Genomic DNA, 288358 nt, shown 5'->3' with positions numbered 1-288358 from the left:
CCAAGTGATCCACAACTTCACCTAGAAGACGTCAGCTGGAAATACACTGGTGAGAAACTCCTTCCCGACCATGAAGAAACTTTGTTTGATGTAATTTTATAATTAAATTTTTTTTTAAAAATGAATATATTAAATTATTAAATTAATGTATTTAGTTTCTATAATTTTATTTGTCTATAATTCTATGAATGTGTATAATTAATTTCTGCCTTATATGTTGTTAAGCTACATGTGGATCAGTTATTAACCGGGCTGCTAGCAGCAGATTTTCGTTCTAAAAGAACTAACTGAAGTTCTTGTCCCTCGCAGCTCTTAATCTGATTGGCCCTCGGGCGATGGATGTGCTGTCTGAACTCTCCTATGTCTCAATGACTCCGGAGCACTTCCCCTCTCTGTTCTGTAAGGTGAGTTTTGTAAGGCCGACTTTGTCTCTGCCCCAGGTTTACTCGCCGCCTGTGACTTTAATGTTCTGCTGATAAATTTGCTTGTTGTGATTCCAGGATTAAAAACACTGTGGCTAAAATTAATCATAATAGTGCTTCCAGACGGAGATGTTATCTCTGAAGGTTATTTTGGAGCTGCGTGTTTCTGAAAGCATTTTGTGTTCACTACAGGAAATGAGCGTGGGCTATGCCAATGGAATCAGGGTAATGAGCATGACTCACACCGGAGAGCCAGGCTTTATGCTGTATATCCCTATAGAGGTAATTGACAAGTACTGTGTACACGCTGCATTGACACATCCTCCTAATAGTGGCTTTAATACTTTGTCTCTGAATCTGATTTCCCAGTATGCACTGCATGTGTATAACGAGGTGATGTCCGTGGGTCAGAAGTACGGCATTCGTAACGCAGGCTACTATGCCCTGCGTAGTCTGCGGATCGAGAAGTTCTTCGCCTTCTGGGGGCAGGATCTGGATTCTTTCACTACACCGCTTGAATGCGGCCGCGAGTTCCGTGTTAAATTCGACAAGGTCGGTAATGATCAAGTTCTTTTTATTTATTTATCTGACGTTGACGCAAAGCAGCTTTTATGAAATCTGGAAATACGACCAAAAAAAAGAACTGTTAAAAACATGTAACCTTACGTGAGCAAACCAAATACCACAGTGGCAGGAAACCTCGAGAGGAACCAAGACTCACAAGCGGGACCAAAAAGTCACTTTTAGTACCACATAAGTTCATTGTTATGCACGGGTGTACTGATATAATCTTTAATATTCTTAGCAGTAGTAATAATAATGATTACAGTTAGAGTCCAGATAAATTAAAATCCCTAATAGGGGTGAATAACATGGTAAAAGTACTTTTAAATATACAGTTTTTGTCCATGTTTAAATGGTTTAAACTGTACTTTTCACATACCGTGGTCATCTCTCATCTATGCAACTTCATAATTTATAAAGATAAATATAATATAAATTTTGAAAACAGTATTAAAGTGTGACTTTCACTATAATTGGCCTCTGTTTGGTCTCTCTCTCAGCACACAGATTTCCTGGGTCGAGAGGCTCTTCTGCAGCAGCGTCAGGAGGGGGTCATCCGTCGCTTCATCATGCTGGTCTTGGAAGACCATGATACAGAGCTGGACCTGTGGCCTTGGTGGGGCGAGCCCATTTACCGCAATGGAGAACTAGTGGGAGTGACCACTAGCAGCGCCTACAGCTACACGCTGGAGCGCCACGTGTGCCTGGGCTTCGTCAGCCCCCCCAGCCTAGATGGCAATCCCACTGTGGTCACCCCGGACTTCATCAACCGCGGTGACTATGAGGTGGACATTGCTGGCCAGAGGTACCCAGCCAAAGCCAAACTGTACCCTTTTAGCTCGCTTTTCGCCCAGCAGAGACGGCGCAAGGATGACATGGAGCTGAGCAACTTTCAGGGCAAGTAAAGAGGCGCAGGGCCCGTGGGGGACAGGGACAGGCCCGATGTGAGGATCCGAATGAATGAACGGAATTAGTAGAATGGCTCTAAATACGTACACCTCTTTCTTACTACACTCCCAGTGCCAACCTGTCTGTCCTGTTAGTTCTGCTGTTTCTTGCTTTGCCTACTAAGTGCAATAACGGTTACACACCAAATGATCTGCCAGGAGCCTCATTGCTCATACTAGTGAGCTATAGCTGGCTTTTTTTTTTTTAACCTGTGGGGACTCACATCACCGTTGTTTCTGTTATCTGTTCTTTAGGAGTTAAAATTTATTTGTACTTGTTTTAAGTACGTTTATCTTCGGTAAGTGTTTTATTCCACTTGCAGCTTAGTTTGCTTGTTTCGAGCATTATTTCTTGAGTGATCTGTTATTTCTTTAACAAAGCAAAATAGTCTGTCAATAGAATAAAGACACTTCTAGCAGATAAAATCACTTAAAACAAGGGAAAAAAGTTAGAAATAAGTTAATTCATGTTATTATATTACTACAGTAATCTCAAAATGAGAAATATTAGGTATTCAAACTACATTTCATTGGATTTCACTTGTCAGGATATCACTTTTTGCAGTGTGGTCTGCCTGCTGTGTTCCGTTTTGCTAAAAACGCACAAATAGAACTGATGGAGCTTCTCTGTGTATCTTGCAGAGATCGAGACTTCATAAGTGATGAATGTAAGATTGTAGCTCCTGATGTTTTTTTTCTGAACTGGTACCATAGACTGAATGTTTGTAAACAGATGAGAGGTTTGGGTTGAGTATCACGGCCATTGCCAGTCTTGGCAGTCTTTCTGACTGAAGAGGTCCCAGCTAATCAGACCGCTGTAGTTTAGTTGGTTAGTGTGTGGACTGATGGATGGGACAGGCTTTTGTGATGTAGGTGAGGAACAGGGTAAGATGCTCAGTCGTTGTCGTAGTGAACAGTGTGTTAGGGACTAGTGACGTCCCGATCCAGGTTTATTTACCTTCCGATCAGATCCGAGTCTTTTAATTCTGACTATCAGCCGATACAGATCTGATCTTTGTGTTTCTGTAATTAAAACAGCCCTGCTAAGACTTGCTAAGATCCACTTACAACAGTAAACAGCAGTAAAACCACTGTTTTAGCACCAGTTTCTAAAATCAGACTAATCCGATTTCTAATCTGATCTTCATTGTTTGGAGCAGCTTTTTAAACGGCTGTTTTAAACTCGATAGTGTTTAATATCTCACAGTCCAGTCTGATTGGCCTACCTGACCATTCAGCTCCAGTTCCCATACAACTGGTTTAGAACCAAAGGAAGTCGGAAGTGGGTCGGAAGCTTAAAAGCTGATACCCGATCTGTTAAAAATGCCTGGATCAGCTCCCCGATCTTGAGTCCCCTGAGTGGATTGGGACATCCCTGGTGTACGCGCTTTGGTCTTAGATCTCGCTGTAGACCGAAAAGCGAGCCATTTGGGGTATATATCAAATAAAGGGACGTATTTTTTATAGGCAGAGTGTATAAAATCTCCTCTTTGGGATGTCTGATTTATACAGTACTTTAAAGGTTCCTCCTAATAGATCTCCTCTTAGTACTAATCGCCTGTAATGTTGTCTTTGTGGGTTTAGAGCTGTATAAAAGCACATTTTAAGAGAAACGGTGGCTGTCAGCATTAAAAGCACTTTTTAATTGATGTTTATGAACTCGGCCTCAGACTCGCCAACTTGAAATGGCTCCTAAACATCAGAAATTTGGACATTTAGTCAATCCTGGTGATGGTGATTCTGTCCCAAACCTGTTTCGATAATCAGCACTGTGTGTGTGTGTGTGTGTGTGTGTGTGTGTGTGTGTGTGTGTGTGTGTGTGTGTGTGTGTGTGTGTGTGTGTGTGTGTGTGTGTGTGTGTCTGTGTGTGGCAGGTGAGGGTGGTGTATATAGTATATATTTATATGTCTGCAGATCAGCGTTTCATGTCTGAATACTTTTTTTTTGGTGCAGGGAGATGCACTTCAGTATATTGTGAATAATGCACCTTAGTTCTCTCTTCATCTGGACTGAAATACTCGAATGAAGTTGTTTGTGGGGTTTTGTGGGATATGGCGCATTTATTGTTCAGTTGCACAACCTAATGAAGGTCGTTTTGCTGAAGATACACTAAATGGACAAAAGTATTGGGACACCTGCTCATTCTTTAAATTCTTCTGAAATCAAGGGTATTAAAAAGAGCTGATCCTGCTTTTGTTGGAGTAACTGTCTCTACTGTCCAGGGAGGAAGACTTTCTACTAGATTTTGGAGGAGAAGCATTGCTGTGAGGATTTGTTTGCAAGAGCGTTACTGAGGTCAGGATGTTGGATGATGATGATGATGATGATGATCACCACCCCACCTCATCATCCCCAACTTCCTTACTCATCCCAAACAAAAGTACTGGATGGAGCTCCACCACCATCATCAGTCCAGAGAACACAGCTCTTCCACTGCTCCACAGCTCCTCAATGCTGGGGGGCTTTATCCCCCTCTAGCCCACGCCTGCCATTATTAGGCAGCATGGAGCCAATAGGTTCATGATGTTGATCTGCTCCAGAGAGTCCTATTCCACAGGCAGTACTTCTTCTCTACAGGGACTAGACAAGCTGTTTCAGTGTGTGCATTTGCATATGGGTGCAATGCATTCATTAGAAGGGGTGTCCACAAACATTTGGACATATAGTGTATGCTAATAAAACTCTAATTTGGCCGAACAGGGAAAGTTTAGATGGTTTAATCAGTGCCTGCAGTTCAAGGTAATTGAAGACTTGCTTCTGTTGTACATTTAGTACAACACTTAGTACCGACTTTCTTAAAGAGCTGGTAAGAAACTGCATCAGCTTTGCTTTAGATGTGTGTTTTTACTTCATCCCATCATCTTAACGTCTCAGTACTGTTCTGTAAGCTGTGCAATTCAAGAATTTGCATTTGGACTCATTTCAAAATATTTCAGTAGTACTTAGGCTTGAGTTTTAGATGGTTCTGAGAGCGGGACACATTAGACAGTGACTAATCGCTAAATCTGGGCTCAGTTTCAGAACATGGTTTTGTGGCACTTCAATCAGTATCTGGATCATCATCTGTCAAAGATCTGATACAGAGACTATCTTATGTGCACCTTAAATGCGTTCTGCAGACGTGCCTTTTATTTTGAGAATGTCCAGAGTGATTTTTAGGTCAACAACCAAAAAATACATCATAATAATACATAATATTAAAAAAGCGCATGCCCATAAAATCTGCCAAGATTCTACTTAATTGCCCCTCCAGAGATCAGATCTGGCTCTAATAGTAGATAACATTATTGATATAATACATCAATCAGCCATAACATTAAAACCACTGACAGGTGGAGTTAATTAACCTTGATTATCTGTATGTATGGATCTATGTATTAGGCAGCGAGTGAACAGTCCGTTCTTGAAAGAAGCTGAGCCTAAGAATCTGAGACACTTTGACAAGAACCAAACTGTGATGTTCTGGACGATGACTGGGTCAGAACATCTCCAAAAAACTAGGCAGGGTGGTATGCAGTGGACCTACCAAAAGTGCTTCAGTAAAGGACAACCGGTGAACAGGTTGACCAGGTCACTGATGCTTATGGAGGATCCCACCTCACAACATACCGGACTGACCTTAGTCTTGGTGCACCTTCAGGACCCCTTCAGAGGTCCACAGCTTGAGGGTCAGCGCTGTTTTGGTGGCACATGAGGGGCTACAGGTGGCTGATTGGTGTATAGTATTGGTAAGGGATTATGAAACCTGTTTTGGTGCTAACTGTTTTCCATCAACCATTCAATCAACCAAAGAGCCGTTGATAGAGTCACATGATTTGTTGGGTTTGTTGTGATTAGATTTGAAGGGGTTTATCAATCAGACCTTATTGACTCACAGTTCTTCCTTGTTTACTAGTCTGGCCACTAGAGACGTCCACTGTCCGTTCGGTCAGTGCCAGACTGAGTTCACTGAACAGAATGGGAGTGAAAGGTTCAGGATTCAGGATCAGACTATAAACATATCCAACCAGCTGTGTTGAGAATTTGACCAGCCGGGGACAGCCTGCACCGTGCTGGTGTGTGTTATATGGACGTAATTGGTCTCTACGAGGGTTAGTAGAGTTTGTACCGGCTGATCTGTTTCTATACACCCACCTGTAGAAGAGCTCCAGTGCTCTTGGATGGTCAGACCGTTGTTTACTTCTGTAGTCCTGTAGTTTCTGGCTGCTCCTTTTCATCTGGACTTTTATTATGACCTCCCCCTCCCTCCCACAGCTGTACTTTGTGTATTTATAATCTATTGTACAGATGTTTTATCTGTTTCTCTGTATTATTAATAAAACAATATTGATATTTCATGACTTTGTTGCCAGGTTTCACTGTATTTCTGCATCTACTGCAGCAGATTTACCACTAGGGGGCAGTGTTACTCCACGCGGCCGGCTTCAGCTTCTCAGACCTGTTCAGACACTGGGCTGAATTTCCAGGTATCAAGTTCAATTCAGTCAATATATTGAGGGAGGCCCCTTATTTACAGTGTAGCCGAGCAATAATCATGAAAGGAGAGATAAAACAAGTATGAAAAGGTTAAATGTTAATAAAAATAAAGGGTAATAAAATGTGATAAGCACTTATTCAACAAATCAAACAACAAATAATAATTTAAAACATTACATAATAATAATTTGATAATAATTATAAGTGATTTTTAAAATGTAAAATAAATAATAAACTAAACAAATAAATAATGATGCATAATAATAATAGTAATAATAATAACGGCAATAATAATAATAATAATGGCACTGTGGTGGAAATAAGCTTAGTCTTGGACTAAACTGCAGTTTCAATATAGCTGTTTAGAATTGGGCCTATTCTGGGCCCTTAATGTTGTTCAGAAACCAAATGCTGGAATTTTGAGTGAATATGAATTCTCAGATTGTGGTAGATTGTTGGAACAGTGTTTATTTTTATTATTAATTTATTTTAATATTATTTTATATAACATAATCCCAATGTTTCTTTCCGTGTCTTTTAGTCGAGTCTGTTCCTGACGCCAGAATAAGCCAGTTTACCATGTTACCCAGCATGGTGGTTTCAGTACTGGGGCTCTGTGGGTTTAAGCTGCGGGTCTGGAAGGTTGCTCTGTTCCAGGAAAGCATGAGAACTTGTTAAGTTAGGAAGGGGTGATGACCTCGAATGTGATGTTTACCTGCTTGGACTAGAAACAGTGAATGTGTGGTGGATCTTACATGAAGATGTCAGCTGACCAGGTGATTGATTATGTAGCACAGGGAGGGATATTTGCTCCTGGTGCTGCAGGCTGGGACAGTGTGCTGATTTCCTGGCGTAAACACTCCTACTTTAACTGCTCTGGTAACTGTCAGGTCTGGTCGCTGTGTTGGAACAGAGAAATCACCAAACTGTGTCGGACAGTTGCCCTGATCCAGCAGATTGTGACTGATGACCTTTAATAAAGGTCAATTTTACTAAACTTAATAACTTTCAGTGGAAGTCGATGTAAAAAGATTTTATTCCAAGTCATTTTGGAGCGTTTCTATTGGTCGTGAAAATATGACACAATAAAAGGAACAACTTCCAGATTCACATTATAGAGAAACATGAAAAAACATCAAAATGGAAATTTGAGATTGCTTCTTATGTTTAAACGTTTTTTTCCCTCGCAGTTATTTTTTCAGGAATGTAAAACTGATTTCTTAATCAATTTGATTAACAGCTACTCCTTGAAGCGACGTGAAGAACTGCCAGAGTTACATAATGTCAAAAAGTGAAAAATGGAGATACAAGGTTTTTGAGTGTCTGCTGACATCTAGGTCAAAGGTCATCAGTTCTGTTCTTGAAGGCCAGCACAGTGTGGTCCAGCACTCCCCACACACCAATTAAAGGCAATGATTCAACTGATGAGGTGAATCCAGGCTTCATGGGCAGGAAAATCACCAGCGCGGACTGATGGCCCTGGGTTCTGCTGTCCTGGTGGACTAACTTTCAGAATTTCAGCTTTGTAGGATTTTATTAACACTCAGACACCGCGACACTGTAACACAACAGAATAACTACACCAAAAGTATTGGGACAGCCCTCTTTGAATCATTGAATCCAGGTGTTTTGTTCAGTCTCATTCAGCCACAGGTGTATAAAACCAAGCCTCTAGCCGTGCATGATAGAACAGGAGGTTCTGAAGAGCTCACTGAACTCCAGCGTGGTTCTGTATGTAATAGGAGACACCGCTGCACCAACAACTACAAGAAGTCAGCTGGTGAAATTTAGACCTTCCCTCCTAGATCTTCCTCCATCAGCTGTGAGTGGTGTTATTATTAAACAGTGGAAGAGTTTAGGAGGAACAGCTCACAGAGAGCAGCTCAGCCACCGAGTGTCTGTCAGACCACGTAAAGTTACAGAGCGGGGTCAGGGCCGAGTGCTGAGCTCAGAGCAGAGTGCAGAAAAGCCTCCAACTGACTCAGTAACTGCAGCAGAGCTCCAGACCTGCTGCTGCTGGTAGAGCTTAGAGCAAAGGAGGACCGACTCCATATTAATATTAATGCCTATGGGTTTAGAAAGGGCTGTCATAAAAGCTCCTGTAGGTGGTGGTGTTCCTGTAACCTATTTCTGACGGGTCAGTCCCAGAGTGGGACCCATAAGATTGCCGGGAACTTGAAGAGGCTCTGCACTTTCCTTTGAGCTGGTGTACATTCTTTGCTGATGAGAAGATCCTGATGTGTCATCAAAAAAGGCCAAGTCAAGCTTTTCATCAGGCTTTGAATCACTGGATACTGTCCCCACTATCCCGGTTCCTTTAATCCCTCTGCCATACTCGTTTGGCCTCGCCACCGCTGGAACGCTACAGAGATTAGGTATCAGAGTCCTCACATCCAGAGTGGGATAGGCTTTTCCTTTTTTCTCCTTTTTTCTCTCTGGGTGTGCGTTTCCAGCCGGACAGGTCCGGGCCCTCCAGACTGGCAGCGTAGGCTTGTCTCCCTTTAAATCTGATCCAGCTCTGTGAGAGCGCCTGATTGGATCAGATCACCGCAGGCTTTGAGGTCAGCGTGTGTGGCAGAGGGAAGCTGCGCTGTGCCAGGTTTCTCTTCATGCTGTGGGAAGGCGAGTATTGGATTACTATCAGATCCAGGTTAGTGGGACGGGTCAGGTGCTCTTGACGAGTTCTTTCTTTCCTTCCTTTCCTTCTCGTCTCTGGCTGGCCAGTTTAGGAAGATGGGATTAGGGTATGAGTGAGGGTCCAGAAAAAAAAAACCCAAAACTGTCTGGTAGAGCTACACAGTTCAGTATATGCATATGCAGGGCCTGCAAATTACTGCGTTGCTTACCTGCTGTATTTGGACCCAGCATTTATGCACTAGTTCTAATAAAGGGTGCTACTCAGCAAGCAGGCACCTTCACAAGCCTCATCTAGTGTATAGAGCAGTTGACCCTACTGTGTTCTGCTATCCTATTCAACCTAATGATATTAAAAATACACTTCAGCGTCTGTCAAATCTTTGATTCAGGCTGATTTATTCATTTCAATCCCATTTTACAAGAGTTTACAGAAAGGTTACTCTGTTAAGAAATATTAATTGCATATTTTATGATATCAATTTAACAATTTTAGCAGCTCTAATCCCAACAGTTTCTCAATAAGGGATACTACACCAAATAGACTATAGATCTATTTGGATGGCATTGGTTTTACATGAGTAGGTGGAGCAAGTTAACTTGGACGTCTGTAAATTTATGACATATTTGCACGAAAATAAGAAATCTTGGTCTAAATGAGATGAGAGTGGCTACTCCATTTACACACTGCTGTCACTCCCCCCCCCCCAAAAAAAAAAAAATATAACCAATCTTATAACCCACTGATAGTAATGATGATACACATTCATAACATCATATGTAGGATATAGGCTATAGGCTACGCTAACAATGACTTGCCTAAAGCTGGCAGAAGTGTTGTGCCTCTGGGGAGTCCTTTAGCTCGTCTTCTGGATTTGACTGGATTTGAGGTTTGCCACAGAACCCGAGGTGCCTCCATACTTTTCCCCAGGGTATGATGGAAGATTTACCTACATGTCGATTTACACATTTTATATATATAAATATATAGCCTGAGGTTAATTTTCAGGGCTTGTTTACAAAGGTTAAAAGGCGTGGGAGTAGCAGTCCGTAAAAAAGACATGGTGCATTTGGACCAGACTAAAATCTACTACATTAACCCCCCCCCCCCCCCCCCATGTAAAACTAATCCCCTCCTATGTCCTATATGTCCTATACAATAGTATTCATTCTTGGTGTTGGTGAAAGTCTAAAACGTAGATGACCCCAATGACTGTAGAACACATGGACAGCGCAACGTCTCACAAAAGTGAGGCAAACAATGGTTTTCTGCTCTATCGTAAGAAGGCGGGGCTACACTTAGGAATGAAGTGATTGACAGACAGACAGCCTTGGCTTGAAGAGGCCAGTCGTCTACAGCAGGACCTGCATGGCATCCTCTCTGTTCAGAACATGGAGGAGCTGAGCTGTAGAGGATCTTACATGAGCTGTACTTTTACTGTTGTGGCGTCCACTTACCAGACAGACTGGAAAAGCAGGGGAAAATCTGCTGGAAGCTCAGTGAAGACGGTCTGAGACACTGAGGCTCAGTCTGGGAGAGGGGGGTGGGTCTAGCTCCACAGACTCTGGTTGTAAATTTGACATGGCGGACAGTTTTGGCTTCATTTCTGTAGAACAGAAGAGATTGGAGGCACAGTGTCCATGTTTTCTACAGTTATTGGATGACCCCCAAACCTTTTGTGGAAATGTTCTTTGGACTGACAAGTTGAGAGCAGCACTTTCAGAAGACATGTGTCCTGTTTCGTCTGGCGACGGCTAGTAAGAACGTCTTGGTGTGGTGGGATGGGAATGCTTTGATTCAGGGCCTGGGTGGCTTGCTACAGTTATGGGACCATGACATCTGCCCCCACTAGAGTCCTGCAGGGCCGTCTCTGATGATCTCCAGTTACAGGAAGTGCTTGGTTGACTATGCTAAGTTTTGCAAAGGCAAGTGTTGCAAACCTCCACAAATGTGCCACTTTGTGTTCCCTGATGTTCTCCATGTCTTTTATTACATCTTAGCTGAAGATCTGAAAGCAGTGCTTCAGTGACTAGTATGAGAAAATACAGGAAGGAGTAAACTGCATTTTTTTGATTGACATTTCAGGAGGAGTGAACATCAGATAGACCTACATTCACGTTGCACTTTAGACCCCTTGCTTCTTCTCCTCTCTCTCCCATTCTCTGTCTACTACATATCAGGATAGGGTGGCAGAGATGCGGTCAGATTGTGAGATGGTTGGAGTGAATGAGGGGGGAAGAAGCCTTTCAGTGTAGAGAGATGGCTCTGACAGCTGAAAAATAGGAGGCCCTCTGTAGAAACAAAAAAATGATGAGAGAGGGATGGTGTGCATCTCTCTCTATTCAACCTATTTGCAGTCAGTCACAACCATTCAGCCACCAGTTGTTCTCACACTCTGCCCTTCCTTTGCTGTGCTTTTCAGCAATCTATCTGCAGTCGTCATCCAGTGTAGTGCAAATGCACACACACACACACACACACTCACCCAGCGGGCACGGGACGTCAGTGTGATGTAAGAAAGACATTGAATTTTTAGTTGAAAATGAAGACTGGGTTGACATCAGTCTCCAGAGTTAGATAGATGTTAAATATTGGTTGGAATTTAAAGTCACATATCCATTAAAACCAACACTGGATTGACCTCATGCTCCTGTGTTAGACAGACGTTAAAGTTTGGTTGACAATCAAAGTCACATGTTCATCAAAAACCAACATTTGGTTGACCTCAAGCTCAAACATTAGATAAATGTTAAATTCACAAATCCATGAAAAACCTCATGAAAAATCTCTGGTAGACAACAACATATTAGTGTCTAACTTTTGACTTTTTACGTTGTGTAGATGTTTGGATATTGGTCTCCACTATTATTACATTTTACATCATGTCAGCTTGTGAGGTTTAGAAGATGTTGGATTTTGGTTAACAATTGGGTTGACATAAAATCCAGTTATGACTTGACATCAACCTCCAATGTAATTTTGAATTTTGGATAAAAATCTAAGTCACATTTCCATCAAAATCAACATCGGATTGTGATCAAAATTGTGGTTACGTAACACCATGACTTAAAACCAACAACGTATCAACATCTAACAACGTTTGGATTTCACATTATGTAGATGTTAGCGTTAGCATTGTTGTAAAGTTTAGCAGACGTTTAAATGCTCATCTTTTTTATGTCAATATGTGATGTTGACATGATGTTCGAAAGACGTTGGATTTTGGTTGCAGCTTAAAAGCACCCAAATATCAACATCAGCTGTTGTTACCATTCCACATCAAACGGATGTTGGCATTAGATGTTGTCCTGACAGTTGACCCACATGACCCACATTCTAGCAGATAGCAGTGTGTATCGGCACTGAAGGCCAGCTGGTTAAGATACAACATCCCATTCAGATATCTCCACAGTTTACTCAGCACATCTTCCTGTGTTTAGATATTGTCCACTTGCACGGCGTGGCTGCATCGTCTCCTGTCCCGGCTGAGCTGAGCTGCTGCGTGTCAGAGAGTAGATGGCTTGGCAAATGGCTGTTTTAAGGGATGTTATGTGACATGGAGGTGAAACATTTTTGCCCTCACCCACAGACATCGCCCAGCTATTCTGGGTCAAAACCACCTCAGTCATCCCTTCTTCATGTAAATACACACACTTTCACATACACAGCATTTACTGCGAGAGGGGCAGCGGAGGGGCACTGGTGGGACACCACACACGGCTCAGATTTATCACATCTCGCCGGCTATCTAAATATACCAGAGAGAGCTGCTGTTTTCACTATGCCCCCTGCATAAATACACACTAATCGGTGGGCTGCAGGAACACAGTGGCTCTTTGAGCGAAGCCTCCTCTCGCTGCCCCATTGCTAAAAAGTGCAGCTTTGTGTCCCAATGCGCGAGGTTCTTCCTCACGTCCTCTTCAACTTTAGCTCCTGTTTCTAAGCTCAGGATGTTGCCTGGGGTTCGGAATCTTATTTGAATAACTAGAAAGTTGGAGAACTGGGGTCACCGCTGACACTGAGGGTTTCAAAACAGGGCCTGGCTTGAAGGTACAATTCTATGAATACATATAAACCTTTCACATTTCTAGCATTTAGCTGAAGCTAATTTAGGAGTCTTGACCAATGACTCTTATTGGTGTAGTACAGCATAGCCACCCTGACCGGGAATCGAACCCCAGTCTTCAACATGGTGTGGTAGCTCACTGGCAGGTAGTGGTGTTATCTGTTGCGCCACACCAACCAACACAAACCTTAACCGGACCACATTATTGCCCACATTATTGTGTGGGCGATAGGAACAGAATTTGAAGACGTCTGGTTGATAAAAGCTCATCTAGAGAAGACTACACCAATAGATCAGTGGGCTACACCCATTTCCATGTCAAGTCTGAGAGTAGCTAGTGCCAAATTCTGTAGGAATGGATCTACAGTGGACTCCAGTAGACTAGCTTAGGGTTCTAGGAAGAAACTCTGTAAAGTGGAGGTTCTGTTGGCACTTTTTGACCCAGTTTTCTTCCCAGTTTAATTCTATTCAATTAGCAACCATAGTCAGACCCTTTCCAGGATACATGAACCCACCCACCTTATCTTTTGTGTGGAGCGACTGGAGCAAAACAGGCCGTTATTTAATGTCAGCTAACAGACACTTGTACTGGCACTGCACTGAGCAATGGGGGAGGAGCCTTCCTATATAGATACGGATGGCTGTGGCATCACTAGCGATCGCTCTGCATCTTTATTTTTAAGAGTATAATAAAATTATAACCCCAGGTCAACCATTATAAAAGGTCACAGACATGTAATGTAGATCAAATCTTTATTGGGTTCATTTCTTTTGCATCAATGCTTTAAGAAACAGGAGGAATTAATGCCTTTAAAAAATCTAAACACTGAAAAGGTTATGAAAAGTATAGCAATGACTGCTCCTGCCCACAGACTGAGCAGATGATCAGCTTGTTTTTGAAGGCCGTATGGCAGTATGCCGAAGCTGTCACTATACAAATGAAACAGCCCTGTCCATTAAACCTTTATGGAAGCCTTCAGCGTTGCGCCCTGGTCGAACGTTTTGGACCGGACCAGTGCTGTCACTCAGAACACGATCAGGGGCCTTTGACTTAATCCTGCATCACGTCAAACTAGAAATACTGTAAACACTGCTTATAAAAACAGCCCATCTGTTCCAGCGCAGAGATGAGCCCTACTGCTGCGAGAGCTCATGTCCCAGCTGAGCTCTCCATAGCTAGGGGTATTGGTTCAATTCCCACTGGAATTCCTTTCTCCAGAAAACACCAACAGATGGATGCCACACAGAATCAGGAACGTCCTGTTTTCCTTTGGGTGCACGACAAATTTGCATTCACACGTACACTACAGGCCGAAAGCAGGGAACAAAGGAAATTTATAACATTTTTAGAATATTTTAGATGTAAGTCAGTGCGCCAACAACCAGCACAACATGTGTCCCGGCATCTCGATTAACCAGACCAACAGACTTTTCAACATGTTACACTGCTCTGCAATTACATCAGTGAAGCCTTATGAATAATATATTATATGAAAAATGACCCATAAGGCCGTTAATGACCTTATTACGATTTTCATGCTTGGCAAATTCACTAATTTAACCCAGCTGATTCAGAGTCGGCAGAGTCAAGCAATCTGAGCATCAGTTCTACACTCAGTATTACTGCAGACAGTCAGTTTTCAGTCCGGCCTTCTAGTTCTAAGCAACCTACATAAACAAAAATCCACATTTAAATGATTGAAGAAATATTGAACCCCCCCTCCCCCCCCCCAAAACAAATTATTTTAAATATATATATATATTTTTTGTTTTCAAGTGATAAAAGACAAAAATATCACAGCTGTTATGCAAAAACCATTATACCACCAAAATGACTTTAAAGAAGAATAAAACACTTTCAATGGAAGTCAATGTACATTTTCTTTTTATGTTAAAGCATTTCTATTGGTCCATAAAATTCTGACATGATCTAAAGAACAACTGCCAGATTCACATTATGTCAAAAAAAGTGAAAAATGTCAAAAATGGAGATACAAAGTTTTGCAGCGGTGCTATTATTGTCCATTAGCAATTTAAAATGTAATCAAATGTAATTTTTTTTAAATGTGGCAGGCTCAACAAAATAAACAGGCTATACAAAATAAACCAAATGATTTAACCTTCTACCAAAAAATAATTCATAAGTTATTATGAACAGTGTTTAAATTTGTAATTTCTTAAATTGGGGCTGGTGGTGGCTCCTGGCTCCAGGCTCCAGTCTCCAGGCTCCAGACCAGGCTTGCCCGAGTTTGCTAAGCTGCCACTGTTGGGCCCTTAAGCAAGGCTCTTAATCTCCTTTGCTCCCTGGGCACTGCAGGGGAGGCTGGCCACTGCTCTGGGTGCTCTAGTGTGCTCACTAGTGTATATGTGTGTGTGTGTGTGTGTGTGTGTGTTTGCTGCATGGATGGGTTAAAGGCAGCATCCAACACTGATTGTGTTAGTCTTTTTTGAATAGTCTCAGATATCTGAAGGCCACTGTGTTGTTGAAGGTGGCGGGTTCACACAGGGGTAACTCTGGTGAACGTTTGCCTGGAATAAATCCATGATTTGAGATCATTTTGAGAAGTAATTCTCATGAAATCATGAAATACAACATGACTCTAATAGGTGAGATATAAATAACACACATTTTAGGCACGTCATACACATCAGCGAGACATCCGAGCAAATCTGACACCCGACAGATCTGTAACCAACCTTCTCCTGCAGGTTTCACCTCCAGCCCATATCTAACACACCTCATTCAGCTAATCAAGCACCTCTGAGGGCAGTAATGTGATGGATCAGGTTGATCAGAGCTGAAGTCTGCAGGAAGGTAGACCTCCAAGAGCAGGAATGGAGAGGCTTTGAGGAGTGATGGGGATGAAGGGGTTAACCACTGATTCAGTAAACAACTCCTTTCTAAAGATTTGTGGGAGCTCTGACGGCTCATACCTGTAGGCCTCAGGTAATGTACGTGTCCTATACTATTAAATATGAAACACTATATGGACAAAAGTATTGGGACACCTGCTCATTTATTGCATTTATTGCTTAAAAGAGAGTTTCTCCTGCTTCTGTTGGAGTAACTGTCTCTACTGTCCAGAGAAGAAGACTTTCTACTAGATTTTGGAGGAGGAGCATTGCTGTGAGGATTTGATTGCATTCAGTGTTACTGAGGTCAGGACCCAGCTTTTAAACTCACCTCGAAAGAACTGGATAAGGCACTACCATCACACAGTTCTTCCACTGCTCCACAGCTCCTCAATGCTGGGGGGCTTTATACCCCTCTATAGCCCATGCCTGGCATTAGGCATGGGCTGTTACCTGTTACATGTTACCTATAGGTTTATGTTTATCTGCTCCTATAGAGAGTCCTAATCTATTGGCAGTACTTCTCTACAGGGACTAGACAAGCTGTGTGTCAGTGTGTGCATTTGCACATCTGTGTCTGCAAAGGAGGCAACCTAAAAGAGCTGAATGCATTCATTAGAAGGGGTGTCCACAAACATTTGGACGTATAGTGTATATAGTCTAAACCAATGAAAAATATTAAGTAAATATGAATGATTATTAATGTGAGGTTTATACAACATATTTAATAGTACTGGACATACTGTACAGTCGTGGCCAAAAGTACTGGCACCCCAGTACCACAGTTCTGCCAGATGTTCAAATGGTTGAACATTGTGATTTCTATACTGCCAGTTAGTTTCCATAATTCCAAATAAAAAGAAAAAGCATCACATGATGACGGGCTTCTGTGTGGAATGACAGTAGATATGGAATATGAATAATATAATAATAATATAATAATAATATGAATATGAATAAACACATGAATACCAAAATGCAACACTTCTGGGAGAAGTGGTGCCTTTTCTGAATGACGTGCAGGGGTGCCAATACTTTTGGCCATGACTACACCCCATATTCTTAATCTTATAAGTCACAGTTCCCTTTAAACCTCCCCAAAACTGCTGGATCTAGAAGTCATACTGCGAGACGAAGAGCATGATTTTGGTGATGTAGCGGCCGATCACCACCCTCCGCTCCAACTCGCTCATCTCCACCTCCACCTCCAGCGTGGCCGGGCCCTGTATGGGACTGACGAGCAGCAGCTGACCCGTCTGCCGGTCAGAGCGCTGCACGGTGAAGTGGCGGCGGCCGCGGCTCCCCAGCAGAGCGAAGCGGAGCGTGTCTCCCAGCACCCTCATCGCAGACACGCGGAACATGACCCGTGGGGCGGACAGGTTGGACACCACAGACATGTAGTGGTAAGACACAGAGTTGGGAGCCTGTGAGCAGGCTTTGTTGTCCACGGGACAGGGGTTCCTCTCGCAGCGCCTGGATCAACAAGAGTAAACAAAGTACAGTTACACAGAGACTCAGGGGTACATGTCCACCCCAACTTCATTCATGCTATAGTATCCCTGGAGCAGAGAGGGTCAAAAGGCTTGCTTAAGGGAGTCCTTACCCCTGTCCCCAAACCTCTGACACCAGAACTTACATACTAATGTCCAAATATTTGTGGACACCCCTTCTAATGAATGCATTTAGCTACTTTACGTTGCATCCATTGCTGACACAGATGTGCAAATGCACAATCACAACTTGTCTAGTCCCTGTAGAGAAGAAGAACTGCCAATAGAATAGGACCCTCTGGAGCAGATCAACATCATGAACCTATTGGCACCATGCTGCCTAATAATGCCAGGCGTGGGCTAGGGGAGTATAAAGCCCCCCAGCATTGAGGAGCTGTGGAGCAGTGGAGGAACTGTGTTCTCTGGAATGATGGTGGTGGAGCTCCATCCAGTACTTTTGGGTTGACTTGGGGAGTTGAGGATGATGAGTTTGGGCAGTGATCTTATGGCTGAATGCAATCAGATCCTCACAGCAATGCTCCTCCTCCACAATCTAGTAGAAAGTCTTCTTCTCTGGACTGTAGAGACAGTTGCTCCAACTCTTTTTAATAGCCTTGACTTCAGAAGAAACTATGAATGAGCAAGTGTCCCAATACTTTTGTCCATAGAATGTATGTACAGGCCAGTCTGACTCACTTTACTGTACATTAATTCAGTACGTACTGTATGTTGCACACACACACATTTCAAAGCAGACTTTTTAATTACATCCCGGTCAACCCAGGGAACGCCCACACTGAAGTGTGTGACAGCGTGTACTTACGTGGGGGAGGTTTTGACGTAGGTTGCGTTTCGGATGCGTGGGCACTCCACTTTAACACACTGAAAACCTCCATAGGTGTTAACACACAGCTGGTCACGGCTGCAGTTGTTCTGCCTCGTGGCACACTCGTCAATATCTGCAGTTGAGACAGGGTGTGTGTGGGTATGCATAAAGAGGCACGTCTTCACCCTCAGCATTGCACAGAGTCTAAGCCTGGAACAAGCATTCCAGTCAGAGGGGTATTCAATTAATGAGTGACCGTGACTCACCTCTGCAGCTTCGGCCGTCTCGGGTCACGTTGTAGCCTTCAGGGCAGGTACAGCGGTACCCACCAGGGGTGTTTACACAAGCATGTACACATAAACGACCTGCCTGCCCGTTATGGAACAGCTCACATTCATCAATGTCTGAAAAAGACCAAAACTCATATTTCACTTCTGCATCTCAGTTAGATCAACAATCCTCTAAATCATCAGTAAACGAGCTGCAGCTAAAACTGATTAAACACTGTGTCAGATGTTTAGTCTGTGGCTCCGCCCCCTCTGTCTATTTACTGTTTATTCCCATCTGCAGGTTAGAGCACCCCCCATCACAAGACTTCCCCAGACTGAGCGGCTTCTAACAATGGAGCGCCGAGCCCTTGCTGGGTTTGGAACGTATGACCTCCTCACAATTGATGATAAGCAGCAGTTAGACCATAGGGCCGGTCTAGAGCTGTGAAATTACTCTACATAAAAACCCAGTTCTGAGTAAATTTACTGTCCCTTCTTTCTCAGACCCAGGAATGTACATGACTTCACAGCTCTAGAGTGGAGTGACTGTCTAACTGCCTGCTCGATAAGAGACTCAGAAAAGCTTCAAAATATGAAGTACTCACCCATGCAGATACTGGTGTCCCGGCCTGAAATGGTGTATCCTGCCTCACAGGTGCAGTGGGTGGTGCCCTGTACTTGGCTGCACTTGGAAGGTCGGACAAACAGAGATGGGGTTGCTAAAGGAAATGAGGTGGCAGCTGCAGCTCCAGCGGTGACAGCAGAAGTGTTGGTTACAGTGACAAAAACTGCAGGAAGAAAACATCAGCCATCAGCTTCAGCTTCATCAGGACCATCAGCTGCAACTGGAAGTAACTAATATTTAATTCTGGACATCAACGACCAACTGCCACTGGGATGAAGCAATATTGAGATTCTGGACACTGAATATCAGCTGCCACTGCTATGAACCAATACTGGGATTCTGGACACTGACCATCAGCTGCCACTGCGATGAACCAATACTGGGATTCTGGACACTGACCATCAGCTGCCACTGGGATGAACCAATACTGGGATTCTGGACACTGACCATCAGCTGCCACTGGGATGAACCAATACTGGGATCCTTAAAACTGACCATCAGCTGCCACTGGGATGAACCAATACTGGGATCCTTAAAACTGACCATCAGCTGCCACTGGGATGAACCAATACTGGGATTCTGGACACTGACCATCAGCTGCCACTGGGATGAACCAATACTAGGATTCTGGACACTGACCATCAGCTGCCACTGGGATGAACCAATACTGGGATTCTGGACACTGACCATCAGCTGCCACTGGGATGAACCAATACTGGGATTCTGGACACTGACCATCAGCTGCCACTGGGATGAACCAATACTGGGATCCCTAAAACTGACCATCAACTGCCACTGCGATGAACCAATACTGGGATTCTGGACACTGACCATCAGCCGCCACTGGGATGATCCAATACTGGGATCCTCAAAACTGACCATCAGCTGCCACTGGGATGAACCAATCCTGGAATTCTGGAAACTAACACTCAGCTGCCACCATCAGCTACCAGTGGGATAAACAAATACTGGGATTTACTAGATACTAGATAGACAGACATATAGATAGACAGACAGACAGACAGACAGACAGATAGACAGACAGATAGATAGATAGATACATTATTGATCCCACAAGAAATTCAGCAATGTATTCATTAAAAAGCGATGTCCACAAACATTTGGACATATAGTGTATGTTGTTGGTTGTAAGTCATGGTGTTACACAACCAAAAACGTCGGGTTTTGATGTCAACACCTGTCCAACGTCAGAGTCCACCATCTATCCATACAACGTCCAGTGCCTGCTGGGTACTTACATGTGGGTGTGGGAGCCTGGCAAGTGGACCCAGCCCATCCTTTGGCACATTCACATGTGAATCCATTAACCTCATCGGTGCATGTACCCCCATTGGCACACGGTGAGGAGGCGCACTCGTTTACTTCTGAATAGAGAGAGGAATTCAGCCATTAGTCCACGCCTAAGAGCCTCCAGATGCACACAGGCGTACAGAGCACCAGTAAAGCCAAAAGAAGCAGAAAAGCAGCCCTGAACTGGAAAATGAACATGTTCGTGTAACTGTATACCACTGATGCAAAGATTAAGCAAAGAATGCACAGCTCGGCGCTTTCAGAGGGAGCTTTCTCTGGTGCTGATGGAGCGTTTGTCAGGCACAATCAAAACGCTGGCCTGCTGTCGAGAATTAAATGATCTGTAAAACAATGCATGAGGCCGAACTGAAACATTCTGTGGAGATGGGCACTGAAACTCAATCATGCTGAGATGAAACTGAAAACGTCTTTTCCTGGAAAAAATGAGGGTAATAGCATGAGTGCTGTGTAAAACAGCAGCTCGGAGACGGGCAAAAAGACAAACAATGATCATGTCGACAGGAACGTGAGGGTGATGGGCAGAGCAGATAAAAGATGAAAGATGGAAGAGGTGAAAATGAAGGAGGCGGTGGAGTCAGAAGCCCAGGAGCCCAGTCTGAACTGATATTGGTGTGCAGCATTTTTCATTTTTTAATATGCTGCTGTACAGTATAATGATGCCATACTATATTACTTTATACTATATTACTTTATTACTCAATATTACATTAGTACCACTATAATATATATATATATATCCCCAGAAAAGTGAGTAAGAAAAGTAAAAGTAAGTAAGTAAGAAACCACTTAATATTTTTTTCTTAAATCTGCATCTCTTCGTGTACGGCATCCGTTTTTTATTCCAGGTATTTCATCAAACAGAGCTGAGTTATCTGAATCTGCAGACTATGAACAGCATAAAGTCCCAACAGCAATGTGAAAGACTAGTGGAGAGCCGGCCGAGACAGGAGAGCTGTGATTGGCCGTCGAGGTTATTTCAGCATAGTGATTTCTGACTGCTCTCAGAGTTCAGATATTAGTCCTGTGTTTAAATCTGAATAATAACTTCTTTACTTTATAATTATTATCATCATTTATCTGCATTATTTGAGCAGCTGTTTTTGAGCAGTTGTCATTTCTGCAAATAAATAAATAAATAAATAAATAAATAAATAAATGCTCTAAATAGTAAATATTTTTATTTGGAATTTAGGGAAAATTATGTCTATGCTTTATGAAATACAACACAAATGTTCATTTCCCTAAAACTCACTGCCTATAAACAGTAAAACCAGAGAAACTGATCATGTAGGGTGGTCTCTTATTTTTTCCCCAGAGCTGTATATATATATATATATATATATATTGGTCTGTTATGCGATAATATGTAATATCTGCATTACTTTAATATAATAGTATATATATTATAATGGAATAATATATAATAATACTGAATAAGCACTTTGTTACCACCCTGTTATGCAGATTATTTGGTGCTGTTTAGTCTGTAATGAGGAGATTCTACAGCCCCTAATTTCACCATTACACAACATGCAGCTGGACAGATGTTAGTTTAACCCCTTTTAAACTTCATGCTCAAATTATACTGATTTAGTTAATTCATTTGACATAAAAATCGTAATAATAAAATAAAATAATAACAAATAAAAACAACAAGTAAGTAGAAATGTAATTATTACTATTCCATTCCTCAAGTCAGGTGACGTAAATGACGATTTTTGGCCAAACTGTTCCTTTTTTATATCCCGACTGTATGTGTGGACCATTATCACTCACCCCTGCAGACTGGCTGCTGACCGCTCCAGGTGAGTGACTCCTTGCATTGGCGAGTCTCAGAGCCCACAAGCTCATAACCCAAGTCACACAGGAAGTGCACCTCGTGTCCCGGCAGCAGAACCTTTCCTAACTTCCTGCCATTGAGCGGTGTGTCCAGTTTCGGACAGGTCACTGTGGAGAAACAGAGTTAGTGTTGGAGTGTCAGAGTATCCTCAATCCCAATCTGACGCTTCCGATGACACTCAGACGAGCTTCTTCTGGGAAATGATTCTCAACATGCTCTGAAACCGAGGCTCTGCTGATGTACATATACTTTCAGGGTTACTTTTTTCTTTGGTACAACTGAAACAAACAAATAAACAACTCTACCCATACGATAATATGATCGGAAAAACAAAATACAGATTTCATGGGCAATATGAAAGTATTCTATCGGATTGTGAAACGTATAGTTATCGTGATATGTAACATGCTTTTCTGAGCATATCGTGGATATTGTCAGGGCTTAAAGCCCATTTTATTACGAAGACTAATTAGTGCTGTTTAATTGGATGAGATGCAGCACATTTTGAGTAAAAGGTACTGTAATAAGTATGGGAGAGTATTTGGATAAAGGTTTTTTTAAGAATCTATTGGTGCATTTTGTCTGCATGTCAAAATTTCATGATAAATATCATGTCGATAAATATTGTGATATAATATTTTTTAACATAGTGCCCACCCCTAGATAGACATATATTACACTATATATATATATATATATATATTCTCTTATATTTCACTATATTATATTATATTTGTCAGGTATTGAATATGTATGCCACATATTTGTCTTATTTTACTTATTTAAGTTATTTATTTATTTTAATTATTTAACTTATTTGGAACTATTATATTATTCGAAATGAACAAATAATATAATATATAATAAAGGTCACATATATTTCAATATCTGACAAATATGCTGGATACAAGAGAATGCCATATAATCTAATGTAGTATAATTTATATTTATTTATACATTTACTACATATTCATGCGATACATTTATTATGCTTGTCCAATAAATTGTACATATATATATATATATATTACCTTTATGATCACATATTTATTTACGTGTAAATGATATCTTGATTCTACACACCTCTAATTATATAACTTTATTCAGTACCTTCAGATAAAAAGCAAAGCCCAGTCATTTCAGTATTATGAGTGTTTATATAGCATAAGCCCCGCCCCCCATCCGCCTACTTTACTCTGATGGGATGTTTTGATCGTAACAGTGGGGTGACATCATCAATACTGCACTGGGATCCTTACACCCTTAATGAAGACGTCTTTAAGTATTGCGATATTACATTTTTTTTATGTACTGCCCACCCCTCATATGGCTCCCACTCATACTGACCACTGAAGGCCCTACCATTGTTAGCTTTGGTGGGCAGGCGTGCTGCACTGTTCTGCAGCATACTGAGCTTCTTCCTCAAGGTGCGGAGACTCTGCAGGTACGAGGCTTCATGGGCTGCGAGCAGTTTGTGAGCCTGACGGAGGGAATTCTGCAGCTCCGGTGTCCCAGGACATTCCTAAAAAACACATGAAGTTGGCCTCAATCTACTGCTCTCCCGATTTTCCATACATTTCCAGCACATGGAGATTTGTGATAAAAACCAGCTGCGACTTCATCATTTCATCATACATGTTTTCATACTGGTTTAGACATGATCATGCTGACTTGTAGAGAAAAAAAACCCACCCCAAAAACCTGCACAGCACATACCGGCCATAATCCCCGGACCGTTTCTGTAAACACAGCAGCGTGACTAGCTCCACTCAGCCTTGTCTTTGGGATTGCCGAGCACATAAATGAGGCAAGCTTGTGGTTTGATTCTGTGGAAGTGGTCCAGTTGTGAAGGATTCAGTGTTTGGTGACGTGCATGACGTCATCTATAAGAGGTGCCGCTCTGGACGTGGAGGTAGGGGCTCGGAGCTGTGAAAGGCCGGATTGTACTCGCAGGGTGAATGAACAGAGTGTACAGGGGTTTAACATGCTCTGAGAGGACGAGGAACTCGCAGAGCTTACAGAAACGCTGGCAGTCTGGATCCTGGAAGGCCGTCTTTGTTTCACAGCATTTTTGAACACAGTAATGCCTCTCAGGGTTACTTTTGGTCAGCGTAACTGTAAGGACCAGTCAGAAAGCAGATGTTGAGTACATAGTGTCCTTAACTGGACCAGCAGGCCAGCAGTAATACCTCTGTGTGAATATTTGGTGCTGTTCATGACATATTTAAAATAAGATGGGTCTGGTAGTTTACATTCACAGCTACAGGTCTACAGTACACAGATTTATCATTAAGGATGTCCTGACCAGGTTATTTTGCCCTCTGCTGATTATCAGACAGAACCCAATACCAATCTGATCTGATCTCTTTGTGTTTTTATAAATAATCCAGCCCCACAGTTTAGATCAGACGAGCTGCTGATTAATGGGTTCAGTAAAATCCTTTATTTTTAGTATCAACTTCTATAATCAGACATTCTGGACTGACTGATTTAATTTAGTTGAGACTTTTCTTAAAATGATGTTTTATAGTGTTTAATATAGTCTGACTCTCCTCCCTGACCAATCAGCTATCAGCTCCTTTACAACACTGCAGTCTAATCACTTCCTCTGTGTGTAAGTGTGTGTATGTAGTGGTACACACTCTGGACTGGTATCTGTGGTTGTTGGTCTACTGGTGTGTAGTAACTGGTTTATAGTGGGTGAATGTGTGTGTGTGTGATTGGAGTTTCTATAGCATGTGTGTGTGTGTGTTAGCATTAGCGTTAGCCTCTACTTGGTTCTGAACGGGTTCTTCAGTGCTGGTTTATAAACAGAGAAAGGCGGGCGAGTGAGCGGTTCTCCGGTTCTCCCGCTGGTAAAACAGAGCGTTTCAGTGATGGTTTTATAAAGGGTCAGATATTATGGTCTGTTTTCAGGTTCCACTGTAAAATAGCTCCACACTGCAGAACCTCAACTCCTTTATTTACCTTCTGAGAACGTCCACACTGCTGCTGCTGCAGCCGGCTGGGGATAATGTCCGTTAATGGTGCCTTAAGGACACCAGATGGCGCTCTGAACACTGAGGGATTGGGATTAAAATAGCCAATACCAGATCCATTCAAATATGCCTGGATCAGCCCCGACATGTCTATTTATAATATTCACAGATGAACCAAAACATTATGTACACATATGTAGTAATGTGTAGGTCTCCTTCATGCCACGAAAAAAGCTCAGACGCATTGAGGCACTGACTCTTTAGAACCTAGGAAGGTATCCTGTGGTAACTGCTATCAAGAAATTATCCGCAATCCCATAAGTTGTGAGGTAGAGCCACCACTGATCAGACTTGTTCCAGCACATCCCACAGACGCTTCAACCGACCAGGACCTTTGTCCACTGGTCCAGGGTCCACTTACAGCACTTACATGCCCATTGTAGGTACTTTAAACGGTGGACGGGGGTTAGCATGGGCAGTTCTCAGTAGAAAGTTGAGTTTAAGAATCTGAGACAAGAACCAAACTGTGATGTTCTCCAAAACATCAGGCAGGTCTTGTAGGGTGTTCCTGGCATGCAGTGGTCAGTACCTACCAAAAGTGCTCAAAGGAAGGGCAAATGGTGATCCAGCAACAGGGTCATGGACACCCTCCTACCTGATGCTCAAGAGGTCCCACCTTACTCAATACTTGACTTTAGCTTTGGTGCCAGATGCCACAGGATGCCTTCAGGGGTTTAATGCCATGGATGGATTGATGTACAATAAATGTATCGTTAACTACTGGTTGGAAATATCAGTCATATCTGATCATGTGTCTGAAGCCATCTCTATCGTACTGTTGCTCAACTGAGAGACTAAACTGCCAATCTGCCACAGAGCTGTTTTATTTGAACCAGGAAAAATTCTGGTTATGTCCTCAAAGTTGTCCTCAGGCTGTCTGAGATATTTCCACATCACTTAATGTTACGTAAGAATATTACATGTATTTATGGGTCTTTTTTCATAATCTGGAATAGCACTGAGCAGAGCAACTTCAATAATAGATGCTTCTTGGAACTCTTGAAATTTGTGGCCTTCATCAGAACGTTGGATGTGGCTCATTTCGCTGATGCTCTGTGAGGTCAGGCTTGACCCTTCATGAAATATTCAAATCAATCAAGGCCGGATTTCCTGAAAGCATCTTTCAAGAAGCTCAAAGATGATTCCTAAATGGTAGAGTGAGGATCTCATTGAACCCTCTCTCTCTCTCTCTGATTTAAATGCTGAGATGCTTTTGGGAAACTGCACCCAGAACTTCCTCGGCTCCTTGCCTCTCATTGGCTGCCAGCGAGGGGAAGGGCCCTGTGGTTTTTCTAGGTTCTGTTTTCTCTTTTTCTTTCATGTCTTCAAAAAAAACCCAAAAACCAATTAGCGTTTTCATCTCGGACTTATGTAAGTTAGATCAATATTTGCCCATCCTGTGAAAACACCTGGTTAGTTGATTATGAAGCAGGCAACTGAGGGCAGCAGTGTGAGAGGTTGCCATGCTCTTTGACCAAGTTCTTCAGCAAGAACATTACATCCTGTTTACCCTCATTTAGCTCTGATGACTTTACATCACAGCCGAATAAATCAGCCGGACGGGCTACTGGACGTTCAGTCCAGCTCTCAGCAGCTGTAGGTGAGGTTTGCACAGCAGTATAACTGTGGCTGAGCGCGGATCACTATTGGCCTAACCCATGGTGTACAGTCAGGTCCATAAGTATTTGGACAGAGATACCTCTGTCTCTGTACACCACCAATTAAAAATGTTAAATATTACTTGAACTGTTCAGGAAATACACCCATTTTTACAGGTTCAAAAGTAATTGGACACTTGCCTGATAGGCAGTTTAAAAGCCAGATGTGGCCTGATCTGACCTAAATAGGTGTTTATGTAAGTGAAGGAGGCCATCCATAATCTCAACAGAACCCAGCAACACCACAAAACCTAGAAGACCTGAAGAAGATGTAAAAGAAACTCTTTACAATGTGTAGTCCAGTCGAGAAAACTCTCAAGGAGGTAGGAGTATCACTGTCACAGACCACACTCAAGAGATGCCTTCATGAAAGTAAATACAGAGGCTTTACTTCAAGACGTAACCCAGTGTTCACACGAGGGAACTGATGAGACTAATAGAAAACATCTAAAAAAGCCTGATCAGATCTGGAACAAAGACGCTTTTGCCAGATGAAACCAAGATTGACTTAAATTTGGGGAAGAAAAACAAAAGGATTCATCTGTCAAACATGGTGGAGGGACTGTTACAACAGTAAAATACGTGGTTGGCGGCTCCACACCATTCACCTCTAATACCATCAAATATTTTGGGATGAAACTCAGCTCTCAAAAACGTCGACCCTCCTGAAACACACGTATGAAGACTGTTTGGAGTGTTCTACCTGAAAATACCCTTTAAAAAAATAAGCTTTAGTGCATTTCTCACTGGACAGTGACACGGTTGGTTTCAGAGTGATGTCCAGTGATCAGTAATGGTATTTTTTTGCTGCCCTGATGGTTTGGTAGCACAGTGTAACTGATCCTACTGGTTTAGATGGTGATCTATGACTGATTCTACCTACATATGCTCCCCTAAAGGTACCTGAAGGTGTCCTGCTGGACACTAGTGGTCTGTAATGGTGACCAGTCTAAGACAATACCCATTAGGAGGCAAAACATTCAAGAGATGCCTTCATGAAAGTAAATACAGAGGCTTTACTTCAAGACATAAACCAGTTTTCACACTAGGGAACTGATGAGACTAATAGAAAACATCTAAAAAGCCTGATCAGATCTGGAACAAAGACGCTTTTGCCAGATGAAACCAAGATTGACTTAAATTTGGGAAAGAAAAACAAAAGGATTCCTGATCTGAAGCTCCCTTCCACATCATCTGTCAAACATGGTGGAGGGACTGTTACAACACAGGGCATGTCGACTGGATCCTGGTGTTTACTGATGATGTTCTGCTGACAGCAGCAGCAGGATGAGTTCTGAAGTGTTTAGAGCTCTACTTTCTGCTCAGATTCAGTCGAATGCTGCCCCAAAACCTGCAGCAAAGCTAACCCAAGATCTTCTTAGAGCAAAAAAAACATATGCTCTTATATGGCTGAGTCACCTCAACCCAATACATCGGTTTTCCACTATCTGAAGACAAAACTGAAGCGGAAAGACCCACGAAGAAGCAGCAGCTGAAGGCCTTGTAAATGATCTCAAGAGGGGAAACTCAGCATTTAGTGATGTCTGAGGGTTCTAGACATCAGGACATGAAGGATAAAACATCCAAGTATTAAAGTACTCATATTTAGAAGTATGTTAGTTGTCAATTTTCTTTAAAACCTGTGGAAAACGTTCCATAGCTCCTAAACTTCCAAGAAGCAAAAGTCAGAACTTCCATAAAGTGAAGTCAGTGGATGTCTTAATGTAAATGATGTATTCAGCATGTGCAGACTTTCTGTACAAATGGCAATAATTAGCTGACCACAGCGGCCTCTCTCTCTCTCTCTCTCTCTCTCTCTCTCACACAAGAATAACTATTAATTTAGGTACTTGGCTTTGACTTTAAACCATGGACTTTTAACCATAATGAAGGGTTTGTTTAAAAGATGCATTTCAAGCCATTTGAGTCCATTTTTGCTCTCCAGTGAAATACGTGGTTGGCGGCTCCACACCATTCATCTCTAATACCATCAAATATTTTGGGATGAAACTCAGCTCTCAGAAACGTCGACCCTCCTGAAACACACGTATGAAGACTGTTTGGAGTGTTCTACCTGAAAATACCCTTTAAAAAAATAAGCTTTAGTGCATTTCTCACTGGACAGTGACACGGTTGGTTTCAGAGTGATGTCCAGTGATCAGTAATGGTATTTTTTTGCTGCCCTGATGGTTTGGTAGCACACTGTAACTGATCCTACTGGTTTAGATGGTGATCTATGACTGATTCTACCTACATATGCTCCCCTAAAGGTACCTGAAGGTGTCCTGCTGGACACTAGTGGTCTGTAATGGTGACCAGTCTAAGACAATACCCATTAGGAGGCAAAACCACCAGGTTTTAATGGACATTTCTGAGCAGGGTGTGGAGATGTGGAGCTGCAGAGCAGGACCGCGTTATGAAAGCCACACAGGAAGAAACACTGAGGCCATGTCTGTCCAAACTATCGAGATAAGGACTGGATGTGTAGAGTCGATGTGGTGGTCCACTCACCTGCCCCCATATGGCGAGAATCTGAGAGAAAAACACCAGCAGCAGCAGCACGATCTGACCAGGGTAAGTTCCACTCATTTTCCTCAGAGCTGTCCTCCAAACTCGCCCTCTGCTAAATCACAGGATCTTCTGGAGCTCTTTCAGGCTGCTTTAACACTCGCTGGAAAGCGCGGAGAGTCCAGGAACTGTGGCGCAGCGAGGAGAGCTCGGGGCAGCCTTAGAAGCCATCAAGTGAGACTAGCGCCTTGTGGAGAGGAGCCTACATTTTTATAACCCTGGGCTAATGTTTTTCTTCTTTTCCTTTTTTTTGGCTCCACACTCCAGATCCTCTCCTCATAAACGTCGCTCAGTTCTGGTGGCCTGTTTGTTAGCTTGGAGGAATAGGAGTATGAATCCACTGGTCAGCAACACCTCCGCGTGGAGGAGCACAGCTGATCTTCACTGGTTGAAGTTAGGTTGTTATCTCGTGGCCTCGGTATGTTATCTTGGGGGCTCTGAACTCAGAACATTATCTTGTGGCTTCAATTTATTATCTCATGACTTCAATTTATTATCTCATGGTTTCAATTTATTATCTCATGGTTTCAATTTATTATCTCGTGGTTTCAATGTATTATCTCATGACTTCAATTTATCACATGACTTCAATTTATTATCTCATGACTTCAATTTATTATCTCATGTCTTCAATATATTATCTCATGGTTTCAATACATTATCACATGACTTCAATTTATTATCTCATGTCTTCAATATATTATCTCATGGTTTCAATTTATTATCTCATGATTTTAATAGATTATCTTGTTGTTACAATATAGTATCTTATCTCAGTATGTTATCTCGGGGCCTGTTTGTTATTTGGTGGACTCAGAACATTATCTTGTGGCTTTAATATATCATCTCATGTCTTCAATGTATTATCTCATGACTTCAATTCATTATCTCATGACTTCAATTTATTATCTCATGGCTTCAATGTATTATCTCATGGTTTCAATACATTATCACATGACTTCAATTTATTATCTCATGTCATAAATTCATTATCTCATGACTTCAATTTATTATCTCATGTCTTCAATATATTATCTCATGGTTTCAATACATTATCACATGACTTCAATTTATTATCTCATGTCTTCAATATATTATCTCATGGTTTCAATACATTATCACATGACTTCAATTTATTATCTCATGACTTCAATTCATTATCTCATGACTTCAATTTATTATCTCATGGCTTCAATGTATTATCTCATGACTTCAATTTATTATCTCATGGTTTCAATACATTATCTCATGACTTCAATTTATTATCTCATGGTTTCAATACATTATCACATGACTTCAATTTATTATCTCATGGTTTCAATACATTATCACATGACTTCAATTTATTATCTCATGACTTCAATTCATTATCTCATGACTTCAATTTATTATCTCATGATTTTAATAGATTATCTTGTTGTTACAATACAGTATCTTATCTCAGTATGTTATCTCGGGGCCTGTTTGTTATTTGGTGGACTCAGAACATTATCTTGTGGCTTTAATATATCATCTTATGTCTTCAATGTATTATCTCATGGTTTCAATTTATTATCTTATGACTTCAATATATTATCTCTTGGTTTCAATTTATTATCTCATGACTTCGATGTATATTATCTCATGGCTTCAATTTATTATCTCATGACTTCAACATATTATCTCACGATTTTAATAGATTATCTTGTTGTTACAATATAGTATCTTATCTCAGTATGCTATCTTGGGGCCTGTTTGTTATTTGGTGGACTCAGAACATTATCTTGTGGCTTCAATAGATTATATCATGGCTTCAATTTATTATCTCATGAATTCAGCATGTTATCTCATGGTTTCAATAGATTATCTTGTTGCTCCAATATATCACCTCATGACTACAATATATGATCTCGTGGCCTCAGTATGTTATCTTGGGGCCTCTGTTATTATACTGTAGCCTCAATATATTATTTCATGATTTCAATATATTATCTCATGTCTACAATATATTTTTGTGGCCTCAATATATTATCTTGTAGCTTCAATATATTATCTCATTGCCACAATATAATATCTTGTGGCTTTAATATATTATCTGATGGTTTCAATAGATGATCTTGTTGCTCCAATATATTATCTCATGGCTACAATATATTATTTCATGGCCTCAATGTATTAGCTTGTGACTTCAATATATTAGCTTAACACTGGATCAACAGGTGTCTACAGAAGTTTGGATATATAGTACCAGTTTTCCAGACGTGGATGGAGCCTAATCCCGGAATGAAGATTCTCCACTGAAAGGAAAACAAAGTGTACAACTCACTCTAATCCCTGTCTGGGAATAGGGGCTATAGGGGACATGTATCAATAAGCCTAGCTCATCTGACACCTGCCATGATAGGGGATATGGAGGTGGATCTGCTGCAGTGGTGCAAGAAGATATTCTCACATCACTAAATGTAGCATTGGAATTTGTGTTTTTCCAAGATGAATTGAGTTTGGAATAAACAGCCATTCTCCATCCAGCTGACCTTCCCCTTTGTGCTGTATATCTCTAGAATAGAACTGAGTAGGCAAAAAAAGATGTCATCTGTCCAAAACAATGTGATAATGGAGGGTCTGGTTTGGCTTATTTGGTATGTTTTCCACATTCTCTGAGCCACTCCACTGGACTTCAGCCTTCAGAGAACAAGAATGTGAGTGATTGAGAGTGGCTGAGTGGCTCAGTCAAGCTGCATTGTAGAAACAGTCTGCCCTCTGCAGGGAGGCCTTCACCAGCCATGGGGCTCAGACCAGACAGCAGCTGAAAAACGTAGGGACCACTGAACAGGGCAATACCATTGCAATATATGGACAAAAGTAACTGGACACCTGCTCTTTTATTGTTTCTTCTGAAATCAAGGGTATTGAAAGAGTTGATCCTGCTTTTGTTGGAGTAACTGTCTCTACTGTCTAGAGAAGTAGATGTTCTACTAGATTTTAAAGGGACATTGCTGTGAGGATTTGATTGCATTCAGTTATAAGAGTATTAGTAAAGTTAGGATGTTAAATGATGATCACCACCCCACGTTGACCTCAACTCACCAACTTATCCCAAAAGTACTGGATGGAGCTCCACCACCACCATCATTCCAGAGAACACAGCTCTTCCACTGTTCCACAGCTCCTCAATGCTGGGGGGCTTTATACCCATCTAGTCCATGCCTGGCAATAGGTTCATGATGTTGATCTGCTCCAGAGAGTCCTATTCTATTGGCAGTACTTCTTCTCTACAGGGACTAGACGAGCTGTGTGTATGCATATACACATCACTGTCAGCAAAAGGTGCAACTTAAAGCAGCTGAGTGTATTCATTAGAAGGGGTGTCCACAAACATTTGGACATATAGTTAATCATATTAGGATTTCTTTAGCACAGATTTATTGAGCTGAAATTGTGCTGTGGATGACCCATTACCACTGGAGTGGAGTTGCATTTAACATCACTGACAACGGCATTACCGCAGCAGTTGGTTCCAACCTTAATGAGAACCAGAGCTGGATTGTTAGTGGGAGCTTCTAAGGGATCTCCTCATCTTTGTATTTAGATTACACTGCAGGAGCCAGGCCTGTGCTTGAAACCATGAAACCCAGCAGCGCAGTGGTCCTTTTATACAAAATCAGGCCTCATCCAGATGATTTATCGTTGACGGTCATGTTAGATTAGGCTTAAAAACATGATTGAAACTCCTAATGAAGATGAAGGATGGCCGACTTTTGAGGGAGCTGCTTTGCATGACATGATTTCAGAAGCGGCGGCCTGGCTTTCCCTGCACTGTGGAATATTCTATCCAGATGCTCAGACAAGCGAAGCATCTCGCTCTCGTTGACAGCGTTTCAGAGTGGGTTTGATGGGCCTATCCCAGAAACTCCTTTTGTCATTCGTCTAGAAGCATCGCCGTCACTCAGCCCAGGGCCTCGAGGCTCGGGCCTTGATAATAGCACATGACTGGAAGTCTTTCTGATATAAGAGCGAGCACGTAATCCCACATTTCAGTAATTAAACTGTTATTAGGCTCCTGCAGGAATGAAGGACACTGCAGGCAGAACATGATGAACCATGAAGGCACTGAAGGAACATGCAGGCCAGACAGGAGCGGCCGTCACTGTAGATATTCATTCCTGGGCACTAATGTATCCACTGTAGCTCACAATTAATCAGGACATTTTCCTGTGCCATTCTCAAAGTCACATACAGCCGTATGCAAAAGTGTTAGCACCCCGGTCAAACTACATGTGTTGTTGATTTTCTAAGTGTAAACAAGTCTCATCCTCTACAGGGACGCTGATCGCTGATCAGTGCTGCTTATGTGCTGAATTCATCATTTATAGTAAATGTGGTGTGTGCAAAAGTAATGGTACCTTGAATATGGCATGTTTTATTGTATGCTGACAGCGTTTACCTAGCTAGGATTTATTTAGTACATGCTGTCGTGATGTGTAGTTGTTTAATAGGTTAATTAATAGGTCATTTTTACTCAGCTGTATGTACAGTCATATGAAAAGGTCTGTAACCCCCTGTTTAAACTATATTACCCTATATTAATTTTTGAAGTGAAAATAACTTTTAACTCCTTATTTCAGCACATACATTAAGCTATTTTACAGCTTAATAGCTTTTATTTGGTAAATTCACATTGAAACTATATTTAAAAACTATTAAATATTACATTGAAAACCATTAAAACATTAAATATTTTAAATGTCCCATGACACAATTTTATTTTTCCCCAGTATATTAAATTAAGCAAATAAACAGTGAGTGTGCATCAAATGTGCAGAAGTGAAAATTGCAATTTGTACAAGGGTGCCCAAACTTTTGCACACAACTGGGTGAATTACATACAGCTCATACATTATATTATATATAACTATATAATATAACTTTTTTGCTAACAATATGCACATTGTACACAAAGTTGTAATGAAATGTAATTTACTAAATTTAACATTCTGAAAGAAATATTGTTTTTAATGTAAAAATAAATAATTATTAATATTAATTGTGCTGTAGACTGCATAGAGGTGTGTCTCTGTAGAGAATGAGATTTTTTTATATTTAGATAATCCACAGGTTGTACTTTTAGCAGGGGTGCACAAACTTTTGCATAAAGTGTCCATAGTTTTATAAATAATTTTATAGAAATAATAAAAATAAAGCTTCCTATTCTAACTGTTGCTAGACTGGAAGATTCTGGATCGACTGAGAAGCTGGAGTGTAGTTTTACCTCTGAACTGGTTTTACATGTTCATTTTACAATCCCATTAAAAACGCAGCTTTGGGCCAAATAAGGTCAGCACTGGTTCCACTGGTCTGAGCTAAACCAGAGAGTAACTTCACAAACCTTCACCAGAACAGGAGGCCACGCATATCTGAGGTGTGTTTATAGGTTACCTCGTGTTACCCACTGTGCCATCAGAATGAAGAAGCACTCTGTGAAAGTGCTGCTATTGAAGCTGAAAGAGAGAGAGAGAGAGAGAGAGAGAGAGGAGGGGTGTGTGTTGTTGGTGGTGGTGGTGTGTGTGTGTGTGTGTGTGTGTGGGGGGGGGGGGGGTCTGTGAAGAGAGGGAGGGAGTCTGGGTGGGACACAGCCACAGTCACACTTCATGTCCAAGTGCTGCTTCTCTGCCACGGTGGTGCAGCTCCACGACCATGAGGTCTTCCCCAGGCCCCCCGCGCTTAGCTCCGTTACTAACAGTCCTTCTCTCAGCTCTGAGCACATGTAGCAGCCGGACCGGCCCACCTGCGAGGGGTAAGCCAAGCTTTATCAGCAGATTTCTGCAGATTTGACCCCTTTCTGTGAAGCAGTGTGTGTTTAAAGTTTGTAGTGCAGGGGGTTTGGGGGATGAGGTAGAATGACTGAATGTTTACTTTAACCCTTGTGTAGCCCTAACACTCTGTATACCCCCCTTACTGACCTGAGGGCAGTCTATCTACCCTGGTGTTGTACAGCTTTCATGGAAGTATGACCATACCATGAGGCGGATGTTTCGCTTTCTGTAATGTTGGGGTCACCTTAGGAGAAGTCATTCAATTTCAAGCTGATAAAAATGGATGAGGATGGTGGTGGGTCATTTTTTTTGACCCTTAAGACGACACACGGGTTGAACAAATGTGGCTGAATATCGTTGATGGATTTGGGAAAATGATGGAGGAAATTCAATGTAATATCTAGGCTATGTAGGCAAATCCAAAGCAGCCTAATTAAGCCATTACCTTTTATTGAAAAGCCACAAATTGAATATTTCAAGTGGAATATAGTCCATATTTCCACAAGAGGTCAGGCTTACAGACATCCTGACTTTTCTCCAGTACGTTTAGTTAAAGAAAAGTCCAGTACTAGACAATTCCCCCCCATCTAACTGTGTAAAAGCACTCGTAACCTGATCTATTTTGGTTAAATGCAGCAGATCTGCTCGGCCTAATTCGATTTGGGGCAATTTCTGGCTTAGACGTAATCTTAGTCACACAAAAAGTTGTTCATTTGTCCAAATTTAGACAAAAAAAAGCTCTTATGCTTATAGTTAATGTGAAGAAACGTCTGGATCCAATGTTTGGACAGAGCAGCTGTTCTTTACATTGCGTGAATATTTCTGGATGAATGGAACAATAGAAATGCTTCAAATTTCAATTCCAAAATAAAATCTCTCAAATTAAAAGTTCACTTTTGCAAAGTTTTCTTCACCAGATACATGTTTTGTTTGGGCTGTTTTTAATATAATAATTACTTTTCTTAATTTTCTCAATTACTTTTATTAATTTTCTGAGTACTGAGGCCTATTTATACTTTTGTTTATGAGGGAATTAATCCATTTATACTCAGTTTTGAATGATAGATAGGAGGATAGATCATTTTATTAATACCAGGGAGGGGAAGTCACCTATTACAGCAACTCAAAGACAGTAAAAACAGTGAAATAGTAACTACACAGGAGCAGATCAAAGTAAAAACCTTACCTATATACAGAGATATAAATAAAATATAATATAATATAATAATTATTAATTATTAACACAGCAACCATTTTTACCATAGACCACACAGATCCCAAAAAGAGAAGAGTAGCAGCGTCTGTTTACTTCTGTCTCGTTACTTCATTAAAGCAAGGCGGCTTTTACTCGACTCGGGCTTCTCTGCTCCCCTCTGTAACGTGAGGCTATTCCAGTGTAATTAATGCAGTGGTGTGGTTCATAAATATGAGCCCTTTGTGCGCCGTTTCATCACACTGTTTGACCCTGACCTTGCGCACCGTGCGCCTGTATTTGGTTGCTATGGAGATCTGTCCTGGCGGTGGAGTCATTATAGGCCTCTCTTTTATTCCAGGGCTCGGGGTGAAGGAGCATTTTCAGATTGTTACACAGCACAATAGACTGCGCAGTCGGGTCGACCCCATGGCTGCAAACATGCAGAAAATGGTGAGTTTGCCTTTGTTTGCTGATGTTTCGTTAATGTAGGTGCGCTGGTACATCAGCGCCGGTTGCCAGCCTCTTACCAGCCACTGAGTCTTAATCCCCCCCACTTACCATCAGGAAAGAATTCAAGGAGGTCCTGCTGAATGAGGAGGGAATTGTTCTTTGAACCTAAAGCTCTACGCGTTCCTGTAGGCCCGTGAGGACTCTCTGAAGCTTCATGATTTCAGGGAGGAACATGTTGCTGAATTTGTTAAAGTTTGTGGACGTTGCTGTTTTGTCAGTTTATCTTCAGTCATGTTTTAGTGATCAGAAAAGGAAGAAACCCATTTAAAACTGCTAATAATGATCTTTTAGTTATTTCCAATTCCCACTAAGTAGCTAAAACCCGTCCTATCACATGATGCTACCAGTGCTGGGAGGGTAGAGACTAGCATATCATCGCTGTCCTCCAAAAGCTTGGATCTCCAAATTGGCAGCTTTACAGGAGAAGAAAAAAAAAGCCTTCATACCTTTCAATGGAGGTCAATGCGAAAATATTAGATTTTAAGTCATTTTGAAGAATTTCGATTGGTCCATTTATTATGAAATTATGATACAATGTAAATGACAACTGACCAAGACATATGAGACTTTTGCATGACAGTGATAATAAGCTTCTAGGCTCTTTTCATTCGTCATTGCTAAAGCTCTTCATTCAGGCAGTGGTGTAATGGATTACAGCTTTAGTGACCACAAAAAACATGTTGAGCACAGCTCCATGTCCAAATGTTTGTGGACATCCCCTAATGAATGCATTCACCTGCTTTAAGTTGCACACATGTGCAAATGCACACACACAGCTTGTCTAGTCCCTGCAGAGAAGAAGTACTGCCGATAGAATAGGACTCTCTGGAGCAGATCAACATCATGACCCTATTGGTACCATGCTGCCTAATGCCAGGCGTGGGCTATAGAGGGGTATAAAGCCCCCCAGCATTGAGGAGCTGTGGAGCAGTGGAAGAACTGTGTGTTCTCTGGAATGATGGTGGTTGAGCTCCATCCAGTACTTTTGGGATGAGTTGAATGCAAAGTCGAGGATGATGAGGTGGGGCAGTGGTGGCTCAGCGGTTAGAGCGCCGGGATATCGATAACAGGGTTGTGGGTTCGATTCCCGGGCTCGGCAAGCTGCCACTGTTGGGCCCTTGAGCAAGGCCCTTTACCCTCTCTGCTCCCCGGGCGCTGGAGTTGGCTGCCCACCGCTCTGGGTGTGTGTGTGTACTCACTGCCCCTAACACGTGTGTGTGTGTGAGTGTGTGTTCACTACCAGATGGGTTAAATGCGGAGGACACATTTCGCTGTACAGTCCACACTGTACAGTGACGAATACATGCACCTTTATCCTTTATCCTTTTATCATCCTGACCTCAGTAACATGCTTGACACTGAATGCAATCAAATCATCACAGCAATGCTCATCCCTCCAAAATCTAGTAGAGACAGTTACTCCAACAAAAGCAGGACAAACCCATTTTAATACCCTTGATTTTAAAAGAAACAGTGAATAAACAGGTGTCCCAATACTTTTGTCCGTATAGTGTGCTTCTAAGAAAGATGCTGTTTGCTGAGAACCGCAGACCGCTGACCTTGAGTGCTTCTCCTCAGTCCCTCCTGATAAAAGCACATAGTTTTGAAAATCAGGCATTTGAAATGTGACTCCCACGGGCAGTCGGAGGCCTTTCTGGAGGCTATTCTTATTGGGAAATGCAGCTCATCTGAACAGAAGTCCTGCGGATGATATCCTATATTGAAACAGCGATATGCCAAACAGTGGTATTTCGCGCAGTCGGGTATCTGTGAGCACAGGCACAGTGGCATCATGAGCACAGCTACTGCTGAACGAGGGCACACAGGGGCGCTAATCCTGATGTCCGCGCACTCCGTTTGGAGTGGATCTGCCCTTATGGGCCTCCTCGGGTTTAGAGGGCTTGGCAGACAGAATACAAACGATCAGCCCACATAATTGAGTCATTGTAGACAGCTCATGTCAGAGGTTGAGCTACAGTATACCAGACACATCTGCTACTACTTTCAGTAGCGAAGGCCGGGGCTGTGTGTACTACTGTGAAGCTCTATGGAGGGCCTAGGGGGCTTCATAGTGCTTCATTACTGTTAGTGGTGCAGGAATGATAATAGCTGTACTGTACTGCAATATTGGTTACGGCTGATTGAAGTGCACTAATTGCATACGCTCGCCTCAGAAACGCACACAGTGAGCAGTAGATTACTGTCAAATTCCTCCGAAAAGGTGCAGTACTTCACATATTGCATGTAGGGATGCCATGAGACGTCTAATTATTTATTATAAATCTATCTAAATTTATTATAAATGTATCTAAATTGCAGAAAATGACCGTAAAAGGGATTTCCGGGTCCATTTCAGGTCAGCGTTTGCTCATATTTTTACAGACTGGACACGTCTCTGTAAGTCCTGCACTCTCGCCCCAGTGTTGGTCTATGAGTCCTTCTCAGGAATTGGTGCGTTTTGCGTAGACAAAAAAAAAGGCAGCAAAAGCAAATTAAACACTCTCACCACAGTTCCAACGTGTGATGGGGTTGAGTGTGACGGGGTTGAGTGTGACGGGGTTGAGTGTGACGGGGTGGTGTGGCTTGGAGTAGTGCAACGGATAACATTGCTGCCTGCTTGTGGGATGGGTGGGAAGCTTACATTTCTAATAAAGACTATTCCAGTATTAATAACATTTACTGAACCAGTATCATTAGGACACCTAATCAGACGATCTGATCAGAATTATAATGATAGTATATTACCATATAATACCATATATATATATATATATATATATATTATTGAATATTTTTCGAAATTATCTGTAAATAATCTGTAAATAATATTCATTTTGCTTTATTATTTATGTTGTGTATATGGTGGTAATTTATCTACGTTTGTGCATCTGAGTGTCTTGCTGTCCCTTTTCTGCTGACACTGAGAATTTCCCCACTGTGGGACTAATAAAGGATTATCTTATCTATTCTTATCATATATAATATTACCATATTTCCATATTTTTGTATTTCCTGTATTATCCCCATGTGTACATGAACATGGCCATTGGAAATTGACATTTTTAATCAGTCTGATTATTAATGAGATTAATAGTGTGGCATAAGAAAAAAAAGCCTTTGTACCTTTCAATGGAAATGTGTCAATGTGAAAATATTATATTTTAAGTAATTTTGAACAATTTCGATTATTATGAAATTATGATACAATGTAAATGACAACTGCCCAAGACATATGAGACTTTTGCATGACAGTGATAATAAGCTTCTAGGCTCTTTTTATTCATCATTGCTAAAGCTCTTCATTCAGGCAGTGGTGTAATGAATTATAGCCTTAGTGACCACAATAAACATGTTGAGCACAGCTCCATGTCCAAATGTTTGTGGACATCCCCTAATGAATGCATTCACCTGCTTTAAGTTGCACACATGTGCAAATGCACACACACAGCTTGTCTAGTCCCTGCAGAGAAGAAGTACTGCCAATAGAATAGGACCCTCTGGAGCAGATCAACATCAGGAACCTATCGGCATCATGGGTACCATGCTGCCTAATGCTAGGCGTGGGCTATAGAGGGATATTAAGCCCCCCAGCTTTGAGGAGCTGTGGAGCAGTGGAAGGACTGTGTTCTCTGGTATGATGGTGGTGGTGGAGCTCCATCCAGTACTTTTGGTATGAGTTGAATGCGGAGTTGGGGATGATGAGGTATGGTGGTGATCATCATCCAACATCCTGACCTCAGTAACATGCTTATCACAGCAATGCTCCTCCTCCAAAATCTAGTAGAAAGTCGTCTTCTCTGGACAGTAGAGACAGTTACTCCAACAAAAGCAGGATCAGCTCTTTTAATACCCTTAATTTTAAAAGAAACAGTGAATAAGCAGGTGTCCCAATACTTTTGTCATTAAAAGTATAATTAAAACCAGTCGTCCTTGGGATTATTTGGTATAGATTTGGTATATAACACCCTGGTGTAGATTTCCTTTTACTCAGATTTTATGCAGATGTGTTTTTTAATGCTATAATAGTTTTATCAAAAATATGGCCTGATTATAGTATCGCAATGTACGAAATCATCATGAATATCATGATAGGTCTCGTATCGGCAGGTTCTTGACCTAATCTCTTCTAGTTGTGTGATATTCTCAGGCCCTCTTTCTCCTTCTGATATGCCGTCTGTAGCTGCATGTAATGATGACATCACAGGCAGAGCGTCTCGCTCATGGTCTCGTGTTGCAGTCTTTTCTGCAGGCAGTGTCGGCATTCACGTCTCTTCTGCGTTTCAGGTGATTTCTGGGGAAGTGTGACGGTGGAGTTTCTGGGGAGTAGAAGAGGGATATTAAAGTGCTTCAGTGATAAATCTGAAAAGGCTTTGGGCTGAAGCGGCTTTGTGATTATCGTTTGGGAATATTTGCGCAGGAATCTATAAGAGCAGTCTGATTGTCTGTGGCTGTAAAGAGATTAGAGCCTCACACTGGAGCTCTAAGCCCTCCTTTCAGAGGGAGATAAGATTCCCTAATTTCATAAAGTTTCTCAAATGATGGCCCTTTTTCTCCCACTGACCCCTCTTATGGTTCTTGAAGTGAATGGAGACTGAGAGCATTTGGAATGATGGAGTGTGTAACTGAAAAAGAAGAGTTGGGGGGGGGGGGGGTGTATGTGTGTGTGTGTGTGTGTGTGTGTGTGTTGTGGGAAGGATTGCTCTTTCAAACCTCAGCTGCACAGTAATGAAAGCGAGGTCATTTCCTCAGATCAGTGTGGAGTGTGAAATGGAAAATAGAGGGAAGGGGCTGTGCTGTGTGTGTGTGTGTGTGTGTCTGTGTGTGTGTGTCTGTGTGCACACGCCTGGCGTCTGACGCTCTGGTTTATATTTATTAGAATTAGTCAGTAGGGATGTAGGAAAATATCAATATTATAAAGTATTGTGGAATTAATTTTCAGTGAATAGTCTGGTGGCAGACAGTGGTTCATTTTTTGCAGTGATTAAACCCTGACCACTAGATGGCAGTGTTGTACTCTGTCTTCAGATCCCACTGATTGGATGCGAGGTCTACTTTTATGCAGATGATGGCGTGTTTCTATACTAACATTTGATTAAAAATCGCAGTATTTCGTCTCACTTACAGTATTGCAATATATGGCAATTAATATAGAATATTTTAACTTCTGGATCATCAAATCAAATCAAAGCTTACTTGTCACATACATGGTACAACTAGAAGTGAAGTATTTAAAATATAAAGATGGCAAAGAATCTAAAATGCTAAAAATATATAAATAAATATATTAGAATTAAAAATATATAGCATTACATACACTAAATGTATAAACTATGGTAATATGATAAAATGATGAGTGGTTAATATGATACGTTTCATATAGTTGGAAGAAGGTCTGAAGGGCTGGACAATTTATTGCCCTTGGGAATTTTCTAATGACAGGTCTTGACCTGCTTAACCAATCCTACCAAGTCAATTAAGGAATAATGAGTTGATTGAGTTCTGAGGCTTAAAGCCTTTGATATGCCAAAATTGCTACTTTATTTATTTTGTGTTGCTACTAATAATAATTATAATTATAATAATAATAATAATAACAGAGGAAGTAAGAAACATTGATTACCTTCATCTGGACTGTCTCCTGTCAAAGAGTAAGGAAGTGGACAGTCTTAAAGGTAATGAGACACTTTGACAAAAAACAAACTGTGATGTTCTAGACAATGACTGAAGGGTCAGAACATCTCCAGAACATCAGATATTGGGTCTTGTGGGGTGTTCCTGGTATGCAGTGGTCAGTACCTACCAAAAGTGAACCAGTGACAGAACTCAGTGATGCTCATGGAGGGCCCACCTACCCGCTACTGATGTGCTGATAGGCCAGAAACCACTTGTGGAGTCCATGCCTCGAAGGGTCAGATCTGTCGAGGCAGTGACCGACTCAGTTGCAGGTCTTAATGTTGTGGCTGATCAGTGTATATAATACTGTTCATAGAACTGCTATTCAAAAGACTGTAAAAGCAGGATTTGGAGGATTTGGAGGGTGGATGTGGTACTTCATTATTTTAATTTTTTTAGAAAGCCAGCCATCTGCCTGTCCGTCCACACTCCCAGCAGAGGAAATCACTGGGATGTGTTTGGCTGGTTTCAGTCCTTTAGAGTGGGACGAGGACTGTTGTTTTTTAGCACACAGCCATTTGCAGTCTTCCACTGTGAGCGGAGCTAAATGCACGCTGTCAGTCCTGTAAGGAGCTCTGCCTCCAGAGAGGAGGCCGTGGGGTGACAGAGAGCTGGCAGCATCTCTGAGGCTTTACAGAGAGCGAGTGTGGAAAGATAGGGCAGGATGGGGAGGAGGGCTGCAGCTAAAGGAGACCTGCTGATGGCCTGTCTGAGTTTCATCTCTGTCTATAGCACGGAGGGGAATGACTATAGGATGGCTCGGGTGACTTGACCGTTGATTTGTGCCAGCGAGCTTCTGGCCCGGTCCTCCCTCCCCTCCTCAGCCTGCATCTCAGGCTGCCTGAAACGGGACCCGTTCTTGGGGGGCCGGGGGGCCCGCTGTGAAACCACATCTGCGGAAACTGCACCCATCCACCCGCCCCCCACCCCCCTTCCAAGACTTGATTTCACGCTAGGTTTTGGAGTGGTGACAGCCGTTTCCATGGGAACACGCTGCTTCTGCCCAGGCAGGCGTGTCATGCCGGTGGCCGCATAGACACTCGGCTGCCATTCAGGGGTCAGGGGGCGAGACCAGGTCAGGCAGATTAGCTGGAGACTGACAATTACAGTGACTTTACCTCTAAAGCACGGCGGGGGGGTAAAGAAACAGGGGTAGAGGGTGTAGGACATAGGAAGTCAGTCATACCCAGAGTCTGGCTATTCACAATAATGTCACAGCCTTCTGACTCAGGCAAAATGGGGATGCTTGTGTGAGGCCTTTTCACTGGCAATTTGTCATCTCGTCTGAGGGCTGGATACAGGCCAGGAGTGAGTCACTTCACCCCCCTGAATCACTCTGGTGTGAGACTATTGTACCTGCCTCTCAAATGAGCATCCAAGGTCAAGAAGGCTGTATCGAGAAGCGTTAGACTAAAGCAGATCCATAGTTTATTAATTAAATAGTGTCTTGGGTTCATACACTATGTGTCCAAATATTTGTGGACACCCATTCTCCTCATAGTAACACATGGTTTGATGGTAAATCAGGGCTTAATGATGGTAAATCAGGTGAGCTGCTGCTGCTGCTGCTGCTGCTGCTGCTGCTGATGGAGTTGAACACATCCTCCACGCTGTGCTGGCTGGACTGGGGGGCGTCCAGGAGAACCCTGGAGGAACCAAGCTCTGTTCTTCAGACTAGCTCACCGACAAGATCTCACTACTTTCTTTCTTCAGAATGAGAAGCTCTTGTTTCTCCTTTTTACTGGATTTATGTTCACCTGCTTTATCTGTTCTGATGAGATCTGGAGCTTCTACAGTAGAACTCTCTCACTGCTGCTGAGAGTAATGGGATTAGGGGCCTAAAACCTCTGGACTATAAGAACTGTAACATGTATTTTAGTGTAGTTGTAGATGAGGAGCCTCCTCTGAGCTTTCTGGTTGCTCATCAGCTGTTCTTTCCAAGCTGTTTGATTGGCTACCTCAAATCTCCATGTGTGATATAATTCCCCATAGGCTTGTCCTGACCTCAGCCTTACCCAGTGTCACCACAGACTTCTCCAGTTTCACCACCTCCCTTCCTCTGATCCCCGCAGCTCAGGAAGTGGAATCCCTCATCCCTCGCTCCTCTGTGCCCTCATTTACAGTTCACTGCTGCTGTTCATGGAACGCAGATCCTTATCTGAGATCCTACATTTGAGAAGCTCTGAGTGTTTCATTTGTCTGAGGGAAACTTACTAAAGCTCTGAGCAATGCTCTGAGCAATGCCCCCCCCCCCCCACACACATACACACATACACACCACACACACACTCACAATGCATTTGCCATATATTCTGGAGGATTTTATTTCAGGCAATTTTTGACCATTAATATATATATAAATTGACAAAAGTATTGGGACACCTGCTTGTTCATTGTTTTGTCCAAAGTCAAGGGTATTAAAAATGTTTTTTTGGAGTATCTGTCTCAGGTAAGAAGGCTTTCTACTAGATTTTGGAGGAGCATTGCTGTGAGGATTTGATTGTTTCAGCAACATGAGTGTTAGTGAGGTAAGTCAGGCAGCATGGTGCCAATAGGTTCATGTTATTCTGCTCCAGAGAGTCCTAGAGAGTACTCTACAATGACTAGACAAGCTGTGTGTGTGCATTTGCACGTCTGTGTCAGCAATGGGTGCAGCTTAAAGTAGCTGAATGCATTCATTAGAAGGGGTGTCCACAAACATTTGGTCAAACAGTGTACATTTCCTTGTCTGTATGTAACCAAGACATGGTTTTTAGCTTTGTAGCTCCTGTATTTTGTAATAAGGTACAATAGCTTGTCTTGACCAAAAGGGTCAAGTGCAGCCATTACTTTGGTAGGTCCTGCCTGATGATGTCGTACCTTATTATCCACACTCTCCAAGATAAATTAGGCAACAGCTATAGCCCTGTAGTCCTCTTTCACACTCTAGTTGTCTAAATTAGGATCGTGACATTGTCGTCGGACTGATCTACCCATGCCGCTGCTTTATGGAGCTCAGTGACCTCATTTTTCCTGGCTTGGTGTTGATGCTTCATCAGGGGCTGGTTGGGCTGTAAGGGCAGTGCCTTCTGGCAGGAGTGAAGGGCCTTTTAATAACTATCTGTGTTTAGATATCACCTTTATGTCCGAGTTCAAATGCAGTAGGAGAGAAAACAGAGGCGTCCTGACGTGATACATTGTTTGATACAGCAGAAATGGACTATGAGCAGGGCCTGAACATGTGCCTTGTGTTCATATGTTAATGTTAAAGCAACATATTTAACAGTTTTACCTTCAAATATCAGCTTCAGAAAACGGTCATTTCCACTCAAGGGGGCACCCAAAGCATGATGTGTATTTACAGAAGTGGTGTAGAAGTGAATTGCATTCCACACCTGTAGGGGGAACCGAGGAGCATAATACCATTTCTCACATAATACTGCTTTAATATTATATTATTACATTAAAGAGCTCTATTTATATCCAGATCAGTTCAAAAAGAGAGGCATTCAGATTATGTATTACCTGCTATGAAAAACAAAAAAAACAACAAAAACAAACAAACAAAAATATATATTAATTTATAATAAATGTAGAAACACTTTATGCCGATAGGATGCACCCTGATGCCTCCTGATAAGATAGGTATCCAGATGCCTCCTTGATTATTTATTATCTGCTACGGAAAAAAACAAAAAACAAAAATAAACAAACAAACAAATAAAAAAATATATATTAATTTATAATTAATGTAGAAACACTTTATGCCGATAGGATGCACCCTGATGCCTCCTGATAAGATAGGTATACAGATGCCTCCTTGACAGTGGTTTCAATGAAAGGCCATAAATAAGAGCCCCTCAGAAAAGAGCAAGGGATGTATCGGGATATAGATGAAGATAAAGATAAAGATTTTGGTCAAATCTTTCAAATTATTATTTTTTTATGTGCATTAACCTATTAACCCCTGTATACAATGATTCAGTTATTATTCCCAGAGGAAAAACTATTATATTGCCATTTAGTTTATAAGATTTTGTGGCGTGCCACAGGGTTCTATTTTAGGGCCTATGAAAGTTTGAAAGTCCAGGCTAATACTAATGCACAGTGGGCCTGCAGTCTCTTGGGGTTTCTTAACCCCAGTCCTGACCTAACCCGTCCTGCACATTTGAGCACTCTATAACTCATAACTCATCTGATTACACTCATCAGGTCATTAGAGAGCCTTTCCTCAGCTAAAAACTGGGGGCATTCGAGCAGAGCAATTCACTAAATAATGCAGAGCCATGGCGCTCGAGTGCCAGGACTGGGAAACACTCCTCCAGGACTTTGACCTGAGCTGGATTTTTTTAATTTACTGAGAACTCTTCGTTCCTCTGCAGAAGCACAGTGAGGCGCTAGCAGGGCTGGCCCAGGAAAGAGCCCAGTCCTGCTCAGAGCACAGTTCCAGAGTAGAAGACCACACGGAGCACATTGGGTGGAACATCGGTCAGGCTCCTCACGGTGTGGTCTCCTTTCCTGAGGTCATCAACTCTTGGTTCCAAGAGGGCCAGGACTACATCTACCAAAGTGGTCAGTGCAGGAACAATGGCACCTGCGAGCATTACACACAGGTGAATTATGCGTGTCTGTTTATGACAGCGTAAGACGGGGGTGTCCAGTTCTGGTTCTGGAGAGTTGGAGTTTGAGGTGGTCCACTGTGGCTTCTGAGGTGTGTTTAGGATCATAATCCTGCTGCAGAAGCTGAAACCATTTGGGGAGGTGTTCTTTTCATGAAATTCTGCACCCAGCTCATACAGGGCATTAATATTGTTTATGTGATAAATTGACCAGTTTGAAAGGACACATTTCTGACTTTAGGGAGTCAGAATGGCCAGTAGCCACTGTGCTGAACCATGCACCAGGTGCATTCAAGCAGGTGGATCACTGAACGATGCTGGACTAAGACCCTCCAGAACGCACCCAAACTGGAAACCCCTGATGTTAGAAACAGCAATGTGGTTATTTGTGTGTGTTTATTTTATAAGTGAGTAAATGTGAATGTGGCTGTGTGTGTTTGTGTGTGTGTGTATGTGTGTGTATTTCAGCTGGTGTGGGCCACATCCAGTCAGGTGGGCTGTGCTGTGCATGTGTGTAGAAGCGGCGCTGTGCATTGGGACCTGTTCGTCTGTGCATATTCCCCGGGGTAAGAGAGCCTGCTGTTTCTCATGAGGTCTATTTCTGTGTGCCCATGAGCTCCTGTGTGACCAAGTGTTTGTTTTTTCATGATTATAGACGTCATCTACATGCTCAGATGTTTGGGAAAATAGAATTTTATGACTGTATATAATAGAAGCATTGAACTAATATTCAGGAAATACATGGACAACAATGTAAAATGGTCAAATTCTTACATTAAAGGTGTGAATAAGGCTAATCTGGAACTACTGGCTATTAAGCTCTATAAAAGTAGTCCATTAAAAAGCCTGTGGTCCGCTGGTGGGCCAAAAGTGTTATTACAAACTTCTATTAGCAGAGAATAGCCTCACCAGTTTGTACAGAAGTCCCTGTAGTTACTGAGTAATACACCTTACTGTGTGAGAAGCCACTTGGAGTGTTAAGGAGGTAAGAGGCTACTAGACTGATAGGCTTTCTTAAAATGTTAATTTTTAATAATATTTAATAATAAAATTAATTAAAATTAATGCTTTGTAATAAAAGCTCATTGAAAGGGGTTTTAACCCACTGGGTTATTAAACAGTAACTACTGCATATTATTTAGTAACTACATTATATATTATATATATATATAATATAATGTATCTTAGGCTTCTTCTGTATTCACAGTCTCTAGAAGTATCTAGAACCTCCACAATTTCAGAATTGTTCCCACCCACTGCAAATTAAAACATGATTGGTGGATTCTCTGTCATTTTCTTACTATGCTGTTTGTTAACTTAACCTAAAAGGCTTTCAGTCCAGCTGATTCAGCTCAAGGCCAATGCAAGGGCTAGCTTACCTTAATCTGCTGTACATACAGTGTTTACCATGGGGGACAGAATTTGCTTAATTTGGTGAACCAGGACATCAATAAAATCGCAAGAGTATTAAGAGTACTACAGTCAGATAAAAGTGGACAAAAAAAAGAATAAGAGGCCCCAGGATCATTAGTCCTTTCTCTGAAAGGCCGGAAGGCCCTGAGGGCTCTCCACTACAAACATGCAAATATTTATGTGCTATTTTTAAGTAAAAAAAAAAGAAAACATGCTTATTAAACATGGTCATTAGAAAAACTGATCTCAGCAGACCAACACAGCTCCCAGGGCAGGCCCAAGCCTTTATGGGGCCCTAAGCAAGATTCCCCCCCCCCCATACAACCACCACCTCAGGACCAGATGCTTTGTCATTTAATAGGGAGAGAGATGTTGCGCAATAGGCTGAAGCGCCCAGGCCTTTATTGACCACTCAAGTGGCGCGTATCTTTATTTGTTCAACAGGGGCAGCAGCAGCAGGAATTGGTTGACCTAGTATTGGTGTGCAACTATTAAACAAATAAATACAAATAAATAAATATAAATAAATAATAGTAAATATATATATATATATATATATATATATATATATATATATATATATATATATATATATATATATATATATATATATCTGTGTAATACCATTTCGTCTTATTATTCAATGTTATTTTTTAAATATCTATTTTCAGCATGATATCTTGGTGCTCTTGGGGGCCCCCTGATGGCATCAAGGCCCTAAGCGGCCGCGTCATTCGAGTATGCCATGGCTCTGACTCTGACTGCTCCCTACAGAAAAGCTAGGGGTCTTTAAATGTTAGGTGGGATGCTATATGTCCATTGCAGCTTCTTCCTTCTGTCCTCACTCCTCAGATCATCCCCTCATCAGTTACGTTTGGGCAGTAGAGTCTCGCGCTGAACACTGGTTGGTCCGGTTGGTTGGTCTTGCCCATGTAAAACCTGCTCCTCACTCTGTGTGCAGGGGAAACTGGGAGGTCAACGGCAGGCAGGTGTTGCCCTATAAAGCAGGGGTGTACTGCTCTCTCTGCACGTCCTCCATGTCCGGCTGCCTCCGGCTTTGGGACCATGTTGGCGGTTTGTGCGGTAAGACCACCTGGGACCTCCAGCAACCCTCTGAATGCTGAAATCTTTGGTCTTCCTTAAATAAATAAAATAAAAAAGTCACTCACTGTGAAACTAAAGCAGATAAGAGATGTTCCTCACAACTGAAGAACTAAAAAGGAAGCCGTGCTGATTTACATTTTTATGACATGTCGTGTGCCGCTGCAGTGCTGCTGGTGTTAGCAAAAAAAAAGTGCTACATCCAGAGAATTGTAGCTGGAATTCAGCTCTGTGTGCCTTTCATTAGAGAAGCTGTGTTAAAGTGGTATGATAAACGTTGTATTCGTACGCAGAGGGCACCCAGAGAAAAACACTAGGCTTTTTGTCATGTTATATTCATTTGGAGATAACCGCATCACGGCTGGAATGGTTGGCTGCCTGAAGCAGTGTTTATACCATGGTATTTTTAGGTAATGAAGTTCAGCCCATGCTTCACTTTAAAACAAGATATAGATGCTTCTCTTTGCTTATTTTAGTGGTAAATTAAACCACTGGTCAAAAGTTTTAGAACACCTCCAATTTGTTCGGCTATTTATTGACATTTAAGGCCTTTAAGCCCAGAGAATAACCTCAGACGAGGCCTTTTTAGGGACCATAAGCACACAGCTATAAATGAAGCTTTAGAAATCAATGCAATTTACAGTATACCATCTGCCCATGGTATTTCCCCAACACTGCACCTCTCATAATGACTAAAAAAGACCTTTAACACAGAAGCACAGTCAAAGCACTCCAGATAAGGCCCGAGAAGACTCCATCAGAAGACTCTTGGAAACTGGGGGAAGCTGAAGAGGTCTGGTACAGGAAGAGGTCTAAACCCACAGCAGCATCAGAAGACCAGTTTCTGAGAGTCAGCAGCAGCAGCAGCAGCTTCTTGTGTGATGGACGGCTCGCGTGACCACACCTTGTAGCTCAGCAGCTTAACACTGGAGCAAGTCTCAGCTTCAGCTGTGAGGAGGAGAAGACCTGGAGCTGCAGGGTTGACTGCAGGTGGAGTGGCAGTAAGACAGGCAGTGCTGAGACGGTAGAATAAGAAAAAAAAAAGAAAATAAAAGATTGGGGTGTTCTCAAACTTTCGACCGGTAGTGTACATCAAGGTATTTATTATATCTGTCTCCTCTTGGCTTTGAGGGTGTGTTGCACCTTCTGACATGTGTGTGTATGTGTTCCTTGTTTCAGAGACCCCCAGAAACCCATGCCGTATGAGCTGTGGGCAGAACGGGCAGCTGAATGTCTCTTCATGCCAGTGCCTCTGTGCCCCTGGGTTCACTGGACGCTTCTGCCAGGGTGACTGTTCTAGCTCTTCCTCGACAGGGTTGATCTGGAGCTCTGTGGAGATCTCACTGCACTCTGCTGACCACTTTAAAAATTAGCAGTTCCTTGAGGAACCTCTAGATTACTCCAAGAACCAAGGGGCTCCTTCAAAAACTCAAAGGTTCTTCTGTGCTCCTAGGGGTGTCTGGTAGAACTTTTGGGATTTAGTTCTTTGTCTGGTTCTTTAAAGAAAACATTTGATTTAAGGGTCCTAGAGGAGCTTTAGGCTACTGTTGTTGGACTTTGAGGAACTTCTTTAAGTGATCTCACTGAAATAAACATTAGAACTCTAAAAAAAGTTCTTAAAGATCCTTAATGATCTTTAACAGTAGGGCTGACCCTTCAGTACCGCCTAAGATAATCAATTACCCAACCCGTACAAACCCCCCCCATCACATGCAAACACCCCTGACACTAGTGAGGGCGAGACGAACTGCCGTCAATGTGACGTCACCATGCAACCAGCCACCGCGCCTGGAGGGAAGTGCCGCATCCCCGTCTCTGACGCACCAGATGCTAGCAGATGGCCAGTGCCGCACTAGAGTGATGTGGGGGGATACCTGGAGGAGCCCATGGCATGGAGTCATACTTGTTATGAAGCTTTGAAATTTGCATCACCTGAACTTTCCTACCCATGAGTTTCAGTTTCCCTCACAAGCTAATTAAAGTCTTGGCTGAAGTGAAGTGATTCAACCGCATCCCTTCCACCACCGTCTCCTTATCTCCCCTCTTTGCCAGAATAAGTTTCTACTGAAGCCTACTGTGATGTCCTGATGGTCCGCTGATGTGTTTCAGTGCGCTGCAGTGTCCAGTGTGTCCATGGGCGGTACAAGGAGGAGGAGTGTTCCTGTCTGTGTGATGTAGGTTACGGGGGAGCGGAGTGTGCAGGTACGTGGGTGACCATTAAGTTGCACCCATTGCCGACAGGCATGGGCCAGAGGGGTATAAAGCCCCCCAGCATTGAGCTGTGGAGCAGTGGAAGAGCTGTGTTCTCTGGAATCATGATACTTTCATACTTACATCCTGACCTCACTAACGCTCTTGTGGCTGAATGCAATCAAATCCTCACAGCAATGCTCCTCCAAAATCTAGTAGAAAGTCTACTTCTCTGGACAGTAGAGACAGTTACTCCAACAAAAGCAGGATTGACTCTTTTAATATTGATTTCAGAAGAAACATTGAATGAGCAGATGTCCCAATACTTTTGTCCACATAGTGTAATTCCTGGGCTTTTTCTCTTGTGTAGAGAAGCTGAGCTTTCCCTACCACAGCTGTGACATGCAGATAGATGGCAATTGCTTCATGGTTTCCTCCGGAGCCGAGACTTACTACACAGCCAAGCTGCGCTGCCAGGTGAGAAAGATCACGAATGCTATCATCCACACACCTGTGTCAATGTCAGGCCTCTAAAACAGGCATCAGACCTCAGGCCTCCTCCATAAGCATGTAAGGCCTAGTTGTCTGTTTGGGTTGACAGGAAAGAGGCGGCATTCTGGCCCAGGTGACCAATCAGAAGGTCCAGGATATCATGGCTTTTTACCTGAGCCAACTGGAGAACACCAACGAGGTGACTGACTCTGACTTCGAGACCCGCAATTTCTGGATCGGTGAGGACAGCTTATTTTCAGACCATTTTCTGATCGTCCATAGAACTGTGCACTGATGTTATGCACATTTTCCTGATGTTATGGAGTCTGTAAGGTCCACATTGTACATGCATGCTTCTTTCTGTCTCCATTAAAACAGGTTTGACGTATAAACCACTGAAGGACTCGTTCCGCTGGGACACAGGAGAAACCTCATCTTTTACAAGCTTTGCTTTTGGACAGCCGGACAATCAGGGGTGAGACACTGTATAAGAGATGGACAGTTGACTAAACGGTCAGTCAGAGCTGAGGGATGTAGTGTGAGAAGGGAGGGAAAAATACTAACTGTACTCATTAAGTAATCGTACTGTGCTACCATACACAGGATTATTACAAGACTGGCAATATTGAACCCCAGTACATCTCCAGACCATCAGAGCACTCATAATGAATCACTGCAACTTTTTAATTTGACTCTTTTATTTACTGAATTTTACATATTGCAAAAACACTGTATGCACATTTTATGAAATAGTATAAATATTAGTATAAATGTTTTGTATAAATATGAGCCCTCACACCAGCCTCAGACTGTAGATGAATCACTGCAACTTTTATGTTGATACAGATTTCAATTATTATATGAAAACAAAATAGAAATAAATAAATAAATATGCCCCACATCTACAGGTGACACCCATTTGTTGCAAGTTATTTTATAATAATAATAATAATAATAATAATAATAATAATAATGTAGTATATAATATATAATATAATATGACATATTATAGTAACTATTTATTTATTTTAATATTTTTATTTGATGTTTTTGGCTCCAAACAGTTTGGACATCCCTTATTAAATGACACACTTTGTTGGTTTTCTGAGTGTAAATATGTGAACCTCTAAAATTTTCTGCACAATTTACACACAATTTATCTTTATCTTTTTTAATTTTAATCTTTTATTTACTGAATTTGACATATTGCAAGAACACTTTTGCACATGCTACAATTTATTTACTATTTCATTTTTTTTTAAATAGTAAATAAACACTTATAATGTATTAGAATGTGTAGATTCAAGATCTTTAATTTACCCACATAATCTTATTAATATCAATATAAAATAGAGAAAGATGTGTGTCTCTGTAGAGGATGTGATTTAATCATGCTTATAAAATCCACTATGTTTGGCCAGGGGTGTCCAAACTTTAGCTTAACACGGTATTTACCCGAGTATGAGTAGTTTTCCCCTAGTATTCCCACCCCTAGTGCTGATAACAGGGTTGTAATGTATCTTTTTGACCATCGGGTGTCCCTCTTTTCTCTCTCTGGCTTTAGCTTTGGGAACTGTGTGGAACTGCAAGCGTCCAGTGCCTTCAACTGGAATGACCAGCGCTGCAAAACTCGCAACAGATACATCTGCCAGTTTGGTGAGTAACAGCATCCTCACCTGTGAGCTTCAGGTGTGCTGAGGGAGAGGGAGGGCCGGTTTAAACTGCACTTTGAATAACGGTCCGAACGCTCCAGCTCTGCTGGTCATGTGCTGAATATTAGCAGCAGATCAGTACAACGCTGTCATTTCACCATGGCAACCCTCAGATGATGATGTTGAAGAGAGCGGATGCTGAGGACCGGAGGGGTATCGCAGCTCCAGCTCAGAGGCAGGAGCTCCAGACAGTCGTTCAGAGGTGCTAAAGTGAGGGGTATAAAGCCAAAGACAGCACATAAACCCAGGCAGCGTTTTAGCTGCTCCTCTGCTCCCCGCTTTATGAGTCCTCGGGTTTATGAGTGAAAACATCACCCGAACCGCCGCAGCATCTTAATGATGCTCAGCAGGGCCGCGTGGCGTTCGCCACAAAGCACTTTGTGGGATCGATATCTGCCTCTCTCTGGTGCTGCTCACCACTGGCTGCCAGATCCTTAAGTGCGCTGCGATCTGAACCAAAGTGGCTTTTATCTTGTTTGGTTTTGATCTGTTTTGCTTGGCTTTGTTTTCCTGCAGCCGTTATTGATTAATGAGGCTGACTTAATGCAGTCATTGTTGCCACGGCGACACTTTAACAACATGTTGTTTGAAAGCTCTTAATCTTAAAAGACCTGATCGACGGAAAACGATCGTCTGGGGGGCGATTGAGCGCTTGAGGGCACACACACCTGCGGAACACATACACACACACACACACACACACTCACACATACACACAGAATCAAACATTCTACGAGGGAATTCAATGGAGCAGCAAATTGTGGGAAGAAAAAAGTCTGACTGGGATTAATTGCTTTTGGTCGGTCTGTATCCACCCCCTGCCAGGCTGACGGAGGAGCCGCTTTCACACACGCTGTTAATTGGCATTAAAGTGATAAGTGGTAAACAAGAAGCCTGGAGGAGGGCACTCGCGGTCATACAGAGCGGCTGAGTCTAGACGGCAGTGATTCAGAGATTCATATCTAGCTTATAGGCCTTCCTTGCTCGTTTCAGACCACTTTGAGCACACTGCTAAACACAGGTGCTTTTATAGGGTGGTAGTGAGGCCACTGGTAGACCAGGGTCTGGATTCACCACAGTGTTTAGAACAGAAGTTCTCCTTAGATGGGATTTATTAATTCTACTAAATTCTACTATTTTAATTTATTCTACTAAAAACGTCTTTGATATGTTAAATACGAGGCCTCACACCGGCCTCAGACTTTAGATGATTTCAATCACATAATTAATGTCTAACGTAACAGGATTAAAAGTGCAGCTTGTTCTTAAAGAACTGGTCATTTCTACACAAGGACAATAAAGAAAATGAAAATGAAAAATAAAGGATTGTCCTGTTTCATCCAGCATCTCCTTGGTATCTCTAACTAAAAAAATATGAAATAATTTTTGATAAATTAAAAAACAAACAAATTATCAACAACAAAAAAAAAATCACAAAAGTGTCAAAAGAATTTCTTCTTCGATGCTTAAAAGTTGGTTTGCTAGTTCTGACCGTGCGGTCAGCATATGGTGATTTGGAAGGATAACTCTGTGGCCCACTTTGGGTTGAAGTTCTGGTGGCTTCTGCTTGTGGTGGGAAGCCAGGCCCCAGTCTCTGATGAGTGAGAGATAACAGAGGTAGAAGAAGAGGTGATGGGGAGGTAGAGGATTGAGAAGGCTTGTGGACATGTGAATGAGGTAAAGATGGTATTTATAGGAGGTATGATTGGGAGGAAGGGCTTCAGGCACGTTGCTCCTTCCAGTTATTTTTATATTTCATGACCACACATCTTTAAACAATCTTATTTATTTATTTATTTATTCTGAGACACACTGGTCTCAGAATATCAGCCTCGAAAATGATCAGCCTAAATAACTGAATTACAGAATTATAAGTATAATTATATTAATATTATTATTATTATTATTATTATTATTATTATCATTATTATTAATTAGCCATTACTTTTGCACAATCCACTTATTCTTACTCACTCTTATTATAACCTCACCCCACCCTCATCTCTCACACTCACATTCTTAAATAGCTATTTTCTACTTATATTATATAAAATAGTATATACATTTATATTGTGTGGGATATTTTACACCATTTCTACATGTTATTATTATTTCATATTAATTTTTCAGTGTGTGTGTGTGCTTGCCTTGCACACTTTCTGAATATGTGTATCTGTTCACATGCAGGTCCGGAGCACGTTGCCCTCTGGGAGTTTGGCCGATGAAAGCTGAGTGGCTGGGTTACTGCAACAGACGTCTACTGATCCAGGGTGAATGCGGAGGTTCGAGCACAGCTGCTGGACGCTCCGCAGGCCTGCACTGTATATTGTTTGTTAAGTATTATTATTATTGTGGTCTTTGCAGCATTGCCATCACTGTGGGCTGCAAATTTACAATGAACCTAGTATCAAATGATCAATCCTCTCCAACCTCAGTGCAGTGCCTTCGTATGATCCAGCGGCATAAACCATTTTCACTAAACTAATGCAGGCCAGTCTTTAATCAGTCATGTGAGGTTTACTGGTGTGCTTGTAAAGGATTCATATGGTATTTTTAATTTTTATTTATTGTTTGCAGGGGTTTAGGTACCAAGAACAGTCCTATAATAATCCTTTTTACATGACCACTTTTTTATCTCTTATTTTTATTGAATTAAATGGGATGTTTTTGCTCTTCTTCCTTGATTTATGTAAATGATCTCTGTTCTGAATGGCTGCTCAAACAGCCACAAAGCAGGACAGGCTGAAATACTCTTGTATAAATTGTATGTAGTGTATATGTAAACATGTTGGATTTTAATAGGCTGTTTTTGCAGCTTTCTCTCCACATATGGACTGTATGACAGGGAGGGGTGCTACACTTGAAGCTGAAGCTTTGCCATCAAACACTTGAAAAACACTTGAAAAAGATTACTAGATATATCTCAGCTGCAGTGTGTACCAATATAATCAAAATCAGGTGTTCACCCCACTGTAGGTTCTCAACCCCGTCCCCAAGCCCCCAGTCTGCTCATGTACAAGCGCTTCAAGCTGGAGCCTTGTTCTGAGGCAACGCACCGAGGCACAAATATTGATTCTCAACAGTAAAAACCTGCGTAAAGCCTGATCCAGTTTCACAGAGCAGCTGCAGGCAGTTTCGGTAGAGCCGGGTGTATCTCCTGCTCTTCTGCGTGTGTATTAGTGGGCTAGCTCAGCACACAGTTCCTCAGCACCTTCATCAGCGCCTCTGCACCTCCATGCATATTAATGCACTGATAAACACATGGCTGATCAGCCAGGCAGTCTCTCTCACTCCCTCTTTCTCTCTCTCTCCACTTTTCCCCCTTCTGTTTCGGGTTCTTATCTTCCCCGTCTGCCAATATACAGTACTGTGCAAAAGTTCTAGGCCCCTTAAGCTGCTTATCTGGGCAGTAAGTGTTTATCTTCACATCTCCAAAGTTCTCCTCATGGAGTCTAGTATTATTTAGAGTTCTCCTCAGATCAACACCTGGTTTGGTGGTAAATCAGGGCTTAATGATGGTAAATCAGGTGAGCTGCTGCTGCTGCTGCTGCTGCTGATGGAGTTGAACACATCCTCCACGCTGTGCTGGCTGGACTGGGGGGCGTCCAGGAGAACCCTGGAGGAACCAAGCTCTGTTCTTCAGACTAGCTCACCGACAAGATCTCACTACTTTCTTTCTTCAGAATGAGAAGCTCTTGTTTCTCCTTTTTACTGGATTTATGTTCAGCTGCTTTATCTGTTCTGATGAGATCTGGAGCTTCTACAGTAGAAACCCTCTTACTGATAAGAGACAGGGTTTAGAACAATGGGATTAGGTGCCCAAAACCTCTGGACGGTACTGTATGTATATACTGTATGCAAATATATGGTTAAATATGTGCTGATCATCATCAACTTTTGACCCAAATGCTAGAGTGACCATAGCAAGGGAACACATGGGAATCCACCATAGTTAGGGTGTTGTGGCTGGGAGGGTTCAGTAGGCCTAAGTGTAGAACTATGGCAGTGTGTGTATGTGTGTGTGTGAGGGTGGAAATACCTCTCAGACCATGCAGCTACAGTACGTTAATGTACATTATTACACATTTACAAGCCACAACATCCTAACAGGTGAATACATGTGTGTGCCCAGTGTACTTTTTTTATATCACACAATATGGACACCCTAGCATTTGGATCAAATGGGTTTTTTAAGATGATGACCAGCACAACCAGGTGTGATTGTTATGTACATACAGAGATATACTACTGTATATATATAGGAAGGCCTATATATATATAGTATATCTCTGTGTGTCTGGCTGTAGCGGTGTAGTAGTAGAGATGACATATCAATATTAGATACTAGAGATTAAAAAGAATGAATTTAGTGGAGTCTTGTAGTAAATGTAGCCAGTAATCAGAAATCACACTGTGGGATGTGATGATGTAAGACGTTTTAGTAGTTTAAGTATTATATCTTAAGTGTTTGGAAGTGTTTCAGGTACAAAAAGCTCATTTTAAAGCTTACATTTTTAAAAGAGCAAATATTAGATCATGAAAAAGTGATATTGTGCCATATCTCACAGCTAAAGGGGTAATAATGTGCACTGTGATGCATTAAACTAAAGGTGGCCATTCAGATACACTGACAGTGGAACACTGTAATCAATGAACTGCACTATAGGACAAAAATATTGGGACACCTACAGGAGCTTTTATACCGGCCTATTCTAAACCTATAGGCATTATTATTAATAAGGAGCTGGTCCCCCGTTGCTCTAAGCTCTACCAGCAGCAGGTCTGGAGCTCTGCTGCAGTTACTGAGTCAGTTGGGGGCTTTTCTGCACTCTGCTCTGAGCTCAGCACTCGGCCCTGACCCCGCTCTGTAACTTTACGTGGTCTGACAGACACTCGGTGGCTGAGCTGCTCTCTGTGAGCTGTTCCTCCTAAACTCTTCCACTGTTCAATAATAACACCACTCACAGCTGATGGAGGAAGATCTAGGAGGGAAGGTCTAAATTTCACCAGCTGACTTGTTGTTGTTGGTGCAGCGGTGTCTCCTATTACATACAGAACCACGCTGGAGTTCAGTGAGCTCTTCAGAACCTCCTGTTCTTTCACTGATGTGTGGAAGAAAGGCAGACTGACTGCATTTGATTTTATATACCTGTGGAATTAGGACTATATGAAACATCTAAATGTAATGAGTGAGTAATGTCCAAATACTTTTGCCCATATAGTGTATGTGATCATATTTTGACCATGATGAAACTCTCAAGCTACTTTCAAATGTAAAAATCTTAATGGTATTATCTAATATAGCTGTGTATGTTGCTCTAGTCTAGTCCGTGTATATGTGTGTCTTTTTAAAAGTAGAGTAGTTTTCAATGGAGTTGTGTTGAAATTTGAGATGATTCATGATTCACTGGACCGTGTCTATACAGATCGATTCTTTGTGAGCTTCAAACTGTAGCCAATCTAACCCATCTTCTCCTCCACACAAATAAACAGCTCTCCGTCGTCTGGCATGCTAGTTAAAGTGGATTTACCTACCACGGCCCCCTCTAGAGCCCAGCCACGCAGATACCCTGCTAAAACGTGCCTGATTGATCCTGCGCCTCTCTCTGCTCCTGCTTGCTGGCTGTGATTGCACCGAACTCATGCCGTCTGTCTCTCAGTGTGAGCTGCGGCCTACTGCTGCTGCAGACAAACAGCCTGGCAGAGCCTGAATAAACACCTGTTTGTCTCTCTCTCACAGGTAAAGCAGAGCGGATTGTGCTTGTTTGGAGAAGGTTATGCGTTCACCTAATGCTGTGTCTGTATTTAAGTTGTGTGTTCGTGAATTTGGAGAGCTCCCCCATACAGGAAATCTGATATATGGCAATATATGCACCGGTGCTATAAAGGATTGGGCATAAACCTCAAAACATAATCATATATATATATATCATATATATATTTGAAATCAATATATTGGCGTGTATCAGATTTTCGTATGGGCCTGACTCTATATCCATGCTAGGGTTCTGATCAGTGCACTGTAAAGCTGTAAGCGACTACTGCGCATGTTACTGTACCACATTGTTGACAGATTAATGATGATGATCTAATAAAAAGAAATATTTTCATCTCTCTGTTTATGTTTATTTCTGTTATCAGTGTCTGAAATGCGTTCACAGCATGCTGTGTGTTGATATTTTAATGCAGTCTTGCAGTCTCCTGCCTTGCACATGGGTGTGTGAGAGGATTACACACACCTGCTGCTTAGACTGGACAGCCGAGTGGAGAGGGACGCATACCGATGGCTCTCTATGGACAAAAGTTTTGGGACACCTGCTCATTCATAGTTTCTTCTGAAATCAAGGCTATTAAAAATAATTTATTAAAGAGTAACTGTCTCTACTGTCCATGGAAGAAGCCTTTCTACTAGATTTTGACGGAGCATTGCTGTGAGGATTTGATTGCAATCAGCAACAAGAGCGTTAGTGAGGTCAGCGTGTTGGATGGATAATCACCACCCTACCTCATCCCAAAAGTACTGGATGGAGCTCCTCCCCCATCATTCCAGAGAACACAGTTCTTCCACTGCTCCACAGCTCCTCAATGCTGGGGGGCTTTATACCCCTCTAGTATTACACACAGTGTGTGTCTGTGTGTGTGTGTGTGTGTGTGTGTGTGTCAGCATCTGTCCAAAACCCCACTGAGCACTCGCTGAAAGGCTTAATCGTCTGGGCGGGTGATGAGTGAGTGCTCATAAATCACCACTCTCATTACTGGGGGCCGTCCATATGGGCTTAAACTACCACTGTAATGCTGTTGTCAATCACACACACACACACACACCTACATGTACACACACACACACACACAACCAGCTCAAAGTGTGTATCTGCAGAAATATTAGTGTTGTGTTTAGTTGGTGGGCTCTTTAGATTTCTGGGCTCCCCCCACAGGTGTGGAGTGTAATTCCCTTTAACGCTTTGAACGCACCCTTATGGACAGCTGTACACATGCCTTTCTGGACAAGCTGAGATAAGCTCCAGAAGCTTGATCTGAAGGTGTAGCAGCATGTGGGCTGAGGTGGTAGAGTAACACTACAGGATTTTACACTAATGTGACTCTATGGGTTACGCAGTGTTACACAGCAGCAGTTCTGGAGAGAGGTTCTCCTCCTGCAGCTCCACCACCAAACCTCCATAGTGCAGTAGCAGCAGCAGCGCTCCGGCCCGGAGTGGGAATGTTGGAGACGCCGTTCTCTTTATTACAGTCAGTGGAGCATCAGCATGATCCTGAAGCTGCTGGTTTAAGGTAATATAGCTACATACTGTTGCTGTAATGAGACAACAGCCTGCAGACAGCAGCCTCAGCCACTGCCAGAACGCACCTCAGTTCTTATTTCTGGAGAGCGTTTCTGACTTCTGTGCTGATTCTGTGCTGCACTGATAATAAAAACAAACTCACTTGACACGAGTCTACCCCTCTCTCTCTCTCTCTCTGACTGCAGCCTCTCTTCTACCCCAGTCCAAAAATCAATTACACTCCACAGACCAATAATCTAGTGCCTCCCCCCCCCCCCCCAGTGAACCCTTATCTTCCTCTCAATGCCAGATAGAAAATAACAAATTACTGCAGATAATTCGGAGCTTCTCGTCCTGCCTGCTGCTTCTGCGCTGGATGGGCAGCTTGGTTGTGAGTGGCTGAGTTTGCTGAGCTCTCGCTGTAGCTCTCCGCCTGCCACTGTCTCGCTCATGCTCATCTCCAACTCCAACATACTCAGCCATATCATTAAAACCACCTGTCTATCCTCCTTGTGCCACCTAAGAAGCTCTGAGCCGTCGAGGCATGGACTCCACAAGAGGCTCTGAAGGTGTCCTGTGGCCACTGCGCACCGGGAACACCCCACAAGACCTGATGCCTGATGTTCTGGAGATGTTCTGACCCTTCAGTCATTGTCTAGAACGTCACAGTTTGAACACTACAGACTTACAATATGCCTAAGATATACACTATGTGGACAAAAGTATTGGGACACCTGTTCATTCATTGTTTCTTCTGAAATCAAGGGTTTTCTGCTTTTCTGTTGTCCTTTCTGTCTCTACTGTCCAGGGATGAAGACTTTTTACTAGATTTTGGAGGAGCATTGCTGTGAGGGTTTGATTGCATTCAGCTACAAGAACATCAGTAAGGTCAGGATGTTGGATGATGATGATCACCACCCCACCTTATCACCCCCAACTCATCCCATCCAAAAGTACCACCATCATTCCAGAGAACACAGTTCTTCCACTGCTCCACAGCTCAATGGAACTGTAGTATATGGGCCATACGGGCCTTATAGGAGGTATAGGAGCCCATACATAGCTGTGCTCTCTGTAAGCCTGTGCCCATACAGCAGATTGAGCTATATTGCTGTAAAACAGTATGTACATTTCCATACATGTGTGTGTGTGTGTGTGTGTGTGTGTGTGTGTGTGTGTGAACTGGCTTTTGGTGTGACAGTGTGTGCACCCTCCATGCATAAGGAGCTCCAGACAGTCGGCCCGAGCGGAGGGCCAATGTCACAGTGGCCGGCTGCCGGGGCTGTGCTGGCCTCCTGATAAGGTGCAGGAAAAGACGGATTGAGAATGAAAGGCACTGGAGGCAGGGACAGTGGAATTAGCTGCCATTGTCATGGTAATGACAGTGATATTTTTCACCTCCAACAGACATGGACCCGGCATTGTGCGGCAAACAGGAATGCAATTTCTCAGCCAGCAGCGATCAGAAAAAGGGAATGACAATTACAATCCTCTTTGAGAAAGAAAGTCTCTAAATGACTTTTCATTCAGGCGAGGCGAAGGGGCCGCGAACCAATTAAAGTGTGTGTGTAGCTCCGGGGAAAGTGCTGCATCCCAATGACCCCGTGCTGTTATTTAACCCACATAAGGAATAGTCTCTCACTCATGAACACACACTTACACACTCACACACACACACACACACAAATCAAAATGACTTCAAACCAAGGGCCTGGTCCGGTTCCGAACCTTTCGAGCTTCCAGCTTCTCATTACCTGCTCAGATTCTGTCTACAGTCCAATCCATCTTCCACCTGGCTTGACTTATTTTTATGCATGCTAAATATTTACATGAGTGGGTTCTCACCGGTGAGCCAAAACATTAAGACCGGTGGCCACCTGTGGAGTAAGTAACAGCTTACTCTACAAGACCTATAATGGTGCCGTGTTGTTTTTTCAGGTGTTAGCATGGGCACTCTGTTCTGACAGTTCTGCAGATGCACAGAAGGGGGCACTGCACTGTGTGCTGTGCATAAGGCCTATTCCTCCTGTAAACCCACACAGCTGACCAGGAGAACCACACAAAGCCTTGCCGTTTTGGAGATGCTCTGACCCAGTGGTCTGGCCATCACAATAAGTCATTAAGATCTTCATGGCTGACCATTTCTCCTGCATCCGGCATTTACGGTGAACCCATTACTGACACTGGACGCTCTGGAGGAGCCTGGCATGAGTCTAATGTCACAGTGCCCAATGCCATCCATTAGATAGAGGTGTGTAACATCCCGCAGATCTGGGCTGTGGAGCAGTGAAGCTTCTCTAGACTTCTTCAGAATGCAGAAGCTCCATCCAATGACATTTTTTACATCTACAACTAATCAGCCATTATCAGTACCTGATCTCACTAATGCTCTCATGGCTGAATGCAGCCAAATCCACACAACAATGATTCAAAATCCAGTGTAAGAGTACAGAGTACAGTGAAGACTCCCTATTATAACCCTCAATGTCATAAATAGCTCTGGAAAAGCAGGTGTCCACAAACTTTTAGACGCCTAGTATACATTTGCTTCATCTATGAGAACCTTTTGCCATGTGACTGATCCTAGGCCCAGTTACCCTCCCCCCCCCCTCCTCCCTAATCTTCCCACGTGTTATTGACTAATTTGACCGGGCTCCAGTCCATGCTGGTTCTGGTGTCTCCAGTGGATTAATGGAGTGTGTATCTGCAGAGAGCCCACTGGCACCGAGTTTGGAAACTTGATAAAGAAGCAGGGATTATTTCAGCGCTGTGTGATCTGTCATGATTAAAGGCTGAAGACAGGTTTATGCTCACAGACAAGCTTTAGATAACTTTCCTGGCTGCTTTTTTTCTTCCTTTTTTTCCTCTAATAGGACGTATCTGTTTGGAGCTTGTTGGAATTTAAATAGAAAGGGAAAAATGCCCGCTATGCCTCAGTACAATTTCTCAGAGAGACAAGAGGTGGGAAAAGAAACACCAACACCCCCAACACCCCCCCACCAAAAACATGCAGAATGGAATATTTGGAGCTGGGGAGTGGAGAGGAGCTCAGATTGGTTTGGTTAAACCAGCAGCAGATAATGGCCTACAACAATAGAGGCAATTACTCAAGCAATGGGAGATAAGTGTGGTCTCCTTGAGACGAAGGCTTTCCCCAGTAATGGTTCATATACTCAGGAGCTGCTCTTTCTCCACGCTTGGGGAAGAGCGTGCGAAAGGCTGCAATCAGTACTTAATTAGAGTCTTTTACATTTCAGTGGTAATGAGGATAGCAGGCCATGTGTTTGCAGTTGTGAAGAATAAGAGAGAAGGTGGAGGAAGATGAAGGTGGAGAAAGAAAGGAAGGAAGACCCGAGGTGATCATCATGATATAAAGAGCAGAAATTGTCTACAGTGTTATTTATGTTTGCTTATACAAGATCTCGCGCTGAGAGGCCTGGAAAACATCGCATTTTAAGCAAGAATGAGTATTTCCTTCTAAGTTACAGTAGCAGGGGTGTTTTAAGAGGTCGTAATAAATCAGGTGGAACTGTAGCGTGAGTCACCAGCTGACATTTATGACCACAGAGCCGTCTGCTGGGTAAGAGAGGTTCCTCGCATGCCCTCGTCTGCACTGTCTCTTGTTAAATTCAACAAAAGAAGAAGAGAACAATAGACGCTGTGATGAATGCAGAGTGATTTCCGACTCTCTACAACTCTAATTTAAGGTCACTGTGGTGTATCATTTAGCTTGAACATCAGCTAGTAACCTGTCCCCTGTCTGTACCCGTATACACAATAAGTACAATTGTTGCACCGGGTTTTATACCTAGAAACGCAAAATGAGCAAGTGTCCCAATACTTTTGTCCATGTAGTGTCCATATAGAACCATCTTTAAGCATTCTCTCATAACACCATCAAGTAAATTGACAAAAGTATTGGGACACCTGCTCATTTACATGAGGGTATTAAAAAAAGAAAAAGAAGAACTGTCTAGACAAAATTTGCTAGATTTTGGAGGAGCATTGCTGTGAAGATTTGATTGCATTCAGCGACAAGAGTGTTTCGTAGTGAGCTCAATGCTGGGGGGCTTTACACTCCTCTATAGCCCACGCCTGGCATTAGGCAGCATGGTGCCCATAGGTTCATGATGTTTATCTGCTCCTGCAGAGAGTCCTATTCTACTGGCAGTGCTAAGACAAGCTGTGTATGTGTGTGCGTGCCAGCAATGGATGCAGCTGAATGCATTCATTAGAAGGGGTGTCCACAAACATTTGGACATATAGTGCAGCCTGAGGCCTGGTTGAGGCTGAGAGTCTTCAGACTCACGTCTCCCAAATGAAATGAAGGGAACATTTGCCAGGACCAATAAGCGGATGCATTCAGTGATGGATGTGAATAGACAGAATATGCTTCTGCCATTATACCAAACTCTCTATGGCCTCACTGCATTACGGCCTGCCCCCTCTCTCTCCCCCCTCGCTCCCTCGCCCCACTCTGCGCTGAGCATATTTGGATGCGAGATGAACTTTGATAAGAGTTAATGAGAAAATGCTATTGTGGCGAGAGAGAATGGAGAGAGAGCGAGAGAATGGTTCTGGCTCGCCAGGCAAACACTAGAGCTTCCTCTCCAGGAAATGTGAACAGGAGAAGAGGGGGCAGAGGAGAAGGAAGTCAAGGGGATGAAGGAGGAGAGGGAGACGAGCAAGACAAAGCAAAGAGATCTTGGAGAGGAAAGAGAGAGAGAGAGAGAGAGAAAATGTGCAAAATGAACAAGCTTATCTCCCGTGATGAATATTCACCTCCCACTCGCGCTCAGGAACATACCTGAGTGTGCAGGCCTGATAGCCTCTGCAACAAGACACTAATTACACCTATATGAGATTCGGAGTGCGGCTTAATGAGTGCTGTGAATTTAACGTGCGTTTATGTTCAGCCGTGTCTCTTCAGATGGCATCAGGGGAGCTTTTCAAGCCTAGATTGCAGATCAGGCCTCGGCTTTGATTGGAACTGCTTACAAAAGAGTGCAGGTGAGCCGAGAAGACTCAGTTCACATCTGCGGTGGGATTCAGTGGACTTGGTGGAACTTATTAAATATTTCGATTTTTAACTGCGTTTATGAACACAGAGCAACGACAGGGCCTACAATACCTGGTGTGACCCTTCTGTGGCATGAATTTTATACAAAAAAATGTCACCCCACTTTTTGGGAGCTTGGTTGATAAATCAGTTACAAAATGTGCTCCTTGCACCCCCCCCCCAGAAACACAGCAGAAATTGGGTACAAATGGGTACAAAAATGTCATAATATCAATATTTTCTGCACAATTCTGCTCAGTAAGAGCTGCTACCCAGTGTTTATTATTATTATTATAATAATAATAATAATAATAATCATTATAACCATTTAGTTGTATTATTGTATTATTTATGTAATTATTTATCTGTTTATTAATTGTTTTTACATTTATTTATATTTGTATGTATTTTTGTAAATAATTGTATTTATTTATTTTTTAATCGTTGTATTTATTATTATTATTATTATTGTATTATATATTTGTTTGTTTTAACATGTATTTATATTATATTGTATTTCTTTTCATATATAGTTTTCTTTCTTTATTTTTTATAATTTTTTATTATTATTATTTAATGCTTTTTCAATATTTAAATTTTTTAAAGTATCCTTTTTAGCAATATATATATATATATATATATATATATATATGTGTGTGTGTGTGTGTGTGTGTGTATATATATGTGTGTATGTGTGTGTGTGTGTGTGTGTGTGTGTGTATATATATGTGTGTGTATGTGTGTGTGTGTGTATATATATATATGTGTGTGTGTGTGTGTGTGTGTGTGTATATATATATGTGTGTGTGTGTGTGTGTGTATATATATATATGTGTGTGTGTGTGTGTGTGTGTGTGTGTGTATATGTGTGTGTGTGTGTGTGTGTGTGTATATATATATTGCTAAAAAGGATACTTCATTTAACACCCTCAGAAACACACTGGCAATTTTTTATACTTACTGCATCTCATCAAACATCTCAACCACAAACAGCTCAGGTATTAAATACACAACCCTGTAATCAATAACCACTGCTCCACTGTCACCACTCATTCTGTGCAGAGCCATGCACTGGTTAGTTACAAAACCAGTATGAAACTGGGCGAAGGCAGAGTCAGAGCCAATACCGGGGAAAGGGTGACGAATGAATGAACCGTAGAGAAGAGAGGGCCTCTCAAGGACGTCATATCTTAATTGAAAGTGACAGCTTCAATTAAAAATGTAATCATTTTGCCCGTTTTCTAATTAAAATGGGGGCGGCTGATAGTTTTGTCTCATTAACTTCAAAGAGCGCTGCAGCACGGCGGCTGGCCGGGCCTTTCTTTTCTTCTCCTTCCTTTTTTTTTTTTTCTTCCATGCTGTGATTCACTTAGCTGAATGGAACAAGAGGAAGAAAGAAAAGGAGATCACTCCCTAAAAGAGCCAGGCAACATCTAACCGATGTGCTTTCTCAAAGAGACTGAGGAACACCTGCCGTCATCCAGCCGCCGTCCTCCTCTTTTCAGCGTAATTGGTGAGTGCTTGGCTTTTGGAGCAACCATGATCGCCCTCCTCTCAGATTAATCACCATTGACAGAAGTGTAAAAGGTCTGTCCAAGCACACTACTTTCCTGCCATTACGGGATCCCTCAGTCGAATGCCTTTGAACAGTGTTTGAACTCATTAGGACGAGGAGGCTGAGTCAAGCAGTCATTTTATCCATTTTCTGTTCCAACAATCTTCTCGCTTTTTCAGATCCTTCAGAAATGTGATAAAAGCTTGTTTCATAATACTGCAGAAGGTTAAAACACATGGTGGTGGTGTCACCTGTGCTTTTCAGTGTCTTCCTGTGAGACCGACAAATACTGTAGAAGTGTAGTTTCAAATGTCCAAATGTTTGTGGACAGCTCTTCTAATGGAGGCATTCAGCTACTCCAAGATGTACCCATTGCAGCTGGTCTAGTCCCTGTAGAGAAGTATAGCCAGTTGAATAGAATCTGGCCTCTGGAGCAGATCAACATCATGAACCTATTGGCTCCATGCTGCCTAATAATGCCCGATGTGGGCTATAGAGGGGTATAAAGCCCCCCACCTAGCATTGAGAAGCTGTGGAGCAGTGGAAGAGCTGTGTTCTCTGAAATGATGGTGGCGGTGGAGCTCCATCCAGTACTTTTGGATGAGTTGTGGAGTTTGGGATGAGGTGATCATCCGTTCAACATCATGACCTTATTGAATGAAAGCCAGTTAACATGGTAACTCCATAAACTTGTTTATGATACCCTTGATTTTGGAGAAAACAATGAATGAGCATTGTCCCAATATTTCTGTCCATTTTTCCCACGGCCTGTCCAGTCCTCACCTGCCGTTGTTATTGCTCTATCTACAGCTATCTACGGCACCTGATCCTAGAACCATTAGACACCCAAGCTATGCTAATTTAGGTTTACAAATAAACCCCAGCCCATGAAAAAAGACTGGCTTTGTGAGCTGATTTAGCTGGAAATGAAGCACAGGCCTGTAAGCCGTTTACAGGATAGTAAGACTTCTATTTATGCCGCTATTCCAGCAGATTGGAGCATCAGAAATCAAAGAGAACTCTGGATTGATCGAACAAGAAGAGTAAGATGTGCAATCAGTGCAACAAGAGTCAAATCAGGTCTCCTTTCTCTTCAGGGTAGTAGTGTTTACAGGGGCTGCCGAGGTATCTCCTTAATATGATCATGATTCAAGCCACGAGCGTACTGCTGACTGTCAAATAAAGCACAGGGTTGGTCTTTTTTTTCCTTTAAGCTGCTGCCAGTCATCCCAGACATCCATGCCCCACCCCTTTTTGGGTGAAAACATTCCCCAGGCCTTTGACAATGGACATTCCCTGCTAATGTGAAGCTATTAGGAGTCTTAAACCTGTGGTCAGCCATAAAACCCATCATATGCCTTGGTTGGGCAATCATTGCCATGATTCAAGGAATATGGGCTGATGAGTGTCCTTTCAGTACGCCTCCAACCCTACCTAGTTTGTTGTTCTGAACGATGGCATTTATTGATTCATTTAATTAATTTAATCTCTATAGTTTTATGCTCATGGTATTAATGCAGATTTTTAATATGAGTAATTATTACTGTGGGTCCGTTGTGTCTTCATGACGCGGGAAAGTAAAATCCAATCTCATCTGGTCACACCAGGGACGCATTTCAAGAATCCAGTGAAAGTGGATGAGGGCAGTGGGGCTACTTAGAGGCTACAGTTCCAGGCTATTGATGACAGGGCTGTGGGTTCAATATCATTGTTGGGCTCTTGAGCAAGGCCCTTCACCATCATTGTGCCCTGGGCACTGCATTAGGCTGCCCACCGCTCTGGGGGTGTGTGTGTGTGCTCACTGCCCCAAGTCCACTAGTTTGTGTGTCCTTTTAATCCAGGTACTATCCGGATACAAAAACGCATGTTAATGGCAGGTGTAAACAGACCGGTAGCGCATGGGTTCGACATTTCTACACTCTTCCCGTTCTGTGAAGGCTAAATTGTCTCTTTAGAGAACCCTCAGATCAGATGGGGCTGCATGAGAAACCCATTTATATCATAATAATATGCATTCAGCCTCTCATTTAGCTTACAGTAGTTCAGCTCCGGCCCTCCAAAGTATGTTTAGACAGCAGCCAATCAGAGTAGATATCATTTACATAGATAACTCTCAATGACACAGTAATGAAAGCAGCCTCTTTACTTCTGTAGGAATTATAGGATGATTGTTTATCATACGTGGATTCCAGAAATGTAATATTTAATATATATATATTTTATTTATATTTATATATATATATATATATATATATATATATATATATAGGACTAAAAGCAAGGGATAGTAGCCACCTATGATGTAGGACTGAAGGTGGGCTAGAACAAGGTGGGCCGAAGACCATAAACTAAAACCAACCTGAGGTGACAGGACTAACTCACATGCAGATAATAAACACTCATTGACTTTCATATATTGGCAAAATTTGGGAAAATGGGCGGGGCTGCTCTGTCATTGGAACATAAGTGGATGGGCGTAGCAACGCGTCATACTGCAACCAGCCAGCAGAGGCACTAGACCTGTGGTTCGCTCTCCGTTTGAGACACATTGCACTATCCATGTGTTCTACAGGCAGGGGGTTAGATGTCCGGTCTACGGCCTCTTCTACTGCCTTCTCAAAGCTCCGACCACAGCTCCTCCTTTTTTTGTAGCTCCCTAAACCCTTTCATCTCACATGAGCGGAGTCCTAGCCGGGGCCGAGCAGCAGCAGCCCTCACATTTTAATATCAATAGAGAATATTTTAATCTTGCCGACATTTTTAGAGCATGTGGAGAGACGTTCTTTAAGAACAGTGCCAAACAAAGCCTCTCCTGTCACCCTCCGGACTGTGCCGACGTGACGGGGTGGCAGCACTGTAATTACTCCACAGAGAGCGGAGCTGCTTTTGTCTTTGTTTTTAGCAGGAAGCTGCTGACAGCAAGAGAGGAAATGGAAATCTGTGGAGCTGCGGGTTTGTACATTGTGATTATACGCAAACTATTATAACTATTATTAAAACTGTGGAGTGCATTTATATTCGGACGTCAACATCAGGAAACACACACACACAGCACACACACACTGCATTGTGTTATGTTTGAGCAAGAGGTGTCAATATGCTTGCATTGAGTTGTGGACCTTTATAAACCAATCTGCCATAACATTAAAACCACCTGTCTAATAATCTGTGCCATTAAAACAGCTCTGACCGATTGAGGCATGGACTCCACTAGACTTCTGAAGGCAGCAAGACGAACATGGCATGTAGAGAAGAAGTACAGCCAATAGAATAGGACTATCTGGAGCAGATCAACATCATGAACCTATTGGCTCCATGCTGCCTGATGCCAGGCGTGGGTTATAGAGGGTTATATAAAGCCCCCTCATCATTGAGGAGCTGTGGAGCAGTGAAATAACTGTGTTCTCTGGAATGATGGTGATGGTGCTCCATCCAGCACTTTTGAATAGATGGAGCACCATCCAACATCCTGATCTTAATAACACTTGTGTGGCTGAATGCAATCAAATGCTCACAGCAATGCTCCTCCTCCAAAATCTAGTAGGAAGTCTTCTTCCCTGGACAGTAGAGACAGTAACTCCAACAAAAGCAGGATCAGCTCTTTTTTTAGAAGAAACCCTTAATTTTAGAAGAAACTATGAGCAATAAGCAGGTGTCCCAATACTTTTGTCCCTTTTTTCCACTGTAATTCACTGTATGTCTTTTTTCTGTCACTGAAGCTGGTCCTTTCCAGAATCCATGGACTGAAAGAACACACACACACACACACACACACACACACACACACACACACACACACACACACACACACACACCCGCCCACTCACAGAAATAAACACAACAGCTGCATCTTCAGATGCACTCTCTGCCATTCTGCTGTGAGTCCCACATGTTTTCAGCGCAGAGCCAAAATCAATGGGCCACAAACAGGATTACTGAAGTGGGATTTAGGCCTGATTAGAAGACTTTAAGGGTGACATCTCCACTCTGCCTCTGAGCGAAACACACACACACACACACTCACACACACACACAATCGCTTAGTCCAAACTTGGCAGGCCTGAGACACCTTAGAGGATGGAGGGGGCGTGAGACAAGACACACACTCTACTCCCAGATCATTCAAGAGGCCCTTTCCTTTATCCCTCAATCATCTACACACTCTCCTTCACTCATCCTTCAGAACCCCTCCTCTCTACTGATGTCTCTACTGCTGCAGCTCTCTCTCTCTCTCTCTCTGGATATCTCTTTATCTCTCTCTCTCTCTTCTTCTTCTTTGTGTATGTCTCTGTCTCTTTTCCTCTCTCTCTCTCTCTCCCTCAGTCAAAGGCAGGATCTGCCAGTCGTTAGCACACACACACACACACACACACACACACACACACACACACACACACACACACACACACACACACATACGCACATGCAGCGTCCGACCTTGACTGTGCCAGGCTCGGCAGGGCAAAGTGAGTGGATCGTTAGCCTGTGACGAGTGTTGCATTAAAAACGGGGAGGCTGTGTAAAAATGAACCTTTTCTATAAAACCAGGAGAGTGGAAAGACTCGGCCCCCCTGCATTACGCTGACCTTCAGGGGAGCGTTTCTCCAGGACAGCGCTGCCTCTCCTCATCCCTCACTTCCAGCTTTCACCAACTCATTCACACATACGTAATTGGGACGTAATTGGCAACGGGACCCAATTGGAGATCCTTCATTTGTAACGTTGCTATGAGCTGCTTTTGCCTCCATTCAGCCTCAAGAGCATCAGTGAGGTCAGACTGATGATGAGGATGATGAGGATGAGGAGGATGATGATAAGTTCCACATCTCCACCTCCACCACCACCACCACCATCATTCCAGAGAACCCAGCTCTTCCACTGCTCCACAGCTCCTCAATGCTGGGGGGCTTTACACCCCTCTATAGCCCGAAGGTGGTTAACTACCAACTACCACAACACTACATGAACAAATATTTGCGGACGCCCCTTCTAATGAATGCATTTGACTACTTTCTTAAGTTTTCTGGACCCATTGCTGACACAGATGTGCAAATGCACACACACATATGGCAGGTCTAGTCCCTGTAAACATGACCCCATTGGCACCATACTGCCTAATGCCAGGCGTGGGGGCTATAGAGGGGTATAAAGAAAGCCCCCCAGCATTGAGCTGTGAAATAACGGTGGGGTGGTGATTATCATCAAACATCCTGACCTCACTAATGAACGCTCTCGATGCCCTTAACGCTCTTAATACCCTTGATTTTGATTAAAGAAACAATGAATGAGTAGGCGTCCCAATACTTTTGTCCATACAGTGTATCCATGTATCAGGAACTCTTTATACAGTATAAAAGGCCACAAAATAAGAGTTTACCTTTGCATCCAGCCACTGACGTCTATGAGGTTTATAGGCAGATGTGGCTCTTATTGTGGAATGTAATGTCAATTAGTTTGTACTGATGAGCCACCTAGAAAATAAAAGACTTTCTGTGTTTATTATATCAGTCGGCTTTAATACGCCTTCATCCATTATCCACATTCCGCCCTGCAGAGAGGAAGAGCAGTCTACACAGAAATAATCAGATAATTACGTCTGCGCGGATTAAACTACTGCTTTTCTGCTTTCCCAGGCTCTGGCGCTCTGCCTGAAGTACATCCGAACTTGTGTTCCACTTTCACTCCGCTGCTTTTCTATTTAATGACCAAATAATGACAGGGTGATCTCCCACACTCCACCATGACTGGCTGCTAATTGCATTTCATCCTTAATTGTTTACCCTTGTTTACCTCTGCTGCCTGTTTGGACAGCCTCTGCACTTGCAATATCTCAGGCTTGAGGAATAGATGGGAGACGTCGATGTTATTGTTGTTCTGACCCAGGAGGGACTGTGCCGCTGGGTGAGGTGGGAGTGAATCAGATGATTAATGGCTGTTTTTAAACAGTGAGCCACCGCAGTTTCACAGCGACTCGCTTGGTGCTCACATACACACATGGGCCCGTTCACCACACACACACACACACACACCAACTTGAAAAGATCCTAAATCGGGTCAGTAACGCCTCAGATACGACAGTTTCACACAATGACATGACAACAGTGAAAAAGCTGGGACTGGGTGAATACTCACACACCACTCATATGGAAATGTGATATTTGGCAATACACAGATGCTCTGTATATATTTCCTCTGTATATTAGAACAGAGGAAATTCCTTTATATACAGCATATATTTCTTATATATTGGAATATGTGACTTACTGTACTTGCCAGTTTTGATGGGACACATATTTGGGACGTATACAAGCATATATGTGTAACACAAAATATATATGACAATATATGATAGAAAAAAAGTTCCATTCATCATGAAATTTACATATAATAAATATTCACATACTTAATGTAAGTAAACATGTAAAAAAAAAAAAAAAAAAAAAATATATATATATATATATATATACATATAAATATGAACCCTTTAAAGTGTATCATATTTGATACATACACTATATGTCCAAATGTTTGTGGACACCTCTTTTAATTGATGCATTCAACACACACACACACACACACACAGACAGAGCTTGTCTAGTCCCTGTAGAGACATACTGCCAATAGAATAGGACTCTCTGGAGCAGATCAACATCATGAACCTGTTGGCACCATGCTGCATAATGCCTGGCATGGGCTAGAGGGGTATAAAGCCAGTGTCAAGTGTCCCAATACTTTTGTCATTAACATGAGTTTTTGAGAGCTCTGCAATATTAGTGTGTTAACTAAGTAATACATTATTTTTAATTGTTATTAGACATATGATGCCATCTCATGGATTATCTGTGCACTACATGCACCAGAAAAATACATACAGATTTGAGAGTTTAAAATGACTTTAAAACTGGTTAAAAAAAAGAAAAGAAAACGAGCAGATTTGGCCTTCATACAACAGGGACTTTTCTGTCTTCTCTGAGTTTAGAGCCGAAACTCAGGCGCTCGGTTTGAGGTCGGCAGTAAGGTTAATCAAACTCTCGATCTAAATGGCCGCTCATCTGCGACATAAGTTACAGTGGGCACACCCTCGAGTCTAAGTGCATATGACCGTTGAGCTGATGAATGGCCCTGTGAGGTGGACGTGGGCACGATTTTCTTTTGATTCACAGATACGTGGTGGCCTTGCTTCTTGCTGCCAGCCCATTTTTAACCTCCACTGCTGCCGCTGCTTCTGCTGCCCTGGCTGGCTGGACTACAGCCGTGTCCCTGCAGTGCCACGGTTAGCTGATGCTCAGGTAGTAGAAAAACCTCTCCATCTGGACGCTGGGCTGCTTTTCACCAACCAGCGTCCCTTTCATCCACGCCAGCTCAGACAGATGGGTGCCTGTGGCTCTGCCCCAGCTACTGATTCAGTGTCCACTCGAATTTGCAGCGTTGCTTGGGACATAATTGGACCCAAGCAAGGCGGCCAAGAGAGAAAGAGGGAAGAGGGAGCCGGCGAGAGGAAAGCAGGAGTGCAGAAATGGGCAGAAAATGAAATTAAAGAGAAAGGCAGTCAATGATAATATATGGGCTGCGCTCTTCATCCAAAGCATGCACTGCGTTTGGAGTGCAGTGGTGCCTTTAAAAGGGGAGATTAATATGTCAGGATTGGGTAATAGATTTGTGTGTGTGTGTGTGTGTGGTGTGTTTCGTTAAGTGTGTTGGCCGGGGATGGCTCCTTCATGTGGCTCAGAGTTAGGCCTGCTGGCTAAGCCTGACAGCCTCCCGGATTGAAGCTGATTTCCCTCTAGATGAAAATGGACGGTTCCAGACTGGCCAGTGCTCACTGGCTTCTCTTAACCCTGTTCGTCTCTTCTAGCCCTTTCCCGTCTCTCCCCACCTCCCTCTTCGTCGTTTCTCCACTGCTATTTTCATCTTTTCAAACTTGCTGAAGTGCCTGTCCTCCCCCTCACTCCCCATCCTCCATGCTCTCCCTTCCTTTGTTCCTTTTCTTCTCAGTGCCGCATCAGCTTACTCCAGATCTACACTCTTAAATATAAAGGTGCAAAATAGGGGGCTTCAGGGTGATGTCATCAAACCCCTCAGCGCTTTAAAGAACCACTTTTGTGATTTACTTAAATGTACCTGCCAGAGATTGCATTCATGGAGTATTTTACTTGTTTGAGGTATAAATAGTAATTACATCACTTTATTTGTAGTGAAAATGCTGAGATTTCATTTACCACCCTGTTACTTTGCCTCAGATTTTGCTTTTAAAGAGAACTGTACAACAACAACAACAATGAGCTCTGCTCTGATTGGCTAGTTTAAAGCAAAAAAAACTCCCAAATCTAGTAGAAAGTCTTCTTCTCTGGACAGTAGAGACAGTTACTCCAACAAAAGCAGGATACGAAACAATGAATGAACATGTGTCCCAATACTTTTGTCCATGAGTTTTTGAGACCTCTGCAATATTAGTGTGTTAACTAAGGTAATTATTTTAAATTGTTATTAGATGTAAGTTGTAAATTGCTATCTGATGCATGTTTTCTGTGTGCCCTCTGGTGGATTATTTGTGCACTGCATGCACCAGAAAAATACATACAGATTTCAGAGTTTGAAATTACTTTTAAAGTGTTAAAGAAAAAAAAGGTGCAAAATAGGGGGCTTCAGGGTAATGTCATCGAACCCCTCAGCGCTTTAAAGATCCACTTTTGTAAATGAGATTTACTTAAATATACCTGCCAGAGATTGCATTCATGGAGTATTTTACTTGTTGGAGGTATAAATAGTAATTATGTCACTTTATTTGTAGTGAAAATGCTGAGATTTCATTTACCACCCTGTTACTTTGCCTCAGATTCTGACATGACAAACCCATGACAAAACAACAACAACAATGAGCTCTGCTCTGATTGGCTAGTTCTCGGCACCAACAACGGCTCCCAGAGCCCACACATTATAGCATAGTTTAAACTCAGTAACATTAACACTGTAAATATTCCAGAGTGTTACCGGAAAAAGGCTGCTGTCCTCTTGTTGTGTCCTCTCAGCGCGATGGACTATTAGCAAGCTGAAGAAATTGTAGCCGGTTAGCTTTACACATTTGTTTATGTGATCGGTGCTGATCCTGGATGACGATGAGGAAGTGTCCCAATTCACTTGTTTTCAGACTGAACAGTCCCTCCCTATAGAGCGCAATACTAATGAGGGAGGAGTCGGGATCCATTTCGGTCACAGCCCATATTCTCCCAGAGTCAACGACGCGTATTACCATTTTGTCAGCTTTAACTAGGGCTTTTGCTAGTAGGCGGGGTTATAGTTATATATATATATACACACACACTGATGTGGCGCTTCAGATAACACCACTACCTGCCAGTGAGCTACCACACAATGTGGGAGACTGGGGTTCAATTCCCGGTCTAGGTCAGTATGCTGCGCTACACCAATAAGTCCTTGGGCAAGACTCCTAACACTACATTGGCCCACCTCTGTAATACGAGTGACCTTGTAAGTCTCTCTGGATAAGAGCGTCAGCTAAATGCCATCAGTGTAAATGTAGACTGTGATGTAACAGTTTTGGGGTTTTGGAAAACCTGTTTTATAGCTCTGGTTTGGTTCTGCTGGATATTTTTTCTAATTGAATCATGGTACACAGGTAGGAGACTGCAGAGTTGGGAGTCTTACCCTTGGACTCATACTATGTGCTTACCAGCCACATTGGAAATCGAACCCCAGTCTACCCTGAAAAGGGCAACGGTATTACCCACTGAGCTACATCAACCAACAGCCAAGCCAAAATCCTATAGGAGAATTTCCACATGCAGTAGCTTTCAGCTTCTTTTCAGTTCTTCTTAGTTACTCTTAGCCCTGCAGCCCGGTCTTTCCAACGTCACTCTTCATGTACAATCGTCCATACAGTCTGCTTCGTCTGACCGTCCACAGTCAGAGCAGCTCTCTGTCCATTCTCGCTCCTGGCCTAACCTTCCCCCAAATGCAGCCTCCAGCCAAATGACATTTTCCCCCTCTCTCCAGGCCTTCACTGCTCTCTCTCCTCTTAATAAGAAGAGGGGTCAGAGCAGGCAGATTTATTAGGAAAAGTTCCAGCTGAGTGCCCTTGCTCCCCTCCCATTTAATTCTGCTGTCAGGTGCATTAGGATCATTGTCAGAAGTTGGGAAATGCGCGTAACGATGTTCCAAGCGAATGTCATGGACCGGGAGGTACTCATTCCAAGGTCTTAGAGCAGTAATTACCATCTCTGCTGCAGGGCTGCTGGGGAAGACAGCTTGGCTTCAGCGCAGCACTGAATTTGCAGTTAGTCCAACGTGGAGGAGAAAGGGAAGGGGTATGGGGTGGAGGGGTGCAGAGCGTAGAGGGGGGTGGGGGGTGGGGGGTTGTTGGTAGAGGTGGATGACGGATGAGAATCAGAGAACTTGTTCATTGATTACAGTCAGACAGGAGAATATTTACAGCTCCATGTCAGTTAATCAGCTGACTGATTGATTGTCTGATGAGGGATGGTTGTTTGTGACGGGGGTGTTGGGGATAGCTCCTCTCCTCTCCTCTCCTCTCCTTTCCCTCGCTGGTTAAGCCCTAATGAGTTTTTGGCTGTTCAGCTCCTCTGCTCGCCAGCACAGTTCGTTTGCAAGACAATTTGTTTTCTGCTTGATTAAGATGCCAAACAGATGTAGAAATCGCGGCAGGGCCCTATGTGTGTTTGTTTGGCTGCCGAGTGTTTTCTCACAGGTGTACGGCCCGATTGAAATTTCACATTATTCCTTATTCATCCCTGACGCTGGCATTATTCCACTTAATAAAGCCTGCCTGTTTTATCCCAAAATGCCCAGAATGTGAACACTTGCCTGTTGATTATTGCCTGTTGGTTTGTGGAGGCTCTCCACTTGAAGGGGCCACTCTAGTTCATGCTGGGTAATTACATGAGTGGGATAGTGCTTTCACACTCGAAGATGGGGTTTTACTTACACTTTCGCTCAGATCATTGATTTCATAGCCACACGCTCCATCATAAGCAGCTGACAAAGCAAAGACCAGGCCGGAGCCTTGTTCACGCTGTCAGGAGTCAGGGTTAAGCTGCATTTAGCACCAAATTACTGGGAACCAAATGTTTGCAGTCTAAAAACTCGAGGACTTCCATCTCTAATGGCATATATTTAAATACTACAGTGACAGCAATTTCCAAAGCGTTCCACAATGTCACCTTCTCAAGCACACTGCAGAACACTGCCCCGACAGGGCCTGTTATTAGACCAGTTGTTTACCAGGTCCTTTGAGGTCAGAAATCCTGGAAACGTCTGGGGTGCTGGAATCACGCCACTGATATGATTCTTGGGAGTCAAAAGATTCGGTCTGAATGATTTGAGCTTGCGTACAGAAATGGATGGGGTGCAAAAAAATGTTGTCACCCTTCTTATGTCACAATGATACAAATACACTTGTAACACCCAAAGAAAACATGGCACATGGCATCAAACCACTTGGCATACCATAGCAACCAGCTAGCAACCACCCAGCAACACAATAGCATTTTCTAAAGTGTTCCACAATGTCATCCTTGTCAGATTGGACCTGTTATTAGACCTGTTGATAGAGTGTCTTGAGCTTGCATACAGCTTTTTGATTGGATGCACAGTTTCCAAGCAGCAATTTTTGCAGATTTTTCCCCATAGAAATGGATGGGGTGCAAAAAATGCACCCTTCTTATGTCACAATGATACAAATACACTAGTAACACCCCAAGACAACACATGGGACACCACAGGAACCACTTGGCATCCATTGCAACAATCTGAAATAACTTTGCGACACTGTAGAAACCATAGAAATAACTTTGCAACACTGTAGCACTCACTTAGCAACATCATAGCAACCACCTGGCAACACCATTTAGGCTCGATTTAGTTTACATGGCTTAAAACGTCATTTTGTTTTTAAAAAAAGATCTTTGGCTGGTTATTTTTAGGCCTCAGAAGACTCAAACGAAAGGCCTCCTCATCCTGGAGGAGTGGTGTGATGGTCGTCCTCACCCTAATTAAGGAAGCTGAGATCTTTTCACTGCATGGAGAGTTTCCTATGATTATATTAGTAAGGACAAGTAAAGAAAAATTAAAATCCTCTGCGAGAACCGTGAGTAACGTAATATGTGTACGAAGCCCCCAATATAATTTGTTCTTTTTAAAATCCGAGCGTGTCTTTAGAAAGACCTCTACGTTCAAATATGAATTTCTAACCCCTCCATCATCTGCAATTTACTGAGCCATTTCAATACGGCCACAGTAATCCCTTCACTGGAGGTGAAAGGCAGACATGCTGAAATATAGTTCAGTGGATTCCAGTTATTCTGTAAATTGCATAGTTTGCGTCTAAGCGAGATTTGTGTTGATGATTGCCTGTCACTCTGCCGTTCGATGAAGTGGAGAACCCGCCACGGAGGAGAGGCGAACGCCTGGTCTGCTTTGCCATTAAAACAACATAATCAAACAGATTAATGACTGTCCACAGGGACCACTGATAACACACCCATAACTCAACAGGGCTCACAGCCTGTTCACATTATTGACTGCGATGAACAGGACGTAATGAGAATAAATGTATACACTTCATGCTTTGATTTATATTGATGTACTGATCTATACGTACTCAGAGGTGATTATGACTGCGTGGTTACCTATAGGCTGGAGCTGTGTTTTGGTTTGGAGCTGGCCGCTGGAGGCCTGCTCTGGTGGGACGTTCTTGGTGAGTGAACTTTTCTATCATTTGATAAATTCATAGTTAATTAACCTCTACAAATCTGCATGAGCTGTGCCACACCTGTCTGTAATCTAACTCCAAAACTAATTACACTGGCCCTGTGGGAGAACGATTGATTGCATTCTCTCAGTCTCAGTGTTTCGCTCGCTTTTTCCCCTGAATGGGTTTTTCTGAGAGTGAATTTTGTGTTTTTATGGACTCTTTTCTTTGTACATACTTAATATGTGAGGATTTTATTAAAACGACACAGTTTCAAGAGGCCCTAGGATGTTAAACTGTATTTAGCTTAGCATAGGTGAATGAGGAGAGTTCAGGAGATGGGAGTGACGACAGTTGTTCAGATAAACATCCAGCAGAACCATAACAGAGCCAATTCAAACCCTCCAAACTGTTACATCACAGTCTAGACTCATCATATTCACACCCCTAAAATGTCATTTTAAACCCCGCCCACTAGAGAAAGCCGTAGTCACAGTATCACGAGGCGGCGACTTAAGGAGAGTATGTGGTGTTGATACTGGAGAGCAGCTCGTCACCTCCAGGCTAGTTATGGGAATACGGGTTGCTACAGGAACCAGGCCTCATAATCGTGGCTTTTCCAGGGGAGCTCAAACTCCACATGTGATGAGGAGAATACCTGGGTAGCAAACCGGCACCTGTGCTAGGCTATAAGCTAACACTAGTCGAAGCTAGCTCTTACCATCTCTCCTCTCCATCATCTGCTCCCTCGAAAACAACCTGGACTCCTTCAGCTAAACCAAACTGGAGCTACACTCACATCAGAAGAACTCCAGAAAGCCAAACCCAGGGAAGCGAGAGGGGGCTAGGCCAAAAAGCCAACAGCTACAATGCCTTCTGCTTACCAACAGAACATCGCCCTGAGAGGACACAATGAGAGGACATCAGCACTATCCGGTAAGACTCAGGGACAATTGATAACAGTGTTACAGAGTTAAGACTGTGCTAATATGGGGGTCATCACTGGTGTTGTAAGCCAGCCAATCAGAGCAGAGTTCATTGTTTTGTTTCCCACAAGCCCTTATAGAATATGATATACATGTATTTCGTTCTGAGTTGAAATAACAAATTTTTTCAATAAATAAATAAAATATCTCTATCTGTCTGTCTATCTATATATGTGATTATTATGTAATGTAATATATGCGCATATATATAATCAATCCATGTATATGTGTCAATCCATATATAAATGTGTGTGTGTGTGTGTGTGTGGTTCTGTGTGGTTCTTTAAAAGGTTCTTAATGGTAACAGAACTTTGTTCTATGTTGTTCTATGGCAGTCCTTCTCAGCCCAATATGTTCCCTTAATAAACACATCTGCAGAACTTCAGAACTTCTGAATTTTCTGGGTTGTGTCTCTTTCTCTCTCTCTCTCTCTCTCTCTCTCCCACTCTCTCTCTCTCTCTCTCTCTCTCTCTCTCTCTCTCTATCTCTCTTTCTGTATCTCTCTTTCTGTATCTCTCTCTCTCTCTCTCTCTCTCTGTCCCTCACTGTTGCAATAACAGGGTGGTAAATAGGCTTGTAAAACCACATCTGAGCATTGTTCACCCCTCCCAAACTCACACACTTACTATTTCTGCAGCAAACAGCATCTTAAAAACTCCATAAATGCATTTTTGGCACATTTTAATCAAACTGTACTTGTTTGTGTGTGTAAAGGACACACCTGTTGGCTCTAGATTGAGGCAGTATGAGTACCGCTGCCTGGTCTGATGCTGTGGGTCTGATGTGTTATGTGCTGTTTTCATTAGACGCTCTCTGGAATGTTTCCCCAGCCAGAGATAAGACTTAATTAATGCTGCTCCTCACAAAGGAGAGCCTATCTTTCTTTCTTTCTCCTCCTCACCCCCCGACCCCTCTCTCTCCTTGCTCCCATTCCCGTACCGACTCATATACACAGCTAAATGCTGCTAATAAGGTCATTCTGTATTCCGTATGGTTTTATGGCATCTAGAAAGATCTGGGGCCTGTTCTGGTCCAGACCATGAGTGTCGTGGCCTTCTGAACTCTTAGTGCTCTGTGTGAGGGTCTTCTTCTCCCTCAGCTCATTTCAGATGCAGTGTTCGTTAGACTGTTTTAATAATATTATAATTATTATAATTATTATTATTATGGCAGAGTCAGGGATAGTGATGGAAGGAAAGCTACTGAGCTGATGTTCATGTGTTCCACTGTTGGTTTATACATCAGTACATGTAATATATGAGCATAAGACTCTGTAAGTGTTACTTCTCATATGAAAATCTGATATATAACATTTGTCATATGTCAACAATTTGTCACATATTGAAATATATAATTGGTCATTTTTTTATATGGAACATATATTTCAGCTATTTATCAACATATACAAAAACATATAATTAACAATACATGATTGAAATGCAATGGATTTTTGAAGATGTTGTGGGACAGTTCCGTTATGAATCCCACATAAAGTGATATTATTGCATGATCCAGACTAGCAAATTGCATATATGTACTATAATTAAAATTTTTGCTCATGTGTTTACTGTCTGTCTATGTAATATATAATCAATCAGTGTATATGTGTCATATATGAATACAATATATGTCATATGTGATTCATGTATGAATCAATATGTTCCCTTAATAAACACATCTGCAGAACTTCAGAACTTCAGAATTATCTGGGTTGTCTTTCTCTCTCTCTCTCTCTCTCTCTCTCTCTCTCTCTGTCTCTCTCTCTCTCTCTCTCTCTCGCTCACTGTTGCTACTGTTGCTATGCAGACGTGTTCTGGGCTCTGACTGTGGCTCTGCTCTTAGACTTCTGTCTCATAGGTTCCATCTCAACACACACACACACACACACACACACACACACACACACACACACACACACACACACACACACACCCTTCAGAGATAGAGTTTCTCTAACCTCTCCTTGGGCGACAGACACTCTTATGCATCCCTGGACTGAATGCCTAAGCCATGAGATTCAGCAAAAGTAAGCAAGAGAAGGCCTCTCTCTCTCTCTCTCTCTCTCTCTCTCTCTCTCTCACACACACACACACACAGACATACACACACTCCCTCTCTCTCCTTTCTGTTTCTCTTTGTCTCACTTTCTCTCTGTCTATTTCACTTTTCTCCATAATGTAAATCTGACAGTTGTTCTTCATATTGTAGCAGAATTTCCTGAATTGTCCGTCTGTCTCTCACCCTCTTTATTCTCTCTCCTTTGTCTCTCTTTTTGTCTGTCTCATTCTTTTATCTCTCTCTGTCTCTCTCTCTCTTCATTTTTACCCTGTTTATCTCTTTTTCTGCCTGTCTACCTCTCTCTCTCTCTCTCTCTCTCTCTCTCTAATCCCTTCTGTTCCTCTCCCCGTTGCTGGGCTGTAGGTGGTATGACCCATCTCGGCCGGTGCCCCCTGCTGCAGTGTGTGAGTTGGTACGGCCCACAGATAAAGCTCTGGCAGTGTTGTCATTGATTCAGTAGTAAGAGAGCAGACTGCTGAGAGGAGAGGCAGCCGAACAGAGAGAGACAGAGAGAGACAGAAAGAGAGACAGAGACAGAGAGAGAGAGGACTGTATGAGCTACTGAAGGAGGGAGAGTAAATCAGGAGAAGGAGGAACAGAAGAGGGAGCAGGCGGTCATCTCCAGCTCGCTGCTGCAAGTGAGCCTTCTTTGTCTGGCCATCCCTGATATGACCCTGTTCAAGAGTGAACATCGCAGCCCACAGTGTGAGTATCCCACAGCACTCCAGCTTTCTCCTCTTCTACACAGCTGCCTCGTGTGTGTGTGTGTGTGTGTGTGTGTGTGTGTGTGTGTGTGTGTGTGTGTGTGTGTGTGTGGTGAACTGTGAAAGCTGACAGGTATGGAAGTTATGAGGAGTATTGGAGAGGTGTGGAACAGGACTGGAGTTCGGAGGTGTGAGAGATGCACTGTTAGATTTCTCACATGCTGATATAGAGGCGTCTGCTGTCACTCTGCTGTACTGTACTGTGTGTGTGTGTGTGTGTGTGTGTGTGTGTGTGTGTGTGTGTGTGTGTGTGTTTGGATGTGTTGGGTGTGTGTTTGAAATAGTGTGGGTTGCTCAAGAGGATGCTCTATTAGAGTAGTGAGAGAGAGAGTGAGCGAGAGAGAGAGAGTAAAGGGGAATTAGGGACACTGTCAAATTCGCCATGTGTCTCCTAGTCCAAAAAGAGTCCTCTTCTCCAGGTGTTGCCCGGCCAGGCTCAAGCTCGCCTGTCCATCATGCTGGAGCCAGTTATTGCTGCCATATATCAACATACACAGACATATATGTGGGCATATATTTATCAATGTATGATAGAAAATCAGTCACACAGTCAAAGCACATTTACAGTAAAAAAACCTTCTTAACTCAATGGAAGTCTATATAAAATTGACCCGTTCATGATGAAATATATATATATATATATATATATATATATATATATGTATTATAGTATATTACTGTATGAAGTAGTTTATTACTGTTCACACTTTTAAGGTTCTATGCTTTAAGATGTCAGCAGATCATGCACCTTAGTGTTTGGCCTGTTGTTTTGGAGCATTTCTATTTTTAATTTTATTAAGGAATTCTGATACAATATAAAGAACCAAACTGCTAGATTCACATTATAGAAAAAAGTGAAAAATACAAAGTTGTTTATGGGACAGTGATAAGTAAGTAAGTAAGTAAATAAATAAATAAATCTCTATATCATAAATGTATGTACTATAATGTATATTTACTTGTACTATGTGCATATTTGTATGTAATTACCAGTCAAAAATATACGTATCTATACCTATATAGGTAAAAATATACGTATCTATACTGTGTGCATATGTGTCTTAAATATGATAATTACACATTTTCACTGTCACACACAAACCTTGTATCTCCAGAACAGCAGCTTAACAGGAAAAGGGGGAAAAAACTTAACTCAAAGATTTTATTCCGGATCTTTTTGGAGCTTTTCTATTGGCCCACTCATCAGGAAATTCTGCTACAATATGAAGAACAACAGTCAGATTTATGGCAAAAATGTAGATATCTGAGTGTCCTCAGTGTGTCTCCTAGTCTAGAAAGAGTCCTTCTCTCCAGGGGCTGACCACCCCAGCTTACCTGTCCGTCCCTCTCACTCTCTCCCATTCTGCCTCTGAAGTGACTGCACACGCTCTCCAGAGTGGAGGAGGTTCTCAGAGGCCTGGTTTACACCTGCCATTAATATGCATTGTTCATCCAGATGGTATCTGGATCTGCTTCGACCGGATTCTGTTCACATTTGTCACTTAAACGCGTCTCCAGTGAGACCAGATGAGATCGGATTTAACTTCTCCATGTGAAGAGCCACACCAGCACATGCCTCATTTCCATTTGACTTCTCATCAGAACTGCCCTGCCTTAGGAGACTGAACAGCTTAGAGGAACCATGGAGGTTCTACAACACAGTGGAACAATATGTGGTTCTCGGGTTTCGTGTAACGACTCAGAAAATGTGACGGACTGTTTAAACCGACGCCGGTAGATGAGCATGAGCATTTAATAAGATTTTATGGGCATCACTAATGGACCAGGTATTGTTATGTAGTGATGACTGTATAAGTATGTTAGTGGGATGTGGAGCCTCTCCGTTTTTAGCTTCCTTGAGCTCTAGTCTGAGGTCGTCAAGTTTGTTTTCAGGGGCCTGAAAATGGAGAAAGAGATGGTAAAAGCCAGGTGGCTAGAGTTAGCTTTTAGCTGTTAGCCTAGCGAGGATCCCTGCTCACTTCCCCAGCTTTCGCTGCCTCCCTTGCTGAGTTTAGGCTCTTCTTCTGCGGACGCAGTACAGGAAAGACTGCAATCCCGAGGCCTGGTTTCCATTATTCTAATAACTAGAGTCTGGAGGTGATGAGCTGAATAACAACACCATGTTCTCCCGAAGTCACCGTCACACTTTTCACACCACGTTTCTCCAGCTTTGACTAGGGCTTTCTCTAGTGGGTGGGGTTTTATGTACATTTCTGGGTGTGAGTGTAATGTAATAGAGTCAAGACTGTGATGTAACAGTTTTGGGTGTTTTTGGAATTGGCCTGTTTTCCAGCTCTGCTTTGGTTCTGCTGGATGTTCTTCTGGAGGAGGAACAGCAGTGTTTGAGGTTCACAGTTTGTCACTTCCATCTTCTGAACCCGGACTGAATGAGATGTTCGCTTTTGAAAAAGCTGACAGTGCAACAAGATCAGAAGAGGAATTTTGAGAGAGAGAATCAGGGAGAGGAAGAGATGGAGAGATAGATGGAGAGATAGTTTAGAGGACCATGTTCCAGATGCTCTTAGCCCTTCAGTCACATCTGCTGTTAAAAGGCTCCGGATGTGAGGCCCCAGGGAATGCCTCTCAGTGGCCGGCCCAATCTCTGGCATCAACTGATTACTTTCCAATCTGCTTCATTATTCATGCCTGTCATTGATCATTTATTCATGCGCTCTGTCTGTTGCCACTTCCACTGCAGCCGGCTGAGTGAGGTTGGGAGTCTATCTCGGAGAGCGAGCTGTAGTGATGTAAAACACTGAAAGGGAAGCAGGTAAATCAAAGCTTCTTTGTGTTCTCTGCAGAGAGAGAAACTGGAGGAAATATATAAAAAATATATGTTTGTGGACACCCCTTCTAATGAACGCATTCAGCTACTTTAAGTTGCACTCATTGCTGACACACACACACAGCTTATCTAGTCACCATAGAGACACGTTGCCAATAGAATAGGACTCTCTGGAGCAGATAAACATCATGAACCTATTGGCTCCATGCTGCCTAGTACCAGGCGTGGGCTAGAGGGGTATAAAGCCCCCCAGCATTGAGGAGCTGTGGAGCAGTGGAAGAACTGTGTTCTCTGGAATGATGGTGGTGGAGCTCCATCCAATACCTTTGGGATGAGTTGGGGAGTTGGGGTTGATGAGGTGGGTTGGTGATCATCATCATCCATCCAGCATCTTGTGACCTCTTGTGACCAAATTGTCGCTGAGTGCAATCAAATTCTCGTATGAAGAATATGATGACTAGTAGAAAGCCTTCTTCTCTGGACAGTAGAGACAGTTACTGCAGCAAACGCAGGAGAAACTGTATTTAATACCCTTGACTTCACAAGAAACCATAAATGTGCAGGTGTCCCAATACTTATGTCCATATAATATAGCTGAGATCTTGTGAGCTAGTCTGAAGAACAGAGCTCGGTTCCTCCAGGTTTCTCCTGGACGCCCCCCAGTCCAGCCAGCACAGCGTAGAGGATGTGTTTAACTCCATCAGCAGCAGCAGCAGCAGCAGCAGCTCACCTGATTTACCATCATTAAGCCCTGATTTACCACCAAACCAGGTGTTGATCTGAGGAGAACTCTAAATAATACTAGACTCCATGAGGAGAACTTCTTGTGGAGATGTTCTAATGATGAACACAGTGATGGAGAACCTCCACCACTTTCTGTAGGAGTGATATTATTAGTGTTTATTCTTATAACTTCATATGTGTTGTAACACCCCTACATTTAGAGCATGGTTCCAACCTATAATATAAAGCATCAGAAATCAAATCAGCCAATCGCTTTATAGATAAAAGAGCATGCTGAAATTATAGTGCAATATACTGTAAGAACCTTTCCCCCCAGTGAAATAAAATAAAACAGCTGCAAGATGCCAAGCACCCTGCCAACTGTGCCAAGTGTGTTGACAAACCACACACACACACACACACACACACACACACACACACACACACACTCACAATTCTCTCTCAAGCTAGGCTGAGTCTACAGATTTAAAGCTGAACTGCTCATAAAGTTCAGAAGTGCATGGTATCCAACGCAACTCAGCATGGAAGCGTAACCACGCCTGGATTTATATGTGGAGAAAGGTGGCATCAGCGAAAAAATTAATCCAAGGTAACCCTGGATTACTGAAAATGGACCATTTTGCATTATATCCAAAGTTCCTCAAGTGTGGAATTAGAGTCTGACATTGAGATGACATTACCGGCGGGGGTGCGGCTATTCACAGCTTTCCTCTCAGCGTTTTTAATTATTTATTTTTTTTGGATTATAGTCCCTTAATTATTTATCTGACTTTAGCTCAATTCCTCTGTGCTTGATGACCAGAGTCCTGTCCACACTTGTAGACATGTGCCACTGACCTTCAGATGGGCCCATCTCTGAACTTTATAATGATTTGGTTCATCATGGAAATCAAATCAAATTTCACTATAATTATAATGTAATATTTAATACAGTTCATTAAAATCATATACTAATAATGGTAAAGGTGCATGTATGCATACCCTGTACTATGGCTACAGGGAGCAGAGAGGGTGAAGAGGCCTTGCTTAAGGGCCCAACAGTGGCATTGGGCTTGCCAAGCCTGGGTATTGAACCCACAACCCTGTCGTCAATAGCCTGGAGCTCTAACCGCTGAGCCACCGCTGCCCCTGGACTCCACAAGACCTCTGAAGCTGTCCAGTGGTATCTTGTGCTGTATGTTGTAAGATGGGACCTTCACATGACCCCTGTTGTCCACACTTTCGCACTTTTGATGGGTACTGACCACTGCACAACGGGAACACCCCACAGGACCTGATGTTGTTCTGGAGATGTTCTGACCCAGTCATTGTCTAGAACGTCCCAGTGTGGACCAGGCAGGGCATCAGGCAGATGAGGTTTAGCCAGGGTGGGAGCTCTAGAGATGCTGTGAAGGCCGGAGTGTGAGAGTGTGGAGGTTGTTGGCTTTAATTTTGAGGTTTGTTATGATAATGAAGGCTGTAGGCATGGGTACAGTGCCTGCCCAGTGCTAAAGCTGAGCTGAGTAAGGAGCTCTTGGCAAAGTGCTGTCCGTACTGACCTGTGCAATGAAATATGAAATGTTCTTTGGCTTCAGGTGCGAGAACTGCCCTCCTTACTTCACACATCATTCAGTCAAATGCAGCCATGCACACACACCCATATTCCTGTCTCTGGAGGGTATTTTAATTGCAGCTAAATGCTGTGATACACCTAACATTGGGAAAGTGGTGTAGCTGGGTGTATTCACACACGTGAGATATACTGTATATCCACATTTTTGGGCCTATTTCTTTGGCCAATGATTGATTTCTAATACATTATACCCTCAATAATGTTATGTATTTATTTTGACACTAAGGGTTTCCTCCTTGTTAATCAATAATCAAGCTTGTTCAGTCTCTTTCTAATAGATACAGGTAAATGCTCTACTTTAACATCAGATGTGATGAGATCCACCTGCTACCATGATGACTTTTTAGGACTGTTGGAGTCTTCTTTACTCATCTTGAGGTTCTGCTCTTGGGCTGAACTTGCTAGCACGGTCTGATCTGGTCATGTTGGTCAGCTGCTACACTTGTAAATGATTTAGTGGACAGTGGAAAGTGATTTCTAAAAGTTCTGACATCTTTTTAAACCCCTTCCCAGACTCCTCTGCATCTCCACCCTTCTTTCTGAAGGCCTCAGAGAGCTCTCTGGATCTGGCCATGATGGTGATCTTCTTCACCTCTCACTTCAACCATCAATCAAGAGCAGACCAGACTAAACGTCTGAGGTTTAAATAAGACTCCAGACTCCTCCAGAATAATCCTCTCCAACCATGTTCTAATCATCTGCAGCTGATGTTCTGCAGCTGAGTCTGATTCTACATATTTGAAGGAGTGATAAATGTGGGGGGTTGAACCTTTCCCTCACAGGAACATTACACTTCTAGTCATTTCCTCAGTTGTGTGAGTTATCTCCTGTGTCCAGATTCTTATATATGTTAATTGGGTGTCCTAATTCTTTCACATGACTGCATATATCACTACTGTACTGCAAAACAAACAAAAACAACTTCTTATGTTTCATAAAGGCCTTGATTTCTCAGAACTCCCACATTAACTCATTTAGAAAGGGTTCCCTAAACCCACCGTCCAGCAGGTTGAACAGTAGGCCTAGCAGTTCTACACATCCCTAAACCACTCAGCTGTAGATATTTTGTATAAATACTGAAAGACATGCATAGAGTAGCCTAAACCCATACTTCTTGTATTGATACTTTTATTAAATGATATAAATCAATCAAAAATATTAAAATCTAAATGAATGAATCTCCAAACTGAGAGGCTGGAAAGTAGTGTGATTGCAGGACTATCAGAACAGTCCTGGGAGCGTGATTGAAGCTCATCAGCGTTGCAGGGTTGGTCCAATAGCTCATCTAATATGTTCTCACACACACACACACACACACACACACACTTACAGAGCTGTGGATGGGTCTGGTGAGTCATTTTGGAGCATTTCTATTGGTCCATTCATGGTGAAATTGTAAATATTCTGAGAAAATGTGAAGAACAACGGCCAGATTCACACTGTCAGGATGTATTATACATACTCTATATATATGATGTATTTGGCTGTAGTGTTTGGCCCGCTGATGTATTGCTTTTGAATCAAAACAGGAATATTTCATAGCCTGCTCTGTATTCCTGGGCCAGGCTCAGCGCACAATATGTGGCCTATTCCTGGCTCCGTCGCTGGGAAAGCATAAATCCCTGGTTGTTTAATTGATGGAATAAATTCGTTTTCATCTTCGCAGCTGTCCACTTCATCATGCTGCTTTTTACCCGATGCCAAATGCTCTGTGTATTTAGTCATAACTGTCACCCTCTCCTGGTTCCTCGGCACATTTCAGGCCTTTCAAAATGTTTACTATTGCTGTCAGAGCCATTACAAGGAGATCTGAAGAGGAGAGGCAGCTCACAGAAAACACTGAAAATAATGACACTAATGTAATTAAGCCTTTAAAAGAGACGAGGAAAAAAAAGAAAGCATGATTTCCCCCAAACCCCCACCCCTTTACACCCCTCAACCCTAAAAAAATGGAAAGTATATTAATTTATCCCCGTAATTCTATCCTCTAGTGTATATTAAAAGCTTTTTGGCTGTTTATTTCCATCATACTCTCGCTCAAAGGCACTCTGGTGTGCCTTATTTTCATGGAGATCACAGCGGGAAAGCTAATTGCATTGTGTTGCATTGTGTTCACTAAACATGAGCAAATTGCTTGCTCGAGGCGGTGCACGCTGTTTTTGCGTGATTCCAGGGGTCCTGAAGCCTTTTGCAGTGTAATGGCTTTATCGTGCTGTGGATTAGCACTGCTAGCTCTACATAGTCGCTGTGCCTTGCCCCCATTCAGCCGCTCACCGCCTTTGTTAGCAGCTCTGACCTGCAGGGCTTTAATATGGGCAACGTGCTGCTGCCTCTGCTCCTCCTTTTAACCGGCAGGAGAAAAGTAGATTTGGAAGTGAATGAATAAGAGTCAGAACACGGCTTTGGCCAGTTTGATTGAGTTCAGATTTTTTCAAAGGTGAAAAGCTGAAAGGGCCCCTGAGGCTTTAAGTGTGTGTGTGTGTGTGTGTGTGTGTGTGTATGTGTGTGTGAGAGCCTCTGTGGATGGTGAGTTGCTGGATTGGGGACAAGGAGAAAAAGACCCAACTTTAAAGTTTAGCAGACTGCATGTGCATGAATGTGATGCAGAATGAGGAGGATTTCACTCGTGGCCTGTCTCTGTATATCTCCGTATATGTAGAGCAGCGACTGACCTAACTGACCTAAAGGCCGACATCCCACCCTGCAAAAGGCTGCACCCCAACGGCCTGACGATACTACACATATCACATATTATAATTCAGCATAATGAGCAAAGCGAGATTTTAAAAAAGAAAGATACATTATATGGACAAAAGTATTGGGACACCTGCTCATTCATTGTTGCTTCCTGCTTTTGTTGGAGTTCCAACCCCCCCCCCAACACAGTTCTACTGCTTCACAGCATATGCCAATAAGTTCATGCTAGTCCTATTCTATTGGCAGTACTTCTCTACAGGGACTAGACAAGCTGTGAGAGTGTGCATTTGCACATTTGTGTCAGCAATGAGTGCAATGTAATTAAAGTTACTGAATGCATTCCTTAGAAGGGGTGTCCACACACTTTTGGACATATATCATGCTCTCTGTATCACTCTCTCGCTACGTCTTTCACTCACTCTGATATTGATTTCCAGGATATTTAAATGATTTCCGGGCGTCAGGGAGCCGCTATTAATGTGTGGGACAGTCCCCCAACTCCCGGGAGAGATGGGATGTCTGGAAAGACCCAGTGAAAACAATGGCTTTTATTTTCAGAAGAATAGGAACAAATGCATGGCTAGCGTTGTCTCCTGGGACGTTTGTCGGTAAGGTGACTGAGAAACAGAGAACGAGGGAGAGGGAGGGAGTGAAATTGCAGAATGCAGCTGTCCTTAAAGGACCTGAACCCTCACTAAGCCCTTAGAGAGATGAAGCGGTCCATGTCCTCACTTGACCATCACTGATATAAAAGTTGCTTTCCTCTGGTCCATCCTGGCTTTGATCTCTCTGGCTTAAGGCCGAGGGTTGCATGAGGGCTTCTCTTCGTACATATTCGCACTGACCCTGTTTGATGCGGACCGGTCAAACTTTTTAATCCACTTTCTTTTGACAGGTGTGAACACGCCACTTGAATTCGAACCTGTGAATCCTGGCTCAGTTTGCTGCTGGTTTGGTGTGAACTTGCTCACATGGGTGGAATGTGGCTAGGTGGGTTCCAGGTGGGCAGGAGTTTAGGGTGGGTTGGTACATGCGTTTTTACTGGGACCCAGTTGGGCTTAGGCCGCGCCACAGGGGTCTATAGTGCACTACCCCCCCCCCTCCCCAAAAACCCATTTCTCTAAAAGTCATAATGAGGAGAATGATCTATTAAAATGTTGATGTTAAAAATGTTGGGCTGCACTAGGCTCCTGTTTCAGCTGCAGATCTGCCCATTGAAAATGAAGCATTTCAGTAATATCAGCTCTATTAAAGGAGCGTCTCTGTGCTCTACTGAGCATCAACATGAGCTTCATGGAGGAAAATATGAGGAGTCGTTGTCTAGAAGTTTTGTAAAGCTGCAGAAAGTCAGACTTCAGAGGCGTGTGATCAATAAGCTTTATTGGAGTGTAAATGTGGGGCTCAGTCGGGACGTTTCACTGCAGCTCTATATATATTATAATATAATTCACTTGTTAAAACCACCTGTCACTGGTGTTAATGTTATGGCTGACCAGTAAATATCAATAGACCCTATAAATATGTCTAAATACTCCATGAGAACACTGGCCGGTGTTTGCAAACTCAGTGAAACTCTGCAGTGATATGGGCCCTTTAAGAGGCTGTTCATGTTCCTCTGGCAGATGGAGGCTAATTAGCCGCTAGAGCACTTGATATGTGTGAGTGCAGGGTTGGGGCAGGGGGCAGGCTGGAGCTGTGCTTTCAGTGCCAGCAGGTTCCACTCTGCCCCCTCTGTACCAGCTCCACCAGCCCAGTGGAGTGCCTGGCATGCAGCCGTTGGACAAAGGGCAGAGATGGTAGGGCCCGACTGTAGAGCTATTTCCTTTGTCTTTTATGAGCTCCACAGTGGGTTGTGTTCAATCAGATCTGATGAAACCTAACTAACGAAGCTCAGAGTGAGCCAATCAGTTACTAATTTTTAAAAGGACTGGAATTGATAGTTCCACAAAATGGCATCTGGCCTACATGTCATGCTGCACTCCTCTTTCCCCAGCTGTATATTAGCATGTATCTACACTGTATGTCAAATGTTTGTGGACACCCCTTCTAATGAATGCATTTGACTGTGCTTTAATTATAGATAATAGATTAGACAGATTAGATAATGGATTAGGACTCTCTGGAGCAGATCAACATTGTGAACCGATTGGCACCATGCTGCCTAATAATGCCAGGCGTGGGCTAGAGGGGTATAAAGCCCCCCAGCATTGAGGAGCTGTGGAGCAGTGGAAGAACTGTGTTCTCTGGAATGATGATGGTGGAGGAGCTCCATCCAGTACTTTTGGGATGTGTTGGGGATGATGATGTGAGGTGGTGATCATCATCATCCAACATCCTGACCTCTCTAACGTTCTTGCCACTGAATGCAATCAATCAAATCCTCACAGCAATGCTCCTCCTCCAAAATCTAATAGAAAGTCTTCTTCTCTGGACAGTAGAGTTTATAGTTACTCCAACAAAAGCAGGAGAATCTCTTTTTAACACCCTTGATTTCAGAAGAAATGATGAATGAGCTGGTGTCCCAATACTTTCGTCCTTTTAGTGTAGGTAAGTGTGTGTGTGTGTAGTGGTGCTGTTTTGAGAGCACACACTGTGGCCCTTCCTGCCAGCTTGTGGAGATTGCAGCGCTGATGGCATGCCATGCTAACCAGCCTCTCGGTAATTCTGTATAATGTAACCCAGAAGAATCAATCTCCCACTGTCATGGAACACAGCCCTGAAATTAGATGTCTCTTGTTTCATGTTTCCTTCGATGAATTTTGACAAGCTGGCTGTGTGGTGGGCACGCTTCACAGGGAGGCCTTGTTTTGCTGTGTTAGGAAAAGAGCGCGCGAGAGAGAGAGAGGCGCGGGCGAGAGAGCTGCCTCCACAGTGATTAAAACTACCTGCCGGCTGCTGGCCGTACTTTTGGCCAGACTTCTGAAGAATCCTCTGTCTGCCTCGGCGTCCGCGAGCCTGCCGAGAGAACAGAGGTGACCTCAGCCTCAGAGCGAGCGGCGCTGGGGCTTTTGGGCCTACCTCACTGCCTCTTTGTTGTTTTCCCGCAGATATGAGCATGACCGGGGAGCTGAAATCGAGCCGCTCAAAGATGGGGGGAGCCAAGAGGCCGAGCAGCGCTGTGTACGGGTGAGTGTGAGGCGCCCGGCGGCGCTTATTTTCAGATTTTCAAACACAAGAATCCTTCACACATACAAGAACTCAGTGTTCACTCTAGCAAACACTCCGCAGATCTGAACCTCATCATTACCGCTCGAACCCGAGCAGCGCTTGTTCATAGTGAAACTTTAGACTGCTGTATTTGCCTCCCGGTGGTCACAGTACCTCTAACCTGGGCAGCCGGACTGTGGTTAATAGTGGAAAGTAACATATATATATGTAGGTGTGTGTGTGTGTGTGTGTGTGTTTGTGTGTGTATATTTATATCTATCTATCTATCTATCTATCTATCTATCTATCTATATATATGTGTGTGTGTGTATATAGTACTTCTAACCTGGGCAGCCAGACTGTGGTTAATGGTGGAAAGTAACCAGGGCCCTCTCTGGATAGGGGGACCTAAATAATATATGATATTTTTAATAATATAATATTAATGTATAATAAAAATAATTTGGTAATAATTTTCATACTAAATAATATATGATGTATAATAATATCATAATAATGTATAATAATAATATAATATATAATATTATATAATAATAATATTATAATAATATAATAAATATAATAATAAATTTCATGCTGATATATATATATATATATATATATATATATATATATATATATATATATATATTTACAGCATTTAGCTGACGCTCTTATCCAGAGCGACTTACAAAGTGACTTGTATTACACAGGTGGGCCAATGTAGTGTTATGAGTCTTGCCCAGGGACTCTTATTGGTGTAGCGCAGCATACTGTCACCCAGACTGGGAATCGAACCCTGATCTCCCACATGGTGTGGTAGCTCACTGACAGCTAGTGGTTTTATCTGTTGCGCCACACCAACCACTATATATATATATATATATATATATATATATATATATATACACTATACATACACACACACACACACACACACATATATATCTAAAGATTAAAATCTCCTTGCATTAATGTACACAAAACAGTAATCAAATTGTTAATTCTTTATTATTTAGAGCTATACACTGATCAGACATTATGTTGTTTATAGTACTGTGCATAATAAATGTATAACTTTACAGTGATACTATAATTTATTAATGTGTATTATAGATAAAAGATACATATACATGTATTTTCTATATTGATATGTTGTTGCTGTAGGACAAAAATCTTGTTTCGCCAAAAAACTCGATTTCATTCCAAGTTGGGAGCATTTCTAATTGTTCATCATGAAATTCTGATGCAATATAAAGAACAACTGCAAGATTCACATTATGGAGATGCAAAAATGGAGATGCAAGGTTTTTGCGACAGCGACAATATATAAACATTTTTTAAAAATGCAAAGGCATGAATGATTTTATATATTATATTATATTATATATAATAAACAGCACATCAGATGGTTTTATTCAATATTTTACCACTTAAATGATAAATTATTACAGCTACATTACAGTAGAAATATGTATAACTGTAATGTTATGTAACTGTAATAATATAGTTACAACAATAAATAAAGTCATTAATGTCGCACCCAAAATTCACTCACAGTATTTAATTTTTCAGCCCTTTGAGCATGTGGCCATCCAAATGTGTGTTCCTGGTTATTTTACTGTGTGTGTGTGTGTGTTTGTGTGTGTGTGTGGGGGGGGGGCGTGTGTTTTCTCCGAGCCTGGCCTGTTGTGTGCCTCTGTTGCTATGCTGATAGTCTCAGTTGGCGTGGCGTGTCTTGTAGAGAGCGGGATTCAGAGGAACACAGGAATAAATCAGAGCGTAGAAGAAGATTGGATTTATCTCCTCCAGGACCCCGGCTGAAAACCCAGTCAGGGGCCTCAAAAGGCCCAACACAATCTGTTTATGCGATAAGTGACACACATTCACTCGCCCTGCCTCCCTTCACCTATTCTGCAGCCAGGCCGCGGCTCCGCTCTCGCTCAGTGATGGCGTCTCTAATCTACTGCACGTTACCTTCAAATCACACTGATCTTCCTCGCTTAGCCCACTCTGCCTCTCTGTTCTCCAATCAATCACTCATGTATTGATGCAACAGTGGTACAAAAATGCACTGCACTGTGTGTGTGTGTGTGTGTGTGTGTGTGTGTGTGTGTGTGTGTGTGTGTGTGTGTGTGTGTGTGTGTGTGTGTGTGTGTGTGTGTGTGTGTGTGTGTGTGATAGCCCCTGTAAGTTATACAGTATTGAATGCATTATTATAAACACCAGATTATTTTATTCAATATTTTACTTGCTGAAAATGATAATGAAAAAAATAAAATAAAATCAATAATAAACTATAATATCATGATTTATTAGCTGATTTATTCATCTATTTTTTATTACAGCTTCATACACTCTCAAAAATATAAGTTCCTATTGATTCTTGGCCTAAATGAACATATCCTGAACCTCTACTTTATGTGTTCATCGATCAGCCAAAACATTAACACCATTTACTTAATACTGTGTAGATCCACCAAAACAGCTCTGACCCACTGAGGCATGGCCTCCACAAGGCCTCTGAAGGTGTCCTGCTGTGGCATCTGGAGCACCAAGACTAACATTAGCAGCAGATCCTTTAAGTCCTGTAAGTTGTGAGGTGGGCCGAGCCTCCATGAGCATCAATGAGCTTTGGACGCCCCTGACTCTGTGACCTGTGATTTTACTTACCTGTTACCTGTTAATTCATGAATAAAGTAGTAGTAGTACATTTGCTTTTATATTAATAGTAATAGTAATATTTGCAGGTCAAATTCACTATTAATTGGCAATTGAATTACATACTTTAAGTAAATGAACCAAAATAATAGTAATAATACTATGTATATATGTATATGTAATGTATATACATATGTAATGTGTATGTATATATATATATATATATTATATGTAATAATATTTAATAGTAATATTATATACACACAGTATTTTAAATGTATATACTATGTATTATTTTCCATTATATATTATAATATGTAATATATTGTATTATAATATGTATAAATAATATGTAATATTAGCAGATCATATTTGCTATCAATTTGAATAATACTTTATCTACGACCCATCTATAATGGACCATTCAAGTAAAGTGATGCCTAAATTTGCCTGATTTAGTTACATATTTCTTTTGAAAACTTTAATAATTTGAGTAAAATCAACAATAAAATATAAAATTTAAATTAAAAATATACATTTGTTTAAAAAAATAAATAAACTTGTCTGAGTATCCTCCACAGTGCTGCTCCCTGTTATTACTGAATATTAATACACAGACTTACCATATTAGTAGGACTTTATACATGAATGTGAAACCAAATCTGAAGACAATTGGTTTCAAACTCTTGCAATGTGTGTGTGTGTTTGTGTGTGTGTGTGTGTGTGTGTGTGTGTGTGTGTGTGTGTGTGTGTGTGTGTGTGTGTGTGTGTGTGTGTGTGTGAGAGAGAGAGAGAGTAGTGCTATAGTGTGGTATATTCCGGGCTGACAGAGCCTGTGGCTCAGCTGTGAAGACCCCTAAGGTGTGAACGGTGAGGCAGGCATGCCTGAGTAGGACGCCCCGGAGACTGTGGTTCCTGAGGGAATTACCCCTCCCAGATACACACACACACACACACACACACACACACACACACACACACACACACCACACAGTGCTCCTCCTGGGATCACCGTCATTTTTTACACACAGGAGAGATTTAGAGGCCGAGCCATGAACTCATGCTCTACTTCATCAATCATATCGCGACTGCGGCGTGTTTTCATACCAGACTGAGGCAGACGGGACAGAGAGCGACCCAGGAGGAGACAGAGAGGGAGAGAGGGGGGGGGGGCTGTGATAAAGAGAGCAAGACTACCCTCATGTCGTGTCTCTCCTGTGAAGGTGATCAGCTCCCTGTGTGTGTGTGTGTGTGTGTGTGTGTTGTGAGGTGAAGTGGGATGTGTGTGTGTTTTGCTCCAGCTGTGTGATTAAAGCTGTGATGGGGTGAGGGAGCAGATGCTGCAGCTTTTATTCCACTCCAGCACTCTGCCACAAAACAGCAACACAACCCCAACGCGGACCCAGGTGCTCCCGCACAGCACTGCCAAAGGGCACGCTCCGAGACGCCCCACCCCCCTCTCACACACACACACACACACACACACACACACACACACACACACACACACGCACATTAATTTTAACCCTTAGAAATGACTACATTAAAGTGACAAAAGTATTGGGACGTAGCTCAATCTTTGTTTCTTCTGAAATGAAGGGGATTAAAAGAGCTGATCCTGCTTTTGTTGGAGTAACTGTCTCTACTGTCCAGAGAAGAAGACTTTCTACTAGATTTTGAAGCAGCACTGCTGTGAGAATTTGATTGCATTCAGCAACAAGAGCGTTAGTAAGGTAGAGATGATGATGATGATCACATTTACATTAAATTATATCCAAGGACTTTATTAGTGCAGTGCACCCAGACTGGGACATGTCTCCTACATGGTGTAATAGCTCACTGGCAGCTAGTGGTGTTCTTTTTTGCGCCACACCAACCACACCGCTTCATCATCCCCAACTCAGAACCACCATTATTCCAGAGAACACAGTTCCTCCACTGCTCCACAGCTCCTCAATGCTGGGGGGCTTTATAGCCCTCAATAGCCCACACTTGGCATTAGGCAGCATGGAGCTAATAGGTTCATCCAGATGATCTGCTCCAGAGGGTCCTATTCTATTGCTAGTACTTCTCTACAGGGGCTATATGTGTGCAAGGATTGTCCACAAACATTTGGACATATAGTGTAGATTGTCTTTGGGTCATACTGTAATGATATGTGATATATTAAAGTGAATGTGGGATTAGAGGCATTGCCTGAGGACCCTATAGATATTGATACTGACCCCCAGCCTCATACTTTTAATTTGTACTCCTGCAGTGGACTAATCTCTGGGTATAAGCGCCACTTTAGGCCTAGTGGTCATTCTTAGGCCCGGTCAGGGACCCCCATGCACTGGTCACACTCACACAGACAGCAATTCATGTAGTTCTATTCAATTCCTCTGGTTTTAGGACTGGAAAATGTAGAAAAACAAACACACACCGATACACACACTCACACAGTGTGCTTAGCAAGTTATAAAATATCTGATTATTCGGCAGGTTTGAGCATCAGCGGCTGAAGTGGAATTATGTACAGACTGTAGGCCGGATTATTTCTTATTCCGATGTTTTAAAATACAGATAAATTCATTTTTACTTCTCCTCTGGGAAATCAACCGAACGACTCAATCAGTCAAACGGCACAAATACACAGAGGTACTTTGCTGTTTGAAAGTCCTGTCAGAAATGTCATACTAATGAGATAAGAGCACATGAACCTCATAATTACTAGGCAGGATATTCTTTTTTAATTTTTAATGAGCAGTTAATAAATCCTGATAGTTGCTTTGTAAACCAGCCATATTTCAGCTGTACAGCAGAACTTCTCTGGGCACTGCAGGCTGAAATCATCTCCTCATCTTTAGTAAATGTCTAATTCACATCAGCACCTGAAAACACAGAGGATGAGTCAGTGCTGTATGATTTAATAGCTCCAGCTGGATAAAATATTAATTAATATGCATCATCTGCCCGACATATATATATATATATATATATATATATATATATATATATATATATATATATATATATATATATATATATATATATGAATGTATTCAGCTACTTTAAGTTGCACCCATTGCTGACACACATGTGCAAATGCACACACACAGCTTGTCTAGTCTAAAGAAGTACTGCCAATAGAATAGGACTAGAATAGGATAAACATCATGAACCTATAGACACCATGCTGTCTAATGCCAGACGTGGGTTATAGAGGGGTATAAATCCCCCCAGCATTGAGCTGTGGAGCAGTGGAAGAACTGTGTTCTCTGGAATGATGTTGGTGGTGGTGCTCCATCCAGTTCTTCTGGGATGGGAAGTTGTGTGTGTGTGTGTGTGGGGGGGGTTTCCTGATCTCACTAATACTTTTGTTGCTAAGTTCAATCAAATCCTCACAGCAATGCTGCACCAAAATCTAGTAGAAAGCCACCTTTCCTGGACAGTAGAGACAGTTAATTCAGTTTTTGACCAATAAATGATCATGCGTCCCAATACTTTTGTCAAGAGACTGTATCTATTATATCACAGTTCTGCAAAATAAACAACAAAAGTAAACTATAAAATAACAGCAGTTTTCTCATGATGTCCATTTAGTTTTGTCCCAATCCACTAGAGCATAGCAGTGACTATCCCTGAACCCTCTGCAAGCAGGAACGCTAGGCTCCGGTCTTAACAGCAGCAGCTTTCATGTTGTTTGACTGGACGGCATGTCGAGGGATGCGGGTGTCTTCAGTAAGGTCAGCTTAGACAAACAGATCTGCGAGCTCGAGCGAGCACAGACGGGACATGTGTGTGTCTTATAAATATCCGCGCCTGTCTGTGTGGGGATCCGGCCGGGGATTTGAGATGATGTGTGGTGGAATTCTGCAGAGGTCTCTGAGTCAAGCCTAAAATCAGTGCCGTGACGCCGCTGCTGTCCAGACTGTTGATGTGCTCTGACTCCACTATCCATCATGGGCTATTATAGCTGCCCCTGGTGCACAGTTCCACACACACTGCCTACAGAGGGCACTTTAGATGTTTGGCCTGTAATGACACTGCTTTCTCCACGTCCTGATCTGACATGTTCTGATTATTGTAAGATAATGGTGTTCTGTGGATGTGCTGCGCTGGGTTTCAGTCCCTCTGCCCCGTTCTTCCAGCATGCTGTCATCTGTTTTCATTACCGCCAGTGGAGGCTACAGTCTGGCCGGGCAGGACAAGCTGCGAGGCTAGAATAATAGGCCCGCTCCATCTGTCGCAAGCATGGAGAGCCTGAAGAGAGATGGGGAGAGGGGGGGGGGGAGAGAGAGAGAGAGAGATCGATCAACAGTGGGTCAGTTTGCTGAGAGCCACAGTGGGCATTGCAGTATTGGGGTCACATGACTGAAAAACCTTTATTGTTAATGAGGTGGCGCAGTGGGAGAGGTCCGGTTACTGTCCCATACCAGGCTGTACTGCTCACACCGCTGCCTGATTAATAGGGTGAGGAGAGACGCTGGACTGTGCTCACGTTAGCAGAACCTCAGCCACTCTGGGGGTCTGGATCTTCATGTGATCCTCAGCAGAGCCATGCAGGCTGGCCCGCGGAGCAGCCCGGGTCCAGATACGGGCCTAGACAGAGCTGCTGACTTAGTCTTAGTACACTATGACTATGAAGTAAGTTTGTGGACGCCTCCTCATGGACTCTCACAGAGCTTGAACCTCCTCACATGCAACTGCTTCAAAATCTAGTAGAAAGCCACCTTTCCTGGATAGTAGAGACAGTTAATTCAGCATTTGAACAACAAATGAGCATGCGTCTCAATACTTTTGTCAAGAGACTGTATCTATTTTATCACAGTTCTGCAAAATAAACAACAAAAGTAAACTATAAAATAACAGCGGTTTTCTCATGATGTCCGTTTAGTTTTGTCCCAGATTGGAATTAGGGCTAGATTTAGGCTTTGGTTTGAGTTGGGGGTAAAGGTTAGGCTAGGCTTCGGACCAAAGTGAGGGTTAGGTTTAGGTTTTATATTGAGGTTAACATTGGGGTTGGGTTAAAATTAGAGTTAGGAATGGGACCAGGACTAGGTTTAGGACCAAGGTAAGGGTTATGTTTAGGTTTTAATTTGAAGTTAAAATTAGGTTTAGGATTGGGACCAGGGTTGGATTTAGGACCAGAGTAAGAATTAGGTTTAGGTTTTTGATTGGGGTTAAAGTTAGGGCTAGGATTGGGACCAAGACTAGGTTTAGGACCAAGGTAAAGGTTAGGTCTAGGTTTTCAATTGGGATTAAAGTTAGGGTTAGGTTGGGAACCGGGGGTTCGGTTTAGGTCCAAAATAAGAATTAGGTTAAGGTTTTGGGGTTTTCTTTTGGATTAAAGTTAGGGCTAGGATCAGGACCAGGGCTAGGTTTAAGAGTTTAGTTTTGGGTTAGGACTGGGATCAGGGCTGGGCTTGGAAGCAAAGTAAGGGTTAGGTTTAGGTTTTTGGTTTTTCTTGGGAATTAAAGTTAGGTCTAAGGTTGGGACCAGGGCTTGGTTTAGGACCAAAGTAAGGGTTAGGTTTACATTTTGGGTTGATGTTAGAGTTAGTTCTTCATCTTCTTCTTCTAATATTATTAATAATATTAATACTTATAATAACAAGAATATTAGCTGACCTTTTGACCTACACATGAAAGGCTCTTCTTTAGTCCTGGTGTGTTTTATCTACAGACGCTCGCGCGCATTAGAAAGCAGCTGATCTGTGTTTTTCTCTGCAGTCACAGGTACAGAGAGATGAGAGGATATGTAATGCTGACTGCGCCGTTCGGCCGTCGTGGTTTCTCCGCAGTGTAGATAAGGTGCTAATCCACAGCAGAATGGTGTGGCACAGGTGTGAACGGGCCCTCACTATCCCCTGCGTCCAGCAGATAGAGGAGAGAACCCATCTATCTGAAATCCCTCACTCTCCTCTTATGGTGTAAATGACCAATCAGATCCTTCATCTGTTCCTTCAGGTTATCGCAGAGCACGGGCAAAGGTCTGGGCTAATGGAGTCATTCCTAGCAATGCATAGAGAGAGGAAACGAGCGAGGGAAGATGTGTGTGTGTGTGTGTGTGTGTGTATGTGTGTATGTGTGTATGGGGGTTAGAATGGGGGGGGGACTGAACTGCATGCCGTTTGCCCCCCGGCGTGAACAATCCATCTCAAATTGATCTCACAACTGGCTGCAGCGGGGCACTCCGAATCAATCTCAAATTGATCTCAGTGCCAGAGGTGGAGAAAACTAGCAGCGAACCTTATCAAAAATATTGTGGTGTTGGGCAAATCTGACAGCCAAACTTATCACAGAGGAGCAAAGGAAATGGGCTTGGAGACCCTCAGGCACTGAGACAGGACAGCCCCCCTGCTGCTGTGCAACACACACACACACACACACACACACACACACACACACACACACACACACACACACAAGCACATATACAGACATGCACATGATACACTCTAGTTTAGGCCTGTCAGCTGAGACATACTATAAAACACACACACACACACACACACACACACACACACACACAAATGAAATGCACCCTGGTTCACAGTGTCAATCCCACACAGAACTCGAATACATATGGACATGCACACGCACCGTATGTCTAAATGTTTGTGGACATCCTTTCTAATGAATGCATTCAGATACTTTAAGCTGCACCCATTGCTGACACAGATGTGTAAATGCACACACACAGCTTGTCTAGTCCCTGTAGAGAAGAAGTACTGCCAATAGAATAGGACCCTCTGAAGCAGATCATCATCATGACCCGATTGGCACCATGCTGCCTAATAATGCCAGGCGTGGGCTATAGAGGGGTATAAAGCCCCCCAGCATTGAGGAGCTGTGGAGCAGTGGAAGAACTGTGTTCTCTGGAATGATGGTGGTGGAGCTCCATCCAGTACTTTTGGGATGAGTTTGGGATGATGAGGTGGGGTGATGATGATAATCCAACATCCTGATCTCACTAACACTCACAGCAATGCTCCTCCTCCAAATCTAGTAGAAAATCTTCTTCTCTGGACAGTAGAGACAGTTACTCCAACAGAAGCAGGAGAAACTCTTTTAATACCCTTGATTTCAGAAGAAAGAGTGAATGAGCAGATGTCCCAATACTTTTCTCCATATATATACATACATTGTTCTTTATTCTTTATTCTTCTGATAAATTGTAATTTTTTTTAAATATGTATATGTTTGTATATGTTATGAGAGATGACTGAAATATACATGTTTCAATTTCAGTTTACTTGTACAGTATGTCCATAAATTTCAATATGTGACAAATATATGCTAAATATAAGAGCATTGCATATATTCTAATTTATGTCATATATATATTTGTATGGGTTCCAGAATGGGTAGCTTTGTAAAGACAAAAAAGTGACTCAGTGTTTGTAATTATATTTTTCTATTATTGTTTCATTTCTTTCTAGCATCACATGCTAAAGACATTAATCTGTTGTATATAAACGTGAGTCAGTTTCATATTAGTGATTTTATTAATTGATCAAATTAATCATACAGTATTAATCTTAGGAAGGTACAGAGCAACACATCCTGAGAATCACCAAGACACACACATGAAACACACACACTTTCAGACACAGTTCAGACACTGCCAAACCTCCACACACACTCACACACCCACACACTTGTTTAGATACCACACACACACACACACACACACACACACACACACACACACACACACACAAACACACTTGTTTGAACATTCTACCCACACATACACTCAGACATACACACACACACTTCCTTGAAGCCTACATACACTCTCTCCAGCTCTGCTGTTTCTGTTTTTTTTCTATTTCCAGTCACACACACACACACACACACACACACACACAGGCCTTTGCCAGACAAGCTGTTGACAGGGAGATAATAAGTCATTTAATCTGTTTAAAGCATCAGTGTGTGTGCGTGTGCGTGCGTGCGTGTGCGTGTGCGTGCGTGTGCGTGCGTGTGCGTGCGTGTGCGTGCGTGCGTGTGTGTGTGCATGTGTGTGTATGTGTATGTGTATGTGTATGTGTATGTGTATGTGTATGTGTGTGTGTGTGTGTGTGTGTGTGTGTGTGTGTGTGTGTGTGTGTGTTCATGCCCCAGAGAGGCTCTGATCGATGCAGCCATACATTAAGAGCTTTTCTACTGGATTTCTCTCTGGGGAAAACAAACCGATGCACAAATAAACAAACAGAAGCGTTTCACCTCTGCGCGGAATACAAAGTGCCGGGGCCGGATCATTAATGCGGCCGCTGTGGTGGAATGGTTGATCAAAATGCTGTGCTGTTCTTTCGACTCAGGAATAAAGGCCCGTTCTTTCTTTAGAAATGTCACATGCGTTTTTTACAGTACCTATATAAAGACTGGGCAGCTCTCTCACTGACGATAAGAGGTTTGAGTGGAGGTTCACTTTGAGTGTGCAGTGATTAAAATAGAAGCTTTATTAATCTAATGGGAAACTGAGAGAGCGCAGAATTGCAGCAGCAATAAAAAAAGAGCTGCGCTTGGAGTAACTGTCTTTACTGTCCAGGGAGGGCCTGGACCTTTTTTTTCAGCCACAAGAACATTAGTGAGGTCAGGATGTTGGATGATGATGATCACCCCACCTCATCCCCAACTCATCCTAAATCCCAAAAGTACTGGATGGAGCTTCTCCACCATCATTCCAGAGAACACATTTCCTCCACTGCTCCACAGCTCCTCAATGCTGGGGGGCTTTATACCCCTCTAGTCCACGCCTGGCATTAGGCAACATGGTTAATGTTGATCTGCTCCAGAGAGTCCTATTCTTTTGGCAGTACTTCTTCTCTACAAAGACATATGTATATAAGATATACATAAGATCAGAGCTAGTATTATTATTATAATATAATAATATCACTGTGCTATTAGTAAACTATTAAGGTTATTAATTAAGCATTTTGAGTTTTACAAAAGGCCTAACAATAATGCCAATGCTCAGCATTTAAAACATTCCAAAATTCTAATATTATAATATTCAGTTGTTGGGGGGAAAGAAACAAAAATAAAAATAAAATAATGTGTGTGTGTATATATATATATTTCTTTTTATTGTTTGTTTTTTCCCCAATTATAATATTCAATATATTTATTATATATATATATATTTTTATTTATTTATTTATTATTATTTATATTTATATAAATATAATATATTTATATTTTTTTAAACACAATATATATAGAAATTTTCCAGTACACTTTAAAGCAGCATTATGTGAATCTGTATGTTTTGCTCCTGGGCTCCCCCTACAGTAGCAGAGTATCATTCACTTTTACACCACTACAGTAAATACTAATCACACTATAAACGGCATTTGTTGACAGTCTGAGATAAGCTCCAGAAGCTTGATTTGAAGGTGTAGAAGCATGTGGGCTGAGGTGGTAAAGTAACACTACAGGATTTTACACTAATATGACTCTATGGGTTCTGCAGCATTACACAGCAGCAGTTCTGGAGAGAGGTTCTCCTCCTGCAGCTCCACCACCAAAGCTCCATAGTGCAGTAGCAGCAGCAGAGCTCCGGCCCAGAGTGGGAATGACGGAGATGCCCTTCTCTTTATTACAGTCAGTGGAGCATCAGCATGATCCTGAAACTGCTGGTTTAAGGTTACATTGCTGCTGAATGTTACTGTAAACCATGCATTTTCATTATGAGATTAATGAGATTAATTTAATTGGACTGCTTTTAAGCTCAGTGATCAGGACCGCTCTAATGAAGATACTTAAGGTAGTAAAAATGTACATGTGAACAGTACGCACATGTCTCCAACATAATTGTCCCTGAAGAGTCACTGAGCAGAACAGCACTGTGATTGGCTGTAGACTGTGCAGCATAATGAAAGACATAGTCCATATCTCCACTGAGCCGTATTACAGGTCTGTGTACAGCAGACGACCCTCACCTCAGCACAGTTGTGGGGTTTGGCTCTGTGTTTCAGTACCATCTGATCTGCAGTGTGTGTGTGTGTGTGTGTGTGTGTGTGTGTGTGTGTGTGTGTGTGTGTGTGTGTGTGTGTGTGTGTGTGTGTGTGTGTGTGTGTGTGTGTGTGTGTGTGTGTGTGTGTGTGTGTGACTGTGCACTTTCCTGGCTTGTGAAAGCTTCCAGTCAGTACGCCAGCTGTAATAGAGGTTAGCGTGGGTTTAAAGAGTTTGTTATTGGACAGTGACACCGCGGCCACAGGCCACAGAGTCAGGCAGTGCTCTGCAGCCCTCAGGCCGCCACTATCAGCTGGGCTCATCAGTGCTCTGGGCACTGGACTACAGTACAGCACTACAGGGATAAATCGTCTCCAAACCTGTGTGTGTGGGGAGGTGTGTGTGTGTGTGTGTGTGTCTGAAGTATAAAGACAATAGTAATGTATGCAGATTAGGAATGCAGAACTGCTAGTGTGTGTTAGTAGCTGTCATACCTGCTGCTGAAGTCGGATTTCCCGCATTTGTAAGTCAAGCATTTTCAATTAGAACTGTTCATGACTAACTGAGTGCTGCGAGAACATAGTCTGATCTGAGATGAACCTGCAATTTCAGTCATTTCTGTCAAAACCATCCAACTCAGGCCATGTCACACTCATCAGCAGCTTCATTTCACATCACCTGACCAAAAGAAATGCACCCAAATGATTAACTTCCATTAACTTCCATTAAAGCTTAAAGCAGCAGTATGCAAGAATTGGTATTTTTGCTTCCTGGACTCCCTCTACAATTAAGGAGTTTAATTAACTTTCACTCCACTGCAGTAAATACAGGTCATGCTATGGGCGCCCCCGCGTAGACAGCTGTGCACATGCATTTGAGACCCAGAAGCTTGATCTGAAGGTGTAGAAGCATGTGGGCTGAGGCGGTAGAGTAATACTACAGGGTTTTACACTAATATGACTCTATGGGTTCTGCAGCGTTACACAGCAGCAGTTCTGGAGAGAGGTTCTCCTCCTGCATCTCCATCACCAAACCTCCATAGTGCAAACAGCAGATTTAAGAAAGCCTGTTTAGGCTTGACTCTCCAGCAAAGCCCCCCTGACTTCTGACTGGAAGTGTGTCCTTTTTTAAAGAGTCAATTCTCCCTCCCCAGATCAATCCCAGCTGCCCTTAATCAAAGGAAGGAGCAGTCAACTGTGTCTCAGATGCCACAACCCATTAATTCTCTCAAATCACAATCTCAGGGTGTTCTAATAGAATAGTAACTACGGATGGCACTACAGAGTAATCTGCAGATGTATTTGACCATCAGTTGAGGGATTTAGTGTTTATCGAAGGCCAAACCGTAAAAGCAAGCATAGCAAACAATGGAGTGCTTTTTAAAGTTGGACTAATACCAGCTTTTTGATGAATAATCATTTTCCTTTTGTATGAAGTAATTATGAATTTCATAAAATTTCATATTTCATGCAGGTGCATAGTGAGGGGACTCAGGCTGTATCTAGTTCTCCCATGAAAACCTTTGTGTTTCAACATATTTAAACATCTGGAAATTTGGTCTTCATGTGAACAATGCTGAGAGATGGAGTTTATATAACCAAGCAAATCAAAAATATAAACACAATATAACATATTATAATATAATATAACCAAAAAACATCAAGGCCAGATTCATCTGTCCAAAGCATTTGTCAACATTGTTCCAGAAGCTGTGGTGAGATTTGCTTGACTTGCGACCATTACTGGGGACTACCTGCTCTCGGGCTGAAATTTCTAGGACAGTCTGATCTGGTCATGTTGGTCAGCTGTTCCACTTGTAGCTGATTTAGTGGACAGTGGAACAGCTTCTAATCTCTAACTGTTTTGAGATCTGTTTAAATCCCTTCCCAGACTCCTCTACAACATCTCCACCCTTCTTTCTGAAGGCCTCAGAGAGCTCTCTGGATCTGGCCATGATGGTGATCTTCTTCACCTCTCACTTGAACCATCAATCAAGATCAGACCAGACTAAATGTCTGAGGTTTAAATAAGACTCCAGAGTCCTCCAGAATAATCCTCTCCAACCATGTTTGGATCATCTGCAGCTGATCTTCTGCTCCTGAGTCTGATTCCACACATTTGAAGGAGTAATAAATGTGTGAGTGTGTGTGGGGGGCACTCTTTGCTCATGAGAAAATCACATTTCTACTAATTCCATTTTATAAATGGTGATTAAAGACATTTATTCAGGTGTTTGAGTTTCGTCAGATTACCTCCATCGCTCAGTATCTAGATGTTTAAGTATGTTCAAAAAGACAAGGTTTTCATGGGGTGTCCTTTTAGATCCGATGGCTCTGAAGCTGCCGCAATCCGCCATGCCGCATTCCTCCGTCCACAAGGCTGAGCATGACTCAGAGTTCACAGCCTGGGCTAATAGAGGCCTGAATGCAGCCGGCATTCTTGGAGAGGCATCTGCTGTAGGAAAGGCTGGTTAGCAGAGAAGGCTGTAAAACAAGCAGAGAAGGATGGAAATATGAGTCATGGTTAAATTTAAATCGCAGAGGTGAGGTTGAGAGTCACACACGAAACAGAGACACAAAGCAAAGGCAGAGGCTCTGAGTAAAGCAGCTTTATGAGAACGGTTTTAGGTTCCCGTCAAAACACCACCAGGCCTAATGTCAGGCGTGGGCTAGAGGGGTATATAAAGCCCCCCAGCATCGAGGAGCTGTGGAGCAGTGGAAGAACTGTGCTCTCTGGAATGATGATGATGGTGGTGCTCCATCCAGTACTTTTGGATGGGATGAGTTGGAGAGTTGAAGATGAGGTAACGGCGGCTGACCTCACTAACGCTCTTGGCACTGAACGCAATCAATCAAATCCTCACAGCAATGCTCCTCCCTCCAAAATCTAGTAGAAAGTCTTCTTCTCTGGACAGTAGAGACAGTTACTCCAACAAAAGCAGGATCAGCTCTTATTATCCGTTGATTTCAGAAGAATGGAGAGTAGGTGTCCCAATACTTTTGTCCCTATATTGTGTGTGTGTGTGTGTGTGTGTGTGTGTGTGTGTGTGTGTGTGTGTGTGTGTGTGTGTGTGTGTGGTGGGGGGGTGTTTTAATATGCAGTGCTCATGTAAGGGTGAGCGAGCAGGGGACTGACCTTGTCCCGTGGTTTGGCTGCATTTCTTTCCTGACAGCAAGGTTATGGTAATTAATGCAAAGCGTGGGCCAATCAAGCATGACTCCATTTGAACCCCGAACACCTCCCACCCCCTCCCATGCTGCCCATCCAGCCACCTCTGACAGAGGCATTTGCCCCCCAGCAGCAGCTCAGATGCTGTCCTACTGCTTCCTCCAATAGGCCCGGTACACGCCCGCAGCTACACAGCTACACACACGTTCACACACACACACACACACACAGCCTACTGTCTAACACCTACCGTCAACACTACCTTCTGCAGCTGGATGAACAGTGTAGAACATTATGGAAAGCTGCAGGTCCATGACGGAGCTTTCAGAGCAGAAGGTTAAATAAGCGTGTAGCTTTGTTTCACAGACTGCCAAAACACACAACCGCTGGGCAAGTCTCTCCATGTGTACACAAGGCCTGAATCACCATCATACAAGAAGCTCTACCACAATAGTAGCGCCGCTGCTGCTGGATTCACAGAGCACTAACATGTGCAGCACAGTGTTTAGTGCTTAGTTACTGTGGTGGTGATCAGCGCTCCAGAACCAAATATATAACAATACAAGTATATAATATAAATAATAATTTAAAAAAATATTTAAAAATGAAAATATAATGTAATAATAATATAATATGAAATACATTAATAATAGATATAAATATATATATGGGTCAGTGGTTAGAGCTCCGGGCTATTGATGACCGGGTTGTGGGTTCGATACCCAGGCTCAACAAGCTATATATATATATATATATGTCGTGCTATGGCCTGTATTAGGTTTCAGAAGGTCATTATAGAGGTTAACTGCTCCACAGTGGAACACTGATTGCTATGTACCCCTGGGGCACCACTGTTATGCCGATGGGAGGCACTCAATGTGCGAGAAGTCCCTCTAGTCCTCTGTACCCCTTCACTACAGCAGCTCTAGAACATCCCACAAAGGTAGCGGTTTTAAATTCCAGCATCCTTCACCCAGCACCCTACTATCAAGCCCTTTAGGACATCAGTCAAATCACGTCCTTTGCCCATGATGATGGTTTTGCACTCTTTTACAACTGACTGGTGTGCTCGCTTATTTATATGTGCAGCAAACCCTGTCACATGGCATCTGTGCTGTCCCGGGCCAAGTTCATTCCAAACGAGGCGTGGTCATAATATTCTGATATGAATGGGCGAAGAGTGGTAGAATCACGGATACTGCTAACTTCGTGGGATGTGCCAGAGCCACCATAGTGAAGGTGTGCAGAGAATGGACTTCTCTCACAGTGAGTGCCCCCCAAAAGGGCCAAGGACTGAGGGTGGTTATTATTTATTATTATATATAAATATGGTTTATTTATTTATTTATTTATTTATTAGCTACAGCACTTTACTACACAATAATTGTGATTCTGATTTCACATATATTGTGGTGGTGAGGAGGCAGCTACTGTGGTCCAGCCCACATAGTAGTCTGAGGCCTGCCCTAATGCCACACACCTGGAGCTAGCCAGTTAGCCATGGCAACTTGCTACTGGAGTTAAGGCAACGTGCTTCTGGTGGTGCTTAAAAGGGTTCAGTCAGCCCACTCAGGGGAGGCCAGAGACTAAGAGAGACACAAAGGTGAGCACACAGGGCTAAAAGCCCAAGAGGTTCTGAACTATGTGCATTCAGACTATTAGCCCCATTTGGCTTGTAGTCATGTTTACTTCAGTGTATTTGATGTTTGGTGATGGGGGTGTGTGAGGGAAAAAAAGGCCACTCTGGGTTATTCAAGACTAGTGTGTGTGTGTGTGTGTTGTCTTTGTGCTAATCTAACTACTAGGTCACAGTGGCCATGCCCTTTCCCTAGGGACGTGCCACAATGTTGAACCAACACTTAGTGGTTGTTCCATACCCGGGCTTTGCAAGTTGCCACTGTTGGGCCCTTGAGCAAGGCCTATCACTCTCTGCTCACAGGAAGTTGGCTGCCCACCGCTCTGGGTGTGTATGTGTGTGTGCTCACTGCCCCTAGTTCACTAGTATGTGTATGTGGTGTGTGTGTGTGTGTACTACCACAGATGGGTCAAATGCATAGGACACATTTCACTGTATATAGAACAGTGACAGATGCCTGCACCTTTACACTATCTATCGTACACTATATATATATAGGGGTCTGTCAGATATAACTAATGACAGTATATCTGGCAGTTGTTCTTTACATTGTGTAAAAAGTTCATGAATAATTAACCAATAAATAAATATATATATATACAATATATACTTATAAATGTATAAGTAATGTATATGTAAATTATTTGGGTCAATCTTTAATTGTAATTGATTAACTGATGTGTTTATTAAAAGGCAGGACGTTGCAATTACACCATGTAGCAGTTCAGCCACCCTGCTAGTAGGCCCTATTTTGACCTAATCACGCAGTCCTGCTTGCCACACATGTCGAGCCTGTCTCCCTAGAGCTCTGCAATACGTACATGGATGTTTATACAGCCGGTGGTTTATTCATACCAGGAGCAAAGCATTAATCTATTCCTGCTCTTACCCAACAGCCATGCCAGCGCCATTCTCTCAGCGCTCGTTACTATTTAGCCTGCATTTCCATATCACAGAGACGGAGGCAGACAGACAGGTCAATCACCAGCGTGATTTTTCCCGTGTTGCTCTGCTCTCTAGAGCAGCGTGAAGTTCACTTCATTTATCTGAGTTTAATAGCTGTTATTAACTGTGTTGTGTGCTTCAATTCACATTGGACTTTTGGTGAACCTCGCGTTTCGACTGCGGGGCCTTGACTGAGCCCTCGCCGGCTCTATCTAAAACGATCAGAGCGCAGCCGTGTTGAGTTTTAGACCTTTGGACGCGGTGTGCATCCCTAATAGCTGCAGATGAGGCTGCATTATATGCATGAGTCTGGGGATATGGAGAGGAAAGAGAGAGAGAGAGGTAGAGAGAGTCCATGTGTTTGTTTGTGAGCATGCAGCTAGAGATGGGTGTGTGTGTGTGTATGGGTGTGATGCAGAGAGGGTTATGGGTGTGTTTTGGGAGCACTCCTGTGCACAGGTCGGCTTTGCCTCCCACCAGGACTGCAGACCCCACTCTGAGGTTGAGTGGGCAAATGTCAGAACTGTCAATCAACAGCTAAACCCCAGCCAGCTCTCCTGAGGCGTCCCTGATTGGCAGGTCATTATTCCTCCAGAACTGTTCCATTTCCTAGCCCTCTGCTCGGCCCTTCTTTCTCAAATTCATAAAGGGCATCTGATACAGACGCCCCAACTCCCAGTCCACCCCCCCCCCCCCACACACACACACATACCCCTCAACCCTCCTTCATCTTTTGTTTTAACGTCCTTAACATTTCAAACCTGGTTTAAAAGACTCCCTTCAGTTAAAGTCATGCCATGACCGGACGCAGGGTCAGGGTCAGGTTCAAGTGCAAGTCTATTTATATGAAGCTTTTAGCAACAGCTGTTCTCACAAAAGCAGCCTAGCAGAGATCCGGGGGCCCGAGTACCAAGCGAGCGAGCCAAACCTCAAAAGTGAGGAACCAAAACTCAAAAGCGGAACCTTCATGATCCTCTGGCCTACACAGAAAACAGTCCTCCACAAAGTGTAGTACACTCTATGTCTATCAGTTGTCTAGTAGAAGAGAAGTACTGCCAATAGAATAGGACTCTCTGAAGCAGATCAACATCATGACCCTATTGGCTCCATGCTGCCTAATAATGCCAGGCATGGGCTATAGAGCATTGAGGAGCTGTGGAGCAGTAAAAGAAGAACTGTGTTCTCTGGAATGATGGTGGTGGTGCTCCATCCAGTACTTTTGGGATGAGTTGAGGAGTCATCTAAAGTCCTGACCTCATTAACACTCTTGTTATTGCAGAATGCAATCAAATCCTTACAGCAATGCTCCTCCAAAATCTAGTAGAAAGCCTTCTTCTCAGTAGATAAACTGAGACAGAGGTGTCCCAATACTTTTGTCAACATAGTGTCATATATGGAGGAAATGCGTTTCTCGAAATGCGTTAAACTCCTACATAAAAGTGACGGGAACCTTGTCGGTAAAGCTTGTCGACCCGGCAACAGATGTTACGCAACAGCACATCTGTGGGTGGAGCATAGACGGGTCCTATTGAACTTTTTTTAAATAGCATCCCTTGAACCTGCTGCCAAACCTTGCTGTAGGTCAAGTGTGTAATCCCTGCAAAACACTTGAAACACTTTAATTAAGCGTGCTCTCATCATACGAACTTAACTCCGTACATACCATCAAAGCTAATGGCTCGCTTTGATCTTTGTGAAGTTCCCTATTAGGATGTCACCCGATGCGGGTCCTCCACCCATTTAAACACTGGTACCCGTTTTAAACCGCTGTCTGGTTAATCCGGTGTGAAGTGGTTAGGGAGAGGTTTACTGTGATCCTCGCCATGGTGATGATGTGCTTGGGCTGAGGTGCACCTATTTCGGCAGTGCTGTGGCGTTCCTGAGGCCCATTGTCTGAGTAGTTTAATCGGCACACTCAAGCGGGCCACTGCGGGCATGATCGTAATTCGCTGCAGGCTCATCCGAGAGGAAGCAAAGGGAGCACTTTTTAATCCCTGTGATTTGGGACGGAGCTGCTGTGAGTCACAGTGGAGGGGGTGTGGCGGATTAGAAGGTGTGTGCTTTAAAGGAGTCACTCTCCTGGGGTGAGACACCGCGGCAGCACTAGTGGAGCTGTGAGACTTACCTCTGGCACAGAGCAGCTGACACAGCAGGCCACACTGAGCTCTGTCGAGGGTCTTTCTCTTTACACATGTATTTAGTTTAATGCATTATTTGGACAAAAGTATTGGGACACCTACTGGTTTCAATAGTTTCTTCTGAAATCAAGGGTATTAAAAGAGCTGATCCTGCTTTTGTCGGAGTCTCTACTGTCCAGAGAAGAAGACTTTCTACTAGATTTTGGAGGAGGGGCATTGCTGTGAGGATTTGTTTGCATTCAGCGGTGAGAGCGTTAATGAGGTCAGGATGTTGGATGATAATGATCACCATGCCATCATCACCTCATGATCCCCAACTCCACAACTCATCCCATTCAAAAGTCCTGGATGGAGCTCCAACACCACCATCATTCCAGAGAACTTTATACCCCTCTAGCCTACGCCTGGCAATGGTTGTCCATAAATATTTGGACATTGAGTGTATGTAAAGTTTGGCTTGCTTATGACTGTTGAAGTGAGATGTCCTCCTTCTATACCTCCCATAATAACCAAGAATATTTGGTCTCTTGCTGATGGGAGATGCTGTACTATGTGACATCAGATGTGGTGAGATCTACCTGCTACCATGAAATTTTTGCTCATGAGAAAATGACATTTCTATTAATTCTATTTTATAAATGATGGTGTGTGAGTTTAGTCAGATCACCTCCATCTCTCAGTGTTGATCACATGAAGATCAAACGTCCAGATGTATCCATATATATATGTATATGTGTATGTGGGTGTGTGTGTGTGTATTGGACAGCCGCTAATATATTCTCCACTGAAGCCAGCCTAATAACACATAATTACAGAGCGGTCCCTTTGTGTGCGCTGCCGTGATTTACAGTGTGATGTCACTGCCACACTGTGCTCAAATCCATCACATCCGCCCTGAAGCCCAATCGCGGATCAGTGTTGAATGGAGCTGAAACAGACCCCAAACAGACCCGGGTGCTTTTTCCAGCACCCTACAGAGTGGGAACGCTCCGCAACATCTGTTGGAGTCTTTTTTGTGACGGGGTGGTGCGTGAGCGAGTGCCTTTGCATAAGTCATTTGATTTGAGTTTGTTTTATATGTGGCATCCAGTCGACCATCCAGCAGCACCTTGCTTTTCCATTTTTCAAGCTTCTGATAAGAACAAATGGAATTAGGCTTTCTCTGCAGCGTCTGGCAGTTTTCTCTGACATTCTCATTTGTTTTCCACTGTCTCTGAATTGGAATAACCTCTTTTTTCCACTCTAGCGTTCTCTGAGGTTTGACGCTTGATCTAAAATTCTCTCTCTCTCTGCCGCTCCGTCTTCTTCTGCTCACCGAAAACAACCGATTCAGTCTATCTCACTTTTCTTCCTTTTTTTTTTTTACCTTAAGCTAAAATGCTGCAGTCATGATGCACTGTACAATCAGAAGGTTATTTGAGCCAATCCAAAGAAGAACCACTTATGGTTACATTTAGAGCCTTTTAAAAGTTCTTCATGTTCACGCATCTCTATTTCAAACACGATTAGTGTTCTCCTCCAAGCGTGTTCAGTCTAAGGGCATTTGCACGCCCACGCCCCCATGCTCATAGCGTCATGTGATGGGTTAGTGATACTCGATATTTGTCCATAAGTATTTGTATCTTCTAAAATCAAGTTTCTTGTCCTGCTTTCATTGGAGTAACTGTCTCTACTGTCCAGGGAAGACTTTTTCTTACTAGATTTTGGAGCATCACCCCACCTCCTCAGCTCATCTTATCCAAAAGTACTGGATGGAGCTCCACCACCACCATCATTCCAGAGAACACAGTTCTTCCACTGCTCCACAGCTCCTCAATGCTGGGGGGCTTTATAATACCCCTCTATGTTTATCTTTACTGGCAGTACCTCTCAGCAACTTAAAGCAGTTGAATGCATTCATTAGAAGGTGCGTCCACAAACTTTTGGACATGCAGTGCAGTGTATCTCCTAGGCTAAAAGAAGTGAAACCGGCGTCTGCAGAGCTGCCGGTCCAGACTACATTCAGACGGCTGCTAACTGAACCTCCTGGCTGTGCGTTCTCCACTCAGGAAAACTTCTCTGTGAAAGTCAGCTGAAGGATGTGTACAGCAGCATCCTGTACACGTGCACTACAGATGGCCTCTAGCGATGCGTTTCGCACATGCTCCTCCCACTCCAAACGTTTCCCCGGCTCTTACAGCAACATCCATGTTCTTTGCCTTGTTTGATGGTGAGCCTAGAGAAATGCTTTGCTGATGACCTCATATTGTCCTTCCATATATAACTGGGAGATTTACTCATCTATCACATAATCAGATTAACTATCCGGCATCCTTCCATGGATGTACGAACGTTATCCACTTACTCCCAGGCCAGCATGGAAAGCTTTAATTACAGTAATACTCCTTTAGGGCTTTAATCTCCATGCACACCTGTAGGCCGGACATGATTTGAAAGTCAGATTATGTTAATCTTTAACTCAAACAGAGCAAGGTTACAGATCTAGCACCTTTTGTGCTGCTTAAGCTAGACAGTGTGTGTAGATCTGATCTTTCATCTACAGAGAGCACTACTGTATATTTGAAGTGCATCATGCACCATATGTCCAAATGTTAGTGGACACCCCTTCTAATGAATGCATTCAGCTACTTTTACATTGCTGATGTGCAAATGCACGCACACAGCTTGTCTAGTCCCAGGAGAGAAGTACTGCTAAGTGAATAGGACCAAAAGGACTATCGGCACCATGCTAATTGAATAGGACCACTGCTAATTGAATAGGACCAATAGGACTATCGGCACCATGCTAATTGAATAGGACCACTGCTAAGTGAATAGGACCAAAAGGACTATCGGCACCATGCTAATTGAATAGGACCACTGCTAATTGAATAGGACCAATAGGACTATTGGCACCATGCTAATTGAATAGTACCACTGCTAACTGAATAGGACCAATAGGACTGTCTGCACCATGCTAATTGAATAGGACCACTGCTAATTAAATAGGACCAATAGGACTATCGGCACCATGCTTCCCAATGCCAGGCGTGGGCTAGTAGATGGGTATAAAGCCCCCCAGCATTGAGGAGCTGTGGAGCAGTGGAAGAACTGTGTTCTCTGGAACGATGATGGTGATGGAGCTCCATCCAGTAATTTTGGGATGAGTGATCAATAATACCGAATACGTATATAATAAAAATGAATAACTAAAAGTAACTAAGAATGAAAAATGCCATCATAAATCATAAAAATTCTAATAAACTACAGTGAAACTGTAGGAAATGGGACCTTTAATTACTGTGCTGGTGTGGAAGTCTTCTGCAACTGTTCTCAGTCAAAGCATGATTCTTGCCCAAACGCTCCATCAGTACAGCAGACGTATTCTCAAGGTCGTAGTAAATTGGTGTACGCAGTCCTTCTGGTGGGTCTGTCCTGGAGGTTTAGTATGCAGTGTGGGTGCTAGGCAGTTATCACCCACGAGATCTCTCCATACTGCTCCATTACTCTCTCCGTAGGGAGGCTTTCACAAGCTTTTATGGAGCTCTTTGTCAGTCTGTCCACTTCAACCACTGCAAAGGTCATCATCTGGCTTTAGCGCACTGAACAGTCAGGATTCAGAGGCACGCTGGCTTTACAAATGCTGTATTAACAAGGCAGATTTGATGTCCCATGTTGGTGATGTAAATGTTTCCCTCAGTAATTTGCCCTGTGCTCATGTTTATCCGCGGCTCGTCCGTGTTCAATACACGCTGACATGGTTGCAGCACGGCAGTGAAAGGTAGGGGTTTGTAAATACAGCTGACCAGCTCAAGTTGGTTGACCAGCCTGGCTCTTGACCAGCAAAGGGTATGTTTAGGGTTAGAGTTAGGTGGTTGATGGTTTAGCTGGTCTACAAGCATGCTCAACCTGACCAAGCTACTGACTACCAGTAAGACCAAGCTTGGCCCACGCTGGTTGACCGGCATCACCAAGTTGGTTGTCCAGCATGAAGAGATGGTATTCAGCCTCGGCTCGAGGTCTACACGATTGACCTCCATACATCTTGAAGGATGAAGAAGCTCAAAAGGCTCTCAGTAGTGATCGGGTTTTGACCGCTGCTGGTCACTGCCATCAGGTCAGGAGGATCTGGTCCAAATTTGGCTCTGTAGTCCAGCATCAGGGTTTTTCAATCTGGGCAGCTACAGGAAGCCAGTGAGTAGAACATAATAAAGGAGTGATTTGGCTGAACTGTTGGAAGACTGTACTGCTGCAGGGTTCTGGATCAGGGCCCGATGGCACTCATAGAAAGAACCGAGTTTGTGGAACAGTGGAACCAGTCCACAAATATTCCTAACAAATATCATAACAGCCCTAATAGGAGGCCCGAGGTCTGTGAAGTGGATTGCCGGTGGGCCACACTGTGCCAGCGGCAGGAGAGCCCGAGTCATCTCTTATTCCACTGTTGTCTGTGATCACTGATCCACCGTAGAGCACGGATTAGCACGGATAGACACCCTTATCTCTGTATTTTACTATATATATATATCAGAACTGTCCTCAAAATGACAAATTTATAGGAGAGCAAAATCCATAATACTTCCTAAATTCTTGCAGAACATTAGGAACGTTGGTTCTTTGAGAGATGATAGAAGCACTTTTGGTAGCCAAACATCCACATTTAGCAAAACTCCACAGTCCTTAACATTGTGTAGACACTGTACAAATTGTGCAAATTGACCCATAAAAATGATGCCAAATTATTATTATTATTGTTATTATTATTATTATTACTATTATTATTTTATTATTACTATTATTATTATTATAATTAAAATGTCCTCAAATGACAAAACTTTAAAGTGAGGAGTATCGTTCTTTACTCTAAAGTTAACATTTCAAAGGTGTTTTTTTTTTCTTCTTAAAAGTAGTGAAGTGTGTGTGTGGAATCAGTATTATCATAAACTACACACACACACACGCGCATAACACGCCTTCACTCTCCGCTACAGCAGAGCCAATCAGCTCTACAATGTTCGCCTTCCTTTTTCCCGGCTTCTCCTTTATTCTACTATTTTTCAGAGTGGGCTTTGTGCTGACTGTGCAGCGGCGTTGCGATGATACAGAGGCGCTCCCCGGCCCTGCTCTTATCACCGAGGAACACTTTAACTCCCTTTCATTAGTGCCATTTCCAGGAGCTGCAGAATGGAGCGATTTGCAGGGACATTCAGAGTCTAAACGACTTTCCCCCAGTTTATATAAGCCAGGCCTTATGAGGCTCCCTTTAATACTTCAGCAACATCACTAATGTAATGCTTTCTTACTGCTGCTCAGATCTGTGTTGGGTTTGGAGAGCACCCTCCATCCCACGTCTCTAGATTAGTTTCATAGCCAGAGGACACTTTGCCACTTCTGCAGTTTCTTCGGCCGTTGTCTTGTACATGCTAATTGGACTCGTTTCCATTATAAACACTAAGCATGAAGCCGCCATGCAGAGTGCAGAGCTGGAGAAATGGATTTCTGCTGGGCCTTTTTCTCTGTGCTGGAGCGCTGAGCAGTAAATAACACGGGCGGCGGTGAGGGAAGTCAGATAGCTTCTCAGTTGGTCAACTGGCCGAATAAGCAGCCTGTTAGATGAGTATGTCACTGTTTTTTAGTTAGCAACATGTTCGGCGTGAATCGTAGTGTAGGCCGTGTGTCAAAAGCAGCATCACGCTGCATCACGGTATTGATCCGCTTATGTGAAAAAAAAAAAATTGCTATTGATCGTGTCATTATGTGATGCCCATTTTTTCAAATGGCTTCTTTTATGGCTGGAGCAATCCGAGTGCAGTTTTAGAGCCCCCAGGGTGATCTTCAGGTTAACGCATGCACACTGATCCAGCAGGGCTGTCAGATAGACCACAGCACCCACGGTGCAGTCTGCAGTCTGCGTGTGGTGTAGGAACCTGATACAGAACTCTTACTGTAAGGTTAGATCCACATGTAGTACAACCCTTCACTCTCTTTTGGACCGTCAGATGTCCCATGTTGCTGAAAAGTGTGTGTGTGTGAGTGTGTGTGTGTTTTATCCGGGGTGAGTGCAGATGTTCCTTGTGGTACTAGAATCACAATTACACAAGTACACACATTCTGATTATACGTACATTTCCAGTTTAGCTTTACACAACATACTCTAAAATGACAAAAGTATTGGGACACCTACTCATTCACTCATTCACTGCTTCTTCTGAAATCAAGGCTATTAAAAAGAGCTGATCCTGCTTCTGTTGGAGTAACTGTAAACTCTACTGTCCAGAGAAGAAGACTTTCTACTAGAGTTTGGAGGAAAATTGCTGTGAGGATTTGATTGCATTAAGCAACAAGAGCTGAAGTAAGTGAGGTCAGGATGTTGGATGGATGATCACCACCCCACCTCATCCTTTCCAACTCCACCCAAAAGTATTGGATGAAGCTCCACCACCACCACTATCATTCCAGAGAACATTGGGCGCCCAAGACCCTGTCCACTGGTTCACCGGTTGTCCTTCCTTGGAGCACTTTTGGTAGGTGCTGACCACTGCATACCAGGAGGGAACCCCCCACAAGACCTGATGTCTGATGTTTTGCAGATGTTCTGACTCAGTCAACATGTCTCAGATTCAACTGATGGTTCTCTGATCCACCTCTTGACAGGTGCCATTGGAGTCAGATAATCAATACCGTTTAGGTCACGTCAGTGGTTTTAATGCCATGGCTGATGGGTGTATAATGGAATGGTGGGAATCTGTTAATGTTAATAAGTGGTTATAACCGCTGCAGTGAGAGAGGAGCAGAACAAGGGAGAGGGTGATGGATAGACTGGAACCTCTGCAGCTCTCCTGAGGTCTGCTGGAGTTAGTCTGCTCCAGATCAGAGGGTGTGTTTAGATCGATACAGCTGCCTCCTGTCACCTCCAGTAAATCATGAACTGGCTTGTATAAAACATCAAGCGTGGGCCGACATGTTTTTGCGACACTGCGGTGTGCATACCGTCTAACCTCCCCTTACAAATCCCTCGTCACCCCAGGTTTTAGCCATCTGCTTGCCTGTTTGTAGTGGAGCGTTGGCTCTCGCTCGGCCTGCTCGCTTCCCCCCGTCCCTTCATGCATCAGAGCGAGACTGCTGCAGACCTGTGTTCCTTTGTGAGTGTGTACGCGAGTGTGTAAAGCCACCGAGCGATAATTAGCTGATGTGTGTATGTGGGGTACTTAGTGTGGTTGAGCGTGTAATAGCTTTAGCGTGGTTGAAGACATTAATCAATGAGGCGCTCCCCTTTGTGTTGCGACACAGATCAATAGGACACGAGCAAACTGGCAGTGATGACCACGGAGTCCGAGCCCTCCGCTGCATATTGATGGACTCTTTTGTCTTCGTGAAAAACCTCTTAGCGCTTTTAAAGATCTGCCTCTCTCCTCTGCCGGCCGGGTTCTTTCTGACCCGCACCGTAATGAAATGATTTAGATGCAGCCCGGCAGTTATTAGTGATAGAGGCTCAACACAGAGTCATGCATTCAGGGCCCAAACAAGGCCACACACTTGTACATGTCTTGTAGATGTTTTCTTTGCCTCGTTATAGCAGAGTAAGACTCGCTTCACTGATCGTTCTGCTAATTTCCATGTTAGGTCATCTACTGGATCGTAGTGTTGGCTTTGATTAAGAAATCCCAGAATTCAACACGCTGTTGTTGTCTCTATCTATAAAAAGGCAACTTTTACAGAAGGAGGAACTTAGTGGAAGTCACTGTATATATATGTGTACATGCATGTATGTTAAACCATAAGCATTCATATGGAGCATTAAAAATTGTTGAAATAAATGAAATTAAATAAATGGACATTTATATTTTGGAGCATTTTATCTGTCCATTTATTTCATTTGTTTCATTAATGCTTCAAATTTATGCCTGTATATATATATATATATATATATATATATATATATATATATATATATATATATATATATATATATATATATATATAACCATAGGCATTCATATGGAGCATTAATGAAATAAATGAAATGGAATACTGAGATAACCTAAAGAACACCTGCAAGATTCACAAAAAGTGAAAAACAGAAGTGAAAAAATAGCCATACAAAGTTTTTGTCCAAAGTCAATAATTAATTTGTCACATATTAAAACGTATGTGACCTATATGCCAACATTTTCAAATATGAGATATATTTCATATTTTATCTTGCATTACCTAAAACTTTTTTCATCTTGACATTTTGACAAAATCTAAAGAACAGTCAGATTCAGGTTTTCATACATACATACACACATCTATTGGGACATCTACATATGACATCTACAGGAGCTTTTATGACCTCCCATTCTAAACCTATAGGCATTATTATTAATAAGGAGCTGGTCCTCCTTTGCTCTAAGCTCTACCAGCAGCAGCAGGTCTGGAGCTCTGCTGCAGTTACTGAGTCAGTTGGAGGCTTTTCTGCACTCTGCTCTGAGCTCAGCACTCGGCCCTGACCCCGCTCTGTAACTTTACGTGGTCTGACAGACACTCGGTGGACACTGAGCTGCTCTCTGTGAGCTGTTCCTCCTAAACTCTTCCACTGTTCAATAATAACACCACTCACAGCTGATGGAGGAAGATCTAGGATGGAAGGTCTAAATTTCACCAGCTGACTTGTTGTTGTTGGTGCAGCGGTGTCTCCTATTACATACAGAACCACGCTGGAGTTCAGTGAGCTCTTCAGAACCTCCCGTTCTTTCACTGATGTGACTGCAGGGCTAGAGGCTTGATTTTATACACCTGAGGAGACGGGATGTGCATGTATGTATTGTCCTATCAATCAGAACTATATATATATATATACACCATTAGTCTCAACAGCATTGTATCACCATGGTTCCATCAGGAGTTCAGTTGGCCTCAGGTTTGCTTGGTGTTGGTGTTGGTTTTGCGCTGGTTGCTGAACGTCTTCACTTCGCCACATTGGTCAGCATACACAACTTATTTCTGATAAAATAGTGGCTACAACAAACACTACCACCCAGCTCATTGACTGTATCGGCACTGTGATGCTGTCACCATGGCAACACATGCTGTCAGTTCAGCGCCAACAATGCAGCTTTAGGCTTTAACAGGCAGCAGTTGGGAGTCTTGCCCAAGCACTCGTATTATTGGTGGAGCGTGGTGTAGTTTGCTCAGCCTGGGAATTGAACCCTACTCTGCCATGGGGAAGGCGGTGTTGCTACCCACATCTCAGAATGCCATGCTTCTACATCTCACAGCCAGACTGTGCTCCAGCCATGGGGTCTGAGGCTGGGTGGGGAACGCAGGGTCATCCTGTGTTCCTCAGCAGCTCCTGTGGATTTACCTCGCTTTTGTCGGAGAAGGACTGTGAGCTCCTCCTGGTTCATGTCCTGCATTTGTTTCTTTCTCTCTCTCTCTCTCTCTCTCTCTCTCTCTCTCTCTCTCTCTCTCTCTCTCTCTCTCTCTCTCTCTCTCTCTCTCTCTCTCTCTCTCTCTCTCTCTCTCTCTCTCTCCCTCTGTGATTCAGAGCTTTGCCGGAAGGTTCTCGGTCACTGGCTGCTTCATTACCGTGGTGTTTCTGCTGTGTTTGATGTATGGCTGTGGTGAGATAAAGGCACATGGGGAGATAGATGTGAGAGGGTGATATCAGAGGAAGTGCAGCTCCAGTGCAGATTTACTATCTAAATCAGAAACACTGATAAAGAGTCTCTCTGCAGAAGATACATACGCTCCTGTCTGCGTCAGAGAGGAAAATGAAAAATGTGGGAAAAATGTGTGTGTGTGTGTGTGTGTGTGTGTGTGTGAATATGTGTGTGTGTGTGTGTGTGTGAGTGTTTGTGGATGGGCCCTGACAAATTCAGTATTATAACAAGCAACAGCAACAATAATACTACTACTAAATATTATTATTAACAACAAAATAATAATATTAAATAATAATAATAATAATTTACAATGTGCAATACCCCTCCCCCCACACACACTTTTTTGCAATTAAGAGTCAATTTGCAATTATCTGTAAGTATCTGTAAATAATAGTTATTGCTTTTTTATGTTGTGTATATGGTGGTAATTTTTCTACGTTTTTGCGTCTGAGTGTCTTGCTCTGATTATCTTATTTTATCTTAATTATTATTATTAGTAGTAGTAGTATTAGTAGTAGTAGTAGTATATAAACATTATTGTTATAATAACAATATAAATATCAACAACATTAACAACAGTGATAATAATAATAATAGCAACAATAATAATTACATAAACAACAATAATAATTATAACAACTGTAACATAATGATGATGATAATAATAATATTAATAAAATTCTAATAACATACATATCAGTAACAGCAGTAACAACAACAAAAACAATACATCAATAATAATAACATGATAATAATAATATTTACAACATCAATAACAATAGTCTTTATTAATACAGCATTCTTAATACAGGAAGCAGCAGAAAGCACGTCACAAAAAAGTGATTCATTAAACAGTTAAACAGTTAAAGGAATAAGAAGTGATTTTCTTCTTCAAGTAATCAATGATCAAATGTTCAATAGAAAAATAAAATATCAAAAGCTAAATTAAAGCTTTATTTCCAGGCGTTTCTCTTTGAACCCTGTTGTGATTTTTAATTACACCAAAAAAGAGCCTAACACCCCAATCAAATAGCCTGGAGAGCAGATCAGTGAGCTGTAGTAGAAGAACAGTGTTCACAGAGAGTCTGAGCACCACTGTGGCCAGCCTGAGAAGGTATACTGGTATAGACGATACTGTCCAGCAGTAGTCTGCCTGCAGGTGGTGTGTGTGTGTGTGTGTGTGTGTGTGTGTGTGTGTGTGTGTGTGTGTGTGTGTGTGTGTGTGTGTGTGTGTGTGTTCTGGCAGTGAAGCAGGGGTATCTCTGTGTCTATGGCCAGTAAACGCGAGGGTCTTCATGTAGTCCACTGAAATGAGCAGTAGACTGTTACTGCACAGTCTGTTCAGGCTCCAGTCCTGAGGGGAACCAGAGAGGACTTATCAGCTCAATGCACACAATGGCAGGGTCAGGAGGTCAGCTGACTCTCCTTCCCTCACTGGAACATCAGTAAGTGCATTCTGCTGTACGACAGCTATGAGCCTGTGTCATGATGCTGTTACTCAGACTCTGTTATCTACTGAAAATAAAGCCTAGCACGCTCTTCTGCCAAGTGAGCTTAGACTTGGTGCCAGTGATGATCATGCTGTAAAACTTCCAGCGCAGTTTTAAGCACGTAAAAAATGAGGCGTTGATGTTGATAGACTTCATTCCAGCTGTGTTGAGCCTGTACACGGTTAACCCATGTGTTTCTAGGTAGAGACAATACTTTGGATTATTATGATTAAGTTTGAACATTATTATTGTGGACAAGGCCTTGTTTTGCAGAAAGAAACCCTGTTCTTTCTGCACAATATAGAAAAAAAAGTATTGGGACACCCGGCCATTCATTGTTTATTTGAAAATCAAGGGTATTAAAAGAGTTGATCCTGCTTCTGTTGGAGTAACTGTCTCTACTGTCCAGAGAAGACGACTTTCTACTAGATTTTGGAAGAGCATTGCCATAAGGATTTGATTGCATTTGGTGGCAAGAGCATTAGTGGGCTCAGGATCCCTAATGCATTTCCAAAAAAGGTACTGGATGGAGCACCGTCCATCATTCCAGAAAACACAGATCCACTACATATATATAATCCTAATCTTCACACCTGACATTACGCATGGGCCAAATTCCAGCTAACAAGTCCATGTGATGCTTGCATTGATAGCCTTACTGGAAACCAGAAAGTTTTGTCCACTGGTTCCACATTGGCCCCACAGATGGATGCCAACCAGAGTCAGTAATGGGACCAGGAGAGGTTAAACCTGGGACCCATCTAGGTTCTACACTGCGTATGGGATCTAGATGGGACTCCTGTGAGATTATGATGTATTGTATGTTATAATATGGCCCATTTAGGAAGCCCAACTGGGTCCCAGTAAAAACCTATATACAAAGGTTTATGTTTATCTGCTCCAGAGAGTCCTATTCTTTTGGCAAAACGTCTCTACATGGACTGGACAAGCTGTGTGTGCATTTGCACATTTCTGTCACTTTCTAAACAAAACAAAAAGAGAAAATGTTTATTCAGCTCTCTTTGAAACCGATCTAATTGGATCTCCCTGGTCTCCCGGACCCCACAGTGCCCCCGGTTTCAGCCCCCCGGTGGGCATCTGTCTGAGCTTCAGCTGCCATCTCTAATGAAGAGATTAGTCAGTGAGAAATACTTTCACCCGGCCTAATAATCCAGCCAGAGTTTATTAGTGCCTGTGTCTAGAGAGAGCAGCTGCCCAAGCCTCCTTGCAAACACGTCCGTCCAATACACTCATCCAGTGCACTGACCACACACTCAGACTGGAACTGGGACTGGGCCATTGCTGTCTGCTCTGCTTTGCTGTTGGCAGCGTTCCTGATACTCGTTTGTGCAGAGCAACATGTAAAAATCACGTGCTGTAGAGACTCCGATCTCTGACAGTTTGATAGACATCTAGATGGTCTCTCAGAAGGTTTGATAGACATCTAGACGGTCTCTCAGACGGTTTGATAGACGTCTAGATGGTCTCTCAGAAGGTTTGATAGACATCTAGACGGTCTCTCAGACGGTTTGATAGACATCTAGACGGTCTCTCAGACGGTTTGATAGATGTCTAGACGGTCTCTCAGGCGGTTTGATGGACATCTAGACGGTCTCTCAGACGGTTTGATGGACGTCTAGACGGTCTCTCAGACGGTTTGATGGACGTCTAGACGGTCTCTCAGACGGTTTGATAGACATCTAGACGGTCTCTCAGACGGTTTGATAGACCTGAGGCTGAGCAAAAGTGTGGTGCTTCAAGTGAACTGAGTAGTTAGCCCAGCCCAGTCACTCTGGCTTTTGGCACCCTGGTGCTGCATGACCACCAGCTCCAGAATAAGAACGTCCAGGCTGGTCTACTGTGACCTGTAACTGTTGAGTTTACATTAGAAACATTGGGAAATCTAATCAGCCATAACATTAAAACCACCAGAGAGTTGAAGGAAACGTTATTCATTACCTGGTTCTAATGGTACCTGTCAAGGGGTGGAATCTGTACATTAGGCAGGAAGTAAACAGTCAGTTCTTGAAGGTGATGTGTGGAAAGCAGAGCCTAAAAATCTGCGACACTTTGACAAGAGACTGGGGTGTTCGGGTGTGCAGCGGTCAGTACCTGCCAAAAGTGCTCCAAGGAAGGACAGCTGAGGTCATGCTTGAATGTCATGGGCAATCAAGGCCCACTGATGCTCATGATGCTAACATCAGTCTTGGTTCCAGATACCTTGGGAGGTCTTGTGGAGTCCAGGCCTTGATGGATCAGAGCTGTTTTAATGAGGCAGGTGGTTTTAATGTTATGGCTTGGTCAAATGTGATTAACATGCGTTTTAATTCGGGGCATGTGATCAGTTGGCCGGAGAATAATTCTGTACTGGTTGAGCTAATAAACTCATTTTTGGGAAAATCCAGTGATCAGTGGTGTTTCCACTGCTGTGTGCCGTAGCCGACACACTTTTACAAACTGCAGCGTTTGCATAATGCCACTAGTCCACGCTCAGTTCTCACAAACATTAAGTGAGTGCTAAATTCTCAGCGGGGGTCACGGTGTGATTATACCTCGGCCCCTGAGAGCAGCTTTCCTGAGGGGAGCGTTTAGCAGTTAAGAGACTCTCAGCACTTTTCAGTAATAGCGTTGTAATATCAGAGGCGGCGGGACCAAGCAGCGTTTAACCTCCTGCACAGCAGGCGCAGCGGAGCTGAGGCAGGCCGCGCTCGGGCCCTGACTGCAGGCCAGCGCAGACAGAAGGATTGATGCCGGGAGCCGGGGTGGCCATGTTAAGGGAACAATAAGCAAAAATTTCCTGCACGCCAAGCAGGAAACGCTCACTTACATCACAGTGGAAAAAGTGTGGAGTGAGCAGTAAAGCAAGGACCAACACCACACACACACACACACACCTTGCTGCCTCTAGTACACACAAACACACACCTCACTGGTTTTTGCACACATCCACACACACAGCTTTTTCTCTCTCTACCTCTTTTTCTCTTCGTCTCTCGTACACACACACACACACACACTCATAAGGACTGTAAGATAGCTGCATGCTGAATATGCATATGCTAACAGTGAGTCATTCTGCAAAGCAGGTGCTATTTCCATGCAGCAGTTTTCTAAATGTTCATGAAGAGCATCATTTTTTAATGCTCACCCCCCCCAAAAAAACACATTGTCCCACATCAGGCATAACACTCTATTAGTCCCGGTGCCTCTGATATTACAATTTGAGGGCAGACGTGTCCTGAAGTTTAGAAAAGAGGCCTTGCAACCTGAAGGCAACCAGTTTAATCCACTCCGCGTCAGGACACGACTGAAGCGTCCTTAAGCAAGACCTCTAACCCCCAACTGCTCCAGGGTGCCGCAGTTAGGGCTGTCCACCACTCCAGGCATGTGTGTGTGCTCGCTGTTCTCTAGTATGTGTGTGTGTGTTTACTGCACAGATGGGTTAAATACGGAGGACACGGTCATATGTTTGCAGCACAAATGCCAACAAGTATCCTTTTTATCCAGAAACTGGAGCCATATTCACAATACTGCGTGACGGGGTGGTAAATTTCATCATCACCAAATTTCCTAGATCAGCGAACACACAAGCCCATCAGTTCAAATGATCATTTTATTTGCAGTAAAATGGTCAAAAGTAGGTCCAGCTGTAAGTCCAAGTGGTCCAGCTGATTAAGGACATGCCACTATGAGGTCCGAATCCCAGGCCATGCTGCTTGCCATCAGCAGCCAGAGTCAGAGAGAGCACAGTTAGCCTTGCTCTCTCAGGGGTGGGTTGATGGCACTTCCTCCTCACTTCCATCACTCACTCCTGGTGTGATGTTGGTCAGCACAACCGTCTGTTAGCTGTTGAATCGGAGCTGGGGAGCCGTGCTTTCCTCCGAGCACGCTGGATACCTAGCAGCTAGAAAAGAGGCGGATATATTGGAGGAGGCAAGTGCTAGTCTTCACCCTCCTTTTTTGGGACGTTGGGGATAGGGGGTTGGGCTTCCATATTGGGTAGAATAATGGGGTAAAGTTCTCTGTTTTGTGTGACGGGGTGGTTGGGTTTATGGATCCTGATTAATATATCAGTATACTGCTTGTATATCAGGCTCTTGTACTAGTATATCTACACTGCATGTCAACATGGGGTACAGTTAGTTCTGAAGCACAACACACACACACACACACACGCGTAGGCCTTGACCGCTCAGGTATTTTGTGTTCTGTAAGCTCTCTTTCGAGGAGTGTTTTCAGGGGCAGACTGATTTATTCTCAGATAATGTTCACACTCAGAAATGCCCCCACAGTAATAAATCAGCCGCTGCTACAGCGTGCCTAATGGCCTGGAAACTTGATTTCCTGCCACTTCAGCTGTTCTACAGTCCAACCCAGTGAGATTAGTGCTGAATTACGAGAGTCACAGTCCCTCACACTTTCTCTCTCACTCATACACACACACACACACACACACACACACGCATGCATGCATATTCAAAGAACACACAGGGCTGACTGCACATGCGCAGGTAGGCCAGCGGTTCAGACTTACACATGTTACACAAGTCTTAATGTGCAAAACTAGCTTCACAGAGAGCCGACTGTGTAGCATCAAATGTAACTTGTACTACATAATATGTCCAAATGTTTGTGGACACCCCTTCTAATGAATGCATTCAGCATCTTTAAGCTGCACCCATTGCTGACACAGATGTGCAAATGGACACAAACACACACACATATTGTTTAGTCCCTGTAGAGAAGAAGTACTGCAAAGGACTCTCTGGAGCAGATCAACATCATGACCCTATTGGCACCATGCTGCCTAATGCCAGGTGTGGGCTGTAGAGGGGTATAAAGAAAGCCCCCCAGCATTGAGCTGTGGAGCTCAATGCGCTATATGTGTGTGTATAAAGTGCAGAATTAATTAGTTTGACTATCACAACCTTCTTCCTACCCACCAATTTCTCTCCATCTCAGTGCTCTCTCTCCCTATCTCTCTCTGTTTCTCTCTGTGGGGCCTGAGGGCTTAGTGTAATGGCTCTACTAACAACTACTCTGCCTGCCCTGCTGCACCTCTGCTCCGCCACGGTGAGAAATGCAAAAATGAAAGAGTACGAGATGGAGAGAAAGTGATATGGGAAGTGGTGGAGCAGGCGAGAGGGCTGGGCGGAGTGTGTGTGTGTGTGAGAGAGAGAGAGAGAGAGAGAGAGAGAGAGAGAGAAGGCAGCAGACAGAGCAGAAGAGGAACAGCCCTCTTCATGTCTGATTTGGAGAGTTGAAAGTGCTCACAGACAAAAGCGGGGATGAATAGCTGTTGTCTGCTCTCAACTCGTTTTATGCCTGGTGTCCCTTCACAGGAAGTGCTGCAGCAGAGTGTGTGTGTATGTGTGTGTGTGTGTAATTACAGTACATTTAGAGCACCTGCTTGCATTAAATGAAAATGCTCTTGTGAAGGGCGTACACTGATAAGGAAGGAGTGGGTCTACATGAGGTGTCATTATCCTCTACTGTGGATGACTTGAAGACACACACACACACACACACTAAAACACACACACACACACACATATATGATCAACACAAAAGGTAGCAATAAGTAGTGTTCTAGCTCTTGAGCTGAAGTGCACACCAGCTACCGCAGTTCATCCACAAGATCCACTTTAGGAGGGAGGTGTGATCTCAGACAACCTCTGTTCCAGTGTGTGCAATACAGCCTGGGGGATGTTGACAATACCCTACACACACACACACACACACACACACACACACACACACACACAAATACACATACACCAATCAGTCATAACATTAAAATGACCCCTATAAAAGGGTGGATCTACATATTAAGCAGCGAGCGAACAGTCAGTTCTTGAAGGTGATGTGTTGGAAGCTGAGGGTAAGAATCTGAGACACTTTGAGAAGAACCGAACTGTGATGTTCTAGACAATGACTGAAGGGTCAGAACATCTCCAAAACATCAGGCATTAGGACTTGTGGGGTGTTCCCTCCTGGTATGCAGTGGTCAGCACCTACCAAAAGTGCTCCAAGAAAGGATAACCTGTGAACCAGCAACAGGCTAATAGGCGCCCAAGGCTCAGTGATGCTCACGAAGGCCCCGCCCACCCCACAACTTACAGGACTTGGTCTTGGTGGAGTCAATGCCTCGGTGGGTCAGAGCTGTTTTGGTGGCACAAAGGGGAGCTACTCAATGCTAATGCCAGACATGGTGGTCCAACATCCTGACCTCACTAATGCTCTTGTCGCTGAATGCCATCAAATCCTCACAGCAAAACCCCTAAATCTCCAAAATCTAGTAGAAAGTCTTCTTCTCTGGACAGTAGAGACAGTTACTCCAACAAAAGCAGGAGAAACTCTTTTTTTTATATACGCCTTGATTTCAGAAGAAACAGTAAATAAGCAGGTGTCCCAATACTTTTGTCCAAATAGTGTACATTGTGCAGCACAGTTTGTGTGTTTTCCTCCATGAGGAAAGCCTCTCAGACATGCAAGACAACTGTAGGCCCTAGTCGCACATGTACTCACACTGTCTGTAATCCCTTCTACAGCAGCCCTCCGGCTCCGAAGCACACGCAGGCGTGCGGCGGCCGCTGGGCTCCGTACTGTGGAAGGGGGATGATTTATAACCAGCCATATCTAATGGATTGCCCCGCTGCAGGAGAAATTATGAAAAGAAATTAATTAGCCTTTAGCGACCCTGCTGTCTGTTTCTGTCTCACTCATGCCCCCCCCATCCAACCCACCCAACACAGCGGAAGGGTGGGTGTTGGGGGGCTTGGATGAGGGAGAGGAGGAGAGATGGGATGAAGAGTGTGCCTCTTTTAGCCTCTGACACAGGGCTGCCTGCGCTGGAGGTAATTAGAATTTAAATAGGCTGCTCCTGTCATGCCAAAGATCTGACCGACCTATTACTCACCCTCTCTCTCTCCCTCTCTCTCCCTCTGTCACACACACACACACACACACACACACACACACACACACACAAACACGTTTGTTTTACTATATACAGTGAGGACCACCACTGATTTGTGTTTCATTATAGTTGAACTAAACCTAACCTAAACCAGACCAGTTGCCTTCATCCAACCCTATCCTAACCCTCACCCTTCTCAACCCTAGCCTAAACCTAACCCTAAACCTAAACCTACTTAGCCTAATCTTAACCCTAGCCTAAACCTAACCCTAAACCTAAACCTACTTAGCCTAATCTTAACCCTAGCCTAAACCTAACCCTAACCCTAACCCCATACCTACTTAGCATAAACCTAAACCTACTTAGCCTAATCTTAACCCACCTAAACCATACCTAACCCTAAACCTAAACTATCTTAGCCTAATTTTAACTCTAGCCTAAATCTAACCCTAAACCTAAACCTACTTTGCCTAATCTTAACCCTAGCCTAAACCTAACCCTAAACCTACTTTGCCTAATCTTAACCCTAGCCTAAACCTAACCCTAAACCTACTTAGCCTAATCTTAACCATAGACTAAACATAAACTTACTTAGTCTAATCTTAACCCTAGCCTAAACCTAAACTAAAACTCATTTAGCCTAATCTTAACTCTAGCCTAAACCTAACCATAAACTTAAACCAACTTAGCCTAATCTTAACCTTAGCCTAAACCTAAACTAAAACCCATTTAGCCTAATCTTAACCCTAGCCTAAACCTAACCATAAACTTAAACCTACTTAGCCTAATCTTAACCTTAGCCTAAACCTAAACTAAAACTCATTTAGCCTAATCTTAACCCTAGCCTAAACCTAACCATAAACTTAAACCAATTTAGTCTAAACCTAACCCAAACTTATACCCATTTAGCCTAATCTTAACTCTAGCCTAACCTTTACCTTGACCCCACTAACCTGAACCCTAACCCGGGTCTTAACCCTACTAAACCATATTTTAACCCTAGCCTAACCCTAACTCTATTAAGTCATATCTTAACCTAACCCTAAACCCAACCCAAACCTTAACCCTACTAAACCATATCTTAATCCTAGCCTAAACCATAACCACACAAACCTGACAACTAAATTAAACCTTAACCTTAATAACCCTAATCTTAATCCTATCTTTAATCCTACTAACCTTCTTTTTAGCCCTAACCTTGACCCTCAGTCTGAGTTGTTAACACTCATAGACACCAAACTAATAACTAATAACTAATTAATAACTAAAAATAAACACATTTTCAACCATTTCTAAGCCATTTCTAAGCTATAATTGTAGTATAAAGCAGTATCAGAAAAACTAAACGGCCTGTTCATCTCTGCCTGTAGTTTGGCCTGTAGTGCAGTGATTTCAGAGCTAGTTTTCTCACATATGACCAGTGTGTCCATTATAATGGAAAGAGGCCATTTTCAGTACTGGTTCCCTCAAAATCAACAGATGCAAAGTCTTAATATCGATTAATATCAATCAGTATTACCTAACGATCAGCACCCTCCTATCCTATCTAGATCCTGCAGCTGCTGAATGGTTTGCTGCACTCTTGGTGAGCATGGAGAACCGCAGGGTCTGCTGCTGCTGCTGCTGGAGTTCAGCTTTCCTGTTGGCTCTTTCCTGAGTGGAGCTACAGCAATTTGCAGAGACTTGAAAACCCCATCATTTCTAATAGCACTTGTGGGTCAGAAAACAGCAGAAAATCACCACCGTCCTCCCTCAGCTGAAATGGCCCCAGGATGCTTAGATAGCAGCACTTTCAGACTGACCTTCTGGCGCACAGCAGGACTGCTGGCATACAACCCTGCAGTATGCTTTCTCACTGAGAGATCTAGCTAACTAGTCTTTGTCAGTAGTTAGCGAGTACAGTCTGTACGTGGTTTTGCATTTCAGGGTCATTTCAGATCCAGGGTGACATTTCTATTACAGTTCAGCTCGTAAATCACACAGGGAACAGGGAAAAGCTGTGGAATTAGAATTACTGAGTCTAATTAAATGGGGAGCGCTTATCAGATGGGACTGTGCTGAGACTGCTGTTATCCTATAGCGCTCATCTCTCGTGGTTCCTGAGCGCTTTTGCAGGATGATCCCACAGTGCATAGAGAGGGAGTTCAAGTTCAGTACTTAGTTCAGTACTTATAGTAAATGTGATGCTCATGCTAAAGCCATGAACACAAACAGTGCACATACTCAAATACTTAAAAGTAAAAAGTAAACAGTGTTTATTATTAAGGAATGTTTGTTTACTAAATGTACTTTTTGCTAGATGGCTGCTATGGTGTATCAGATGGTTGCTATGGGGTTGCTAGGTCAATGCTAGGTGATTACTAAGGATTTACTAGGTGGTTGCTATGGTGTTGCTAGGTAGCTGCCAGTTGGTTGCTTTGATGTTGGAAGGTGTTTTTTTTATGATGCTGGCAGGACCTACAGTGTTGCTAGGTGGTTACAATAAATTTAATAGGTTGTTGCTATGGTGTTGATAGGTGGATGCTATGGGGTTGCTAGGTCATTGCTAGGTGGTTACTATGGATTTACTAGGTTGTTGCTATGGTGTTCGTAGGTTGCTGCTAGGTGGATACCATGGATTTACTAGGTGGTCGCTATGGTATTGCTAGGTGGTTGCTATGGTGTTGCTAGGTAGCTGCCAGTTGGTTGCTATGATGTTGGAAGGTGTTTTTTATTATGCTGTCAGGAGCTACAGTGTTGCCAGGTGGTTGCTATGGATTTACTAGGTTGTTGCTATGGTGTTGCTAAGTAGCTGCTAGTTGGTTGCTATGATGTTGGAAGGTGTTTTCTTTTTTTACGATGCTGGTAGGACCTACAATGTTGCTAGGTGGTCGCTATGAAGTTGCTTAGTCGTTGCTAGGGTGTTTCCAGGTGGTTGGTTGCTAGGCCATTGCTAGGTGGTTACTATAGATTTGTTGGGTCATTGCTATGGTATTGCTAGGTAGCTGCTAGTTAATTGCTATGTTGTAGGAAGATTTTTTTCATGATGTTGGTAGGTGTAGCCAAGTTGTTGCTAAATAGCTCCTACAGCGTTGCTATGGTGTTTCCAGGTGGTTTCTAAGCTGAACAATCTGGAGTTAGATCAGTACTGATAACTCAAGCAACCATAATTGCCAGTTTTTCTTTATTTGGTGGCATGTGAGGCAGCCTGATTGTGAGGATTTGATTGTATTCAGCCATGAGGGCATAAGCAGCACTGATGTTGGGTGATTACTTCGGCAACTCCAACTCATCCCAAAACTTCTGGATGGAGCTCTACCGCCATCATCCCAGAGAACACAGTTCTTCCACTGCTCCACAGCTCCTCAATGCTGGGGGCTTTATACCCCTCTGTAGCCCACGCCTGGCATTAGGCCATTAGAGGTCGTGCACAGCCCGTTCTCCTATCAGTGTTTTTTTTTCCGTGAGGTTGAAGAACCTCATTTGTTTAATAGGCCACACTGTGGTAAACAGGCGTGCTATTAAGGGAAGATACTTAACGAGGATGTGCATTCAGGGATAGGTCACACACACATAAGTGGAGAAACACTACCCCCCTCCAACTCTTTGCAGGATCCTGGAGATTCTCCAAGTTCTAATCTTCCTGTTGCTCTGAGCTAACTCATGTATCTGTAAACAGTTCAAGTGCTATAATAGAAGACAGAACCTGCTGCTTTTACACACACACACACACACACACACACACACACACACAGACACTGATTTTCCTACTGCAGTCATTCGATTCCTTCTGCTTCTTCACTCGCCCGCCCTCCCTTCTCTTCTCTCTTTCATTCTTCCGGACAGAGCCACTCCCCTCATCTCTGAATCCAGCCGACTACAAATAAGCGCTAATAAGTGTCAGGGTTTATGCCCCTCACAGGCCCGCCAAACGCAGTTTATGATTGAGCCTGAGCGGTACGTGATTAATGAGATAGGCCTCCGTTTTCCTGAATGGCTCTGTAATCAGAGATGGCACACATCTCCATTCTCCAGCAATCAGGTTGGGGCAGGAGATGGCAGCCCATAGCTCTCTGAATCACCACCATTCACACTGCTGTCAGACTTTTATTATCACATAGGACTGAAAGCGCTCTCTCCACCAGCCCCTGTCAGCCTGAGCACCTCAACAACAAACCACAAACTGTAAACTCTAAACGGAGGCGGCTAAACAAGGACATTATGACAAACACACAAAGGCAATGACATCAGAGCGGAGATCCAAACACTGCTCTGATAAGGCGGCTGATGGATTCAGTGTTTGACATCTAGGGCCAGCGGAGGCCTCGCAGAATGAAAGTCAAGCCTTATTCGAAGCAGACCCGCAGGAAGGATCTCGGGAAGAAACACTTAATGTCAAGGGATCTCAATTGAAGTCATTTTGAATCACTTTGTCCGAATGTTTGCCCATGGTTGGACCTTCATGTACCAAAACCAGCTACCAAACACAGTATCAACATATGGAATCACCTCCAGACCTTTTATCTCCTCAATTTGTCATGAATTAGTGCGGGAACAGTTCACTCCTGGCCTTAAAACTGCTGTCCATTTACTTTTGGCAAATTACTTTTAGCGAGACTATGTAAAAAATGGGTGTAATTACTGTAAAACTGCACTTCAGTCACATCTTGATTGCTTCATTCCGAATCACAGAAGCAAAAAGTGTCACTGTCCACATACCTCACAGCAATGCTCCTCCAAACTTTACTAGAAAGTCTTCTTTCCTGGACAGTAGAGATGGCTACTTCAACAAAAGCAGGATCAACTCTTTTTAATGCCCTTGATTTCAGACGAAACAGTGAATAAGCAGGTGTCCCAATACTTTTGTCAATATAGTGTTTATAGTAGTGGCCTATATTCATTTACCTAAAATATGAAACGAGTATACAGGCCTAGTCAATGGCCACTTCTGCGTATACCTCTCACATCTGTAGCATGTGACCGGGGTGTACAGTCCCATTTACCTTTATTAGCATCACTGAACTCGCCCCCACTGTACGCCCGAGCGTTCAGCGGCACAGAGACTGGGGTGATTATTGGGGATTTTCCATCATCAGAGCAGCGACAAAAAAAAAACTGATGTCTTTTTCCAGCTGGCCTGAGCCTATGAATAGCAAATTCCCTCTTGAGCTGGAAAAACACACACACACACCATAATACACACCATTTCCTTTAGAACTGCTCACATGTAATGCTGAACTGTGCTGAACTCCAGTGAACTGACAGACTGAACATGCTCCACTAATTAAGGCTTTCATGTCCGAATCAATTTCTGTGTGTGTGTGTGTGTGTGTGTGTGTGTGTGTGTGTGTGTGTGTGATCTCGAGCAGGTCTGGAAATGGCCTTACAGACTGAAGAGTTTCTTGGTGGTGTGTGTGGTCACTGTCTGTGCCTCTTGTCCACACACTCAGGGCCTGATTTATGATTCAGTGTGTGTTTGCTGTGAATGATGCCGTCTGATGCAGCTGAGGACAAGAACAGCATTTGCTTAGTGGAGCTATTTTGGTGTGAGTGAGCTTCATCCCTCTGAGACGGGAAGTAAAGATTGTACACCATCCAAAATAGCACTTATTATAATATTCATCAGATTTTCATTTTATACTAAATAAAAACACATTGCAAGTCATTCACTTGGATTTAGGGCTGGTACTGATCAACTGAGTAAGTCAAAAAAATGATTATATTATTTTTTATCATTAATCATGTTGGAGCATTTCTATTGGTCAGGAATAATTCGGAAATAATGTAAAGAACAACAATTGGTTTCGCAAAAAGTGGAAAAAAAATCCATGGTTCTGTTTAGAGCCAACTCAAATAACCACCAGTAAAAACTCAAACTTACCATTGATTTACACTGAATATCACTTTCATCTCCAATTACAAAAGTAACAGGATCTAATTCCGTAAGTCATTTTTAATCATTATGTCTGAATGTTTGCCCATGGTACCATCATGTACCAAATCCAGCTACAAAACACAGTATCAACATACAGAAAGACCTCCAGACCTTTTATCTCCTTATTTTGTCATGAATCAGTGCGGGAACGGTTCACTCCTGGTCTTAAAACTGCTGTCCAATTACTTTTGTCAAATTACTTTCAGCATAATTCCAACCTATTAGCTATGTCAAAAATGGCTGCACTTTAGTCACATCTTGATTGCTTCATTCCGAATCGCAGAAGCAAAATGACACATTGTCAAAGAGTCACTGTCCACATACTTATGGACCTGACGGTAGATATCCACATATACATACGTTAGCATAATTCCAACCTATTAGCTTTATACTGTATCAGAACTTCATTATAAAGGGACCAATAGAAATGACTCCTCTGTGACTTGGAATAAAATCTTTTTTCCTTCTCCTGTAATAGACTAACGCTCTTGTCGCTGAATGCCATCAAATCCTCACAGCAATGCTCCTCCAATGTTTTCCATTTTTACTTGTAAAAACTTTAGCTACACCTATCTATAATTACTTTTATTTATACTTTTATTATAATAATAATTAATTTTGTATACTTTTATTATAGTAGAAATTGTAATTCCACATTTTTACACTGCAACTAGTGTAGTAAAGGTCCAGGTCCACATGTCCCTTAATGAACGGGACGGTTCAGACTGGTTGTGACGGGTATTTAAGGAAATGGGCGGTTTAGATCTTTGCACTTTGGGCTTTGACTAAAACAGTCGTCAGAATTACACTGTAGAATTACAATTTCTACTGCAGAAAGAATTTGTAAAAAGTAACGAGTAAAGATGTGATATATTCAGTGTAAATCAATAATAAAACATGATATTATTACAAGTAAACATTTCATAGCTGATCTGATTTTTTTCCTACAAAAAAAAAACTCATTACAGAGAGAGTTTTTACAACAGTGAAATAAGGTGAAATAAACACTCTAGTATTATAGAATTACATTTTCCAGCAATTATTTGGCGGTTCAGGCTTTTAATGGATAAAATATGTAATATTTTATTAAAATACTGCACCAGTCAAAAGTTTGCACACACCTACTTAAATGTGTGCTGATCTTCATCATTAAAGTAAAAACCCTAAAACATTTCATTCAAATTCTGGTGTGAGCAATATTCTGTGTTTTGAAAAAAGAGGACACTAAGGACACGTGGGTATCATGGGGGGGGCAGTAGGCCTAAGTTGTAGGTTGGGCTAAAAGGAGCTGATTGGGTCACACAGGCTATTAAAGCTAATTACTGTTTTTTTTGTGAGTAAATGTGTGTGTATTAATGTACATTAACATGCTGTAGCTGCAGGGTTTGAGAGGTTTTTTCACCCTCACACACACACACACACACACACACACTGCCACGGTCCTACAGCTTAGGCCTACTGAAACCCTCCTCCAGCCAAGGCATCCTAAGTACGGTGGATACCCGTGTTCCCAGTGTAGAAAATAAAAATATGGTGACCCCAGCATCTGAATCAGATGTCATTATTGTTGTTTTAAGTAAAAAATAGTTACAAGTTTTCTAGTAAGAACTTGTATCGCTAAAAAAGCTCGTCATAGAGACCCCCCAAAAATCTGTCTAATAAATACCTGCTTTCTGTAGGAGTTTGGGCAGTTTTTTCTCAGAGCCGGCCCGAGGCATACTCTAATGACCACCAGGGGGCCCCGAAGATATCATGATAGAAATATATATTTTAAAAATAAATTAAATTGGATAATGAAATAGTATTACACAGATAAAAGAGATGTTTATATGAATTTATTTTCATAGTTGGTTCATCAATACTACGCTAATCAACTTCTGCTGTTAGCTGCTGCCACTGTTGGGCAGTCGATAATGGCCCGGGCGCTTCAGCATATTGCGCAATATCTCTCTCTCGGTAAACCGTCAGCTCCCGCATTATAGGCTTCCGCTTCCTATTTTTCTGGCTCAGGGAGAAAGGGAATTGTGCAATATGCAGTGGTGGTCGGAGTTGCTGAGGTGGTGGTATGGGGGGCCCCAAATAGAAATCTGCCTAGGGCCCCATAACGGCTTGGGTCGGCCCTGTTGTTTCTCCAGAAGTTTTTACAATAATCAAATTTCCATGAATATTTATTCATTATTATTCTTCTCTTTCTGAAGTGGTTATCAGTTAATGTACGATGTTAATAACTGATCATAACTTCATTAACGTCTGTAGTGCGTCTGTAGTGTACCAGCCCTAAATCCTAGTGAATGATAATGGCCATGCATGGCAGGGCCCTGGGTCTGTCATCGCTATGCAGACTAGCTGCCAACCAGGCATCTGTGTGGTCATGTGGAGAGCGGAGAGCTTACAGCAGGATTGGGCTCCTCGAGCTGCTGAAAGGCTTGAGCTTAATCAACTAATCAACACAGACGATTCAGACTTCACACATTAGCCTGATGGATCAGTGCAGCAGCAGCAGCAGCAGCTCTGTCCACTCTCAAACTGCAGGAACCACAAACTGGGTTATTAACTCAAGAACCCAGAAGATCTGGCAGGGCTGGCTGTTAAAAGGGGCACTTATTTTGTCTATATCTAGACATGCAGGCAAATCTGCCCTCTGCAACCTCTGCAACATCAGAATAGTTATTAAAATGTATTATCTTGAATAAAATATAAATAATAATAATGATATATAATAATATATAATATAACATAACATATACTAATACAAAACTTAATGACATCCATAGGAAAATGAAACCAAATCCCTCTGGTGGATTATCTGTGTACTGCATGCACCAGAAAAATACATACAGATTTCTAAATTTGAAATTACTTGATTACAAATGTTAAGACAACTCAGAGACTTTTATGTTTTGTATGTTTAGGTCTGTTTAAAAACCTGCTGTAAGAATGTGAATTCCGATATATAATAAAAAAAATAATAATACTAAAATAATAATATTTGCAAGTGTTCTTTTTTCTATGTGGTCTGAATGTGAAATTATAAATTTAATAAATACAATTATTTGATGGTTCAGGCTTTTAAGTGATAAAATATGTAATATTTAATTAAAATACTGCACCAGTCAAAAGTTTGGACACACCTGGTTGAATGTGTGCTGATCTTCATCATTAAAAAAAAACATTTCATTCAAATTCTGGGGTGACCATATTCTGTGGTCGGGGGGGGGGGGGGGGGGATTCAGTAGGCCTAAGTTGTAGGTTGTGCTTAGGCCTACTGAAACCCTCCTCCAGCCACGACATCCTAACTGTGGTGAATACCCCTGTGTCCCCAGTGTAGAAAATAAAAATATGGTGACCCCAGCATCTGGATCAGATGTTGTTATTGTTGTTTTAAGGATGCTGATCAGAACATATTCAACTGGGTGTGTCCAAACTTTTGACTGGTACTGTATATAATGTATATTTTCATATAAGAATTGTCAGAAGCAGCACTACTGTTTACTGGGAAGATTATAGCTGTATAAACATGCAGTCCTGATGTGAGCTGAGCCGGCTGTTTGCCCCCACTGTGATAAATGAATTGTACACAGTTACTGGAGGATTAAAATTTGGATTAAAAATATGATTAGCATTTTGGGTTTATTGTTGAAACTGGTAACTTGTCCTTTCTTAGACGTGACTGTAGTGGTTATTCACTCAGCAGAGAGTTTTCTAATCTATTTCCATCATGTCATATTTGCTGGCATTGTGTTCTAGCTTGACGACACACTGCACGTTTCTGTAAGTTGGCCAAAATTGCATATTCATTTGAGAAAATCCAGCGTACACTGATTTGTCCGGGCCTTTGTGTACCAGCTTAGTTAATGAGGTTTTTAATGCATTTTTGCTTGTGCTTACAGACACGCACCCGAATTTCAAGCCTGATTACTTCCACTGTGAGTGTGTGTGTGTGTGTGTGAGTGGATAGAGAGAGAGGGCGAGGGGGGACGGGGGCGGGGGCGGGGGCGAGAGAGGCAGGCTTTGGTCTGCAATGTCTCTGTCAGGTGTGTAGATGGACAGTGTAGACGGACAGTGTTGTGAGCTTATGTGTCTGTCAGCTGAGATGACAGCTGCTTTGTCCTTTTCACTCATTCCCTCTCTCTCTCTCTCTCTCTCTCTCTCTCTCTCTCTGCAGATCGGAGCATGAGCTGGACTACGACTGCTATCAGGAGGATCTGTATGACAGGTACTGTCAGTGCTGTCCTCCACTCATGGCCGGCCTTTCACTCCGAGCGCCGTCTGTCAGGCAGGACAAGAAGCTCAAAGCCACCCCATCGCTCAGCCCCTGACTCAGCTCTGCTGTCACTGCGCTCACACGGGGGTCCCCGTCTGGCCCCTAATAGCCTGGGTGGCCGTGCGCAAGCGAGAGCACAGTGGCAACACGGGCGTTCTGGGTGGTTCTGAGTGCCGCTGTCCTTCAAATCTGTCTTTTCATCAGACTTTAAAGGAGCTGTGTGGAGATGTTGATGTTAAAGTTTCATGTAATGATGAAATGAACGGAATGATGCAAGGGAACGGAGCGCCGGGAAAGAGGTCCACCTCGGGAATCAGGCGGCTGCAGGGTCGGGAAGGTTATTCCACCCTTTGGCTTAAAGGCCTTTATCAATCAGATTCACATTACAGCATCCCGCCCATGTGGAACAGTCTAGCAAATGCTTAGCAACCACCTTAGGAACCCTAGCAGATGCTTAGCAACTACAAAGCAACCACTTGGAAAAGTGTAGCACATCTGGGATACCATAGAAACCACTTTGGACAACCACCCAGTACAAACAGCATAGCAACCACTTGGAACAGTGCAGCAACTCTCTAGTAACTGCATAGGAAGCACCTAGCATACCATAACGACTTTTTAGCAGCACCATAGCAACTACTTGGAACAGCATACCAACCACCTAGCAACCACATAGTAACACCCCAGCCACCAGCATAGCAATATCATAAAAACTGCTTAGCAACTGAATAGCTGCTAATTAGCAACTGCATAGGAACCGCTTTGGATACCATAACAACTGCTTAGCAGCACCCTAGAAACCACGTAGGACAGTTTGGAAACTGCCTAGCAACACCATAGCAATCACAAAGCATGGCCCATAGAAACCACTTAGGATAACCTAGCAAATGCTTAGCAACAGCATAGCAACCACCTTGCAACCATTGTTTTTTTTTTTAGGAAATGCAAACTTATAGGAAACTGGTCCCATGTTTCTGTCCAGTTTTACGTGTAAAAGCCCGACCCGTTCGTGTCCATTTTTAGACCACCTTTGTGCGATGGCTCTGCTCTCGCGTAGAGACGGGCATTGGTGTGAGAGCTGCTGATGAAGCGCTCTGAGAGGAAAGCCACCTGAGCTGCGCGTGCAGCCGTTATTCAGAGTGTGATAAATGACCGAGGTTCGCTCTGTGTTTTGGGTCTGTGCGAATGTCAAATTATGCAAATGTGCAAAAGTGCAATTCAAGTGCATATTTGCTTTTGCCCTGTATTTGTATGTGTATGTGTGAATGAGTGTGTGTGTGTGTGTGTGTGTGTGTGTGTGTGTGTGTGTGTTGTTCGTTCATACTCATAATTGCTCTGGGAGCTGACTGCCTCCCTCATGCAGCGTGAAGGGGACACAGGTCATTCATAAACCGGAAAGTCAGCACATTTAAATTTGACTTGCAGGGAAATGTAGACTCACAAAAAACAACACAAACAAACAAACAAACAAACAAACACAGTCGCCTGGAGAACAACCTCCTTCTTAATACACACACAAATTAACTGTCACTCAATTTACATCGATCAGCCAAAACAATAAAACCACCTGCCCTACATTGTTAGGTCCAAAACAGCTCTGATCTGTCGAGGCATGGACGCAGAAGGTGTCCTGTGGTATATCAGTAATTTTATCTACTGAAGGTTTTTATAATTTTGCTTATTTCTTATTTATTGGATTAAACAAAATGTGTATGTGTCAAAAGAATAAGATCCTTTTAGTAGATAAAACCACTTTCAAGTTAGAAATTAAAAAAATAAAGTATTTGGACACCTGCTCATTCATCGTGTCTTCTGAAATCAAGGGTATAAAAAGAGCTGATCCTGCTTCTGTTGGAGTAACTGTCTCTACTGTCCAGAGAAGAAGACTTTCTACTAGATTTTGGAGATTTAGGGGTATTGCTGTGAGGATTTGATGGCATTCAGCGACAAGAGCATTAGTGAGGTCAGGACATTGGATGAATGATCACCGCCCCACCTCACATTTGGACATGTAGTGTATTTAGACTGAGTGTTAGAGAACTGTGCAGTGAGTGTGTGGTGTTGTCCAGAGCAGAGCTCCACCAGGCCCACGGTTGGAGTTGGAGATGAGCTTCTGACAGCTGTAAATAAACAGCAGTAGGAGTCTGTCTGGAGCTTCTTCTGTCAGAGCCATCAGCAGGACTGTCCTGTGGCCAGACTGACTGTGCCCTTCACTGCCAGCTCGCTGAGGAACAGACTGTGTGAGAGAGAGTGTGTTTGTGTTTGTGTGTGTGTGTGTGTGTGTGTGTGTGTGTGTGTGTGTGTGTGTGTGTTGTTTGAATGTGTGAATGGCAGTAGATCTACACACTTCTTTCTCCGACAGACATGAATACTGGGTCATTTACGTGTCTGACCGCTGAGGCATCAAAACTCTGCCTGCTTTGAGGCTGAGTGGATCAGATTATACTGGGGGATTGGATTGGAATGGGGGATTTTGGACACACACACACACACACACACACACACACTAAGATCCATACACCTACAAGCACAGTCAGATTGCATTGTATGTGTTTATTTATTAGATTTACTACTTTGATGCCTAAAAGGTTTTTCGGCCTGCTTAGACAATCAGTTCTACTGTCTATAGCACCTTTTAAAATGGTTCCATATATACATTATATGTGTGTGTGTGTGTGTGTGTGTGAGAGAGAGAGAGAGAGATTTAGTCATCATTAGACTCTCAGTTGTAATGAGGCATGCTAGCTAATAACTTCTATTGCACAGTTCGAAAACAATGCAGTGTGTGTCTGCGTGTGTGTCTGCATGTGTGTGTGTGTGTGTGTGTGTGTGTGTGTGTGGTTTGTAAATAATATTTATGTGTGTCTGTCTATGGTTGTTAATGCATTAAATTGTTTAATTTGCAGATTTATTTACAGCAGAGAGAGAGAGATAGCGAGGGGTAGAGAGTGAGGGAGAGAGAGCGAGGGGTAGAGAGTGAGGGAGAGGGGTAGAGAGTGAGGGAGAGAAAGCGAGGGGTAGAGAGTGAGGGAGAGAGAGAGAGGGGTAGAGAGTGAGAGAGAGGGGTAGAGAGTGAGGGAGAGAAAGCGAGGGGTAGAGAGTGAGAGAGAGAGATAGCGAGGGGTAGAGAGTGAGGGAGAGAGAGCGAGGGGTAGAGAGTGAGAGAGAGAGAGCGAGGGGTAGAGAGTGAGGGAGAGAGAGCGAGGGGTAGAGAGTGAGGGAGAGGGGTAGAGAGTGAGGGAGAGAAAGCGAGGGGTAGAGAGTGAGGGAGAGCGGTAGAGAGTGAGGGAGAGAAAGCGAGGGGTAGAGAGTGAGGGAGAGAGAGCGAGGGGTAGAGAGTGAGAGAGAGGGGTAGAGAGTGAGGGAGAGAGAGCGAGGGGTAGAGAGTGAGGGAGAGAGAGCGAGGGGTAGAGAGTGAGGGAGAGAGAGCGAGGGGTAGAGAGTGAGAGAGAGAGAGCGAGGGGTAGAGAGTGAGGGAGAGAGAGCGAGGGGTAGAGAGTGAGGGAGAGAGAGCGAGGGGTAGAGAGTGAGGGGTAGAGAGCGAGGGGTAGAGAGCGAGGGGTAGAGAGCGAGGGGTAGAGAGTGAGAGAGAGAGCGAGGGGTAGAGAGTGAGAGAGAGAGCGAGGGGTAGAGAGTGAGGGAGAGAGAGCGAGGGGTAGAGAGTGAGAGAGAGAGAGCGAGGGGTAGAGAGTGAGAGAGCGAGAGCGGGGTACAGAGTGAGAGAGAGAGCGAGAGTGGGGTAGAGAGTGAGAAAGAGTGAGAGAGGGGTAGAGAGAGAGAGAGAGAGAGTGAGAGCGGGATAGAGAGTGAGAGAGTGAGAGAGGGGTAGAGAGTGAGAGAGAGTGCGAGGGGGTAGAGAGTGAGAGAGAGCAAGAGCAGGGTAGAGAGTGAGAGAGAGAGAGCGAGAGCGAGGTAGAGAGTGAGAGAGGGGTAGAGAGTGAGAGAGAGAGCGAGAGCGGGGTAGAGTGTGAGAGAGAGAGCGAGAGCGGGGTAGAGTGTGAGAGAGAGAGAGCGAGGGGTAGAGAGTGAGAGAGAGAGAGCGAGAGCGGGGTACAGAGTGAGAGAGAGAGCGAGAGTGGGGTAGAGAGTGAGAAAGAGTGAAAGAGGGGTAGAGAGAGAGAGAGAGTGAGAGCGGGGTAGAGAGTGAGAGAGGGGTAGAGAGTGAGAGAGAGTGCGAGGGGGTAGAGAGTGAGAGAGAGCAAGAGCAGGGTAGAGAGTGAGAGAGAGAGAGCGAGAGCGAGGTAGAGAGTGAGAGAGAGTGAGAGAGGGGTAGAGAGTGAGAGAGAGAGCGAGAGCGGGGTAGAGTGTGAGAGAGAGTGAGAGCGGGGTAGAGAGCGGGGTAGAGAGTGAGAGCGGGGTAGAGAGTGAGAGCAGGGTAGAGAGTGAGAGCAGGGTAGAGAGTGAGAGAGAGTGAGAGCGGGGTAGAGAGTGAGAGCAGGGTAGAGAGTGAGAGAGAGAGAGTGAGAGCGGGGTAGAGAGTGAGAGAGAGTGAGAGAGGGGTAGAGAGGGGTGGAGGGCTGACAGTATGAAGAACGAGCCGTCAGGCTGGAGGCAGCGCTGCATGAGGAGCTAATTCAGCTGCTCCACACTGATGGGCGATAAGCGCCTGACTGCTCTCTCTCTCCCTCTCTCTCTGTCTCTCTCTCTCTCTCTCTCTCTCTGTCTCTCTCTCTCTCTCTCTCTCTCTCTCTGTCTCTCTCTGTCTCTCTCTCTCTCTGTCTCTCTCTGTCTCTCTCTCTCTCTCTCTCTGTCTCTCTCTCTCTCTCTCTCTCTCTCTCTGTCTCTCTCTCTCTCTCTCTCTCTCTCTCTCTCTGTCTCTCTCTCTCTCTCCCCTTTTCTTAACCACTCTCTCTCCCTCCCTCACTCTCACCACTCTTTCCCTGTCATCTCTCTGTTCTTACATACACCCCCCCCCCCCCCCCACACACACACACACACACACAACCACCACCACTGTCCACCTCTGTTATATACGAAAGAATAGACTAAGAGAGACCGAGAGAGAGAGTGAGGCAGAGAGAGTGAGGCAGAGAGAGTGAGGCAGAGAGAGAGAGGCAGAGAGAGAGAGGCAGAGAGAGAGAGGCCGAGAGAGAGAGAGAGAAGGAGAGAGAGTGGAGAAGGAGGAGAGAGAGAGTGGAGGAGCGAGTAGGGAGGGTAGAGAGAGCAGAGCGAGGGAGAGAAGCCGCTCATTGTCTCGGCACAGGATTGCTTTCTTTTCCAGCAGCAGATCAAAGCTCGGCTTCCCGCTGTTCTTTACACACTGCAGCTCAGCTAAAGACTTCACCTCCTAAAGAGAGTGTAAGAATCTAAAGCCTCTCCTCACACACAGCGCAGCCGGAGAGGCATTACCGCACCGCTGTGTTGGTGGCCTGCAGATATATATTTCAGTGTGTGTTCACGGTCCTGTGTAGCGCTAGTGTCTCTCTCTCTCTCTCTCTCTCTCTCTCTCTCTCTCTCTCTCTCTCTCTTTCTTCCCACCACACATAAGCTGCTCATTTAGCCGGCCTGTGTGTGTGTGTATGTGTGTGAGGATGAACAGGGCTGGAGATTTAGATTTTCTTTAAGAGAAGAGGCTTTCCCTCAGCTTCATCCGAACACAGCGAGGCCTGAGTGGCATTCACTGCAATTACCGCACCTACGCCCAAATCACAGAACAACATCCCCGCACCAATTAACTGCAGTCACTTCAAAGCTTGGTTAATAAAAAAGCCCCAGCCTCCAGCAGTCTGCTCTCGCCAAGCTCCCGCCAAGCTCTCGCCAAGCGCGAGGGCGAGCTGTTTTAAGCACTGGTTGACACTGGACATCTAAATAAACACCGTCCAATTTGCGAATGAACTCTCCAGCGCTCGGAACGGCAGCTGCCAGAGGAGTATCTGTGTAATTGTTTACTCGGGCTTATCTGCTCAGTCGTGGATTAGGAGCTTCTTAAAGGCTTTCACTCGTCTTAATCCGGTCTTCTTGACACACCCGTAATCAGCGCGCCATTTCAGCCGTCACTCAACAATAAGGCGCGGGCTGACCTGGTCACTGTGGCTTCAGCGCTGTCCTAACGTCCTGAAGATAACTGTAGAAGAATCATTACTGAATGCATCCAGCTCCTTTAAAACATGACCCTATCGACACCATGCTGCCTAATAATGCCAGGCGTGGGCTATAGAGGGATATGAAGCCCCCCAGCATTGAGGAGCTGTGGAGCAGTGGAGGAACTGTGTTCTCTGGAATGATGGTGGTGGAGCTCCATCCAGAACTTTTGTTTGGGATAAGTTGGGGATGATAAGGTGGGTTGTTGATCCTCAATCCAACCTCCTGACCTCACACTGTGGCTGAATGCAATCAAATCCTCACAGCAATGCTCCTCCCAAACCTAGTAGAAAGTCTTCTTCTCTGGACAGTAGAAACAGTTACTCCAACAAAAGGATCAGGATCAATTCTTTGTGATACCCTTTGATTGAGGAACAATGACTGAGCAGGTGTCCCAATACTTTTGTCCATATAGTGTAGATGCTAAAGAACAGTGCTCTCCAACCCTCCTCCTGGAGAACAACCTTCCTGCAGTTTTAGGCTCGACCCAGGCCTTTAACGCTCCTCATTCATCCAGGACAGAAGTATTTGGACACTTACTAATATTAATAAGGAGCCGGTCCCCCTTTGCTCTAAGTTCTACCAGCAGCAGCAGGTCTGGAGCTCTGCTGCAGTTACTGAGTCAGTTGGAGGCTTTTCTGCACTCTGCTCTGAGCTCAGCACTCGGCCCTGACCCCGCTCTGTACCTTTACGTGGTCTGACAGACACTCTGTGGCTGAGCTGCTCTCTGTGAGCTGTTCCTCCTAAACTCTTCCACTGTTCAATAATAACACCACTCACAGCTGATGGAGGAAGATCTAGGAGGGAAGGTCTAAATTTCACCAGCTGACTTGTTGTTGTTGGTGCAGCGGTGTCTCCTATTACATACAGAACCACGCTGGAGTTCAGTGAGCTCTTCAGAACCTCCCGTTCTTTCACTGATGTGTGGAAGAAAGGCAGACTGCAGGACTGAGGGCTTGATTTTGAGTTTAGTGATTAAGAGGTGTGTCCCAATACTTTTGTCCTTATAGTCCATGTAAAGCTGTTGATCTTGGCAGCTTCACATCTGACTGTGCTTATGTGTGTTTATTCTGTTGTAATACAGTGTTTACAGGCAGAAACACACTGTCTGCTGAGGTAAACAGTTTTAAACAATGGCCCTGACTGCCTTAGACTTTTCTACTGAACAAGACGAGGGTGTCCCGAGCAGTGAGTCTTATTAGGGTTTATACGCTGCAGCCGACAGGAAGGAGCAGAGTGTGCAGTATGCTGGTGTGTGGATAAAACAGCACTGAGGACTCTGTATCTCTGAAACAGCAAATTTGTTGTTTACCGGTATTTTATTTCCAAGTAATTTTGGACCGTTTTCACCAGTCCATTAGTCACGCCGTGTACGCCAAGAGCAGCTGCTGTCGCAAATTGTGGAAGAGTAAAACAGCAGGGACTGAGATGGAGCTTTTTCATATAAGACTGCGATGAAATATTAGGGGGCGGTGGAGGCTCAGCGGTTAGAGGAACAGGCTATTGATGACAGGGTTGTGGGTTCGATACCCGGGAAAGCTGCCACTGTTGAGCCCTTGAGCAAGGCCCCTTCACCCTCTTTGCTCTCTGCTCCTCGGGGGCACCGCAGCGATGGCTGCCCACCGCTGCAGGCATGTGTGCTCACCCTATCACTGTGTGTGTGTGTCCACTGCATGGATGGGTTAAAGGCGGAGGCCAAATTCCATCTGTGTCCAACACTAATGGTGAATATGCTTGTCTTATCATTTTGCAATATAAATGCCAAATTGACAAAAGTATTGGGACACCTGCTTCTTCTGGTTCGTTTCTTCTGAAATCAAGGCTGCTTTTGTTGGAGTAACTGTCTCTACTGTCCAGGGAAAAAGGTTTTCTACTAGATTTTGAAGGAACATTGCTGTGAGGATTAGATTGCACTCCACTATCCATCATTCTAGAGAACACAGTTCTTCCACTGCTCCACAGCTCAATGCTGAGGGGCCTTATACCCCTCTATAGCCCACGCCTGGCAAAGGGTTTGTGTCTATCTCTGGCTCTGGAGAGCTCTGGAGCGTCCAGCTCTATTGGCAGTACTTCTCTGCAGGGACTAGACATCATGAATGCATTCATTAGAAGGGGTGTCCACAAACTTTTGGAAAATGATGAAGATCAGGCAGGTTTCTGTAGCCGTTTCCAGATATCACAGGAACGATCGTTAGTAACTGCTGGCTCCTGATGTTCTGCTGTCGTGTGTATTTCACTTAATGCACGCATGACTTTCAGATCTGATCCCCCAGCCTCCTCTCCCTCTCTCTCTTCCCCTCTGATTTATCATGGCTGGTATCTGTATCCTGTGTGACACATGCTCCTAAACTCTCCTGTCAGCTTCTGCAGTGCCTCGCCACAGAGCTTTTGATTGGCTCTGACAGTACCAATTTGATTTCTGTGGGAGATAAGACCAGCTTACCACTGCTCATAAGAAGCAGAGAGTGGCTCGAGAGGCAGGGAGGGAGGAGGAGAATGGATCTAAGAGGGGGCTGGGGAGGAAATCAGAACCCTGGTGATGGTGCAGTCATCACTGTACCTGAAATTCACTTGATGTTTGTTGATTTACTGGATAATGAGTGCAGTGACACTGCGGCATCTCCCATATCTCCCAACATCGACAAAGGCCGATATTGCAGACACACAGATATATAAATATCACAGACCTTTGCTGGTCCCCAGATTCCAGTTTTTATTTTTGGAACAGAACTCTGTAAGAAGTCTGTAACCAATGAACGGTTCCAAAGTAATCCAGAATTGGTTCCACAATAAGGACCTTAAGGTCACCTAAGCGATGGGTTATGGCCACTCTCATACTCTAATATAAATTCTATAGGGCAATGGTCTCCAATCATACTCCTGGAGAGCTATACTATTTGGACAAAAGTATTGGGACACCAGCTCATTCATCATCATTTCTTCTGAAATCAAGGGTGTTAAAAGAGCTGATCCTGCTGATTTTCTTTTGTTGGAGTAACTGTCTCTACTGTCCAGAGAAGAAGACTTTCTAATAGATTTTGGAGGAGGAGCATTGCTGTGAGGATTTGATTGCATTCAGTCAGTCCCCCAGCTCATCCTATTCAAAAGTACTGGATGGAGCTCCACCACCATCATCACTCTAGAGAACACAGCTCTTCCGCTGCTCCACAGCTCCTCAGTGCTGGGGGGCTTTTTACCCCTCTAGCCCACGTTTGGGGCATTAGGCAGCATGAAGCCAATCGGATTATCTAGTCCGGAGAGTTCTACTCAATTGGCATTACTTCTCAAAAGGGGTGTCCACATACATTTGTACCACATAAAAAAACTAACAAAATCTAGTATCACATATGTTTATATTATGTGGGTTCTTGTAACTTTAGAAAGGTTTTGACACCCACAAATGTCATTTACAGAAAGGGTTCTTTAAGGAACCGTCAATTAAAATGATGTATGGGGCTCCACTATTGGTGCTGCATAGGAACATCAGTGCAGCACCCGTGCCTGCAGCAGAGAAATGGCATCGCTGGCTGTTTATGTGGGGGTATGGAGAATGCTGGTAAACCTCCCAGCTCCCACGCCTGTCAGATGTTTCTCCACCCGGCTCTCGCTGCTCCTCACTGCTTAAACACAGACACTTGGAGCGCTGCTGAAATGCACAGATAGCACGCATGCAGACACACACACACACACACACAGTCCATTATGCAGAATATTATGCAAACAGAATGCATTACTGAACAGAACTCACTCACTGACACTTACTTGCGAGAAAACTTCCCCAAGTTTTCTTTCATTCGCCAGAGAGCCAGAGAGGGAGGTTCAAATCGGTCATGTGACTTCCTGCACTGTAACAAATAATGTGTTGAATAAAAATGAAACAAATGTTTATGGATGAGTTTAGCTACTTTAAGTTGCACCCATTGCAGACACAGATGTGCAAATGCGCAAACACACACAGCTTGTCTAGTCCCTGTAGAGAAGAAGTACTGCCAATAGAATAGGACTCTCTGGAGCAGATCAACATCATGACCCTATTGACTCCATGCTGCCTAATAATGCCAGGCGTGGGCTAGAGAGGGGTGGAGCAGTGGAACTGTGTTCCCTGCAATGATACTTTTGGATGGGATGAGTTGGGGGGGTGAGGCAGGGTTGGGATCATCCAACATCCTGACCTCACTAACGTGACCTCACTCTTGTTGCTGAATGCAATCAAATCCTCACAGCAAAGCAGTCAAAGGCCAGTAGAGACAGTTATTTCAACAAAAGCAGGATCAGCTCTTTTTAATACCCTTGATTTCACAAGAAACAGGGAATGAGCAGGTGTCCCAATACTTTTGTCCACATGGTGTCTTTTGGGAAGTAGATGGATGGATGGATGCTGTCCTATCCAGTAGCTGGATGTTCACCCTCCTTGTTCAAATGCAATCATGGTTAAAATAAAGGTTCTTCAAATGGCAGAAGAACCATATTTGGTTCTATCAAGAACCGCGTTTGCAAAAGAGTTGTGAAGAACCCAAAGTGGTCCGAATGTGTGTGTTTGTGGAGAAAGCTGCATGGTGTATGGTGATAACGGTAGTGTGTACTGTGCTCCCCAGGATGTATGACTATCAGCGTGTCCCGTCAGCAGCGCCCCCACTGGCCCACAGCTCCAGCCTGGCCAAGAGAGCCCGCTCGTCCTCCTCCAGGCAGAGACGCAGCCGAGAGAGCTCATCCTCCAAGACCTCCAGACCCCACTCATCCAGCAGAGCCAAGTGTAAGAATGCTACACCCACTCATTCTGTACAGGCGTAACATTAAAACCTGCCATAACATTAAAACCACTACAGCAAGTGCTTAAAGTTGATGTGTTGGAAGCCGAGTGTAAGAATCTGAGACAAGAACCAAACTGTGATGTTCTAGACAGTGACTGAAGGGTCAGAACATCTCCAAAACATCAGGCATCAGGTCTTGTAGGGTGTTCCCTCCTGGTATGCAGTGGTCAGTACCTACCAAAAGTGCTACAAGGAAGGACAACCGGTGAACCAGCGGCAGGGTCAAGGGTGCCCAAATCTCTCACTGATGCTCATGGAGGCTCCGCCCACCTCACAACTTACAGGACTGGGGGACTTAAAGGATAGTCTTGGTGCTCCAGATACCACAGCAGGACAACTTCAGAGGTCTTGCAGAGTCCAGGCCTCGATGGGTCAGAGCTGTTTTGATGGTGGTTTTAATGATGTGGCTGATCAGAGACACTTTGGAGCATCTACTGGTCAGCTAGAGGGGTATAAAGCCCCTCAGAATTGGCCCACAGAGCAGTAGAACTGCAATCGTTCTCTGGGGAGATGGATCTTCATCCCAGTACCATTGGGATGAGCTGGAGTGGCAGAATTTGACCTCAGTGTTGTTCTTGTGGCTGAATGCAGTCAGATCTTGTGTGAAAAGGGTGCTAAACTCCCCATCAGTAGCCTTAAATTGAGAAGAACTGTTGGATGAGCCGATGTCTACAGTCTGAAAATCTGTTGCTATCATAAGGCCTAAATTCGCTCCATATTTAAAAGCTCATCTGAGCATATTTGAGTTTGGTTGATCAGTCTGCTGAGCTCAGAAGGGCAGACTCCAGATGGCTTTTCATTAAAAGCCTCTTCTCTGTAGGCTCTCCTTCTGTAATAGAGACAGCCCTATCAGAACACGAGTTACACCAAATTAATAGAGCAGAACGAATAAGAGAGTGTTATTAGAGAGTGTTATTAGAGAGTGTTATTAGCCGTTCTCACTGCCAGGTCACCTCACAGCACTGGAACTCAAGGGTCACGATGTTGGCCTTTTCAATTAAACTCCATCTCTCTGCCATAGTCTCTGCTTTGGCTTCTTTTTTTAGTTCGTCTGGAACTGTGACTGTATCTGGGTCCATATTTTCCATATCATTTGTAGTCCTGTAGGTATCCAGTATTTTTCCACCAAGGAGAACTTGGTGTCCCCAACCATGTGCTGTCGGGTACTGGCAAGACCCTCAATTCAATAAATTGCCATATTTTGCGATCCTGTGCGCAAGACAGTAAAACTAAGCAAGTAGATTTTTTATCCGATCAGAACACTGAGAGACGGAGTACAACACTGCCATCTAGGGGTCGGGGTTTAAACACTACACAGAATGAACCACTGTCTGCCATGAAGCTTTCCATGTAAACTAGGGGCGTCAGAAAATATCATTATATCGAAGTATTGCGATATTTTGTTTTGCGGTACTGTAGTGATTCTTAAACACACAGTATCACGTAATAGTTTATGTAAAAAAAAAAAAAAAAAGATTGGCGTCAGAGAGTGTTTTATTAAGTGTTGTGTTTAAATCCTGGCCGCTAGAGGGCACTATTGCGCTGCATCTTCAGATCTCACTGTTCTGATTGGATAAATTGGTCTGAGTAAGGTTTTTAAGTTTACGTTTTTTTACTCAGATTTCACGCAAACGATGGTGTGTTTTTTACTACGACAGCTTTACTGATATTTAATATAAAAACAAAATGCAATATATCGGCTTGTTTACAGTATTGTGATATATTTACATTTTACATTTTTTTTACATTTACATATATCGCAAAATAGTGAATCGTAACCCCTGTATCGCCGTACATATCATATGGCCAGGTTCTTGCCAATACACAGCCAGATGTCTACCCAGATGCATCGTCTCCACCGGCCTCAGATTAGCACCGATCTCTATTGTAATGGATTAATACAAATGGATGAGGCCTAGAAGACCATTAGAAGACTTTATTATCACAGACTTGAACTCATAGAACACTGCCATCTAGGGGTCAGGCAGCTCCTCAGCACCCAGCTTGGTTTAGGGGTGTTGGAAAACATCCCAATGGTACTGGGATGAAGCTCCATCTCTCCAGAGAACGAATGCGGGGGGGGGGGGGTTATACCCTTCTAGCTGACCAGTAGATGCTCCAAAGTGTCGCTGATCAGCCACAACATTAAAACCACTTGCATTATACTGTGTTCCACCAAAACCCTGACGCATCGAGGCCTGGTGTCCTGCTGTGGCATCTGGAGTTATTTTTAACTATTCATTAAAAATAATACACAGTCCAAACTGTTTTTAAGAAACGAAACAGTACTGCGAAACATAATATCGTGATACTTCAATATATCGGTCGTTTTCCTACACCCCTAAGCCAAGCTGGGGGCTGAGGAGCTGCCTGAGGACAAATGGCCTCCTCTGGAGTTGACTGTATAGATGAGCTTGGCTATGGCACAGTGTGTAAACGGCTGTCAGAGAGTGTGTTTAAAGGGGAGAAGGAACAAAGGGGACGTGCCAGGCTAGTGTGTGCAGTTATCTGAGAAGCACAAATGAAGAGATAGCCCTTCCCTTATCTCAACGCAGTCAATTTTGCTGAGGAGGAGCCTCACTCGTTTTCAGAGTTGTGTGATTGTCTTCTTTTTTACTGGTTTAATGTGGCATCTCTCTCTCCCTCCCTCTCCATTTGTTTCTGTGCAGTGAAAATGGAGGAGCTGCAGACTATAAAGCGAGAACTGACTCTGATAAAGGTTCAGATCGATGGGCTGTTGGACAGTCTGGACAGGATGGACAGACAAAGGCAGGAGCACACAGGTCGGTCTTCTAAAAATGCATGAGGCTCTTGTTTGTCCTCTTGAGATCATTTGACAGGTTTTAAACTTTGGGCCGTGTGATTAAAATAAGTCCAAGATTGGCTCAGCGGCATCCTACAAGCTTACGCTGCCCCCTAGTGGTTTGCTTGCTTGAGCTTCACTTGCTCTGGTCCTGAAGATCGTCCTGAACCACCCCGGAGAGTAGAGAGAGACTCTAGAGTGTGAACCTCTGAAGACCTTCATCACCTGGACCTTTTGCTAGATTAGGATGGAGGCTCAACTCTGCATGGTGGTAGATCTTCCTTAAGGACCAGGACTGGGAACCCCTGATCAACTGAGTTCAAGTCTATGATAATTAAGTCTTCTAATTGTCTCCTAAGCCTTATCCATTTGTATTAATCCATTGCAATAGAGATCGGTGCTAATCTGAGGCCGGTGGAGACGATGCATCTGGGGAGACATTGGAGCTTGATTGCAAATGCAAAGGAGTCCCTATTTTTCTGGACTGTGTGTTACTGTGTGTTTATGTTCGGCCGTAAAAGCGACCGTACCTTAAAAGCACCATTCTGATTCTGAATCTCAAATATCGGCCTTTTCCTCGAGGCGCTCTCCCTTTTTTTTCAATTCTAATCCAGACCTTCTTTAATTACAGCTCTGCCGATGATGAGCGATCAATGTGTCTGAGGCAGTAATACTAGCAATTTGACCAGAGAGGCGAGGTTTCTATGTCAATTTGACTTATTTGCCAGAGAACGCTTCAAATTTCTTATAGGCTCAAATACTGGAACCCTCAGCTTTTCGATGCATCCAGTGCAAAGAAAATGTTCTCAGTAAATAAAGACGTATATTTTGACTTGGATAGTTGAGAGTAGTTAGACTGTTCTAAAGTTTGATGGGCCTGACCTGCTGGTTAAGGCCACACACACATCAGCTTTCAATGATTATTTTGCTGGTTCAGCTTTTGATGATTTGGGAGGTGGGTGGGGGGGTGGAGAGCTCAGATGACTTTGGTCTTGAGTTCAGATGGCCTCTGAATTGTGGGAGAAAGCCGGTCCCGCCTCTGATAAGTGGAGTCAGATCACAGGGGGGACTGGAATGATAGATTCCCCAGAGTTTAGATCAGACGAGCTGCTGATTAATGGGTTCAGTAAAATCTCTTTATTTTCAGGATCTTTCAGGACTGACTGATTTAGTTCAGTCGAGACTTTTCTTAAAATTATGTTTTATAGTGTTTAATATCTGATTATCCAGTCTGACACTCCTCCCTGACCAATCAGCTCCCAGCTCCTTACGATTTGTGGAAGGAAGCCAGTCCCGCCTTCTATAAGTGGAGCCAGACCACTGGGGGTGGGGGGGTGGGGTGATAGATTGCAGGGTTAAAAAGGGTGTGACGGGGAGGAGAAGCCTCAGTCCTGAACACTTAACTTGGTCAAATATTAAATACGTTAAATGGTATTTAAATGGTATTTTTTTACCAATAATATAACATACTACATGTCCAAATGTTTGTGGACACCCCTTCTAATGAACGCATTCAGCTACTTTAAGTCGCACTCAATGCTGAAATAGATGTGCAAATGCACACAGCTTGTCTAGTCCCTGTAGAGAAGAAGTACTGCCAATAGAATAGGACTCTCTGGAGCAGATCAACATCATGACCCTATTGGCTCCATGCTGCCTAATAACGCCAGGCGTGGGCTATAGAGGGGTATAAAGCCCCCCAGCATTGAGGAGCTGTGGAGCAGTGGAAGAGCTGTGTTCTCTGAAATGATGATGGTGGAGCTCCATCCATTACAGTCTTTTGGGATGAGTTTGGGAAGGATGAGATGGGGTGGTGGTTATATATTGGGGAGGTGTAGTATTACTCTACAGCCTCAGTCCACATGCTTCCTTACCTGCAGATGCTCCTGCTGGATTTCTCTCTCAGCAAATGCATGTGTACAGCTGTCCGTTTTCAGCAGTGGTGTGAAAGTGAATTACACTCCCCACCTGTAGGGGGAGCAAAAAATAGCATTTATCACACACAGCTGCTTTAAGGTTTAAATTTGTGTTTCTGCTGCAGGTTCACCCTTTTCTCAGGATGGGAGTTTGGGGGGGTCACCATACAACCCATCAGCCAGCAGTCGAGAGGGATCACCCAGAAGCCCCAGCCCCCGCCCTCGTCGGGCCCGGAGAGACAGTCCTGAGCTGGGGGAGGCCAGCGACGATGATTCACACATGGTAAACACTGCAACTCTTACCCATACAGTTCTGTACAGAGGTTTAAGACCCATCACTCTAAACCCCCATCTCTCAGCAGTGAGAGAGTTTTACTGTAGAAGCTCCAGATCTCATCAGAACAGATAAAGCAGGTGAACATTAATCCAGTAAAAAAGGAGAAACAAGAGCTTCTCATTCTGAAGAAAGTACTGAGATCTTGTCAGTGAGCTAGTCTGAAGAACAGAGCTCGGTTCCTCCAGGGTTCTCCTGGACGCCCCACAGTCCAGCCAGCACAGCGTGAAGGATGTGTTCAACTCCATCATCATCATCAGCAGCAGCAGCAGCAGCTCACCTGATTTACCATCATTAAGCCCTGATTTACCCCCAAACCAGGTGTTGATCTGAGGAGAACCCTAAATAATACTAGACTCCATGAGAGAGGAGAACTTTGGAGATGTTCTAATGATGAACACAGTGATGGAGAACCTCCACTGCAATTTCATTTTAAATTTTGCAGGTTTTTAAAACCTTTGCACAGTGCTGTATATGAAGTGCTTTTTTCCCATCAAAACTCCTGCAAGTCAAGTCCACTCTGCAGGCCACTGTAGCATAGCATAGCATGCCCTGCACTGTGTCCCTCTGTAGATAACCGAAACGTACCATGCCCAGCCTTCATCCCCCTATACACACAAGGGATTTCAAAAGGAGAATGTGTGTGAATGTGTGTGTCTTCTCAAATTCTCAAATGTGTCATTGTGCACTGTGTGTGTGTGTGTGTGTGTGTGTGTGTGTGTGTGTGAGAGAGAGAGAGAGAATGTGGGAGAAAAGAGATAAGCACAATACAGAAAGCTGCTGCATGGCAAATCAGTCTGACAGCTGATAAGTGCCTCTCAAATGTTGCGAATGTAAAACTATGCCTGGTTCCTGCAGACAAGCACCAACTACTCCTACAGACGTTCACCGATTCTCCACACAGAACAGCCAAAGCCTGGAACTACAAGTGAAGAACTACACACACACACACACATACACACACACACCCTCACTTAACACATTACCTTACCTCCATCTCACTCATGCCTCCCAAAGAGCTGCGAAAAACAAAGCTAATCACGTTGTCGTTCCTTTGACACATCACAGCTTTATTTGGAGACAGATTTGCTCATTGCAGCATAAAATTACACTGAGCTCGGCCATTTTTCTGCTCTCATTCTCAGACTGCATCCACCTACGGCTGTCCTTAAGCAGAGACTTCAAACACACACACACACACACACACACACACACACACACACACATAGCCAAGGCACTTATTGAGGGGAAAATGTGATGATAAGCAAAAAGAAAAGCTATTGGAGAGAGAAAATACAGTGAAAGGCAAGACATAACAGCTATATATATATATATAACATCCCCACAAAGCACATTACAATTATGTGTAATTACCTTGCGGACTGTCCCCCACCTGGCGACAGTGACACATTAAGTACCTTAAGCCACCTTCAGTGCCTCCTGCACAGAACAGCAAGGCCTCAATTACTCCTCTGCAGTGTTCGTGTCACCGAGGGCTTCCCCCCGAACTATCTCAGCTGTGAAACACTGCAGAACTGCACCATCTGCCCCCTCACTCCCATCACAATTGCCTTTGCTTTGCTGCTGTGGCTAGGCCAATGTGAAACACTCACAGGGGCCAAAACACTTTATACACACTTTAGAGAGCAGCAGACGTCAATTTCATTTCAGAAAGACGCCGGAAACTTTGTTAAAAATGAAAATTAGGTTGACGTCAAAACCCAACGTTGAATAGACGTTGAGTTGTGGTTGGAAATCAAGTCACATATCCATCAAAAACCAATCCTGTGTTGACATTTAATAAATGTTACATTTTGGTCACCTAACCACACCATGACCAACAACATATGTCTAACAGTGTTAGAATTTCACATCTAGACACTGACATTTAGCAGACGTTGGGTTTGGGTCACCATACCCCACAACTAAATGTTGTTGCTGAACATCAGTAGGACGTTAGCATGTGACAGTATTAGACAGATGTGGAATTCTGGTTGGAAATCAAAGTTGCATATCTGTCAAAAAACAACATTTGATTGACATCAAGCTCTAACGTTAGTCAGACGTTGCATTTTGGCTGGAAATCAGTCACATATCCATCGAAGACCAATACTGGGTTGATCTTAAGCTCCAACATTAGATAAACATTGAATTTTGGTCATTTATCAACATTTATCAACATTTCAAACAGCAAATGTTATTTAGCAGATATTTAGCAGATGTAGGGTTTTGGTCACCATACTCAACTAATTGTTGGTACTTTACATTAATATGATGTTGGCATGTGACATTAGACAGATGTTGAATTTTGGTTGGAAATCAAAGTCACACATCCATCAAGCTCCAACGTTAGACAGATGTTGAATTTTGGTTGGAAATCAAAGTCACACATCCATCAAGCTCCAACGTTGCAACAGATATTGCATTTTGCTTATGTAACACCTGACGCTTTTACTGTTGTCTAACAACGTTAATATTTCACATTGTGTAGACGTTAACTTTGTTAAGTTCAGTGGACGAGGTCTTGGTCACTATACCTTACAACTAATGTTGGTATTTTACATTAAGATGACATTGGCATGAGACATTAGGAAGACGTTGAATTTTGGTTGCTTAACAGCATAACTAACGTCAGATCAATGTCTACTTTTGAATTTCACATTGTTTGGATGCCAACATTATGACGCTTAGCAGACGTTGAGGTTTGGTCTCCAAACTGACTTATGTAGATGCAATTCTTCCTGTTGTCTGATTACTCAAGTGCATGTAAACTTATTGATTGGATTATTGACTAAATCGGATTTTCCGAATTTCCTGCCAATTCTAAACACTAATCCTATTCTGGGAAACCGGGCCTGTACGTCATGAAGGCCTCACTAGCAGACACATTGGATCTTACAGGGTTAACTCTGTCTGATCTATGCTGGGAGGAGTGAATCTAATAATTTGGTAAAACCTGGGACTTTTAATCTGTAAAGTTTGTCCAACCTAGCAACAGTTCCTATGAAAACAATCACAAGCACAGTAAGACAGCACCCAACCAGCCCACAGCCTCGAGAAGCATGGTCTGCTCCTCGCTCGCTCTGGTTTCAGCATCAGAATAATGAAACCCATCGGTTGGGTAGTTTCTCCAGTGGGTTTGGTTCCACCACACTGTTTGCGAGCTTGTTAAATCGGCAGGCTGGTAAAACAGCACGGGCTTGGTTCAGTAGTTTGATGGACCACTCTGCTGCTAAGGCCACATTTCTCACGTTCTCTACCTAGCAGTGCTCTCCACAAGCTGTTGTTGTTGTTTTCCATAACTGATGAGAGCTCCCTCGCTCTAGGTAATAAACCATATGTTAGAGGAGAGCATCTCGGCGAGAGCCGACCGGGCTCTCTCTGTCATCTCAGCGTGCTTCCATTCCCACCCATTAGCTAGTGCAGCAGCTCCTCTCTGCAGCCCAACCATGTGAAATGAGCTCCTGCACACTGACTCATGTGTCATTAATTCCAAGCTAGAAGCTCGGGGTTACCCACAGTGCTATCTCCTTAATGGCTACGAACATATTGCAGCTACATGTTAGAGCACTGGAAACCATTATAATGAGGGTCTGTGTTTCTCTCTCTGCTTCAGATGAATCATCACAGCTCTGACTTGGAGGACGAAATGTAGAGAAGCACCGTTCAGGTACTGGATAGCAGCCCAGCACACACATGACTGTACAAACACAGATCCACTAGATGTTCAAAAGTTTGTGGACACCCCCTCTAACCAATGCATTCAGCTACTTTAGGCTGTCTAGTCTCTGGAAATAAGTACTGCCAATAGAATAGGACTCTCTGGAGCAGATAAGCATGAACCTATGCCAGGCGTGGGTTAGTAGAGGTGTATAAAGCCCCCCCCCCAGCAGCATTGTGGAGCAGTGAAAGAAGAACTGTGTTCTCTGGAATGATGGTGGTGGTGGAGCTCCATCCAGTACTCTCAAATGGGATGAGGTGGGGCCAACATTCTGTTACTGAATGCAATTAAATCCTCACAGAAATGCTCCTCCTTCAAAATATAGTAAAAAAGCCTTCATCCATGGACAGTAGAGACAGATACTCCAACAAAAGTAGGAGAAACACTTAATTCAATGAATGTGCAGGTGTCCAAATACTTTTGTCCATAAAGTGCATGTCAAACTGCTACTTACTTATAAGCACAGTAACATTATTATCCGAGCTGAATGAATTAACACCGTCTTCTTCTCCAGACTGAACTGCTGAGTGATGTAGCGAGGTGAAGGAGGGCCAAACGCAGAAGAAGAGCACACCACCAGGTTCCCAGAGGACACCTGCAATCTGCAATGCAGTTTAAACAGCCAGTTGCTCCTTACTAAGGACGTGTTTGGAGGTTTTAAGGGTCTATGTTATCCCCTATTGCCCCATGTTTTTGTCACTTTGGGTGAAGTGTCTGTTTTCAGTGACACCAACATGCTCCAATGCTTCCCTGCTGGTATTCCCATGTAGCTCCTGTGATCTAGCTGCTGTTGTATGAATTGACTTGCTTTTTGCAGATAGACAGTCTACGGAAAACTCATGCTCTGCCACTTAGAGCAGAATCATTAACCACTTTGTGTACTCTTATTTTTCATGCTGTATCATGAACTTCAGCACAAAACCTATGAACCGATCAGCCATAACATTAAAACCACCTGCCTAATATTGCGTAGATTCCCTCGTGCCACCAAAACAGCTCTAAACCATTGACGCATGGACTCCCCAAGACCTCTGAAGGTGTCCTGCTGTGGTATCTGGAGCACCAAGACTAACATTAGCAGTAGATCCTTTAGGTTCAGTAAGTTGTGAGCATCTGTGAGAGCCTTGGGCACCTTTGACCCTTGTCACCGGTTCCCCGGTTGTCCTTCCTTGGAGCACTTTTGGTTGGTACTGACCACTGTGTACTGGAACACCCCAGTTTTGGAGATGTTCTGATTCTTATGCTTGCAATTCTCCCAAAATTTCCCCAAAACTACTTGCTGCCTAATATGTAGATCCCATTGGACCCCGATAATCAGTAAGTGTTATTCTCATTACCTGTCAGTGGTCTTAATCAAGCTGGAATATAAAATAAACAACCCGCCCTATTCATGAAGCCATGGCTGTCCAATACGAGACCATGAAAGTACATTAGGCCTAAATATTAACCTGACATCAGCTCCAACAGGTCCATCATGCTGCACTGTAAAGGTTTCCGATTCTCTGTGTGATTTTTATCCCTTAAAAAGAGTAAACTGCTCCATGCTTACCTTCATAAGAGGCAGCGCTAGCCGTACAGACTCCAATAGCTCTCTGAATGAGACGTAATGATGGATCCTCTTCTTCTGTGTTCACGGCTCTTCAGCCTGAAAGACAAGGTCTGGGTCAATGTGTAATATTGTGTAATATTGTAAACTGTTTTATGTGTTTCTGGCTGTCGGATTTTCTCTTGCGGTTTGTTAATTTTGTTCTTATTTTTGAAAAAAGCGAAGAAATAAAAGAAATATCTGAGACTGTTTCAGTAGAATTCCAGTGCTGTTTGTCAGGAACGACCGGTTCCTTTCTCTTGGTTTGCGTCCACATGAAGCTGAGTGGAGGCCATGCATTGTCACAGTAGTAAAGGTATTTTCATATTGATTAAAAAAAGCCTCTTGGTGTTCTTGTCTTTATGCTGTACTTTTGTTCAAGACGTGGTTAGATGGCGTTCGACCGTTCCACTATTCTGAGGCCCAAAGCTGTTTGGAGAGCCAGGGATAAGTGGACAATTGAGGCAGTTTAGCATTTGTTTGTGACTAAGCAGAATCGGATATGCCTCTTTGTCCGGCACAAAAAAAGCTCATTAGCGCTGCAGGCACTCTGGCCACACCATGACGTTAGGTCAATGCTGCACAGTTCCAGCTCAGGGCAGAGGCATTGGAAAGAGCTCAGCAGAGGCAGCAAAACTGCTCCAGCTGCAGGAATAATGCATAATCGCTGCATCCAGGACAAATTAGGCCAACAGTGTGCATTGAGGACCCAAGTGCGGCGTGAGTCAGAGCACCGAACAGAGAGCTCGGACACAGCGTGCTCTTTTTTTTTAGCACAATGCCCTGCAGGTTGTGGAGGTGAATGGATGCTCCATGGCCTCATGCTCTGCCAAATGCTTTAACCTCTCAGTAGCTGGTGAAAGAGCTATTGTTAAAAGCTTGGAACACTTGGAACACACTCAAAAGTTGCAGGTCGCATCTGTAGCTCATTGCCGGGGTGTTCTGCTGGTGTTCTGATGGGTCTGGAGAAGCTCTACTTCAGACTCACAGAAGAACAGAACATCTAAACGTAAAAATCTGAGACTTTGATGATGTGACAGTGTACGACAACACGCTTCATCACATATGGTAGTTATTCACCCATCAGCCATAACATTAAAACCACCTGCTTGATATTGTGTCAAAAGCATGGACTCCACAAGACCAGTGGTCTCTGGCACCAAGACTAATCCTTAAAGTTCTGGAAGTTGTGGGGTGGGCGAGGCCTCCACCTCCACCTTGACCCAAGGATTGTCCTTTCTTGGGGCACTTTTGGTAGGTACTGACCACTGCATACTGGGAACATCCCACAAGACCTGATGTTTGATGTTTCGCTCGCTGCCTAATATGTAGATCCACCTCCGGACAGGTGATACTGTTATTGTCCTACAGTGGTTCTGAGAAACTCCAGATCACTATGTAGTGCACTATTATACGGAACAGAATTCAGAGAAACTGGGATTATGGGTATTCCTGTGTTTACATTGTTTATACACTGTATATTACGGTGCATTGTGGGGGTGCACTGAAAATTGTGAAAAATGGCACTAGAAAAAAAGGCGGAACCACTCCATGTAGTGCACTACATAGTGAATAGGGTACAGATTCAGACCCAGCTAAACACTTTTTGTCCTAATGAGTCCATTAAAAGCTACATTTTATGTTTTTTTCTTTTTAAAAAAATGACTCTTTTCGGTCAGTGAGTGAATTTACATGGATTTCTGGCGCCACCTGCAGTTCTCTCACTGTTACTACAGTCTGTTTTGTGGTTTGATTGATATCTTCCATATTTCCAAAAAACATGTTACATATAAACATGCATAATTATATAATTTATGAATGAAATTTATTGTATAATTACAATTATTGCCAAAATAATAACAAACAACAAAAAAAAGCATGTGCCTCAATGAAGATGGTCTGGGAAACGTTTAATGCCGAACTTTTTTCATTCAGCAATAAGAAATGACATATTGCTGGTTTTAGGATGGACTGTTCCTTCAACAGAACAACATCAACATCTGGCAGATGTTTTTTTACAGTCAGTTTATTATAAAACAAGCACTTTGGCTCTTCAGTGAGAATCATAAACTATCTGCACTTTGCACTGACTGATCAATAACAGGTGAAACACCTAGAGGTCAGTGCCTTTCACAGCACCAGTGATCTCCTGGACACAGACACTTCTCCTGTACAGTGTAAGTACTAGATACATTAAACTCATATAAGCTGCATATAATAACAGTCCATTCCAGTGTTATTAGTATTCTATTAAAAAAGTGCTCCGCAATGTTCTTACAGACTGCACTGAGCTGACTAAACACAAGTCCAGCTGTGTCTATATGGTCAACGTTGTGTGTCTGGGCAGGGCTCTGATTTAGACAGTGTATAAATATCTATTTACTAGCTAATGTTGACGGGGTTTGACGGTGAGGTGCTTGATTATCTGAGTATTTCTATGCACTGCAGTTGTGAACAGGCACAGCCAAAGACAAGCACTGCCGATGAGCGTCCGGCTGCAGCGCATCAAAGACCATATCGTGGCAGCAAAGCAAGTAAAAATAACACCATGGTTTATAATTACGCAACTTGTTGTTGTTTACTTTTTATACTTTTAAGGCAACATACTTTGGGAAAGATTTGTAACTTGCCTGTGTACTGCAGGGGTGACCAGTCCTGGTGATCTACTACCCTTTTTATATCATTTTCTGGTGCAATTTTTAATCAGTTGTGATTGTAATAGAGACAGAGAAGCACACTTACTATATTATATATAATATATAATAGCAAAATGGGAAAAGGTATCATACATAACTGTATATTTTAATAATGTACAATAAATGTAGTTCACTAAATATAGATTATTGCTGCTTATCATATATTGAATAGAATCCATATATAGAATATATGGATTGCGCAACATATTCACTTATTGTGATACACTGTCTTCATATTTTAATATATGCCATGTATATTTTCCAGTGTGTGTGTGCTATACTGTATACCAAATATTGTATATTATAATTGTTTAATTCACTACGGTTTGCATCAATGACACCCATGAATTATATGTGAAATATAATTTGCACTTCATTATATATATATATTGCACAATGAAATATTATCATAATTAATATTGTATTATAATATATATTATAATATTCCTTTTTATTCACTGTATGATAAATGAATTTGCTATTGCGATGAGGCGACGTGCAAGACGTCCTATACGCCCCGGCCAAATGCTGTAGGACGTGCTCGCCATGGGGATGGATATAGGGGTATTTCTACTGCCAGAACCGGCCCAAGGCATACTCAAATTACACGGCCACCACCAGGCGGCCCCCAAGAGCACCAAGCTATCATGATAAGAAAAATATAAGTTAGCTGCTGCTGGATGGGTGGTCGACACAGGCCCGGGCGCTTCAGCCTATTGCGCAATATCTCTCCCCCTATGAAATAATGAGGCATCTGGTGCTGAGGTGGTGGTATGGGGGGGGCCCCAAATGAAAATCTGCTTAGGGCCCCATAAAGGTTTGGGCCGGCCCTATTTACTGCTCACAAAGTTATTACGGGGCACAGTGGAACCATGTTAATGTGTTCCACGTCTACCATCAACGCTACAAACAGATATTAAAGACTGGTGGTAATCATATCTTAGAAAACATGTAGTTTTGAAACTAGGGGTCACATTTAGGGAAGTAGAGTACGTGCAACGGCTGCTAGAGACCGTTAGGCAACATCTGCATCCTGAATAACAGGTGTGCCTGGGAGGAGGGGACTGTCTCCATCCTGTCTCCACATGCACACCTAAGCTGTATTCAGCAAGACTTAATATATAAGAAGAACCCCCCTCGATCCGACTGGAGCTCAACCGAGGAGTAAGTGCACACTGCCCGGTGTTTTCCTGGAGATGTCGGGCTCTTGCCAGGATCGAAGGGGCTTCCCGATCCAACTGTATAGGGTAAGTGATGATGCCGTAGGACTGGGACTGTATATAGTTGAGACTGTCTCATGCTTGGGTAAATGGTAATCAGCTGTAGTCTGTTGTCTGGTCAGTAATAAAGAAACTACAGTGGTGGTCAGCGGTTAGATGACGGGGTTGTGGGTTCGATACCTGGGCTCAGCAAGCTGCCACTGTTGGGCCCTTGTTGACATTTCGCTGTTAATAGTAAATATGCTTTTCTGTCCCCATTTCAATCATAACTAATTAAATTCCCACAAATAAAAATGTAAGATTAATTGAAATATCAGTCAATATATTAAACCACAATATATATGAATAATTTATGTGTTTTTGTGTAAGAGATCAGAGTAATTAAGCCTTCAGGAGCATCTGAGAACTAGAGCCAGAATGGCCAGAATGGTGGACGTCCAGAACCGGTCACCCCTGGTCTCAGCTGTAAGCGAGCAAACTGTGTGTGAGCTGACGATGTACAACGTTTCTAACACCCCTGTTACAGTGTGCAGAAATGTCCTCGCCTCCGTTCAGCCCCCTCACCACTCATGTGCTGAACACCGGCCGAGGAATACCAGCGGCCAGCATGGATCTCAGCCTTCAGCTCCTGGACCCCGCTTCAGCAGCCTGGACCCTGCTGAGGACAGGGTAAACTCTTCAGTGTCTCTTCTGAAATCGAGGGTCTTAATAAATAAAGTTTGTCCCCGTTTGCTGCACCCTAATTGTAGGTCTTTAGACTAGTGTTGGAACACTGCGGTGTGGATTTGATTGCATTCAGCCATTCAGGCAGGTACTGAATGATTAGTAATGGTGTTGGATTAAGCTCCATTTATCACTCCAGAGAACACAGTTCCACCAGTGGTGCTCTCTAGTGTTTGGATTTGGTGACCTTAGGCCTCTCTAGGGCATTCAGTGTTTTTGGTGAAAGGTTTTCTATAGACAGGGATTAAGCCTAGTCCTGAACTACATAAATAAAAAAAAATGTAGTCCAGGACTGTAGTACATATACCAATCAGATCAGATCAGATCTCTTACATGAGCCGTGTTGTTCCTTATAGAGCTACGAACGATGATGGACGCTGCCCAGGACTCATCACAAGAGAGGCCTTTATTCCTGGGGTTTATAAGATGCGGTTTGAGACTGGGCGGTACTGGGAGGCCTTGGGAGAGACCTGCTTCTACCCTTATGTTGAGGTACTTGCTGTGCTAATGTGGGTATTAATAAAGAGTACAGGGGTGTTTTGGTCAGGTGCTGAACAACAACGCTGCTAATTACCTTCTTACCCACAGATTGTCTTCACCATCACGGATCCATCTCAGAAGTTCCATGTCCCACTTCTTCTGAGCCGGTTCTCTTACAGCACCTACAGAGGAAGTTAAACAGGACAATGTCAGTACTCGCCCTGGTCTGCCCAAAGACAAGCAATGATCATCGAGTGCTGTCTGGGAAAAGTGACATTCAAACACGTATCAAACAAACAAACATGAGCTGCTTTCCGTTCCACAGGGCCCTAAGAAGTACCATCATACCTCCAACACAGGGAAGGGAACTGCGGTTTCTCCGATCGGAATATCCTGCAGAGCCATCCTTAAACACAAAGCAGCACACACTCTTCAGTACACATAAAATGACAGTTATTTAGAGTGCCATTACTTTTGCATGGACCATGTTTAACAGGGTTTTGGAGAACGTTAAATTAAGCAAATAAACAGTAATGATGCTTTAGAATGTGCTGAAGTGTCTCTCTGGACAGGATGTGACTATTTTACACCTACAGCATCAACAACACATCATTTGACCAGGGGTGCCCAAACTTTTGCATAAGATTTTACATGATTTTTCACTATTTTACCATTTACAGCATCACAGACTACACCTGTAGCCTCACTCACTGGTCATTTCAGATGCTGTAGGCCCTGGTCAACCAAGTCAACCAGCTTGGTCATGCTGGACATACTGGCCAACCTCCTGGGTCATACTAGTCAACCAGCTTGGTCATGCTGGTCATACTGGCCAACCTCCTGGGTCATACTAGTCAACCAGCTTGGTCATGCTGGACATACTGGCCAACCTCCTGGGTCAGACTAGTCAACCATCTTGGTCATGCTGGACATACTGGCCAACCTCCTGGGTCATACTAGTCAACCAGCTTGGTCATGCTGGACATACTGGCCAACCTCCTGGGTCATACAAGTCAACCAGCTTGGTCAGGCTGGACATACTGGCCAACCTCCTGGGTCATACAAGTCAACCATCTTGGTCATGCTGGACATACTGGCCAACCTCCTGGGTCATACTAGTCAACCAGCTTGGTCATGCTGGACATACTGGCCAACCTCCTGGGTCATACAAGTCAACCAGCTTGGTCATGCTGGACATACTGGCCAACCTCCTGGGTCATACAAGTCAACCAGCTCGGTCATGCTGGTCATACTGACCAACCTCCTGGGTCAGACTAGTCAACCAGCTTGGTCAGGCTGGACATACTGGCTAACCTCCTGGGTCATACAAGTCAACCAGCTTGGTCATGCTGGACATACTGGCCAACCTCCTGGCTCATACTTGTCAACCAGCTTGGTCATGCTGGTCATACTGGCCAACCTCCTGGGTCATACAAGTCAACCAGCTTGGTCATGCTGGACATACTGGCCAACCTCCTGGGTCAGACTAGTCAACCAGCTTGGTCATGCTGGTCATACTGGCCAACCTCCTGGGTCATACAAGTCAACCAGCTTGGTCATGCTGGTCATACTGGCCAACCTCCTGGGTCAGACTAGCCAACCAGCTTGGTCATGCTGGACATACTGGCCAACCTCCTGGCTCATACTAGTCAACCAGCTTGGTCATGCTGGTCATACTGGCCAACCTCCTGGGTCATACTAGTCAACCAGCTTGGTCATGCTGATCACCCTGGTCAAGCACCTTGGTCTGCATTGTCACCCGGGTAACCCAGCTAAACCAAAGTCCAGGACCTAAGCTGGTCAGCTGTGAGCTGGTCCCGTTACAGGGATGTAATGAAATCTGAAAAAAGATTTATGAATCGTGTAAATTCAGAATTTTGAAGAAACAGAAATAAACCCTGGAGTGGAGGGGTCACCACAGGTGGCCTGCTCTGAATCTCACTCTGTGAGCCTGATCTGCACAGCTCGACTGCTCGACTGCTCGGCTGCTCGACTGCTCCTGCGTCGATTAGCACAGCCTGTCTAGCTGCTGTACTGCAGGCGCATCTCGGGCCGAGTGACATTTCTGATATTTCAGACTTTTCTGCTTCATTAAAAGTAATTATACTCGGAGAAAATGGCTGATGAAGAACTGGAAGCTATTAGAAGGCAGCGTATGGCAGAACTTCAGGCTAAACATGGGGTAAGTGAAGGCAGAGGAGCTCCTCCAACGGGAGCCAGACCTTATATGGAGGCGCACATTGCAGGCCAGGGCGTGACACTACTGTTAAACCTCTTGGAGCTGGAGCTAAAGTGTCTAAATAACGTTATTATTTATTCATTTGAGTTGTTTCCCCCTTACAAATCTACCCAGCTGGCTAACTAGCCTGCTCTGTGCTGTATTCTGTAGCTAGCTAGCTAGTTAGCTCATTATGCTAACCTGGCTAGCTGCCTTTAAATGTCATAATTTGGCGATTAGAAGAAATATAATAAACCTAAATCTGATTTCTGTAGGTCAGGATTACAGCCCAGGTCCAGAAGTCTCTACTGGTGTACAGTTTAGTCTTTCTCTGCCCTAAAAGCTGGACCCCCCCCCCAGGTTGGGATGGGCGTGAGAGGGCTGAGATCCCCCCAGATCTGAGATTAACCCCCAAATTAGGATTAAATTAATATTGCTCAGTTTTTAAGAGAAAAATAATTCCATAACTTAATGGATCTTCGTAAATGATAATGATGCAGTGGATGGAGCGCCGGGTTATTTATCACAGGGTTGTGGGTTTGACACCCAGGTCTGCTAAGCCCCCATTTTTGGGCCCTAACCCTCTCTACTGCAGTGGCACTGAAGCCTCTGTGACCCCAAATCTGACCCTGGCCTTCAACGCTGGGATATGCAATTAAAACATATTATTGGGGCAGTGCTGGGTTTTTAATCACCGGTGGGTTGTGTGGTCGATACCTAGGTCTACTCAGCTGCCGTGGTTGGGCCTCTGGGCCCTCTCTACGGCAGTGGCACTGCAGTCCGGATGACCCCAATTTTGACCCTGGCTTTCTAAGATGGGATATGTGAAAGTTTTTAGAGTGCTGGGATGTTGATCACAGGGTTGTGGGTTCAAGACCCAGGTTCACCAGGCTGCCACTGTTGGGCCATTAAGCAAGGCTTAGTCCTCTGTGATCCAGATGTGTTGTAGCATGGATGACCCCACAGCTCTGACTCTGAGAAGTAATCTGTTGGACTTTAGAAGTATATAATATAATATAATAGTATAATAACAATATAAGCATCTTCTTCCATATAGTACAATATTATATAACTATATATATATACATATATACATAATGTCAGTACAGTGATTTTTAGTCAATATGCTGCATTAGACATGGTTCTTTTGGCATGCTCAGAAAATATACATATACATATGGTGTGTATCATGATAACTGATTGATCAGATACAACAAAATAATGTCATATTGCCCACCTCTACAGATAATCTATGCAGAACCTATGCAGAACCCTTTTGCTTAAAATGTAGAAGGGCTCATTACCTTACTGGCGGTTCTATCCTTACTATCCTGTTCCTTTTCATTGTTTAAGAATTTTGCATAAATGATTTAGTAATTAACAAAGTCTGTATTTGTTGCATGCACACACACACACACACACACACACACACACACACACACACACACAGTCTGTAATGTGCACTGACTGAATGTCAGCTTTCCCCTCAGGGTTTAGTGTGGAATCAGATGGACCCGGTAAGCTGTGTTTTTAAGATTTAGCAGTAGAAAGCTTTTAGTGGCCTCAGCAGTGTCCTGTTAGCTACTCATGCAATAGTGAATGTCCTGTGCTCAGCTCTGGCATGTATAACCGGTCTGGTCCAAAGCAGGTCCTGAAGCCTGGTGCATGTTAACAAGGAGCGCTACTGACTGGCCTTATGGCACATTGCAGCTGCAGCACAGTGTAGCTCAATCAAAGGGTGATCACTCCTGTCATTATTGGACCCTCATTTTACCCCCTGCCTCTGCCTTGGAAAATAACATCCTACTGTTCTTTGACTTATTGAAGCTTTGTGTCACAGTTGTGGTCCAAAACGTCTCACGATTGGGACATGGAAGATGTCCTGATCAGCCTTACCAAGAAAAAACAACCTTACATTGTGTAGTAGAGGCATGGACTTCACAATACCTCTGAAGGTGTCCTGCTGTGGTATCTGGCACTAAGATTGACATTAGCAGCAGATCCTTAAAGTCATGTAAGTAGTGAGGTGGGACCTCCAAGAGCATCAATGAGACTTGGCCACTCATGACCCAAGGATTGTCCTTCCTTGGAGCACTTGACCACTGTATACGGGGAGGGAACACCCCACAAGACCTGATGTCTGATGTTCTGGAGATGTTCTGACCCTTCAGTCATTGTCTAGAACATCACAGTTTGGTTCTTGTCAGAGTGTCTTAGATTCTTATGCTCAGCTTCCAACACATCACCTTATGCCTAATATGTAGATCCACCTCCTGACAGGACATGCAGTGGGTGTCACTCCCCTAAATTATCTGAATAACTATTGGGTCTAATAGTCAGCCAAGCTCCATTTACTCAGATACTCAGAAATAAAATAAATAAAATAAAAAAGCATTGCTTGTAGGCATGGCACTGTGAAAACCTACGTCTAAAGGGGTGTGGTGCTGTTACAGTCAACATACTACATGTCTGTGATGCTCTACAGTTGCCTCAGTCGCCTTTTGTGTTTCTTTTTCAGGACTCCAGTGATCAGCAAGGCCAACAGGAAGCTAAGCAGAGGTATATCCAGTCCAGTCACAACAGTCATTGGGGCATTTTCACACCTGCACTGTCCAGTTAAATCGGTGGACCCTCTGGTTCGTTTTCATGATGGTGGTCTCGGTCTGGTCCCAAACTAACTCTGCGGTTGTTCGTTTGTGGTGAAAGCGTGATCTGAAACCTCGGTCCGACCCAACGGTCAGCTGTACTCTGCAGGTCTGAGCTAAACAGCAGTGTAAGCTGCTATACTGCCCAGATCATCAACGTTACTACAGCTGTGAGCAGATGCCTCTCTGCCGCTGCTCCATCTTAAACTGCACAGACGTCCAGAACACAGGACCTTCTTCCTGTATTTACCGTCTTGCTCCGCCCAAGACAGGTCTGCCAATTAGCAGTTGGAGCGTGGTTCTCACATGGTTTGTTGTGATGCACTTTGGTGAGCTTGGATTTTTCCCTCTGTGGAAAATACCAAACCAAACCAAAGGGAAAAAAACGCTCATTCAGAGTTTACGAACTCCTCAACTGACTCGGACCAGAACAAACCAACTGCAGGTGTGAAAACGCCCTTAATCAATCAGAACAGTCAACTGTGCATTTTATTTGTAGTGACTGTAGTTATAGTTTTACTGTGTTTAAAAGACTGATCCAACCAGCTTTTCTGTTATAAAGTGTTGCTGTGAGGCAGAAATCCTGTATCTCCATTTTTTGTCTTCACTTTTTGACATAATGTGAATCTGGCAGTTGTTCTTTACATTGTCTCAACATTTCATGATGATGGACCAATAGAAATGCTCCTAAAATAATTTTCTTTTTCTCCTGTAAATTTGCCAGTTTGGAGATACCAGCACCAATATACTAAATACTACTGACACGAATAGAGAGCTTTCTCCCCATAGTACTCAATTTGCATTCTCAAATTTGCCTTCTCCAATAAATGTGCTCCTTTATTTTTGCAGGGAAACAGAAATGAGAAACTCCATACTGGCTCAAGTCCTGGACCAGTCAGCCCGTGCCAGATGTACGCACATTTTCTATCATTAAGATTATTTTATATCTGTGAGCGCCTGTGTCTTTATCCTCATGCTCAGTGTAGCCATGTTCCTGTAGATCAGAGGTGCACAACAAAAGTCATGAGGGGCCAGACTCCAGCAATGTTTGAAGTAGGGATGCACCGATCCGGTACTAAGATCGGATATGGGTCCCGATGCTGACAAAATTAGCTGGATCGAGTATCTGATAGTTAGTCAGATCCATTCACTGAACCCAATTCTCGCACCACCGGTATTCTAGGCTTCATAACCCAGAATCAGACAAACCTACAGACACCATACACATCATAGCGACCAGCAAGACTCCCCCCTAATCCAGTCTTCCATATAAGGAGAACCGAAAAGGGAGGAGCTGCCCTTTCACCTCGTGCACTGTTCAGCACGAGGTCCAGAACAGTTATTCATTTTAGTGACCAATGAACAGAAACTGGGTTCATATACATTGTGTTCATTTGTTATAGTTTGTTTTACGTTGGGAAAGTAATGATTATGTCAATCCGGATGCCTTAAGTCTCTCCCAAACGGTCAAATATGTGGTTTATTCATTCATCAATGGTATCGGATCAGTATCGAGTATCAGCTGATACACAAAGTTCATGTATCGGTATCGGAAAAGAAAAGGATGGATCGGTGCGTCCCTAGTTTGGAGTTGCCTTACTCAGACATGCCCACTTTGTATGGTAACTAACTGATGAGTTGAATAGGGCATCCACCAAACTACTGGAGGCCGACCCTCCAGGACTGGAGTCGTGCTGCCCTGCAGTAGATGGTTAATTGATGGTCAGGTGTCTTTGCCTTGTCTTTCAGTGAGTAACCTGGCACTGGTAAAACCAGACAAAGCGAAAGCAGTGGAAAATTACCTGATTCAAATGGCACGATTTGGCCAGCTTGGGGGAAAGGTGAGGGAGACGATTGCAGAACTCCAGCCTGTGTGTATATGTGTGTGTGTGTGTGTGTGTGTGTGTGTGTGTGTGTGTGTGTGTGTGTGTGTGTGTGTTTGTGTGTATCCACTATTTAAAGGCCCTCATCTTTCATTTCTCAGATCACAGAGAGCGGTTTGATAGAGATCCTTGAAAAAGTCAGCCAACAAACAGAGAAGAAGATGACTGTCAAGGTAATCTTAGTTTATTTATTAATTATTTTAAAGGTTTCAGTCTTTAAAATGTCAATTTCACCCTCGTCTGAAGTTTCCGCTGAGATACTGCCGTGGGATTTTGTTGCTCAAAGGATGTTAAACCCAAAAGCACAGGTGTTCATCTTCAGTGTTCTTGTCTTGTGGTACAGTTTAACAGACGGCGGGTGATGGACTCAGATGAAGAAGACGATGATTAAAATCAAGGCTGGCTAAAAAGGTTTCCTGGAAAGACGTGGATGGGAGACTCTGGTTTTTTAAGAATACAACCAGAGCGCGTCACTGTGGCCAACCAAAGGCGCTGTCTAAGGAGAGCATCCTGCGATAGAGACTCTAGACCTTTGGGGACACCAGAACCCATGTTCTCACCCATGTTGTTTGTTTTCTATCCCCTCTTTCAATACGGTTCACTGGATTTTGTTTTTTTGACACAAGCCAAGCTGCAGTAGCTGAAGTGCTGCAGTTCCATTTCACTAGAGACTGCTTTAGACATGTTTTAATTAGCGCCATAATGATGCTGGCCTCATTCTCATCTCTCTCTTTGTAGCCCCCCCCCCCCCTTTTCTGACATGTATGTGCAACTGTTTACATAATAAAAAGCCTTAAACACAGCTGTTACACGATCTTCCTATGTCTGTGGTGTTTAGAAGGGTGTGTCTCTCTGTGTAAATCTGAAGAATTGCAACCAGCAGCCTAAACCTGCTCATCTATCCTACCAGCAATGCAGACCTTACCTGTACAGACGTTAACTACAGCAATCAGTAGTTATGTATTTTTATGGAATGTTGGCTGGAAACATCTGAACTAAGAGCTGGAGTGATGCGTATCTACATCCTCATCATCTACGTATCTAAATTAATCATTTTATAGTTTGATAAATGTGAAATTGACCAATTACAATCCTTTATGTTAACAGGAATGCAGCTCAACAGTAATTCACATTGTTTGAGAACGTTTGACCTACTCTGTGTACCATACTTGACTATGTACCCAAACCTTGGATTTGGAAAATGTTTTTAACAATTTTGTAAAAAAAAAAAAAAAAATTATATATATATATATATATTACTTTTTTTTTAAATTCTATCTAATATTATCTGTTTGACATGCTTTAACCATACCTGTACAACACTTAACTGATGTTAGCAACCATTTCTTATTTTAACATAATATTACTTTGAAATTATAATAGGACATCATCGAAGCACTATCAAATTAATTTTGTACTTTAGGACAGTATCCCTACCACACCGTATCCCTATTCAACCATACTGTAGTATTTTATAATAGGAAAATATTTTTTTAATGTAATATTTAAGTTTTAAATATTTACTCTGGGGACAAAATATACAAAAGAATATTGCCATTTGCTAGTTGGTACTTGAACAAAGGTTTATCTTTTTTGGTAGACGTTTGGGCTACTGTGTGTACTGTATTTAACTAATACGCACTAAATTTAGATTTGAGAAATACATTTTTTAACATTTATTTCCTGAATATCCTACCTAATACTATTTCATGTAATAATTAATGTAATTTTATTTTACTTATTAATTATTATAGGACAGCATCATACCTACAGGTCAAGCTCATGAAGGGCTGTTTGATTCATTCTGTACTTGGAAAAATCATCCCTTATATAAAGCCAATCATATTGTACTATTTCACAATTAGAGTTTTAAAGCTTTACCTTTATAAATATTACAAAACATTAAAAAGAATTTGCTGAATATATGTCAACTCATGAAGCAGAACTGAGTTTACAGTAGAATTTACTGAATGTACAGGTATTTATGCTAATAAAATAGAAATAGTTTAATTTTGTAAAGATTTGTAATGTAAGATTTTACTTATTGTGTACAACAGCAGAATATTAAAAATTTATTAATGAATAATAGACTTCAGCTTTGAGAAATGTTTTTTTTCCAGGCTGTTTTTATTATAATTAATAACATTTTAATTGGTTGTTCCGCACAGCCCGTCATTGATGACCTTCCTATCATTTCACTACTGCGCCTGCGCGGACTGTCAGCGTGAAATGGGCGGAGTCCGTTGAGCTCATCTTTGGTGTGAGGATGGTACGACCTCAGCCATTGGTCGATTTCTTTAGGGGCCGTACAAGGAGCTATTTGATTGGTGGAGAGCTGAGCCTCGTGGTTGTACACTAACCAATCCCAGGCTGAGCTGTCACACTATGGCTTCCTAAAGTCCGGCGTGTGATTATTTGTGCTGGAGGCGAACCCGGAGCTCCGGGTCAGGGTCGGTTCTGCTTTAGTTCTGGAGCGGGTTTTCATCCCCACAGGAGTGAAAAACATGCCGGAGACCAGCAGCCAAAGAGTCACGGTGATCACCTGCACCGCTCCGGTGAACATAGCTGTCATCAAGTACTGTAAGTATTGAATACTGACCCGGTTCTGGAGTGGTTACAAGTGAGCACAGCCAGCCTGGGTTTGGGTACCGTAATTATCACATAGAAGATCTTAAGAAAGTGACTTATTATTGCGTTCAGTTAATAATAATAATAATAATATTATTATTATTATTATTATTATTATTATTATGAGATATGACATCTCATTTTAATATCACTGTAATAATTGTAAGCTTCCTAACAGGCTAATAAACAAAATAAAAATAAATAAAAGCCCCCTTTTCAGTATAATATCTTAATATCAGCACAGGTTCCCATAATTACATCTTCCGTAAATGTTCTGTGTTTTATATTTACAGCATTTGTTATTTTTAGTATTATTTATTTTATTATCTCATAATAAAAAATACTTTCTTATGATCTAGCAAATACTTTCTACAAGATGTTCTATTACGATATGTGATTTTTACATCATATTATCTCATAGCAACATAATATTTTCTTGTAATAAGATGTTCTTGAATGACCGATCCGAGTCAGCACAGTCTAAAAATAATAAAATAAAAAATAAATCATAGCCCTTTATACAGCATAATATTTTAGAGTAACATACATATACAACATATTTTATTTCATGATTTCATAATAAAAAAAAAAGTTTTTACTTTCTACAAGATGTTCTATTACGATGTGATTTTTACGTCACATTATCTCATAGCAACATAATATTGTCTCATAATGGGCTGTTCTTGGATGAACGATCTGAGTCAGCACAATCTAATAATAATAAAATAAAATAATCAATTATAGCCCTTTACAGCATAAATCCCATAATTATTAATTAATTACATATTCTGTAAATATTCAGTGTCTTATTTACAACAAGTAATTTTATTGCGTGATACTTTCTTAAGATCTTGCACTTTCTACAAGATGATCTGTTATGATATGTGATTTGTACGCCACATTAATTCATAGCAGCACAATATTTTCTGAGATCTGAGTCAGCACTGTCTTCCCGGCTGGCTCTGAATGCAGTGAGCTCTCTCTAACTAGTATACATCTTAAAACCGTACCTATACTGGAACTGATATGTTCCTCAGGGGGGAAACGGGACGAGGAGCTCATTCTGCCCATCAACTCCTCGCTCAGCATCACTCTGCACCAAGACCAGGTAAGATCAGCTTCATCTGGAGCTTTGAGGAGTGGTGTCCTGGTCCTGCTCGTACCCTCATAGGTTCTTTTTGTCCCTCAGCTCAAAACCACCACCACAGTGGCATGCAGTAGAGACTTCCAGGAGGACCGTATTTGGCTGAATGGCAAAGAGGAGGATATAAACCAGCCCAGGCTGCAGTCCTGCCTTAGAGAAGGTAGGTTCCTGTGTCAGAAATACAGAGACAAAGAAAAAGTGGATGAAGGCTACAGAAGTGTGTTGCAGGAATGTTCAGTGTGTAATAATAATGAGATGTTTTGTAATTAAATGAGTTAATATCTTGTAGTAAAGAAGGCCTTAATCATTGTTAGTAAAAATGTGCCGCTGTAGAATTGAACCATGGTATAGTTAACTCAGAAAATATAAGCACAGCTTGCAGAATGACTGTCCAGTCACAAGATCAAGAGACAATGGATAAATATAAATCTATAGAAATAAAAATATAGAAATAAGCTTATAGAGCTGCTATTTACAATATTTTCCACTTCGGCTCCATGACACCTTTGGACATTCAGTAACCATAATAACCCTTGAACAGTATTTAGAGGTTGCTTTTGAGATACACCATATGGACAAAAGTTTTGGGACACCTGCTCTTTCGCTGTGTCTTCTGAAATCAAAGGTATTAAAAAGAGTTTCTCCTGCTTTGGTTGGACTTACTATTAGATTTTAGAGGAGCATTGCTGTGAGGATTTGATTGTATTTAGTGACAAGAGCGTTATCCCATGCTCTCCAACTCATCCCAAAAGCACTGGATGGAGCTCCACCACCATCATTTCAGAGAACACAGTTCTTCCACTGCTCCACAGCTCCTCAATGCTGGGGGGCTTTATACCCCTCTAGTCCACGCCTGGCATTATTAGGCAGCATGGAGCCAATAGGTTCATGTTTATCTGCTCTAGAGAGTCCTATTCTATTGACAGTACTTCTTCTCTACAGGGACTAAAAAGTATGTGTGCACTGTGTGTGTGTGCATCTTTGTCAACAATGGGTACAACCTAAAGTAGCTGAATACTTTATTATTTATTATTATATGAGGGTGTCCACAAACATTTGGACACATATATGTATATCACTACTGATTCTTCGAGTCCTTATTGAATCTGTGTGGTGCAGTAGAGTGATGTTCTGTGCTCTCTCTCTTTTTTGTGTGTCCAGTTCGAAGGTTAGCACGGAAAAGGCGGAGCGACGAAGATCCCAGTAATGACATCACTTTATCTCACCGGGTTCACATCTGCTCCGTCAACAACTTCCCAACAGCAGCTGGACTGGCCTCCTCTGCAGCTGGGTATGCCTGCCTGGGTAAGCCTTTAGGCTGTATAATTCACTGTATGCCTGCTGTTCATGTGCTTATTAGCCGTCTGTCCTGTATTACATAATATATCGGTTATCCTGGTCTGTCTTCCGTCTGCCAGTGTACTCCCTGTCCCGTTTGTTTGGGGTGGAGGGGGAGCTGTCGGGGGTGGCACGGCAGGGGTCGGGCAGTGCCTGCAGGAGCATGTATGGGGGCTTTGTCCAGTGGAAGATGGGTGAGAGGGAGGATGGAAAAGACAGCCTGGCTGAGCAAGTTGAACCCGAGAGCCACTGGCCAGAGCTCAGAGTACTGGTGCTAGTGGTGAGTATAACTGACGTTATAGCCAGTATGGCCAATACAGCCCCACTACATCACCACTACTGATACAGTATTTCACATCAAACCACCCTGAAAGACTTTGTTTACTTCTTATATCATTATTGTATAATGATATAAGAAGATAATTTGAGGTATTTTTCTTTAAATATACTTGATTATGTGGTTTCTGACCCTGTATAAATACTATTTTCTACAAAACCAGAAAGTATCCAGTATAATATACAGCTAAAATAATTTGAATGCTAATGACAACCTGATGAGACCTGATAAATCAATGCATTCTGTCACTTCTAGAAGCTGAGATTTGGTGTATAATGAAATTAACGACTGTGCTTCAGGTCAGTGCAGAGCGCAAGCCTGTTGGAAGTACCTCTGGCATGCAGACGAGTGTGAAGACAAGCAAACTGCTAAAGGTACAGAAGGTTTTAGCATCAACGTCCGTATTTAACTTCCTGTATGCCCAAAAAACACAGAATGGTCAGTAGGATGTTTTGCACCCCTCCCCTTTAGCATCGTGCAGACAGCGTGGTCCCTAGTCGTATGGAGGAGATGATCAGCGCCATCCAGAAACGGGACTTTGCAGCATTTGGCGAACTGACTATGAAGGACAGTAACCAATTTCACGCCACCTGCCTGGACACCTACCCTCCCATATTCTACCTCAACGACATATCACGAGGAATCATCAGCCTGGTCCATCGCTACAACCAGCATTACCAGGAGACCAGAGTGAGTACAGCAGCACGAGAATAGGCCAGAAATCACCCTGATGTACTGGTTTACTGATGTCAGCTGATTAGTTCTAGACCACAAACCCCACTTTAGCTCGTCCCAAAGGTATTGGGTGCAGATCCCCATCATGCCAAAGAACCTTACACCCTAATGCTGATGTCAATGACCATAAGCTCACGTGCAGCTGCTCCAAAGTGTCCCATGGTCACTATGATCATGTGTGAGACATGGGCCCACCTTTTAATTGAGGATATACGTCTATTCATGGAAGAAGAAGAAGAAGAAGGGGTGTGCAGATACTTTTGGAATTTTGGAAATCAAGACATGATGTATTCTGTGGATTCAGTGACCAGATGCTTGCTGGTTTGCAGATCAGGATGCTGAAATGTGTTCCAGGTATAATCCCCAAATTATATTAGGCCAAGGAACCAGTTGCAGTTCATTCACCCTTGCTAGTTTTGACCTAATGTGACACATACAGTCCACTACATTGGATTAGAAGTGTATTTTGTGCAGTTTCTTGTAATTCATCTAATGAACACTAGATGGCCCCATCTGTGTAGCACACTTCCAATGTGGCAGTCCAATTTCCTAAACAGCATTTCAGAGATAAGGACAGCTTCACCCTGACCAGTCAGCAAGCAAGCCTTCAGAGATTATGAATTATCTGGAAAAGTATATTTATTTTATAGTTTGTCTGATTAAATTTTCTGTGCAGGTACTGCTATTAGTTTTTCCAGCACTCACACAGCCGTGGTTTCCTGTAAAGGGGAAAATGTCAGTGTTTTTTTTTATTATTATTATTTTTTTTTTACCCTTTATGCCTTCAGTAGTGCGACTAAGCCTGTGAAGCTGTGAATATCCCTTATAAAGGCTGACCCGTATGTTTTCCAGGTGGCGTACACCTTTGATGCAGGACCTAATGCTGTGATTTACACCTTACAAGAGCATGTGCCTGAATTCGTCCAGGCTGTTCGTCATTTCTTCCCCCCAGAAACCAACGGTGGAGAGTAAGCTTTTAACTTCAGACTGATGGTGTATCTGCCATAACATTAAAACCACTAATATTGTTAAGTTTACACACAGGTTGTCTTTTTCGTGGAGCTCTTTCTTCTGGTAGGTACTGACCACCGCATACTGAGAACACCCCACATGACCCGCCCAACATTTTGGAGATGTTCTGACCCAGTCGTCTAGAACACCACAGTTTTTGGTTTATGTCAAAGTGTCTCAGATTCTTACACTCAGTTTCCAAGCAACCTGACTGTTCACTCGCTGCCTAATATGCAGATCCACCTTGTGCCACTAGAACCAGATCATCAATGTTATTTACGTCTCCTGGTTTTAATGATATGGCTGATTGGTGTATATTTAGGATGTTTTAATACATGACTGCAAACACTTGAGCTTGTTTTCTCTTCAGGTTTGTAAAAGGCCTCCCTGTGGAACCCACCTCCTTGTCTGAGGAGCTGAGGAGAGCCATCAGAATGGAGCCTGTGCCGAAGGGCATCAGCTACGTCATCAGCACCAAGGTACGTGACTCAGGCCTGCCTCGGATTTAAGGAAACTGTGATCATTTCCAGAACAATAAACAAGTGTTGGAAGGAATGGGGTAAATCCTGTGTAATCATTAACCTGCAGAAAGATCAGGGATCGTCTTTTACAGTAATTTATGTGTTTTCTAAGGTGGGGCCGGGTCCGTGTGTGGTGGAGGAACCAAACCTTCATCTGTTGAGCCCAGATGGACTTCCCAAGAAAAGCACCTGAGTGTTAAGAGGAATTACCACAGCATTAAATCAGTCCTGGAGGGGAAAAGGAAGAAGAACGAAAAATATTCAGTTAACAGCTGATTTTAGAGCAAGATTTTTATATTTGCTTTACTTTTGTGATCGAAATGGTTTAGAGGGTTTGAGAATTTCCTGGACCTGTTTTTTTTTCAGATTTTGTACCATTTAAAATGCAATAATGTCTATTTACACATGTATGTATGTATGTGTGTATGTACATGATTTTTATGTAGATCTTTTGAGTGTATTTTTCTAGCTGTTAAAAATTATGCTAATGTTATTCAAATATACATATTTCATGTATATATGCTATGAGTTTGTCTCATTTTCTAATTCTGTTATTATCCATTCTTTTATTTCTTAGTTTTGATTTATTTACTTTTGTTTGCTTTACAATGTAGGCATAACATTTAATCTTTTAAAATGTTTTTATAGTTTTTATAGAACACCTTTATCCCCTATATAAGCAAAACAGACATAAAATATATTAAATGTCATTACAACTAAAACACTCATAAAAAAACAGCTAAATAAATGTTTATTAAATAATAAAACTAAGTTAAACCATTTAATGTATAAATATTTGGTTTAATTAAATATAATGAACATTTGAAGTAGCAAAATCCAATAATAACCTTGGGTTCACTCATAGGCCAAAGCCATAACATTAAAACCGCCTGTTTAATATTATGTAGGTCCCCCTCGTGCCACCAAAACAGCTCTGACCCGTCGAGGCATGGACTCTACCAGACCTCTGAAGGTGTCCTGCTGTGGTCTCTGGCACCAAGACCACATTAGCATAACATTAGCAGCAGATCTCAAGTCCTGTACGTTGTGAGATGGGACCTCCATGAGCTTCAATGAGAGCCTTGGGCACCCATGACCCTGAACCAGGAACCTGCCTGATGTTTGGGAGATGTTCTGACCCAGTTGTCTAGAACATCACAGTTTGATTCTTGTCAAAGTGTCTCAGATTCTTACGCTTTCAGTTTTGCAAGAATTGACTGTTCACTTGTGCCTAATATGTAGATCCACCAGACCACCAGAACACCAGGAACCAGATGTCCAGTGTTCTTCACTGCAGTCATCCATGGTTTTAATGTTATGGCTTATTTATTTATTAACTGAATCAGTGTTGATGGTAATTGCACAGGTATAGACAGGGGCATATCTAGGTCAGTCCACGTCTGTTGGTGTACAGTGGACAGCTGTGGAGGAATCCTGACTAAAGGAAGTGACGACGTCATGGGGGTGGGGTTTTACGGTGTGTGGCCCCTCCCACCTTTGTTCGCTGAATAAAGTTGAGGGATTATTGAAAGGCTTCACTAACAGCAGCAGCAGAAGCAGCAGCAGCTCCTCCAGGAACCCTCTGAGCTCTTAGAAGACCTCTGAGAAGATGGGGAAGATTGAGTGGGCTATGTGGGCTAATGAACAAGCCCTTGCGTCTGGACTCAGTAAGTAGCTCAGAACTATAGCTCAGTCATTTCAAGCCAGAGACAGACGTTATTAAGCTCATATGCTCTGATGTGAGTCTAGTTATCACCATTTACTTACACTGCTGTCTTTGATGCCACTCAAAAACCTCGTATATCCAAAATAGCAACTTAAAACAGAACTTTTAATGGAAGTCGGTTTGGAGCATTTCTATTGGTCCATTCATTAAATTCATGACATTTTAACACAAAATAAAGAAAAACTGACAGATCAGATTCCCATAATGCCAAAAAGTATTAAACCTAATAAAGCTGTAAATCTGAAGGTTGGTCCAGGGGACTGACCTCAGTGATAGACTGGACAAATCCCTGTCTGTCCTTATGGCTGAGTGAGCAGCTTTAGGGTGGTGTCTTCTTTTAGCCTGAGTAGAGGTGTAGAGAGCTCTTACACACTGGAGCAGGTTTACATCAAATCTGGTCTTCAGAGCTGATGAGGAAATGCAGGAGTGATTCACAAGAGCCTTTTTTTAAAAACTACTTCCCTGTTTCAGTTTATCTGACCGGTGGAATTGTTGGGGTGGCTGGCCAGTTGAAAGGCTGGGAGTTCGCCGCTTTTGGGATGTATCCTTTCATATGAGCCATCCTGGACTGCTTTAATGTTGACCAGTCATCTGTGGATCAAGCCACAATCTATCTCCACTTTTACTTGTGGCTCATATGAGCTTCATGTATTACATTCCCCTTTCTGTCCTTTCTTCTTCTTTCTATTTCAGCTTGTATCAATGTAGGCCGAAAATAGGCCCATCTATCAGACTACTAATCACAGTACCGGTTCTGTAAGGCTGTGCAATACTTCTGTAGTGGTTTGTCTTTTACAGTGTTGGTGTATATGAGTAAACTGCAGTACTTGTGTAGTGTTCAGAAGTAGTAAACACTAGTGCTTAGTAATTGTATGGATTTACTGTGTGTAATTACTATTAATCTTGTTCTGAAGTTAAACTAACACAAACAGTAGTTGGTAACTGTTAGTAAATGTAATATTTGTTGAAGTGTTTCAATTCTTTAAACTGGAATCATGCCATATTCATAGTTTCCCTTATTTTCTACACAATAATCACTTCTGAAATGTAGAATTAAGTAGTATACATGTTTTGGGATCAGCTAGATTACATTATATCATCAGTCATATGCAAAAGTATATAGCAATCAAAAGCAAAAGTTTGGGCAGTCCATTCTTAGGCAGTGACATATGCAGAACTTACTGAGTGTAAATAAGTGAACAAATCCTCAGGAAACAAACTTTAAAATTCTGAATTTTATCTGTCTTTGTGAATTTGTTTTCAGAATTTAACATACTGGAAACAAATGTAGAAGTACTTTAAACTATTTAATGGTTTATTTTATTAAAAAAAACAACAATGTTGTAGTTATGCTTCAGAATGTGTAAAAGTGCGGCTCTGTAAAGGATGTGGCTTATTTACATTCAGATAAGCTACTCATTTAATTTGACCTGGGCTGCTCAGACTTTTCTATGGGACTGTATTGTAATTCTCTGCTTACAGTCTTTTGTTTTCTGCCTCATCATTTGTCCAGAACTTTCTGACTGATTTCAGAACCTTACATTTGCATGTTAACAGCAACTAAATTAGTTCCATTCGATAGAAAACTGAGCTGATTCCAGATGTGTGAGTGTGAATGTGTAAGTGAAAAGTTGGTGGTTTGCCTTCCGTGTAGTTTGATGCCCTTAACTTGCACAGAGCTGCAGGTGTGTTTGTGTGTTTGCTTGAGTACCCAAGGAGCAAGAGGGCCAAAGGCACCAGTGTTGAGAGAACGTGAGTAACTCTCTTTTACACTCAGATCTTTCTGCAAGACTGGTTTCAGGAAACTGGTTCAATTCTGAGTCCCAACCAGTATCAGTTCTTTATCAATTACTGCATCTTCAATAATGAATCAAATCAATGGTTATTTGTCACATATAACAAGATTTATAATATTTATATATAGTAACTGTGCAAAGGTTTTAGGCCTCATCTGCTCAGTAAATCACTGATATTAGAATAAACACTAATAATAACACTCCTACAGAAAACTGTGGTGGAGGTTCTCCATCACTGTGTTCATCATTAGAACATCTCCAAAGTTCTCCTCATGAAGTCTAGTATTATTTAGAGTTCTCCTCAGATCAACACCTGGTTTGATGGTAAATCAGGGCTTAATGATGGTAAATCAGGTGAGCTGCTGCTGCTGCTGCTGCTGCTGCTGCTGATGGAGGTGAACACATCCTCCACGCTGTGCTGGCTGGACTGGGGGGCGTCCAGGAGAACCCTGGAGGAACCGAGCTCTGTTCTTCAGACTAGCTCACAGACAAGACCTCACTACTTTCTTTCTTCAGAATGAGAAGCTCTTGTTTCTCCTTTTTACTGGATTTATGTTCAGCTGCTTTATCTGTTCTGATGAGATCTGGAGCTTCTGCAGTAAAACTCTCTCACTGCTGAGATTTAGAATATTTAGATTATTGGGATTAGGGGGAATAGTCATTTAGAATAGTGGGATTAGAGGTCTAAAACCTCTGCATGGTGCATGAATGTGCATTAAATATACACAATATAGAAAGTCATCAACTGCTGATGTGCAATGTCCAGAACCTGGTTATTCATATTTCAGTGTTGTCTCATTTTCCAGTGGTCAGCACTGCTTCACTGTATGTGTAAAGGCCTTCGGACCCCTGACACGAAATTACTACGTCCGAGCGTTCCTGCATGCAGCGTGAGTGCACTGACCTTATCTCCAGACTACATATTTTTCCCCTTGTCTCTTGAAGCATCTCACTGTTGAAGCAGACAGACGGGTTACTAGCGTAAAAACGCTGTTCCTTAGCACGTAATGCCCTGCGTTTTCTTCATTTCTAACCTACAGGCTGTGCGTCCCGGGAGGTTTCATGCTTGCCACAGTTTTAGGATGTGTTTGTCTGGGCATGGCCAGCCTGATCTACCTGTCTGTAAGTGTCCTTGTAGCTTTTTTCATCCCTCTGATTTTGCTGTAAGTTCATTAACTACAGGGTCAGGCTAGGTAATCATGTGCCCTTTTTAAAATAATTGAAGGCAGATAGTTGTGAAAAAATGAAACTGAAATAAAGAAGTTGTTGTTGCCTTACAGGAATTTCCTTTTACACACACACACACACACACACACATAGCCTCATCTTAAAAGTAATTCAGAAGTTATGCCAATATAAAATGGTACAGTCATTTTTTAGTTAACTCAGTCTAAAATTGTCCTAACTCACATTTTTACTTCTGTATCTCAGTTTTTCAACAATCCTTAGTGAGCTGAGTCTTAAAATAATCAGTAAATGAGCTGCAGCTCGAATACTGTGTAAGATGTTTAGTCTGTGGCTCCGCTCCTTCAATCTGTTTACTAGTTATTCCCATCTGCAGGTTTAATTCCATTGAATTCACCATTTGCAAAAGATTTGAGCAGATGTGAGTTAGCAGTGTAACAGTGTCTCAACAGTCTTACTGTTTCCTGCAGTAAAACCTCCCATCGTTCAGAAATGTCTGTCGACTGTGATGCCCTGCAGTTTCACAGCAGTTGTAGCTCAGTTAAGCACCCTTCCTTTCTGGGTTGCAACATCTGTGGTTCTCCTGGCTTTGATTGTGTACACTAGTGGGTTCTGTGGGGAACTACAACCTACTAACTTCTCTAAAATCTCCTCCTTTTACCGCTTCTACGCAGGCGGCCATCCACGGGGAGCACTGGGAGCCGATTCTGCCCAAGACAGAGTCCACCAAAACATTGACACAGAGCATCAAGCACCCCCCTCAGAACCCACCACCACGCCCACCCCCAGAAATGCGCAGGAAGAGAGCAGAAGACCTGGAGTCTGCAGCCTACGTTAACCCCATACCCGTGACTGCGAATGAGGGCTGATCTGCCGTGGGTCTCCTTCAAAAGGACTCTTATGCTGACAAAGTGCTGTATAAAAGGTGATGATGGCATAATTACAGGTTTAGTCTGTTCAAGTTTTTCGAGCTGCATCTGAAGGGTGTCGTCAGCCAGGAGAGATTATTTCAGAGCGTTTCTGTGTTCTTAGGAAGGAACTGAGAAAACATTGACTCAGCCTGCTTCAGCTCCTGCCCACTGACTTCTACTGTTAGTCAATGGCTTTTCTGTTCTTTCTCTAAAGGATCACACTGAAATAAATGCCTATCCTTGCTCTTAGTCAAAAATCTGGAATCCTAAGAACGTCAACTTTACAGGAGGAGGAAAAAACCTTCTTAACTTTCAATGGAAGTCGATGTAAAAAGTTATTTTGGAGCTTTTCTATGAGTCTATTTATCATGAAATTCTGATACAACGTAAAAAACAACTGTCAGACTCACCTTATGCAAAAAAAAAAAAATAAGTGCGACAGCAACTATAGAAATCAGCATGAATCGCGGGAGAGTATTCCTTAAAAGCAGTTGCGATTGTCATAAAAGTGTTTGTTTTATATTATGCATTTTTTTATGTTCCTGTGTGTTTTCTAATGCTGTTCTGCAGTATCCCTGGTAGTCAGTCTCATACATGCGCTGCCTGGTTCTTCTGAGCTTACTACGTCCATCTTTGCACTCTGTTGAAAACTGTGTATGTTATTTATCAAGCAAACTGTCCAGCCAGGCGAAATGAAGTCAAAAACCCATTTTACAGCTTTGTGATCACTGGTCAGTAGCTTTCATTGTTGTGTTGCTTCACCCGCATGCCATTAATCTCTACATTCACAATGTCCCACTTTCAGACTGAAACTAGTCATGTTGTGTCTTACCAGTTACATAGAACAAGCTATCCATCTTTATGTGCAGAAAACAGGCCTTCTAAGAGTCAGGTTTAGACCAGGGGTCACCTACCTTGTCCACACTGGGCTGTTATGGTTTTATTTTCTAACCAAGCGAAAGCCCACCCTCTACACTTTCTGAGATCGAAGCCATAGAAGAACCACTTTTGGTTCCAAAAAGAACCATTTTTCTAATAGAGATGAGCCCATTAAATTGATAAAGAAACATAAGGTGCACATATTTGTCAGTGTACTCTGTACAGCGAAATGTGTCCTCCGCATTTAACCCATCTGTGGTAGTGAACACATACACTAGTAAACTAGGGGCAGTGAGTACACACACACCCAGAGCGGTGGGCAGCGGTGGGCAGCCAACTCCAGCACCCGGGGAGCAGAAAGGGTAAAGGGCCTTGCTCAAGGGCACAACAGTGGCAGCTTGCCGAGCCCGGGAATCGAACCCACAACCCTGTTATCAATAGCCTGGAGCTCTAACCGCTAAGCCACCGCTGCCCGTAACATCAGGAGAAAGTTTTGGGGGTCCTTTAAAGATCCTTCACACTCAAATATGAAACTAAAAGTGGTTCTTTTAAAGCATCGCTCAAAACATTTACAGCACCTTTATTTTAAAGAGTGTATAAAAGGAACCAGTGGGTAAGACTGAGACTCGCTGATTAAACAAGTGGAATCAGGGCTGAACTATCCCACCCCGTATAAGGCGGGTGAGCCCTGGTTTAGACTAACCCTAGTCTGAGGAAGAACCTGATGTGGGAATGAAGTGATATGGTGACTTGGGAGTTATGAATGTTCTACAAGCAGTGGATGGATGAACGTTTTCTTGTTGTTTTTGTTTATTTGTTTGTATGTTTTCTTAAATCTGTAAACAGTTACTGTGTTGGGATTTCACTGTGTTTTCAATAATGATGAATATTGACCTCATACTGTACTGTATATACTCGTGCTTTTATACTATACAATATAATAAACTCAGGAGATCTAATATGGCCGCTTGTTGACTGTGAGTTACTGTACAGTCCTGCTGCCTCTATTAACCGACTGTTCTCCAGTTCTCTGAGCAGTGGAACTCGTCTTGGTTTAGGTTGCAGTTCTGCTTTGGTTGCCAAATGTGGGGAAATCCTTCGTTCCTATTCTTGCAGCAGTGCAGTATGTGACACAGACACTGCAGGCAATAAACCGTGATGGTGAAACACACACACGTTACAGCCATATTTAGCAAAAGGGAAGTTGTGTGTTTCTCTGACCTTCTGCGTCCAAACACGACCTCGACAAAGAAATGTCACTTTGTGACTTTGTCGATTCCTCCACCATGGAAAACAGTCGGCCTTTTGTTACCTACACTGCGTAACCTTCATGCCAGGAATGTGCTGTTTGTATGAGCTGCGTCTCAATGAGGTTATTCCACAAGACGCTGCTGTGTTTGGCAAGAGCACGGCCACACCTTTCACTTCCATACCAGCAGGAAAAAAATAGACACTTCCTCTTACAGGCTCTCTCTGAAGGTGCTTTGTGACGTTCACAGGTTTATCTGACGGGTTCGGAGCGCTTGCTGGAAGAGTATGACCTTTAGGTGTGAATATAAACATGATATTTCCTCATATTAATCATTTCTCAACTTCTTCCTCGTCCAGAGTCTTCGAAAAGGCCCTGTGGAAAGATTTGGGGCGTCTGAGAAAGTGATATGGCAGCTGTTCTGGGCAGTATGTCAGGGCGGGGTTTCTGAAAAGCCTGTCAGGAGGAGGAGGAGGAGGCCGAGGCCTGCTTATTAATGTTAGCATACAAGACCTAGTTTATTTAACCAAACCTGTGCTCTTCTAACTGACATTAATACCCAGGTACTGACCAACAGCCCACTCTTCTTGCTTTTGGGCTGACCTTAGGGTCTTATTAAAGTTTATTAAAAACACAAACGCTCCTGAGATAGTTTTAAAGAGATGTCTTGGCTTGCAGGGTTTTATAATCCAGACCCACCTCCAGAGAGGTTTGGAGGCCTCCACAGCCAAAAGAGCACAGCAATGGATATTCTTCCTGAGGCAGCTGAGGAAACTGAACCATCTACAGGCCCTGATAATCGTCAAGACCATCATCAAATAATCAACGATCCATCTTACCCTGGACACCACCTTCCAACCACCACCTTCTGGTAGAAGACACAGGACTACCAAAGACTGTACAACTGCACATGCTAACAGCCTTTTTTAGAGACCTGTGGCCATTACTTACTGCAAACCTCCTGTACTATGACCCAAAACTTTACAACCCCTCTGTACTGTAGCCCACAACTTTACAAAAACCTCTCATTGTGAACCACAACTTTACAAAACCTCCTGTACTGTAATGTAGAATTGTACAAACCCCCCTCATCATGGCCTACATTTTTACCCCCTTACTGTAGCCCAAAACTTTACAAAACCCCTTACTGTGGGACAGAACTTTACAAAACCCCTTACTGTGGGACAGAACTTTACAAAACCCCTTACTGTGGGACAGAACTTTACAAAACCCTTTACAGTGGGACAGAACTTTAAAAAAAAAACTCCTTTACAACCCCTCTGTACTGTAGCCCACAACTTTACAAAAACCCATCATTGTGGACCACAACTTTACAAAACCTCCTGTACTGTAATGTAGAACTTTACAAACCCCCCTCATCATGGTCTACAACTTCACCCCCTTACTGTAGCCCAGAACTTTACAAAACTCCTAACTGCGACCCATAACTTTACAAAAAAAAACCTCATTGTGAACTCCAACTTTACAAAACCGCCTCACTGTGCCTCAGAACTTTACAACCCCCCTGTACTGTGATGTAGAACTTTACAACCCCCTTACTGTGAGACAGAACTTTACAAAAACCCCTGTACTGTGGCCTAAACCTTTACAACCCCTCTGTACTGTAATGTAGAACTTTACAAACCCCCCTCATCATGGTCTACAACTTTACACCTTTACTGTAGCCCAGAACTTTACAAAACCCTTTACTTTGGGACAGAACTTTACAACCCCCCCCCCCCCCCCCCCGAGGCCTAAACCTTTACAACTCCTCTGTACTATAGCCCAGAACTTTACAAAACTCCCTACTGCGACCCACAACTTCACAAAAAAACCCTCATTGTGAATCCCAACTTTACAAACCCCCTGTACTGTGATGTAGAACTTGACAACCCCCTTATCATGGCCTACAACTTAACCCCCTTACTGTGGGACAGAACTTTACAAACCCCCTGTACTGTAGCCCAGAACTTTACACACTCCCCTCAGTGTTGCCAAGAGCTTTATTCTTCGGTGAGAATGAGTAGGGTCTTCAGTGCAGCCCGGTGAGCACTTTAGGTTTTAGTCACCAACTTTAAACAGAGGTGGGCCGACACTCCCCAGAGACCAACAGTATTCAGCTGCTGACTTCCTTCAGTCCTTTTGAGAAGTCACAGAGCGATCCTTACTTACACTGTTTCATAACCCGGACTAAAGCACTGAGTCTCAGTCGATCTTCTGAAAGCACAGTTTGTCTTCCAACACAAGCTGATAGAAGAGTTTATCTGCTGTTGGGTAATTCACCTAAACCTCATCAGTAAGACTGAGAGGTTCATGTCTCCATGCTTTCTCTTCTACAGAGGTCTCAGACGGTAAAACTGCGCCCCCCAGTGGCCACAACCACACACTGACCACAAAACGAACACAGCATTTTTATCCTTATAAGAGAACGTAAAGAAGAAGAGGAACTTTATAATAATAACAACAATAAGCATAAGAATAATAACGTGTATGAGATTAATCGATTAATCTTCATATTACCTGAGATTACTTTTACATTTACTTATGCATTTATGTATCGTTTATTTATTTATGTATTATTTATTTATTGTTTGTTTGTTTATGTATTTACGTATTGTTTATTTTTATTTATTGTTTCATTTTATTTATGTATTTAATTATTGTTTATTTTTTATGTTTTGTTTATTTTTATTTATGTATTTAATTATTGTTTATTTTTGATTATCTGTCGAAATACATTTTACAAATAAATACAAATAAATTTCAACTTCAAAGGCGTTTTATTTATTTGTTTTTATTTGTATTTTTCTTATTCATTTTAATACATAATTTTCACTTTAATGACATTTTGTTTTATTTAGTATTTTAAAACACTCCATTTCCACTTTAAATTAATGTTTTTATTATTTTATTTTTTAATGTAATGTCCACTTCAAGGGCAGAATACTAAAATAATAATAATAATAATAATAATAATAATAATAATATATTTTTATTTGTTTATATTTTCTCCAAAACAACAGATTGTATTAGAATTCCGGACTTTTATTCGTCTTCCGGTACAAAGTGACAGCGGTTCCGTCCTTGTCGTCCAATCAGGAGGCGTGTTGTTGGCGTTGTTGGTGTGCGCTGGTTATGGTGGTGTTCCGGTTCGGCCCAGCTGCTCCAGAACCGCTGTTTCTCTCATTATTCCGAACATGTCGAGCCGCGCTTTACGCAGACTGAAGGGGAAGCAGCGGGGCCAGGAGGACATCGATATCGGAGGCCTGAGAGTGAAGGAGGAACACGGAGAAGCAGCGGAGTTAGAGGAGGAGGAGGAGGAGGAAGAGGAGGAGGAGCAGGACGAGGTTTTACAGCCGGCCAGAGGAGGAAGAGGAGGAGGAGGAGACAGGAGAACCAAGAGAACCCAGAGGAGCAAATCTCAGAAGAACATCAGCAATATTTATGAACTGGTTAGAGCTCCACTTCTGCTGAGAGGGACAGGGACCGGGACAGAGACAGGGACAGAGACAGAGACAGGGACCGAGACAGGGACAGGGACCGAGACAGGGACAGAGACCGGGACAGGGACAGAGACAGAGACCGGGACCGAGACAGGGACCGGGACCGAGACAGAGACAGGGACCGGGACAGAGACAGGGACCGAGACAGGGACAGGGACCGAGACAGGGACAGAGACCGGGACCGAGACAGAGACCGGGACAGAGACAGGGACAGGGACAGAGACAGAGACAGGGACAGGGACAGGGACAGGCTGGAGCTCAGTGTTTACCGGTGAACCCAAACCAGGACCTCTGTGATGCAGCCCGTCTGTAGTGGAAACTCTTATAGATCATTTTTATTGACTATTAATAATCAGATCAGTTCATCTATAAATCCACTCTGACTGGTCAGACTGCCAGAACCTCAGATCCCTAATCCAGTCAGTCACGTGATTACCTTTATTTAACATTAAATCTCACTCTCTCATATCTTTACGTTCATATTTAATAGTAAAAAGTTTAATTAATGATAAATGCTATTAAATTTAATTTGAATAAACTTTAATAAACTAGTTAAAAAGTCCAGGTGAACATTCCTGTAAATGAAAACACCAGTGCCACCAGTCTACTTTAGTGTCTTTATAGATCTTTACAGTTTTAAGGTTTGGAATAAAAATTATAACTGATATCTAAAGCTTTCTACTGAGTTTTTAGTCAGAGTTATGCGTGAATATGTGAAATTATAAATTCTGCTAGTGAAAAGAATTGTGGATATCTGTAATTTTGGAGTTTTTGCTAGTAAAAGTGTAATTGTAGACAAGAAATATAGGTATAACTTTAAAATAAGCTATTTATAGTTAAAAACTATAAACTATTATTATAAATACCTGGACTTTTTATTAGGCAGAATTATAGTGTAGATATTTTTTATTGAGATCTTTTAATATAAAAAGTGTCTATATAGACATGAGAGAGACCAGTAAATCAGTGGTAAAAATGGACTTGTAGTGTATTAAGGATATTTCACTCTGGCAGTATGAACCGTCAGTATGACGTTATATATCTACAGATCTGAGATTATTACTAGTAAACATTTCATAATCAATATCTAAAGCATCTCTAGGATAATTGCACTGCAGAGGTCCTGAATTTCGCTGAGTTACGGGTGACATCCCTGGTCTTAGGCCGTCTTAGGCAAAAGCAGTTGTCTATAGGTCCTGCTCATGACCGTGCTTTTGTAGAGATGCTGTAACACCAGCTGTTTGTCTGTTGTTTCTGTGCTGTTACAGATCGGTGACCCCGACAACGACGCGGACAAAAGCCCCACCGACGAGGAGAACATTTTGACGGCTAGAAGCCTGGAGGAGAGCCGTGTCGGCCGTGGAGTAGAAAAACAAGAGACCACAAAGGTTTAGGACTGCATTTCATTTCATATCATAGCATTAGAAATAAAGACTAGCTTCTTGTGTCAAGGGACTAAAGGCCCTCCAGATGTGTGTAGTTTCCCAAACTTACAGTTACAAGTAATTGAACATTTGACCTCGATTGCGATTAATGAGCGATTAATAGGTTTGGTGTTTGAGGGCTCCTCACTGGACTGGACGGGGCAGAGTCATGTGACTACGCCCACAGTAGTATGTTTTAGAGGGACAGTACATGAACACACCCAGCGAGAAAAGTACAATCTAAGGTTCTGAATGTAAGTTTTGATAAAATTTTGAAGAAATCAAAAAACTCATTTTTAGGTTTCATGTCATTCTGTCATGTTATTATTATTATTATTTTTTTACATTAGTACTAAAAGTGTCTCAGAATAAGAAGAATACTGAAACTGGGTTCTATGCCGATTGATACTAAATGCACTAGACTGTAGCAGATCTATAAGGTACTTTTAAAGGTTATTTTAATTATTTAAGGGTTTTAAAAGCACAGCAAATCTATTTACAGCAGTTATAGTGTTGAGCTTGTGGTGCAGAGGCTTCAGAGTGGGGCAACTCTAGTGTGTAAATGTTGGCTCTCTCATTGGAAGATTGTCAAATTGATCCACAGAGATGCAGCAGCCACGGCCAAGAGTCCCAAAAAGCCTAAGAGTTGGTGGGATTGTCCTGCTTCATCCCCATGTAACACAGCTGGCAGTTTGCCTTCTCCTCTGAGCACGTTCAGCTCCTTTAATGTGACTGAGAGGGGTTCACCCTCCCAGCATCGGTAGCTTTGTGTGGTAATAGGGCAGAGGGAGGGCGGGGGTCCTGACTACTGAGATTTGATTTGATTAGAAAACGTCTTTATTGATTTTCTCTCCTCTAGTCTGATTGCAGCGAGAAGGCGAACAATAAAAAGAAAAAGAAGAAGAAGAAGAAAAAGACAGCTGCTGGAGACGTGCAGGTAGGGCCTTCATATTGTGTCTATGAAATAGCATGTGAACTTCTATCAGACTGAACATTTCATACCGGGCTTCTCTCATTTTCTTCTTCTCTCATTATCTTCTTCTCTCTGGATCTTTTATAGGAGGAGTCCGGTGCCGGAGATGACATAGATGCCATATTGGAGACCATAGAAAAGACCAATGGCCTTTCACACCAGAGTGAGGACAGTGGAGTCCCAGGTCATCGGTCTGTGCTTTATGTGGAGCACAGGTGAAGGCTGCTCTTTGGGACTTGGGTCTTAATGGTTCTGAAAAGTTCAGACTATCTGGGAGACGGCAAACGATGATCCATTTTAGACGTTGCTGCTTTTGTCTTTTAGGAACCTGAATCCTGAGAATGAACTGAAGAGATATTTTGGAGCTCGGGCTGTTTTAGGAGACCAGAGGTTGGTTTGGTTTCTAAGTTGTTCAGGCATGGACGCTATATGTCCAAATGTTTGTGGACTTCAACAGCAGTTTGCACCCATTGCTGACACAGATGTAAAATTGCACACATATAGGCAGCCCATAAAATAGAACCATCTGGGTCAGAGGGGTATAACGCCCCAAGGCTCAATGCTGGGCGGGCTTTATACCCCTCTGACCCAGAACTGTGCTCTCTGGAATGATGGTGGAGCTCCATCCAGTACTTTAGGGATGAGTTGGGGGTGATGAGGTGGTGTGGTGATCATCATCATTCAACATCCTGACCTCAGTAACGCTCTTATCACTGAATGCAATCAAATCCTCACAGCAATGCTGCTCCAAAATCTAGTAGAAACTCTTCTTCCCTGGACCGTAGAGACAGTTACTCTAACAAAAGCAGGATCAACTCTTTTAACAGCCTTGATTTTAGAAGAAACAGTGAATGACCAAATGTCCAAATACTTTTGTCCATATGCGTACACGTTATATAAGTCAGTTACACTTTATTGTTGTGTGTGTGTGTGTGTGTGTGTGTACTTCACCCAGGCCCAGGCAAAGACAGAGGCAGTTTCACCGCAGTACATGGATGACCACACCTAAAGACACTTGGCCTCGCTTTAGCCGACCAGGTATGTCTGAGATGCTCCCGGAGGCTCAACCACACTCTTAACAGTAAAGGTGCTTCAGATAGTAGGTTTTTCTATGGCTTTCCTCAGAGACCCACCCACAAAACTGGACTGCAAATGGGCCAGTTTAGTAAGATTTTGTAGGTATCTCCATGAGTCTACTGGAGTCCAAAAATGGCGTGATTACCAGCAGGTCCAGTTCAGGCTCTTTGATGCTGTGGAATCCATAGATCCTAATAACAGGGGTTCTTCTATGGCTTCGCTCAAAGACGGGAAGACGGGCCCATTTGTAGCACCTTTACATTTAAGATGAGGTCGTCGCAGACGTCCCGTTTCTGTGCATTTTGTAGATGTTGTACAGACTGGCGCCACCCCGCTGGCGCCAGAGTATTGTATAACGTGTTGACAGTGCCAGCTTCTTTGGCCGCTCAGTGATCCGTTTTTGAATCAGGACGTCTTGCCCAAAGCACAAACACTGTCAGTAGTGCTTTTAATACCGGGGGCAGTTTAGGACAAGGTACACAGTTATTCCTCTTTTTGACGTCTGATAACGTGACTGCCCACAGAGGCCCTTAATATACACACACTCTTACCCCGGGAGCTCTGAGTTCAATGGGGGGCTTTAAAATGAGCCTTAAATGATTTCTGAAGATGGCCTCTTACTCTCGTCACATTATCAGGTTATCTTGGGGCATCTCAGAATGTGTTCGTTTATCACCTTAGAAAAAGAGGGTCCGGTGGTTATTGCTCCCCAGCTCCAGTTTACATTTGCATGTAAGGCATTTAGCAGATGCGACTTCACCGTTTACTCAGAAAATATCCGCAACTTAGGATCCAGAAGATCCCTCTGAGCTTAGATGCTACTAAATACACAAATCAGTATGAAGACCACAGTACTAGAATACACAATAAAGGATGGTGGGTCTGTCCGAAGCTGGAAGGGCTCTTAGAACTGATCTGCTTTTGACCATTGCCATCAAGTACGGAGGGGCTGGCTGGTCCAGTCTTGGCTTTGTAGGCCAGAGTCAGGGTTCTGAATCTGATGAGGGCAGCAGCTACAGGAAGCCAGTAAAGAGAGAACGGATGGAGCGCAAAGGGAGACCAGCCAGAAGGGAGCTGCATCATCAAGTCATGAAGCTCTAATACGAAATGGGATTTCATGGGACGCATCAAAGGGTCTGCTGTCTTTACAGAATATTAAAAACAGACCCTTTGAGAGCGTTTGAAAGTGCAGTATGATTAAATAACTTAATTAAATAAATGATTTTGTTGTTGGTGTTAATTGCTATTATGCTCATAAATGAACTGTATGCCTTACCGTCCTCATCTCCTGTCCCTTCCTCCCTGAGGTATCGCCATGAGCCTACTGGAGTCCAAAAACGGCCTCCAGTTTTTTGCGTTTGAGCACAGCCGTGATTACCAGCAGGTCCAGTTCAAGTTCTTTGATGCAGTGGAGTCCATGGACCCTAATAACATTGTGGTAAACAAATCGCAGCTTCTTTAGCACGCCACCTACCTGTATTTCTCCCGTTTGTGCTGGTTTAATCCTGAGGATTATTTCCTCACCTGTGAACAGGTGCTGCTGCAGCTTAATCCCTACCATGTCGACTCTCTACTGCAACTCTCTGATGTCTGTCGCATCCAAGAGGACCAAGAGACTGCAAGAGATTTGATTGGTGAGTCGCTTCCTTTAAATGCACAGCCATTTAAGCAAAACCCCCTGTCTTCCTCACCGGCGTGTGTTGGTCTCGCCCTCACTAGTGTCGGGGGTGTTGCGTGTGTGGTGGAGCTGGAGCTCTGAGTTTGATGGGGGGCTTTAAAATGAGCCTTATATGATTTTAGAAGATGGACTCTTACTCTCATCACATTGTCAGGTTATTTATGGAGTAAATATTATATAGTAAATATCACATTTTAATATGTAGAGTAAATATTAAGTAGTAGGGGTGTAAAAATTCACAAAATGCGCTGTGGTTGTTAATATGTCTATTTTCAGTGGTTTATAGTGTCCTGGTCTGAATCTGCCCCAAGGTAAAATGCTGATCACAATACAGTACGTTATATATGCTGCAAGTACGGTCTGATACACTACACTACACTGTGTTGTGTCTGTCCTAGTGGCTCAGAGGTTAGAGCTCCGGGCTGTTGATGACAGGGTTGTGGGTTCGAGACCTGGGCTCGGCAAGCTGCCACTGTTGGGCCCTTAAGCAAGGCCTTCACCCTCCCTGCTCCCCGGGTGCTGGAGTTGGCTGCCCACCACTTTGTGTGTGTGTGCTCACTACCCCTAAATCACTAGTGTGTGTGTGTGTGTGTGTGTGTGTGTGTGTGTGTATGTGTGTGTTCACTACCACAGATGGGTCAAATGCAGAGAACACTTTTCACTGTACAGTGACAGATACCTGCACCTTTACCTTTTTTAATTAGCCTAACCGTAGACATCAAAGGGTTAAACATGAGCCCAGGATCTTTCGGCTTGTATCGATGACTTCTTCGAACCCTGAATGTGCACTTCCGTGTCATTTGTATGCATATTTGTTGCATGTGGTTTGGTCGGACCACGGGTGATATGATTATCTAATCGAATCATCTTGGCTGGATCAAAGTGATGGGGGTGAATTTAGTAGAACTAATGCTACGTTAATTTGGGTTAATTTGGGTAATGATACAGCTCTCTTTGTGTGTGTATGTGTGTGTGTGTGTGTGTGTGTGTATATATATATGTGTGTGTGTGTGTGTGTGTGTGTGTGTGTGTGTGTGTGTCACAGAGGGATTGGTGAGGTGGAATGAAGTGCAGTATCCGATTGGGATCAGTTGCTTACTCCGTTCAGCCCAATATGAAATTCCTCAGCTATAATTGGTGATTTATCAGAAACGCAGCTGCAGAGGCTGGAGATAAACGGTTACGTATCCAATGAGATTAAGCCTATTTTCCCACTGCTTCGGTCTTTCTCAGAGAGATCTAGTTGAAAGAAGGGGGGGATCTCTGTTAGTGGTGACATTTCCATGACACTGTATTATATCATTCTGTCGGGAAGTGACCTTGCTGACCTTTCCTTTCTCTGATGTAAGAGGAGGTGTTTGGAGCGTCTCCTAACCGTATTCACTATCCTTGCGTTTAGCTTTAGAGCTTCTCCTGATTGAATTGAGGGTTTTCTTCGGGGTATTGAATGAACACCTCTGTGATGGGATTATTAAGGCTCTTAAGAAAATTGAATTTCTTTCTCTTTCTCAACAAGAGCTGGTAGTGAGAAGATGGCGTGATGTACTGATGGGTTTTATCTGCAAGAAAAAAGACTTTTCACACCGATCAGGTCAAAACGTTGATTATCTTCATCTGCAGGGCTCCTGTAAAGAGGGAGGTGGATCTACATATTAGTCAGTTCTCTAAGCTGAGCGTAAGAATCTGAGACACTTTAACACTAAGACTCTTTTTAAGTCATAGCAACTCTTTACCTGAATATTTTTGCTTAACTTAGATACCCGTAGGCGAGTACTTTCAGCTGCAGCTTGTTCTCTGGAGAAATCAATATGTCTTCAGTGGACGTGGCCGTCTTTGTGACGTACTAATTGATTACATCATCGTGTCACCCCAGCCCTTTTTTCTCCATTCCTAAATAATCCTCCTCCGTCATGAGACCATCTTCTTTCTGAAGTGCACCAGGCCATTTCCCAGCTAAACAGGCCCCCTACAGGCTGCTGCCACCCCCATGCTTCACAGTTGAAGTGGGGTTCCTTGGATTAAAACCCTCGTCAGTCGATTTCTGATCTCTGTGTTTGTGTGTACTGTTTCTAGAGCGGGCTTTGTACAGCTTTGAGAGTGCATTCCACCCTGTGTTCAGCTTGACCTCCGGTACCAGCAGGTTGGACTACCGCAGACCAGAGAACAGGTTGGTTGATCTGGCTGATAATCATTCAGTAATGCTTTTTAACATTTTGATCAAATTAGATTCACATAATAAAATGTTTATTTTAATATTTTCTATGAAATAAATATAGTTTAACCATAGGTTGATCATTGTTCTCTACTCATGAACAAAGAGTAAGACCTCGTTACTGATTACTTTGTTAATAATACAGCTAATATACTGATTAATAAATACCACCTGGGCACTATTTATTAAACTATTTAGCTTTCTCTATATTTACAAACATAAATCTTTTTTATTAAAAAATCTTTTATTATTATTTTAATGATGATATTTTATATATTATATTAAATATAATAGAACCCATATTTTATCAATCAGAATGTAGGACTTCCTGGATATTTCCTGGATATTCCAGAAATGCTATTTTCCCTCTGTCCTTTTCAGGGCCTTTTATCTGGCAGTTTATAAGCACATGATGTTCCTGGAGAAACGAGGCTGCCCCCGCACAGCTCTGGAGTACTGCAAACTCCTTCTGAGGTACACAGCCCTGCAGCCGCCTCATGGTTAACCAGCAGCAAGTGCTGTTCGTGCGAGCAGAGCACAATAATGACTCTGTAGTTCTTGTCTGTAATGCTCTCGACAGTGTTGTATTTGTGCTCTACATGATGTTTAATCTTCTAACACGTTATTGTGTGTGTGTGTGTGTGTGTGTGTGTGTGTGTGTGTGTGTGTGTGTGTGTAGCTTGGACCCGGATCATGACCCTTTGTTTATGCTTCTGCTGATTGACTTCCTGTGTCTGCGCTGTCGGGAGTATGCTTCCCTCATCCGGCTGTACGAGGAGTGGGAGGTGAGATGCTCTGTCCAGACCCCCAGATCTTAATAACGCTGTCTTCTTTAACGGACCTTCTTTTGAGTGGATCGTTCAGTCTTTGATTGTTCAGTGTTTCCAAAAAAATAGGTTCAGCAACCTGTGGAGAGAATATTTTCATCATTTCAGTGGTTTTAACTTTGTCTTGTTTTTTTAATGCATTTATTTTGATGTGTTTTTAACTAAACAAAAACACACACATATAGACAAAAGTATTGGGACACCTGCTTGTTCAAAAAGTTTAAGGAGAGGCGTACTACCAGATTTTAAGAGTACTAGATTTTACACCTCATCCTTCCCAACTCCCCCACTCAACCCAAAAGTGGAGCACCACCACCACTACCATCATTCCAGAGAACACAGTTCTTCCACTGCTCCACAGCTCCTCAATGCTGGGGGGCTTTACACCCCTCCTTTAGCCCACGCCTGGCATTAGACAGCAATAGGTTCCAATAGTTTCAAGATGTTGATCTGCTCCAGAGAGTTCTAATGTCCACAAACATTTGGACATGTAGTGTACTTGGGTTTGGTTCTGTTGTGTAAGATCTGAACACTGCGTGATCTGCTCTGTTGGTTTAGGTCCATCAGAAAATGTCCCAGCTGCCCAACTTTGCCTTCTCGGTAGCGCTGGCTTTGTACCACTCGAGTCAGCAGGAGGAGACTCCACCCGAGGAGAGCCAGCGCATGAAGCTCAGATCGGACATAATGCTGCAGGACGCTCTAATCATGTTCCCCGGGGGTGAGAATCATGTGCACACACACACACACACACACACACACACACACACACACTGCTGCTTTACAGCTCACTATGCAGTAGGGCTATTATGTGGGAAAGTAAATCCCAGGTGTTTGTCTGGATCAGTGGTCTGCCTGTGTTGTCTCTCATTAGCCTGTTAGCAGTTACTGAGTTTAGCAGCGTGTTTCCACAAATAGACCAACTACAGATTGAATATTCTCCTTCTGTGGGACTTTGTTTGTGAATTACACATGTTTACTCACATGCCTTTTTATATAATAATATATACAATAATATATATAATAATAATAATAATAATAATAATAATAATAAAATGTGTGTATATAATGTGTGTGTGTGTGTGTAGAGAGAGAGAGCTCTTTTTTATGTGGTGCAGGATATTTCATGATCTCCTTAATTGGTAAATCCAAGTCAAACAAGGGACGGGATTTTAATTTAAGCTGACGCAGATCTTGGCGCCCCGGTTAATTTTGGAGATATTTGTGTTAACGGTGTCCGACTGCGTCTGAGACGAGGAATCCAATCCGCAGGAATTCAATAGCACTTGGAGTTCAGAAAAGGGTTTATTTTTTTATGGTCATCTTTGGAGTTTTAGATTTTTTTCTGGTTAAATTATCCATTTTATTGATAATAATAATAATAATAATAATAATAATTCGCAAACCCCAGGTCACTCCACATCCGCAAAAAAACACAGAATAAACGTCAAAGTTCCTGAGCAGGAAAGAGTACACACTACCCAGACCAAGACATAAAGTCACTTAGCTGACCCAGATTCTTCGTACTTCGGCTGGAAGGGCTTCAAGTACGGCTCGGCTCGACCCGCCATCCTTAAAGAAGATCCACGGAAGACGAGCGTCCAGACTTTTTACTGTCCTGCACCGACTTCCCCTAGGTGTCCGAACAGCAGAGTCCAACGCTCGCTGTCCTCAAACCCAGACTGAAGACCCTCCTCTTCTGAGAGGACTTGGGTGAAGAGTAGAGTATTATGGTCTCCATGTTGACTTGTGTTTAGTAGAGTCTAAGATTAGAGGATCTGAATTTTAGTCTATTTAAACTAGCTGAGCTTCTTCTTCAGTAAACAGTGAAGCTCTTCTGTAAGTCGCTCTGGAGAAGAGAGTCTGCTAAATGCCTTAAATGTAAATGTCTGGGGCAAAAAAAGTAAGTCAGGAACAGGACAAGCCCCCCGCTCCCAGGTTGAGGTTGTCTACATCCACTGCTGTGCTTAGAAAGTATATAAAGTGCTTTTCTGTTGTTTACAGTAAAGCAGCTTCCACAATAAATAAATGGATTAATAAAATCAGTCTTGCTGGGATCTGAAATCATTAAACGTCTGTTTGTATGTGTGTGTGTTGCAGTGTTGATGCCTTTACTGGACCTGTGTACAGTCCAGCCTGATGCAGCTGTGTCTTCCCATGAGTTCTTTGGGCCTAAAAGCCGCTTGGGGTAATTATGAATGTCCGCTCTGTCTGTCTGCTCTGCCTTTGTTTTTCGAGATATGTGTTCAACTGTAATTTCATATACAATCCTTATATATGTAGTCTCGCATGTCCTGCAAAAACCTGGTATCTCCAAAATAGAGGGGAAAAAAGTATTTTTGGAGCATTTCTATTGGTGCGTTCATTATGAAATTCTGCTACAATAAAAGAATACTAAATAGAGACAACTTTTTATAAATAATAAAAAAAGAACAACTGTCAGATTCACATTACGAAGAAAAGAGAAAACCGGCAGAATATCAGGTTTCACAGGACAGTGAGAATGTGTGTATATATCTGTAGAAATATGTAATTAAAGTGTTTTTAAATCTAAATTATAATCACATTTTTTCCGGCCACCCCTCTCTCAGGCAGCCAGCTGTGCTCTCGGTGCTGGAGGGGCTGTATGCGGGCCGCTGTCACAGCATGTGGAAGGAAGCGGGGGTGATGCTCTGGATGGAGGGCAATGTTAGTGAGGTGCTGAAAAGAGTGGACTCGAAGGATCCCTTTGTAGAGGAGTGCCTCAACAAGTATGTTTATTATTCAACAAGAAGTTCATTAATTACAAAGTGATATTATAACATTATAAAATTAAATGGCCCAATTTTTAAAAGCCTGTTTTTAAAGCTCTCTTTATAGAGTCTGCACAGATATTATTCTATGATATATAGTACTGATATACTGTTATTATATAAACCATAGTGCATAGTATAATAATAATCGAATCGAAGGATCCCTTTGAAGGATCCCTTGTGGAGGAGTGCCTCAACAAGTACATTTATTATTAAGTTAAGTTAATTTATTATATGATATTGATACATTTATAATTATTAAATTATAAAATGAATATATATAAATGGCCCAATTTCAAATAAGGGCCTGTTTTTAAAGCTATACTGTTTTTATAGATATACTGTTATTATATAAACCATAGTACATAGTATAATAATAATGTAAATAATAATGAGATCATGACAAAAATAACAGTAACACTCATTAAGCTGGCAGTTGTTCATTAAGCTGCCAATTTGCATAATAATGATGTAGATTTAATTCCACTGCCCTCTCATCCATTGAGATTGGGTTTAGGTCAATTTCAATTTTCTGATTAGCCCTAATGCGGCAGTTAAGGCTCCCTTGTTAAATTTATTGAATTAATTAATTTTAGTAAAATATTCTTCAGTTAAGTCAATTTTAATTGCTTGACCTTTTTAAAAAACAAAACAAAAAAATCTTATTTAATCATTATAATTTTTACTTTATTACTAATGAAACTGATTGTGATTACCCTAAGTAATTGCCTTAATACTTACTGATCTAAATACCGGTCTTGAATAATTGTACAGTTCATATTATAATAATTCTAATATAATAAAGAAGCTCAGTGTGAGCTGCTGGGTGTGAACGGGCAGGGTGTGCGGATCAAAGCTGAATGAGAAGAGACAGCTGGCGAATGCGGTGATTCCAGGACTAGCGTGTCATAAGAGGTTGCTTTCGTGTGAGGGAAGCATCCTGATTTCGACGCACTTGAGTGTTGCACGGTCCTCTTCATCCATCAGTCCGGTTCAGCTTTGCATTGTTCCGTCTGTCCATCTCTGACCCACATTGCACCAGACTGGAACATGCGTACAAGGCAGGCACTGATGACTGTGTCTCCAGTTTCCATCACAGCTAAACGAGAGTCATCTGACAGGCGAGAGGACGCTCTCTGCTCTGTCTTTGTATTTGAAACTATCGCTGACCCGACCTGCTTCTGGACACGGCCCCTTAGTATTTAAGAATGTGGGTCATTTCAAAGTTACACCCAGTTTAATGGCTTATGTAGGACTTCAGGATGAGGCACACGTTTCGTAAGGCTTCTCATCTCCTGGGCTTTGGTCTCATCAGGCTGCTGCCGCTGTTGGGTGTATTTTTCACTTGTTTTTCCCCAGATCAGCTACTCATGATTGGTAAGGCCGAGCACTAGTCTAGTCCAGCGTCTTCTGCAGAGTTTAGTTTATTCTAGGTCTGTGCTTTCAGTGTAGACTTGCTGAAAGGACACACAAATGCTCAGATTACACTGCAAAAATGATCCTTTAGCCAGTGAAATCTACTTAATCTAGTCTAAATATCTGCTATTTCTCATTTTACTCTGTTATAGGAATATTATACGATCATTTACCTTATTTCTAACTACTTCTAAAGTTTTTGTATCTACTGAAAGTGTCTTATTTCACGGGCAGATAATTTAGCTTGTTTTAAGCGTTTAAGTTTTGTTTTGTTTTTTTTGACAAAAGCTGAATCATGTTATTTCGTATACATTAATATTATATATTAATATTGTAATGTTATATATTAAGTATAAACTAAGAATAAGTCAGAATAAAAGAATAATGTCAGTCTTGGTGCTCCAGATACCATAGCAGAATACCTTCAGGATATTAGTTAGGTGGTTTTAATGTAATGGCTAATCAGCATATGAAGGAAGAGCATAAAGAGAGACTGAGCTCTTTAAATGAGTTCAAATGATGTCAGATCTAATCAGGTTTGTCCACACAGGTGGAAACAGGTGCATCGTCCCTCACAATAGAAACACACAGATATTTACAGTCATATAAATCATATATACTCTTTCCAAAGTGCAGTTTATATATATATATATATATATATATATATATATCTCTGGTATATCTATATATGGTCTGTGGTGGGCGCAGTTGGTCACAGTTTCTGTATATTGTGTGATTAGGCCGTGCTCACAGAATGCAGACCTGCTGCCTAAAGCTACAGAATTCTTGGAAGATGTTTTTTCAGAACTGTCCTGCTTCTTTACACTGTAAGTATAAATAGATTAGCGTGTTAATCTCTCTGCATTCTCTCATGGTCAGGAGGAAGCAGGGGTACCAGATCGTTCCCCGGCACATCCACAGGCATGTGCTACTGTCGGAGATCAAAGAGGCCACATCTGCCCTGCCTCTGGTAAGAGAGTTTGAGAGTCTGTACAGCAGCCGTAGCAAGTCACACTCGCAGACCCGCTCCATCTGACCCAACCTATGTTTGACTTCTCAAATTACATAATTTAATAAACTATGCATTTTTAATCTGTATTAATCTTCTATCTTTATGAACTTTTTATCTAATTCTATTTTTTATTTGACTTTTATTTTATGTATTTCAGAATTGATTGCAATATTACTGCTATATCGTACTACTTTTCTTCAAGTAGTGACCTTTTCTATTTTAAAAGGTGCATATATATAAAAGGCTTTTTATTTGTATTATTATTAGTAGTATAATACAAACTGTATTATTATTTATTTTATTTATTATTTATTACACAAATAATCACAATTCATCTGTTCAGCCCCAGTCTAACATGGTACTCATGATGCAATGTGATTTTACTGCCTAATCTCTAATAGTTTGCTCATTTCCTGTAGATATTAGTATAATTTTCATCAGTGTTTTGAATATATAACCTTTTTCCTGACAGGATTTGACCACACAGTCAGTGATGAGTTATGACCCCCTTCCGCCTCTGGATTCTGTGGTGTCCTACAGCAGACCAGAGAGGTACTGTCAGGCTCTCCAGCTCCCACTCTTTTTTTTTTCTGAATAATCTTGTTGTGATCATCATCTTCTTCTTTTGTGGTTTTGCAGGTGATAAAGCATGAATTTAGGAAAACCTCAAAAGCTCTTACGTGAACTCGAGTAGCACAAATACGTTTCTCTACGCAGATCTTCCATCAGCCGCTGCTGTCCGCGGCCATTTTTCCATGTTTACTTAATGGCTTTTCTTGCGTTAAGCAACAGTCATGCCATGATTATTAGGCCAGTTTAAAGCTCTCACCCTCTCTCTGTCTCTGTTTTTGTGTGGGGCGGGAGGCAAAAAAGAGCAGGTCTTGTGATAGTTGTTAATGAGCTAAATAAGAGCTTTGAGTGATGGATAGGTATTCCTTAAGCAGATGACAGTGGCCGCAAATGAGGCTAATTTCATTGAAGAGAGGGAGGGAAATTTGCTTTAAGTGGAGTTTCGTAAAAAACAGTTATGACCAGTTATGTAACGTTAATTTTATTTAACCCTTTAAACCCTAGTCGTACTATTGTACTATCACCTATGTACCTCACCTTATCCCAGAAGTACTGGGTGGAGCTCCACCATCATCATTCCAGAGAACACAAGTTCTTCCTCCACTGCTCCACAGCTCCTCAATGCTGGGGGGCTTTATACCCCTCTAGCCCACGCCTGGCATTATTAGGCAGCATGGAGCCAATAGGGTCATGATGTTGATCTGCTCCAGAGAGTCCTAATCTATTGCCACCACTTCTCTACAGGGACTAGACAAGCTGTTTGTGTGCATCAGCAATGGATGCAGCTTAACTTACAGGCTCCTGTAGGGGTTAATAGGTTAAGTTCTCAGCTCTGTGTGGATGTTTGATGCCTGCCTTTGCAACATGTGGTACCGAATGTGAGCAGACTTGCAATAGAGGCAATTTCATGTTAACATGTTTTTTATTTTTGTGTTTATCTTCTAGGCAGAATGCACGAGCCTCGAATGAGAGCACACTGTCCCTGTTTTTCCGATCTCTGCTGCCAAACTTCAACCTGCAGGTGAGTGGACTTGTGCCTGTCAACTAGAGACAAGCTTAGTTACCATGCAGTGTTTATAGGATTATCAGAAATAGCACAGTGCTTTTGTTTATATGTAGAAGTTTGTGGACACCCACCATTGTTGACACAGATGTGCACAGAGAGAACCATGCCTAATGCCAGGCGTGGGCTCGAGGGGTATAAAGCCCCTCGAGCATTGAGCTGTGGAGCAGATGATGAGGTGGGAGGATGATGATGATGATGACGATGATGATCATTCGTCCAACATCCTGACCTCACTAATGCTCTTGTCGCTGAATGCAATCAGTCAAATCCTCACAGCAGTTCTTCTCCAAAATCTAGTAGAAAGATTTCTTCTTCTAGAGACAGTTACTCCAACGAAAGGGTGCAGGATCAACTCTTTTAATACCCTTGATTTCAGAAGAAACAATGAATGAGTGGGTGTCCCAATACTTTTGTCTGTGTAGTGTATCTCTAATGATTCAAATTCATTGTAATTAATTGCGACCCGCTTCAAGGTTACAGTGCAGTACTTCATAAACTGCTATGAGTCAGGGTGTGTCACAAACAGCCTAACCAGCCCCCCTGATGTAACATTACATTTCCCCAGATTCACTTACTAAGAATTAGATGACCAGTGGTTAAATTGGCGTAATAAACAAAGACAGACGTTCAGTGTTTTCCACATAACAAAGTGTAAAAGAGGGCTGTTTTCGTAACATCATTTCACAGAGTTTGCCACAGTAGACCAGACTGAGCTACTGAGAATATTACCAGTGCCTCAGTGGAGCTGTGCTTAGCCTTTACCGTTGGTGTAAAGGAATATAAGATAAGATGCTGAGCAGTAGCTCTGATACATCAGCCAACAGACGGCTGTCATCTACCCACCCAGAGAGAGCACGGGCAGTTGTGCTCTCTGTGGCTCCGACTACTGATGGCAAAGCAGCCTGAGCCGGGATTTGAACCAGCGATCCTTGGGCCATAGTCTGCTTGGCCACTTTGAGCCTTCTCAGCCCTCAATAATAAGGGTGAAGAACCTTCTAAAGGTTTGAAGAGATCTTCATCTGATGGGTTCTTCACGTTCACCCTTAGTTTCTATTACGAACATGCTTCTATATGGAAGCTAAAGGGATTCTTCTGTGGTATTGCTCAGAGATCCATTGGCAGCAGGGAGTGCAGTACAACTAACAGTAGTATTAAATAGAGTATCTATATCTGGAAATGTAGCATTGTCTTTTCTCTGTTGCCTGAGCATAAATATTGGGACAAAATGTTTGAAGAGGTTCATAATTGTCTGAGTGTACCATGCTCTCACTGTACCTGTACACCATCGATGACGGATGACAATCAGATGACAGCTCAGGCCATGTTGAAGACTGCTGAGATTAAGGCGAACCTCGGTTAAAATCATTGTAATTGAGATTTGTGAAATTTGCTAAATTAAAATTCCTGAAGAAAGAAAGAAACTGCTGTTTTTGTGCAACGGTGAGGTCTTTCAAGGACGACCGCAGCAGCTGATGGCAGAAAATCATTCGAGCTATTACGAAAACCCCCAAAATAACGGTAGCATTGTGAAATAGCATTTGATGCGCTGAGGCGAATCTTTATCAGTCTGACGGAGAGGAAGAGACACAGTGAAAGAGCGGGACTGCAAATAACCCAGAGCACGAGGCTTGTGTCGGGGCTTGGGCATGGAAGGCTTCTTCTGGAGCTATCTCACTTTTCTTCTTTTTTTTTTTTATTTTATTTTAATGAGCGTAGCAGCAGAGTTCACACCAGTTCAGAACTTCCTGCACGTTTTACTACTAGTTTTTCACCCCGTCTGATAATCCAATCAAGACCATTTCACTTGTTGAGAGGAAGAACATTTAAAAACATAATTCCTAATATAAACAACCCTGCCCCTTTAAGACAACCTCAAGAGCTCTGAAGGTGTCATGTGGTATCTGGCCCAGAACCCTGATGTCGGTTCACTGGTTGTTCTTCCTTGGAGCACTTCTGGTAGGTGCTGACCACTGAATACCAGGAGGGAACACCCCACAAGACCTGATGCCTGATGTTCCGGAGATGTTCTGACCCTTCAGTCATTGTCTAGAACATCACAGTTTGGTTCTTTGTGTGTCTCAGATTCTTCCGTCCAAGATTTGTTGCTTTGTTGCTTCTGTGTGTCGAATGTCAACAACACTGACATGCCTTGTCATGCTCGGGCTGTAAATTCTCCATCCTTCATGGGTGACACTCTCGGCGTTGTCTAACCGCTCGGCGATGTTTTAGGTGCGGAAAATAAAATCAACTCACTGAAGACATCTGTCCTCAAAATGAAACCTGTGAGATTCGAAAATGCCCTGAAATGCAGCATAAAATCAGAGTAACTGAGCCATTATGCATAATGAAGTTTCATTCTCAGCAGTAAAAATAGGCTTGTTTTGCACATGTCCACTGCTGAAGTAGGATGTGTGCGTTTGTAGAGCGATCTGAGAAAATTCAATCAACACGTGAAATGCCTTTTAAGAAAATACCACTACATCACCTCTGTTACTATACTGTCGACAAGCAGTCAAGGCCGCATGAAATGTAATCACCGCCTGTCTCTCCACCAGGGTGGCAGACCATTTTAACCTCTTTTATAATTCAGTTATGAATTGTAATGTGGGAACTAGATCGTAAATGACTTGGAGTCCCACAAGGTTCTGTTTTAAGGCCTGTGAAACCCATGATGATGATGATAATGACTAATGCAGTTGTGAAGGTATGTGGGCTTAGATACAGGATCTGAAGGGCTTTAATGCTTGGTGTTTCTGCACCCGACTGAAGTGAAGTGGCTAAAGTGTAGGACTGCTTATGTTTCAGGGTGGACAGAGGCCTGAGGATGACCTGGAAGTGGCGCGGGCTGGCCGAGAGCTGAACCAAGAAGTGAACCGGCTGATGGTGGCCATGAGGGACATGCTGGCTAATATCCAGTTCCAGGAGCCACAGAGGGAGGACAACCCTGACCGAGATGAAGAGGAGTGGGATTGAGGGAGGTCGACGTATATGAGGTCCATTGGAGGTGGACATTGTTGGCTGAAGTGGACATTTATTGGCTGTGTAATTCCGTCAATTCTCCCCCTACCAATATTAAACCCTACGCTCTCTAACAACTGTAATCGCAGAAGCCCTGGGTGCTCCAGACCTTAGAAGAACTCCCCATGTTTGCATCACGCTCTTCGTCTGACCTTCTGTTGATCCACATCGAAAGGAAGGCATTCATCAAGCCATAAAATCATACTCGTTTCACAAGCACTTTGAATAGGAGCATTATTTTTGGCTTGGTATTCCGATGACAATTTTGAGAATGCGTCAGAAGGTCAGCGTTCAGATTGAATAGTTCCTCAGTTCTCCTGATTGATCTGCCGATAAGATCATGACATAATAGCATGCGATGGTGCTGCTTACTGATTGCAAAGATAGCAGCATATCTTTCATCTTCAGTGCTGTTTTAAATTAGCCAGATTTCCAGCTTCAAAGGGAACACCATGCTTTTGTGGGTGAGTTTTTCATAGTCAGGGGGTCTGTGGTTGTATATAGCGAGGGGAAAACAGGTCTAGGAGCGTGTGAACTGAAGCCATCTCATGCCTAATGCACATTACCCAGCTCTCCTTCTTCTTCACACTGCTTTTATGGTTACGGACACATAGTCCACCGCCTGTAACTGAATTGTGTAATCAAGTCCATATTCAGCACACTGATGATGATGCTGAGGATAATAAGATTATATAAAATTTGTAAATAAACCATCCAGAAATTTGTAGGACATGCATCATGGGTAAAAATGGGTGTAATGCTGGATTTATCTGAAATTAAAAATTCTTGACAGATTTTTACTTTTAAAAGCGTGTTTTCTCTTTCGCCGGATCTGTGCTCGTTCGGAAAAGCAGCTCTCGAGAACCATGAAATACAGCAATTAAGTTAAATCAGCTCTGAATCCACACTTGTTATATTACAGTGTTAAAGTTTCGGACTCGAGGCGATTGATGCTTCATGCCTTTGATGTGGTGATGAGGTTTGACAGGTTTCTAAATCTAATTCCTGACTTTTGCAACATCCTTAATCACCTGCGTCTGGTTAGACTTCAGCATTTGCCGTTACCCCAGTCACAGTTAAACACATGATCAGTTTCATTACATAGAAATGGAGGCATTCCATAAATATACATAGACCAGCCACAACAGATCTGAGCCTTCGAGGCATGGACTCCACAAGACCTCTGAAGGTGTCCTGCTGTGGGATCCGGAGCACCAAGACTAACATTAGCAGCAGATCTTTTAATAAGTCCTGTAAATTGTGAGGTGGAACCTGCAGAGCACCAGTGAGTATTGGGGGGGCCCATGACCCTGTTTACTGGTTCATTGTTGTTCTTCCTTGGAGCACTTTTGGTAGGTACTGACCACTGCATACCGGGAGGGAACACCCCACAAGACCTGTTGTCTGATGTTCTGGAGATGTTCTGACCCTTCAGTCACTGTCTAGAACATCAGAGATTGATTTTTGTCAAAGTGTCTCAGATTCTTACACTCAGCTTCCAACACATCACCTTCAAGAACTGACCGTTCACTTGTTTCATCATTTTACCCGTCAGTGTTGTTGACGTTATAACTGATGAAAGATTTCTTGTATTTGTAAATAAGAAAACTTCTTATTTGAAAATTATAAAAGAGGTGAAGTGCTGGATGCAAAAGTTTGGGCACCCTGGGTGGTCAGTACTTGGTAACCCCCTTTGGCTCTTTAGAGTATCTCCACTTGTAAATGTAAAGTTTGTGTAACAGATAAGAGTCTTTCGGTTCTTGGTCGGGGCGTTTCACCCATTTTTCCTGTAAAAGACCTAGTTCTGTGGGATTCTCAGGCCATCTTGCTGCACTGCTCTTTTGGGGTCTATCCTTTTATTATTATTATTATTATTATTATTATTATTTTTAGGTGTGTTTTGAGTGTTTAGGTGGTGAGATGTTTTTTAATTGATGTCATTTTAAATACCAAGGAAATTTGGTGTAATTGTATCATTGATTGATTGATTGATTTTTTTACTCCAAAGTACCCTTTTTTCAAAGCATCCAAAAGTTCTATTTTAACTGCATGAGTCCATAAAACTTGTTTCCAGACTACATCAGGTTTGTTTAGATGCTTCTTTGAAATCTTCTGGTGCTGAAACTGGTGGTGAGGATGTGAGCGAGGCTTTCTTCTGATAACTCTTTCATTAAGGTGTCGCTGCACAGAAAAATAGTGCTTCACCACTCCTGAGTCTGCTAAATTCTAATTGTGAACAAGCCATAACATGCAAATTAGTGTCTGAACCCTGAAAACTTAAATATTTTGTCTCACTCTAAAACTGTTTGCTTAAAATATTATTTTAATGTTTATGTTTAAAAAATGAAAACAAAACATTTGGCGTTTAGTTCATCTTTGACTCACTTTACATAACATCTTCCCAAATGTTTGCATGTTACATATCGCATCTCCTTTTGCTTACGAAGGATGTTCAGAAATAGTGGCGGAAAACTACAAAGAAAAGAGTGTTGTTCCCAAAAGTGTTCACCCAAGATGACCAATACCCTGGGCAATGAAGACAAACATCCCATGATACTCATTTAGTTACTTGCTAATACTGTATTCTGCTAAGCCAAATTGATCTGTAGCTGTGAACCTACTGTATACGTGCACATACAAGTATCCCTGGTTTAACTCCCAGTACACCATATGGACAAAAGTATTGGGACACCTGCTCAGTCATCGTTTCTTCTGAAATCAAGGGGATTAAAAAGAGTTTCTCCTGCTTCTGTTGGAGTAACTGTCTCTACTGTCCAGGAAAGAAGACTTTCTACTAGATTTTGGAGGAGGAGCATTGCTGTGAGGATTTGATTGCATTCAACGACAAAAACATCATACCCAACTCCCTAACTCATCCTAAAAGTACTGGATGGAGCTCCACCACCATCATTCCAGAGAACACAGTTCCTTCACTGCTCCACAGCTCCTCAATGCTGGGGGGCTTTATACCCCTCTAGCCCACACCTGGCATTATTAGGCAGCATGGAGGCAATAGGGCCATGATGTTTACCAGGTCTAGACAAGCTGTGTGTGTGTGCATTTGCACATCTGTGTCAGCAATGGGTGCAACTTAGCTGAAGTAGCTGAATGAATTCACCAGATTAGAACTTCTACAGCTTATACAGTATGTGATCTATACAGGAACACAGGAAAACCACAACCATCCACCTCTGAAAATGGGCCGTGTGCATTCACATACTCCACTGCGTTATCCCCCTCCTGGTCCAGAAGCCACATGATAATTCAATGGCTTCGCAGACGTTGGGGTAGAAATTCGCTGTGAACTGCAGGCTTTGTTTGCCAGTTCACCTGGAGCTAAAGGCTGTGTCATGAGGAGCGTTCATGTGAGGTGTCGCCCCTCCGGGGCTCAGAACAAGTGCATCTTCAGGCCTCTCTGCATGCTCATAAGGCCCGAACCCCCATGTTTACATCCACTTAAACCCCTCTACCCTACATTTGAGGAAAAAAAAGGCAGGGTTTGAATAGATGGCTGTTCCCCAGCTCTGTATTCTGCTCTGATGTGGTGCGGAGAGCTGACCCAAACTGTTACTGCCATGGTTTTTTAATATTGTCTTTGAGCCCAGTGCAGGTCACCCCCCACCACCCAGATGAAGCCTAATCCTTTACTGAATGTCTTATTCAATATTGAACGAAAGAAATGAACAGAAAGCTCCTTTCTCTGTTTAAAAGAAGGGAAAGCTGACTTTCCATAAAATACCTAATAAATATTTTATGAGGAGAGAAAACACTAAAAACATTGAGGTTTCTTGTATCTCATGATCTTGAAGAAATTAATGGTTTCTATTCTCCCCGGAAAAACTGAAATACAGTCCAGGTGTTTGACCACACTTTTAAACGGGAAGACGACACATGACTAACTGGAGCTTCGAATTCAACTTGGAGGATGACCGGCACTGAATTTCTGAGACCACTGGTTAAAATGCCTCCACTTTGCATTTTGTCCTAACAGGCTATAATACCACCCAACCCAACACCACCCAAAGTTAAAAAGTACAATTTGCAACATTTAGAAGCATTAGTAGAGCTTGTAGTCTTCGTTAGTGCGAGTTAAGCCCAAAACGTCTCATTGGTGTAGCACAGTATAGTCACTCGGACCAGGGATCTCACCCCAGTCTCCCACATGGTGTGGTGTTAGCCATTGCGCCACCAACCGCTCCCTGTGCTGTGGGAACTCTCAAGTTCTGGGTCAACCTCTGTAATACGAGTAATATGTGAGATGCTCTGGATTAGAGCATCAGCTAAATGCTGTAAATGTAAAGAAGCTTTGGAGCTCCGAGTGGTCCAGTGGACTAAGGTGCTGATCGCTGGTTCGAATCCCGGGTCATGCAGCTTGCTATCAGCAGCCGGAATCAGGGGTGGGCTGATGGCACTACCTCCCCACTGAGGAGCCACAGTGTCCTCTGAGTCCTCTGAGCATGCCGGCACGGGTACGAAACGGGTAGAAAATGGTCCCAAGCTCAATCCCAGACAACGCTAGAGCGCTCCAGTCCAGAATCTGTGGTAGTGTTTGCAACCAGCCTGCATTGGCAGCATACCAGCACCCTGGTTTCCAATAGAAAAGCTGCCTGGGACGAATCAGAGGACTTCTGAAGAAGATTAATGCTAACATCAAACGTCGAGTCGTTTTATATACGTAGCAGATCTGACTTATCTGCTGTGGCCTCTGTGGTTTTACAGACTCCTTCATGGAAGTGCCCTCAGGGTTACTCCGTTCTCAGAATGCTTTATGGGTCCAGGAATATCATCAGTGGGTCTTTGAGACATGATGGAGGGGTGAGACAATCCTCTGTCAGGGTTGAGATACATGGTCAGGAGTCAGGAGCAAATATGAACTGAACATCTTGATTTCATGCGGTTCTTCCCAGTGTGGAACCAGAAACCGGAGAGCAGGAGAATAGGAGCCTCAACGTTTTTAGGTGTAGGAGTTTTAACAGTGACAGTAGTTCTTAAATCCAATCAAATCAAATGTAGTCGGATCACCAGCAGGCGATAGAAGAGAAGTCAAATACCCAAAATACACTAAACAGATCATATCTATTATACAGAGCGGATCATGTATCAATAAAATATATAGGAATAGAAAAGCAGTATACACTACATTTACACAATATAGAAATGAAGAATTAACAGTAATAGAGGAATGAGTTGTTAAGTGAGCAGGAGGTAATAATAATAATTATAATCATTATAATAATTGTTTTTAATAAAAATAGTAATAATAATAATAAAGTAAAAAGGCCTGTGTATGGTCTTCTTAGTATTGTCATTATTATTTGTATTATTATTTATTTTTATAATATATATATATTATAATATAGTATCATCATAACTATTATTATGTATTTATTTTACATATATTATTATTATTATTATTATTATTATTATTATTATTATACACACACATTTTGATCATTTAGACATTGGTCATTGGTCTGACTGGACAGCTCACTAAAGGGGTGTCCAAAACTACTTTGTCTGTTCTGGACTTTTCATGATTTTCCATAAAACTTGTTTCTTCCTAATATAAATAAATAAATATATATATATATATATATATATATATATATATATATATATATATATATATATATATATATATATATATATATATATATTCTATTACCTGGTGCCAACATCCAATATATGTCCAAATGTTTGTGGACAGCCCTTCTAATGAATGCCTTTAGCTACTTTCTTTTAAGTTGCACTCATTGCTGCACACACAGCTTGTCTAGTCCCTGTAAGGAAGAAGTACTGCCAATAGAATAGGACTTTCTGGAGCAGATCAACATCATGACCCTATCGACACCATGCTGCCTAATGCCAGGTCTGGGCTGTAGAGGAGTATAAAGCCCCCCAGCATTCACTGGAATGATGGTGGTGCTCCTTCCAATACTTTTGGACTTCTGGAATGAGGCGGGGTGGTGATCATTTAATATTCTGACCTCACGTTCTTGTTGCTGTATGCAATCAGATCCTCAAAGCAATGCTCCTCTAAAATCTAGTAGAAGTCTTCTTCTCTGGACAGTAGAGACAGATACTCCAACACAAGCAGGATCAGCTCTTTTTATACCCTTAATTTCGGAAGAAACAATTAAAACGAGCAGGTGTCCCAATACTTTTGTCCATACAGTGAATCTGCTGACACCAGTGCTAATACATAAAGGCTTGTAAATGAATTAAACCACATTTACCTGGATCAGCATTACAGAGAAATGTGAAGTTTGCAGTGAGATGTTTGTAATGCAGTAAAATTAAGATTCAGTGTGATACAGATATAATCGATAAATATCGAGCAAATGTCAGTTTTAAATATCGATCAAATGGAAACGATTGATTACCTGCTTTACTAAGCTGATTATTTATGTATGTAATTTATTTCGATCTGCTCGCACTCTGCTTCTAACTATGTCCTATATCCTACGTTGGTGGGGGAATTGAACCCTCATGACAGATAATGAACTGGCGCCTTCAGGTCGGCTCTGATATGCTGGAGTGAGATAGTTCAGCCTGAACCAACGTTCAGCACATGTGTTCAGGTCAGATAGCGGCTCGGTTAGAGACACACTGGCTCTGAAACTCAACAGGGAAGAAGTGAAGAGATTCTGACAGTCCCAGAACCGGCTTCATTCAACTCAGATCCGTACTTAAGAGGAGCGGCGGTTTCATTCAGGCCTGTTTGAGCTGAATTAACTCAGCTCAGCCCTTTTGTCTAAGGTCACCCTGTTTTACTCATGTGCACATGTTTGGGCCCCACTGGCCCTTTTTTTGCTGATTTGATATGAGTGTAAATAATAAGCCACGTCCCATACAGAGAGACTCTTTTTTTAAGCATAATTGCTGTTTTTTATGCAAAATTTAATAATGGCAAATTTCTTACGTATTTAATAAAAATAAAGTTAATTAAAAAAAAGTATTACATTTTTTCTATATTAATTTTATATATTATTACTTTTTTTTCACTTGTTTTTTTTTTTTTTTTACTTATTTAATATGTAAAATTTACGGGGAAAACCTAGAAATATATATATTTTTTTTTTGATCATTTGATCAGGGGTGTCCAAACTTTTGAATAAAGCTGGATGTCCCCTGCAAAAAAAAAAAAAAAAAAAAAAAAAAAAATCCTGGCCAGCTCAACAGTATGTTCTCATTTTGGTTTAATGGTTTAACTGGTCCACAAGAATGGTCAGCCTGACCAGCATGACCAGTATGACCAGAAAGAACAAGCCTAGCCTGGCCAGCATGAAATCAAGTGCAACACACACACTATGCTGGTCTAGAGCTGGCTAACCAGCTACTCTCCCAGTACAGGCTGGTATGTTGTGGCCTGGCTGACCAGCTTTTCAGCCCTTAATGACCAGCAGCTGCCTGGAGAGTCTGGAGCTGGATTGGTCAGTAGGGTCACCATTCAGGCTGAAGATGTTCTGCAGAAAGGCGCCCCTGGTGTGGAGCTGTGTCTGGATCCTGGTGGAAATTGCAATAAGGAGGCTGTTTTGGTCAGTTTCTGGTCCAGGAGCAACACACAGGGGCCAGTCTGCTGACAGCTCTAATGTGGAGGGATGAGGCTGATCAGGCTGCAGCAGCTTCCAGCTCTGGTGCAGGTACTGGTGTTAGTGGTGGTGCTGGTGCAGGTGCTGGTGCAGGTACTGGTGCTGGTACTGGTGTTAGTGCTTGTGCTGGTGCAGGTACTGGTGTTAGTGCTGGTGCTGGTGCAGGTACTGGTGTTAGTGCTGGTGCTGGTGCTGGTACTGGTGTTAGTGGTGGTGCTGGTGCTGGTGCAGGTACTGGTGCTGGTACTGGTGTTAGTGCTTGTGCTGGTGCAGGTACTGGTGTTAGTGCTGGTGCTGGTGCAGGTACTGGTGTTTGTGCTGGTGCAGGTGTTAGTGCTGGTGCTGGTGCAGGTACTGGTGTTAGTGCTGGTGCTGGTGCAGGTACTGGTGTTAGTGGTGGTGCTGGTGCTGGTGCTGGTACTGGTGTTAGTGGTGGTGCTGGTGCAGGTACTGGTGTTAGTGGTGGTGCTGGTGCAGGTACTGGTGCTGGTACTGGTGTTAGTGCTTGTGCTGGTGCAGGTACTGGTGTTAGTGCTGGTGCTGGTGCAGGTGCTGGTGTTTGTGCTGGTGCTGGTGCAGGTGTTAGTGCTGGTGCTGGTGCAGGTACTGGTGTTAGTGGTGGTGCTGGTGCAGGGACTGGTGTTAGTGGTGGTGCTGGTGCTGGTACTGGTGTTAGTGGTGGTGCTGGTGCAGGTACTGGTGTTAGTGGTGGTGCAGGTGCTGGTGCTGGTACTGGTGTTAGTGCTGGTGCAGGTACTGGTGTTAGTGCTGGTGCTGGTGCTGGTACTAGTGTTAGTGGTGGTGCTGGTGCAGGTGCTGGTGTTAGTGGTGGTGCTGGTGCAGGTACTGGTGTTAGTGCTGGTGCTGGTGCAGGTACTGGTGTTAGTGCTGGTGCAGTTACTGGTGTTAGTGCTGGTGCTGGTGCTGGTGTTAGTGCTGGTGCAGGTACTGGTGTTAGTGGTGGTGCTGGTGCAGGTACTGGTGTTAGTGGTGGTGCTGGTGCAGGGACTGGTGTTAGTGGTGGTGCTGGTGCTGGTGTTAGTGCTGGTGCAGGTACTGGTGTTAGTGGTGGTGCTGGTGCAGGTACTGGTGTTAGTGGTGGTGCTGGTGCAGGGACTGGTGTTAGTGCTGGTGCAGGTACTGGTGTTAGTGGTGGTGCTGGTGCTGGTACTGGTGTTAGTGGTGGTGCTGGTGCAGGTACTGGTGTTAGTGGTGGTGCTGGTGCAGGTACTGGTGTTAGTGCTGGTGCTGGAGCAGGTACTGGTGTTAGTGGTGGTGCAGGTACTGGTGTTAGTGCTGGTGCTGGAGCAGGTACTGGTGTTAGTGCTGGTGCTGGTGCAGTTACTGTGTGTTAGTGGTGGTGCTGGAGCAGGTACTGGTGTTAGTGGTGGTGCTGGTGCAGTTACTGTGTGTTAGTGGTGGTGCTGGCACGAGGAGATCCTGATTTCCATGCTGGCACGAGGACGACGGATTCTCCCTCTCAGTCATGAGGTCGGGCTGTAGGAAAGGAGGAGTTCAGTGACCCTCCCTCTGCTGAGGAACACCCCTGGCTCGCCGGCTCTGAGCTGCGCCTTCAGGGACGGAGGCTGACGCGTCTGGACGCACGTTTGAGACGAATGGAGGATTTGGACAGACGCTCGTGCTAGAGCTGGACGATTGATCGTTTTGAGCGCGGGGTAGATTACGTCACTGGGTCGTTAGTGTGGTTTCCAAACCAGCGAATTGGTCAACTGGACAGACGTGGAGTGGAGACGTTTCTGGAGAGGGAGGGAAAGGAGAGCTGGGAAGCTGCTGGTGTCTAACAACCAGTGACCTTCTGCTGGACTTCACCTCAAACAGAGGTAAGAGCACAGAACTGCTCATTAACTAGGCTGTAAGCACATCATTCAGGAGCTATTCTAGGCCCTAATTAATGTATTCATAAATATACAGCCTTGTGCAAAAGTTTGGACTCCCCTAGTAAACAAACCTCAACAGTTTCAGAGCAGAAGTGCTTTTTCTTTTATACTAAATCACTGAATAACTGAATAAATCACTACTTAATGAGCCTTTACTGTTAAAGTGAGTAAATAAACAGAAGTGTGTCTCTGTAGAGCCTGTGTGGCTTATCTACGCTTTACACATCAGTGAACATCAACAACCAACCAAATATGTGATTGTGAGTTGAGCAGGGGTGCCCAAACTTTTGCATAAGGCTGTATAGTTATTAATACATTAATATGGCCTCTGCTAAGCTACTGAATACATGTATTTACAGAACAGACGAGGAAATTGTGACCCCTATTTAAATATGAATATTTATTTTAATTAGGTCCAACTTGTGTGTAAATGTACGGGTAAATGCAGGGTCTGGAGGCCAGAGTATGATATTAATATTCATTAATTATGAGGTGTTTGAGAAATCATACCAACTTAATAGTGATGAAAGACCACACTTTGATGTCTGTTAACATCTTTAAATTATGTGTTGAAGTGCAGCTTCAGAGGTACTGAATTATTAGTGACTTTATTATTATTATTATGAATAATAATTATAAAAACGTATTATTATTAAAGTCACTAATAATTCAGTACCTCTGAAGCTGCTCTTTCATCACTATTATCACTATTATGTTGGTATGATTTCTTAGACACCTCATAATTAATGAATATTAATTAATATCATACTCTGGCCTCCAGACCCTGCCGTTCATTTACACACAAGTTGGACCTAATTAAAATAAATATTCATACTTAAATAGAGTCACAATTTCCTCGTCTGTTCTGTAAATGCATTTATTCAGTAGCTTAGCAGATTATATTTATATTTATTATTATTATTATTATTATTATTATTATTATTATTATTATGTGGAAAACTGTTATGGATAGAGTTTGAACAGTTATGAATCATTGTATAATCTCTTTAATTTATTTATTTATATATTAATTTAACTTATTATAATATTTATTTAACTTATTATAATATATATTAAATCTATCTATCTATCTATCTATCTATATATATATATATATATATATATATATATATATATATATATATACATATATATATATATATATATAAAGGCTACAAAGTGTAATGATGCTATAAAAGAACCGCTATTGGCTCCCTAAAAGAACCGTGTTTGAAAAAGAGATCTGTACAGTGAGGAACCTTTCAAAGTTTAAAGAACCTGAGCATTGAGTAAAGGTTATATATTAATTGAAGGGTTTACATTATGTGAGGGTTCTTGTTTCCTCACACTCACACCTCTCTCTTCACTATTAACATTTTTTAGGGAACCAAAAGTGGTTCTTTGGCATCTCATGAAGAACCTACTCTTTTTAAAAGGGTTCTTCAGGGGTGCTACATTAAAGCATGCCAACAATATGGATTAGTGAAAAACCTTTGTAAGATTTTTCAAGTTTTCATGAGAACGTTCTAAAATGGTTCTATGGAGCACCGCTGTGTTACGAGTCAAGCCTTTTGTGGTACTGTATAGAACCTATTTTTGCTTTGTGTGCAGAACCTGAACATCATACGTAACTTTGGAACTTCTGACTTCTGACTGATTCACCAGAAAGTTACAAAGTTATCTTGGGTGCTAAGGATTTCAAGGGTTCTTTAGTTTTGTGTGGAACTGTGACAAGTTAGAGAACCATTAGGATGCTTAAATGCTCCCTCTGTTTGGTGGAACACAGTTTGCAGATGGTTCCATATAGAGCCGAAAAGGGTTCCACTAAGGGTTATAGTAAATCCTTTGTCCTAAAATAGAGAACCATGTTGAGGAACTCTGGAACTTTGAAAGACAAGGTTCTTCACACTCTCGTATCTTATATCTTACATCAGTGGCTCCCTACAGAACCACTGCATGTTATTTTAGGGGTCCAGAAGTGGTTCGTCTTGAGCTTCGCATAAAGAAAGCCGCTTCCCAGCCAAAATGCTCATGTGGGGGCTCACATGGGTGGAACATGGGCTAGGTGGGTTCCAGGTGGGCATGGGTTTGTCCATTTGTTGTTACCGGGACCCAGTTGGGATTCCCGAATGCAGCCCATCGTTACAGCCCACCCTAATCTCACATCTAGGCCCTGTATGCAGTGTACAACCCAAATGGGGCCCATTTGGAACCCCTCCTGGTTGTAACCCCATTACTGACCCTGGTTAGTCTAGGACTAGTCCTAATCCCTAACCTGTGCTTGTGTTACATTCCTAAAGAGACCCCAGACCCCTCCTTTGGCACCGAAGGGACACGGTCACCATGAACGACACGCTGCACCACCACTTCACCCCCAAGGTCCCAGAGCAGGGTCCCCCTTCCCCCGACAACGGCTCGCTGAACGGGTCTCTGGGGGACGTGAACGCCACGGGCATCGCACAGATCATGATCCCTCAGGAGCTCTTCCTCATGCTGGGCCTCATCAGCCTGGTGGAGAACATCCTGGTGGTGGCGGCCATCGTGAAGAACAGGAACCTGCACTCGCCCATGTACTACTTCATCTGCTGCCTGGCCGTGTCCGACATGCTGGTGAGCGTGAGCAACGTGGTGGAGACCATGTTCATGCTGCTGACCGAGCACGGCGTGCTTGCAGTCACGGCGGGCATGCTGCGCCACCTGGACAATGTCATCGACGTCATGATCTGCAGCTCCGTGGTGTCCTCGCTCTCCTTCCTGTGCACCATCGCCGCTGACCGCTACATCACCATCTTCTACGCCCTGCGCTACCACAGCATCATGACCACCCGCCGCGCCGTGGCCATCATCGTGCTGGTGTGGCTGGCCAGCATCACGTCCAGCTCGCTCTTCATCGTCTACCACACGGACGACGCAGTGGTCGCGTGCCTGGTCACCTTCTTTGGCCTGGCGCTGGTCTTCACGGCCGGGCTCTACCTACACATGTTCGTGCTGGCGCGAGTGCACTCACGCCGCATTCGCGCCCTCCACAAGAGCCGCCGTGCTGCGGCAACCAGCATGAAGGGTGCCGTCACGCTCACCATCCTGCTGGGCGTGTTCGTCGTGTGTTGGGGGCCCTTCTTCCTCCACCTCATCCTCATCCTCACATGCCCCACCAACCCCTACTGCAAGTGCTACTTCAGCCACTTCAACCTCTTCCTCATCCTCATCATCTGCAACTCGCTCATAGACCCTCTCATTTACGCCTATCGGAGTCAGGAGCTGAGGAAGACGCTGAAGGAGCTCGTGCTGTGCTCCTGGTGCTTCGTTATGTGAACTGACCTTCACCTGAGATCTTAACGAAAGGCTGGACTTGGGGCTAAGTTCTTCATTTTGTGCATCTCTGGTGATCTGGTGATCAAGGCCCATGCATGTCCAGCACGAGACCGTATGAAACATGAACTCTGTCCACCTCTTCAATACATCTGACCTCTAAATTTAGTCACAGGCTTGCCTTGCCTCCGCGACAGCAGCTGGAACTCTGCCTCAAGGACCCGAGAAAAGGGCACGTAACGCGGCACTGAGAGACCCGTTAGCCTCCTGTGGACCTTGGATCTCCAAATGGATACTTGCACAATGCTGAATGGAGTATTCACACTCACACAGCGTTCGGCCTTCGCCATATATTCTCCATTCTCTTACAAAACAGGCTAGGATTGTACACACTTTGTTTTTTTACACTGGCCTCTGGTTAGACCTGACAAACAAGACCTGGTGTTTTAGCAGGACCACCAAGGAACCTTCAAGAACGTTGACCATGTCTGTTTAGAACTTTATTCTGGAGAATGTGTTCTTTATTTGTTAGCTCATCATCATCTTACTCCTAAACCTCAGTTTTTTTGTTATATTTATTTATTTGTGAATCTGAGACCTACAGCTGAAAGGGGACCTCCTCCTCAAATTCCAAAAAGTCCTCATTCACAGTGGATAGCCCAGAAATCCCAGTCCGGTTGATTCTAGAGTGTACCATTTGACATCAGACCACTCTGAATGACCGCAGTTATGCAGAATGTGTGAGAAATCTGGAATTTCCTTTTAACACAACTGTTTTAAATGGTTAAACTACCTGTAAATACTGTCTAGGACCTCAGTCAGCGCCCCCTACGGTACTGCTCATGTGCCAACTTCCGTTCAAGCTGTTGTGTGAAAAGTGCACCTGGAGTTTCCGTACTTTTTACTCTTCATGTGGAAATCAGTGTATGTGCACAGTTCAATCGAGTCAGTTCAGTGCTTCGCTTTTTCAGTACATACAGATCAGCCTTAACATTAAAACTACTGCTTCCGATGGCTCCTGTCAAGAGGTAGGATCTACCGACGTGACAATCAAAAAAAAATCAGACAATCCCATAAGAAACACACTGTGATTTCTAGACAATGACTGAAGGGTCAGAACATCTCCAGAACATCAGGCATCAGGTCTTGTGGGGTGTTCCTCCCAGTATGCAGTGGTCAGCACCTACCAAAAGTGCTCCAAGAAGGACAACCGGTCATGGATGCTCATGGAGGTCCTACCTCACAACCTTACTTTCAGGTCTGGTGCCAGAGACCACAGCAGGACACACACCTTCAGAGGTCTGGTGGAGTCCATGCCTCAGCAGGCCAATGCTCAGAGTTTTGGTGGCACGAGGAGGGGACCAGTACAGTACTAAGCAGGTGGTTGTAATGTTATGGCTGATTTGGTGTATAATCCTCATATAAACAAACCAAAACCTCTCTCTTTTATAAACGAAATAAAGATCTCAGGTCTTGAGGAGAGGTCTGTGTGAGACATGGGGCCGAACCCAAAACTACCACCCAGGGTGTTTTTAAGGAAATTCCTGCCTGTGTTCAAAAGCTAATGCGTTCAAATCTTCAAAGCTGCTGTCGTGTTCAGATTTCCGATTTTACGAGCGTCCGAGACGCACTTATAGAAAACAGTAGGTCTTGTTCTGCTCTGGGCTGGTGTAGATAGCTGAGGCATGCAGTCATGTGGTGAGGAAGCAGTTTTGCCCTGGAAACTTGAAATCTATATTTGGTATCAAATTAGCCGGGTTACTTTGGCATTTTGCTTGAATGTACATTTTATGTTCTGGGTTTCGTTAAAGGCGTGTGCTAATCCATTTGATACTGCCCTAAATATGAATTGCCCTCTGTTAGGCCAATTACACCCCGTCACAAGATGATGCTGTAGGCGACATTGTGAACTCAATAAATGAATATCTATCACATTCTGCGTGAGGAAAGGATAAATCTCCTGGCTGGTGATGAACGCACACATCTGCTTTACGCAACCACAATTACCAAACCACGGTCACTGTCTGAAAACAGCTTAGAGAGGTGAGAGGTGATGGCTGGTGTGTGTAGGTAGAGCGTCTCACAGATGCTAAAGAGGTGACTGGTGTGTACTGTTACAGGACTGTTACCTGGCTTTAATAGAAGGTAGCCTTATTATTATCAGCTCAATTACTATTGTGTAGCTCCACCTCCCTCCACCAAAGCAGGCACACAGTTGGGCCTTGAAGATAAAATGTACCTGTGCAGAAACTGTTTGTAGCGACACTCAGCAACGTAGCGTAGTTTAGCTTTGGTTTGTTTGTGATTGATTGTTTATTACTGTACTATCATCCTCCTCAGTTCATGAGAAATCGCTCAAACATTCAGAGGTCCAGTTTAATAATGAAACAGCTCAGTATTATAGCGAAATATAGTAATGCAGTAGACACAGCATTATTAAAAAAATAAATAAATATAATTTAAAATAAATACATACAATAATATATTTATATATTCTTTTAAATATATATAAAAATATAAATATATATATAAATATTATATATATATATATATATATATATATATATATATATATATATATATATTGGGCAGTCCTCACCTTTGGGCTGTCTAACTGAAAAGAAACTGCTTTGTGAAACACTTAAGATAAGATAAGATAATATTTTTTATTAATTCCAGTATAACTAAATTTTTCAATTTAAGACCCAAAGGAAAATTAGAGTATTCCTGTAGCACACATGCTGGACAAACATTGAATACACACTATACAAACATATTATTTATTATTATTATTATTATTATGTTATTTGAAATAATGATAATTATTATTATTATGTTATTTATCATCATTATTATTGTTTTATTATATTATTTGTTTATTATTATTATTATTATTATTATTATTATGTGTATACTTGTTCACATACAAACTCTCACCTAAGGTCCTAAATGTACTATATGGGTGTAATTATAAACACAGTTACAGTAATAAGATTAGTGTTATAGTAGAAGAAGAGGTCATTTACAGTTAAATAACATGAATAAATAAATAAATAAAGTAATAAAGTATCCAAAAACAACAGCAAAACACGCACACCCTTCATTAGAACATGTATCTTTTTTATTTAACTGTATATTGTGTTCATATCTGCTTCAGAAGCCAACAAAACACCAGTGTAATCAAATGAACACTAAGGTACTGAATGGTTCATCCTGCAGTTCTGTAGATGGCCTCAAACCGTCTGCTGCCTCAGGGGTTCAATTCTGGCAAACACTGACTTTACATTACTGTTCATTCTGCACAGTATAAATAAATGTAATGTGACATACTCCTAATGTCCATAATACTCCTAAACCGCACAGGAATAAGGCCCCACTGTTATCGTACAAGCACTGCTGTAGCCACGTTGTCTCGTAAATGATTTGTACTACACATCTAAATGGACAGTAAATAAGCTGAACTTAAAGCCACATGCCCTAAAACTGACCACCAGTCAGTGGAAGTGTGGTCTGTCTTCATTAAGGATCCTGGGCTGCAGTGAGCTTTAGAGCGCAGAGAAGCTGAACTGCTAACTGTGATGGAGTCTCAGGAGGTTAACTCAGTTCGGACGCCCGGAGCAATGCACACCATCCTAGACGGAGGCAGGCCGAGAGATTTAGTGGAACAAAGGAAGGCTTATTCTACCATTCAAAAGGTTTTATGAAACATGATTTTCTGAGCAGCGCTGCTTGTGTTGCGCTCAAAGTCCACTTCATTCTTTCAGAGTCTCCTTTAGCCACCGGCGAAGGCCTCGTTTCTACAGCCCGTGGCTGAGGTGTGGAAGCTGATCTCTTCAGACTGACGCATGCCGGGACGTCAGATGTTTCCCCATCGTTTATTAAAAGCTTTTGATAGAAAGAAATTGCTTTTCGATGGCTTTTAAGACTGACTCTACATGCCTTTTTTTTGGAGATAAGAAACTTTTGTAGAACAATGAACAGTACGCTGCCAAAACAGTGGTGTGAGCAGATCTGAGAATGCTGTATATTTAGCAGACAGCCATTCAGGCCTCTGGCAGTGCCGTATTTTCAGAAGATTTGGAGGCTGTCATGTCTCTGGATAAATAAGCGTTTGAATTGTAACAGCTAGGATTGTTTATGAGCATCAGACAGAAACGTCTCTCGCGTCTCCCTGCCTCAGAGTCACAGGGAAAAACGCCCCAGTGTGAATTCCTTGGGAATTTTTCTCTTTGATGTGCATGTAAAAAAAAAAAAAGTAGTCGTTCCTACAGAATAAGTGACATCCATCCCCCATATGGCCTACTTAGCCACCATATAGCTCGGCCAGACAGTCATATGACCCCGCTGCCTGTGGAATTCTGTGATGTGTGTAGCTTTAATTACATCCCGGATACTCACTACATTCATTACGCCGCCTGCACTGGGGTTCATGAGTGGCCACAATTAGATTTAGCTGGATTTGCTTTGCTGCCTGGCTTGTAGAAGCATTTCATCGCTCATGCAAACAAAAAAAAAAAAACGGTATCTCCAAAAACCTCTTGACCTTCAATGGAAGTCAATGTGGACAGTATTTTTGAGTCATTTCGGAGCATTTCTATTGGTCTATTCATCAGGACGTTCTGATAAATTATAAAGAACAACAAAAACTAAAATAAAAAAGCTAATATGGAGATATGAGGTTTTTATGTGACATTTGCTCGACTGACGCCCTGTCCAGAGGCCATTCCTGCCTTGTGTGCAGTGATTCCGGGCAGGCTCGGGATCCTGACCAGAACGTAGCTGATAAGAAGATGAATGGATGGTTTTCTGCCCTGAGACTGGATCGGTGGACTCTTTTAAAAGAGTTATTCAATGGTTCTTTTGTAAAGACCCGAGTTCTGTGTGTTACCATGACTCACACAACTCATGTCTAAAGGGTTCTCCACATTGGTGGTAGGTGGTTCTTTATGGTTCCACTATTGCTATGAGTCAAAAACATCCTTTTTCTGTGAATTTGTGAATTTCTAGTGCTGCAAACTTATATTATATTTCATGATACATACTATATTACATGATATGGGCAAAAGTATTCGGACACCTGTTTATTCATTCTTACTTCATCTGTAATCAAGGGGATTAACAAGAGTGAGAGTAACTGTCTCTACTGTCCAGAGAAGAAAGCCTACTGCTAGATGACAGGAGCGATAGTGAGGTCAGGAGGTCGGATGGTTGATCACCACCCCACCTCATCATTCCAGAGAACACAGCTCTTCCACTGCTCCACAGCTTCTCAATGCTGGGGGGCTTTATATACCCCTCTAGCCGACGCCTGGATTCCTAGTCTCTGGACCAATACTGGGGTCAAAGGTTCTTTTGAAGCTACGTGGCTCAGGGATGTGGGTCTGGTACCCGAGTCCACTAAAGCTGCCACTGTTGTTCCCTTAAGAAAAGGCCTTACCCCTCTCGGCTCATCATAACTACCCGGTCCTAATCTAACTACACTCCATGAAATTGTGCTCCTCACCCTCAGTTGTTGGGTTTTTTGTTTGTTTGTTTATCTTTCAGTAATGAAATTTCTTTTTATGGTCCTGAACAAACCTCTTATTAAATTTAATCAGATCACTTCAGGGGAGTCCTGGGTTGAGAGGACAATTCGATAAGCTCCACTGTTAGCTTTCCAACAGCCATTGTCTATGATTTCTCTATAATTAAATGCTTACGACGTAAAAAAGGCATGTAGAAAAACGTTATTTAGAGTGGGTGTGGAGTGAAACAGACATCTGAGCCTTCTGAAATCAACCCTAAATAAAGTTATTATCTAACATAATTAAGTAATTAGACTGAATACTCTCTCTGGTGTCTGAAACACTGCTTTACAGCAGTTTTGGGATCTGGTTTAGGCTTTAATGGATTTATTCCACACTCGTTTATGGTGGAGGGATACATGCAGGGTGTTCTAAGGATAAATAGTCCCTGAAGAAAGCAATATTAGAAATATTAGAAACTCAGAAGTCATTCAAAGAGTAACATAAGCAATATTTCTGGAACATGCATGAAACCCCCACCTTTAACCCATCCGAGAAACACAGGCCATGCGCAAGGGCCTGCTTAGCAAACCTAGGTATCAAACCCACAACCCTGTCATCAACAACCCAGTGCACCCAGACCTGTGTGGGATCAGGGGTGAATAAAAGGACGTTGAATTAGGCAGAAATGTAGAACCTCTGGTGGATTTCCCCTTTAGCTTGGAACTGCAGACAATAGCACACTGTACCACGGTAATGTGGGTCATGCCCTGATGGCCTCATTCCAAAACCCACGAAATCAGAGCTTCAAGCAGTGCTCATGTACGTGTGTGGTAGGACAGCTTCTCTAAAACACTGACCAATACTAATAATAATGAGATTTGATAGCAGTGGACCGAGCCCCTTGCATTTATCACTGACCAGCAATTGCATTGAGTTTAACCTCCTCATTACAAAGGATTGTACCACGATTAGACCACTAGAGTGTACTGTAGTCACCGGACTGAAAAAAAGGCCCTCATGGGTAAGCACACTGTTTCAGCAGGGGGCGCTGTGATTCTCAAGTTCTGCCTTTTAAACCACCCTGTTTGATCTGGTATCATGACTTTGCATTAAAAGTGCCTGTCCTCTGATGTCACTTTGCATTTATTGAGCTCACATAACGCCAGGTTCCGGTTCTGAGTCCTACCATCGGGCCACAATCATGCCCAGACCAAACCAAACCAAACCTAGCTGATGAGCCATAACATTAAAACCACTTATGCAAAGTGAATAACAGTGATAATCAGGTTCCAGTGGCTGCTGTCAGGAGGTGGATCTACATATAGGCAGCGAGTGATCAGTCAGGTCTTGAAGGTGATGTGTTGGAAGCTGAGCGTAAGGATCTGAGACAACCCAACTGGGTCAGAACATCTCCAAAACATCAGGCAGATCTTGTGGAGTGTATGTGGTATACAGTATCAAAAGTGCTCCAAGGAAGGACAACTGGTAAACCAGCAGCAAGGGTCATGGGCACCCGAGGCTCTCGTTGATGCTCAACTTACTTAAAGGACTCAAAGAATCAGCTGCTGACGTTAGTCTTGGTGCCGATGCCACAGGACAGCTTTAGAGGTCTTGTGGAGTCCAGGGCTTGAGGGGCTGTTTGGATGGCATAAGGGGGACCTACACAATATTAGATAGGTGGTTTTAATGTTATGGCTATTACATAGTTGTTGTTGATATTTAAAGGAGCCTTTTTTTTTTACGTTGTGTTGCAGGCAGGGGGCAGCGGCGGGCCTTCAGCTGGGCCGCGGTGCTCAGGTGTTGGCCTGGGCTTCTCACTGCAGAATGCAAAATCATTCATCGATGTGATCTGCTTGAATAGGAGCCATTACAGAGACTGTAATACCTCGTGGTCATATTTGGATCGAGCTTCTCTTCTTAGGAGCAACCTCAGCAAAATTAAAGGCACCTCTTATCCACCTGCGTGCATAAATGAGACTGTCCGATTTAAGGGTTTTGGTTTAATGCTGGGGGTCATACCAATTCAGCGGTCAGGAATCTTTCTCAAAGGGCTCATGCTGGTAAAACAACCCCATTAACAACAAAGACAACCATTTTGTAACATGATCATAAGAACTGTTAGCATATAATCTGAAATACACTCTTTGGACAAAAGTATTGGGACACCTGCTCATTCACTGCTGATTTCTTCTGAAATTAAGGTTATTAAAAGAGTTCTTTTAGAGTCTGTCTCTACTGTCCAGAGATGAAGGCTTTCTACTAGATTGTGGAGGAGCATTGCTGTGAGGATTTGATTGCATTCAGCGACAAGAGTTTTAGTGAGGTCAGGATGGGCTTTGTACCCCTCTAGCCCACGCCTGGCTTTAGGCAGCATGGTGCCAATAGATAAATGTTTATCTGCTCCAAAGAGTCCTATTCTATTGGCAATACTTTTCTATAGGGATAAGACAAGCTGTGTGTGTGTGTGTGTGTGTGTGTGTGTGTGTGTATTTGCACATCCATGTCAGCAATGGGTGCAACTTAGTAGCTGAATGCATTCATTAGAAGGAGTGTCTACAAACTTTTGGACATATAGTATAGTAGTATAGTATAGGTTAGGAGGCCTCCCCCAGTATTGACTGGACTGGGTGTCCTTGGGAGGCACCATCTGTATGTGCACCCTCAGAGGACTTAACTGCATCTGTCCTCCAGGCCAGAAATCAATACATCCTGCTCCAGGCAGGAAGAACACACGAGTGATCTGGACCAGTGGGCGGGGTGGACGGGCCGCGCTCACAGTCTCAGGGTCAACACGGTTCTTCAATTCAAAACTTCATCTTAACAAAAACACTGCTCTGAAAAACCTCCTGAGATCACCTCAACTTACCACGCTTTGGGGAAACTGGGCCCTGATTGGTTGGTATGATCTGTAATTAAGAGCAGTAGATTGTGAAAGGGGTTTGTTTGATCTGTGAACAGTTTAGAGAAACACACCTGTGTGACCCTGTGAGGAGACAGAGGCGCTCCGAAAATCAGAAACTCCACAGAGAGACAGAGAGGTGTACCGGCAATACAGCCTTACAATACAATACATTCCTTCCTTTCTTTTCCATTTTCCCTTTGTTCTTCTTTTCTTTTTTTCTTTGTCTTTTTTCCTTTCTTTCTTTTTTGTCACTTTCTGTTTCTTTTTTCTTTCCTTTTTTCTTTTTGTCTTGTTTTCTTTGTTCTTTCTTTTATTTGTTTGTTCTTCTTTCTTTTCTTTCCTTTATTCCTTTGTTCTTTTTTCTGTGTTCTTTTCTATTTTTTTCTTTGTTCTTTCTTTTTTTCTTTGTTTTTTTTTCTTTTCCTTTTTTTCTTTGTTCTTTATTTTTTTAGTTGTTTTTTTCCTTTTTTCTTTGATCTTCTTTATTTTTCTTTGTCTTTTTCTTTGTTGTTCTTTCTTTCCTTTTTTCCTTTTGTCTTTTTTTGTTTGTTCTTCTTTCTTTTGTCTTTCCTTTATTCCTTTGTTCTTTTATATATTTTTTTCTTTGTTCTTTCTTTTGTTTTTTTCCTTTTTTTCTTTGTTCTTCTTTCTTTCCTTTTTTCTTTTTGTCTTTTTTTGTTTGTTCTTCTTTCTTTTGTCTTTCCTTTATTCCTTTCTTCTTTTTTGTCTTTTTTCTTTTCTTTTTTACTTTCCTTTCTTCTTTGTTTATTTGTTTGTTTCTCCTTTCATTTCTTTATTCCTGTCTAAAATGTTTGTAGCATCTTTTTAAATTCCTTTCTTTCTTTCTTTCTTTCTTTTTTCCTCTCTCTCTCTCTCTCTCTCTCTCTCTCTCTCTCTCTCTCTCTATTCTTCTTCTTCCTCCTTTCTTTCTCCTAATATTTAAAGAATCTGACATCAGATCGCCCTCACAGTCGGGTGAGCTGGTCGGTGTGGGTGGGGTCACAGTGAGTCAGGGATTTTTCTCCTTTGTCGCCCCCCCCCCTCCTCACCGCCGTGCTGCCTCTGCAGTGTGTGTTACAGGACTTGTACCAACAGTCCTGAGTCACATTCACTCTCATCTCACACACTGACGCTTCCTCCATTCAGAGAGCTGCTGCTGTGCGACCAGGCAAGAATGTAGCCAAGAGGGCTGCGACTGGACGATCCGGCATGCTGTTCAGTCAGCAGGACACTGGGGTGGGTGGAGAAACTGAGGGATTTACAAGAAAAAAGGCAGCACTGCTTAAAGGAGAAAACACACTGCTGTAACAGCACTAAGCACCCAGGACTAATTCAATCCTTACACAGACTGCAGCTCATCAGCGCACACACACACACACACACACACACACACACACACACACACACCTTTATACATATTAAGAACATAGAGCCTCAAACTGCTTCAATACCCATAATCACAGGCAGCGTTCTGTACTAGAACACTGAAGAACCATGGTTCTCTGGTTCTGGATCATAAATCCTAAATCACCTGGGATCTGATCTCCACTCAGACAGACGCTGCACATCTGTATGCTGGAGACAGCTCTGCTCCTCATAACGCAGTGGTGCTGATGTTGCTGCTCTGTCTGGTACCACAGGACCCAGACGGTCGTTTTCTCGCCCTCTGTGATTGGCTGGCGTTAAGTGACGTCACTGCATCCCTCTCTGCCCCCCCTCTCTCTTTGGCTCTCTCCCTGTGTCTCTCTCTCTCTCTGGTAGACGTTGCAGTAAAATCACTGCAGTATAAAAAGCCTCGTCCGGACTGGTCCAGCCTTCTGCCGGCGACTTCAGGACGAGGACGCACACACACACACACACACACACACACACACACCCACGTACACACTCGCTCGCTCGCCCGCCCTTTCACGGACCCTCCGCTGGACAAAGCAGGACAAGATGCGTGAGATCGTTCACATTCAAGCCGGCCAGTGTGGCAACCAGATTGGAGCCAAGGTAAAGCTCTTCCACTTGATTGAGATCATGCCCAGGTTTGCTAGAAGTTGAGAACCCAAGCTGTCTGGATCTAGATACGAGGTTTTAACTTTAACGACTGATGGTAAGTCCTGGAGAAAGCCCATTCTTTTGAGAGTGGACCCAACATTTAAGCTAAGCTGACCATCCTAAAGATCCAAGATCTGTGCAGCTGGTGAAAGACGTGGCAACGCCCATCAGCGTCTGAGCCAATCAGATACTAGAACGAACGAGAGCTGCAGAGCTGGTCTCAGAGCAACAGGTAGTTAGCAGAGGTGCTGATGAAATGTGAATTAGCCCAAAGAGAGGGAGAGCAGAGTAAGTCTGAACGTGTGTGAAGCTGCAGAGGCATATTTTGTTTCCTACCCGTTTTCAGGAGAGCCACACCCGTTTTCAGTCTTATTCCTCCACCCGTTTCCAGCAAAGTAGCTTGGCAAAGTAGGCTTGGCTGGCAGTGCTTGCTCTAGGATTGGAGAGGAGTACACACTCACATATCTGCCTATCAGAGAGGTAGTGAACTACCACCCAATCCTAGCTCAGAGAGGTGGGCCTATCCTGAATACAGGTGGGAAATAAAATAACGCCTCCTTCTCCTTCTCCTCCTCCTCTGGGGAAGCTGCTGAAGTAGCTCAAACAAAGACACAGTTTCATCCCGCCTTGCTGTGCAAGCAGATGTCGTGGAGGATCCCGTAGCTCATCTCATGAGTCGTGGAGCCTGTGTAAGAACAGACGTATAGAACAATGGGTCGTGTGCAAAACTGGGGTCATTTTGTGAAAGAAAGAAGCTCTCAGACACAGAGAGCATGCCGGCCAACTCAGTGTTCAGAGATCGCCTCATATCGATTTCATCATAAGCTGATTCCGAGTCAGAAATGACTGATGAGCTCTAGCTTGGAAGGCCTGCTGAAGGCCCCAGCTGCTTCGTCATGGCTCTGCTTCCACGCTGTAGCAGATGCTGTCTTGGCCACATGCTCTGTCTTTGTCTTCCTGAATCCCCATTTCATCGATCTGCACTGTAAACTGCACAGTCATTCTCCTCTGCAGACTCTGCAGGGTCCTGTTTGCAGATAATCTTATTGGACGAAAGTATTGGGACACCTGCTCATTCATTGTTCTTCTGAAAATCAAGGATATAACATATAGCGTTAGTGAGGTCATGATGTTGGTAGGGATGATCATCACCCCACCTCAGCATCCCCACCTCCCCAACTCATCCCAAAAAGTACTGGATGGAGCTCCACCACCCACCATCATTCCAGAGAACACAGTTCTCCCACTGCTCCACAGCTCCTCAATGCTGGGGGGCTTTATACCCCCTTCTAGCCCGTGCCTGGAGTTCTATACTATCGGCAGTACTTCTCTCAGGTACTAGTAGCTGAATGCATTCATTCGAAGGGATGTCCACAAACATTTGGACATGTAGTGTGCTTGGGCAGTTTGCGCTGTTGTCTCAGAGTGAAGAGGAACATGTTGAGTAGATCTAATAGCATTTGTAGATGATCTGATAGATGTTCCACAGCCTAGATCACCATGACTTCCATTACATCACCACCAAACCCCACCACCCCCTCCACCACCACCACCACTGCACAGCACTCTGTCATGTAATTCAAAACAGAGGCCGAGGAGGATATCCTGTATCATAGGCATATGTCAGCACCTTCTGCTGGAAAGGAGACCGAGAGTGGGGGCCGGGGGTGGTGGGCTGGGCTGGGCTGGGGTAGTAAGAAGGGGGGTTGCAGGGGGCTGACATAATGCGGTGATCTCATGCTGTCTGCAGGAGGGTGGCTGAGGATCGCTTAACTCTACGCACATCTGCCCCATCATTAATTCCCCATTATAAGAACCGCAGCATGTTTCCCACCATCACGCACATGTTCTGCCTGGGGTATGACGTTCTAAGCGAATTCCTTTGTCAGACATACAAGTCTACAAGGACAAGTCTATCTGGTTCTACAGTGGAGAGAACAGGACCTCTGTTGCCCTACACTCTTAAAATAAAGGTGGTCCATTCACCTCTCTCTCTCTCTCTCTCTCTCTATCTCTCTCTAACAAATTAATACATGCCACATGTAAGAGCTCAGGGCCAGTGCTTTGGGGTTCCCTAATGACCCGTTTAGATGGCAGGTGGCAACTGTGTTGAATAGATAATTAGAGACAAAGGCTAAAGAAAGGAGGTGGTGTCTGGATGGGTGGAGCCGAGGCAGTAGAGCAGTGAGTTGGCCAGGCCACAGTGCTGCAGAGGAAAGCACTATTGGTTAATAGCATGTACAGTGCTGTAAATTTCTTCTATTTTGGCTTAGTTTTCACATTTAAATGCTTCAGATCATCCAAGACTACAGTGACCCAGTCAAAGTCCTTTGGCAAGACAGTCAGTTCACACTGGAAAGCCCTCCAATGTAGCCAAATTCTAATAATTCTGCTATAGAGGGTGGACCATTTCCTCAGAGGAGTGCTGTTGTTACCTCCAATGGTGGCACAACCAGTTATGTTTAGGGGGGCAATTACTTTTTTCCATGGGTGATATAGATAATGTCAATAAATATTATTGTTATTATTATTATTATTATTATTGTTATTATTATTATATTACTGCCAGTAGAATAGGACTCACTGGAGCAGATAAACATCATGAACCTATTGGCACAATGCCGCATTGAGGAGCTGTGGAGCAGTGGAAGAACTGTGTTCTCTGGAATAATGATGGTGGTGGAGCTCCATCCAGTACTTCTGGGATGACTTGGGGAGTTGGGAATGATAAAGTGGGGTGTGGTGGTGATCTCCATCCAACATCCTGACCTCACTACTGCTGAATGCCATCAAATCCTCACAGCAATGCTGCTCCTCCAGAATCTATTAGAAAGCCTTCTTCTCTGGACAGTAGAGACAGTTACTCCAACAAAAGCAGGATCAACTCTTTTTAATTTTGCTTGCTTTCAGAAGAAACAGTGGTGTCCCAATACTTTTGTCTTATAGTGTATCTTCGGACTTGGTGTCTGTAGCTGTGCAGGATTGTGTTTGTCCTTGAAGCGAGGTTCCTTTTTTCCCTTGCAGCTCGACAAGTGACAAGTGAGCTGTTTTTTTCCTCACTTTTTTCTTCCTGCTCTTTTCAGAGCTCTCTCTCTCTCTCTCTCTCTCGCTCTCTCTCTCAAAGCAAGAGGGTACAGCGGGACAACATCACCATAGCATGTCCTCATTGTCCTTGGCACGCTTTGGCTGGCAGCTTATTTCCTCAACAAAAGTGCATCTCGTTTTTTAGTGGCACTTTAGAGGCGTGATGGCCCAGCCCCAGCTGGAAGGCCGTCTACCACAGGATTCCCGCAGTGAGACGAGCCTTTTGGTCAAGACCATTGTGCTGTTTTTCAGCCAAGGTCCAGAGCTCTTATCCAGAGCTCAGTCCCATCATAACGCTGATCAGATTTAAGACGAATTACTCTAACCCACAGAGTCTATCCCACAATCCAGGTCAAAGCCCAAATCCCAGACCCAGTCTGGGGAACAGATCATTTACTGCACCACTTATTAGTTCACCCACACGCTAAAACCTCAAGTCCGCCTCTGTGCAGCGGTCAGTCTTAAATCTTGAGTCCAGTCACATGATCTCACATAGTCATAATGAGCCACTGAGGAACTGCGTAGCATCAGCTGCCAAGTCATGCCTCTGTGATTACAAACTTCCCAACAGGAGTATCTATCTATCCTCCATCCACCTGTTTACCTATACATCCATCTATCTATCCACATACCCCATCCATCGATCCATTCACCCACCAACCCACTTATCTATTTATCTATCCACACCCACATATCCATCCATCTAGCTATGCATCTATCCATTTCTCCATCTATCCACCAACCCACCACCTATCCATCCACTGTCCATCCATCCACCCACTTATCCATGTATCTAGCTATGCATTCATCCATCTATCCATGTATCTAGCTATGCATTCATCCATCCATGTATCTAGCTATGCATTCATCCATCCATCCATGTATCTAGCTATGCATTCATCCATCCATCCATGTATCTAGCTATGCATTCATCCATCCATCCATGTATCTAGCTATGCATTTACATTTACATTTATGGCATTTAGCAGACGCTCTTATCCAGAGCGACTTACAGGGTTACTCGTATTACAGAGGAGGGCCAATGTAGTGTTAGGAGTCTTGCCCAAGGACTCTTATTGGTGTAGCACAGGATAGTCACCCAGACCGGGAATCGAACCCTGGTCTCCCACATGGTGTTGTTGTAACGCAATGGTAGGTGGTGGTGTTATCTGTTGCGCCACACCAACCACAATCCATTCATCCATTCATCCATCGCTCCATCTATCAATCTATTTATCCACATATCCACACATCCATCCACATATCTGTTTATTCACCCACACCCACATATCCATCCATACATTCATCCATTCATCCATCCATCCATCCATCCATCTGTCTATCCACCCCACCAACCCACCCACACCCACCCACCAACCCACTTATCTATTCATCTACCCATATATCCATCCATCTAGCTATGCATCCATCCATTCATCCATCTATCCACCAACCCACCCACCCACTTACCCATCCATCCATCCACCCATCCACCTATCCATCCATCCACCCACCCACCCACCTATCCATCCATCCATTTATCTGTCTGTCTGTAAGAGTATTCATCTATCTATAATCGTGTATAATTTCTGCTGCTCCTTATGAACTGTTGAGAGGATATATTTAGAGTTACTGGTTCAGTCTGTTAACCCAGTCAGCTATTTTAAGAAAAAAAATCCACAAAATTAGTGTCAGACTGGGCGGAGGCGTCAAATCCACCCATCTTCTTGCAGCCTCACATCTCTGTGATGAGCTTTTTTGTTTCATCTCTCGTTCTTTTATTCCTGCCTCTGCTTTCCTCCGGTTGCTTTTATTCTCCTTCTGTCTCCTCTCTCTCTCTCTCTCTCTCTCCCTCTCTCTCTCTCTCTGTCTCTCTCTCTCCCTCTCTCTCTCTCTCTCCCTCTCTCTCTCTCTCTCTCTCTCCCTCTCTCTCTCTCCCTCTCTCTCTCTCTCTCTCTCTCCCCCCCCACCCCCCCCCCCCTCTCTCTCTCTCTCTCTCTCTTTCTCTCTCTCTGTCTCACCATAGTCTTTTCTCTCTGCTGGACTGATGCCATACCCCCCTACCTCTTCCCTGGAGGACTGCTGTGTCTCTCTCAGCGGTAGTCTTGATGGCCTCGCCTGTCTCGTCTGTTGCTGGAAGATCAATCTGCTCCTATTTCAGACTGATGCAGCAGGAATACTTAATCAGCCCAGAGCTACTAGACACTAAAATACGAATACTTCCGTTTTAGAAGCTGTTTTAGAGAAAGAATTTAACCTGAAACATTCAGAGGATCCTTACCTTATCCCATAAGGTCCCATAAGCTCTCCTGATCAGTGTGCTGTGTTCTTGTGCAGTTCTGGGAGGTGATCAGTGATGAACATGGCATCGACCCCACTGGAAACTACGTGGGTGACTCGGACCTTCAGCTGGAGAGGATCAGTGTCTACTACAATGAAGCCTCCTGTGAGTCAGAACATTGTACAGTATCTACCAAGATCATCATACCTTTGTTGGACTAGAGACTGGAGTGCTTTACTGCTAGCTCAGTTTGTACTTTGCTAATTAATGAATGTGTATTTGGTCTCTTTCCAGCCTCCAAATATGTTCCCAGAGCAATCCTAGTGGATCTGGAGCCAGGAACCATGGATAGTGTTCGATCTGGGGCCTTCGGTCATCTCTTCAGACCTGATAACTTCATTTTTGGTCAGTATCTCACCTCTAACGGCCTCTGGTGGTTAGCTAGAGACACATAGATCTAATAAACTACATATATAAAGTACTGGATGTGGTCTTGTCAATTTATGTTGGTCTCCCAGTTGTTTCAGCATGGTCTAATAAGATCTTTTGTAGTACAAGGGCGCCGTCAAACTGATGCTCTGCTGGTTTGTTTGCAGGCCAGAGTGGAGCAGGTAACAACTGGGCTAAAGGCCACTACACAGAAGGAGCAGAGCTAGTGGACTCAGTGCTGGACGTGGTGAGGAAGGAGTGTGAGAACTGTGACTGTCTGCAGGGCTTCCAGCTCACCCATTCTCTCGGAGGAGGTACAGGCTCTGGCATGGGCACCCTGCTCATCAGCAAAGTGAGGGAGGAGTACCCAGACCGAATCATGAACACCTTCAGCGTAGTGCCTTCTCCTAAGGTCTCTGACACAGTGGTAGAGCCCTACAACGCCACTCTCTCCATCCATCAGCTGGTGGAGAACACCGATGAGACCTACTGCATCGACAACGAAGCTCTCTACGATATCTGCTTCCGCACCCTCAAACTGGCCACACCCACCTACGGCGACCTCAACCACCTGGTGTCAGCCACCATGAGTGGCGTCACGACCTCCCTGCGTTTCCCAGGGCAGCTTAACGCCGACCTCCGCAAGCTGGCCGTCAACATGGTCCCCTTCCCTCGCCTGCACTTCTTCATGCCCGGCTTTGCTCCTCTAACAGCGCGAGGCAGCCAGCAGTACCGTGCCCTCACCGTTCCAGAGCTCACCCAGCAGATGTTCGACGCCAAGAACATGATGGCAGCCTGCGACCCGCGCCACGGCCGCTACCTCACCGTGGCCACCGTTTTCCGAGGCCGCATGTCCATGAAGGAAGTGGATGAGCAGATGCTGGCCATCCAGAGCAAGAACAGCAGCTACTTTGTCGAATGGATCCCCAACAACGTGAAGGTGGCCGTGTGTGACATCCCGCCCAGGGGGCTGAAGATGTCCTCCACCTTCATTGGCAACAGCACCGCCATCCAGGAACTGTTCAAGCGCATCTCCGAGCAGTTCACTGCCATGTTCAGGCGTAAGGCTTTCCTGCACTGGTACACCGGCGAAGGCATGGACGAGATGGAGTTCACCGAAGCCGAGAGCAACATGAACGACCTGGTGTCCGAGTACCAGCAGTACCAGGATGCCACAGCTGAGGAAGAAGGGGAGATGTATGAGGATGATGATGAGGAGTCAGAGGCCCAGATCCAGAAGTAAACAGACAGTCCAGAAGGAGCAAACGGAGCAATCTCCACCCTTAAACACACCAACCGCTCTACAGGCCGACCGACCGATCTCTGAGTACGCTTCTGCCTAAAGTATCTCAATCTAATCTCTCTCTCTCACTGGTAGTTTAACCCTCATAATAACCATTAGTGCCAGTTCAGAAACAGTCGTTTCCTTTACTGTGCCATAACAGCTTCTTTATGATTACTGTATTTGTTGTTGACAGTCCTGTCCACTGACCAAACTTCAATAAACAAATGTTTTGAGTGAACTTGATGAGTGCAGCTAGCTGTGAAGTTCTTCCAAATAACCTAATGAAACTGACCGATCCAAGCTTCGCCTACAAGCACCTTCTTTCTATAGCCACTGTTTAAAGGACAAATCAGCCTCACATTAGAATACCAATAATCTTAATTCTGGGTAGAGAATGCTGTTAGCAAGGGCACCTGATACTAAACTGGGCCCCTCAATCGTCCGATCCCTGATCTCAGCTCTACAGTATATTTCAACATGAACCCCATGAACCCGATCTGCTCTGTACTGGGGCACATTTGGCACTACAACCCTGAACACCCTAAATGAGATTTACCCATTTCACCAGTGTCTATGTGGTATCCGCTGGCATACATGACATCACAGCTTTTACATCTTATTATTTTACTCGTCAGACAAGGTACACTATCCCAGATGACGTGTCCATGTCCTGTATGATTAACCCAACTGGGAACCAGAACATTTTGTCCATGAGTTCCAGTTTGGCCCCACATATCAGAATCAGAATCAGAATCTCTTTATTTCACCAAGTATGTTACCCATACAAGGAATTTGTCTTGGTGAGAGCAACACGCATGACAAGTAACAAAGAAACACAGAACACAGTCTTAAACTAAAGGAAAATGACACTAAACAATAAATAGGGTAGGGGATAAATTAAAAAAAGTAGAAAGTACTAAAGGTAATAAAGGTAATAAAGAGCTGAAAAATATATTTACAGAAAAGAAAAGGACATCTGTACAGGTGTGCAAATAGTCATAGTGCAAAATAGGCAGAGTGCAAATAACTGTTCAGTCCGGTTTGGATAACTGTTCAGTCCGGTTTGGATCCCTACCAGGGTCAGTGATGGGACCAGGAGGGGTTAAGCATGGGCCCCATCTGAGTTGTACACTGCACATGAAGCCTAGATGGGACCCATGTGAGATTTTGGAAGCCCAACCTTCCTGGTTTAAGTAACAACACATGTACAAACCCACTCAGAGCCAATGCCCACCTGGAACTCACCTTGCCCACATCCCATGAGCATTTTGGCTGGGGTATTCGGTATTCCTTAAAGTACTAGTGCTCTCTACTGGCTTTGTCAGGGAACTGAATAAAAAGGTCTACTACATAAAGCAAGCTGCCTACGTGATGATCAAATGTGAGATCCACAACATAACGATTCACACTCGTTCTGATTGGGTCTGGTGTATACTGGTGATAGCGCAAATGAACTGAAATCAGCTGTCTAAATAAAGAGCGCCATAATTTCTTGTAGGGCTGATTGGGAATCTTGTAAGAAAGGGTAATCAAGAAGGCATATTTGGCATATTTGTGGGCGGAGCTTGGATAGATCAGTTGTTTCAATTCTAAGCCATTTAAAATCAGATGGGTGCTGATTTCTCACAAAAACTTTAAAAGGATCATTGAAAAGAAGGTGAGTTCCCCAGCCAAAATGCTCAAGTGGGGCTTGGACATAGTGGACTAGGTGGGTTCCAGGTGGGCATGGGCTCTGAGTGGTGGGTTTGTACATGTGTTGTTACTGGAACCTAGCTTCTCAAATGCATCCCATTGTTACAGCCCACCTGAATCTCACATGGCTCCCATCTAGGCCCCGTATGTGGTGTACAACTCAAATAGGGCCCATGCTTTCCCATCACTGATCCTGGTGGGGATCCATATGTAGAGCCAACATGGAACCCATGGACAAAACTTTCTGGTTCCCAGTAGGGCTACCCATTCAGGCCCCACAGGGGTGTGTTAGCTGGGCAAGAACGTCTTAAGAGTTTCAAGGGTTCTTAAGGGTTCTTCTTAGAGCAGTAACATTACGTGGAGGTTCTTTAAACTTTTACACAATTACTTTTACTAAAACATATCATCCACTGAAAGGGTATTTAGGGTTCAGATATTGGTGCAAAGAACCCTTTTGGCATCTTTATTATTAGGATTTATTTACTGAGATCTGATCTTTGAGCAATGAAATAGAAGAACCACAGGTGAAGACCTTTAAAAGCTTCTTCACACTTTTAATATCTCTCATGCAAACATGGTTCTCTATAAAACCAAAAGTGGTTCTTCTATGGCATCACTCAGAGAACCATAAGAAGCATCTTTAAAGAGTCTAGAGCCGACCGCGAACTTTATTCTACAAATTGAATGAAGTTATGCTGAGTTTCCTTATAAAAGAACACCACTGCATGACTGGCCCATGTGAAAGTGACCTAGATGGTGTTTAAATATAACAGCTGTCCCTGGAGGCTGATGTGCACCTCAGGCAGAGCATAAATGAGGAACACAGCGAGGAGAGGGAACACTTTCTCTAAAGATCTCTTCCTCTCTCTATTTTGGCAGAGCCTAAGTGGACCAGTTAGAAAGATCACATGCTGGCACCACAGCGGTTCGCACGAAGTAGGCACAGGAACAGAGCAGGCTTTGAGAAGCACACTGACCCTTCTGAAAGCTCTTCATATGTGGTGTCCCTGACTAATGAGGTTACTGCCTGCAGCGTCCGGTACCCTCTTCCAGTTCATGGTAAACCCCCCCCCCCAAACAATACACTATATGTCCAAATGTTTGTGGACACCCCTTCTAATGAATGCACTCAGCTACCATTGCTGACACAGATGCGCAAATGAACACACACATACACATGCAGCTTGTCTAGTCCCTGTGGAGAAGAAGTACTGCCAATAGAATAGGACTCCCTAGAGCAGATGAACATAGATCAACCTATCAGCACCATGCTGCCTAATACACAGGCGTGGGCTATAGAGGGGTATAAAGCCCCCCAGCATTGAGGAGCTGTGGAGCAGTGGAAGAGCTGTGTTCTGTGCTGGGGTTGGTGTAGGTGATTGAGGTGGGGTGGTGATCATCGTCCACCATCCTGACCTCAATCAACGCTCTAATCCCCTTGATTTCAGAAGAAACAATTAATGAATGAGCAGGTGTCCCAATACTTTTGTCTGTCTTCACTTGATCAGCTGTGACCATTTAAATAAAGCCCGACCTGCAGAAAATAGTCGTTGTAGGAAATTCATGAGCTTAATCTCAGTATATTAAGCTGTGTTTTCATTCCTGACCACCTCTCTAGATAATCATGCATTATACAAAGAACCCTCACTACAGCCCTGAAAGCAGTCCCAGCACTCAGGATGCTATGAGGTAATTGTGCAGCTGCAGCACATGCTTCTCAATCACATTACAGCACTAATTTCCTGTAACAAAGAAAAATGGCTGCTAAATCATTCAGGAATGCATTAACGGTGGGCCATTTAGACGCAGGAACGGATCAATGCCTCAACGGCAGCCAAACCCCCGGAGATCCAGATCTGAGTGGACGCTTTCCAGCTCCAGTGCGTGCGTCCCCACTGAAAATGGGATGGGCCTAGTTAGCTTGGGCCTTGACAACAGCTTCCAGTGTGACTCAGCAAATTAGCTTTGGGAAAGTGTGTAATGGACAATATTTTTTTCATGTATTGAACCATCTAAATCAGGGCTATTTTTAGCTTTTCCTGCGTCAGAGATAGCGTAGCCTGTCCACCAGCCCCACATTCACACCAGGCCCAAAGTCTGCAATTTTGCACTGCAGCTACTGAGCGCTAACTGGCTGCGGCGCAGTGCCCTGCACATTTGCACATAGCCACTTCAGCTCAGCTATTCAATGTTACCTTTTAATTGCATGCACAAATAACAGTTTGTGATTGGCTGTTTTACATACCAGTCAAATGAGCGCTAAATTCTGTTAATTGATTAATGAATTCTCCTTCATTTAGACTCAAAGTGCAGCGAAAAAAAGCTCATTTTCAATGATATAGTCAATATGTAAAAGAAATAGTACTGGAGTTTGCAAGAGAAGGACTATGGGGTTTAATAACATCATAAAAAGACACAAGAAAATACTCAACTAATACAATTACACACTGAATCGAATTACATTTAATCAAATTATTATTATTTAAATGTAAACTATAAATGGAGGCAGTTGATCAATTAATCAATGAGAGTCTTAAGAATGAATAAAACCAATGTAGATTAAGTCTAATTGTTAGAGAACGGGGTCTCACTCACATATTAAATACAATGATGGATACAGTAAGTCTCCCCAGTAATAAAGCAAGGAGAGTCTGATGAGACTGCTGATGGTCCAACTGCTGAGTCCAACACAGTCATAAAAGTAGCTTCAACAATCAATATAAAAAAACACTGTTTATTTATATGTAGAAAGCGTTCCTCAATTTCCCTGCAAATGTGCACATCGATCAGCCATAACATTAAAACCACCTGCCTAATCTTGTATAGGCCAAATCGGACCAGCTCTGACCCGTTGAGGTATGTAGTATGACTCTGGTATCTGGCATCAAGACCAAGGTGTGAGGTTAGCGGGGCCTCTATGAGCCTTGGGCACCAATGACCATGTCCCCAACCAGTTCCCCAGTTGTCCTTTTTTTCCTACTTTTGGTAGGTGCTGACCACTGCATACCAGGAGGGAACACCCCACAAGACCTGATGCCTGATGTTTTGGAGATGTTCTGACCCACCTCTTGATAGGTGCCACTAGATGCCACGAAGCGGAAACTAAATTAGATCATCAACGTTAATCACTTTAGCTGTTAGTGGTTTTAATGTTATGGCTGATTGTTGTATATCTAGCATTGTAATAATACACTATAAGGACAGGAAAGTATTGGGACACCAGTTTATTGACCAGCTTGTCTGAAATCAAGGGTACTAAAAGAGTCAATCCTGCTTCTGTTGGAGTAACTGTCAGTACTGTGGTTGGTGTGGCACAACAGATAACACCACTACCTACCGCTACCACACCATGTGGGAGGCTGGGGTTCGATTCCCGGTCTGGGTGACTATGCTGTGCTACACCAATATGAGTCCTTGGGCCAGACTCCTAACACTACACTGGCCCACCTCTGTAATACCAGTAACCTTGTAAGTCGCTCTGGATAAGAGCGTCTGCTAAATGCCGTAAACGTAAATGTAAATGTAAGACTTTCTACTAGATTTTGGAGGAGGAGCATTGCTGTGAGGATTTGATTGCATTCAGTCAGGATTTAGGAGTGAGGTCACTAATGCTCCCCAACTCATCCTATCCAAAAGTACTGGATGGAGCTCCAGTCCAGTTCTTGCACTGCACCACAGCTCAATGCTGGGGGGGCTTTATAGCTACCCCTCTAGCCCACGCCTGGCACTGGGGCAATGGGTGCAACTCAAATTAGCTAAATGCATTCATTAGACAGGGTGTCCACAAATATTCGGACATGTGATAGTGTGATTTGTGACACTGTGATACTAAGCAGATATTCAATGTCATCAGTTGCTTAGTGGTTTTAATGTTATGGCTGAAGCTTTATTTTACACACTCTACACAGCAGAGGTCACTGTACCCGAGCCAGCTGGCCACGCACTGGGACGGTGTCTGCAGCTCGGTGGGGAGGACTGGGGGAAAGGGCACTGGCTAGCTCATAATGTAGAGATAGCTAGGATAGCTAATTTAACGACAGACGCTCCTGTCGAGTTGCCATCCCAGTGAAAACATGGATGATGCCCCTAAATGATCGTGCTGGTGTCGAATCAACATGAGGTAGGAACCGATTCTGATTCAGTCTGATGAATGATCCGATGCTGCTGCTGTTAGCCACATAGTGCTAGCTGGCTAACGTTGATAATGCTGGGTATATAGCTAGCTAATGGCACTTTAGCGGGGTATGACAGTGAGGTAGAAATTACATATACAATAAAATACATAATCTTTCTTATAGTTTGAATAAAATGGTCTTATATGCAGGTAGTTTAGCTAGGCTGTCCGTCCCGTTTCGTGCCTTCCTATGGTTTGTTGACATTAGCATTCTAGCGGTAGCTAGCGGACACCAGCTGCCAGGCTCAGGTTGTGGACACGAATAATCTGAGACACGATACAAATAAACCTCATATTTTAGCATTATTGTATTATTATACTCCCATTCCTTCACATAATCAATCCTTAAGGTTATATAAGTAGGAGCTGCTGTCTGTGGGCCAGTAGATGAGCAGGAGTTGGAACATCTAGTGCCACCATTTCTGATTCTCAGCTCAGAATTTAATGGTTTTTCCATATTTTTATATGTTAATGTCTTCATTATGCTCTATATATATAATATAGATTGACTAGACTGAAAAAAAATATATATATATTTTTTATTTTAAAATAATACAAAGATTGAGTTGCAGGACCTTTATTATGTAGCTACCTCCTCTAAAACATCCCCAATTTAAACCCACCAAAACTGACATCTCAAAATCAGTGTCATAAAAGCATCAGAATTGTTTTACACATTAAATTAGTATTGGCAAATGCCTAGATTTGCAAGATAATTCATATTTATGGAGCACCTAAAGTAAAAAGGTAGAAAATTAATATTTAGGGACTTTCCCCATTGTCATTATTTAATAAGAAATTTCTTCAGTTTAACAAAAGAGTCTAATCACATTGAATGATTTATTGAATTGCAGATGGTTTATGTCTCCGAATATTAATTTTCTACCTCGATAAATTAACGGCTCTGTTCAAACTGACATTAGATGATGCATTCGTTTTATTTCAGAACTCGAGCAGAGAGCCGAGGGCTGGAGGTCAGCACAGTTGGCTGATTTCCGTGCTCCGGCACACCTGATAACCCCCGTCGTTAGCAGGTGAGTTGAATCAGGTGTGCCTGAGCAGGTAAAGCACACAACCGTGCAGAAATACGGCCCTAATATAAATGGGTTATTCATTTGACTAATCTGAGTATATCTAGTGTCAGGATCCACATTGTATCAGACTGTTGGTGACTGATCTGTATATAGATGCATCCACAGTGCAAAAGTCTATATTATTGATCTGTAGCTATCAGTTACAGGTTCTATGGCTGTCATTTTTGACACCTGTTAAAAGCAAAAATCATTTTATTTGTATGTAATATTAAAATTGTTAGTAACTTAGTAAACAGATGCCCAGCCACTGTGGCTTTGGCTCTGCTGTGCAGAGGTACAAAGTCAAAATGTTATAAAGACTCACCGTTCAGTTATTTATGGTCTGCACTGTGTTTGCTTGTGACTGTCCTGTGCTGTCCGGTCCTGTCCTGTCCTGTCCTGGGCATCTCTCTCCTAAAGGTGTAACCAGTGATATGGAATACGATGAGAGACTCGCTCGCTTTCGCCAGGGTCATGTAAACCCCTTTGATAGGGGTGAAGATGACGGCACGCCTGACAGGAAGGATCCTCCAAAACATGGTGAGAACCTGTTGGGGATGGGAAGCAAGAAGTGAAAGTGCGGTGGAGTGACTTGCAGAAGAGTTCAGCTCATCGGAAAAGGGCTTTTCACTCGCTGTGGGTTAGTCTGGCCAGGCTGCCAATAAGACTTCAGTATTCAGTCAGAATTTTAGTAGAACTGAAATCGTCAGTGTTCTGCAAAACCCTTGTATCTCCTTTTGCTGTTTGTCACTTTTTCTTGTTTTTTTACATTGTCTCTTTACATTTCATGATAAACAGACCAATAGAAATGCTCCAAAAATCTCTTGGAATGAAATATTTTTCCATTGACTTACTTCAAATGTTAGAAGGTTTTTTTTTTGTTCTTCTGTAAAATTGGTGATCTGGAGATATGAGTTTTTTTTGTGACACTGGCAGTATACAAAATATTATTATATATTACATAATTTACTAAATATGTAAATAAGACAATCGTAAATGTGTACAGCTGGAGCAGTAGATGTAAACTTTTTGAGCGATGAGCCATTTTTATTTCACTAAAGAACCATTTTTTGTAAAACAGCTGTGACTGTGAAGAACCTTTAAATGGGTGAAGAACCTTAAACATTTAAAGAAATGAATGTTAAGAGGTTCTTCACACTCGTTATTTACACTATAGTTATTTACGCAAACCAAAAATGTAATGTAACTGACGCTGTAAATTACTGTATAAAATAACATTTAGTGTATTCATTTCAAACTTGAAATAAAAAAATACAGATCCAAATCTAAAAGTGTTTATACACTAAATGGACAAAAGTATTGGGACACCTGGGTTCTTATTGAGCAACTGAGCCACTTGTGGTTCCACAAATAAACTATAACATTAGCACCACTGACAGGCGAAGGGACTAACGTTTTTACTGTGTAACGGTTAACAATTGACGTGGCACCTGTTAAGGGGTAGCTATACTAGGCAGCGAGTGAACAGTCAGGTCTTGAAGGTGATGTGTTGGAAGCTGAGCGTAAGAATCTGAGACACTCTGACAAGAACCAAACTGTGATGTTCTAGACAATGACTAAAGGGTCAGAACATCTCCAGAACATCAGGCATCAGGTCTTGTGGGGTGTTCCCGGTATGCAGTGGTCAGTACGTACCCAAAATTGGGTCACCTGTCCTAATACTTTTATCCTGCTGGGGGGCTTTATACCCCTCTAGCCCATGCCTGGCATTAGGCAGCATGGAGCCAATAGGGTCATGATGTTGATCTGCTCCAGAGAGTCCTATTCTATTGGCAGTACTTCTTCTCTACAGGGACTAGACAAGCTGTGTGTGTGTGTGTTTGTGTTTGTGCAACCTAAAGTAGCTGAATGCATTCATTAGAATAGGGTGTCCACAAACATTTGGACATATAGTGTATCACTTAAATCAACATTGTTGATTTGGTATGTTTTTGGGGTGAAATAGAAGTAGAGCTACTGTCATGTTTGTCACGCATCGCCAGACGAATCACATGTCAAGTCAAACGTCTAAGCACATGACGAGACTGCGCGCCTTTAGGTTATATAGCTGAGCGCTGAGCGCGGAGTCTGGCCTCCAGACTGGAGACCTCCGTCTGTGGTCTAACCGAAGAGTTCGTGCTAAATCAAGTCTAGTGAGCCGAGTATCAGTGGAGGTGTGATCGAGCAGCTGTGTAGTGCTCCAGCTTTTTTCTTTCCTTACATTTCAGTATTGTTTTCCACAGTGAAAGGAACCCAGATGTAGACGTGAATGTGTAACCACACTGCTCGTGTGGAGACTGCACTTAACACTTAGTAAGTGCTGGTAGGATGTGAGAGAGAGAAGAGTGAAATGAAAAAGGAACATAGTCATCGAAACAGGAACAGCGCCACTTCCTATGTACTAGACGGCCGAGCTCGGAGAGTCGTTAGATGAAGACTGAGGGCAAACCACACTTTGCTAGATGAACTGGAACTGCTAGCTGCTTACATCTCGAGACCGTGGAAATCTGAAACCATGCTGTGCTGTGAGGTGTATGCAGGTATGAATGCACCTACTAATGGGTTACCTCATTCTCTGTACGTTTGTTGCGTAGCCGCGTATCTGACGGAATAACCACAACCCCAGAGCTTTGACTAAATAAGCTCGGGTGAATTTGCCACCCTGATCTGCAGATTTACTATTTACCTATTGAAGGACATGCAAAAACAAGGCATTGTCGGTCAGCAGATTGATTTCAGCTTCCACATTCAGAAGAGGATACAGCCTCATGTGCATTGAGACTGCCGTTTGCGTTCCCGTTCCACCACATCTCAGTGGTGTTCCACTGGGCTCAGACGTGGTGACCGGGAAGGCCGAGACTCTGAGACTTCTGAAGCGTACTGCACCTTTTATTACGCTTTCATTTATACTTAATATTTTTGTCATTAGTTGGTTTATGATTTTATGGCCTACAACTGCTAAAAAGGGTTCTTACTGAGCAACTGAGCCACTTTTGGTTCCACGTGGCACCTGTTAAGGGGTAGCTATACTAGGCAACGAGTGAACAGTCAGGTCTTGAAGGTGATGTGTTGGAAGCCGAGCGTAAGAATCTGACACACTTTGATGAGAGCTAAACTGTGATGTTCTAGACAGTGACTGAAGGGTCAGAACATCTCCAGAACATCAGGCATCAGATCTTGTGGGGTGTTCCCTCCTGGTATGCAGTTGTCAGTACCTACCAAAAGTGCTCCAAGGAAGGACAACCGGTGAACCGGTGGCAGGGTCATGGGTGCCCAACACTCTCATTGATGCTCATGGAGGTCCCGTCACCTCACAACTTACAGAACTTCAAGGATCTGCTGTTGACGTTAGTCTTGGTGCTCCAGATACCACAGCAGGACACCTTTAGAGGTCTTGTGGAGGACATGCCTTGACAGGTCTGATCTGTTGTGTTACGCAACATGTTATGGGTTCTAATGTTATGGCTGATTGTTTTGGTTTCTTTACCAGTTCCAAGGTTCACACCTCTTAACAGAAGGTGGTTCTACTATGGTGTTTCTCAAACCCTTTTGTGGCACCTTTATTTAGAAGAGTACAGCTAAGTTTAAGACCCAGCCTTGTTCGAGTTATCTCCAACTTTCATACAGAAGAGCTATAACCTCCTGAAAAACCTTCCTGCTGGAGTTAATCATTATGTAAAGTCACGTTAGTGTTACGCCATGTTTTCAGCGGAGAGTGGAGCCGTTCCAGCGGGAGGGTGCTTCTGTTGTATGCATGGATTACTTCAGCTGAAGAACAAAGAGGGAGGATTAGGCAGTGTGTGTGGTTTTTAAGGGTGGGCTAAAGTGCTGAATCACTCTGCCGTCTCCACAGAGGTGAGGCCGGAGCTGTTCTCCACAGAGACCAAAAACCAAAGCTCCGATCGCGTCATGGATCTAGGCCTGGCTGAGGACCACTTCTCCCGACCTGTGGTACGTACCTTAGTCCTTTTTATTTAATCTCTCTACATTTCTACTAGGGAAACCATCACACCTGTACTGTACCTGGAAAATAAAAAAAATAATCCAGTCACAGACTTTCACCACCATTACACAGGCATTTGAAAGCATCAGGTGAGAGAAGGGAGAAAAGCAGGCAAAGCCACATTATTAATATTATTAATGTTTATCCTCAGCTTAAGTGTATATATCATTTAGTCTATGTTATTGTTGGCTTTTCATATTTAAAAATAACCTAAAACCCTGTGTGAACCCTGTGTATCTTTTCATGTGGAAATATGTATAGTATTATACTTGCTAGATGTGAATTACTAATACAGGATCAGATTTTTTGCGATAATTAAAAAATCGCAATGCCAATACTGTGCAGAAAAATTGCCATTAGATCATTTCCCGGAATCCTTCAGCGCTAGTCTCCTCTGTCTTGGAGATTTAGACAATTTTAGTTTTCCAGTTCATAACAGAGAAGAACTGACCAAATTTCTTCTTAAAACCCACTTAAGCAGTTCTCACCAAGATGAAATTCGCCAGTGTTTTCTTATAAGGGTTTTTTTCAGTTTAGGAGGACAGTGGGATCCAGTGAACAGTTCCACACTTAAAAAAAAAAAAAACATGAATCTGACCCAGACTTTCTTCTCAAGAACTAATTTAAGAAACCTTTGAGGCCGATACTGGAGCACAAGGCCTGTTCATATCTACAGAGTATCAGCATCTGCATGTAAAGCTTTAATATTGATGATGTTGCTTAAACAGATGCAGTTGTTCAGCTAATTGTGAACGGTTGGTGTGGCGCAACAGATATAAGCACTACCTGCCACTGAGCTACCACACCATGTTGGAGACTGGGGTTTGATTCTCGGTCTGGGTGACTATGCTGCGCTACACCAATAAGAGTACTTGGGCAAGACTCCTAACACTACACTGGCCCTCCTCTGTAATATGAGTAACCTTGTAAGTCGCTCTGGATAAGAGCGTCAGCTAAATGCCAAAAATGTAAATGTAAAATGTGTTTGTCTGTGTGTTCAGGGTTCCTTTGTAGCGTCTGACATTGAGCAGCTGAAGCAGGCTATAGAGGAGTGTAAGAGGCTGATCCTGGAACTGCCAGAACACTCTGAGAGACAGAAAGACACTGTGGTCAAACTAATTCACCTGCGCCTCAAATTACAGGAACTGAAGGTAAGGTCAGGTTTGGTAATGTTGGTGTTTATATTCACCAAGCACTTTATTAGGAACACCTGTACACCCTCGCTATCATTCAGCCAGTCGAGTACCGGCGGTGCAGTGCATACAATCATGCAGATCCAGATAAAATGCTGCTTCACATATTGGGCATTACTAAATCCAGCTAAAAAGACACATCATACTCTTATCAGTACAGTTAGTAATGATGTAAATACAGTGTTCTTTATAGACTAATGTTATTATACTGATGTAATTTATTACATAAAAAAATTAATATATCATCTATACACGTGGACAAAATTGTTGGCACCCCTTGGTTAATGAAAGAAAAACCCACAATGGTCACAGAAATAACTTAAATCTGACTAAAGTAATAATAAATAAAAATGCTATGATAATTGTACCATCATTTCTGTCCAGGCCCGTTTTAATACGTTTATTTATTTAAATAAATCTGTTGAAGCATGGTTCAAATCATGTCGGATTTTTTATTTATTATTATTTTTGTCAGATTCAAGTACTTCTGTGACCATTGTGGGTTTTTCTTTCATTAACCGAGGGGTGCCAACAGTTTTGTCCACGTGTGTATGTCTACTGATAACCACTGTCCGTAGGGATTTATGTATGTACATCACGGCACATTGATCTAAATGTGGTTATACTCTGATTGATTTTAGAATGTTACGTAATTATCTAATAGTAATTAGTAAAGTATGTATATCTTTTTTGCCCACTTTTGTATATTCAAAATAAATAATGAATAAAAATTCTACTAAGCAATAATTCAAATGAATCAAATAAATAAAATAAATGAAGTAAAATAAAAATCAATTTAAAGAATTATACCAAACAGTTAATACAATTAATAGAGTAGAATTAGTACTGAGCTGAAACTCTGTACTATTTCATGATTCATTGAGTCCTAATCCAAAGCACTTCAATCAAATGAAATGACTGTGAGATCTGAGAGACACTGTTAGTGTTGGAGGTGTTGGTGCAGCAGCTCAGAAGGACCACATGTCATCCAACAGGACCCAGAGGAGGATGAGCCCAACCTGCGGGTCCTGCTCGAGCATCGCTTTTCTAAGGAGAAGAGCAAAAGTGTCAAACAGACATGTGACAAGTGCAGCGCCATCATCTGGGGACTCATTCAAACCTGGTACACCTGCACAGGTCTGATTACGCCGTTACCTACATCTCCTCTTATCTTCTACCACTGGGGTCCTGGGGGGGCCATCATACTCCATGCACGAATAACTTGCATGTTAATTGCCAGACTTGGTGGATGTTCTGGACCGAACCTTGAATTTCATTCAGATTTGGGTAGAAATGCACTGTATTGCAGCTTAAAGCTGCATTATGGGAGAATTGGTGTTGTTTTTGCTCCAGGGCTCCCTCTACAGTTCAGGAGTATAATTTACTTTTACACCACTGCAGTGAATACAAATCACATTTTGAGCGCCCCCTCATGGGCTGCTGTACACGTGCATTTGTTGACTAAGATCCAGAAGCTTGATCTGAAGGTAGAGCAGCTTGTGGGCTATACTTATACAAATAACTTCTCAAAAATACATACATACAATATTTCGCTTATCAAATTTCATCCAGCTGCAGTTCACATCTGTAAACCACTTTATTTTATTTATTTATTTATTTTTACTCTGTTCAGGTTGTTACTACCGCTGCCATAGCAAGTGTATGAACCTGATCACTAAGCCATGTGTGAGGTCTAAGGTCAGCCACCAGTCAGAATACGAACTAAACATCTGCCCAGAGATCGGCTTGGACAAACAGGACTACAGATGTGCAGAGTGCCGAACCCCAGTCTCACTCAGTAAGTGTTTTCCAATTCCCACAGCGTCGTAACCATTCCAGTGATGAGACCATTTCAGAGGGCTTGATTCAGGACTGATGTGATGAGTGGTCTAGCTCAGTAGTCCTGGAGAAGCCCCTGCTCTGTGCATTTTAGTCTTTAACCTGCTAAAGGTGGCGTTTTAGAGCAGGAAACCACTGAAATGTGCAGGACAGGGGGTTCTCCAGGACCAAGACTGGGGACTGCTGATCTAGCTCTGTCATATTGAGATTAATTTGAATATGTTTATTAAATTATATGAATTATATTAACACAGTTTATAGATATTTTAGTACCGCATGTTTAAAACGGTGAGTTGTGATTGGAAATTGAGAAGTTGCTGCTGTTTGTGATCTAATGTTGTCCTTTAGGGGGCGTGCCGAGTGAGGCGAGGCAGTGTGATTACACTGGGCAGTACTACTGTAGCAGCTGCCACTGGAATGACACTGCAATCATCCCTGCTCGTGTCATCCACAACTGGGAGTTTGAACCTAAGAAGGTATGTTTTTAGAGTTTCCTAAACTTTATGTTTAAAGTAACTTTATGTATTTTTACCGTAAAACAGCAGCTTCACAATCATGTTGTCGCTCCACTGACTGTAAGAGGGAGAATGGTGTCTCTAGAGTCCTAGTAATGTAAAATCCTGTAGTATTCTAGTACTCCACCACCTCAGTCCACATGCTTCTGTACCTTCAGATCAAGCTTCTGGATCTCTCGGCTTGTCCAGAAATGCATGTGTACTGCTGCCCATTAGGGGTCGCTCATAGTGTGATTTGTATTTACTGCAGCGGAGTGTAAATGCATTACGTTCCTAAACTGTGCAGGGAGCCCAGGAACAAGAAATACCAATTTTCAACATACTGTTGCTTTAAAGCAGTGTTGGCATTTTTTGCTATTGGGCTTCCCCTACAGTCAGGAAGTGGAATCTGTGTTTCATCCAGAAGCTTGATCTGAAGGTGTAGCAGCATGTGGGCTGAGGTGGTAAAGTAACACTACAGGATTTTACACTAATATGACTCTATGGGTTACGCAGTGTAACACAGCAGCAGTTCTGGAGAGAGGTTCTCCTCCTGCAGCTCCACCACCAAAGCTCCATAGTGCAGTAGCAGCAGCAGCGCTCCGGCCCGGAGTGGGAATGACGGAGATGCCGTTCTCCTCCTGTTCCAGTCAGTGGAGCATCAGCATGATCCTGAAGCTGCTAGTTTATTGAATAAATGCAACATACTGCTGTTTTAGGTTTAAAGCAATTAGTTTGCACATGGAAAAGCTAATATTGATATTTCTGGTAGAAATGAGAGTCTATTTCTGAGATCTTGGTGATTTTTTTTTCATGTGGTAAACACATTCTCAATACCACAATGTGGCAACAGTCCAATACTCGAACTTTCACTTCTCAGTTCTTTATTTTGATAAGCTAACACCAGGCTGATGTTGTATTTACCTGCATTTTTAAATGTAAAAAGATCATCTGAAGAGCTATACTATAGACTATAGTGGTCTCCAACCCTACTCCTGGAGAGCTACCTTCCCATAGACCTCCATGCTACCTGGTCTAACTCCTTACTGCATTCAGAAGTTCCTGATTGGAGTGTGTTAAATGGGCTGTGTTAGATTTGGGTTGGAGTTGAAACCTGCAGGAAGCTACAATACCTCTCCAGGAGGAGGGTTGGAGACCACCACTCTAGAAGAACCAGGCTTCACTTCCTAAAGAACTTTTCAATTAATGATTCATAAAAAACAAATGTGTGATGGGTGTGGAAGCATGCAGAGGTTCTACTACACATGTCTATTTTTTCTGGGGCCATGCAGCCAAGTCAAGAACCATTTAGGAACCTTAGGAGTCTGTGTTTATTTGACATGGATGGGCTGACCATTAGCAGTGAGGCTGACCTGCTTTGCTGTCTCTAGGTGTGCCGATCCTCCATGCGTTATCTAGCACTTATGATCTCTCGGCCTGTGCTGAAACTGAAGGAGATAAACCCACTGCTCTTCAACTTCGTGGAGGAACTGGTGGAAATCAGGGTGAGTGTTTGGCTCTGCTCCACTGAATGAACAGAATGTGGATCTGGAGGTTTTGGTATGTCTTTGCTATGGATCTACTGTAATTTCCTTTTCCCCCCTTTTTATATAGAAGCTGCGTCAAGACATCTTGCTCATGAAGCCCTACTTCATCACCTGTAAAGAGGCTATGGAGGCCAGGCTGCTTCTTCAGGTGGGTGTAAAACTAAAATATGATGATTATTATTATTTTTTTAATATTATCTTTTGGTACAAAACACATTTATGCTTAGTTAATAAATGCATACAATAGAAAATATTGCACTGCATTATGTACTATCAAACAGAACTAATTACCAACTAATTAATTACACACATGCATTTGAATTCCTCTTTAAAAACTGTTGATGAAACAAAAACTCAGTGATTGTTCAATGTTCCTTTGGTTGAAAATTAAAATGCTGCCAAACTGGTGCGCTTTACAATACGTAATATTGGAAGTTAGCCTATTTGGTAATTTTATGCTAGAATTATATTGTCATCAGGGGGAAAAGGGAAGGTATTGGTCAAGGCTCACTCATCTGAATCACATTAACATCAGAAATGATGTAGATGATAATTGTTTGTCTGAGTTGAGATTATCGTCCAAGCTTAGTCGACTGTACTGATGCTGAGTTTTGCTGATTTTGTCTGTATGAAGGTAAAGAAAGGAGAATCTTTTGCCATGCTGTGAGACAGGAATGGCAAGTGAGCTAGGCTGCATACATGCAGCAGTAGCGCCATCTTCTGGTGTTGAGAAGACATACTGTCTTTGTTCACCTCTTCTTACAGTATACAATATATATATGTGTATATACGTATATGTGTACATGTATGTGTGTGTATATATATATATATATATATATATATATATATATATATATATATATATATATATATATATATATATATATATATATATTTAATGTGTCCACATGAATGTATATACATATATGTATATGTTTCTACACATACACACACTTATACATATCGACAGAGTAGCCAAGCGGGCCACCCTTAACAGCAGTGCCCTGAGATGCATCCAAGTATAATAGCAGCAGTTCCAGTGAGAGAGTATTGTCAGTGTGGAATTCAGACACGCAGTGCAGAATTATATGCCTCTACATTTCACAGTACAGTGAAGATTGCAGAATTCGTAATTTGCATACATTATCAAGTCAAATTTATTTGTAGAGCTTTTTACAGCTGTTGTTGTCACAAAGCAGCTTTACATCATTAGTAATTAGTAAAAGACAGAAATATAAATAAATAAATAACATAAAAAGACATGAAAAATGTAAGACCCCCAGTGAGCAGCCAACGGCCACAGAAACCAAGACTCACAAGGGGGACCCGACCCATCCTCCTCTGATCAGAACTATTTATTAATTATTGATAAAAGTTACCAAACCATCTAAACTGTTGAACTGCTCTGGTGTGCAACATATTCATAATCCTAATATAATAAGCATGGTGTAGTATAACTGAATATAGTCATAGCAGTGATGGTCAGAGTAATGATAGTTAATAGTGGTTATATTAATAGTGGCAGATGGTTAATTAGAGTCCATTTAGGTTTTATCATGGTCATTAGACAGGTAGCAGTGGCAGGAGGGTGTGCCGCTGGTCTGGCATGGGTGGTGGTGGGTGGGGGCGTCAGCGGGCAGTCTGGAACCTTTTAGCTCATCATCTATCTAAGAAAGCTTCCCACAGGCAGAAATCCTTTCATTTCTTCACAGCTTCAAGATCGGCAGCACTTTGTGGAGAACGATGACATGTACAGTCTGCAGGACCTGATCGACATCTCCAGCGGCCGCCTCGGCTGCTCTCTCACGGAGATTCACACCACCTTCGCCAAACACATTAAACTGGACTGTGAGGTGAGAAATCGGCTGGTAAACGGGATGTATGCTAAGAGGACAGTGGGCAGGGTGGTGTGCTCTAGAAGACTGCATTGCTTGTTTTCTATTTATTGTCCGCTAAGCCTGTCAGACACAAGAACGGGTATTACCCTCAGACCATCACCTTCCTCAATAGCTGATCACCATCATCAGCTACAGGCTATAGATACTACTGGTCAGCTATTATCACTCTTATCCTACAGTCACTGCATTACTGCACCATTACTCATTTCATGTCTACGCTGCTGTGGTTGCACAATATTTAATCTGTATAGAGCTGCATACTGCTGTTCTGTGAATAAGACTGTAAAGCACACTGTATAAAAATGTCTGGGTATAGTCTGTGTGTACTGTGTATACTATTGTTCTCTGTGTATTGTCTGTACATTATATGTAGAGTAGCTGTATATTGTTAATATTAGAGAATCACTAACAGCCGGAAACCAATTCCTTGTGTGTGTAAACATACTTGGCCAATAAATCTGATTCTGATTCGGATTGTTATGGTAGTGTTCCTGCTCTGGTGAACCTTTGCTCAATTAGAGTGCACAGCATTGCTCAATAAACTGCTTACTTTGTAAAAACTGCACAGTTCCTACATCAGCTCAAAAGTGATGATCGAGCAAAAACCCTTCAAAAAAACAAACACCAGTAATAGAAAAAAATGACATATGGGCTTGGCTGTGTCTTCTCCGTGTGATGTTTGTCTAGTGCTTTTGTTATTCATCATCTCATTTTCATCTTCCTCTCTAGAAATGCCAAGCCAAAGGTTTCGTGTGTGAGCTCTGTAAGGAAGGCGACATTCTTTTCCCGTTCGACAGCCACACCTCTGTGTGTCACGACTGCTCGGCTGTTTTCCACAGGTCAGGTCCACCACCAGGCTCATGAGAAGTGCTTTAGCTTTACTGTGCTTTAGGAGAAATCGTAATACATAAAGTGGAATGTAGAGCTGCAGTATTACTACTGGTGTTATTATTATACAGGGGCAGTGGTGGCTCAGCGGTTAGAGCGCCGGGATATCGATAACAGGGTTGTGGGTTCGATTCCCGGGCTCGGCAAGCTGCCACTGTTGGGCCCTTGAGCAAGGCCCTTTACCCTCTCTGCTCCCCGGGCGCTGGAGTTGGCTGCCCACCGCTCTGGGTGTGTGTGTGTACTCACTGCCCCTAACACATGTGTGTGTGTGTGAGTGTGTTCACTACCAGATGGGTTAAATGCGGAGGACACATTTCGCTGTACAGTCCACACTGTACAGTGACGAATACGTGCACCTTTACCTTTATACTATATACTATAGTGTTGAGCTATGCTATTATAGCCCTACCATGGGCCTCTAAACTCTGTTGACATCTCTAAACAATTAAAAAAAACTGCATTGGACAGAATCTATTATTATTATTATTATTATTATTATTATATAGCTTTCTGACACTATTTTGACTCTCTTCAGGGACTGTTACTATGACAACTCTACAACGTGTCCCCGGTGTGCAAGAATGACCGAACGTAAGCAAGACGAGCCGGTGGAGCTGTAGCCCAGCAGGCTGATGGTGGTCCAACTCGTCACTGTGACAGCACTCGAGTCAGTGCTGAAACTGGCATTGTGAGCATGCTTGTATTACTGGAATACACTCTTAAAAATAGAGATCCTACTAATGGTTTTTTGAGCGATGCCACAGAAGAATCCAACCACTTTTGGTTCCATAAAGGACCACACTCATCTACACTTATATAAGTATACACTTACATCCATCTCTATTACCATAATGGTTCTTTATAGAGCTGGGCAATATGACAATATTTTATCGTATCGTGATGAATTTGATGACGATAAGCTTTTCTAAGCATATGGAGGAGACTGTTAGTGCTTAATAAACATCTACTGATCAGCTGCAGGTCTCATTACTAACAGTGTGATTAGACTGGGTTAATTAGACGAAGAGCAGCAGATGTTGAGTAGAAATCAGGGAGAGAATCTGAATCTGTGATTACATGTATCGTGATAAAAGTCTTTAAATATCATAATATAGTATTTTTCCCATATCGCCCAGCCCTAGTTCTTTATGCTATAGAAGAACCTAAAGTGGTTCCTCTATGGTGTCAGGCAAGGAACCTTTTGTAGCAGCCTCATTTTTAGATGTGTAGAGCATGTCTGGCTCTCCTGTGTACTTGGCTTCTCTGTATCTGTTGTCTTAATTATTGTCTTGTGGTTTTGTGCCATGCTTGCATCTTTAGAGATCTGCCACACTACTGTCAACACAGACGTTGACTAGACGAAGGCAGGAAAGGCACCTGATGGAGATTTGTGGTAAATTTATGGAGGTTCAGCATACAAAAGTAGCTCCAGGCCTTATATGCACATGCGTATGCAAGACCTCCTACTATCTGAAAATGTAACACTACAGGTGTTGTGAAGATCAGTTCCCCATTTAACTGCTACTCCTAGCCTGTGTACTATATAAACGGGTTAAAAGCTATTTTAAATGTTTATTCATGTGTATCATAACATGCTTATGCATTTACCCCTGCATCGCACCTGTTGGGGTATATAAATTGTATATTTGGCGGATCTGTTGGGATCCTGGCAGTGTTTGACACCTGTGACTGAATGGTTCAGGCAGAAGATCAACACTAAAGGATTTCCCCTCACAGCCCATTCGAAACATTATTATCAAATGTCATATTCATGTCAATGACTGACCGATATTGCCAGAACCACGATAAAGATGTGATATACAGCACATCAATTGGGAGATTAAATTGGTTACCAGTCTACCAGTTAGGGTGTGTGGTGATCAACAGTAAAACACTGTGTAAGTTGCCTCTGTGACAAAGTTATTCATGTCATTCAGTACATTTTCATTTTGAGGCGGAACGGTTCCTCAGGATGGACGCTGTGGATGCACTCTATTATTATTTGTTCTAAAATAATATGGACTATGCTGTGTTATGTTTCAGCATGTTATTTAATTAATGTTTTATTTTTTCCTGTGATAACTAATATCAGAGATCTTGGTGTCAGGTGTTACAGTATTATGTGAAGTTACATTTACATCTGTAAAATGTAAAGTTGATCAGATCATGATGTCCAATAGTAAAATTATAACAAATGAACAACAATAAATGTGTTCTGGTTATTTAATTCATTTATTATTTTAAATCACCCACACTGAACTTAGCATTTATCACACTATAACTTCAATATCTCGTGTGTTTTGAACGACAGAATTGTACATTTACATAATAGATAAGCTAGTTTGGACCATAATGTTTTTCCAATGCACTATATGGACAAAAGTATTGGGACACTTGCAAATTCATTATTTCTTCTGAATTCAAGGGTATTAAATAAGAGTTTATCCTGCTTTGTTGAAGTAACTGACTGGCATTAGGCAGCATGGTGCCAATAGGTTCATGCTTATCTGCTCCAGAGAGTCCTATTCAATTGGCAGTACTTCTATACAGGGACCTGTGTGTGTGTGTGTGTGTGTGTGTGTTTGTGCATTTCCACATCTGTCTCAGCAAAGGGGGCGACTTAGAGTAGCTGAACACATGCATTAGAAGGCGTGTCCACAAACATTTGGACATATAGAGTATGTACACATACAGCAAATTCCATGTAGATACACTAGACGAAATGAACTGTGGTAACTGGTTTCTTACAAAAAATCTACAATAATATACTATACAATGACAAAATAATAATAAAATATTCATGAGCTAAGCTTTATTTGAAGTCACTACAGGTAATTCTGTGCTGGATTAACTTGAGGTAATTACATTTAATGAGGTTTTTATATATTTAATAATAAAATTAAGCTCAGTAAAATATTTAAAAGTATAATCTGTCCGACTGTAGTTTTTTTTTCAGAATTCAACATGAGATGCTGATGTAAAATTAATAACAAAACATTTTAATAAAACTGTATTAACCTTTCTGTTATGTTGGAAATAAAAAGTCCCATAATAATTATTTTTAAAGGGTTAAAACTTTTTTTTTGCAACTGTTCAGAAAAATGTCACTAATTATTATAATTATATAATTTTTTATATATATTTGAAAGAAATGAAAATTAGATTACACTAAATATTGATTAAATTAATATTAATTGAGCTAAAGAGAGTATATATGGACTCAAATATCCTCCTTTCAGATGGTTCACTCTACACCAGGTCAGTTTGACCCAAAACATTAATGCTGTTCCTCACAGCTGACCATAACAGGAGGGTTAACACTGGGTGCAGTATGATTGACACTTCCCACTTCCAGATGTATGCCTTGGCTACAGAATCCTTATACCTGCAATGCAAAAAACAAACAAACAAAAAAAACGAAGACAAGCAGCTTATCCACTGCACCGGTGCTTTAATATCTTATTTTTATGTGATTTTGTAGAATTTTAGTACGCAATAAAATGATCAATCTCTTTAAATAATAATAAAGAAAAGACAATTAATATAAATTAATAAAAGAAAATGGTCCAGAGTAAGCAGGTAAACCAGCTTAACCAGTATACTGTATGTCTTCACCTGGATGACCAGCTTTTCAGCCACTGCTGCAGATCCATCCAAGCTCAGCTAAGACCAGTGTTGCTCAACCCCGGCCCTGCACGTTTTAGTGGGCTCGCTCGCGCCTCCGGGAGCAGGGTTGAGAAACACTGGCAGGTCCTAAACTGGCTTTTCCAGCAGGGATTGAATTGAATTGAATTGAATTGAATTGAATTGAATTGAATTGAATTAAATTAATTAAATTGAATTGGATTAAATTGAATTGGATTAAATTGAATTGAATTGGATTAAATTAATTGAATTGAATTGAATTGGATTGAATTGGATTAAATTAATTGAATTGAATTGGATTGGATTAAATTGGATTGAATTAATTGAATGGAATTGAATTAATTGAACTTTATTTTATATTATTTTATTTTATTTTATATTTTTTTATATTATTTTAATTTAATTTATTTTATTTTATACAGCAATTTTGCAACGAACGCAGCTTCACACAGACCCGGGTCCGAGCCCCATTTTTGGTGTTTTGCGCAAGTCACGCGCAACAGTGGCAGGAAAAGCGCCCTCAGCGCGAGAGGAACCAAGACTCAAAGGCCGAACCCAGCCTCTTCGGGTCGACACCGGACAGAATAGGGATGTAATCTGCTGGTATTTTGAGGCGCACTGGCTGTGTTATGACTATGAACTAACAGCAGGTTGAGTAACAGCATTACAGACCCGCTAACGGCTCGAGACAGCGAGGGCGTGCACAACAGCACCAGAGGTGGCGCCAGCCAATCACAGCCCAGCAGCCCAGCAGCCCGGCCCTGGCCCGGCCCTCAGCGGGGCTCTGAGCCGCCGGGTCGGTGCCTGCCTGCAAACATACGCGCCAGGCGGAATGTTACCGAAACGCTGAAGGAAACGGCCGGAGGATCGCGTGATATGGTGTAATATCTGGTAACGTTAGGGAGGCGAATAAAAATGGCCTGAGCGGAGCAGTGCGCGGAGTTACGCGGTTTGAGCAGGCAGCAGTGGGCGGCTCTGTTTACTGTTTACAGCAGAACCGAGAGCAGCTTTAACTGGACCTCTACTGCCGGACTTCTCCTGAACTCTGGAGGCCCGGTTCTGGGTGGTGCGGAATGGGCCGGCTACTGCGGGCCCTGTCTACAGGGTGTGTGAGGCTGTGGACGGACCGCAGCAGAGGACAGTGCGTGTCCAGCTCGAACCCAGCTGTGAGGGTGAGACTGCTCCTATTGTTCTGGCAGCTTCACGGCAGTGCTCAAAAAGTACTTAAAAGTACTCAAAAAGTACTAAAAACTATTTACTGGGTAATTGTCTCAGCAAAGGAGGGCGGGGGGAGGGGGGTAGATGAATGCGTTCATTAGAAGGAGTGTCCACAAACATTTGGACAGGTAGTGTATGTACACATACTACAAATTCCATGTAATTAACTCTGGTAATTTTGTTTTCTCAAAGGAAAGGGATATCTATAAAAAAACATTTTACAATAATATACTAAATAATGACCTAAAATAATACAAATATATAATAATAAATATAATAAAATATTTATGAGCTAAGCTTTTTTATTTTAAGTCACTACAGGTAGGTCTGTGCTAGTACTAATACTAATACGAGGTAATTATATTTAATGAGGTTTTTATGTATTTAATAATTAAATGAAGCTCAGTAAAATATTTATTTGAGCGCAAGCCGACTACTGCTACTATTTTCAGAATTCAACATGAGATGTAAAACAAATTAAAAGTTATTATTCAGATGTATTAATACTTGTAGATTATTTACTGTGTAATTGAGTAAGCAGGGTTTATGTTATACACAAAGACAACTTTCCTCGCTGAGTATTCTGCAGAAACAAAGATAAAAGGTGTATTCTGTACAATTACTTTATAAAAGTTTTTTTTTCAAATTATGTCAAATGAATGTCTAAAAATAATGATTTGTAAAAAAAAAATAAAATAAAATAAAAAAAATAATACTAATGATCATGAGAAAGCGTCTAAAATCAACGAGAAAAGTATTTCCTGGGAAAGTGTGTTAAAACAATGAGATACTGAAAATAATGACTTATCACAAAGTAATGAGATCCCTGAATAATGACTTTATATCTAATACAGTAATGACTTACTTTCTCAAATTAATGACATAAAATCTCCAGATAATGACTTAGTAGCTCACAATAATGAGATAGTATCTCAAAAATAGTGAGATTGGACCTCAAAGTAATGACTTAGTATCTCACAATAGTGAGATAATACCTCAGAGTGATGACTTTGAATATCTAAATAATCACATAGTACCTGAGGGTAATGGCTTAGTATCTCATGATAATGACATAATATTTTCCCAAAAATTTTTATTGTATTTTAAAATAATAAGAATGTCTCAGAATTACGACTTAATAATTGAAGTCACTACAGGTAATTCTGTGCTGGATTAACATGAGGTAATTACATTTAATGAGGTTTTTATATATTTAATAATAAAATCTCAATAATGAGATACTACCTGAGAGTGATGAGAATATCTCAGAATAATGACTTTGTATATCAAAATAATCACATAGTATCTGAGATTAATGGCTTAGTATCTCAAAATAATGACATAATATCTCCAAAAAATGAAAGTGTATCTTACAATAATAGGATAGTGCCTCAGAATAATGACTTAATTTCTCAAAATAATGTGATCATGCTCATGAACTGTGCAAATAAAAAACATACACATCTGAGATGCACTTTTTCTCCTTGTTGCTTTGTTGGGTGATGTGAGTAAATGACTGCTGCCCTGTTTGTGCAGTAAATCAGGTGTTTAACAGCTGAAACAGGTGAGCTGGTACATTAACCTGTATAACCTTGCATGTCTTCACAGAATGTGTCCCTGCACCGACTGAAATTAAGGCCGGGATCATATGAAAAACTGCTGTCGCATTTCTATGCCTTCTCAAGCAAACCACCCAAAGGTATTAAATATGATGCTTTACTTTGCTTTGAGACACAGTGAGATAAGCTACTCAGAATGGAGGCTCTGGGAGTACTTTATTTGTTGAGGCTCAACAAAGGAAATTGGGTCCCACTAATAGTGTCTCTAATAACTGTGTAATTACACTTTAATATCCATGCAATGACAGTGGGACTACTGCTGATGTCCTCACGGTAACAGATGGATTACGGTAGTGCAGCTTGTGTAATTACATGCCTGTTACCTTTACAAGCTTTGAAAAGATTCTCTTAAGTGGTTAGACATGTGTAATAAGATGAGGGTAATTGTATTTAACTAAACTACTGATTCAGTATGTTACAGCTTTTGAACTATTTCTTATGTAATTACAAAACTGAATTGATAAATAATATGTATTGGACAAAAGTATTGGGACACCTGCTCATTCATTGTTTCTTCTAAAATCAAAGGTATTAAAAAAGCTTCTCCTGCTTTTGTTGGAGTAACTGTAAACTCTACTGTCCAGAAAAGAAGACTTTCTACTAGATTTTGGAGAAGCATTGCTGTGAGGATTTGATGAATTGCATTCAGTGACAAGAGTGTTAGTGAGGTCAGGATGTTGGATGGATGATCACCACCCCACCTCATCCTCAACTCCCCAACTCACCCCATCCTGAAGTGTTGCAATGCTGGGGGGCTTTATACCCCATCTGTGTCAGCAATGGGTGCAACTTAAAGTAGTTGAATGCTGCATTCATTAGAAGGGGTGTCCACAAACATTTGGACATTTAGTGTATATTTAATTGCATGTATTTTTTTAGACCTGTTTCTCTCCTCTTCATCAGGATTTGAGAAGTTCTTTCCGAAGAGTGACGGCTCCCCCGGAGTTAACCAGGAGGCTGCTGGACGCAGGGGTAAGCAAGTCTCACTCGAGTTTCACAACGTCCCGCTGGGTCAGTTTGTAATAGGGGTAATTACTCTGGTGTACTGATGTGCTCTTGTGAACACGTCTGTAGTGAAACCCAATCAGCCAGAAGCCCAGAGAAACAGAGGGGGAGCCAGTGGAGGAGGAGGAGGTGGCAAAAAGGAAGATGACAGTCGGTGGTCCCGGATCCTCAGAGTAAATGTCCTCTCTTAATAGTTTTCTCTGTACTGTGAGTAGAACTGTACTGTAGTCCGACGGCCGTCTGACTAGGACAAGAGCAGAACCCGGGTGTGGAAATAATCAGGGTGCTGTCATTGGAGCTGTATGGGTTCTAATAGCTGGATGGACTCAACAGCCTGTGTGGACACGGCCTGTTTTTGGAAGCACGTTCCAATTTACAGCTTTGTAATCCCTGACCCCCGTCCCTCTTTATGTAACAGGGAGACTTGCCATGGGATGAGAAGGACTTCAGGAATGTCGTCATTGCGGGAGCTGGAATGCTGGCAACATTCCTGTATTTGCACTTCAGAGACACAGGAAGAGAGATATCATGGCGGGATTTCGTTAATTGCTACCTCGCTAAAGGGCTGGTAAGGGACAGAACACTTTGTAATAGACTGGGGTTTAATCCCCTGGCTAGGCAAGCAATGCTTGAGTACGACTCCTAACTCTACATCATTCTTCTACCCGTGGAACACGATCAGCAAACGGATTAGATTAGCATTGTACTTTTATATTGACGAAATTGGAAATTATGTGATCAAATACACTATTCTGACAAAAGTATTAGGACACCGGCTCTTGATTCTTCTGAAATTAAGGGTATTAAAAGAGTTGGTCCTGCTTTTGTTGGAGTAACTGTCTCTACTGTCCAGGTTAAAGACTTTCTACTAGATAACGAGGGTCAGTGAGGTCAGGGTGTTGAATGATCACCACCCCACCTCATCCCAAAACTACAGAGAGTTCTTCACAACAGTTCTTCCACTGTTCCACAGCCCAGTGCTGGGGGGCTTTATACCCCTCTAGCCCATGCCTGGAATTCCATTCTATGGGCAATATGTCTGTACAAGCAGTGCTTGTCTAGTCCCTGTGTACTGCGTTTGTTGGAGTGACTTTCTCTACTGTCCAGGGATAGCCTTCTAATAGATTTAAGAGGAGCATTGCTGTGAGGATTTGATTGATTGCACCATCATTTCAGAGAACACAGTTATTCTACTGCTCCACAGCTAAATGCTAGGGGGCGTTAGTCCCCTCTTCAGCCCATGCCTGGCATTGTTTATCTGGCTGAAAGAGTCCTATTCTATTGGGAGTACTTCTCTACAGGGACTAGAGAAGCTGTGTATGTATGTGTGTGTGTGTGTGTGTGTGTGCATTTGCACATCTGTGTCAGCAATTGGTGCAACTTAAAGTAGCTGAATGTAATCATTAGATGGGGTGTCCATAAACATTTGGACATGCTGTGTAATTCATCTACAGCATTTCTGGTATTTGTAATGGATTATAATGTGAATGCACTTTGTTTGCAGGTTGAACGCCTGGAAGTGGTTAATAAACAGTATGTGAGAGTGTTTCCTACTGCAGGAGTAAACACAGCAGAAGGGGTGAGTAATCTGGGACATGGTCCCATTCATCATATCATTACAAGTTACACTCCAGATTTCAACACTGTTATTTTTTTATACTGATTTTTTTACTTTTCCTTGCAGAAATACGTTTGGTTCAACATTGGTACTGTCGAAACATTCGAAAGGAACTTGGAGCAAGCAGAGCGTGAGCTTGGCTTGGAGGCTCCACATAAGCTGCCAGTGGTGTACAGCACTGAGAGTGATGGGTAAGTAGTGAATACATCAGGGCTAGGAGCAGCTATTGACAGCTGCTTATCTGCTCAGTAAAGCACTGATATCAGAATAAACACTAATAATAACACTCAACAGAAAGTAGTGGAGGTTCTCCATCACTGTGATCATCATGATCATCATCATCTCCAAAGTTCTCCTCATGGAGTCTAGTATTATTTAGAGTTCTCCTCAGATCAACACCTGGTTTGGTGGTAAATCAGGGCTTAATGATGGTAAATCAGGTGAGCTGCTGCTGCTGCTGCTGCTGATGGAGCTGAACACATCCTCCACACTGTGCTGGCTGGACTGGGGGGTGTCCAGGAGAACCCTGGAGGAACCGAGCTCTGTTCTTCAGACTAGCTCACCGACAAGATCTCACTACTTTCTTTCTTCAGAATGAGAAGCTCTTGTTTCTCCTTTTTACTGGATTTATGTTCAGCTGCTTATCTGTTCTGATGAGATCTGGAGCTTCTACTGTAGAACTCCCTCACTGCTGAGAGAGCTGGGCTTTAATGATGGGATTAGATGCCTAAAATCTTTGGACAGGACTGGACAGGACTACTGGGGTTTGAGAATGTTCTTGGCCTGCTTTTTTGTATGGTCAAATTTAAGCTGTCAGAACATAAACTGTTGATGAAATGAATGAAGCGTGTTTCGTAACCCTCCTGAATCAGCTATATTTCACCAGGTCATTCCTAATGAACGTGATCCCAACTGCTCTGCTGGTTGGCTTCCTGCTCTTCAGTCTGAGACGGGGGCCAGTGGCTGGAGGGAAGGGGGGCAGGAAACCAAACAACCCCTTAAGCATGACTAAGTCCACAGCGAAGATATTCAGTGACAACATCAGCGTCAGGTTCAGGGATGTTGCTGGATGTGAAGAGGCCAAAGTGGAGATCTTGGAGTTTGTTAACTTCCTGAAGAACCCCAAACAGTACCAGGAGCTTGGTGCCAAAATTCCAAAGGTAGCGTTTGTGTTTGCTGATGTTGTGGTTTGTTCAGTGCTCTTTAAAATGGTCTGAGAACCAGTAAAGTAAGGGAATCGTTGACACATAGAACCTGAATGATGTCATTACGTGCTTAAAAGCCAGGCAGACATCATCATAAATCCTAAATTGGATCAAATGAGTCAGGGTTTGTCATTAGTTTTGCTCTTTTTCTCTAATTGTTTGTTTTGCTTGGCGATCCTCTTACAGGGCGCAGTGTTGTCCGGCCCGCCTGGCACAGGAAAGACTCTGCTGGCTAAGGCTACTGCTGGAGAGGCTGGAGTTCCATTCATTACTGTCAATGGCTCTGAGTTTCTGGAGATGTTTGTTGGAGTAGGGGCAGCTCGGGTGAGAACTGCACGTTCACAACTGGAGATTACACTATTATTAAACATGACACTGTGTTACAGCACACACTATAGGGACAAAAGTATTGGGACACCTGCTTATTCATAGTATCTTTTGAAATCAAGGGTATTAAAAGGAGTTTCTCCTGCTTTTGTTGGAGTAACTGTCTCTACTGTCCAGGGAGGAAGGCTTACTACTAAATTTTGGAGGAGCATTGCTGTGAGGATTTGATTTCATTCAGAGACATTAACGCTAGTGAGGTCAGAATGTTGGATGGATGATGATCACCACCCCACCTCATCATCCCCAACTCCCAAACTCATCCTTAAAGTGTTGGATGGAGCTCCACCATCATTCCAGAGTGCAGTTCTTCCACTGCTCCACAGGTCAATGCCCACACCTGGCATTAGGCAGCAGCATGGTGCCAATAGGTTCATAGGTTATCTGCTCCAGAGAGTCCTATTCTATTGACAGTACTTTTCTAGCTGAACGCATTCATTAGAAGGGGTGTCCACAAACATTTGGGCATTGAGTGTATCTTTTACCTCTGCAGGTGAGGGACATGTTTGCCATGGCCAGAAAGCATGCACCCTGCATTGTCTTTATTGATGAGATCGATGCTTTAGGCAAGAAGAGAGGTGGTGGGAGCCTTGGTGGGCAGGGTGAACAGGAGAACACACTGAATCAGCTGCTGGTGGAGATGGACGGTAAGTATCCATGTCTTAGATGGTAGTACAGTGACGGTGGCCTGCTGTAGAACCACCACCACCTGTTTGTGTCTGTTTGTGTATCTGATACCCAAGCTTACCTTAAAGCTCTTTTCTTTTGATAAATGCTTATTCAGTAAGAGTTTCTGTTGGGTTCTTCACCTCCAGGCTTCAACAGCAGCTCCAACGTGGTGGTGCTGGCAGCCACCAACCGTGTAGATGTTCTAGATCCAGCACTTTTGAGACCGGGCAGGTTTGACAGGCAGATTTACATAGGTAAGACTTATCTTCCCCCTAGTACTGTTCTAATGCTGTTCTGGATATGTTTTTAATTAAGCAGAATTAGTCTTCTGCTTTGCTTTGTTTAGCTTAGCTCGTGACTGGATGTACCTCATGCACCCCTGAACACTCCCAGTGGAGGAGCAGTTCAGCACAGCTGTGTTATGTCAGCAGCTTTTATTGTTCGGTGGGAATGTTGTGCTGGTTGGAGTGATTTATCTCTATATTGTGGAGTGCTTATACTTTAGCACAGCTTGCACAATGGAACATTCCTGTTTGAGACATGGAAAAAGGTGGGAGAGTGTGTGTGTGTGTGTGTGTGTGTGTGTGTGTGTGTGTGTGTGTGTGTGTGTGTGTGTGTGTGTGTGTGTGTGTGTTTTAGAGACTCGAGGAAGTCTAGGTCGTAGTGAATGTACAGCTACTATTCTTGGGCAACCTATGTAAACTCTACACTCTTAAAATGAAAGATGCTACAAGGGTTCTTTGAGTGATGCTATAAAAGAACCATATTTTTGTAAGAAGAATCTTTTTAAGAATCTTTACATCCACTTCTAAAAATGATGAAATACTCTTAAATTTAGCTCACTTCATGTGACGAGTATCTGGATTGTACCCTGATCAGATTTTTTGATTGCACTGGGAGGGGTTTTGGTTGCACTGGGATACTGGGAGGGGTTTTGGTTGTACTGGGATACTGGGAGGGGATTTGGTTGTATTGGGATATTGGGAGGGGATTTGGTTGTATTGGGATATTGGGAGGGGATTTGGTTATATTGGGAGGGGATTTGGTTGTATTGGGATATTGGGAGGGGATTTGGTTGTATTGGGATATTGGAAGGGGATTTGTTTGTACTGAGATACTGGGAGGGGTTTTGGATGTACTGGGATACTGTGAGTGGTTTTGGTTGTATTGGGATACTGGGAGGGGTTCTGGTTGTGTTTTGAAGAGACAGATGTGTTTACACAGCTATAACATGTGGCTCTCAGACCTCCTCCTGAACTGGTTTGAGTGATGGGATTTGTATCTGGTTTAATTGAGTCTTGAGTTTACACTGATCCAGATATAATCCTGATACTCAAGATGCATGAAGTCATTTTTACATTGTTGTAAGATTGTTTTAATATTGTAATTTCCATCTAATTTCTAACAAATTTGTATTTTTATCTACTGAAAGTGTTTTTATTCTACTGGCAGATAATTCTACTTGTTTCAAGCATTATTCTTGTCCAAATCTTAATTATTTGTTATGTTTTGAATTAAACTTACTTAAATAGTAAACATAACTTAGAAGTAAGTTAATTCATTGTAATATTACCAATATTAGATATTTTGAGTGCATTTTAATAAATTTCAATTTCCAAGATTGATTTTTTTCACATTTTCTTTCACAATTTATTATTATTATTATTATTATTATTATTTATTATTATTATTTTTTATGTTTCTTTACGGAACCAATAATGGTTCTATCGCAGTATTTGAAGAACACTTTTTCTCCATTCTCCATTACAGGACCTCCTGATATTAAGGGGAGAGCTTCAATTTTTAAAGTGCACCTGCGGCCACTGAAGCTGGATTCCAGCTTGACCTCAGATGCCTTGGCCAGAAAACTGGCAGCTCTCACACCTGGCTTCACTGGTGAGAAATTAATGCTAAGTCTTTCTTTCCTACAGATTTTCCCACGGGTGTGAGTCTGGCAAAGAGCACCTTTCCCCTTCATTTATTACACATTACGGAATCATCACCTGCTTTTCATTCACATAATTACTAAATACACATAATTACAAAGCCAGTATTCACACCTGCATGTTAGATCATGTCTTTGACATATCCTAAGACATATGCTATATGTCCAAAAGTTTGTAGACAATTACACATTCATAATCAAGGCTTTTCATTGGGGGTTTGTGTGTGGCTGTATCTTTAGCTCATTTTCAGACTGTGTTGTGGATTCTAGAGGAGGGATTTTGCACCGTGTAGATGTACTTTGTCTGCTTTACTGCAGTAACAGCCTCTACTCCTGCAGGTAGACTCTACACTAGATCTTAGAACACTGATGTGAGGTTAATTGTTGTTGGAGGATCAGTTCTGGATTATTTACATCAGTCTAGGTATTTAATGATGTTCCACCACTACAGAGAGCACAGTGCTCCATGGTGCATGCCAGCTAATGCTATACCCAGGGCAAGGAGAACTTACCATTATACAAGCTTCATTAATTCACTGATTAAAATTGTCTACAAACTTTTGGACATATCATGGAGTAGCTGTTATATAACAGAAACTATTAGAATAGAAAGCTGACTAAGGGCCAGTTTCCCAGACTAGAATCCAAATGGTGTGCAGTCCAGGACTCGGCTTAATCCCAGATATTAATCTCAAGTATTAAATTACTGTTTGATAAATCTTCATGAATTAATCCTCTTATTTACTGATCAACCACCTACCTAATATTATGTAGTTCCCACTGGTGCCGCCACAACAGATCTGAGCATTCTAGGCATGGACTCCACAAGACCTCTGAAGGTGTCCTGCTGTAGTATCTGGAGCACCAAGACTAACATTAGCAGCAGATCCTTTAAGTCCTGGAAGTTGTGAGGTGGGCGGAGCCTCCATGAGCATCAGTGAGCTTTAGGTGACCAGTAGTTCCTTTCTTGAACCTCTTTTGGTAGGTACTGACCACTGCATACCGGGGACACCCCACAAGACCTGCCTGATATTTTGAAGATGGTCTGACCCAGTCGGATTGCCGCTATAATTTGACCCTTGTCAAAAAGGACTGACTGTTCACTTGCTGCCTAATATGTAGATCCACCTCATGACAGTCTTGGACCTTCAGAGCGCTTTCCGAAATCTCAAATCCAACCCTCATATCTATTTAATAGATTAATAGGAGAAAGTTACTAAATCTGATCATCAGTTTAACAAAAACTGTATTTTTTTTTCACTTTCTCGTACTGTGTTGAAGACATTAGGCCATTAGTCGGTAATAACCGGCCCAGAGACTACAGATGAAAATTAACTGATTAAATAACACATTTACACTGATGTAGTAACAGAAATGTTGATTAAGAGTTTTGGTAAATCTGCATAAAATAAATAAAAAATATATATTTTATATTTTATTCATTTTTAAATGTTAAAAAAATATATATATTTTTTCAAAATAAAATTTCCCCATTTTTCTGCTGTTAACCGTTTGTAGCTCCCCCTAGCACTAGCAATGCTCCCAACACTAGGAAGGTTGGGAGCACCACCTCTTTTCCAACTGCTGCAGATGCTTCCTCGCCAGACAGCCGACACGCTCTGAGGAAGCGCCGGGTCCCCAGCGCCACACCACACCAGCTAACAGGGCCCGAGCTGAGCCTCTAGGAGCCCTGGGCAGCTTGCATTGTTAAAGAGTTAAATAAAAAAAAAAACTTCCAGAATAAGGAAAGCTGTTGTTAAGAGGTTTGGTTATGAAAGTGACCATATGAACATCCATATCTTCCGGCAGGAGCTGACATCGCCAACGTATGCAATGAGGCTGCGCTTATTGCAGCCCGCCACCTCCGTCCGGCCGTGAGCCCCGTGCACTTTGAGCAGGCCGTTGAAAGGGTGATCGGAGGCCTGGAAAAGAAGACCCAGGTGCTGCAGCCTGCTGAGAAAACCACCGTGGCGTACCATGAGGCCGGCCATGCGGTGGTGGGCTGGTTTCTGGAGCATGCTGACCCCCTGCTGAAGGTACACAGGCAGCGAGAGTCTCTGTTATCTTCATTTTACACAGATAATATGTTATTTGGAGCAGAGTTTGTAGAAATGGGCTTGTGTTAGTGGGTCAGGTCTTGTTGAAACAGTATTTTGTAAGAAGGGGATAAGACTTGACCGTTTGTTGTGTTGGTTGTGGGTAATCTCATTACGTGTCCAATTTCAAAAGATTTTTCAGGGAAGCAAACCAGCTCATTTCCAGGTGGTGTTTAGAAAAGCAGCGTGGGAATATTTAGTGTGGCTGTAAGCAGTAGGGGATTGTGGGGCATGAGACATTTTGGTTTTTATTAAATATTTTTCTGATGCAGAACTTTTTCAGAAGCAGAACAGACTGAGCTGCTAATTGTAAGTTCAGTGTTTTTGAACTGAGTGGGCTTACAGACCGAAATGCATCAGACTTGGTTGAGCTGCCATTGAGCAGGAGACCAAAAGCATGTTCTGCTGGAACCCGTACCAATCCCTCAAAAGTCCAGCACCCACCAACAGGTCTAAAAGTCGAGTAAATACTTCTATACCTTAAGAATAAGTCAGCTAACTAACTCGATATAAACAAAGCTGTTAGATTTTACACTACATTAGGTTGTGCTTCAAGCTCCCCTAGTGTAAAAAAAGTTACATACACTGTACGTCCAAATATTTGTGGACACCCCTTCTAATGAATTGCTGACACTGATAGGCAAATGCACACACACAGCTTGTCTAGTCCCTGTAGAGAAGAAGTACTGCCAATAGATTAGGAGCAGATCAACATCATGACCCTATTGGCTCCATGCTGCCAAATAATGCCAGGCGTGGGCTAGAGGGGTATAAAGCCCCCCAGCATTGAGGAGCAGTGGAGCAGTGTAGGAACTGTGTTCTCAGGAATGATGGTGGTGGAGCTCCATCCAGTACTTTTAGGATTAATTGGGAAGTTGGGGATGATGAGGTGGGGTGGAGATCATCCTCCAACATCCTGATCTCACTAACACTCCTGTCTCTGAATGCAATCAAATTTTTTTGCCAATTTTTGCATTTATAATAGAATTTGATTTTACAATTAAAATGCTCTGAAATGACCTGGAATAAAATCTTGACTTCCATTGAAAGTACATTTTTTTTTCCTTTTCCAAAAATAGCAGTTTTGGAGATACAAGCTCTTTGCGTGTCAGTAACCACATGCATGTTTGATGATATTTGACTATGTCTGATACTGCAGGTGTCTATCGTTCCTCGAGGAAAGGGACTGGGCTATGCTCAGTATCTGCCCAAGGAGCAGTACCTGTTCACGCGAGAGCAGCTGTTTGACCGGATGTGCATGATGCTGGGAGGACGCGTAGCAGAGCAGGTGTTCTTCAGCAGAATCACCACAGGTGCTCAGGATGACCTGAGAAAGGTCACGCAGTCTGCTTACGCTCAGGTAGAAGTCCAGTTTTTAGTCATTTTAGTTACCTTGGCTTCTATATTTTCTCCTCCACTAATCGCTTGTGTGTCTCCTCTGGCTCGCAGATTGTGCAGTTTGGGATGAGTGACCTGGTGGGCCAGATGGCCTTCGATTTGCCGCAGCAGGGCGAAGTGGTGTCAGAGAAGCCTTACAGTGAGGCCACAGCTCAGCTGATCGATCAGGAGGTACGCTCTCTCATCAGCAAGGCCTTCGAGAGGACCCATCAACTCATCACAGAGAAACGAGAACTGGTGGAGCAGGTAACCTTTAGGATTTAAAAAACATTCCCATTGTAAAATCTTGGTCCCTATTTATATTTTATATATATATATATATATATATATTATTTATAAGACATTTTTCTTGACCTAAATTTAACTGTATTTTGGTAAACCAATCAGCCATAACATTAAAACCACTGAAGGTGAAGAGTATAACAGTATCACCTGTCAGGAGGTGGATTTATATATTAATCAGGTTATGAAGGTGATGTGCTGGAAGCTGAGCGTAAGAATCTGAGACACTTTGACAAAAACCAAACTGTGATGTTCTAGACAATGACTGAAGGGTCAGAACCTCTCCAAAGCATCAGGCAGGACAACCGGTGAACCAGTGACAGGGTCATGGGCGTACAAGGCCCGTTGATGCACATGGAAGCCCTGTCTCACAACACACAGGATCTAAAAGATCTGCTGCCAACATTATCTTGTAGTCTTATGGAGTCCAAGCCTCAACGGGTCAGAGCAGTTTTGGCGGCATGAGGGGGGGGGCCTACACAGTATTAGGCTGGTGGTTTTAATGTTATGGCTGATCTGTGTATGTTTAGAGGTAGAGTCCATCTGATTAAAACTGTAGGGTCACTTCTGCTCTGGCTTGTTTACAATAAAAAAAACTACAGACAATATTAGACATGTTTTAATGTTTTGGCTGATCAGTGTATATAAGTATAGTAAACTCTTGAGATATGTGATTGTATGTGTGCATTATAATATTTTGAATCCAGTTTTCTCCAAAATATTACGAATAAAAACTAATAAAACGTAAATAAAGTGTAAATAAAGATGGAAATACTTAAGAAATGGATATTTGGTGAGGAAAAATCCTCAAGTACAGCATCAAAGTACAGTACAGCTCATTTTATAATTAAAATCTTATGTCAGTTTTGTTTTATTGTCTTTATTCCTGTTTTGATTATTATTTTTAGTATTAGTATTATTATTATTATTATTAGTATTATTATTATTATTATTATTATGATCCGGTGTCGACCTGAGGAAGACAGGTTCCCCTTTTGAGTCTTGGTTCCTCTCAAGGTTTCTTCCTCTCGACCCGAGGGAGTTTTTCCTTGCCACTGTTGCCACTGGCTTGCTCAAAAGAGGCTCGGACCCGGATCTCTGTAAAGCTGTTTCTGTGTGTTAGGTTAGGGTCTACAGCAGCTTGTCTGATTTTCCATCCATGACGTTTCTATCTCAGGTGGGAAAACGTCTTCTGGAAAAGGAAGTTCTGGAAAAAGCCGACATGATGGAACTGTTAGGCCCGAGGCCCTTTGAGGAGAAGTCTACCTATGAGGAGTTTGTGGAGGGAACTGGTAGCTGTGAAGAAGACACTACTCTGCCTGAGGGCCTAAAGGACTGGAACCAGAGCAAGGACGGCTCCTCACAGCAGCCAAACCAGGCAGTGTACCTGTAGACTCTGGAGCTCTGAGTGTGCTGTTTAGACCGTATGTACGTAGTCATTTTGGAGAAGTGGAAGGATCCCGTTATTGACCTAAAGTGTGTGCAGTCATGATTTTTTTTTGCACATGCTCAAGAAATGTTGCTTTGATTTTTCTTTTTTAATAAAAAAAAGAAAAAGACATAATTTCCCCTTAAAAAGGGGGCAGTGAGCAAAGGTCCTGTTTCTGTTAAGGAAGGCACTAAAAGCTTTAAATTGGGGATGCAGTAAAACCCAAACTGTGGTCATGTCCACAAGCTTTGTATTTTTTGTGTAGATACACTATATGGACAAAAGTATTGGGACACCTACTCATTCATTGTTACATCAAGGGTATTAAAAAGAGTTGATCCTGCTTTTGTTGAAGTCATTTAATCCGCAGGAGCGTTAGTGTATGTAGATATTTTATCTGGAAGTGCCTTTACTGGAGATCTCGTGTAAACGGTGGACTAGTTGGTGGAATAGTGGGTGTGTTACTCTGGTGCTTGACTCAGGGACATTATTGGGTCCCAGGCAGTAGGTGCTATTTCCCCTGTGAATGTTGTTACTGAAAAAGCAAGTGTTACAGGTTGTGCTTGAGGGAATGTGGAGAAGGTTCTGGCTGTATTGATGATTTTCTTCTGAGTGGAAAGCCTAACACACTGTAATGCTGATGTTACAGCTATGATTCGATGAGGGTCTGTAAGTCACAAAGACAGTGATAAATACTGACTGTGTTTATTATTAGATGCACTGGGTAATGTTTCTGGACATTGACTTGTGCTGGTTGGACCAGCTTCTAGCCAGGTTTTTCTCCCAGACTGAAGGACGTGCTGATGCCCTGATGAGCTTCTGTAGTTGATTGTGTATGTGGTGGATTTTTACGGTACATTTATTGTATGGTTAAAACTCATGGCTGCCACTTTATACACTTCTTCCTCTGAAAAAATGGAGGAATCTTCTCCTTGAGTCTCCAAGACACCAAGAGGAAGACCCAGGACTGGTCTGGCCTGGGAGTGCTCGGGGATGCTCCAGCAAGAGCTGGAGAACTTGCTGGGGGCAGGGATGCCTGGGCTTCAGTGCTAGCCCTATTGCCAGCACAATCCTGCATGGGATCAAGCAGCTAGGATGAAAAATATGATGATGACGATGATGATGATATTTTGGAATGTTGCCTGTGAGATCTTTTTTCAGCAGAGAATTCACATATCTGTAGTCCTGTATGAACTCCCAGATTAGACTGGAGTACCAGCACAATCCGTACGACCAGCAGATGTTTTGGATGGAGACCCTGGATTTCCTGCATGAGCTGGATCTTTCTCTCAGGAATCTTCAAACAGGGTATCTCTACCTCACTGAGCCACTCTGTATATATAAAAGGTTTAGGTGGATTTTATGGGCTGTTCTGTTCTTTTGGACTTACTGTATGTGTACTGTCAGAAATGTGAAAATGTGATGCCTTAAAACAACATAACTAACTATTAAAATATGAAAAAGCTCTTCTTAATACGTGTTGGTCAGTTCTTATGCTTTGGACTTCAGTAAAACCGGGTCACAGTCCGAGGAGCTGAAGTGTGGGAGCACTGTGACCTATATAAGCTGTATGTGCACATGCTTATGCCACTATACTGTAAAATGTGCACCTCTTGTTACTGCCATCAGTGATGGAACACGCTGGTTCTTCATCACTGACAGCTGACAGCTTCACTCAGGGCTCTCATCTAGGTTCCTCAGATTGATCTGCAAGAGCAAAAAGCAGCTCTTGACTGATGGCAGCAGTGCTTGGCAGTACGTGTAGAGCTGGAGTTACGCTTTAGCTCAAACTACAGGCCTGTGGTTAGAAAGCTGGCAATACCACCACTGGTAAAACCACCACAGCTAATTGCTCAGTGTATTGCTGTGCTGTTTGACAGCCTTTGGTTTATTATGAAGCTGAAATTAAAGAACAAGGATGTTTTCCCATCCATCTAAAACAGTGTTTCCCAATTCTGAGCCCAAAAAAACACTGATCAGATCACATGACAACACTTCATGCACTTCTGTTGAGTGTTAAGGTCCTAAACTACACATTGTGGTATTTCCTCTGCTCAAATACGTCTATTTATGACATTATTAAACATTAATAAAAGTTAATATTGGGGTGATTATGTGCTGAGTCTGGTGATCAGTACAGGTACAGTCTATTGCAGAGACACATAAAGACAAACTACAGACAGATGGACTTTATTATTCTTCACTACGATTCCTACTGTAGTATATATACACCGACCGGACACTTCATTTGTACCACCACCTTGTTTCTACCCTCACTGTCCATTAGACCAGCCCCACTGACCATACAAGAGCACTGTGTAGTTCTATAAGTCCAGACTGTCTCCATCTGTTTCTCTGCAGACTCCGTTATCAGCCTCCTTTCACCCTGTTTGTACTACAGTGAGCAGGACCCCACAGGGCGGACCACCACAGAGCAGACTGTAGTCATTTTGGGTGGTGGGTCAGTCATTCTCAGCACTGCAGTGACACTCAGCCTGACATGGTGGTGGTGGAGAGTGTGTTAGTAGTGTGTTGTGCTGGGACAGCACTGCTGTGTCTGATCCACTCTTACCACCACCAGCGCAACACACACTACTAACACACTCACCACCACCACCCTGTCAGTCAGTGTCACTGCAGTGCTGAGAATGACTGACCCATCACCCAAAAATACTAGAGTCTGCTCTGTGGTGGTCAGTCCAGAGAGGAGGAGACTGATAACGGAGTCTGCAGAGGAACAGATGGATACAGTCTGGACTTATAGATATAACTACACCGTGCTCCTGTACGGTAAAGGAGGTGGTTTTAATGTAGTGGCCGGTTGGTGTAATGATAAAGTGTGTTACAGTGTTTCAGGTCAGTGTCACTCAGTCAGTGTTAGACTGAAGCTCACTCTGGCTCTGAAAAAGCCAAAAATGAACGTTTATGTAATTCTGTGACCCGTCCTGCATCAAAACACTCCCGACATTGTTCCGTCTGAAATCTGGTAGGTTTCTGAAAATCTTTTCAGAATGATTGGATTAGTCCAGGTTTCCCACGATAATCGCCTGAATGCTTTTGACATTCTGCTGATTTTTAGCTTTAATTAAGGAAATCCAAGTGCTAAGACCAGAAAGGCCGCAGTGAAACCATCAGGCAGAACCCAGCTGCTGACAGAACGCTCATTGTGCAGGACTGAAATCCCCCTATTTCTCATTTCCAAAGCTGGGGCTTACGGCGGAGAATACGTTCTTTTGTCTGCAAACTGGAAAGTTTATTTTTAAGCAAATCTTTATTTTTTTGAAGGATTAAATGTTATTAAATTGTTATTTATGGAGAACAGAGTTCATAGAAATGTTTCTGAGGAGTTTATGGGAGTTTATGGGAGTTTATAGGAGTATGTGTGTCACACAAGAAGTCAGCTAGAGGCATGACACGTCTTAGGGTCTCATTTACTGCATTTGTCTGAAGCTCTTATCCAGAGGGACTTGCATATAGTCACTGTCACACAAAAACCCGGTATCTCCATTTTTGCACATTTTCACATTTCTCCATAATGTGATTCTTTATACTTTGAGGCAAAGAACACTTATCATATTAGCATTAATAACTAATGAATTAATTTTAAAAAGCCTTACAATGCATTTAAAGAAGTCCTAGAATGGAAACTTGAATTTTTAGGGGGAAACTTGGAATAACGGGAATTCCGTACATAGATTTGACAAACTGTGAAACTCACACTGACGTTCCTCCTTCCCAGGAAAATCCAGCAGAACCAAAACAGAGCTGTAAAACGGACCAATTCCATAATAGTTCTCAACATTTCGTATCAGATTTTAATAATAAATGAACCAATAGAAATGCTCCAAAATGACTTTTTGGAGGGGAAGGATAAAATCTTTACGCTCTACGCTGACTTCCAGGTTGTTCTGTCTCCTGTAAAGCTGCTGAGATATGAGCTTTTTTATGAGTTTAAAAATATTTGGAACATTTGTTATGTTATATTTTCATATGTATATCTGAATTATGTTTACACAGCATTTAATAAACTTAGAGGTAATGGCATAAACAATACATATGAAATTTGAACAATTCTTTACAGTTCTGAACTTCTGAGATGGTGAAATTTTCAGTTTTTCAACTTTTTCTGATTTTTAAACTTCAGAAAAATAAATTCACATTTCTGATTCTGATTTAAAGTTCAGAAATGCAGTAACTTCATCAGAGTGGTCAAACTCAACTACACAACACCCAATTACAGAGCTGTCTCATGTCTGTAATTTTAAAATCTGAAAATTATAGATTGTAATTTTGATATTATTTATTTATTTAAGTTGCAGTTTCATCAGCAGTTTCACATGTTCAAAACAGAAAAAATATATAATTAAATTGGATGAATTTTGAATTACACCATTACATTAATTTAATTTTAAATGTCATCTAGATATAATTTAAATCTACAAAATTCAGATTCAAATATTTTTGTCATCCTTTAAAGGAATTTTGAATGACAGTGACAATATGAATCATGTTAAGCAGGTATAAGAGAGTATATAGGAGAGTATATAGTTGGGAGGGTGTTGGGAGGGTGTTGAGAGGGTGTTGGGAGGGTTTTGGGAGGGTGTTGGGAGGGTGTTTGGAGGGTTTTGGGAGGGTGTTGGGAGGGTGTTTGGAGAGTGTTGGGAGGGTGTTGAGAGGGTGTTGGGAGGGTTTTGGGAGGGTGTTTGGAGAGTGTTGGGAGGGTTTTGAGAGGGTGTTGGGAGGGTTTTGGGAGGGTTTTGAGAGGGTGTTTGGAGGGTTTTGGGAGGGTGTTGAGAGGGTGTTGGGAGGGTGTTGAGAGGGTGTTTGGAGAGTGTTGGGAGGGTTTTGAGAGGGTGTTTGGAGGGTTTTGGGAGGGTTTTGAGAGGGTGTTTGGAGGGTTTTGGGAGGGTGTTGGGAGGGTGTTTGGAGAGTGTTGGGAGGGTGTTGAGAGGGTGTTGGGAGGGTTTTGGGAGGGTGTTGAGAGGGTGTTGGGAGGGTTTTGGGAGGGTTTTGGGAGGGTGTTGGGAGGGTGTTTGGAGAGTGTTGGGAGGGTGTTGAGAGGGTGTTGGGAGGGTTTTGGGAGGGTGTTTGGAGAGTGTTGGGAGGGTTTTGAGAGGGTGTTGGGAGGGTGTTGGGAGGGTTTTGAGAGGGTGTTGGGAGGGTTTTGGGAGGGTTTTGGGAGGGTTTTGAGAGGGTGTTTGGAGGGTTTTGGGAGGGTGTTGAGAGGGTGTTGGGAGGGTGTTGAGAGGGTGTTTGGAGGGTTTTGGGAGGGTTTTGAGAGGGTGTTTGGAGGGTTTTGGGAGGGTGTTGAGAGGGTGTTTGGAGGGTTTTGGGAGGGTGTTGAGAGGGTGTTGAGAGGGTTTTGGGAGGGTGTTGAGAGGGTGTTGAGAGGGTTTTGGGAGGGTGTTGGGAGGGTGTTGAGAGGGTGTTGGGAGGGTTTTGGGAGGGTGTTGAGAGGGTGTTGGGAGGGTTTTGGGAGGGTGCATCATGTTACTATAAGGATAATGGATCATACAGTGGTTAGTTTTTGTCTTGTCTCTCAAAAACACGGCCTTCCTCTCTCTCTCGCTCCAGTTCTGCTCTCCTCACTTTCCTCTCTGCCTGCATATTGTAGAGCCGGAATCCAGAGCAAATTTCTATAATCCAACCAGGACTTCCAACAATGCAGCCGCAGAACCTGGACAGCAGCGGCCCTTGAGAAGTGCTGGACCTAACTGAATGTGGGTATGGAGAGAGATGTTGGTACAGTCTGTTCTGCTCCCGCAGCTTCTGCAATGGAGAGAGCATTTTCGTGTCTTTAGCACCACAGGCCTGGATGTTCCAGCGGCCCAGCCATGCGCGTCCCTCAGAGGGCTGCAGAGGGCTGCAGAGGGCCACTGCTCCAGTGCGTGTGTCCGAGCTCTCAAGGCTGTTTGGGCCTCTCCGGTTTGCGATGCGGGTCGGTGGTGTCCGAGTCGCTGTGGTGCTTTCTGTCCCTCGTCTGCTCACTCTTACTGCAGCGCGTCCAGGAGGGAGAGCGCATGTAGCCACTACGGTGCAGCGGTAGGGGGTGATGGTGGTGACCTGTCAGAGGAGTCAGAGGAGGGAGGTAGTGTCAGAAAATCAGGAGAATGTTTAAGATTTCTTTATTTATTCCTGTTTTACAGTTTGTTAAATGAC

General features: G+C 42.8%; 14 protein-coding genes across 18 annotated transcripts in view; 12 read left to right on the top strand and 2 right to left on the bottom strand.

The window, feature by feature from the left end:
* The window catches only part of pdpr (pyruvate dehydrogenase phosphatase regulatory subunit), a 16449-nt gene extending 10176 nt beyond the window's left edge, over window positions 1-6273 (top strand). For both annotated transcript variants that reach the window (XM_072694996.1, XM_072694995.1), the window contains 5 exons: window positions 1-49; window positions 310-404; window positions 615-704; window positions 792-974; window positions 1487-6273. The exon at window positions 1-49 is cut by the window's left edge and continues 64 nt beyond it. In XM_072694996.1, coding sequence (XP_072551097.1) covers window positions 1-49; window positions 310-404; window positions 615-704; window positions 792-974; window positions 1487-1891 — 822 coding nt within the window. In that variant the 3' untranslated portion in view covers window positions 1892-6273. The remainder of the gene's footprint in view (window positions 50-309; window positions 405-614; window positions 705-791; window positions 975-1486) is intronic.
* An 8581-nt stretch (window positions 6274-14854) lies between these two features.
* On the bottom strand, window positions 14855-29984 carry LOC140575005 (fibulin-7). Its single transcript, XM_072695119.1, has 8 exons — window positions 29553-29984; window positions 23708-23867; window positions 22282-22452; window positions 20433-20558; window positions 19154-19336; window positions 18546-18683; window positions 18277-18412; window positions 14855-17436 (listed from the first exon to the last, which is right to left on the bottom strand). The coding sequence occupies exons 1-8, from the start codon at window positions 29628-29630 to the stop codon at window positions 17076-17078; spliced, it is 1353 nt and encodes a 450-aa protein (XP_072551220.1). The 5' UTR covers window positions 29631-29984; the 3' UTR covers window positions 14855-17075.
* Window positions 29985-36965: 6981 nt separating this feature from the next.
* On the top strand, window positions 36966-56893 carry LOC140575006 (C-type lectin domain family 18 member A-like). Its single transcript, XM_072695120.1, has 11 exons — window positions 36966-37046; window positions 47141-47371; window positions 47846-47943; window positions 49752-49873; window positions 51071-51178; window positions 52001-52093; window positions 52452-52558; window positions 52683-52812; window positions 52952-53048; window positions 54138-54229; window positions 56473-56893. The coding sequence occupies exons 1-11, from the start codon at window positions 37023-37025 to the stop codon at window positions 56508-56510; spliced, it is 1140 nt and encodes a 379-aa protein (XP_072551221.1). The 5' UTR covers window positions 36966-37022; the 3' UTR covers window positions 56511-56893.
* Window positions 56894-84419: 27526 nt separating this feature from the next.
* On the top strand, window positions 84420-165874 carry LOC140575120 (heterogeneous nuclear ribonucleoprotein C-like). Its single transcript, XM_072695288.1, has 8 exons — window positions 84420-84655; window positions 95600-95678; window positions 144313-144363; window positions 155088-155245; window positions 157973-158086; window positions 160148-160305; window positions 163973-164026; window positions 164592-165874. The coding sequence occupies exons 1-7, from the start codon at window positions 84619-84621 to the stop codon at window positions 164009-164011; spliced, it is 636 nt and encodes a 211-aa protein (XP_072551389.1). The 5' UTR covers window positions 84420-84618; the 3' UTR covers window positions 164012-164026; window positions 164592-165874.
* Window positions 165875-169515: 3641 nt separating this feature from the next.
* uraha (urate (5-hydroxyiso-) hydrolase a) lies at window positions 169516-171332 on the top strand. The gene is made up of 4 exons (XM_072695549.1): window positions 169516-169605; window positions 170105-170247; window positions 170658-170793; window positions 170890-171332. The coding sequence occupies exons 1-4, from the start codon at window positions 169555-169557 to the stop codon at window positions 170977-170979; spliced, it is 420 nt and encodes a 139-aa protein (XP_072551650.1). The 5' UTR covers window positions 169516-169554; the 3' UTR covers window positions 170980-171332.
* A 1438-nt stretch (window positions 171333-172770) lies between these two features.
* pdcd5 (programmed cell death 5) lies at window positions 172771-178329 on the top strand. The gene is made up of 6 exons (XM_072695692.1): window positions 172771-172963; window positions 175518-175558; window positions 176494-176555; window positions 177394-177485; window positions 177629-177700; window positions 177871-178329. The coding sequence occupies exons 1-6, from the start codon at window positions 172898-172900 to the stop codon at window positions 177916-177918; spliced, it is 381 nt and encodes a 126-aa protein (XP_072551793.1). The 5' UTR covers window positions 172771-172897; the 3' UTR covers window positions 177919-178329.
* A 1587-nt stretch (window positions 178330-179916) lies between these two features.
* Window positions 179917-185759, top strand: mvda (mevalonate (diphospho) decarboxylase a). Its single transcript, XM_072695134.1, has 10 exons — window positions 179917-180107; window positions 181193-181263; window positions 181345-181459; window positions 182461-182604; window positions 182718-182917; window positions 183274-183348; window positions 183446-183664; window positions 184562-184677; window positions 185091-185199; window positions 185354-185759. The coding sequence occupies exons 1-10, from the start codon at window positions 180032-180034 to the stop codon at window positions 185432-185434; spliced, it is 1206 nt and encodes a 401-aa protein (XP_072551235.1). The 5' UTR covers window positions 179917-180031; the 3' UTR covers window positions 185435-185759.
* A 1035-nt stretch (window positions 185760-186794) lies between these two features.
* Window positions 186795-192701, top strand: cyba (cytochrome b-245, alpha polypeptide). The gene is made up of 6 exons (XM_072695544.1): window positions 186795-186908; window positions 187439-187508; window positions 188645-188719; window positions 189570-189653; window positions 189804-189885; window positions 190623-192701. Exons 1-6 carry the CDS (start codon window positions 186851-186853, stop codon window positions 190815-190817), a joined length of 564 nt encoding a protein of 187 aa, XP_072551645.1. The 5' UTR covers window positions 186795-186850; the 3' UTR covers window positions 190818-192701.
* Window positions 192702-196091: 3390 nt separating this feature from the next.
* On the top strand, window positions 196092-215361 carry tcf25 (TCF25 ribosome quality control complex subunit). Its single transcript, XM_072695478.1, has 18 exons — window positions 196092-196439; window positions 197759-197878; window positions 198774-198851; window positions 198975-199102; window positions 199212-199277; window positions 199843-199925; window positions 201272-201402; window positions 201499-201598; window positions 203716-203809; window positions 204236-204328; window positions 204534-204639; window positions 205240-205399; window positions 206779-206866; window positions 207270-207428; window positions 209766-209856; window positions 210371-210450; window positions 211414-211489; window positions 214340-215361. Exons 1-18 carry the CDS (start codon window positions 196185-196187, stop codon window positions 214505-214507), a joined length of 2076 nt encoding a protein of 691 aa, XP_072551579.1. The 5' UTR covers window positions 196092-196184; the 3' UTR covers window positions 214508-215361.
* Window positions 215362-226385: 11024 nt separating this feature from the next.
* Window positions 226386-227354, top strand: mc1r (melanocortin 1 receptor). Its single transcript, XM_072694834.1, has one exon. It carries the CDS (start codon window positions 226386-226388, stop codon window positions 227352-227354), a length of 969 nt encoding a protein of 322 aa, XP_072550935.1.
* A 10153-nt stretch (window positions 227355-237507) lies between these two features.
* On the top strand, window positions 237508-245128 carry LOC140574982 (tubulin beta-3 chain). Its single transcript, XM_072695082.1, has 4 exons — window positions 237508-237758; window positions 243228-243336; window positions 243466-243576; window positions 243768-245128. The coding sequence occupies exons 1-4, from the start codon at window positions 237702-237704 to the stop codon at window positions 244841-244843; spliced, it is 1353 nt and encodes a 450-aa protein (XP_072551183.1). The 5' UTR covers window positions 237508-237701; the 3' UTR covers window positions 244844-245128.
* A 5373-nt stretch (window positions 245129-250501) lies between these two features.
* def8 (differentially expressed in FDCP 8 homolog) lies at window positions 250502-265895 on the top strand. Of its 3 annotated transcripts, XM_072695094.1 has the most exons (13): window positions 250502-250697; window positions 251698-251785; window positions 252245-252364; window positions 255678-255775; window positions 256829-256978; window positions 258016-258157; window positions 258654-258818; window positions 259208-259335; window positions 260745-260858; window positions 260968-261048; window positions 262613-262753; window positions 263528-263637; window positions 264222-265895. In XM_072695094.1, exons 3-13 carry the CDS (start codon window positions 252259-252261, stop codon window positions 264304-264306), a joined length of 1320 nt encoding a protein of 439 aa, XP_072551195.1. In that variant the 5' UTR covers window positions 250502-250697; window positions 251698-251785; window positions 252245-252258; the 3' UTR covers window positions 264307-265895. The 3 variants fall into 3 exon arrangements, with proteins under 3 accessions (XP_072551195.1, XP_072551194.1, XP_072551196.1); XM_072695093.1 differs by lacking the exon at window positions 251698-251785; XM_072695095.1 differs by lacking the exons at window positions 251698-251785; window positions 252245-252364.
* Window positions 265896-267861: 1966 nt separating this feature from the next.
* LOC140574948 (mitochondrial inner membrane m-AAA protease component AFG3L1-like) lies at window positions 267862-283673 on the top strand. Its single transcript, XM_072695040.1, has 16 exons — window positions 267862-268503; window positions 270158-270248; window positions 271072-271140; window positions 271243-271346; window positions 271592-271741; window positions 272678-272752; window positions 272858-272982; window positions 273678-273951; window positions 274183-274320; window positions 274874-275027; window positions 275196-275303; window positions 276820-276945; window positions 278804-279030; window positions 280250-280450; window positions 280540-280734; window positions 281948-283673. The coding sequence occupies exons 1-16, from the start codon at window positions 268405-268407 to the stop codon at window positions 282161-282163; spliced, it is 2352 nt and encodes a 783-aa protein (XP_072551141.1). The 5' UTR covers window positions 267862-268404; the 3' UTR covers window positions 282164-283673.
* A 1778-nt stretch (window positions 283674-285451) lies between these two features.
* The window catches only part of LOC140575001 (dysbindin domain-containing protein 1-like), a 33839-nt gene continuing 30932 nt past the window's right edge, over window positions 285452-288358 (bottom strand). For both annotated transcript variants that reach the window (XM_072695112.1, XM_072695113.1), the window contains exon 4: window positions 285452-288262. In XM_072695112.1, coding sequence (XP_072551213.1) covers window positions 288102-288262 — 161 coding nt within the window. In that variant the 3' untranslated portion in view covers window positions 285452-288101. The remainder of the gene's footprint in view (window positions 288263-288358) is intronic.

The sequence above is a fragment of the Salminus brasiliensis genome, chromosome 13, assembly GCF_030463535.1.
Source record: "Salminus brasiliensis chromosome 13, fSalBra1.hap2, whole genome shotgun sequence".
In the NCBI taxonomy this organism is placed as follows: Eukaryota; Metazoa; Chordata; class Actinopteri; order Characiformes; family Bryconidae; genus Salminus; species Salminus brasiliensis.
Note: the sequence above shows the minus strand (reverse complement) of the source record. Positions and strands in the feature narration are given on the sequence as shown.

Bases quoted from the DNA above. Each gene is read 5' to 3' on its own strand.
- mvda (XM_072695134.1), top strand. From the start codon at position 180,032: ATGCCGGAGACCAGCAGCCAAAGAGTCACGGTGATCACCTGCACCGCT. The intron at 181,264-181,344 runs GTAAGATCAGCT...TTTGTCCCTCAG, and splicing joins TCACTCTGCACCAAGACCAG to CTCAAAACCACCACCACAGT. The intron at 182,605-182,717 runs GTAAGCCTTTAG...TCCGTCTGCCAG, and splicing joins AGCTGGGTATGCCTGCCTGG to TGTACTCCCTGTCCCGTTTG.
- LOC140574982 (XM_072695082.1), top strand. From the start codon at position 237,702: ATGCGTGAGATCGTTCACATTCAAGCCGGCCAGTGTGGCAACCAGATT. The intron at 243,337-243,465 runs GTGAGTCAGAAC...GTCTCTTTCCAG, and splicing joins CTACTACAATGAAGCCTCCT to CCTCCAAATATGTTCCCAGA. The intron at 243,577-243,767 runs GTCAGTATCTCA...GTTTGTTTGCAG, and splicing joins ACCTGATAACTTCATTTTTG to GCCAGAGTGGAGCAGGTAAC.
- def8 (XM_072695093.1), top strand. From the start codon at position 252,259: ATGGAATACGATGAGAGACTCGCTCGCTTTCGCCAGGGTCATGTAAAC. The intron at 261,049-262,612 runs GTGGGTGTAAAA...ATTTCTTCACAG, and splicing joins AGGCCAGGCTGCTTCTTCAG to CTTCAAGATCGGCAGCACTT. The intron at 262,754-263,527 runs GTGAGAAATCGG...CTTCCTCTCTAG, and splicing joins ACATTAAACTGGACTGTGAG to AAATGCCAAGCCAAAGGTTT.
- LOC140575120 (XM_072695288.1), top strand. From the start codon at position 84,619: ATGACCCTGTTCAAGAGTGAACATCGCAGCCCACAGT. The intron at 84,656-95,599 runs GTGAGTATCCCA...GTTTTCCCGCAG, and splicing joins TGAACATCGCAGCCCACAGT to ATATGAGCATGACCGGGGAG. The intron at 95,679-144,312 runs GTGAGTGTGAGG...CTCTCTCTGCAG, and splicing joins CCGAGCAGCGCTGTGTACGG to ATCGGAGCATGAGCTGGACT.
- pdcd5 (XM_072695692.1), top strand. From the start codon at position 172,898: ATGGCTGATGAAGAACTGGAAGCTATTAGAAGGCAGCGTATGGCAGAA. The intron at 172,964-175,517 runs GTAAGTGAAGGC...TTTCTTTTTCAG, and splicing joins AACTTCAGGCTAAACATGGG to GACTCCAGTGATCAGCAAGG. The intron at 177,486-177,628 runs GTGAGGGAGACG...TTCATTTCTCAG, and splicing joins TTGGCCAGCTTGGGGGAAAG to ATCACAGAGAGCGGTTTGAT.
- LOC140575005 (XM_072695119.1), bottom strand. From the start codon at position 29,630: ATGAGTGGAACTTACCCTGGTCAGATCGTGCTGCTGCTGCTGGTGTTT. The intron at 23,868-29,552 runs GTGAGTGGACCA...TGTGTTTTTTAG, and splicing joins TTCTCGCCATATGGGGGCAG to GAATGTCCTGGGACACCGGA. The intron at 20,559-22,281 runs GTGAGTGATAAT...CTCTCTATTCAG, and splicing joins TCAGCAGCCAGTCTGCAGGG to AAGTAAACGAGTGCGCCTCC.
- tcf25 (XM_072695478.1), top strand. From the start codon at position 196,185: ATGTCGAGCCGCGCTTTACGCAGACTGAAGGGGAAGCAGCGGGGCCAG. The intron at 199,926-201,271 runs GTATGTCTGAGA...TTCCTCCCTGAG, and splicing joins GCCTCGCTTTAGCCGACCAG to GTATCGCCATGAGCCTACTG. The intron at 201,599-203,715 runs GTGAGTCGCTTC...TACTGTTTCTAG, and splicing joins GACTGCAAGAGATTTGATTG to AGCGGGCTTTGTACAGCTTT.
- LOC140575006 (XM_072695120.1), top strand. From the start codon at position 37,023: ATGGCTGCAAACATGCAGAAAATG. The intron at 47,372-47,845 runs GTGAATTATGCG...TGTGTATTTCAG, and splicing joins CCTGCGAGCATTACACACAG to CTGGTGTGGGCCACATCCAG. The intron at 47,944-49,751 runs GTAAGAGAGCCT...CTCTGTGTGCAG, and splicing joins GTCTGTGCATATTCCCCGGG to GGGAAACTGGGAGGTCAACG.
- LOC140574948 (XM_072695040.1), top strand. From the start codon at position 268,405: ATGGGCCGGCTACTGCGGGCCCTGTCTACAGGGTGTGTGAGGCTGTGG. The intron at 276,946-278,803 runs GTGAGAAATTAA...ATCTTCCGGCAG, and splicing joins TCTCACACCTGGCTTCACTG to GAGCTGACATCGCCAACGTA. The intron at 280,451-280,539 runs GTAGAAGTCCAG...TCTGGCTCGCAG, and splicing joins CGCAGTCTGCTTACGCTCAG to ATTGTGCAGTTTGGGATGAG.
- mc1r (XM_072694834.1), top strand. From the start codon at position 226,386: ATGAACGACACGCTGCACCACCACTTCACCCCCAAGGTCCCAGAGCAG.
- cyba (XM_072695544.1), top strand. From the start codon at position 186,851: ATGGGGAAGATTGAGTGGGCTATGTGGGCTAATGAACAAGCCCTTGCG. The intron at 187,509-188,644 runs GTATCCTTTCAT...TAACTTGCACAG, and splicing joins GAGTTCGCCGCTTTTGGGAT to AGCTGCAGGTGTGTTTGTGT. The intron at 189,886-190,622 runs GTAAGTGTCCTT...GCTTCTACGCAG, and splicing joins CCAGCCTGATCTACCTGTCT to GCGGCCATCCACGGGGAGCA.
- uraha (XM_072695549.1), top strand. From the start codon at position 169,555: ATGTCGGGCTCTTGCCAGGATCGAAGGGGCTTCCCGATCCAACTGTAT. The intron at 170,248-170,657 runs GTAAACTCTTCA...TGTTCCTTATAG, and splicing joins TGGACCCTGCTGAGGACAGG to AGCTACGAACGATGATGGAC. The intron at 170,794-170,889 runs GTACTTGCTGTG...TCTTACCCACAG, and splicing joins GCTTCTACCCTTATGTTGAG to ATTGTCTTCACCATCACGGA.